Source organism: Trematomus bernacchii, unplaced genomic scaffold (assembly GCF_902827165.1).
Source record: "Trematomus bernacchii unplaced genomic scaffold, fTreBer1.1, whole genome shotgun sequence".
Taxonomy (NCBI): domain Eukaryota; kingdom Metazoa; phylum Chordata; class Actinopteri; order Perciformes; family Nototheniidae; genus Trematomus; species Trematomus bernacchii.
This window is the reverse complement of record NW_022987973.1, coordinates 1,765,976-2,054,333: the sequence shown is the minus strand read 5'-3', so window position 1 is coordinate 2,054,333 and position 288,358 is coordinate 1,765,976. Positions and strand designations below refer to the sequence as shown.

General features: G+C 40.0%; 16 protein-coding genes, 1 long non-coding RNA gene and 20 other non-coding genes across 53 annotated transcripts in view; 11 read left to right on the top strand and 26 right to left on the bottom strand.

Annotated features, from left to right (window-relative positions):
* LOC117471603 (proline-serine-threonine phosphatase-interacting protein 1-like) overlaps positions 1-1,782 on the top strand; it is a 6,996-nt gene extending 5,214 nt beyond the window's left edge. Inside the window, exons 14-15 of the mRNA XM_034116719.1 lie at positions 179-297; positions 509-1,782. Coding sequence (XP_033972610.1) covers positions 179-297; positions 509-640 — 251 coding nt within the window. The 3' untranslated portion in view covers positions 641-1,782. The remainder of the gene's footprint in view (positions 1-178; positions 298-508) is intronic.
* Positions 1,783-2,727: 945 nt separating this feature from the next.
* On the bottom strand, positions 2,728-7,859 carry LOC117471604 (tetraspanin-3-like). Its single transcript, XM_034116720.1, has 7 exons — positions 7,729-7,859; positions 6,116-6,307; positions 5,833-5,907; positions 5,312-5,413; positions 4,932-5,084; positions 4,502-4,585; positions 2,728-3,839 (listed from the first exon to the last, which is right to left on the bottom strand). Exons 1-7 carry the CDS (start codon positions 7,789-7,791, stop codon positions 3,747-3,749), a joined length of 762 nt encoding a protein of 253 aa, XP_033972611.1. The 5' UTR covers positions 7,792-7,859; the 3' UTR covers positions 2,728-3,746.
* A 4,146-nt stretch (positions 7,860-12,005) lies between these two features.
* Positions 12,006-13,034, bottom strand: nmbb (neuromedin Bb). Its single transcript, XM_034116721.1, has 3 exons — positions 12,825-13,034; positions 12,388-12,575; positions 12,006-12,299 (listed from the first exon to the last, which is right to left on the bottom strand). Exons 1-3 carry the CDS (start codon positions 12,988-12,990, stop codon positions 12,249-12,251), a joined length of 405 nt encoding a protein of 134 aa, XP_033972612.1. The 5' UTR covers positions 12,991-13,034; the 3' UTR covers positions 12,006-12,248.
* A 7,372-nt stretch (positions 13,035-20,406) lies between these two features.
* sec11a (SEC11 homolog A, signal peptidase complex subunit) lies at positions 20,407-27,534 on the bottom strand. The gene is made up of 6 exons (XM_034116717.1): positions 27,304-27,534; positions 26,191-26,300; positions 24,251-24,400; positions 23,409-23,528; positions 20,955-21,012; positions 20,407-20,837 (listed from the first exon to the last, which is right to left on the bottom strand). The coding sequence occupies exons 1-6, from the start codon at positions 27,352-27,354 to the stop codon at positions 20,787-20,789; spliced, it is 540 nt and encodes a 179-aa protein (XP_033972608.1). The 5' UTR covers positions 27,355-27,534; the 3' UTR covers positions 20,407-20,786.
* Positions 27,535-32,407: 4,873 nt separating this feature from the next.
* Positions 32,408-44,789, bottom strand: alpk3b (alpha-kinase 3b). Its single transcript, XM_034116716.1, has 14 exons — positions 44,715-44,789; positions 44,282-44,506; positions 41,951-42,072; positions 41,526-41,643; positions 39,877-41,149; positions 35,998-38,005; positions 35,688-35,835; positions 35,442-35,569; positions 35,305-35,340; positions 34,933-35,207; positions 34,650-34,738; positions 34,322-34,539; positions 33,788-33,836; positions 32,408-33,691 (listed from the first exon to the last, which is right to left on the bottom strand). Exons 2-14 carry the CDS (start codon positions 44,407-44,409, stop codon positions 33,376-33,378), a joined length of 4,908 nt encoding a protein of 1,635 aa, XP_033972607.1. The 5' UTR covers positions 44,410-44,506; positions 44,715-44,789; the 3' UTR covers positions 32,408-33,375.
* Positions 44,790-50,117: 5,328 nt separating this feature from the next.
* cry5 (cryptochrome circadian regulator 5) lies at positions 50,118-54,644 on the bottom strand. The gene is made up of 11 exons (XM_034116610.1): positions 54,586-54,644; positions 53,909-54,125; positions 53,620-53,814; positions 53,377-53,495; positions 53,067-53,221; positions 52,308-52,448; positions 51,924-52,091; positions 51,650-51,790; positions 50,944-51,095; positions 50,635-50,867; positions 50,118-50,526 (listed from the first exon to the last, which is right to left on the bottom strand). The coding sequence occupies exons 2-11, from the start codon at positions 54,121-54,123 to the stop codon at positions 50,468-50,470; spliced, it is 1,578 nt and encodes a 525-aa protein (XP_033972501.1). The 5' UTR covers positions 54,124-54,125; positions 54,586-54,644; the 3' UTR covers positions 50,118-50,467.
* A 351-nt stretch (positions 54,645-54,995) lies between these two features.
* On the top strand, positions 54,996-55,067 carry trnah-gug. The gene has a single exon. It is a non-coding gene; the product is annotated as a tRNA-His (tRNA).
* A 1,185-nt stretch (positions 55,068-56,252) lies between these two features.
* trnah-gug lies at positions 56,253-56,324 on the top strand. The gene has a single exon. It is a non-coding gene; the product is annotated as a tRNA-His (tRNA).
* A 9,489-nt stretch (positions 56,325-65,813) lies between these two features.
* On the bottom strand, positions 65,814-78,625 carry LOC117471533. Of its 14 annotated transcripts, XR_004554793.1 has the most exons (27): positions 78,523-78,625; positions 77,362-77,423; positions 76,465-76,489; positions 76,265-76,298; positions 75,710-75,819; positions 75,416-75,455; positions 75,078-75,144; positions 74,391-74,418; positions 74,097-74,136; positions 73,588-73,649; positions 72,473-72,497; positions 72,273-72,306; positions 71,746-71,827; positions 71,452-71,491; positions 71,114-71,180; positions 70,406-70,459; positions 70,112-70,151; positions 69,789-70,030; positions 69,603-69,664; positions 68,596-68,620; positions 68,396-68,429; positions 67,869-67,950; positions 67,575-67,614; positions 67,237-67,303; positions 66,524-66,577; positions 66,230-66,269; positions 65,814-65,938 (listed from the first exon to the last, which is right to left on the bottom strand). It is a non-coding gene; the product is annotated as an uncharacterized LOC117471533 (long non-coding RNA). The 14 variants fall into 14 exon arrangements; XR_004554802.1 differs by lacking the exon at positions 69,789-70,030 and having other exon boundaries at positions 72,228-72,306; XR_004554800.1 differs by lacking the exon at positions 69,789-70,030 and having other exon boundaries at positions 76,220-76,298; positions 78,523-78,624.
* On the bottom strand, positions 66,366-66,499 carry LOC117471920. Its single transcript, XR_004554838.1, has one exon. It is a non-coding gene; the product is annotated as a small nucleolar RNA SNORA18 (small nucleolar RNA).
* On the bottom strand, positions 67,038-67,175 carry LOC117471909. Its single transcript, XR_004554827.1, has one exon. It is a non-coding gene; the product is annotated as a small nucleolar RNA SNORA8 (small nucleolar RNA).
* LOC117471919 lies at positions 67,711-67,844 on the bottom strand. The gene has a single exon (XR_004554837.1). It is a non-coding gene; the product is annotated as a small nucleolar RNA SNORA18 (small nucleolar RNA).
* On the bottom strand, positions 68,111-68,249 carry LOC117471912. The gene has a single exon (XR_004554830.1). It is a non-coding gene; the product is annotated as a small nucleolar RNA SNORA8 (small nucleolar RNA).
* LOC117471918 lies at positions 70,248-70,381 on the bottom strand. Its single transcript, XR_004554836.1, has one exon. It is a non-coding gene; the product is annotated as a small nucleolar RNA SNORA18 (small nucleolar RNA).
* LOC117471913 lies at positions 70,915-71,052 on the bottom strand. The gene has a single exon (XR_004554831.1). It is a non-coding gene; the product is annotated as a small nucleolar RNA SNORA8 (small nucleolar RNA).
* On the bottom strand, positions 71,588-71,721 carry LOC117471914. The gene has a single exon (XR_004554832.1). It is a non-coding gene; the product is annotated as a small nucleolar RNA SNORA18 (small nucleolar RNA).
* Positions 71,988-72,126, bottom strand: LOC117471910. Its single transcript, XR_004554828.1, has one exon. It is a non-coding gene; the product is annotated as a small nucleolar RNA SNORA8 (small nucleolar RNA).
* Positions 74,233-74,366, bottom strand: LOC117471917. The gene has a single exon (XR_004554835.1). It is a non-coding gene; the product is annotated as a small nucleolar RNA SNORA18 (small nucleolar RNA).
* Positions 74,879-75,016, bottom strand: LOC117471908. The gene has a single exon (XR_004554826.1). It is a non-coding gene; the product is annotated as a small nucleolar RNA SNORA8 (small nucleolar RNA).
* LOC117471915 lies at positions 75,552-75,685 on the bottom strand. The gene has a single exon (XR_004554833.1). It is a non-coding gene; the product is annotated as a small nucleolar RNA SNORA18 (small nucleolar RNA).
* On the bottom strand, positions 75,980-76,118 carry LOC117471911. Its single transcript, XR_004554829.1, has one exon. It is a non-coding gene; the product is annotated as a small nucleolar RNA SNORA8 (small nucleolar RNA).
* Positions 78,626-85,400: 6,775 nt separating the features above from the next.
* On the bottom strand, positions 85,401-85,925 carry LOC117471379 (ladderlectin-like). Its single transcript, XM_034116345.1, has one exon. It carries the CDS (start codon positions 85,881-85,883, stop codon positions 85,401-85,403), a length of 483 nt encoding a protein of 160 aa, XP_033972236.1. The 5' UTR covers positions 85,884-85,925.
* Positions 85,926-93,692: 7,767 nt separating this feature from the next.
* Positions 93,693-94,235, bottom strand: LOC117471378 (ladderlectin-like). The gene has a single exon (XM_034116344.1). The coding sequence runs from the start codon at positions 94,173-94,175 to the stop codon at positions 93,693-93,695; it is 483 nt and encodes a 160-aa protein (XP_033972235.1). The 5' UTR covers positions 94,176-94,235.
* Positions 94,236-105,384: 11,149 nt separating this feature from the next.
* On the bottom strand, positions 105,385-105,962 carry LOC117471796 (lactose-binding lectin l-2-like). The gene has a single exon (XM_034117021.1). It carries the CDS (start codon positions 105,921-105,923, stop codon positions 105,444-105,446), a length of 480 nt encoding a protein of 159 aa, XP_033972912.1. The 5' UTR covers positions 105,924-105,962; the 3' UTR covers positions 105,385-105,443.
* A 5,892-nt stretch (positions 105,963-111,854) lies between these two features.
* LOC117471307 (lactose-binding lectin l-2-like) lies at positions 111,855-112,508 on the bottom strand. The gene has a single exon (XM_034116195.1). The coding sequence runs from the start codon at positions 112,444-112,446 to the stop codon at positions 111,958-111,960; it is 489 nt and encodes a 162-aa protein (XP_033972086.1). The 5' UTR covers positions 112,447-112,508; the 3' UTR covers positions 111,855-111,957.
* Positions 112,509-119,215: 6,707 nt separating this feature from the next.
* Positions 119,216-119,859, bottom strand: LOC117471640 (lactose-binding lectin l-2-like). Its single transcript, XM_034116778.1, has one exon. It carries the CDS (start codon positions 119,795-119,797, stop codon positions 119,309-119,311), a length of 489 nt encoding a protein of 162 aa, XP_033972669.1. The 5' UTR covers positions 119,798-119,859; the 3' UTR covers positions 119,216-119,308.
* Positions 119,860-125,128: 5,269 nt separating this feature from the next.
* trnah-gug lies at positions 125,129-125,200 on the top strand. The gene has a single exon. It is a non-coding gene; the product is annotated as a tRNA-His (tRNA).
* Positions 125,201-125,953: 753 nt separating this feature from the next.
* Positions 125,954-126,025, top strand: trnah-gug. The gene has a single exon. It is a non-coding gene; the product is annotated as a tRNA-His (tRNA).
* A 1,542-nt stretch (positions 126,026-127,567) lies between these two features.
* Positions 127,568-127,639, top strand: trnah-gug. Its single transcript has one exon. It is a non-coding gene; the product is annotated as a tRNA-His (tRNA).
* A 2,137-nt stretch (positions 127,640-129,776) lies between these two features.
* On the top strand, positions 129,777-129,848 carry trnah-gug. Its single transcript has one exon. It is a non-coding gene; the product is annotated as a tRNA-His (tRNA).
* A 708-nt stretch (positions 129,849-130,556) lies between these two features.
* trnah-gug lies at positions 130,557-130,628 on the top strand. Its single transcript has one exon. It is a non-coding gene; the product is annotated as a tRNA-His (tRNA).
* A 2,314-nt stretch (positions 130,629-132,942) lies between these two features.
* trnah-gug lies at positions 132,943-133,014 on the top strand. Its single transcript has one exon. It is a non-coding gene; the product is annotated as a tRNA-His (tRNA).
* A 1,905-nt stretch (positions 133,015-134,919) lies between these two features.
* Positions 134,920-203,741, top strand: LOC117471885 (FERM domain-containing protein 5-like). Its single transcript, XM_034117144.1, has 14 exons — positions 134,920-135,394; positions 184,272-184,376; positions 185,634-185,676; positions 186,227-186,305; positions 190,700-190,797; positions 192,920-193,043; positions 195,883-195,970; positions 196,245-196,333; positions 197,085-197,148; positions 197,535-197,626; positions 197,718-197,792; positions 197,928-197,996; positions 198,134-198,240; positions 200,287-203,741. The coding sequence occupies exons 1-14, from the start codon at positions 135,293-135,295 to the stop codon at positions 200,871-200,873; spliced, it is 1,722 nt and encodes a 573-aa protein (XP_033973035.1). The 5' UTR covers positions 134,920-135,292; the 3' UTR covers positions 200,874-203,741.
* A 90-nt stretch (positions 203,742-203,831) lies between these two features.
* On the bottom strand, positions 203,832-212,082 carry wdr76 (WD repeat domain 76). Of its 3 annotated transcripts, none has more exons than XM_034117145.1 (15): positions 211,871-212,082; positions 211,526-211,642; positions 211,373-211,441; positions 211,143-211,235; positions 210,190-210,248; positions 209,692-209,809; positions 209,435-209,536; positions 208,525-208,565; positions 207,641-207,794; positions 206,357-206,515; positions 205,607-205,719; positions 205,431-205,529; positions 204,944-205,096; positions 204,804-204,857; positions 203,832-204,712 (listed from the first exon to the last, which is right to left on the bottom strand). In XM_034117145.1, the coding sequence occupies exons 1-15, from the start codon at positions 211,904-211,906 to the stop codon at positions 204,457-204,459; spliced, it is 1,623 nt and encodes a 540-aa protein (XP_033973036.1). In that variant the 5' UTR covers positions 211,907-212,082; the 3' UTR covers positions 203,832-204,456. The 3 variants fall into 3 exon arrangements, with proteins under 3 accessions (XP_033973036.1, XP_033973037.1, XP_033973038.1); XM_034117146.1 differs by having other exon boundaries at positions 209,435-209,521; XM_034117147.1 differs by having other exon boundaries at positions 204,457-204,712; positions 211,526-211,672; positions 211,871-212,048.
* Positions 212,083-213,059: 977 nt separating this feature from the next.
* On the bottom strand, positions 213,060-217,855 carry LOC117471203 (pro-cathepsin H-like). Its single transcript, XM_034116049.1, has 12 exons — positions 217,739-217,855; positions 217,002-217,033; positions 216,785-216,890; positions 216,564-216,634; positions 216,366-216,470; positions 215,550-215,636; positions 214,984-215,039; positions 214,797-214,878; positions 214,635-214,703; positions 214,322-214,428; positions 213,409-213,537; positions 213,060-213,309 (listed from the first exon to the last, which is right to left on the bottom strand). The coding sequence occupies exons 1-12, from the start codon at positions 217,812-217,814 to the stop codon at positions 213,231-213,233; spliced, it is 999 nt and encodes a 332-aa protein (XP_033971940.1). The 5' UTR covers positions 217,815-217,855; the 3' UTR covers positions 213,060-213,230.
* Positions 217,856-238,989: 21,134 nt separating this feature from the next.
* Positions 238,990-241,854, top strand: LOC117471229. Of its 2 annotated transcripts, XM_034116083.1 has the most exons (4): positions 238,990-239,059; positions 240,003-240,197; positions 240,327-240,402; positions 240,512-241,854. In XM_034116083.1, exons 2-4 carry the CDS (start codon positions 240,176-240,178, stop codon positions 241,464-241,466), a joined length of 1,053 nt encoding a protein of 350 aa, XP_033971974.1. In that variant the 5' UTR covers positions 238,990-239,059; positions 240,003-240,175; the 3' UTR covers positions 241,467-241,854. The 2 variants fall into 2 exon arrangements, with proteins under 2 accessions (XP_033971974.1, XP_033971975.1); XM_034116084.1 differs by lacking the exon at positions 238,990-239,059 and having other exon boundaries at positions 239,697-240,197.
* A 16,610-nt stretch (positions 241,855-258,464) lies between these two features.
* On the bottom strand, positions 258,465-285,974 carry LOC117471480 (ras-specific guanine nucleotide-releasing factor 1-like). The gene is made up of 27 exons (XM_034116536.1): positions 285,500-285,974; positions 280,656-280,762; positions 278,719-278,866; positions 277,850-277,942; positions 275,978-276,231; positions 275,773-275,852; positions 275,185-275,378; positions 274,231-274,340; positions 273,946-274,064; positions 273,578-273,738; positions 272,966-273,029; positions 271,915-272,057; positions 271,537-271,619; positions 270,189-270,437; positions 267,626-267,999; positions 267,069-267,185; positions 264,913-265,083; positions 264,069-264,175; positions 263,447-263,559; positions 263,192-263,252; positions 262,952-263,058; positions 262,717-262,801; positions 262,416-262,613; positions 261,520-261,599; positions 261,319-261,436; positions 261,162-261,230; positions 258,465-260,725 (listed from the first exon to the last, which is right to left on the bottom strand). The coding sequence occupies exons 1-27, from the start codon at positions 285,773-285,775 to the stop codon at positions 260,633-260,635; spliced, it is 3,774 nt and encodes a 1,257-aa protein (XP_033972427.1). The 5' UTR covers positions 285,776-285,974; the 3' UTR covers positions 258,465-260,632.
* Between the last annotated feature and the right edge of the window lie 2,384 nt (positions 285,975-288,358).

Below are 288,358 nucleotides of genomic sequence, written 5' to 3'. Positions count from 1 at the left end.
TATGAAAGGCATGAAAACATTTCCCTTTCCTTCGTCGTATTGAACCTATTGCATGTGCTTTCAAAGCGCTATACACTCTATGGATGCAGAGAATGCAATGTATTGTTTATGTCAAGTTTTAATACCTAAATAAGTAATGCATTTAATTTGCTATTGCTTTCTTTCCCTCTGACTTCAGCTGTGGAATCAGACGGAGGATATGCAGAGCTGCCAGGCCTCCTGGGTGCAGCATCGTTGCCAACAGTCCCAGCTGATGACGACACATGCTACATTGCGCTTCATGAATATGTAGCAAAGGTGATTACTATAAACACAATATAAATGTTATTTACAATGCTTAGCCGTAGCTTGACATGAAACCAAAACTGTCAATAGCAGAGTAACATTACTTTGATTGGACAATATGCTAAAAAGATGTAGGTATTAAGGTATGAGAATTCATAGCTCTATGCTTGATGGTGTCATCCTTTTTAACTATTTGTCATCTTTGTCTATATTCATCGATCAGGAAGAGGATGAATTGTCTGTCAGTAGAGGGGAACTGATCCGAGTGTTGGAACAAGGAGAAGATGGCTGGTGGACAGCAGAGAAGAACGGGAAGACTGGACTGGTGCCAGGAAACTATCTGGGCAAAAGCTGAACCCAAAACACACAAACAAACAAACACAAACAAGAGCATGCAGCCAAACACACACAGGTCAATTACAACCAAACATACAGTGTCACAGCAAAACACTTTTGCAACGTCAAAAAGCATGAAAATAGACACAACAACAGACACACACCGACACACATACAAAGCTTCCTAAATTAGCACCGATGTCCAAAATACTGTTCTTGTCACTTGCTGAACATTAACTTAACACCTATACTGTAGCATCATTTTGTAGGTAGTAGACCGCAATCCCTTGCTCAGCTCTGAAGATGTCTTGACTGATGAGTGTAACTATTATTTATTTAAGATTAGGATCTTTATTTAAGATCCCTTATTAACCGAAGGGATTTGTAAACATAAGAGTATACAACATTGTAACCATGATACCTCATGTGCTGTTGATCCAGGTCTTTATGCTCTCCAATACTGTGCACAGTGCGTGTCATAAAATCAGGTGTTGCAATCTTGTATGAAACCTTTTTAGCTTCGAAAGACATTGCTCTGTGTCATATTTTCAACGTGAGTCTGAAGCACAAACAACAACTAGTTGCCAAAAGGAAAAAAACTATTATTGTGCCAATGCGAACCAAACTCTAACATGCAATAAGACCATTGTTTTATATTCTTGGATCAACAATCTGAGCTGCGGTCATTTTCAAATTATGTAAATAAAGATCAATTAAAGGTGGGGTAGGTCATTTTGGAGAAACCAGCTCGAGTGCGCTCGAATTTGAAAATACACAGCCGGAAAAAATCTCCCACTTCCTTACAGAGCCCCTCCTCCAACACACACGAACGCGCACATGACCAATGAGGGCACGAGATAAATTTGTGCACAGATGGAAGGCTGACAGGCAGGTAGGCCATCCAGTTACTTTAGCCGGGCCGGCTAAAATGATTGGTCATGCTTTTTACAGTAGGCTACTACGGCTTCCACAGATGACAATTTTTAATGGATTTTTTGTCAAAGCACTTAAAATATTCATTGCTATCGGGATGTTAAGAGCATTCCATGGAATATAACAAAAAGTGTATCTCGAGCCGGTTTCTCAAACTTACCTACCCCACCTTTAATTTCATATTTCTATTTGATGCATGTGAATTACAAATAAATGACGTCAAGTGCATATTGTGGTCTATGGCGTTAATAGAAGAAAAAAGTGGTGGGCCAACAACAACAACTTGGACGGGTGCAAAACATGAAGATGAAACACTTTGACAGAATGCACAACATCACATTTACATTTACAGATAAACACAGGTGATAATCCGACTGAGCACCTACCTGTTCTCCTCACTCTGTCCATTTGGGTAGTGGTCATCGTCATCCGCAAAGAAGCCTGAAAGCCTCATGGCCATGTTGCTAGCTCTTATCTGACAAGCTTGCACTTAACATTAGGGATTCCTCCTGGAAAACGTATCTTTCTTAATAATATTATTACCGGGATATAAGGCTTCCAGTGTGTGCCTTAAATTAAAAGACATTCCACATGGTTCACCACAGTTCCTCAACTTTTTTACATGAAATACAACTTCTGCTAAGCCTACATATCGATGAAAACAACAGTAGTTTGCAAACAGCCAATCAAAATCGCAGTAGGGCAAAAGGAAATCAAGAAGACCCACCTGGCTTCAAATTATGCCACCCGCTTTTCTTTTGCGCATGCGTATTGTTGATTTCCAATTTGTATTTGTGTTATATGTCAAGCTTTATCCAGATATTTGTACTGTCTAAATTGCTCAGTAGCCTGCCACTAAAACATAATTGTTTGCAGCCAGCAGATGGGGCTGTGCACCTTGTTTGGTTTTATCTCTCTGGGTCTAAATGTGGTATTCTTTCAATGTGTTTTGCTTTGTGTTTTAAAGATATGGAAAGTACTTTGAGGGTTACAGTGCTGTAATTATTGAAAACTTGTTTCACATCTGTAACGTAACCTTCAAAGCTTTTGTCAAAACATAGGCTATATGTGACTGTTGAATTATCAAATCATTACCTGTGGTTATGGTTTAAATGGCAATATATTCACTTCAATGTTAAACCATGGGTATGGAATGATGACAATTAAACAGTCAAGTTGAAATGTATGAGTTTATTTGTCCCTGGCTCGTCCAGCCTCCAGTATTTACACAATTTGTATGATGATTGTTCTGCGACACTAGCTAGATATTAAGCCAAGGGGTCAACTTATTAACCGCTCAAAAATATTTAAAAGGTGCACAATACACAAATGTAGAAGATAAATGTGTCATAATTCTTTGTAGCAGGTTTATGTCTAACAAACTAAAAAGAAGGAATTATCTGTAACAATCTATTCATACAGTCATCAGGTAACACCGAAAATACTCCTACTAATAGCACTGGAGAAAAAAAGGTTAATTCACAATTCATGTATTCGCAATGCCTCGTGATTGAAGTCTTATTCAGAAAATATTCAATACATCAAAACAGAAAGTACATTGTTAATAAACTGAATATTTGTGAATACTAACGCAGAACTGCTCTTCAAACAACATTTTAAGATTGAGATAAAACACTGTCTGATGCCATGGTAAAAAACAAACATTTTCCAACTTCACAAAGTCTGGTCAAACTAAATTCTTAGGAAAGGTGTACATTATATTTTTAGCATAGATTTTCCAATTACTATTATGAGATGTATGTAGTGCTCCAGCACACAATGAAATAATTCCATACAATCCCACACTGAGTGAAATAAACAAATGTGCTCAAATTTACTTACATCATTTTCAATGGGGATAAGCCCACATTTTTTCAAGCCACAACTAAAAATGAAACTAAATCTGCAACAACATCAATTGTGTCAATTAGCCATATAAAACTCTGGCTTATGTAGTCAGTATTAGTAAGGAGAGAAAAAATAACATTTAAAGTAACAGTAACATACAAAGCATGTCGATAAATAATTGGATTCCCCTTGAAGTGCCACACCCACCCAAACCACATCATCAGTGTTGGCTACTTTATCATGAATTGTGCGAAGTGTGTGTATGAGCTTAAACTACTACAGCTAAAATCTACTGTGGACATGTCCGGTGATGCTCCTGTTGATTTATTGAGTGCGTGGTTGGCTCATGCATAGCTGTTGGTGGTGACCAGCAGCTCGTACGCTGGGTCATGACTCCTCCTGCACAGCACCACGCAGGCACAGAGCATGCCCAGCATCTGCAGGCAGACGGCAAGAAAACAAGAGAAAATATGTTAGTTTGAATCCTTATGCCCTCCAACATGACAGGAAAATAATTCAGAAATGTAAAAAAAAAACTAATGATCAGCTATTCACACAGTGAAATCACACAGCGTAAGCAAATAATGTGAAAAACAATAATCCATGCGCACATACAGCATGCATGTTGTGCTTTAATGAGTATGTTTGAGTGTAATATTAAGTGATCGGCCATGCTGTTTTAGTTTCCTGGTCAGCAGTGACCATGCTGAGCTGTTGAACATAGTCAATATCCTTTGACTCAATTAGGTCAGGGCTACTGTAAGCTCAGTTTGTGCTGATAGAGATAACTTCGGAGTTAATTATGCGGCCAATACATAATTTAATTTAAATACAATCATAGAATAAGATGTGTATGTGTTTTCTTTTGCAGGGAGGTAGGTGTTTGTTGAGAATGAATTACCGTAACAGCGAAGTACACATACTGGCTTTGGTCTTTACTTACTCTAGGATTACCATCACATTTCCCCCACAAGCAACATACGCAACATCAGCTATCAGACAATGGTACAAGTTCATACATATTTGGTTATGTATTTCAATGTTCACCTTTGTATTCACCTTAAAATAAGGGATTTCAGGTGACTCTTGTCCTGCTTACCTGTATAGATGCGAAAGTGAGTGAAGCCCATATGACATACATCATGATCTCCTTTAACTTCTTCACAACGAGAGCTTCACAACCCTGCGGCAGAAAATAAATGATATTAAAAGACTGCATAAAGTGCATAGCAATATTTCTTACAACAAAAAAGTACTAGGCAATAATGTCAATACCTTTTATGTTTCAGCCACAGAAGAAAATACCCATTATTCATTAAATTGTGCTGGAAATAAATCTAATGTTTCTTTCGCATTTACAAATGTTAAATCTGGCCTCACCACAACCTCTGCTGCTGGCGCTAGGTTGAGCAGCATGGAGGTATACTCCAGGAAAAATAAGGAAATCCCATTTTGACTAGAGAGAATCTTTAAGGTGTGTTTTGTGGTTTTAGCTAGTAAAGCCCTGAACTTAAGCCCCTAATTCGTACCTCTTGGTAGAGATCTGCTGGTCGAGTGAGAGTGCCAGTACAGTTAGTGATGCTGGGCAGACAGCAGCTGACCGGGACGCTGTTGTTCTTAGATTCTTTAAACCAGTGTGTGTTCCTCCAGTCAGAGTAGTTATGAATGCCGCAGCAGTGAAGCTAACAGGAGAATAGAGAAGAATAAAGGGGGGATAAAACAGTCAGGAGTTGATTAGGAACACTCATTTATTTCACGTTCTGAAACATGCAAACATCAAAACATACACGCTTAAAAATGCATAAAATTACAATCTTATTCAGCTCAAATTAGTCAATATGTCAAAATGACCGTTATCATTTGAATTTGTATCTGACTTTTTTTTTTCACAACAGGCTTTTCTTCTCACCTGCCTCTGCACATAGTCAATAGCACGGCTGGGAGCATCAGTGTTGGTGCCGTTGTATTCGTTGTAAACCTTCTGGATGGAGTGATTGACCTGATTTTCAACCTGAAACAGAGGCACAGCAGTGGTTACTGCCCCTGCTCAGTGACTGCAATTTCCCTTTGTTTTCTCCAAGGCACAGTTTGTCACATTAATATAAAACTAATTTAAAATGTAGGCCCTAAGGCAACACTATTAACCGAAGGGATTTGTAAACATGAGAGCGGCGAAACATTAATTAAGCCTAGAAAATCTGGTTTGTTAACAAAAACAAGATGTAACAATATTGAGTTTTGCTTAATGTTTCCATCTATATTTATCTCATCTCTCACTGGGGACAAGTAGCAGACACACAACATACAATATCAATATAAAGTATAGAGGTAAATTCTGAACTTTAACAACATCTGAAGTGCTGCAAACAGAAAAACACTTTTATTTCAATTGAATAAAATACTTCTGTTTTCCAACGAGACAGTGTTTACCTTCGCCCTGTATATGTAGCCAAGCACCACCACCACACACTCTGTTACAAATACCAGCAGGAGAATGGCAGCAAACTGAAATGACAATAAAGACACATAGTTAGGAGTTTCATTAGGAAGGTGAATCAGAAGTCAAATGAATATTTGACATTGCTTTTAGGGCGATTATACCAAAAAAACAATCTAAAATCGTAACTTTTTTGTATTCGATAGGTTGATTGTGTATTTTCCCCCGGCACTCAGTATATTTTAAGGGGTGCAGTTCAAAGCAGTGAACACTCACAGTTGCCAGACCACAGGAGCTTTCACGTATTGTTGCGCAGCAGCCAATCAAGCCGATGATGAAGAGCAGAGTCCCGACGGCTATTATTATGATAGCAGGAATCAAAGTGTACACATCTTCAAAGAAGTGGTCATAGTCGTCATATGTGATGAACACATAGGCTCCAATGTAGCACAAAATACCGGCTGCAGCCTGCAGAGAGAAACAGAGACACGGTGAGAGGAATAAGTACTTCAAAATCTAGCTTCTCCTTTTTTATCTGAGTCCCCCCATTTTTCTTATTTTGTTCTATGGGTCTCACATGACAATTGGATTTGATTGTTTGACTATATATATTTGTATTCAGAATTTGTTTGTGATTGTTTGTTTTTCTTTCATTATAAGACAACACTGCATTAGCTAGTGTATCATAGTGTATTTTGTTGGATGCTTGAACCAGATCCAAGACACTGGTACCATCCTACATCTAAGACATGGATACACTATACAAACCAGCCTGTCAACTATGCTCCACATTATCATTAGGACAGCCGAAACTCTACACATCTTCAGAATCAGAAACCAGAATCAGAGTTTATTACCAAGTAATACACATACGAGGAATTTGTCTTGGTGTTGTTGGTGCATACATAAACATACATGCATAAAAATGAAACAGATCTATTGCAGACTGAAAATGAATCTGCTCAGACTGCACCTGGGCCCTTTAGCTATCTCCTATTGTGTAGCAATTGAAGCAGTTCAGCATGTTTGCAGAAGTTTATGTATTTAAGTTGATGCATTGTATATTTTTTAGGTTGTACGCACATGGAGGAATTCTTTCTTTGTACGTAGCTTTGGACAAAAGCTCAAATAATGTTAAAGTATTGTTGTAAAGTGTTGGATTTTGAACAACATCTCTTGCTTAGATTCAAAAACTTGCATTGTAAACATGGTACAGCCTTTTGTTTTTGCAATGCTGTATGTAACTATGGTCATTGCATTAAAGCTAATTTCAAGACAATGAGAGTAAGGTATAAAAGGCAGGTGATAACAAAAACTCCTTAAATTGCATATTATGCAATATTTCTTATAAACTACTATTTATATAGTGAAGAATAAGAACAGCAAACACATACAAAACATGTAAAGAGACTGGTGCAATGTGGCCTGGGCCGCTTGTTGATTATGTATTCCTCCTGGGAGATAGTTTAACGTGTTCCTTTTTAAAATATATATCACACCTTTTTTTTACACCTCCATTTATCCTTCCCGTTTTCAACATTGACGCATATCTTAATCCAACTCTGGATATAAAACTACATATTGCAATCAATATCTCAGACAGCAGATTAACTCTCTGCTGCATCACGTCATAGCTTCAATTTGTGGGCGGCAGCTACCGACACACTGTGTAGCTATCTACTGCACAAAACCCTCTCCAATTAGAGCCCCTCACAGAAAATGCTAGTGACACTTTTTCCGTGGATATTTTGGCTCAAAAAGCAGCTGGACTGACGCTAAACTGTACACTGCAGCGCATCTCTGGCGCAGTTTGCTAGCTCGCTAATGCTCTCCATCCATGGCCTCACTGAGGATGCTGCACTTTGTTCAAACATCCATCATTTTCTTACCCAAAATATGAGATTAAGAAAAACCAAGACGGTTTTGGATGACGTAATTCCACACTGCCCCATGGTAACTTGAGCTTTAAAAAAAACTAACTATAAAAAATATATTTAGTGATGCACCTGCACCTTTGCTGTTATATTAATAAAATGGCTTCGATGGTCCTGCCCCACTTTACAGATTATTTCCTGCTCGACCAATGAAATAGTCGCAAAGACAAAAAGGTCACATGGTCTGATGACATCACCATTCAAAACAAAGTGTGATGGAGGACATTTGAACATTATTTAACATTTAGCATTATACATTACATTCATTGTGAATAGTGCAGCTTGTGTTTTTAAAGGTCATTAGTATTTTAGTGTGTGTTTATGTACAACAGAAGTCCAAGGCATATCAGTGCTTTATGCTTTTCTACACATCCACCATTAAGTTATGCTGTAGGCTACAACATAAAATAAGTTTAACATATACTAAATTGTTCCCAAATGGGATTGTTGTAGTATAGTTAATCACATACAAGGCCATCAAGACCTTAGAGTGGTACAGAAAATATGCATTAAACAAATAGTTAATATGACACATTAATATTTACTTTAGCTTTACTGGTTCACCACAGAATATTATTATTATTTTATTTGTTTAAGTTGCTTGATTATATGCGGTGCTATCACCCTTATTCAGTGTTTTCTGTCATATCTATGAGTTTAGTGTTGTTGTTTTCCACAGTTAACTTGGTCTAAGAAGAGTTGCAGCTTTTGCTGAGGCTGGTTCATGGTTTGTTTGAAATTTGATTATTTACAGCATAATTTCACCCCCTCACAACACACACCTATTAAGGACACAGACAGGCAGCATCAGATAAGACATAATGTTCTTTACCAGAGGGTGGCAGTGTAGCATCGCTCGTTTTCACTGGCATGCAATGTGTAAGAGGATGATGTATCAAGTGTGGTCAGTTGGTAAAAGCACATAACCATCACGTTAATTAAAAACAGAAATAGTAATAATATGGCATTGCATTGCAACCACACAAAAATGAAAGAATGTAAGGGGCACATTTGACCCTGCTTTCTATAGTTAACTCTATGGGACCTGTGTCTCTCGTATGAGGTTGTGATAAATTGCTCAATTGAAAATTAGCACCTTTGGGGCAGTCAATAAATAATGATTTGAACTGGTGCCCAAAGCTTTGGTTTTTATTGAGTCAAAGCTTGCAACCTTTGTCACTGTCAGCTTTTGCTGTTAAGCCCGAGCACCTCAAGTAAATGCTAAAGCTACAACGTTGACACAACATACATCCACTCTCTGAATTATGCATCAATTTCACCTGTTGGCTATACATCAAGTCATTATTAAAACATAGTATTAGTAAACAAAGAAACAAGCACATATGCAGGGAAACAAAGGCAGGATAGAAACAGTTTCAAAGGATTAGACGACTTTGAGTCATATATACAAAATGAACCACTGATGGTTAATGTTGTGACAAAGTATGGCTACATCTACCCAAATAACAAAAGGGCTTGGTTGTTTTTACACATTTATCTTATCTTTTACATGTCAAAACATGACACTTATTTGAATATAATTTGCATTGACAGGATATACTTGAATGATAAACAGAGGGATGTCCTACTGTCTGTTCTGCTGTTCTCAAATTAAAATGCCCTCACAGGACATATGAACCACATTTACAAGCAATGCTTTGATTAATGAAAGACAAGACATGTCCAAGAAACCCCTTGTAAAAACAAATCATTGTAAATCATGCTATATGATTTATTTCATTTTTTTCTTTTGGGGGGGGAGGGTTCCAGATCTCTGTCCAGGGCGCTCTGTAGTAAATGTGTCACACGGGAGCAGTTCATGATAACAGACCATTATTTGGAGGATATTGCAGCTATCGCCAAAATGCCAGATGGCCAATTCAAGATGAGGAAATAAGCTGTCCAGTGTCATCGTCGCTGTGGGTTCTTTTCATTGAGCACCAGCATTGATAATACTGATTCCCACAAGATAAATATTACCTTAAAATGAATGAAAGTGTCCTCTTGAATGATCAGCTGTTTATATTGTTGATGGATACAAGTCAATGTTTAGTGAAATGTTTTTTACAAGAACTTTCTCTTGGAATTCTCAACTCACTGCCTCAAAAAGTCCTTCTACTCTTCTTATCTTTATCCACCAATGTCTTACCGATACAGATTTATTTATAGGGAATAAATGAAAATGATTCATTCCTACCAAAAAGAAAAAAACTAAAGAATATGCAGGAATAACATTTCATTTTCCTGGTATTTAAAATTAAATGTTTACCTTTGCCAAGCATCACCATGCCTGTGAATTGTAAAATGCATATATTGTGTAGGTCGACAGAAAGAGGGATTACAGGATAAATCTAAGCGTCTTAAAAGAACAGAGCGTTTATTTGCGCAATAGGGAACATTCAAGGTAAACAGAAAGCACAGAGCTGCTGAATTGAATCGCTCATTTCCCCAGGAGTGAAGAAGCGTACGTCAAGGGAGATCTGTGACACAGTCAAAGTGTGAGAAGTCATCATCATCCTCAACCATTTACACTCTGCAACATGTTTGGATCTGCAATTTTAAGTCATAAGAGGATAGTTGTATTCACTAATTCACACACACACCCACAAACTAATTATTGTATCAACACATATGCAACAGATTATCATGCAGCTGCCTGACATTTCAAGTTAATTAATTAAAGACATGATTGCATTTGAAGATGACATTTCTTTCAGTACTCAAATACGTAGTACATCTTGTGTATGTGATAGCAGTACAAATAATAATCTATGTCAGTGTGATCCTTAACTTTTGCTTTTTTAAAGTATTTTCATTGCAAAGATCAAGGAAAAGATTAAACTCATTATCAAAAAAGAACATTTTGACCAAAAGTAACACCAAAGACCATGCTGGAGAGTTTCCCTCTCCTCATCAAAGCTTTGGAGGCAAGTTTAAGTGCTTTTTCTTTTCTGGGAACACAATTTTCTAGCATATTAAACTATTTGTGTACAATATTCTGCGACCAAAAGTTGCTGCAATTCAACGTTTTTAAGTGGCGAAATAACAGTATCGTAAGATGTGTATTTATAAAGAAAAAAAACTTTTCTTCTCCACTGACTCCGATTCAAAGTGAAAAACTCTGCACAAAGCCTTAAATTACATATTTGGTGAGGTGCAAGATTGAGAGCGAACTTTAGAAATACCAACATTGAAATCAACTATGGTGATTTTGGGTGACTGTGCTGAACTCAGTTAATGATATTCAAAAGTTGTAATCAACAAAAGTGTTGGACACATTTTAGAAGCTCCTAGAGCAATGCAATACTGTTCAACAGTACCAGTTCTCCAAGATGACTAAGTTAAATCAATGCCTTGAAGGTTTGTCCAGAAATGCAACAGTTTAACCTCCATGAGGGATGGATTGGTTGTTGTTTTATTAAAAATGTTATTATACATAAAACTGTAGTCTACATAATAAACTGGCAATTGAGTAATTTATAGGGCCAAATATGTTGAGTTATAGAAATCAAGACTATAAAACTCAGTACTCTCTGTTTGTGTGTCCGCCCACCACTCACTACTCTGAACAAAGAACATATTCCTCATCTTGAAGCTGACGTAAAGCATCAGACAACGCATTGTGGGAGAGATATTAAAAAAGCCTATACCAGAATGAACAATGGATCAGCCGAAGGCAAGGACTGGTCCATCTCGCCTCACCACTATTGATCGAGAGAACAGATCATCCCTTTATGCAAAGGACAGGAGAGGTACAAAAGATGATATCGATTCCATGTATTCAGGAATCTAAAAAAATGATATAAGCTGCCTACATTTGTATTTATGTAAGTGTTATTTTGTGTTAAAACCGATCTTACTCATGCTGAACAATGAGTTGTTGTTGGGCCTATAAATAAGGGATGTGAAGGTCGCATGTACCAGAAAAAAAGAAGCTGGAAAACTCCATTTAAAAGTTTTAACAGTCATTTTAACAGTGTTCTGGTATTTTTTAACCCATTAAATATAATTTGTAATGTTTTTGTTCAGCCCTTAATGAGATACAAGCTCTCATTGAAGAGGCTTTTAGACCATGGATATATCCCATAACATATTTTCTATAATGTTCATTGTTGATCACCAATATTTCAATAAACAAATAGCAGAAACCCAGTGCCATAATGAAGTAATGATGTGCTTATAGGATTTCAGTGAATCAAACCTGATTCTGCAGCAGATCAAACTCAGAGCAGTGCAAATAATTATTTTATTTAATATAAATACTTTTAAGACAAGACAATGTCAAATATCATCATCAAAATAAATGGAAAAAAACCTTTACGTGCATTTCAGATGGCACACGAACAGTATGACAGTAACAGGTAATTACAATCATGATGAGCAAGAGACAGTAAACTGTGTCTAATGTATTTATTTTAACCCATGAGGCCAGGTGACCTCGGATCCGTGTTCATGCGAGCCTGACATCCTCTGTATCACTTTCTGCTTTGGATGTAGCTTTCTATAATCTTCATCAACACGTCCTCCTGAAACAGAGAACACGAGGAACAGTTTTAATTCAGATTCTTAGTCATTTTGTGCGCCAGAAAACGTCTGGTAAGTAGTGGTGCTCACCGGATCTTTCGTGCTTCTCTCTTTTGTATCCACCTGTTCTTGCACCGCCACCCGCAGGAACTGGTGGAAAAGCTCCGTGAGGGTGCTCTGCTCAGCGGGCAGAGAGACTTCCAGAGCATCAACCCCCTGCCTCTCCACTGAGGGCAGCAGGGGGGGATCCATCACGCTCTTCTTCCCCATGAAATGACCTGTCAAATCAAAGAAGACGCTCGTTAACATAGAATTAATCAAAATAATTAAGAATTAAAATAAGTCAGACTTGGCGAGGTGGAAATCCTTTAGGGACAAAATGAACATTGTTAGAGCAAAAATAATGTGATCATGTTAAAAGATGTAACGTATTGCACATGGAAAATATGTTAAAATGCATACATTTAATGTATTTCTATACACAAATGACTGATTGGTCAATAGTTGTTATAGATGATGATTCTTACCTGTAGCCCAAAGATTCCCTCTTGGATTCACTTTGATTTTAGCAACTTTATTCCTTAGCTCAGTCAGGTCGAAACTGACAGCGACGGTAAAAGTCATGAAAGAAAAGAAAACGAGATAAGCAAATAAGCCACACTGGCAAACATTATTCAGAGTAAACCCTCTCATCTCAGCGCGAAGTGGCGAACTGTTCTCTAGGGCACAAATGTCAAAGTGTGTCCTGTTGGTGTGGATTGCTCAGACGCTTCCTGCTTTTATAGGCTCTCCTGTGCGGGGTGGGCTGTGTTTATGTTGCGTACTTTTCATTGAGCCAGCTGCATTAATCGAAATGTACTAGTCATTGTCAGGATCTCGTTGGACCGCGCCTCTGGCTGTGCGTATTTTACGCACCACACCATTTGTCTTTAACCCGGGGCAGATGCAAATGTTGGCTGAAAAACAGTCTTCTCAGCTACCTAATTACACAGGCAGAAATATATCAGTGCTGAAACTCTCAGTGGAGATGATTCATTGAGATTTAACTTGACTTTCCTCTGTTAAAGGTTTGCAGGTTGCAGTTTTGGTTGATATGACTTCACTATCAGTATATTTGAAATGTTTTCAAATAGATACATCAGACTATTACAATGCATTCAAGCCATTAAAAAATCTGCCACAACACACACTTTATTGTCACCTTTAATAAGACAAGGCAAGTTTATTTATACAGCACATTTTTAACACCAAGGCAATTCCAAGTGCTTTAAAAAACAATAATACAGATAAATAGATCAATAAAGTTACATTTAAATACACTAAAAGCCCAAATATAACAAATAACATTTTTAAAATATAGAATAAAGTTTAAAAAATGTGCAGTGTAAGATATGAATAAAAGTTTCATACACACTGATATCATTTCACAGAGGTTGGGTGATGTTGGTGTAAATTATGTGGATCCACACAATGTCAGAGATGACAACCAATGCTTCCCTGTAGCAACACATATAGTAATTTTCCACACAGGTCCCTCAAACCCCCCACGCTCTAAGGGCCGGCCCTGGCCCCTAACAATAAGCAACATGACATTTGGCCAGTTGCAGCATGCTGCTGTGATCACCATCAGTCCTCTGAGGACAGAGAACCTGCTGATTCTCACGGCTAATTTAGAGCTGATCAGACAGACAGCCTCTTCGTCACTTCGGGGTGCTAAAGTTGCAAGTTTAGTGGAAAGGCTGCAGTTTGCATCTTGCTCTTTACCTGACCTTTGGCATTCACACACACTTGCAGCTGAATGTCAGTCTAATTAGTAGACTCTGACCATCACTTTTACTAAATTCACAAATCAGATCAACAGAGACAGCCATGGTTCTTTCAACACTGTATTTTCATTAAAGAGGTGATATTTGCCTCTCAAACTCAAAACATTTGATTCATCAAGGCACCAATTATTTATAGGGTTACCTTGTGTTGCTTTGTTAATTTATTCAAATGAAAAGTTGACAGAAGTTCATGCTCACTCCACATCTGACTCTGCACCAATAACAGAAGTCGTTTTATAAATGAAACTGCTTTGATCTGGTCAGTTTTTAACGTGTGATTTTCTCATATCCACTTGTGACCACTGAAGCATATAAACTGCTTAACATAACAGTCATTTCAAAAAAGGCCCTACTAACAATCACCAGGGTCAAGGTCTTTGAGGTGTAACGAAACATTGACCAAATGCAATTTCAGTCAGAGTTCAATCTGGAAGGAGATTCATGTGGATTATGATTAATTATGTTGATCCATACTGTATAACTTCATGGCTGGGTTGAAGAGCCTCAGCTGATTTCACCTTAAGTGGGTTCAATATATGAACAAAATGAACTGCCACAAGGTCAATACTCGATGCGTGTCTGAACTAATGATAAATTGAGTCCACTTAAAAAGAGCCAGTGCGTAAACACCACTCCAGTGACCTTTAAATAAAACATTAAACAAGTCAATACACCATTTCATTTGCAGGAAAATTGGTGAGCAAGATTTTTTTTTCTGACAGCTGTTAAAATTCACTCAGAGGATGCTAGTGGTTTCATATTTGGATTTGTGAATGAAAAACTCAGTATAAAATCCAGTTCTCTAGGAATCAGTGTCCAACATTAAATAGGATTATACAGTATGTCTTTCAAATACATTTCCAGAAGAAATTGCTTTTTATTCCCTAAAATAAATACTTGATATAGAACACACCTGCTTTTACTATAATTACTGTGATGGAAACTTCTGAAGCAATGGAGACGAAACTCAGAGAGACATGGGGAGAGATGGAACTTTGGATAATACATTAAAGAGTATTGTTGTTAAGTCTGATTGCTGGACGATAAAGGATATTAACATTATCTGTGATAATAGTAGAAATACCTTATTATTCAATACCTTATCATCTGAAAATATTTAATTTTAAATTTTTCTGATCTACCAAAAATATATTTATCACCACTATTTGACATGTCTGGTCATTAAAAATATAAAAACAATCATTAATTGTTCATCTGTAAACATCTGGTCATTCAATTCAAAGTTCATCTTTGTACGAGAGCTGGAAGAACATGTCCGTCAGTCTTTTTGACTTGTTTCCTCCTCCCTTTATGACACCGTTCTGAGTGTCTGTGTGTTAAGGCATCCTGATACTGTAGATTAGCACTGAGGTGATTGACTCAAACTCTTCTTCATCAAAGCTCAAGTCATATTTCAACCCCCCCATATTGTTCTGCTTTTGTGTGGCCCATTCAATGAGCACTGCATTAATCCTCCAGTGAATCAGAGGCTAATCTGCCTGCATTCCTCACGCTATCCGTGATAGGAGAGGTTGGGAAGACATCAAACTGCTCCAAGAAACATGGAACCTTGTATTATAGAAGCCTCTGAAGCCCTCGCTCGTCCTGCAGGGTTGTCTGCTTGAGCCCACCGAACAGAAAGGTGAAGAGAAGAGTCCCCTCTCATCAGAAAGGTGAAGAGAAGAATCCCCTCTCATCAGAAAGGTGAAGAGAAGAATCCCCTCTCATCACAAAGGTGAAGAGAAAAATCCCCTCTCATCACAAAGGTGAAGAGAAGAATCCCCTCTCATCTCGCCCTTGTGCTTCCTTGCAGGGGGCTGGGGGGGTGAAGGTTTGTGTTAGTCATTTAACATGCAAGAATCATATACTCATCAGTCCATAGCAGAGAAATGCTATTGTAAGTTAAGGGTGAGCTAGTCCCTGTGGATATGCCCCCTCCTCAATGATTCTAAATGTTATATTAATTTACCATTTACCATTTGATCAAATATTAATTACCAGAAATAAATGTTCTTGTCCATAAAACATCGGTTTAAACAAATAGATTACCTTATATAATTGACTCTTCCCTCCCTTTTCTTACATATATTACATATGAAATAATAACTTAGGAGTCTATTTAAATATGGTATAGTTTATAATGTATTAATCGAGAAGACTCAGTATCACCTTTGTGCAGCTTACAAAAAACAATTGTGAGGAACAAATATTATGCAGGAAATTGATACATTTGGTGAAAAAACAATATCTGATTTGGGAGGAAAAGCTTCACCCCCTTAACATCTGAGTTATTACTCATGGCATAGCATGAATGATATTGGGTGGCTGAGGGTGTCACTACTGAGAAATGTCAAACAAAATCAAAACCCTACATTTGAAAACAGGTTTGCATTCCTCCACTTAAGATGACATCATCATTGGAAACAATAAAAGCTAATTGTTTTTATGTAGAATGAGAATCTATAAATTGAAAAAACATTAGAGCAGAACAGAATGGTTGTATTGTAGCCTGAGTTTTGTGCAGCCTTTAATTTTACCAGGTGGAAGCATTGTCTACAGAGGCCCCTGAAATTAGGCCTATTCAAAAAAATAGTAGGGGCTTTTAACAGCTCGCCAACATACAGGCATCCTCTGCATAGCAGAATGAATAGCCTTACAAAAACAAAACCCACTCTGTGGTAATGAGAGTCATGTATATGAACCAAAATGCCCTAAGTGAAGCCGTTAGTCTCATCTGACTGACCCCAGGTTGGTGCTGAAGTGAGAGGGGGGCTTCCAAGTGTTTAAAGCAGGTGTCACGCTTTCAGTTCATGGCTCAGTGGGGGGGAGCAGATCCATGTGAGACAGTATCAACGGCTGTAATGTTCGTGTGCCTCCTGAGTCTTTGGAGGAGGAGGAGCGGCAGTTTGAGGAGTGTCATTCTCTCTGGGAGCAGGAAATGTTGGCCATTCTCGGACCAGACCATTAATGTCATTGCATGTAGAGCAGCCATAGCATCTCTGTGACTGCACTCAGCCGGACTTTAGCAGGGCAGTCACTTTTTAGTGAAGTCGTCCAAGGCCATAGACAAAATGGAACCACGTACTAACAAAAAGGGACACAAGGTCATCAATGTCGCTCTTTACCTTTGGCCTAATTGTAAAACGAATTATTGGAGAAAAAAATTGAACACTAATCCATCATCATGAGAAATTTAGATTTGCACGGATCAGAATCTAATCAATACACCATTTTCCCAGCTCTGTAATGAAAAGGATAACAAGATTAGGTACATTTCAGGAGCGTTAAGACACCCAAACATGCACACTTATACTAGGTCTACAGGTCTAATGTTGTGAACAAAATTATCAAGTCAAAGTTATTTATTTATTTTATCTTATTTACCCCATTTAATTTGATAAGTAATCGTGAATTACTAATAACTCCAAAGAAGGCAACCATTTCCAATGTGGATGTCCAAAGAGTGAGTGAGTGTGTGTGTGTGTGTGTGTGTGTGTGTGTGTGTGTGTGTGTGTGTGTGTGTGTGTGTGTGTGTGTGTGTGTGTGTGTGTGTGTGTGTGTGTTTTAAATCGGGCTCAAGTTGAACCTTTAGGGTTAGGGTTGATCATTACACTCTGAACTAGTTAACGACAGAGGTGCATACATAACAAATATAGGCTAATTGATCACAGGTGGACAGTGGCATGCGAGAATAGAACCAGGTGTGTTTCATCATTAAGAATTATTTCAAAACTGACTACGGCAACTTGGTATAGTCTTGACCTGCAGTTTCAGTGTTGGGGGGTTGAGGGGTACGCTATGCATTGATTCTCGGGTCGAACATTAATACCTACGGTGATGGAGACAAAAAGGCACAAGGCATCAGGTGCCCAGTTTAGAAAGAAAAGGAAAGAAGTAGAAGAGAAAACGCTCAAAAGATAAAGGTATCTATGCACCTGTAACATCTCAATTATTTAGTTGGGCTATATTAAGCATGTTATTAAATTATGCCAGTAACCTTAACTCCATTGCTGCTTGTTAGCTGCCTGTGTTTCGTCGTCAGTTCAGCAACTAACATTGGAATCATTTCAAACCGTCTTACTTCAGAAACGATAATGTGTAGCCCTGCAATAAAAACCTTATAAACAACCACTATAACCGTTATTGATTTAGTCACCTTCATTTAGCAAACACCTCAAAGGTAATTGTGTCCTTTGTGTAATTTTTGATTGATGACTTGCATCAAAGAAGGCAAGGAAGGTCAGACTGTAGAGGGCAGTTTGGGAGTTGAACTTAGAGATGCCTAATTCTATAAATAAGTTATTTAACCCGTGTTCTGGGAGATGGGAGGTGCAGCGCCCAGGGCACCATATCAGCTAGAACCGCCACTGACGAGTCAGCACTGTGCTTTTAGACCATCTCTTTAAAGAGATGGCGGTGGTGTGAGTAAAAGCTTTAGGCCCAGGCTGTGCGTTTCTCCCTCCCTGCTAGCACCACCCCAGTTAAACCGAAGCGGGAATGGTGTCTGCACACACCCCCCATATTCAGCAGCTGGAGCTGTGCCAAGAAGGCGATAGTGTGGCTATCTCGGACTGCTTCGGCTAAACTGTTCATGTTGGCCGCTGAAACCGCTACAATTCGGGGATTTGTGAATACAAATCTTAAATTGCTTGTCATACAGAGGTTTCTCGAGCAGATACACAAGAGAAAATCAGCCAGGACATCTGATCCTCTAGGCCAGGGGTGTCCAAACTACGGCCCGGGGGCCAAATGTGGGACATTTTGAATCGGCCCTCAGCAAATAAAAAAACTATAATGGAATACGGCCCACAAATGAAACTTGAGCTTTTCTTGTATTGTACTTATTAAATATATCTGTAAACATATATTACACAGTAGTATTCACGTGTTAATAAGCCCAATTTACAATAAATTCAGTCAATTACATTTGAAATTTTTTTCTAACAAATCTAAGTCGATAAGAAAAAAGCCCAATAACTTATATACATAACAAACTTGAAATATACCCTTCCTATTTCCTCTCATGATAATCAATCTGGGGCTCCTGTTGTAAGGGATGAGCTGCTAACCAATTAAATGAAACCCTATGGAGAGCTGTGATGTAGGCCGTTTATTTTTTCTTAAAGCAGATTCAAGTATCAAGCATAATTTGCCTACTTTTGATTGATTTTGCTAACTTATAACTTCACTTATGAGGCAGTAAACCTGACCTCTAGTGAGCGGCCCGGCCCTTCGAATACTAGTATGTGGCCCTTACAGTGAAAAAAGTTTGGACAACCCTGCTCTAGGCGTTAGAAAGCCTCAGATGTTCATTAGCCAAAACAAAACAGCAGTTCATTTCACAGGTAATTTTATGATACCGTCATTCACAGATTCTGGTAAGGCAATGTCCAAATGAGGATTTGAAATCACTTACCAGTTCTGTAGATGTTTTGGTATCCTGCCGACAACGCCAATTTGTGATGGAAACTTCTGAAGCAATGGAGACGAAACTCAGAGAGACATGGCTAGAGATGGAACTTTGATGGCAAACACTGATGGTTTATTTGGAGCTTCGGCCAGAGAATTCACAAGACATGTTCTGTGCCACAAGGGGACACCGAGGTTGCCAAACCAATTCTGAAGAACTCTTCTGTAGTTCCAGGTTTTAACTAGTTCGGAATGTAATAATCAACATTCTTCATCAGCGAGACTAAACAAATATGGACCCTGAATCTAACTAGAGCTGTTGTCCATAGAAAATAATGTGCGCCAGGGAACCTACATTCGAGAAAAGAAGGGCCTCTAGATGGCCCTGAACAATAAACTATCTCATGTCAGCTTGTGCTCGGTCATAGCCTCATCAATGCGCCCAAGCTGCCCCTCCTTAAGAGAGATAGCAGCAATAGCAAAGGCCGTAGACCTATGCCATGGGAAAAGAGACTGTGAAAGGAGAAACGATGAACTGTGTCAAAGGTTGAATATCTAAGCAAATTATTCCCTAACAATTAAAAATACATAAATACTTGTTTTTCATATTTGAGCCAATTCTACATGCCCTTTTTTTAACTGTAGTGTAAATAGGGCTATATAGCAGTGTTAGGCCACACTGTCGAGGCTATTACTCCATTGTGCTATGCCCTAAGACAGGCATTGTGGTAAAAATGTAGCATGGGGGGCTAACTTCTTTTCAAACTATTTATTAAATCATTTATTTTCCAGGAATTGCATCACTGTTGTAACCCCAATATATGAATATAAACAGATATAGGCAAAACAGGTGCCATAACAAAAAGAGACAGAGTTATAATAATCCATATTGGATGGTAACCAGATTTCATATTTAATAATATTCATATTCAGTTGTCATAAAATACTTCAAAGACCATGAACAACAGGAAATAAAGACTTAATTTATCTGGATGAATGCTGTTTCACATTCTGAGGATTACAAATAAAGATTTCCAAACTAAACCTAGCCGAGACCCTCACAAAAATATTTTTAAAGCTTGTTGTCTTTTTTCAAATGTAAACACTCTATCCACGTTTCTACAAAATGTTCAAACAAATGGTACAAAAAAGCCAGTTGGGTTTGACAAAATCTAACTGAATTCTGTTTTGAAAGGCATGACTGAGGTTTCCTGGACGTAGTTTATCCTTCCTGGGTCCTGATGTTTGGGGACCTCACTCCCGATGGACCAGCACGAAGAGACCCAGCAAGATGAGGACAGCATACTGCGGGAGGAAAACAAGACATTTAACAAATCAGACGATCATGCTGAACATCACTAAGCTTAAAAACAAACAAAATCTTGTAAACTGACTCTAGTGCTATAAGGTCTACCAACTTACTTTGAACTTGGGGTAATCATTCATGAGAATGGTGACAATTCCGATGTATGGCACAAACCTGGAAAAGATACAAATTGTTAACCATAAGGAGATTTTATAGATGCATCATATTGCATATTAAAACAACAGTATTTACAAAGTGCTTTACATAAAAGACGTTTTACAGGAGGATAACTGGTATAACTACAGCAGTAAACAAAGATCCAATTAAGAACAGATCAGGACTTTACAAAACCTCAAAGTGCATAGGGAGTGATTCACATTACAACCAGTTTATTAAAGTGTGTTTCATAAAGGGGTTTAGAAGGTGAACCTAGACGTGCAAGCCTACTATCCTCAGGCAGTTAAGTTTGTAACTGATAACATTTTCTGCTGTGAAAAAAATATCAATAACTTATCTTTTGGTAGCATATTGGATAACATTAGATATTGGGAAGCAGACATGATTGGGGCTCAAGCAGTCCAATTAGAAATGAAGGCAAAACATTTCAAGACAACTCAAATTATCAGAAGACGCCTTCTTGAGAAACGCCATCAGGTATTATTTCATAAGCCTGATCGCCATTATTGGAGCTGACCGCTATCCTTAAGCAAAATCGTTGCTTATTTCACACAATCGAGTGGATTTAAAAGCCACTGTTACTAACTTGGCACTAATAGAAAGTATTCCTTCAACTTTTAGTTAGAAAAAAAGACTGATGTATAGATCTTACAGTGCTTTGGCAGGTTCATCCGTTTAAGCTAACATGAGATATGTATGGCTTTCTGAAGCAAAAGGGTGACAAAGAGGTGCCAATAATAAACATCTCTCTTGATGTATTTATGAGAAACTCCCCTACAGGTGCAGCAGTGTTTTCTGGGGAAAGTAATGCTGTGCTTTCATCCAATTCTTCTAGTTTTACAACTCACGTACAAATATTTTGATGAAAACAAGGTGTGGTTCATTGATGTGCAATCTGGTGCCACTAAATGTTTTTAAAGCTCGGTTGGATGCTACTCAATCGGAAGCTGTTGGTACCTGTTCATGTGGATAGTTATGTCAATAGTAATCCCTGTAATGATGCTGTATGATGTCCTTTTTGTTGTTCTGTTTATGTTTTTATGTTTCATGTGGAACCTACTTGAGCAGGTCTCCCTTGAAAAAGAGATCAATGATCTCAATGGGATACAACCTGGATAAATAAAGGTTTGAAATTAAATTAAATGTGATCAAGCAAAAGAGAGATGTATGGTTGATGCACTGATTGAGACTTCAGTGTGTCTCTGGTCAAACACTGCAGCGAAAGCTAAGTTGGATCCTGATACTGTCTCTGCCTCTGCCTCTCTGCCTGCCCCCCCCCGCGGTGTGGAAGCTGAAGCAGGAACGGTTAATCCCTGCTGCATATTAACTTCTGAAAATAACAGAAGACTCTTGAAACACTTGTTTTTTCTACATTAGGGGGCCTACACAGATTCAGAACAAGATATTCTGATATTAATCTGTGTAGCAGAGCAAGAGGTGAAACATTGTATAAGCTAAATATTTGATAATGAATTTCAGCCATTGAAATGAATAATATGGATTGAAGTCTTATTGCAAAGCTGAGCACACTAGCGCCGCTTTGTGGCATTGAAGAAAAAACAATAAAGACAATTAAATCTGGATTTGCAATTATTTCTCAAACAGTCGACTAATATTTCATGATCGTGACAGCCCTATTCTTGAATGAACATCTGCTTATAGAACCATTTGAGTGTTTAATGCCCATCCTATCTGTCGGAGCAAGGCACATAATTGACCTGCGTATCACTTAGTCTCCGATAGTAACTGTGTGTGGAGGTGCAATTCATATTTCCTGAGCACCTGCTTGTTATCAGTTTTGTTTGTAGGGAGGTGAGTAGGAAGCTCTCTGATATCCCGCAACATCTTGTAAGGTAAAGGTGATTTGTTGTTGGAATGATAAACAACCAGAGCGTAGTTATGGAGTTGTGCTCTTTGTTTGGATGAAGACTCAGCGGTTAATTACCCGTCTATGATAGTCACGACAACACGATCCCTCGAATACATCTGGACAAGCGCTGATGAAGAGAATGAGTAGCCTAAATCCTACCTTGTTCAATATAAATTGACTGGAAAATATAATAGAAAATCATAATCCCTCAATCTTATACAGGAAAAATGTGAAATTGCTACTTTGCATATGACCTTCTTCTCAGTTTGTCACCAAACTAAGACAAACGGGGCTCAATTCCATTGGACGGTACAAGTGTCGCTTTTTATGCCAGAAAACCTTGGCAACACATGATAATGTATCGTGTAAATAACCACTATTGAATGTAATACACATTTCTCTGCATTTGTTATAAAACATATTTCATCTGTGGACTCAGATGGCCATAGAGCCTGAAAGGTAATTTGTGTTATTAAGCTATCAAGATATCTGGATTAATCATGGATATTTTCATATCACTTACCCCCTGGCTCGTCCCACCACGTCTTTTTTCTCCAGCCAGTGTTGGCCCTGCTTGTACAGTCCTCTGTCATCCACTGCATTGTTGTCCCCTTTGGTCAAGAACTTAATGTCTCCAGTTTCCCTGAGGACAAAATTATTTTATACCACAACGTACATCAAGGCCTGTTTTTCAACACATCTGTCTCTGGATGATTCATGATGAGTGGGAAATTTCAATGTGGCCTCTCTGAGAATTGTTCTTCTCAGGTTTGCTATACAGCAGGGGTGTCCAAACTACGGCCCGGGGAAAAATGCGGCCCGCGGACCCTTTTGAATCGGCCCTTAGCAAATTAAAAAAGTATAATGTAATACGGCCCACAAATGAAACTTGTGCTTGTCTTATATTGTAGTTCTTAAATATAAATGTAAACATATATTACACAGTAGTATTCATGTGTTAATAAGACCACTTTTCAAATAAATTCAGTCAATTCAAGTTGGAAACATTTTTCTAACATATCTTAGTTGATAAGAAAAAATCCCAATGACTTATTTATATAACAAGCGTGAAATACACCCTTCCTATTTCTCCTCATTATAATCACTCTGAGGCTTCTGTTTTAAGGGATGAGCTGCCAGCACTCACAAGCATAATTTACCTACATCTGATTGATTTTGCTAATTTATAACTGAACTTATGAGGCGATATACCTCTAGTGAGCAGCCCGGCCCTTCGTATATTTTTCTGTATGTGACTCTCGGTGAAGAATTTGGACACCCCTGGTATACAGGCATGGGACTCAGTGATACTGAAAGTAGCACTTAATCACGGTCAGTAACATTAATACAATGTTTTTTTCCTACTTTTCATGGATCTTGAGCACTCTGTGTACTATGGGGATCTCTCTGCCTTCTATCCTGAAGACGACAATCTCTCCGACTCTGATGGGGTCCTCTACCCTGTTGGTGAGAAACAGCAGGTCTCCTCTGTGGAAAGCTGGCTCCATACTCCCACTGAAATGAATGGTGGATACATATTATTAAAATGAGTTACTAACATTTAGATTGTTTCCATTGGTACCAAATGTCATATGGGATGCCTATCCCGACCTTTGTGTAACAGACAGTATCCACAACTTGTGGCAGCAAGTCATGTCATTTTAGAGTTGAAAAATATCTAAATGGTCGCAGTGTGGAATTGTTGGAACATTGGAAAACAATAAACAGACGAAGCCCAATATCAAATGTGCAAAACAACAATGAGGTATCAACAATAACTCTCCAACTGGACTTGCATTAATTATGATGTGACAAAACTAAAAGCCTTTTCTAGTCAAAGGAAAGACTTCAGTGAATAATCATCTGGAAGATTAAATAATGAATACAGGAATAACAAAAAACACAATCATTTGGACATCTGTATTCAATCGTACTTATCCTAACAGTTTGATCAAAATACAACAGTTATAATACTGTTGCGTACATTGGTACTACTCACAACCCAACTGTCGCTTGCAACAGACATGCATGAGAGGACACATTTTCACAAAGCTTCACACATTTTCTTCTGTAATTATGTTCACATGCTTTCACATAATTAAAAAGCAATACAATTTATGCTGTGTTGCAGAAGGATCCTATTTTCATACATTTGTTGACAAACATTGCTGTATTAAGTATTTATTAATGCAACTTCTAGTGACCAGGGGATATTATGTTTTGTGAAACAGTTTCAAATCAGATAGCAAACAGAAGTGTTGTTTTATATCTTCAGCCATTTTGACTCTTCTACACCACAGAACAACAGGAAGTCGTGTAATGGCCCTGAAGTAGCGTTTTGCATTGTGTTCTTTATACTATTACAGTTGAAGTTTAAACGACTACAATCACTGCGTACAGGGTTGCAATATACTGTATTGAAATTATTATTGTATCACCAGATTGTTGCCAATACACAGCCCTACAAATGTGTGTCAATGTAGCATAGATCACATTTTCACCATGTGCAACCAAAGCCCTCAATCTCTTAGTGTCTAGCAATCATAATTCAAAGCTGCACGAGAGAAAATATTAACACCCACAAAAACCTAAACGCCCCCGAGTATTGAGGCCCACATGTGATTTGCCTGCCCTAAATAAATAACAGTCTGTGGACTCTGTATTTGTTGTTTACTCGGAGCGAAAGATTTGAACTAGTCATGCAGAACCACAAACCCTAGTTATTTATAATATCACTAACTCTCATCAGCAGAGGCAAGTAAGTCCAAATGAAGGCAAAAAAATAAATGTTACCCTCCTGTCGTGTTGGGGTCAAATCTGACCACTGTACTGCTTTCATCAATCATAAATATTGTGTTTTACATTAGATTGCCTCAAGGCCCTATGATATCCTCCACAGTAGGCATTTCTACATATAAAATTGCTAATCACCACATCCATTGAACTGAGTGGTTTAGTCAACTTTGTTACACCTATGATGTTCCCGGTCAAATATGACTGACATAGGAAATGACTGGGTAACCCTAGATTATGTTCATCCAGATAGTACACACTCGCAAATCGACAAAATGTTAATTTTGGAATCCATTTTCAGTGTCTGTTATCGTATGTTCACTGCAGTTATTCATGTTAACCAGTATTCTGACTGAGACAGTGTTTACAGCTTAAAAGGGTGTTAAATAAAATGTGGTGATGCTTTTTCTGTTAATGTAAGAGCAGTTAAAACACAGTCAAATTTGACCGGGAACACCAAAGTAACGGGGGAGAAACGACAGGAGGGTTAAATACCAACACATGTGACTTACCTGAGAACAACAACAATCGGACTCTCGCTGCCGGTGACGACCATCAATCCCTTCCAGATCATCAAGGCAGAGGAAACTATCATACCAAAGTTCAGCACCTGGTAATAGAGCTGCAAACACAAATAATATTAAAATTGCATTTCTTATTACAGCCTCTCAAAACACACATCTGCGTGTAGAGGTTAACTCCTGATTGTTTCCCACCATATGTTTGAGATAACATTACATTCAGTGGTGAAGTACTAGTAAGCAAATCCATAAGTGGAAGAAGTACTCATATCTTGTACTATTGTAGGAATACTGTGTTACTAGTTAAAGTTCTGCAATCAAAATGTAAATGTACAAAGGTATTAGCATCAAAACATACATAAAGTACCAACAAGTACTCTTTATGCAGATTGGTCGATATTTTAATAATATTATGTGTCTTGATTATAATTATTTATGTATTAATGTGCTTATCAAAGCTGGTAAAGGTGCAGCTACTTTTAATTCATGTGTATACTGCAGGGTAGCTTTTGTATTTACTCGAGGTTTTAATAAGTCTTATTCAAGTATTTAATATAATTCTTCAAAATCTGAAAATTAACTAAAGCTATATTAAATCAATGTTGCGAACGAAGTAAAGGTACAATATGTACCTCTGAATTGTAGTGGGGTAGAAGTACATAGTAGCAGAACATTGAAATACTTAAGTAAAGTAAAATTCCCTCAAATTGTACTAAAGTACAGTACAGAGTAAATGTACTTAAGTTTCTTTACACCACTGCATATGTTTGAGATAACATTATATTCAGTGGTGAAATACCGGTTAGCAAATCTGACTTTAGCTAACGGTGCCATGACAATAGTGTTAAAATGAGGAACAACATGGCTAGCGACACTGAAGTCAAGAGTATGGTTTAAACAAGGTTACAATGTGTATTTCAAACTACGGAATAAGGGGTTATTTTGAGAGATGATTAAGCATGAAACAGTTCTCTTGAAATGTTGCTAACAAGTGACAGACAGCTACAGTGTTAAAAAGCATTTGGTGGCTAGTTATCGTTAGCTTTGTATTTCTACCATACAAAGAGACGGTGGTCACATCAGAGCAAATGTCCGGGTACATACCTGCCGCTTATTCATGCGACGAACATCGTCGAGAAAGTCTAAAGACAACATCGTGGCAAATACTACTGTATAGAAAAAACACCTAAATCACATCAAAACGTTTTAAAGTAACGAGCATATGGATGCACAGGCAAGCGCTGAAAACTTGCATCCGAATCTTCCGGGTGCGCGTAACCGGAAGTCCCGCCCACCACTGAGCGCTGTGTTGAGGTGTCAGTTTAGGATACGAGAGAGAGCATGGCACACACTGAAAGGAAACGTGTCGCTGCAGGGTCTGTTTCAGTTTTCACAGAAGTTTAAAAACAAAACAAGAGATGATGCCACATTAAAATTAGGGCATTGGATAGATAGATTTACCCTGATCATTTGCTGTGCAGCACATTGCAATATAAAGTGGGAACAGTGCAGATTTATAGTAAGATAGAAATCGAAGATACAATATTCATAGACAATTCCCTGTGGCTTTGTGGTACTTTTTTGTCTCCTCATTGTTGTTATGCACCTCAGTGTTGGTCTTGTTTGATCATTTATGCTCCTTTAGGTTGTGTTGCATTACTTTTTAGATGTATTGCATCTTTTGAGGTAATTTTGGTGTCTGTGAACACATTTTTTCTCTTTGCGATTATATTCTGACCCTTTTGGATTGTTATGTGCTTTTTTAGTTTTGCACGTCTTTGTAGAAGTTTTGCATCTCTTTATGGTCATATCTGTGTCTCTTGTTTGTGTTTCTTTCGAGGTTGTTTTGCATCTTTAGAGGTCTTCAACTCTTTGTGTTCATTTTATTCCTATGTGGTTGCTTTTGCATTTCTATGTAGACATTTGGGTCTTTGTGGTTGTTTCATGACTGTTTGTGTTGCTTTTCATACCTTCCTTTGTTGACACTTTTGAGTCTTGATTTGTTCATTTCTTTCTCTAATAGTTTGGCATTTCTCTTTTTTTGGTTATTCTGCCTTTCTTGGCTTTCCACACCACATAAACGCCAGATGTATGATAAAGGTCAAAACTTATATTTATACATGATTAGAATGCATATGATTATGTCAGTGTTATTGCACTATATTATCGGATTGTGAAAAGTGATTTGAGCCATTGTTTTTTATAAAAATATTGACTGCAGCTTTTTTCAAAAATGTTTTAAGCTTTGTCTAAAACATTCACAATGCCTTCAGAGTGCCCTTTCTTTTTCATTGTGAGTCAAATATAGTGAAGCTTACAATCAGTCATGTAATCATAAACCAAACAACCACCAGTAAAAACATCACTCTGAATTTGTAATTTATGGAATATTAATAGCCGCCATTAAAGGAGGGTAAACTATTCTGCAAACAAACTATTACACATTAAGTAAATGTCAGATTACTTTCCACTAAAACCTTAATCAACATCTGGACTGTTGCTTAATAAAATGTGTCACAAAACAAAGAACAAGTGAGAAGCTTTCACCGCCACTAATTATCATGCTTTCTTCTATCACTGATAACATCCAATTTCCTAGAGGAAGTGCGTTTGACGGAATAAGTAATAACATCATTATTGACCAAACACCTGAAGTACAGCTGCCAGTTGATAGTCTGTGGAGATTATTAGTGACACATACGACATTTGTTTGACTAATACTTAATTGTTTTTTCCCACTCCGTGTTAAAAGTCATGTCAATTTAATTTGAGAACATGTTCTGGCAATGTGTTGACTGTATGTTTGCAGGGACACACATAAATAAAGACACTATGTCAACATGGTGTTAACCTTTGAATCAATTATAAACACACATTGTTATAATAAAACAACTCTGTCCTTCTCAGCAGCTTACATCTTTGTCGACTAAAGGAGAAAATTGCGTATATTTATTTGTTGATATTCATTTTAGAACAGTGCTAAGGAGTATTCTGAAAAGTATAATCTTCATGTTGTCATGGATGATCTAATCTTTCAAACTAACCAACTCAGGACATCAATTACATCAAATATTTTAGAGCTTGGTGCACTTTTAAAAAAACATTTTACATCTGATTTTGTTATAAAACTTTCTTCTGTGAAATATGTGTTACATGAGTACCCAAGTGCACTGATACCACAACAGCAGATGCCAAGTTCCCAGAAACTATGAGTTCAGTTATTCATTAATGTCCATGCATCTCCTGGGCAGTTTGTGACCTAAAAGCACTCTTTAGAACTATTTGTGTTTGATTGTTGTTCCTTATTTTCTTTAATGAAGAATATGTAACTCTGTATAAATGCATACTTGCATAAATGTTTAATCTATATCATAAACCAACACAGGAGAGTGAGAAGTCTGTACACAAGGCTGAATTCCAGAGTTTCTTTATGATGGGTTTACTGCTGAAAATGTGTTGTGATCTGTTCACATCTCAGAAATACATTTGTCATGCATCTTACAGAGGATGTGGTCACGGCATATCCTTTAACAATTGAACTGAAACCGTCTCTAAGCAGAGCAGGGCGGTAGTTGTGAGGTGATACCCATTAACAATGAAGACACATGTACATCATACCAAGAGAACTTACCAGTGTTACATTAAAAACCTTTAAGGTTGTTCAAAGATTGTCAACGATGCCTCTCGAAAAGGAATATCTGGAATGATTTCACATGCAGATATGTATATAACAGACACATCTTGTGGCTTTAGTGAGCTTTATGCTAACATAATTGAACCGATTTGTATTTCATTTAGCTGCATATTGATCACTGTTAAATCCTGTATCCACACTTCATCTTCCTGTGCAGTATTTGAAAGGAGAATTGCTCAGCGCGACATACAACATTTAGACAACACCCATATTATTCAGATTTAGCCTTTATGTTACCCCATCAGAGGAAATAGCATGAGATATACATCAGAGTGTCATTGTTTTGTAGTCAGCAATAGCTGGCTGTGATATGGTAGATTAACGCTGCACTGACAGTCAATTTAGCGATGGCTCTGAGACAATGGGCAGTCTGGGGCTTTTGGGGGACTGGAGATAAAACTTTTTTCAAATGCCAACTAGTCTGTGGCATTTATGAACGCATGATCATTTTCATATAAATGGTCACAACCTCCCTGGCCAGCCAATGGTAATTGAGGTCAGTCCGGCACAACAATGTGAGGTCAGAATCACAGGCAGTCTTGTAAGAGATTACACACTTTTCATGTTTTCAGTTTTTCATCTCACTTTGCTTTCTCAATCTACCAATAATGTCTGCCTCAATGTAAAGGTATTATTCTATAACATCTGTCAAAACAATCAAATGTAATAAAATAGTTTATGTTAAGCATGTTTTTTCTTCCCACAATGAGCCTGAATGTGAGACCACAAACGTGTTTAATGTGTTTAAAGACCCGGGCCCTGAGTGGGAGGTCTTCCCATTAACTCAACATTATGTCTTATTAAAGGATATGTCAATTACTTAGGCCTAAATGTACACACAATATTTCTACAGTGGGGGACTAACAATTCTTTCATTTGCTGCGTCTCATCATGGGTATTAATGCTGAGATTACTGCGAATTATCCAGTGCTCTTTATAACATTTGGTCAGAGCTACTCAGAGCAGCAGGAAGAGCTGTGCCAGTGCATTTTCTTCTCTGTAATTTCCACACTTTTCTCATAATTATATCTGTAACGCCATGCATGAAACTCGTTCGAATTACGGTTTGTCTCATTGTCTGACATTATTCCTCTCAGACATTTTTAGATTTTTCTAATAGACAAGATACTGACAATGTGATGAGATTTGATTTTACAAAGTGAACATGGTGCGCTGTGAGAGGGTACAAGTTCATTTCCAAAATAAAATCATTTGTCACATATTTTTGCCTCTCATTTATGGATTACCCTTTACGTATTCTATTAATACTTTTATTTTCTTGTCACTTTTTGTTATAAAAAATATATACCCTTGTATTTTTCCTGCTGGTTCATCATTGCCCTATGCTTATCAGAGAGTAAATATTAAACTCCAACGTGACTACTAACAGTAGGTGGCAGGAGTGTCTTGTATAGGACCAATCTTTTCCATTTTCCAATTCAGTCATCATGTGAAATACGCAGCCTGTACCCACATTACAAAATTAATTAAACCCAGTACAAAGTCTGTAAATGCCATTTCAAACGAATATCATGCACAGGCCTTTAGGGAATTGCGTTACAAATTGTTGCTATAAGGGCACAACTTTAACGGAAAGGGCTTCTTTTATGTGCTAGTGCTTCTATTCTTGTCCTGCTGCCAACATGTGTCACACATATCTTACAGATACAACAGAAAGGTAGCGTGTTAGAAATATAAACCAGCAGTGCAACTGATGTCTGCTCTTCCTTCTGTTGACAGCATGTGACCCTCTCATGCTTCTGGACAACATCAGAAGTGACACTAAGTGAACTTTATTTGTTAAGCGTGCAATTAGCTTACCGGCTCGGATCACACTTGTGCGTGAGGCTACTGCTTACATAAACGATGACTCACTAATGGCTGGGAATCACAAATGATTATCATGATGAAGTTAGCCTTTCACTCTGTAAACACACACTGGTTGCGGGCAACACTTAATTCTCTACTATATGTGAAGGAATCTGATTTGCCCCTGAGTGGTAGCTCTCATACGCATGCAATGGCAAAAAGAAGGTTAAACGTTTTTTAAACGTGACAATGTCCTTTTAGATATTCATCAAGTTGCTGCATTTATTTTAAATCTTTATTGTTCTAACTCCAAATTATTTGAAAACAAATTATTTCCAATGCTGGAAACCCTGGAAAAATGTAGCTGAAAATTAAGTGTTACTTTACTTAAATTTTATAAAGGAATCAGCCCAAATTATGCAATCATTTGCATAGAAATGCTATAAATAGCAAGTGAATGTCAGAAAGAAATGAGTCCTCTCAGATAAGAGGAGTCACTGAGATAACACTGGGTTATCTTTTTAGACGATATGATAATGAGTGACTGCTGATGTCAGATAGACTGAGTGGCTTTCATTACAATGATTCAGCCCACTCTATAATATGCTAATATCTATTAAGAGTGACTCTCAACATTTAAAAAGCACGTCATGCACTTTCAAAGCGTATTCAAACGTACAAGCCGTAATCTATCAAATTCAATCATTTTATTTTTTTCACACATTTTATTTTATTTTACAGCCTGTTGCATTCAAAGGTGCAGTTTCTAAAAATGCAGTGCAATGTAGAACAGCAAGTAAACAGGACAGGTTACAATATAAAACCACAGCACCATCTGCCACTGTACAACAATTTCATGTAAAGCTACATTTAGCTTGGTACATTCCTGAAAAAAAATGGGGTTGTTTATTCCCAGCCTAAAATTGGTTGTACTGTGTATCTGTTCTAGTTGTACTTAAGTAACACGATAACTGCCCTACATTCTCACAACGGTGACTACAAAAGTGATTGTGCTTCAACTTAAATACAAAAATACACATGTAATGCCACTTCAGTTCAACATGTTTTTCTTGCACATTTATTTAGTACAAACACAGTGACCTGAGATTGGGATTCACAATCTGTGACCTTCAATGGTACATGAATCGATGAATACAAACCCAGGAAAGCTACTTCTTGCTGCTACACTGTGGATTGAGTCTCAATGTAAGATACACTAATAAACACCACAACACGTGAGGGCGTCAATCCACACTAAGTGATCATGGCAAGGAATGGTGGCCGTTATGATTAAATATTTAAGTCATGCTATTTATTCATCTTTTCCTCATATCTTAGCAGTTTGAGCGGCATTAACTCAGTCGGTAGGGACTTGGCTTCTGAAACTGGAGGGTCGAGTTTTCAAGTCCCGAAAAGGACCGAGTGGGGAGTGTGGATAGTACTCAGAGAGATGCCAGTTCATCAAGGTGCTCTTGAGCAAGACATTGGCAGCCCACATGGATCCCAGGGTGGTGTAGTAGTACCTACTGCTCCTTGTACTTCTACAATGGGGCTAGTGCAAAGACAAAATATCACTCTATGTGCAGTGTACATGTGACGGTAAAAAAACTTGAAATCCTCCATTTCCATAACAAATTCTGTGACTCATTCTGTCTAATTGAGAGATAATCACTCTATTCCACCTTAACAGCTATGGGCATGTCAGCAGCTTTTTGTTTCGTGGGGGTATTCCTTCCATCTTGCTCAGTTTTCCGGGGCAGTCTGGGGCTGCCAGCAGCTTTCCGGCCTGTCTGAGGGCTGTTGGAGCCACCAGCCATTTTACGCTGAAGTAACGGGCTCTTGGTGCCTTTGGGCTTGGTTGGCGTCAACAAAGAGTCCATGATCTTTAGTGACCTCAGGCTGAGCAGACCACAGAAATAGTTACACTGGTGGTGGGAGACAAACTGCTCAAAAACTTTGGGATTCCCTTCGACAGACAGACCGTGATGCCTGCAGTGAGACACAACAGAGCCAAATGTTACAGTCGTGATCAGGATGAATGTAAATTACCTGTAAATGAGCATCAATCAGAGAAAAAACACAAACCCTGTTGATTTGATTGAAATTCCAACGTTGGTGATCTTGGTGTCAACACCTGCAAAACAACACCGCGCAATTACTTTATTTTTCTGTTGTTCAGGTGAAATATTCAAATGTGTCAGACATGAATTGTTACAGTATTACATGAGCACTGAAATGAGGTAGAAAGTTGTGTTCTCGTCTTATCATAAATATATTGCTGCATAACAAATCCTGTGTAATGGCGTTAAATATTCTCATGCCTCTTTGAGAAGGTTACATCTTAAGATCAGTACAAACATCTTAAACCCCCATGCTTCCCCTCATTGCCAAAATATTTATGGTATGGTGATTAATCCTTTAATCAATGTTGACGCTTTGCATGTTCACTGCCTCTTCAGTTCAATATGCTGCTGATTTTAACTTGGTAAATGTTTGTTGTGTTGTGTGTTGAACCAGGAGGTACATAAAGAAGGTGTTATTGTCCAAAAGCACCTTTTTTTAAACGTAAGCAAAAATGGGAAAAACTTCACGTTTCCCTAAATTCAGGTATCATCCTACCTTCAATCCGAGAGATTAGCAGATTGCCGCTGGTCCACTGAAAGATCCAGTGCTGCAGGGCACAGCACTTCTGCCCCGCCTCAGAGCCAGACTTTGTGTCTAATCTGCCTGCATCATCCAGGACAGAGTATTTCTGATAGACTCCTGTCAGGTCAGCCTCCACTGTGGCATAAGGGACAGTGTTTGCTGGTCGGTACATCAGGTAGACTGGCAGCACCCTGTGGGAAAAAGATTTAATGGTTTCTAGAGAGGCTTAATGATCCCTGTATCGTGAATAAAACTCAAGAGGATGTTAATGTTTGATGGGGAGTAAACTGATTATACTCACTCAAGTAATGGGCCAAAGTTTTCTATCACTCTTGCCTCTGCAGAGAAGATTTTGCAGTATTCACGAACCAGGTTCTGAATTTTACACTCCTGAATGCCGAACATTGGAGAATAGCCAGTACAGTAAGCTCAATGTACATCAGTATGTTTATTTAATCTATATTTGATCAGTGCCTCTGTAATCCTATGTGGGTGGCAATTAATGACACGTGACTAACTGGATTAGTCAGTTCATCAAATGAAATATGTTAAAACATTTATTAAATCAAACCTTTTTTACATACCTGCTTGACGATGTCCAGGTTCCTGTCGATAAGGCAGCTTTCTGCTTTCCCTCCATAGGCGATAGGGTTGAGCCCTTTAATTATACATGTGTTTCCAGACTCGAACACAGGCTCCAGACCATAGATGACTTTTGCCCTCCAGACTTTATGAGAACAGCCTTTACCAATATGTGATTCCTGCATCATTATACGGCCAAAGAATTTGTTACCCCAGGCGCCAGAATCAGCTACACCCTTGCTGAATATCATGGGTGTCATTTCAATTTCTTCACCAACTGCATAGAGACACATATAAGAAGAATGTTAGTCAGAAAAGCATTTGGGCTCTGACGCAGGAAAGACATGATCCAAACATGAAAAATCTCATCTTACCACCAAGGTCCTCACGTAGGGACATTCCAGCCAAGACTGCAACACAGTGAGAAAGGACACAGCATGAGACATGTTGAGTCCAAGAAATGCAAGGAAACATTTTCATTCAATGCCAAATATAAGCCAAAAGTACACACCGTCTGCACTAAGCAGAAAGTCTGTTGAGTCGGTCCCATACTCATTTATGATTGTGCAACCGTAAACACCAGAGTCTATGCATGATGCCTGAACAATGGCAAGATTGACCTGGGTTTCATCCCCTGCACTGAGAAACAAACAAACACTATTATTCTTGCTAAGACTTATCCTTTAAATCAACACAAAACAGAATCATTTTATAGGAAGTACTACATTTCTAAACATCTATTCAAATGGAAACTTACTTTCTTTGAATCTGAGCAATCCCCTCCTCATTTTTGTACCATTTGATTGTAGAGTCACTAAGTATGTTGAAGAACTGGCACCACAGTTTCAAGTGTCCCGAGGCGTCTGCAAAGCTTTCACCTCTGATCTTACGAATAACTTGAGGAGCTGCAGGGAAAAGAGACACGACACAATCAAGCAAATCACCAAGTGTGATATGTGCAATGCATATTATATTATATGGTATTCATTGCCTATGTCTCAAACTGTCGGTGACAATACTTAATGTACACCTAAAACGATACTCAAATGTGTTGACAGAAATGTTACCTTTGAATGGGTCATGCTTGTCCTTCTCTGCAGGTTTCCCATCAGTTTTCTGGGTGTGGATCTCCTCTTTAGGTGGCTGACTCGGTGCCGGCGTCTCAGATACCATCTTCCTCCTGCTCACGAGGGGGGAACGCCTCTCTGTTGGAGGCGTTTGCTCACCAGGTATCTGAAGTAGCGGTGACCGCCGTGACATGCTTGGAGACGTAGAGAGAGTCACAGGACTTACAGAAAGCCTGTTGCCCTCAGCAGGACCTTCCTTCTTCTGAGTTTGGATATCAACTGGTGCTGTTGCCTCTGATGCCTCCTCAGATTTAGTCTTGGGTACAAGGATTTTGCGTCTGGCTCCAGAGGCCAGCTCTTGAGGAGTTGCAGAAGGAATGGGAGAAACACAGTCTCTTCTCTTTAATAATGGACTAGCCTGAGGAGTTAAACTGCCCAAGGAGTCAGTCCTTCGAACTTCTTTAACCATAGAGCTATCCTGCTGAATAATGTTAATATTATTCTCTTTTGTATCTGTGCCAAGTTCACTTTTAGTAGGAACCTTTTCTACACTCTGCAAAGAACAATTTGTTGTTAACTTCGGTATAACTCCCATGTCTTTGCCGTCAACAGGTTTACCTTTGGCATTCTCCAAAACTGTTATAATCGACTCTTGGCTACTGGCCTTTGTAGGTTTCACTGCAAGTGGAGTCCCAGTTTCTAGACCTACAGTCCCGGATGCAAGTCTTTTGGTCAGTTCATCATTAGATGTCGAAAGAGGAAACTCGTGTCTGTCATTTTCACTCCCACAAACGGAAACAACTGGGCATTCTTTCAGAGGAACCAGAGTTGAAGCTGCAAGTTCCTGGCAAATGTCCATAACACTTTCATTATACTTTTCATCACTACCATGAAGTCCTGTAGTCTCTTTAGTGGTGCCAGTGTCTACAGCAGAGATAGGTGGGGTTGAAAGAGGTTTCTGTAAAGCCTGAACAGGCGGGGAAAGTTCACCTTGATTTTCTTCATTTAGTAGATTATAAATCTCCGTAAGAGTTTCCTTTATTGTTCTTAGAGGTTTATCATCATGTGTCTCACTTTTCCTGTCAGACATTGACTTCTCTACTTCTGGTTTCCTGTCCTTCTCCTTTATTTCCTCACATTTTTCAGTCACCGCTGGAGCTGCATCTTGTAAAACGCTAGCATGGACTGGTATGGTGGTCACTGAATTTGCTAATGTGGCGTCAAGAGCTTTTAATTGTGATCTCAGAAGTTCAGCTACAGATATGATTTTTGTTACAGGTTCTTGAATTTCCTGTAAATCTTTCAATTGGAGTTCTGATATATTTGCTTTTCCTGGAGTTTTTGTAAGGAGTTGGATCGCAGGCTCAATTATAAATGACTTCAAATTCTGTAATGCTGAACTAGTTTCCTCCGCCATTTTTATTAAATGCTCATTCTTCTCTGTTTCTTTATTAGATGCATCCCCAACACGGACATCAGAGTCTTTATCTGCTGCATCTTTGGGCTTTTCTGTTCCAGTGTGTTCAGTCATATGCAGAGTAGGACTTTCAGTCTCCATCTCATCTATCTTCTCATTTGGGGCCATGCTGTCAGACTGCGCCAATAACTTACCTGCCTCGTTATGTTTTACCTTCTCATCAACTTGTATCTCTGTCCCTTCAACAGTTTTTATGGCTGTATCACCTTGGCTTTGCTCGACGCTGGAAGAAACGTTACACCCTGAGGTGTTCTCACCACCACCGGTGCTTTTGAAGGGTGACTTCTGCACGTCTGTAATAAGGACTGTATGGCTTTCATTTGATCCCCTGGAATGATCCCATGTGTCCTGTGTCATTTTGCCCATTGCTACTTGAACACCACAGTGCGCGGAAGGGGTCTGGAGGTCATCTGTCGTGGTCTTTCTCTCTGATGGAGTCTTTTGTGGTCGAGGCATGTCCATCCTGTTATGTGGAAGCTCAAGGCTGACAGGTGCATCATTCCTGTTCCTCTTTGTATGGACCTGTTTAACCTTGAGGCAAAATAAAAGCAGAGATTTCCATGCTGTAAATACTTATTCTCTTATCCCCGGCTATGCAGAACATGGATAAGCACATAAAATGTTATAAACAGCAACAGCGTAACCAACAACAAATAGAGAATGGAAAGTGAAGACCTTCGAGCAAAAATAAATGTATGAGCAAAAGACATATACATCACCTGGTCTATTTGCAATGTTTACATCACTCTAAAGTTTAAGAAAATGGAATACCTTCCATGATAATGTTTATAGCTTGTTAACAAATCTTGGGACATTACTTTCTTTAAATTCACATTTTAAATATGTTCACATATCAAATGATCTTGACCCCAAATACATATACAGGACATTCACTAAAACTTGATTGAGAAAAACCGCATAGTAGTGTGCTATATTTGGTATATAATGAAACATAAGCATGTTACACAGCTCTCTTCCATACACCAGAGCCATACAACCATGTTTGTGTAGCGTCATATCCTTATAAAGACTGCATTTAAATTGAAACTCTTTTTAAATTAGCACGAGATGTTCCCTGTGTCATATGTCAGTCCTTCATGGCTGAGATAAGCTACCGTATGATATAGCTCATGGGTCTCTTTTAGGCCCTTTGTTGATTTAAAAAGCAACTGAAAAAAACCTCAAAATATGTATAACTAAAAAATTGTATGAGCTTTACAATGTCATTATAAAATTCATTAAAAAAATCTGCATCTTTTGCTTTTTTCTGATTGTCTTCCTTCCCATGCTTCAAACTAATTCTGGCACTGTGACGCCTATTCACAAGGTTGCTATTTTATGTTTAAATGTGGCCAGAAAGGAATGTGAATAATTTTAAGAGGTGCTTCAGCTGTGCAGTGTTTTTTCTCAGCTTGCAATGCCGTCAGTATTCAGCCATCAGCTGGAGTCAGTACTATTGCATAAGCAATGGAACATAAAGATTTATGATTATAGCAAAACAAGTGTTGATCTGGGATGTTGCAAAATGACCCTCCATGAGATCATGTGCTGATAGAATAATAATGAATTTAATTTAGTCACATGCACTTGCATCATCAAGCAGGTCACCACAACACCTCCATTCAATTTCACTTCAAGCTGTTAGTTGTTGGACATTTGGGGAACAACACTTATTTAAAGATCAATGCTATTCTGATTCATATCTTTAAAAGTATTTTTTTTAATATTTAAGATTTGTTTTATGTAAAGACTTCAGCCAGCAGCTGCTAGCTTAGCCTAGCCTTAGCAGCTGCTGGCAAAATGCCATTTGATTCACATCATTTGTAATAAGGCACTGAATCTTGACAGAAGTTATCTCAGTTCCATTTCCATATAAGACAAATCTATCAAAACCTCTAAAGCTCATAGACCACGGTAAAAAAACTAAATGACCTTATGACACAGCCAGACTAGATGTCCCGTTTTTAGTAATTATGCTAAATTAAGCTAACTTCTGCTAGCTGTTATCTAATGCTTTAGATTTAACGGACATACATTATTACATTACATTTCATTTCATTTAGCTGACGCTTTTATCCAAAGTTCAAGTTATTAATCATCTCATCTTATTCAATGCAAGAAAGCAAATAACCGTATTTCCCAAAATGTTAACATATTACTTAAGAAAAAATCTGCTTATTAATGTTCAAAATATATCCTATATCCTAAGAAATGCTGCAACTGTCCAAACTTTCACTAACAATATAAATTGCAACACATTACCTGTTGCAACTGTCAACATGTGCGTCATTTAATTCTTGTCACACAGCAGGGCATATTTGTAAAAGCTATAAATAGCTACTGATGAGGCCTGTGTTGGCAGCACAAAGCACTCATGAGCTCATGCAAAAAGCCTCACTCACCTCATTCAGCTGCGCTGGCTGAGACACAGACACATTTTTCTGGCAGGGGCCTGTTTCTTTCAGAGACTGCTTATCTCCAGCCTGTTCACATGGACGCTGAGGTGAAGCAGACGTGCTTTCACACGGTGCGTTTATGGCCTCAATCTCTTTACGTGCTAAAGATCCAGCAATGGAAGTGTTTGACTTCTTGTCAACATCCATGACTGTTTGAGGTTCTATTTTAGACATATTCCCCTTAACTAAGTTTCTATGTTTTCGGGGAGGTGCTGTAGGACTTGACTGTCTCTGTTTTGAGGTGATGGGAGGAATTCGCTTTTGCATTTCCAATATTTTTTCTGGATTGTTGCGTCCAGCTTCCTTCTCAAGCTTTGCATCTTTTTTGCCTTTAGCTCCAGACATATTGTGACCTGTAGATGTAGGAGCAGCTGGAGGTACAGAGGCAGTAAGCTGTTCCTTCTTTAGAAGACACAGCTGTTCCTTCTTTGAAGGCACAGCTACCTCAACGCGTACGCTTTCATTCTTTGAATGCCTGTCAGCAAGCAATACTTCCTCTGATTTCTGATGTCCCTGTGCCATCTTTCTAGGGACTGAATCCACAACTGATGAACTAACAATGTTTTCTACTTCCATGAACTCTTCTGAAATCCCCTTAAACTGCACTGACTCTGTGCAGGCCAGAACTACAGGGGTAATGTTCTCCTCCTTTGCGGTTCTCTCCTCAGGTGCCCGCTCTTCTTGTGCGCTGTTGGACATTTTAATCTTCTTCCTGACAAAGGGAGTTTTTGTCTGCTGTGCTGTAAAACTCTTCTGAGCAGAGTCATAAATGTTTGTCCCACTCTTGTTACCGTTTTCACTGACGGTCTGTCCATTGGATACAGCAGACACTGTGCCATTAGTGATGGGGACTGATTTTTCCTCCATCTCCTTCACAGTTGCCTCATGTAACCTGGTCTCAGTCTGTTCAGTTAGAGCCTGTTTGCTCTCCTCATTGCCCTCATCCTCCAAGGAGCTTGGCGTGCTGAGAAAGGTGTCCATTGTGGAGCGGCGCTTCCTCGGTGTACGGTCTGGACTGATGGTTCGAATCGGCTCCTGGTTTTCTTTACCTTCCACTTCCTTGCGTTTGTTGTCGGCCTTTTGCTTGATCTTGGCAAAGTAGCGCTGGTGGATCTTGTACTCGTTCATTTCGCCCACCTCCAGAACCCCAGAGCAGGACACAATGCCTTTAGTGTTGCTGGCTGAGGCCTGGTATATGGCTGCGTCCTCCACAGTGCAACTGCAAAGAAAAGCCCATTTAAATTGCATTATATTGAGCAATTTGGTCCCGGCAAGAAAGCAAAGTAAACATTGCTGACGAGGTAAAATTGCAGTATTAGCCAAGCTCTTGTCAGGGGATAAGCTATTCATTAAAAGTCGTACTAAATTTGGGCAAGACTACTTCATCACAGAAAGATAAAGATAAAACACTATGTGCTACAAACTTTTCTTTACAATGAGGGCTATTTTTTTTTAATATATAAGGATATATAGTGAATTTTTTTTTTTCACACAAATCTTAACAGCCACTTTGCAATGTTATACATTTCTTTATTTGAAGTTGGTTGAGGCTAATACAGTTTTGATATGAAATCAGTGTTTCCAAACATACATACTTGTAAATGTGTAGGGAATAGTTTTTTCCATTGCGGAATATTTCATATTTAGGAAGTCCACAGTATCTGTCTAACTGCACATCATCCTTATACCAAGTAATTTGAGGAGTAGGGTTTCCTGAAGAAAAAAAAGAAAAAGGAATTAAAACAAATGATTTCTTAACAATTTCTGTAAAAACCAAACATGTAGCGGATAGTTTCCATTGCTTTAAATGCAGTATAAATCGAGAAATAATATGTCTTGAAAATGTTTTAGGTGCTAAAGATGAATGACACAATGCATATAGAGGATTACAATATTGTTGTTGTTGTTGTTGTTGAATTATCGTTGTATTATTGTAGGTTCCTGTTACATATTCTTAGATTATGAAGAGTCATGTAGTTATGTAAAGTCTTGCAAAGTGTATGAGTGAAGCTGTGTTTACCTGTCACCACACAAGAGAACTTCACATTGCATTTCTCGGACACGGCTTTTGACTTGAGGGTCAATTCGAAGGAGGGCTGTGTTTCCTCAGTTAACTGTGCCATCATACTGCAGAGCGTGCTCCTGTGAAAGACAAAAGAGATGGTCAGTAAAGCTGGAATTCTGTTTATTTCATGTTAATATTATTACATACATCTTTGATTATTGTTATGTGGTTTTTTCTGTGTTCAGAATTAAGGGCAACAGTATTGGTTGGAGTGATTTATGAGGTTGTCTTAGTTTAACCCTAACAACCACTTCAGAAAAACATGCAGTACTTCTGAAGTTTATTTAAGGACCAAATGAGTCAAACATTAAACAAATATATTTTAAAACAAACATGCAACATAGTCACATCACCCACAGTCCAAAAAAAGGATGATAACAAATGTTTTGAGCCGCTTCACAAGAGAATTGACATTTTGGATTGGGAAAATGGTGGTTATAGCCTTGTGGAGCTAGTTTATTAGGACTGAACATAATTAAAAGAGAAGGAAACAGATTGTAAATTCTGATTGTATTTAAACATCTGGAGATTTGAATCCCCACCTTGCTAATGGTAGTTTTATGTATCTAAATAAGTGCTGAAGAAAGTGTAATGTATGCCTCAAATCACATCCTTAACAAAAACTTAGATTCCTATATCCTACACATTTTTTTAAACAGGTCACATAAAAGGCATATCTTACACAGATCACATAAAAAGGAAATTAACAAGGGAAAACATTTCTTGTGACCTCTGCAGTTCAATACAAATGTGTGGTGTGTCCCAACCCTTGGATGCATAAGTGGGTCTTTGTTGACCCGGTGAAGTGGTTTTCTTGAAGTATCTTTGTAATTACATTTTTTAATCATTTCATATTCCAGCTATTCTTCAAAAAACATGTTTTGGATATCATGCCATTCAAATTTTTAATTTACATTTTAAGAAATTGTAGTTTTTGTATTTCTACCCCAAGCTTCCATAAGTGGGTCAAAAATGACCCGCATGCATTTCCTATGGGAAAACTTTTTATATATATAAATAGTGAAAAATTAAATATAAAATATTTCTAGTGTGAACCAAAATATAATACTAAATATTATACAAGTAATTTTTCTTAACCAAAATGACAAAAATGGCATAAAAACACATATTATTCTAATACGGGTCCTTTTTGACCCACATATGGAAGAGTGTAGGGTCCAGTCACTCGTGCATCTAAGGGTTAAAGAGGTCTACTAATATGATATTAATCATAAAAATTAAACACATCACCATAAATAGAATGGTTCAAGAATACTTAGCCATCACGGAATATGTGTGAGAAATGTCAAAAAAACACATAATAATTGTAATTAATGTTGGCTTGCATGCCTATTATAAGAGCCGTATCGTGCTGCTTGTGTACAGGACGTGCAGTTGATCCATGTCTGATGTTGACATCCATTTCCTTGTTGGGTTATTGCACGGTTACTGTTACACACTTCACTGCATATTCTTGTGATTAAGCAAACAAAACAAGACACTAATCCTAAATACTGCCACACTTAAAGAATATACCACGCATAAGGCATGGGCTTCATAACTACTGTTGTTTATATTGTTGGAAATGTAATGTTACGAATACAAATGCTACAGTAATTTAGCTTTTGGCATTTCATTCTTAATTTTTTTTTTTATCCTGGAAACAGACCCCTGTCCATTACCTTACAATTATTTTCATGTTTACATTTTCAGTGATATAACACTCCCAGGTTTTGTGTATTTGACCCAAGTCGTTGTACTAATAGTCTAGTTATCTATATTTTTCTAGAATCCAATAATTTTGCACATTATCTTTCTCCTAAATAGCTTGAGGAAAATATCTTAAAGAGTAAAATCCTGACAGTATAAACCCCTTTTTGTATTGACTATTGTTACTTTGGAAGGATTACTGTAAGGGCTGCCCTGTGACAGTGGCTAGAAGGAAAACTATTATTATTCTTAACTCAAAATACTGTTTATAGCATATTTCTATGACCTGAAGTACAGGTAAAGGTAAACACGAAGGTTACCACATCTTGTTCCATGAACTAATCTTTCCACGTAGAAGCTGCTGTTAGTGTACTGCTTGATGTGAAATGGGGCCCGTGATGCATAACTCAGATGCTGTTCTTAATCAACAGTTTATTTAAACTCCAGTGACCCATGGCAACAAACACAATAATAATATGGCACACAGGTCAATGTCAAGTCTTGAAGTAGGAGAAGCATGGTGCCTGCTGTGGTGGTTTCAACAGGTAGCACTCTGGGTTAGCGTTGAGTCTGTACCTGTTCTCCGGCCTGACGTTAGAGAGGTAGCTGCAGCCGTTAGGCCGGCTATTCGCTCTCATATCCTCCCCACTGCTGGATCTTCCACTGCCAAAAGAGGCGCGTGCTGTTGTCCTCCGTGAGCCCATTTTCCACTAGATAAAGAAATACTCAAGGGGGGGAAAAAAGTTCTCCAAGAGAAAAAAAGTTAGGCTTGTCCCTTATTTATTGGCTTTCCACAGAGATCTGAAAGAGAACAACGAGTACATGAAGACTTTAGCTTGACATACAACAAACAGAAAGTTATGTTAAATAAATTAGAATTAGTTTCAAAATAAAGAATTTTTTATAGTTTGAGGATGAAAACACAAACATCAGCAAGTAATGCTCTCTCTTTTGTACATGCTGTCCTATACAGTATTTACATACAGTCAGTTTTGTTCAGTAAACTCACCATTCACAAGTTTCTCTCCCTCCTTTGACAGATACCCCACAGCTCTGACTTAAGGCGCTGCAATTTCCAATCAAACATGAGCATGCGTAGGCTGCTGGACTATTTATAGTCGGCCTGCAAATAGGCACAAGAGCACATCAGCCTTTCCAAAACTTTTTCTAAGGACCATTTCATAGAAGAGCAAACAATGTGCCAGCACAAAACAATAAAATAAAATAACATGTAAAGGTCTGTAAGAGGAAAAACATTTTTGAATGAAGGAAAAAAACAAAGAAATGTCACAAGGTCATCCAAGGTTTGGTAGTTCCCCGGATAGGAGGAGAGGATTTAAAAACAGGGTGAAGGGGTTTTTTCTTTTTTCTTTTCAAAGGATTACATGCCTTCAGAGAATAGAGGGTCCACTTGTTTTGTCAGTGGCTTTCTGCTCTTCTCCTTCAACTTTAAGCTTTGTTAACTGGCTGTAGAAAAACTAATCATATGTGTTTTTCATAAAGGAAAATATTGCCTTCACTTTTAAGTCCCTTCATATGAGCAGTGCATAAAACTATGGAGTGACTTTTACTTCTATTTGCACCTTTCTTTCCCCTTTGTTCTTTAGCATGATGTCATTTTCAAACAGATAGAGGATGTTGAAAGTGCGTTTGCATAATAAAATATGAGATGGTTAAGCCCACCAAGCTCTCTGGCATGCATTGTCCACTGAGCGACAATTGCATTAGATCCCCAGAGGAAAAGCAGTAGGAATAGAACAGCCTTATATAGGCAGATCCCACTGACTGCCAAAGAGCTATGGGTTCTTATCTTAACACAAGCACGCACACACACACTTGCACATACAGTGTTTCACAGACACATTCACATAATAATGATTAGCAATTTAATTAGCTACATTTTTGTTTCTTGTCCAACAAATCAAAATTCCGTGAAAAGTCAAATAAGACCTAAAATCCTCAGAATTCACATTTATTATCACCTTTTTCATGCAAGGTAAACAAACTGCAAACACTCCTCTGTGAACTGATAGTAAATTACTCTACTAGCATAAATTACGACTTCCTGAGTGTGTTTCCCCTAAACCGTTCAGAGCTATCAAGTTACATACACTCCTCATGTTACACATGCCGATGTGACTTCTGTTTAGCTATTTAGATGTTTTGATCCATCCATCGCGATGCTCAGAAGCTCCCCACTCTTTCCACTTTTCTTGCCAGGAGGGGACAAACTCAACTTTACGACCAAGATTAAATGAAGAATTTTATTTCAAAACAAGAGAATATTTATGTCCTCTAATGACATTGGTGTGGGCGTAGCCTAATGTTTCTGTTTGAACAATATCTCTTTACAACCTGGAGAAGTTATACAAGTTTTAAAAGAGAACATTTCTTACCAAATAGGCCTGATTTATAAATGAGGGGCCTTTAAATCCCAAACATGGACACACAGTAGGGCATTTAAATGGATGGATTCCTTGACATGATCTCATCTCAACACACCCACACACACATGCCAAGTGCAGTGATAGACGTGTGTGTGTGTGTGTGTGTGTGTATGTGTGTGTGTGTGTGTGTGTGTGTGTGTGTGTGTGTGTGTGTGTGTGTGTGTGTGTGTGTGTGTGTGTGTGTGTGTGTGTGTGTGTGTGTGTGTGTGTGTGTGTGTGTGTGTGTGGAGAACAGTTGCCTCAGCAGGGTCAGGGTGTTCTGGACGGGGTGTGTAGAAAGATCAAGGCACAGCAGGGTGTGGAAACACGACAGAGGGCGGCTCTGTCGTGTGACTCTACGTCAGTGAATCCTCCTTAAGCATGTGGCTCTCCCGCGGAGGGGTTTCCTAATGCTGAGCCATATTTAGGAGATTACAGAACATTTGCAATTACGTTGGCAGAATCTCAATAAACAACTAAAACACGAAAATAAAAATAAAATATTCCTCAGTTGTTTGCCATTAGGACACATACTGAAAATACAAATAGCCAAGAAAATGTTTTCTATCAGCTGTGACCATTTCAAATGAAAGTCTCTTTAAATAGCCCCTTCACTCCACTCAGGCGCCTTATCTTAGTCCTTTTCCCTAGGTCCCCTCCCAAGAATCAAGGCTGCTTTTTAGGACATTCTGTTAGATAATGTTGGGTATCACTGTTTGTGATTTACTTTGTTGAAGAACAAACTTCTTATGAGCTTTATTATTGTCACTTGGTCACTTTAAGATGTTATTGTAAGATGCAGTTAATGTCTATGTTGACCAAAGAGACATTTCAACTGTATGCAAACATAATGCACAATAAAGTAATCTGAATTGATAGACAAAATGTGGCTTTTCCATAAGGTTTTGTTTCCACAAATGTTTGCCAACCACGTCATGGCATGCTCCCTTTCCCTAAAATAAATAATTATGTCAATGATTCAACGATTCATGTCCAAATCTGAATTCACCCGGGGTCTTTGGGCGGCAAGATTTCAACAGTGGGTTGCCCATTGCCTCATGGCTAGCTATGTATAGAGCCTTTTAAACTCCTGTTGTGGCTTAGTCTGGCAGATTTATGAGGCTACAGATGATGCTCACTGAGATCACTACCTCTGGCTTTGTTGATACCATTATCTGTCTTTTGCCAACATAATTGTTCACTGCCAGGTTGAAGGGTGTCACTGGTGGGCAAATGTAAATTGTTATAATCAGTCATTAGAGCCTGAGTGGTAATGGATAAGCCCAGTCCTACCGGACTGTTGTTGAGGAAGTGTGAAGAGATGTGTGTGCGTGCGTGTGTGTGTGTGTGTGCGTCGGAGAGGAGATAGGGACAGACCAAAAGGTATGAAGCAGTTTGGACAACTGTCAGCTCTTCAGTTTCACTGCGGCATTTATTTATCAGCTCCATAGAAGTCCAATAAATAGTGACCTTTCAGCATGTGCTCATGAACCTTCACTCACAACATCCTCTTGTCCCTCTCACTATCTCCATTTATAATGTCATTCTACGGCTAAATTAGAATGTGTTTTTTCATAAATCAGGCTGATTCAGAGAACACCTGCGTTCAGCCTCCAGCAAAAAATATTCAATGTCAATGTAGTTCAATGTTTCTGTGCAATTAAACAGTAGCATAATTGTTGTCATGATCAGGCGCTGAATGTGACTCATCACCAGGTAAAGTGGCCTCAAAACAGGTAGTCGTGTTTCCACTGATGAGCTCTTTCAGGACTGACATTCAAGCATAAAATATAATTGGAAATTATGGACATGTCCACTAGTGGCTGGGTATAGTTTTAAACATTATGATACTGATACCAAAACCAGTTTCAGTTTACAATAGAGTAGCCTTCTTCATTCGATACCTTGAGAATTGCCAACTCCACTCCTCCCCCAAGTGTTGAATTTATGAAAATATTAAGTATACAAAACTATAAAATTAAGGTTTATGTAGTGTATATTTAAACATGTTGTATCTACTGCTATAATGAGCCAATGAAACTTTGCAATAAATCTAAAAACGCTCTCAGTGATTGGCAGTGAGCAAATCCATTCAAATCCAGACTTTTCTTTAGACCTGGATACAAAAAGGATCATATGCAGGTTTCCCTTGACTGCAGAAGTTCCAATAATACTTTGTGATGGTTTATTTTGGTCGATACTTTGAGGTGTCAAATACTGATATCCAGTCCTATCTGCGGTCGTGGTGATCTTCAGAAAATGCTTTATGAGGTGACAAACTAATTGAGTGAGTAGTAGCCAATACTGAGTGTGTTCTGTTGGCTAATCCTGCATTATGTGTTAATGAATGCTCCTAATGAACCTGCCATGTTGTCAAGGCCGAAGGTTTGTAAACACTGAAAGATGGATTTTTTTCTCCAATCTAGCAAACTTGGTATTGTAGAAAGTGTGAATTATCTGTTGGATGTTGCTGCTCGTGAAGCAGATAAACTCCTGAAATAAATTAAGCTCCATGTAACGGCAGCTGCCAGGGAACATGCTGTTCAAATCCAACTGGGATATTAAGGTACGGAGATCCAAGATGGTGTGAGAGGTGAGATGTCAACACGGAGGGGCACAGCGGTCGGCAAACTGCGGTGGAGGGACATATAAAAGGGATTTTGATTATATAGATAACATTTTCTGGGGCTTGGGACAACTTAACATGTTTATAGCACCACAAATATAATACATAATAGTATACTGACTTCACGACTATTGTCCCTGAAAAATATCAAATAACAATATATAATTGATGGGATGTTGATTTCTGTTCAGACCTGTTATTTGGGAGTTTATTGGCAGGGTGGCCCGGTGCCAAGTGTACCCCCACATGCATGCCAGTTGGACAGCAGCTTGTTTTGATGTTTGACAGGTCTCTGTGGAAACTGAGCTTGGCTTTGTACGGCGGTCTGGCCCGCTGCTGAGGCTGTGACATCATCTTCTGGATATTCACACCAGTGTCAGCTCCAAGGAAGCAGAAATAAGAGACGACTTGACCTCCGAGGACAGCTGTGTGACTGTGACACACACACACACACACACACACACACACACACACACACACACACACACACACACACACACACACACACACACACACACACACACACACACACACACACACACACACACACACACACACACACACACACACACACACACACACACACACACACACACACACACACACACACACACACACACACACACACACACACACACACACACACACACACACACACACACACACACACACACACACACACACACACACACACACACACACACAGTAAACATACAGTATGTTGCCTATATTGATTAATGAGCCTTGGTTAACATTGCAGTATACTCATGATTAGACAGTCTTTGGTATCAAAAGGATAAATTAAGTTGTTTATGTATTTAATTCAACATTTTAGGAATAAAGAAAATGTGTTTTAATTGAAATCAATGCACTCTTAAATAAAATGTTACTTTACCTAAAGGAGATAATTAAAACTAGAAAGTATTTAAAATGCAAAATGTTGCAAAAATAATAGTTTTCTTACATGCATTTAATATTATTTTTTGCAGTGTTGACCTGACCCCTGTGGCTTAGTGGCTGATTATCTAATATTTTTAAACTCAGATTTAAGTCACTTCGAATTGGCCAGTTCACTAAATGAATGATATACAGTTGTACTACCTAAAGTAACAAAAACAATCAGCAGTGGAGTTATAGTGTCCTCTAGTGGTAATAGTGAGAGCTCCAAAACACCACCGGCTTGGGTTGAATTCTGCCATTCGCTGCTATAATTAAAAAAGACAAGAGATATGTTTTCAATTTTCACTATATTGCAGGAAAGACTACTGAACATGAACGTTAAGTGATGACAGAGAAACTGATCATATTAAGCTGTAAACAGGGCCATTGAAAAAAATCACAACAATTGTGACAAAAACTATATTTTGTATGAATTTATTTATATTGGATATAAAAAAACTAACCATAAAAAAAGAAAGACTCAATCTTTAAGGTGCAACAGTACTTGTGCTGAAGATACAACCCGATTTCTTTACAAATCTGTAGTCTTCATACAAGATGAGACCATAAATCCTTATACATTTGACCTCAATCTCCATGCAAGAAATATTTTTTTTAGTATACCAAATATTGGCATAGATACAATATAAAACAGTAACTAGTTAAAGGAGAAGAAATAGACAAAGTACACTGTCTGTATACACAAAAAAGTGTCCCAAGCTTTCAGCCCACACAATGCGGTATAACTATAGCTTCTTTTGTGTACCATTATTATTTTTTGTCTTTCTTTTGCAGCATGTCAATGACGGATTTAGCCTTTCGCTTGACACCTAGAAGAAAAGAATAAAGAGAAGAATTGAAGAGACAGGACATTATGTAAACATGACTAACGGCTAAAGAGTGAAACCCCTGAGACAAGTACACATTTCTTGCAGTACCTTGCTTTTTGCTGGGTGATTCGTTTGGTGATTCAGCAGAATCTGCGGATCTCTTAGCATAAGCTAACTTCATCCTCTGGATGTTCTTCTTGCTGATCACTTCATGCTGTACAATAGGTTGCGGGTAGTCTTTACCCACAATGCAACCTGCTGCCTGCTGGACACTGCGCGGAGCCTTCCAAGGCTCGTAGATATACTGGGCTGGGAACTTCTTCAGAAGAGGAAGGTACTTTCTATCAAGTAGAGGGAAGGTAAAATCAATCACTATAATTTGTGACAATTTAAGTTTGTTTGGTTTTGTGGTCTTACTTGATGTAATCTCCATTTTTGTCTGTCTTCTTGCCAAATGCGACAGGGGAGTAAACTCTGAAGTACTGGTGGAAGAAGGCACTCGCTGAGAGCCACTGCCAGTTTCCAGCATTCAGGGCCCAGTCGCCATCCAATAAAAGATACTCAAACACCTTCAGGAGCCGTGAACAAAATGTGAAAAGATAAACTCAGCAGATTTAGCATTGCACTTTACATCACTCTTTGAAAAATATGAATTAATACGTTTTGAAAAACATGTATTTACCTCGATAGGTTTGCTGTCGAGTCTATGTATTGATTGCATAATAAAGACACAAAATGAACCCCATAAAACCGACCCTACATAGTTTTATAGTCATGCAGCAGTCCCAAAACTGTAAACAGACTTTGATGTGTAACATTTTTTAATAGGCAGGAAAACGTAATCTGATAATGATAAAATCCTGTATATGATAAACAAAGATTGATGATTTCAAGTATTAATCTTTACATCTGTACTTTGCAGTATGTTGCAGTGCCAAACGGCTTTATAACATATCTAAAGGTTGGTCCAGTTCTCTTTTGAAAAGCCATGTCATCGGAAAATATAGTGAGGTTATAACCTCTATTTTGTGAACTGCACATGGTAACACAGGACTCTATGGATTGTGTGCTCCGTGCATTATCTAACATACAGAAGCAATAGAGACTTTAAATATTTACACACCTTCTGCCCTTCTTCCCAGTTGATCCACAAGTCTCCCCTGGTGAGAAAACAGGCGACAGCATGTCTGGCCAGGTGGTGGATCCAGCCCTCCTGCCTCAGCTGAGTCATGATGGCGTCAATGAAAGGGAGACCAGTCCGAGCCTAACAGGACATACAGAGCACCCAGGAAACATTGATGATCCAGGAAATAAGCTATGCTTCTGAATTATCATGAAAACTGTTCTGTATAATTTCCCATTTGTCATTCATGTCCATTTAAATACAGTCTTATTACCTCTCTCCATGCAGCAAGATATTCAGGGTTTGTGTCCCAATCCACCTGGGTACATACGGGGTTGCCCTCCATCTTGTCAAAGTTAGGGATACCCACACCAGCGGCGTAGTAAAACTCTCTCCACAGCAGCTGGCCATGCAGGGAAACTGGAGGCTCCGAGTGCTTCTTCTGCAAATAACACATATACATAACAGTCAGACTAATTTTACCTTTAAATGTCAAAATTAGGGCCATGCATCAATACTTAAACTTGTTGTAACACATGTTCTGGTACAGCGTAGCATCTTGCTAATTTGTTTAAATGTAAGAAACCTTCAGTTGCACAGCCTTACTCATTCAGTAGCATACTACCTACAAAAACTCTACCTCCATGGTGACACTCACCCCCTGATAGACTTCTGTCACCCGCCACCAGAAGGTGCGTGCAGACAGGCAGCCAAACGTGACGTATGGACTGAGGACCGTGGTGCTGGGGCTCAGAGAGTTTGGAGAAGTCTGCGGCTTCTCAAACTTACACACCCAATCCTGGAGTAAGAAAACAGATGAAGCAATGTGAATCAGATGGAGCTAATGCAACCAGTATTCCCCTTATGTTCATAAAGGATTGTATTAACAATGAATCATACAAACATACAAAGTTTTGGAGCTAAAAAGGTTGAAAATGTCATTCAGAAAAACTGTCCAAAGAGTCTCACAAGAACATGTTATTTATAATATAATATAAATCAACATAAGATTTAACAACATTACAAACCATTATCATTCTTCGACACAGTTTTCTGTAAAAGGAGCGGTGGTGGAATTTAACTAAGAACATTTACTCAAGTAATTTGATAACTTATACTTGAGTACAATAACCTGATAATACTAAACTAACATTTTCAACTCAGGACTTTTACTTGCAAGTTAAACTGTGGTATAAGTACTTTCACTTCAAGGATCTCAGTACTTTCCCCACTGAAAAGGAGCCCTAAACAACTCTACAGATGCTATATAGGTTGTTGTCATAATATTTATTTCTGAAAAATACTTTAATCAAGTGTAAAAATACTCTCTAAAATGAACATGTTATACTCAGTAGAGAGTCTCAGTGTCAAAAGCCCTTCAGTTGTGCCCAAAAAATAATAATTCAAACTAAAATACCTTTCTTGCCATGTTTTCGTCTAATCTCCTCAGAGCCTCCTGTTCTCCTCCCGGGAACTTCTCCTCTCCCAGAGTTGTGGTGTCATGACCGAGATCCTCAAGAGTAGGTATCCCATAATTCTTGTCATGGTTTTCTGAACAAGGCGTCTTCACATCTGTGACAAGAGAAATTATATTTTAATCAACCACTGCTCAAGTTTAACAGCTGTATGTTAGCTTTAAATGTTTTTGAATGCTGAATGGTTTACTGTTTATTTCTATGAAGACATTATAACAATTCACTGGCATGACGCACTGTAGTTCGTAGTACCTTTAGTGTCTTCGATAGCTGGTGCAGGGATGGGTTTCTTAGGGTTACCTATAGTCTTCAATATTGTTCGAAAACGGTTATAAGTAAGGGGGGCCTTCCCATTGTTTTCCTCAATTATCCTATAAAGACATGACAGACAATAATAAGGACATTAACCTGAAATCGGACATTTAAGAAGTAAAAACTGTAAGGAAACAATTTGTGATCTCCCCAAGATGTGTACATTTTCAACATGATTAATACCTGTCCATATCATGAATAGTGTGTGAGATTTTGTAGACGACTTCAACTCCATGTTCTTTGGCCAGTGTGGTCACCGTTTTGTCCCGGCTCAGGCTGTAGGGCTCTGTGTCGTACTCATAGGTTAACTTTGTGACTTTCCACTTCTCAAACAGCTTGGGGAACACTTCCTCTGGCTTCCCTCGCACAACAAACAGCCTAAAGGAGTCAAACACACCAATATATGACAACATAACAATAAGTGTATGTGTTTTAATTCATATTTGTGAGACTGTTGCCCTTTTGTCTCTACCTGGAGTTGAGTTTCCTGAGGCTGCAGTCCAGGTCTTTGAGGCATCCAATGAGAAACCTCCAGCGGTTGATACCCACAAGGGTGTTGTTATAAAGGTAAGGGTCCAGGATGAACACAGGGTACAGCTCCTTACAGTCCCTCAGAGCAGCCATCAGAGCTGGGTTGTCATGCAGCCTGAGTCCCTTGCGGAACCAGTGAATACAAGTATGAGCCATGCCTGTGAACACATAGGAGGCAGACATTTCTTTAGACTTTTTTATTTTATTGCACTGAGCCCTGAAGGTGAAATGTGGGTAGCTACACAGACATTATATGCAAAAAGTAAACTGGGGGCTAAGCTAGCAGCTTTACAAGTAAGTCTAAAACAAACTGCAGTAGTATTTGCATGTTTGTATAGTAGCAATTCTGGCAAATGTAACATAATTAGCTTAAAAGTACATTTATTTTCACAAATTTGCTTGAAATGTAGTCGTGTGGTGATGTGGAATATCTCGACCTAAAATTAAATGCATTCAGCTGTTTTGAACAATAGGAAGACACAGTTGCAGAATAATTTCATAGATGTGTCGACACAGAACTAATACAACTAACGCATAATATGATAACAACTGTCTAAGTGTCCAACATGTACATGGAAGAGTTGGAGCCACATGATGCACAGTTTTGTGAAACGTTACCGTAATTGTGACTCAAAACAGTTACAATCCGCTTGGTTTATTGAGAGGTCTGCGTTTGGTAACCAGCACGTTTATTTGTTTTATAAAACCGGAAGCTCTGCAACGTCTGCAGCTAAATCAGCCAATCAGATGAAAGAAACGCGAGGCCCCTTGCAAACAAGACGAGCACGTGCATGTCACCTCGATTAAAATATGTTTTTTTAAAGGCGGCCGAGGCTAGATTATTGAATGAAATTGTACAAGCGATGTGTTTTTCACGTTTTACAATCAATAAGAGATGAATAAAAAGTCGTACAAGGGAAGAAAAAAACAATAATGACACGCTCTCTACGTCATCCAGCAGCCCCGCTCAGATCCCGCTCAACACATCGAGTTTTCACTCTGAGAATTCCGCCAGCTCATCGTAGCTCGCCGTGATCGTATAGTGGTTAGTACTCTGCGTTGTGGCCGCAGCAACCCCGGTTCGAATCCGGGTCACGGCATTGCGGTAACAATGTCACGGCAGATGGGCTGTATTTTGAAAAACATTTAGTTGTGAATGTACGAAATAAGAACTTTTTTTTCTCCATGGACATATGTTAAACATTAAAAACAAGCATGGTGTTATCAGTGGTACAAATATGTAACTCTGTAACAAATATGTAAATATTTACTCTCAAGTAGTGAACTGTAGCCGTTACATGTCGATTCTTGTTATAGGCTACTGCTTTAAAATAATAACTTTTTAAGAAATCATAATTGTATGTATTTTTTACATTTATCTGACAGAACTCCAAATCGCCGTTCAGCTACTTGTAACTGTCTTTATGGGTTAAGAAATAAATACATCGAAATACAAACATTGTATTGGCTGGAAAACGCATCTTGTCAACGCTTAAAACAAGGCTGTTTCCCCGCAGAATAATAATGATTGTATACGTTTCTGTACTGATGTGTAGATTAAGTGTTCACCATGCAGGAGTTAACATACATCTACCGCGGGAAACATGTCCTACACACCATAATTGGCTAATCCAAAACATAATAGTAAAACACTAAAAAGGATACTTTCCCTGCACCATATCGCCTTACACACTTTCTTATAGACCTTCTTCTTTACATTTAGCTAACAAAAGGCCAACTCACATAATGCATATTTTGCTACAGTAAGGCCTGCCTTTTTAATTTAATGGACTATGTTTCTGAAGAATGGTACAACGATCTGAATATTTGACATAGCACTTTGTTTTTTCTCCCACTTCCTTGTCTTACCGTAAAGCCCCCCCAGAGGGAGACACAACAGTAAGGGTAACTGGAAGACCACACTTTTAAAAAGTTACTCTTAGAACAAAACTTGTATTTGCAGTAATCAAATAAGTAGTCTCATAAAAGCACTTACATGAAATGACCCAAGCACTGTTGTCATGGGGTTTTTGCATGTAACTGTAACCTTTTAAGCAAAGCATTAAATCCCCATTATTAATCAATCTATGCTTTTTACTTTACTCGGTAGATTTGTGAACGTTTTTATTGTCATTACTTTAATAAAAGCAATATATTTCGATGTCAAATGGACTTTAATGTTAATCTTACTCCGTTTACATGAGACCTACTCATGGAGCCTTCTGCCTGCACCACCACTATGATCACGTTTTCGCCGGATCATTGCCATCAGCCCATCGTAGCTCGCCGTGATCGTATAGTGGTTAGTACTCTGCGTTGTGGCCGCAGCAACCCCGGTTCGAATCCGGGTCACGGCATTGCGGTAACAATGTCACGGCAGATGGGTTGTCTTTTAAAAAGATTACTAATGTACGTTGGTGTGTACTGGAGTAAAACGGAATCATAATTTTTTCTGCATTTACAGATTTTTTTACATTAAAAAAAAAAAAAAAAGTATGGTGGTTTGATTGGTGGGATTTAAGCAGCGTTAGATATGTATGGTGGCCGGCAGGTGCAAACGCATTACAACGGCTCAAAATGCCCTATACATTACATAATGCACACCATAGCCGCGTTCACACCGGAGTACTTTCACCCGTACTTTTCCCCTTTAGTTCCGTTAGTGCCAGTGCCCGTTGCGTTCACACCAAAAAGTTCACTTGGTTCAGGGCACTTTTAGCCCCATGTTTAGTGCCTGCTAGAGAGGTGGTACTCTCCTGGGGGAAAAAAGTGCCCCAGTTCTGATTGGCTGGGCGAATTGCAAACGACGCCCCGTAAAACTCTGAAATGTTTTTTGAAGCCGCCATTGTATTTGCTGGCATTAGCATTATTAGCATTAGCCCCGCGCACCAACGGAGAGAGAATAACTTATGGCAACACAAAAAAAAACATGGGAGCGGTGGAGTGATGAGGAGGTGTCGGCGTTCTGACGGTTTACTCCCCAACTCCGGGGACTTCCGGCCGGGGACTTCGGGTGGCAGTATACGCCGTGAAGTTGTTGCGGCCTGCTCTAGGGGGGTCCGGGGGCCTGCTCCCCCGGGAAGATTTTTTTTTAAATATTGAAGTTAAAAGCATCAATCTGGTGCACTTTGAGAGCAAAATAAAGAGATCTATGGATACATCTCTCAACACCCATTTGAAACAGAACTGTTAACAGATTTACTATTTCTTTATGGATATTTTACAAATCACTCCCCTTTTAAACTTTATTCTTTTTTTACTGTCATATAGTATTTCATACCTGTTTTTCATTTATTCTCTTATTTTTTTATAACTATAATGATCATATCATGTGTCTTGGAAATAATTGCTTACATTAATCGTGGCCAAAACGGTTGAGACCCACTGAGATAACTTAGACTAAAGTTAACTATCTAAACACTCAGAGAGTGTAAGGTACTTATAGTTTTAATGATACAGTCTGGTTATAATGCTGTTTGGAGGAGGCATCACAGGTAAAGGCCCAGACACACCAGGCCGTCACCAGAGAACTCGCCGACACCGACACCGACAGTTGCATCGGCGAGTTCTCCTGCGTCTTGGCCATGTGTCGCACTGGAACACACCGCAAAGACTTCAGCCGAGCACGTACGAACTGCGCATGCGTGAGTGGCAATAACTCTCCTTACCAGCAGGCGGCGGTAGTGTGTATTCGTCATTCAAAATAGGCAAGAACCGGAAGACAGAGAAGAAGAACAGACTGATATAAACAAACAACAAATAGCGTGTGCGTTCCATTTTCACTCTCGTCCATCGAAAACATGTTTTGGAATATAAAAATACATGAATGATGAAATGAGCACATAAAGTGCAGACATACTATAAAATCACAGTTAATAGACCTGCATCTGATGATCGCAGTGTTCTGGCGGGTGTGTAGTTTATTGAGTCAGCAATGTAGTAATGTATGTAATGTAATAATGGCCACTTCTTGCTAAATTTACATTTCCATGTGATGCTTTTATCCGAGGCGACTCACAATAGGTAAATGAACAGCAGTAGACACTATCTCATTTACTTAGACACTGTACTTAAGGACAATGTTGAGGTACTTGAGACTAATCCTGCAACTTTATACTGACAAATAAACCGATGAGATGAAAAACCGGACTTGACCAAACAAATCACAGAGCTCTCAGCAGAGGACAGCCGGGGACGTTCCCGCCGATATCAGAGATGTCCCTGCTATGTGTGGGAGGTAAGAGAGGACATTTAAGGGCTATGTTTGATGTCTTTAAGTATCACCTGCTGGGGTTTAGCTGCTGTCCTGTGCCTTCTTAAATCGTTTGTTTACGTCCCTCACTTCCGTTTCGCTTCTCATTTGCTAGCTGAACAGCTGATCAGAGTGGTTTCTTGGCCCGATAGCTTGTGTCCGACACACGGCCGATTCAACATGTTGAATCGGCCGTGTGTCGACCGTGAAAGGCCAAATAAGGCGTGTCTCGGCCAAGGGTTCGGGACACACCAAATTGACTTTGGGCGACAGGGCACGCTTCGTCGCCAGACAACCGAAGACGGCCGATATCGGCCTGGTGTGTCTGGGCCTTTAGAGCACTAACTAGCTACCATCACATGTACCTTAGCTTGAATTAAATGTATTAAACCTATAATTAAAGGTGGGGTAGGTAATTTTGGAGAAACCAGCTCGAGTGCGCTAGAATTTGAAAATACACAGCCGGAAAAAATCTGAAACTTCCTTACAGAGCCCCTCCTCCAACACACACGAACGCACACATGACCAATGAGGGCATGAGATAAGTTTGTGCACAGATGGAAGGCTGACAGGCAGGTAGGCCATCCAGTTACCAGTTACGGCTAAAATGATTGGTCGTGCTTTTTACAGTACTACGGCTTCCACAGATGAAAATTTTTTATGGATTTTTTGTCAAAGCACTTCATTGCTATCGGGATGTTAAGAGCATTCCATGGAATATAACAAAAAGTGTATCTCGAGCCGGTTTCTCAAACTTACCTACCCCACCTTTAAGTGATAGCATATTCATATTTGCTTGATTCCAGTGTTGAATTTAGCACAATTGCATACAAACGTTAAGGGATTTTAAGATTCTGAAGTATTATCCTAAAAACTCAATAACTTAGATTATTATTTATAGTTTTGCTGAATAGTTTAATGTGCGATTACCTTAGAAACGTAAAATGCGACGGCAGTGTGCAGACATGTTAGCTTAGCTTGGTAGCCTCAGCTAGCTCTGGAGCTTCCAGCTCGGTGGCAGCAGGTCCCTTCTCGGCTCCGTCTCTTTGCCCTTATAGAGAGGCGAAGTCCCTCCCTTTCCGGGGGAGCTCCATGGGACCTTATTTCGGAAAAATTATGTATTGAAGTCAATGGGGAGAGAAAGATTATCTTTCGATTCCGTTTGAATTGTGCCACGAATTACACATATGATGTTTGTCAATTTAAAAGATAATTTTGCAAGTCAAAAAAATAAAAATGTGTGAAACACTCAATGAACTACATCTCTGGTCTCGCACACGTCACCTACACCAAGATGGCCGTCACGTTAGTACATTTCACCTCTTTCTTTCAGAATGAGGCAAAAAGTATTAAAAGAGGTGAAAATCACTACAAGTCTGGGCATGTTGAGAGCTGTACATACACAAAAGGGGAGTTAGTCGAGCCAGCGGGACCGGCTTTACAAGGTTTCGGTGAGTAACACGAGTGTAATGTGTAACGTTAATGACATCACTGACCCCTAGTTTCCACCGGGTCCGTCTGCGTCGCGTTACGGCTGCGCCGCGGTTTTGGTCCGACCTCCTCTAGCGTCATAACCCACCGGGCGCGTTCCAGAAGCGTTTCAGAACTGTTTCAGAAGCGGAGCGTCGTGCATGCAGGCTCGCAGTTTTTGTTGATTTGGGCATATTTCCTGGACAGGCTACTTTGTACAGACAAAGTTAATAATAACTGTAATATTCCAGTTATAAACGACATGAATCAAAGATGTGTTGCTGTATTGTAGTGGTAAAAAAATGCATTCATCATCATAATTATTCTATAGGCCTATATATAATTTACACAGTGCCCCGGAGGAGAAGGCTGGCATTTCTCCTCCTACTTGAAAGACTACGGAGGGATAGGGTCTGCAAAATTAGTTTGTGTGTGTGTATATATATATATATATATATATACATATGCTATATATGCTCTGAACGTTCCACTTCCTGCCTGCTCGGGCATTACCTTACGGCTGCGTCGCGTCAAAAATAGGATTCATCCTAATTTTAGAGGAGTCCTGCGGCGAGACGCTTCTGGGACGCTTCTGAGCCGTAACGCGCCGCGTGTGGTGGAATAGCACCCATTGACTAGAGTGGCCGTGATCCTTGCGAACGCCGCGGCGCAGCCGTAACGCGGCCGTAACACGACGCAGACGGACCCGGTGGAAATTAGGGGTTACGCGACTCTGGGATTTAGATTTCTAGTTGCGTATTTTTCATAGTCTTATATTTCAACAGTTTTACGACAAACTGTGACTTTTTTGACATGGAAATTATTTTTTAAGATTGACAAACATCATATGTGTAATTCGTGGCACAATTCAAATGGGATTGAAAGATAATCTTTCTCTCTCCATTGACTTCAATACATAATTTTTCCGAAATAAGGTCCCATGGGGCGGAAGTAGAAGGGCGGGACTTCGCGTCTCTATTTGGATCAGGCTGGAGCCATGCATGTATAATAAGAGAGCAGACGGGAGTTAGACTCTGACATCACTGTCAAGTAGAGATGGCAAATCCGGATCCTTTTACGGACTCAGGGTCTTCTGAGTCAGTCATTGAAGAGATCCGGATCATACGAGTCATTTGAGTCATATGAGTCAGCATCACCAAGACCGTAGAAATCCTATCGGTGAAACCGAAAAGTTGATGCATTTCACGAGCATATTATTATTCCATATATATTTGTATATATATATATATAATATCTGCATGTATATTTTCTATTTCAACATGTATATTTTATTTTATTTTTCTTTCTATTCTTGTATATTTTGTAGTTTTGTTTTATTGTAAAATGCCTTTTATGCTGCTGTAACAACAATTTCCCAATTTGGGATCAATAAAGTACTATCTATCTATCTATCTATTAAACTGACGTTATATTAACCTCCGCTACACAGTGTATTTTGCTTTAATAAAAAATGTTGATCACAAAAAAAAGGGTTATTTTGCGATTTGGCAAATCTGAGTCTGCTGTTCCAGAGATCCAGCAGACTCGTCCTCATGCACGAGTCTGCTGGATCTCTGGATCTGCTGCTATATACGGCTCCGAGTCCGCACGAGTCTGCTCTGCTGTGTGTTGCACAGCGAGTCAGGATTTGCGAATCTGAGTCTGCTGTTGACTCGTGCATGACGACGAGTCTGCTGGATCTCTGGATCTGCTGCTATATGGTTACGGCTCCGAGTCCGCACGAGTCTGATCCGCTGTGTGTTGCAGCGAGTCAGGATTTGCGAATCTGCGAATCTGCTGTTGACTCCGGCGCGGGAGCCGGGTGCTGGAGGAGGGGCTATGCTCGTGCACATGACGAGTATGGATCGCTGGATCTGCTATGCTATTACGGTTAGGAGCCGTCGGCTCCTCTGAGTCCCCACGAGTCTGCAGGAAGTTTCACTGATCCGCGTCCCCTCCCCTGAGCCAAACGATAACTTCTGGCAGGCAGCTATCCTGTATACTTGCTAAAGGGTAGGTAGATGGACTGGGGTACGTTGTAATGTGATTTTACATGTTATAAAGAGAGTAGCGAGTGACGCAATTTATAGTTTTAATTTGTACGTCACACCAAGTGTGGGACTCAAGGACTCGGGTTAATGGAGAGGGGAGACTCGTCACGACCAGCTCATTTCTAGGATCCGGGTTAATGATCCGGATGAATCAGGACTCGCCCATCTCTACTGTCAAGACGGCAGTGGCCGAATCCGCCTACTTTAGGCTTCTCAGCAACTCTGCAGAATCCTATGGGTGACGTCCAGTGGCAAATAAAAGGAAACAACAACACTGGGGGAACCTGTTTCCTTGATGTTTGTCTCTGGGGAATGGGCCGGTAGGCCTACATAGACCGGTAGCTTGTGATCTTGGCGTCAGGGGTCTCAATAGCGCCATAGAGTCCCCTATTGGTTGGGGCCCTTGGGGGAACTGTTGGACCACCGCCGGGCACAGCCAAATCCAGCCTCTCCTCCTGGCTGGCTGGAGAAGAAGGTTGCACAGCCACGGCCACGGATACAGCTTCACTTGTGGAGCTAGATGGCAATGATGGTGGTGAGCTATCGTTAGCCTCCGGCTCCGGCTGCCGCTGCACATCAACATTGCTAACGTTAGCGCTCGATTTGGAGGACGATGTAAGAAAAAAAAAAGTGTCTAATTTTGTCAGTTTAGCTGTTACATCTCCTTGTTCTCTCGTCCTTTCTCTTTTGAGTGCTGCTCTTGTGCTTTGGTTTGCTGTACATTATAAATGCAAGCTATTACATTTGTTATAATGCTACCGAACTTGCTGCTGCTATAGCTACAGTACAGTACAGGTTGATTAAACGGTACGCTTGTCACGCAAGGTATCACATGACATGAAAGGGAGCAAGGTCATTGGACAGACAAATTACAAATTAATTTAGGTTGCTTGGTTACTTTGGAGACTGCATGAACCGGTCAATGCCATTGAAACGTCGATAGTTACGCCACTGGTGACGTCATGTACACTACGTCCATTTATACAGTCTATGCATGGTACCCAAGCCCCCAGGAAGTGCGCCGGACTCTGATGAAAATATGTGTTGTGTCCAAACGGCGGTACGACAATTTCCGTATCAGTCCGTGACGTCATTGGGCCCAGAAAGACTTTTCCCCATTGACTAACATTGGGAAAGAAAAGTCTGTAAATCATCGGATAATTTTTTTAACTAAACTACCAGTATGAACTATTTGATAGCCCTTATTATAATCATTAGGTCCTTAAAGTTGTAAAATGCACTAAAAGCCAAATCTAGATTTATTTGTCTCCATTTTTTCTACTGAGCCGAGTGGGAGCTCAGGGGGCGGGGCTTAAGGGGCGCATGCTCTGCGAGCGCACATACGGGTTCTTCTCATGGTTCTCCTGCTCTGAAACTAAGCTAGGCATGGCGGGTAATCTGTGACGTTTCACTCTCAAAAGTTGGGCCATTTTGTCATCATGCGCCAATGAGCAGCTCTCATGAGAACGAGACCCCGCCTCCGACGCTGTATCCAGTTCTTATTATCAGGGTTCTTACACCTTTTCCAAAGTCAAATTCAAGCACTTTAAGCATTTTCAAGCATCTTACAGCTGTTGTAAATTACATATTTATATACACATACTTATACTCAAATGATTATTTCCCTACCTCACATTAAATCTGATGTTCTTTATGCTATAAACAACCAAATGTGTGTTTCATAATAGCATTCTACATGATGAACAATTAAAATGTTTAGAAAAGAAAACTAAGTTTAATATTTCAAAATGAGTGACCCATCTGTACGTAGACTGGGCATCCCATATAACCTGGCTGAGCCAATATAAAACAATCAGCCAAATAACTTTTCAATACATTATTGATTACTATTTTTGAGGTACTTTTAGGTTGGCAGTAAACACAAGTCAGAGGTAAATGGTTTACTTTTACTCCACTACATGTATTTAATACCGTTAGTTACTTTACAGATGTGGATGAATGATGTGAAATATAATCAAGTGTTAAATCAGACTTTAGTTCCACCTGGAGTAAATTCACAAGCTACCCTGCAGTATACAAAGTCATTCAAACTAGCTGCACCTTTACCAGCTTTGAGAACACTTTCGTGTGGTGTGTGGCTCGTCAGCGCAGACTCTCGCATCGTTATTGTTGCACACTTTGCAGGAGGCTACTCTTGGGCTTCGCTTGACCCTCGTCTTAGCCATGGCTTGTATTTGTCTTCTGCTAGCCAACGCTCGTTGAAACGGCAACCTCCTGGCATACTGTCATCTATCACCCTCATCAGAATGCCCAGGTCACACGTAACAAAAACACTTGCCGGTCACGCGCATTGCGCGGGAAGGCCGGAGCGGAGCTGTTTTATGTAAAAGCGAAGCAATTAAGCGCGCTCCGACTTCTTTATTTTCTTTTAATCTAAAAAGCGAAGTAAAGCATTTACAATTTCAAGCACCATTCCCAAAATTCAAGCACTTTTCAAACCTTGAAAACACCTCGTACAATTTCAAGCATTTTCAAGGATTTCCAGCACCCGTACGCACCCTGTAATATACATCCATGATGGTAACCAATTCTCTTTAGCAGCGGTCTGTTAGCAAGACTTGACCTCTGGAACATCCAATATGTCCAATCAGAATAGAGTATTCAAGTTGAGCACTAATCATTTCAGGTAGTATGCTTTGAATAAATGCATTAGCTAAGTCAGGGGTTCCCAACCCCCGGTCCGCGGACCGGTACCGGGCCGCGGAGGTGTTACTGCCGGGCCGCGAAATAGCTGTGAGTTTATCGTAATATTTGCAGAATTATAAATATATAAAAATATTTTATCATAATATTTTTTTCAAAAAGTGTTTAATTTTCGCACCTATGCCACCAGTCATATTATTTCATCCAGTAGCTAGTTAATCTTTCACCAGAAAACCGTTGAAAATGGCTTTTATGATGTTCCGAGGGATTCGGCGGCTCAGCCTAAGGTCTCAGCCTCTTGTGCGCACGAGCATGTTACCGGTGCGCCAAGTAGGAAGAGGAGCGCACAGGAGACAACCGTTTGATTGCAGACTGTTATGTTTATGTGGGGAAATGGTGGTGCATACATTATTTGAGATATATTTCAAACTCGGACTTCATTTTAAGGACATGTCGGCCAGGGGTGTAGAGCTATTTGTTTAAGCACTGGATTGGCAAAACAGGAGAGTAAACCAGTATGCCTTGATCTATGAATTAATGTCCGGGACTCTCACGATCTGCTGCCCGCAGCTGTTTTATAGAAGGAAACCCTCCTTCATGAAATGGCTGCAGCATCAGGAGGCAGCGGGACGTAGGCCTATACTCGGTAAAGAGCTGTGCCTTTTTACGCACCGCCTTCGCTGTGTTTAACTTAATCAGAACAGTTTAAGAGTGACTGCAGGCTGCTACGTGTTAACCACACACACATCTACACACATCGAACTGCCCGATTACTCCCCCTTTTATTAGTTTTATGAAGGAGATGTCCAGTCAGTCACCAAGGCGCATGATGTGTGTGTGTATGTGCTCTGCTCAGCTCAGCTCTGTGTGTTCGGTGTGTTTGTGTCTGTCCGACACCGGCATATATGCGGCTGTTCCCAAAATAAATTAGTTTAATCTTAATCTCGATGCTAAATGCTGTCGGGAGTGCACCGGAATGAACGACATTTTCCCAGCATTCACTGGATTATCCGTAAATCATACAAACAAAACCAAAACGTTGATTTATCTGTTTTCCCGTTTTGGTTTAAAAACTGAATAACGTCGGTTTTTTGGTTTTCCGAAAAACCAAAAAACAACACCGGTTCTTTTTTAAACTTTGTTAATATGTTTTGGATGCATATTGTTCTAGTATTTGTTCAGGCTGTTACATACAATTAGCCTCTGTTGCTACCTGCTGGTGGTGAGTAAATATTAAAATCAGTTAAAATTGACAACCGGTCCGCGATTTTTTTTTAATGTATCTACCGGTCCTTGGCACAATAAAGGTTGGGAACCCCTGAGCTAAGTAATGAAACATTACATTAAGAAAGTTATCACTTTTAAATTCTTGATTATAGTTCATGGATACGAGGACACTGACAGACAAGTGAGAGTAATGGTTGTTTATTTCAATAAGTAGACATTCTATTGCAGTGTACACAACCACAACAGCTGTACAAAGGTATTTGCCACAATGTGCAATGATGTCACCAGATCATTGTCGAGCAGCAATCTGAAAATACAGGAAGCAAAGGTTCAGCAGGTACAATCTACAGTAGTCGGGTCACTTCACCTTCATGTGACTGATGAGAGCAGCATGTGTACAGTTAGGAAGATCATGTTCCCACAGGCCTCCTCAGCAGGCTGCTGAAGGAGACCTCTGGGATGCTTTTTATTTTCTGGTCAATTCCACAGCAAAACAAGAATGGAGAGTCCTGAAAGCCTTGGTATATGACCAACACAGAGAGCAACATCACTCATTAGATAATGCTTTAATACCAGAGGGGAAATTCAGTTTACTCACAGGAAAAAGATGGAGTCACTCCTCTTCACATCCCAGGATTCTGAAAGTCAAGATAATACAATTACATCCCAATTCATTATTTAACAGTTCTAAAGATGCAGATTATTTATTTCTCCTTTAATCTTTCAAAATAAGCATGTGTCCTGCAGTAATATCTCACAATGCTCATGGGAGCGGACATGTGGGTAAAGCGTAACCACAGATTTATTCTGTGAGGTATTTCCAACGACACGGCCCTATAGGTAAAGGTCAGTCGGGATAGACCTCAGTTCTGTGACAGTTATACACTCTCACCTCTGCTGTGACGCCCTGCTGCATCCTGGGAGGACAGCCTCTCCTGCAAAACACCTGGAGGACAATAAGGAGTGTGTCAGCACATGCAGTTCTGTCATATCATGATACCTTTAGATCAGTGTAATCTTATCGTGATCTAACAAAGGTTTAGGAGATTAGTATGCGAGTAGTTACCAAAGCTGGGCAGTTTGAGATAATAACCAAAATGTAAAAACACGACTGTTCCAGCTGCACCTCGAAGTAAATAATCATCATTTAATTTGACTGAGTAGTCGGGAGGAATTTGCACCCAATCAACACATTTGGTTTTTTGCTGCACAAACACTTCAAGTGGAGATGATAACCAAAACATTACCTCTCATGAGAACTAGCATATGGTGAATGGGCTGTGTGAGGAAGTTGGTTTATGCCAACTATCAAGAGGAAGATGTTTCTCTTTTGTTAAAGCGTCTCACTGGCATGTTCTAAAGCCACCTGCATACAGCTTTTTAAAGTCAGCCTGCTTCTAATGATGTAATGTTTCAAATAACATACCAGGACTCCACACACAGTCAGCATGGAGACCAACGATGCCAGTTATTGAGTTTGTCTCGCACTGACTTATGAACTAACCAGCTGAGAAAGCAGCTGGCTGCAGATACCGTACAGTGCTGTAAGCATCAGGTGTTTCCAATCATTGGACAGATATCAGAATTGCAGGAAGACAAACCCACCTACTGCTTTCAAAAGTTCTGGAGTCTCAGGATTCTTGACTCAGGATTGTTCTGCCATCACAGCCACCTAAACACAGGAGACACATTCAGTCATCACAGTTACCAAACATCTCAACTTTAAACTCATTTTTCCATTTTCAGTTGGGAAGATCATGTTCCCACAGGCCTCCTCAGCAGGCTGCTGAAGGAGACCTCTGGGATGCTTTTTATTTTCTGGTCAATTCCACAGCAAAACAAGAATGGAGAGTCCTGAAAGCCTTGGTATATGACCAACACAGAGAGCAACATCACTCATTAGATAATGCTTTAATACCAGAGGGGAAATTCAGTTTACTCACAGGAAAAAGATGGAGTCACTCCTCTTCACATCCCAGGATTCTGAAAGTCAAGATAATACAATTACATCCCAATTCATTATATAACAGTTCTAAAGATGCAGATTATTTATTTCTCCTTTAATCTTTCAAAATAAGCATGTGTCCTGCAGTAATATCTCACAATGCTCATGGGAGTGGACATGTGGGTAAAGCGTAACCACAGATTTATTCTGTGAGGTATTTCCAACGACACGGCCCTATAGGTAAAGGTCAGTCGGGATAGACCTCAGTTCTGTGACAGTCGTACACTCTCACCTCTGCTGTGACGCCCTGCTGCATCCTGGGAGGACAGCCTCTCCTGCTGCATCCTGGGAGGACAGCCTCTGCTGCAGCACACCTGAAGAAGGCAGGCAGGAGAGAGTTAAAACATGTTTGCAGCATTCATGTTTTATCATTACTTGACATGCATTTCACCCTTTTGATGAAATTAGTTACATCTGCAGTGGTTTGCATGTACTATGTACAGACACAGGGTAAAGACATGGCTTTCTAATGAATAATGTTTCAACAAACATACCAGGACACCACACACAGGCAGCATGGAGACCAACGATGCCAGTTTGTGAGTTTTGTCTCGCACTGACTTATGAACTAACCAGCTGAGAAAGCAGCTGGCTGCAGATACCGTACAGTGCTGTCATTATACAACATGTTTCACACTCCATATCACTCTCGACAGTTACTTTGGAAACACGGTTTGTTTTCCTCCTGGAATCTTGTGCATGTATAGCAGCCACCTTGTTAGTTTAAATCCTCTTGTTAAGGGACGTCAGAGTACTTACATCATGCTGCAGTGTTGAAGGCCAGGGAGGACACCTGTTGAGGGAGAACTAAAGTTACTATGGGTTTCCATAAGCAGTGGCAGCAGAGACTGCTGCATTTTGTTCAGTTGGGCATCTCTCAATCACACTTCAGAGCAGTTGAACATTAAGCCAATCATCATGACACTTGAACAGTAACTGAATTCTGAAATGAAACTTACCAAGCTGTCCTTAAGGTTTCATCACCTGCCAAAGAACAAAGAATGTTTAAAGGACTGCCATAAACAAAAATATGTCTTTTCTCATAAGTAACACTGCTACAACCAGCAGCAGTGGGTTGCAAGAGAATATTTGCTCTATGCACTGTATGAGCTCTACGGCCCACCTAACAGGACCAGAGCTCATACTGTGCCAAGCAGACAAGAAATGCATCAATCCCAACAGTACACATGTATTTGAGGAAAACAGTAATGTCGAGTAGCATGTCCAGGCTTGCTGTATTAGAGAGGTGGAGCCTATTAAACTGACATGCTATGAAGTGGTTGATGATGTTTTGGATACCTTAGCAGCGAGGGCCACCCTTACCCTACCCCAGATCTTATAAAACTAGAGTATCAGGTCCAGATAACATTAAATGCAAACTAGTCGTTTATGAACTTTGTGCCAAAAACCTATGACAAGTCAAATGTTCATGGAAGCCTGAAGGTTTAGGTTGTCAGGCTCCTGCAGTAAAAAAAAAAAGTAGCAGACCGACTAGTTCCCGCTAGTTTCATGGTCTGATATGAAGTGATGACAGAACACACATGACATCTAAATTGGTTTCACTGTTTGTCTTTCTGACTTGACTTATCGTACGATAAATAAAAATGAACTCGATAACTTTTCCGACCTCGATAAATTGCCGTTTACATGCGTTTTTGTTTACATAAGGATGTGACCAGCATTTTAGCCAGACGCGCTGTGAGGGGCGGGGCTCACACACAGCCAGGTCAGGACACTCCGTGTGCAACAGCCAAATGAATAATATAGAGACAAGCAGGAAACGTGTGACTTACTCGAGGGGAATTTGAAGTTAAATGGAATTGGTTGGTGTTGCGCTGGGCTATATCATGCAATTGAAAGTGAAACTTGGAGTCGCCAGTTATTTTGAGGGTCGCAGGCTGAAAAGTGTGGGAACCCCTGCCATAGACAACACCATTAGACTGAATCCATGAAAACAAATACTAACCTCACATCCAAGAGGGGCAGCACAAAATCTTCCCCCATCGAGGCGAGCCGTAAGATCATATCCTGCAATAAAAGGGGAAAAAATAATTTTGTTATTATTCAGGAGGTTTGAACATAGCCATCTCAGCCAACAATTAAACTGAGCCAATATTGTAAGCAAAAGGAACTAGATGTATAAAAGGAAAACCTGATGGTGGGGGTGGTTAGAGGAAACAGTGATGCATCTCTAAACCAATAGACATGGTGAATGTGCCAGGCCTCATTGACACCGTTCTGCAACCAGCAGTGCAGAGGTGAAAGCAAAACCTGATGTTCTATAGCGACTGTTGTCCTGAGATCAGCCCACTGCACAGGGCCGTCCTGCTGACAAGTGGCTCTGCTAGGACCAGCTCAGCGATCTGGTACTGATCCAAGCCCAGTCCTGAAAGCCTTGGTATATGACCAACACAGAGAGCAGCATCACTCATTAGATAATGCTTTAATACCAGAGGGGAAATTCAGTTTACTCACAGGAAAAAGATGGAGTCACTCCTCTTCACATCTCAGGATTCTGAAAGTCAAGATAATTCAATTATATCCCAATTCATTATTTAACAGTTCTAAAGATGCAGATTATTTATTTCTCCTTTAATCTTTCAAAATAAGCATGTGTCCTGCAGTAATATCTCACAATGCTCATGGGAGTGGACATGTGGGTAAAGCGTAACCACAGATTTATTCTGTGAGGTATTTCCAACGACACGGCCCTATAGGTAAAGGTCAGTCGGGATAGACCTCAGTTCTGTGACAGTCATACACTCTCACCTCTGCTGTGATGCCCTGCTGCATCCTGGGAGGACAGCCTATCCTGCAAAACACCTGGAGGACAATAAGGAGTGTGTCAGCACATGCAGTTCTGTCATATCATGATACCTTTAGATCAGTGTAATCTTATCGTGATCTAGCAAAGGTTTAGGAGATTAGTATGCGAGTAGTTACCAAAGGTGGGCAGTTTGAGATAATAACCAAAATGTAAAAACACGACTGTTCCAGCTGCACCTCAAAGTAAATAATCATCATTTAATTTGACTTGACGGAGGAATTTCCAACCCATCAACACATTTGGTTTTTCGCTGCACAAACACTTCAAGTGGAGGAGATAACCAAAACATTACCTCTCATGAGAACTAGCATATGGTGAATGGGCTGTGTGAGGAAGTTGGTTTATGCCAACTATCAAGAGGAAGACGTTTCTTTTTTGTTAAAGCGTCTCACTGGCATGTTCTAAAGCCACCTGCATACAGCTTTTTAAAGTCAGCCTGCTTCTAATGATGTAATGTTTCAAATAACATACCAGGACTCCACACACAGTCAGCATGGAGACCAACGATGCCAGTTATTGAGTTTGTCTCGCACTGACTTATGAACTAACCAGCTGAGAAAGCAGCTGGCTGCGGATACCGTACAGTGCTGTAAGCATCAGGTGTTTTCAATCATTGGACAGATATCAGAATTGCAGGAAGACAAACCCACCTACTGCTTTCAAAAGTTCTGGAGTCTCAGGATTCTTGACTCAGGATTGTTCTGCCATCACAGCCACCTAAACACAGGAGACACATTCAGTCATCACAGTTACCAAACATCTCAACTTTAAACTCATTTTTCCATTTTCAGTTGGGAAGATCATGTTCCCACAGGCCTCCTCAGCAGGCTGCTGAAGGAGACCTCTGGGATGCTTTTTATTTTCTGGTCAATTCCACAGCAAAACAAGAATGGAGAGTCCTGAAAGCCTTGGTATATGACCAACACAGAGAGCAACATCACTCATTAGATAATGCTTTAATACCAGAGGGGAAATTCAGTTTACTCACAGGAAAAAGATGGAGTCACTCTTCTTCACATCCCAGGATTCTGAAAGTCAAGATTATTTAATTACATCCCAATTCATTATATAACAGTTCTAAAGATGCAGATTATTTATTTCTCCTTTAATCTTTCAAAATAAGCATGTGTCCTGCAGTAATATCTCACAATGCTCATGGGAATGGACATGTGGGTAAAGCGTAACCACAGATTTATTCTGTGAGGTATTTCCAACGACACGGCCCTATAGGTAAAGGTCAGTCGGGATAGACCTCAGTTCTGTGACAGTCGTACACTCTCACCTCTGCTGTGACGCCCTGCTGCATCCTGGGAGGACAGCCTCTCCTGCTGCATCCTGGGAGGACAGCCTCTGCTGCAGCACACCTGAAGAAGGCAGGCAGGAGAGAGTTAAAACATGTTTGCAGCATTCATGTTTTATCATTACTTGACATGCATTTCACCCTTTTGATGAAATTAGTTACATCTGCAGTGGTTTGCATGTACTATGTACAGACACAGGGTAAAGACATGGCTTTCTAATGAATAATGTTTCAACAAACATACCAGGACTCCACACACAGGCAGCATGGAGACCAACGATGCCAGTTTGTGAGTTTTGTCTCGCACTGACTTATGAACTAACTAGCTGAGAAAGCAGCTGGCTGCAGATACCGTACAGTGCTGTCATTATACAACATGTTTCACACTCCATATCACTCTCGACAGTTACTTTGGAAACACGGTTTGTTTTCCTCCTGGAATCTTGTGCATGTATAGCAGCCACCTTGTTAGTTTAAACCCTCTTGTTAAGGGACGTCAGAGTACTTACATCATGCTGCAGTGTTGAAGGCCAGGGAGGACACCTGTTGAGGGAGAACTAAAGTTACTATGGGTTTCCATAAGCAGTGGCAGCAGAGACTGCTGCATTTTGTTCAGTTGGGCATCTCTCAATCACACTTCAGAGCAGTTGAACATTAAGCCAATCATCATGACACTTGAACAGTAACTGAATTCTGAAATGAAACTTACCAAGCTGTCCTTAAGGTTTCATCACCTGCCAAAGAACAAAGAATGTTTAAAGGACTGCCATAAAAAAAAATATGTATATTTATAAAAGATGTCTTTTCTCATAAGTAACACTGCTACAACCAGCAGCAGTGGGTTGCAAGAGAATATTTGCTCTATGCACTGTATGAGCTCTACGGCCCACCTAACAGGACCAGAGCTCATACTGTGCCAAGCAGACAAGAAATGCATCAATCCCAACAGTACACATGTATTTGAGGAAAACAGTAATGTCGAGTAGCATGTCCAGGCTTGCTGTATTAGAGAGGTGGAGCCTATTAAACTGACATGCTATGAAGTGGTTGATGATGTTTTGGATACCTTAGCAGCGAGGGCCACCCTTACCCTACCCCAGATCTTATAAAACTAGAGTATCAGGTCCAGATAACATTAAATGCAAACTAGTCGTTTATGAACTTTGTGCCAAAAACCTATGACAAGTCAAATGTTCATGGAAGCCTGAAGGTTTAGGTTGTCAGGCTCCTGCAGTAAAAAAAAAAAAGTAGCAGACCGACTAGTTCCCGCTAGTTTCATGGTCTGATATGAAGTGATGACAGAACACACATGACATCTAAATTGGTTTCACTGTTTGTCTTTCTGACTTGACTTATCGTACGATAAATAAAAATGAACTCGATAACTTTTCCGACCTCGATAAATTGCCGTTTACATGCGTTTTTGTTTACATAAGGATGTGACCAGCATTTTAGCCAGGCGCGCTGTGAGGGGCGGGGCTCACACACAGCCAGGTCAGGACACTCCGTGTGCAACAGCCAAATGAATAATCTGGAGACAAGCAGGAAACGTGTGACTTACTCGAGGGGAATTTGAAGTTAAATGGAATTGGTTGGTGTTGCGCTGGGCTATATCATGCAATTGAAAGTGAAACTTAAGCTCGCTCCATTTCGGAGATATTCCCGCGAGAGTGCGGAAAACTTAAATTAATTTACTTATTCAATAGCCCCTCCCCGCCCGTTGAAAGGAGTCGCCAGTTATTTTGAGGGTCGCAGGCTGAAAAGTGTGGGAACCCCTGCCATAGACAACACCATTAGACTGAATCCATGAAAACAAATACTAACCTCACATCCAAGAGGGGCAGCACAAAATCTTCCCCCATCGAGGCGAGCCGTAAGATCATATCCTGCAATAAAAGGGGAAAAAATAAGTTTGTTATTATTCAGGAGGTTTGAACATAGCCATCTCAGCCAACAATTAAACTGAGCCAATATTGTAAGCAAAAGGAACTAGATGTATAAAAGGAAAACCTGATGGTGGGGGTGGTTAGAGGAAACAGTGATGCATCTCTAAACCAATAGACATGGTGAATGTGCCAGGCCTCATTGACACCGTTCTGCAACCAGCAGTGCAGAGGTGAAAGCAAAACCTGATGTTCTATAGCGACTGTTGTCCTGAGAACAGCCCACTGCACAGGGCCGTCCTGCTGACAAGTGGCTCTGCTAGGACCAGCTCAGCAATCTGGTACTGATCCAAGCCCAGTCCTGAAAGCCTTGGTATATGACCAACACGGAGAGCAGCATCACTCATTAGATAATGCTTTAATACCAGAGGGGAAATTCAGTTTACTCACAGGAAAAAGATGGAGTCACTCCTCTTCACATCTCAAGATTCTGAAAGTCAAGATAATTCAATTACATCCCAATTCATTATTTAACAGTTCTAAAGATGCAGATTATTTATTTCTCCTTTAATCTTTCAAAATAAGCATGTGTCCTGCAGTAATATCTCACAATGCTCATGGGAGTGGACATGTGGGTAAAGCGTAACCACAGATTTATTCTGTGAGGTATTTCCAACGACACGGCCCTATAGGTAAAGGTCAGTCGGGATAGACCTCAGTTCTGTGACAGTCGTACACTCTCACCTCTGCTGTGACGCCCTGCTGCATCCACCTGGAGGACAATAAGGAGTGTGTCAGCATATGCAGTTCTGTCATATCATGATACCTTTAGATCAGTGTAATCTTATCGTGATCTAGCAAAGGTTTAGGAGATTAGTATGCGAGTAGTTACCAAAGGTGGGCAGTTTGAGATAATAACCAAAATGTAAAAACACGACTGTTCCAGCTGCACCTCAAAGTAAATAATCATCATTTAATTTGACTGAGTAGTCGGGAGGAATTTCCAACCCATCAACACATTTGGTTTTTCGCTGCACAAACACTTCAAGTGGAGGAGATAACCAAAACATTACCTCTAATGAGAACTAGCATATGGTGAATGGGCTGTGTGAGGAAGTTGGTTTATGCCAACTATCAAGAGGAAGACGTTTCTTTTTTGTTAAAGCGTCTCACTGGCATGTTCTAAAGCCACCTGCATACAGCTTTTTAAAGTCAGCCTGCTTCTAATGATGTAATGTTTCAAATAACATACCAGGACTCCACACACAGTCAGCATGGAGACCAACGATGCCAGTTATTGAGTTTGTCTCGCACTGACTTATGAACTAACCAGCTGAGAAAGCAGCTGGCTGCAGATACCGTACAGTGCTGTAAGCATCAGGTGTTTCCAATCATTGGACAGATATCAGAATTGCAGGAAGACAAACCCACCTACTGCTTTCAAAAGTTCTGGAGTCTCAGGATTCTTGACTCAGAATTGTTCTGCCATCACAGCCACCTAAACACAGGAGACACATTCAGTCATCACAGTTACCAAACATCTCAACTTTAAACTCATTTTTCCATTTTCAGTTGGGAAGATCATGTTCCCACAGGCCTCCTCAGCAGGCTGCTGAAGGAGACCTCTGGGATGCTTTTTATTTTCTGGTCAATTCCACAGCAAAACAAGAATGGAGAGTCCTGAAAGCCTTGGTATATGACCAACACAGAGAGCAGCATCACTCATTAGATAATGCTTTAATACCAGAGGGGAAATTCAGTTTACTCACAGGAAAAAGATGGAGTCACTCCTTTTCACATCCCAGGATTCTGAAAGTCAAGATTATTTAATTACATCCCAATTCATTATTTAACAGTTCTAAAGATGCAGATTATTTATTTCTCCTTTAATCTTTCAAAATAAGCATGTGTCCTGCAGTAATATCTCACAATGCTCATGGGAGTGGACATGTGGGTAAAGCGTAACCACAGATTTATTCTGTGAGGTATTTCCAACGACACGGCCCTATAGGTAAAGGTCAGTCGGGATAGACCTCAGTTCTGTGACAGTCGTACACTCTCACCTCTGCTGTGACGCCCTGCTGCATCCTGGGAGGACAGCCTCTCCTGCTGCATCCTGGGAGGACAGCCTCTCCTGCTGCATCCTGGGAGGACAGCCTCTGCTGCAGCACACCTGAAGAAGGCAGGCAGGAGAGAGTTAGAACATGTTTGCAGCATTCATGTTTTATCATTACTTGACATGCATTTCTCCCTTTTGATGAAATTAGTTACATCTGCAGTGGTTTGCATGTACTATGTACAGACACAGGGTAAAGACATGGCTTTCTAATGAATAATGTTTCAACAAACATACCAGGACTCCACACACAGGCAGCATGGAGACCAACGATGCCAGTTTGTGAGTTTTGTCTCGCACTGACTTATGAACTAACCAGCTGAGAAAGCAGCTGGCTGCAGATACCGTACAGTGCTGTCATTATACAACATGTTCCACACTCCATATCACTCTCGACAGTTACTTTGAAAACACGGTTTGTTTTCCTCCTGGAATCTTGTGCATTTATAGCAGCCACCTTGTTAGTTTAAACCCTCTTGTTAAGGGACGTCAGAGTACTTACATCATGCTGCAGTGTTGAAGGCCAGGGAGGACACCTGTTGAGGCAGAACTAAAGTTACTATGGGTTTCCATAAGCAGTGGCAGCAGAGACTGCTGCATTTTGTTCAGTTGGGCATCTCTCAATCACACTTCAGAGCAGTTGAACATTAAGCCAATCATCATGACACTTGAACAGTAACTGAATTTTGAAATGCAACTTACCAAGCTGTCCTTAAGGTTTCATCACCTGCCAAAGAACAAAGAATGTTTAAAGGACTGCCATAAACAAAAATATGTATATTTATAAAAGATGTCTTTTCTCATAAGTAACACTGCTACAACCAGCAGCAGTGGGTTGCAAGAGAATATTTGCTCTATGCACTGTATGAGCTCTACGGCCCACCTAACAGGACCAGAGCTCATACTGTGCCAAGCAGACAAGAAATGCATCAATCCCAACAGTACACATGTATTTGAGGAAAACAGTAATGTCGAGTAGCATGTCCAGGCTTGCTGTATTTAAAGAGGTGGAGCCTATTAAACTGACATGCTATGAAGTGGTTGATGATGTTTTGGATACCTTAGCAGCAAGGGCCACCCTTACCCTACCCCAGATCTTATAAAACAAGAGTATCAGGTCCAGATAACATTAAATGCAAACTAGTCGTTTATGAACTTTGTGCCAAAAACCTATGTCAAGTCAAATGTCCATGGAAGCCTGAAGGTTTAGGTTGTCAGGCTCCTGCAGTAAAAAAAAAAGAGAAGCAGACCGACTAGTTCCCGCTAGTTTCATGGTCTGATATGAAGTGATGACAGAACACACATGACATCTAAATTGGTTTCACTGTTTGTCTTTCTGACTTGACTTATCGTACGATAAATAAAAATGAACTCGATAACTTTTCCGACCTCAATAAATTGCCGTTTACATGCGTTTTTGTTTACATAAGGATGTGACCAGCATTTTAGCCAGGCGCGCTGTGAGGGGCGGGGCTCACACACAGCCAGGTCAGGACACTCTGTCAGGCACTGTTATTTTGAGGGTCGCAGGCTGAAAAGTGTGGGAACCCCTGCCATAGACAACACCATTAGACTGAATCCATGAAAACAAATACTAACCTCACATCCTAGAGGGGCAGCACAAAATCTTCCCCCATCGAGGCGAGCCGTAAGATCATATCCTGCAATAAAAAGGGAAAAAAATAAGTTTGTTATTATTCAGGAGGTTTGAACATAGCCATCTCAGCCAACAATTAAACTGAGCCAATATTGTAAGCAAAAGGAAGTAGATGTTATAAAAGGAAACGGGAAACCTGATGGGGGGGGGTGGTTAGAGGAAACAGTGATGCATCTCTAAACCAATAGACATGGTGAATGTGCCAGGCCTCATTGACACCGTTCTGCAACCAGCAGTGCAGAGGTGAAAGCAAAACCTGACGTTCTATAGCGACTGTAGTCCTGAGATCAGCCCACTGCACAGGGCCGTCCTGCTGACAAGTGGCTCTGCTAGGACCAGCTCAGCAATCTGGTAATGATCCAAGCCCATCCAACTGGTACTACTCAACTATATTAGGCTCAGATTAGGACTTTGTAAATGCCCGTTGCAATAATCCCAGCAGGTGATTTGGGTAACTTGTTTCCCCACTGAAAATAAATTCAATACGTTTAGACCGCTTTGATCATGTGCCATTCATAAAGATTATTTGTCACAGTAGGCCTACGTCTCAAGTTGTTGAATATTAGGGCATTACGAAATGCTACAATGCATGAAGTCGTTTTAGGTGGTTTTTGGTGACGTCACGTGAGTCAGAATAACTTTATAAAAATAAAGTTGCCATACTTAGGATTCCATTAACGACATTTGAATAATAATAATTCAAATAAATGTTATCGACTTTTAAAGGGAAAACGCTCTCAGATCCTTAAATAAATATTCTAAAGCCATGCCGCCAGTAAAGCAGTTTGCATGTTACGTGCATCAGGACTGAAACGTTTGCACATCTGTATGAATGCAGTCTCCTCATTCATTTAACTCAACATACTATCCTCACCCAGCTAAATGCCCCGCACGAGACAATATGCAATGCACTTAAAGCTGCACGAGGAGGCTGTTAGCCTTTCTAGCATTAAGCTAACTAGCAGCTACTATGCTCAACCAGGACAACGTGGCGTCCACAACGTGAGCACGTCGTGTTTCACATGTCTAAAATCCCACTAAAGTAACTTTACTTACACATGAGGACATTTGTGCTGAGCCAGGTATTTTCAGCGAATATTTACCTTCTGTGTGTTTTCTGGACGACCAGGGGCCTCAGTGTTTTGCGTGCACGCACGTCCTACACCGGTTTCCCTTTCACAATCAACTCGAAATGCGGCGCAGCTTTTGAGGGCTTCACGTGACGCCCATATTTGCCTATAAATAGTCAAAGAAACGCCCCGTATTAATATTCATTTTTGACTGACTGCAGGAAGAAGATCGCAGGAAATGACGACAGAACAGCTAAAAAAGACACACATTGGTGTGTCCGGGACACCGAGTCAGATGTTGGTTCTTTTGGGGAGGTGGAGACAAATCACATTGTTTGTTGTGTTATAGCTCTGCCAAATCTACCAAATATATAGTGTAATTAGTTTCCATACCTCCTGTGTTTTATGAGCGACTTATCAAGTCTTAGCAAACGGCATAAAACATGATTAAACATGATAGTATAAACCAGTGGTTCTCAACTGGTCAGGCCTCGGGACCCACTTTGTCCTTTGTCAATAAATCACAACCCAAAATTTGAACCACTCAAATCTATTCAACAAAAAATCGTGCTGTAATATATTAATTAAAGTGAAGTATGGTGCATATATCCCTTATATCCAGGGCCGGTCCTAGACTTTGGGGGGCCCTAAGCGAGCTTTGGCTTGGGGGCCCCCCTCACTCGAGCACGTTCTCACTACACACAACACGGAACCAACTTGTGTCTTATGATGTTAGCATAAGCCCACATATTGTATAAATAAGCATGTAAACCATGGGCGTCGCAGCCATTATATGAGGGTGGGACAAGTCCCCCCCACTTTTTCAAATGATTAGTTTAGACCCCCCCACTTTTACTATGCGGAAAGTCCGTGAATCGGTCTATCCACTCGCCGCACTTTGTAGAGCGCTGTGTCAGTGCTTCACTATCAAATGAAATCCATTCCACTTGCTTATTGAGAGAATGCCCAAATCAATGAAACTCCGTACCATGTTCTCACTGCTACTTTGTACCAAGGCAGATTCTCACATAGCGCGCGCATGTTCAAGGAGTGTTGTCATAGTTGGACAGCTCAGATCTGTTGTATGAAGCGATGCCGGTAGCGGAGGTAAGGCACACACACCAAATGTTCAGGAAATGGTTAATACAGCGAAAATCAAAGCTGACGATCTCTTGGTTTGATATGTTTTCTTCCCCAGACAACATGGACATAAGAACATTTTTTTCAAAGAAGAGGAAAGTAAGTCATCAGCTGGTAGCAGTTAATCAGTTAACAGTGATGGCGGAGTCTCACTTCTGGAGAGGAGTTTCGTCTTTATGTCATGATAGAGAGATACAAATACTGAATAGTTTAGATGAGAAAAGGCATCGAAATGCCAGGTTACTAGTATTTATCATGTAAACAGGGAACATGAATAACCCGATCTCTCTGTGCTCATGTAAACACCATATCCCCAATATGATCATAACCGGGATAATACTCATAAACGGCTTACTGATGTCCATGTAGAGACGCAGTCAGTGTGTTTTACTGGAGCCTCAGTTCGATACGAGATTATTTTCTGAGTTCTTTAATTTAGGTACTCTCTCTCAAAATGGTAATGTGCATTATGTTTTAATTATACTTATCATTCAGAAGCTTTTTGTGTGTGTTTATGTTTTACTGAGTGCTTATAGGCTATTTCCATCCCAGTATTCAGTTAACTATTTATTTGCTGTGCACATTACATAGACTAGCTAATATTCTACCTACTGCTTGGGACTTTGAGTCTTCAAAATGTCCAATGTCACAGACTGGGACTTACTTTAGAGTCAGTTGTATTTACATTCAGTATGACTTGTTATGATTCAATGTGAAAGAGTATACTGCTCAATAAATAATTATCACTTCACCACCTCTCTTGACATCTAGGGACTTGAGAGTGAGTCAGAGGCAGAATACAGGGACAGTGGAGAGAGGTCCATTGCTGAGGTGAGTGATGAAAGGGAAATGACAGTTGAGAGTAAATTGTGATGTGGACTCTCATCCCAGGATTTTAAGGAAATCAGTGGGGATATTGAACAGGAAACATTTCAGTCAAGGGGCATCATATGACCAATATAGACAGAAGAGCAACATTTATTTGAACATTTAAGTCAATGATACCATTCCTAGGTGAACTTAACATCCGTATGGAGTCAGATCAGTCTCAATATTAATAAATGCTCACAGAAGGATTCACAAATGTATTTTGCGATTTATATATAAATGACTCTCCACAACAATATCTCTCAATGCACTCACAAATATTTATTGTTGTACTGGATGAAATTACAAAATGTACCCATCATTTTCCTCATGCTAGTATAGCCACATAAAAGTATCAAACCACCTGTTAAAATGCACCAGAATACAGGAAATCTATATATTTTTTCACCCCCCGTTATAAATGTCCCCCCCACATTCAGGATGCTTCCTACGCCCATGATGTAAACACCGTGGACCTAACCTCCTCTAGGGGGGTCCGGGGGCATGCTACCCCGGGAACATTTGTTTTTAAATATTGAAGTTAAAAGTATCAATCTGGTGCACTTTGAGAGCAAAATTAAGAGATCTATGGATACATCTCTCAACACCAGTGCTTGAATTGGGCCGGTACTCACCGGTACGCAGTGGCGAGCCGTGAGCTTTATACCTAGGCCCTCTGACCCCCACCCCTTCCCTCGAAAAAAGTTATTACGTCACAGCGTATACTTCAGCGGAATATCAAAACAACGGCCCAGGGTGCAAAACGCATCAATGACAGCGACCCTCTACCACACAAAACAACACCTGTGAACCCAATTTGTGTTCTTTGACATTGAAAATGATATTGCATTGTGTTTGTTACTTTCGTTGCAGTTGTATGTCTTAAGTGTAATTTGGCATGCTTTTATTTTGAAGGCGAGTTCACGCTGTTGACAGGAAGTTGTTGTTGCTATGGAAACAAGAAAAGTTTCACAGCGGGCGGAACTTGTCATAAAGTCTGCGATAATAAAACCCACCCATTTAGAGGGAAGATATGATTGGTCAATTGTACTGTCATTTGACATTACTCTCTCGTTCAGTTACTATACTCTGTGAATCGCAGAGAGGGCCAGACGAGCTTCTTTCATGTAACCCTTCACATTCAAACAGAGACTGAACAGGCAGATTCGAAGGATTTATTTCTTTGGAAATGTTATTTTAAATACAATTAAATCAAGTTTTTTTTCGGTAAAACTAATGAAAAATATAACAAAAATAATATTAAAAAAATATATATTTAATTTTTTTTAAATTTTTTTAAATTTTTTAAAATATTATTTTTTGGAATATTTTAGGCCCTCACAGAGGGCCTAGAGGGCCCTGACGGCTCGCCACTGCCGGTACGCGAGTATGACCGTTTCCCCTCCTGGATTGAGCAAGGAGGATCTATTACTCTGTAAAAGTGTGCCTGGTTTTTAACCCTCTTTTAATGTTATATTGAATTGGTGTTTGAGCTGGCAACTATTATCTTGTGTGTTTTTTTAAAAAGACTACTGATTTCTAGTGCTTTTTTAGTTTTATTTTCTGTCAATAGCTTTCTTGTGTGCAGATTGTGGGCAATATAATTGACTAAGTGTTTGTGTTACAGTCTCCTCTCCCTCTGGGGGTAGGGACTGCACCGTGTGACACTTTAAAAGGGTGAGTAAACTACTCTCACTGTAATCATTTTGTAGAAGTTGTGATTTGAGTAGTGCGTGCTTTTGTTCTCTTTTTGTCCCTCACAGTTAGCAGGCATTGTGACCTAGTGGACCAGACCTGCCCATCTGAGGAGGGGAAACCAGCAATGTAATAGTGTAAAGTATGTTCACCCTTTTACCCGTTGACTGCTGCTGAACATTGACATTTTAACATTTATATTTGTGAAATAAAGCTGCATTCTATTTGGTCATGAATGCATCTGTTATTGTCCTTGTGAAGGGAAGCCCCAACATCTGCAAAACAACTTTGGATTTAGATTGAGGGTCCACAGGTTCCTCCATCCCCTCAACAGGAGTTGGTGTTGTCAGCTATTTAAAGGTGACCCCAGCCACAGTTACCACATATGTATCAGAGAGGGTGTTTCACTGTTGGCCTAATATATTATTGGTTAACTGAACTTGGCTACACTAAACACAACCACACCTTAACATAAGCAAAAACAGACTACCTGCTAACCTGGAGATGTTGCACTAAACCTTCTATACATTTTTGACAAGGAGTAAATGATATTAAATGAAATGTTGGCAGTGCTAAACATTGCCAGACAAAAACAAATGTTCTTTACAATCTCCAGAAGATGTTGGTCGGGAGGGATAATGGTCTGATTTTAAAACGCTTTCTAGCAAGTGAAGACCAAGCTGCCCATCACACTTAAAGCTTTGTAAACATTGAATTGAGACACCACATTACCACAAATAATTCCCAGCTTGTGCAAAATGAAGATGAACATTAGGCAAAAAGACCATAAGCTTGTAAAGTATTCATTTCAGGCAGGGAGACTTATTGCTTTGTGTCTCATGTTTCTTTTCATTCACAACTGATCGTCGCACTGACTTGCTCCTCTGCTGCCCTCCAGTGGCCACACGGCACAACAGGTACTTTTACATTACAGCATGTAGCTCCAAACCACACACGCATTCCCTTCTGAAAACGCACTTGCACTTTACTAAAGCTCTAAACATGGCACATGAACACAAATATAAACTATAAACAATACAATCAGGAAGATAGTACAATACGAATGCTCTAATAACAGTGAGCAGAAATGTATTTTGATGTGTGGGCATAATGTACAGGGTACATGGCCTTTCTATGACACTGAATAGGAACAGACCACAGCTCTGATTTAGGAGATCTTGCTGACCAACAATTGCTGAATAGGTTTAACAAAAAGCATCTTTAAAATTAGACTTTCTCAGAATAAAGAGAAATGATGTGCCTCATTTTAAAGAATTCTGCAATCCAGACTGACTCTTTTGACTTTCTTACGGTTACACCAGCAAAGCCTTGTACCCTGATGCTGAATTACTCCTAAGCTACATTTGAAACATTCAGCACTTTTCTATAACTTAGAGGCTGCACTGTCTGCTGTTCAGCAAAAGTTAAGGAGACTGGCTTTAAAGGTGAAATGTGCTGTCAAAGTGTATGAATAATGCATTGTTTCCTTGTTAACAAAGTGAACCATTATGTTGCATATATCACAAAAAGGACTTTCATACACACAGTAAGTGTACATATGTGTCTTGTGGCCAAAGGCATGTTAACAGAGTAACAGGTGAACAGTGACCTGGTTCAATACGATGTCATATCTCAGTTGCTAAACACAAGCTATGCCAGATGCACAAACTGAGTGATAAGAATAATAATGGAAATCATTTCATGTGTGATCAAAACCATAGTTGGTGTGGACAGTCTTCATTTCCATCATTGTTGGGCTCTCCTGAACTCTAAGAGACAAAGATAATGAACCCTAAATTGCTCCTGATTGCATGGCGATCAGTGTGAGTGTGAATCTTGTTCTCCCTTAGCAGGTGCATGCACTATATGAATGTGTGTATCCTGCTGTTCAGCTTGACTTATGTCAAAGTCATTTGAGGGGTCACGAGAGTAGAAAAGTGCTATATAAATGCTGCCAATTTACCATATACACTATTTCTATCTCCTTCCCTCCTTCCTTTCCATGATCTTTGAACTGAAGCTGATACTCTAGTTTTGGGTTATTTCGGGAGTTTAAACTTGTAATACTGTTGTCCAGGGTGTGGCCGTTTGCATTAGTCAACAATACACAGAAGGATTGTGGGCACTTTTGTTTCACCCGGTTATTTTCCAGTACCTCTTCAATCAAATAACACACAAAGGAAAAACTCAAGAAGTTTGACTTTTTTTTGAAAATGATGATCAATCAACCAATGGTTTATGTTTGAATAATTTAGATTGTTTTTGTTTCCCAACAAAAAACAATAACCATTCATTTTATATGAATTGCATTGAAATCTGAGACGCAGGTGATGATAAACATGTCTGTAACCATGCTGCCACTTTTTGAGTTTCACGCCATGCCTGCCTGATATACTCTATGCAAGTACTACGGTATATTGAATAGTGCTATATATATATATATATATATATATATATATTATACTCTGTAATCTTAACTATATGTGATAGCTCAAGCCCTCCTTTCGTTAGTCTTCCTTTAAAACAACAGAGAGGATGAATGTCTTGTTTATCAGAAAATAGTACTGTTGAGTACATTTTAGGTTTGTACGTTTACGTCCATGTGAAAGATAAACATGATAAGTAGTGTCCCTGTCCATTAAACACCTGTTGTTCCCATAACCAGAAAAAGAGTGATGGTACTTTTCCCAATAAATCATGTCGCTAAGACTAGGCTCATCACTTTGAAGCATTTCTAAATCAAATCTGTGCAAAAGTGAATGTTTATTGAACAAAATAACACAAACAATAACCAAAGCAGGACTATACGGTCAACAGAAAAGAGCAAGTTCAGCCCGTTCGTCATCCACACACCAGGTGCCGTAAATACCTGACCACATCCATGTGATCATTGAATGATATACAACTGTGTGTAGTTAAAACAAATAAGTATAATACCAGGAATAATAAGCAACGGCTGAAATCTGTGGATCAAAATGTAATAATAATGCATCATCAACATTATTTACTAAATGTATTTATGATATTTTAAAAAAGGTGTAGAAATAATTCCTTTGATTAACCCCTGGAGCGACCAGTGTGAATATGGAACATTCATGAAAATAAAGGTTAGACAAAAGAACTTCTGTTCACACACATATACAAGTTTACATCTGTGTCTTTATTGTTATCATGTTAACAAAACAGGTGATCACGTAACATCTCAGCTGCTAAGGACAAGTTGTGCGAGATGCACAAACTGAGGGAAGAGTTGTTGAACAAGGCGCATCATTCCACTTCCCTCGAAAGTTGTTGACTACACAGTCTTCACCTCGTCCACTGTTGTTTGGTTCTCCTCTATGCCAAAAGAAATAATTGGCTGCACACCCATCAGACCACATCCATCTTCCTTCTTTGGCGATGTCATGGAGTCCGATCCATGTCAATCCCTCAGCAGGGTCAGAGCGTTTGATCAGGAATTGGACAAAATCCTTTTCCGCTCTACTGTGGATAGACACCAGGTTGCCTCCCTGGGACACACAGTAGAGCTCTGCATCAGCCCAGGTCGTCTCTGTGTTGAAGTACTTGTAGCAGCGGCCGTTGAAGGAGAACCAGTAGGAGGGACAGGTGTCTTGCTGTTGATCCATTTGAGGGTCATCTGAAGAAGACACAGCACCCAGAGCCAGGCCCAACAGGAAGAGGAAAACCAGCATGATGATGATGTCACCGTCTCTGTCTGTTAAAGTTGCACTGAACCGATGGAGAGGATGGAGATTGTGAAGCTTCAAGTGACAGGCTGCTTCTTATATATGTGTGGGAATGTGACGTCATTGTCACGTGACGTGATCACATGACCGGTGACCGGTAAAATGTAAGTTATAAAAGTTTTTCCGGCAGTTTCAGAAAACCTTTCTCTTGGCTGCACGCTCACCGTTATCTCCCTCAAGGTAGGACTCGCGGGTTTAAGGTGGTTTTATGGTCTTTTCAATTAACCTATGGAAGGGTCTCAGGTCAATTTGGATTTCATTAGGGCGAGGGCAAGATACGCTTAGACCAACTTAGCTGGTCAACCAGCCTGACCAGCTACTGTAAGTTGACCAGCCTGGCTGGTTTAGAGGGGTTTTGGACACTTTAGCTGGTGGCTGGTTTGGCTGGTTTAGCTGGTTTAGCTGGTGCACCAGCTAAACCAGCTAAACCAGCCAAACCAGCCACCAGCTAAACCAGCCATCATGGCCAGCATCCATCTATCACCAGTTTATGTTTAATAATAGTATTAAATATACCATGCTGGAAGCTTACCAGGATTCCAGGTGACCAGCATATACATTGTTTAAATACTGGTATGATTATTTAAACTAGAGAACATAAATATATTACAAAGATTCATTGTGTCATGTATTCTGGTATCTACCAAAATAAAGACATTGTATAGTGTTCATAACAGTATTTTAATTTAATAAATAGCAATAAATAGCTAGTTAATATAATAAAATACACAGTAACAATACAAATAACAACCAACCTGCAAATCAACCTACACATCAAAATAAATATATTATCTAAAACGGGTGCATTTGATGAAAATAAAACTAATAAATAGAATTCAATATTTAAATGGTAACAAAAACAGTAACACTATGTATGATAAGAAAAAGGCAACAAATAAAGTGTTTTTTGTTTTTCCTTGTTCATGTCCATAATGTTTCCCGTTGTGTAGCGTCCAGCCTTTCCCAATCTGGCCTGCATCTCTGTCTGTTGAAGCCACTTCTTGAAGCAAACTGAAAAGAAATGTACAGATATAAGTACACTGTAAAAAGAGAACTTGACATTTACGTTAACATTTGGGCTGCTGTGGTTGCCAGAACCGTTAAAGTATGGTAAAATACATTACAAATGACAGTTGGTTGGCATAGACGTTACAGTCAACAATTGCTTATGGTGAATTACAATGGCAAAAACAAATAGAGCTAGTGTACACGGTGCAGCTGTATTATCTGGGAAATAGAAGAATCGGATCAGGATTCGGTATTGGCAGACAATCAATATCAAATTAATCGGATCATTATTTGCATCAGCACTTGATCACCTTTGTCGACTTCCAGCCTAAATACAAATATAACTCCACTCCTCTCCTACCACTCTTACCAATGAGCCTTGGTAGAACTAGTGTCCGAGTCATAGGGTCCAGAACTGACTGAAGACATGTGGAACAGAGTCATAGGGTCCAGAACTGACTGAAGACATGTGGAACAGAGTCATTGGGTCCAGAACTGACTGAAGACATGTGGAACAGAGTCATTGGGTCCAGAACTGACTGAAGACATGTGGAACAGAGTCATTGGGTCCAGAACTGACTGAAGACATGTGGAACAGAGTCATTGGGTCCAGAACTGACTGAAGACATGTGGAACAGAGTCATTGGGTCCAGAACTGACTGAAGACATGTGGGACAGAGTCATTGGGTCCAGAACTGACTGAAGACATGTGGGACAGAGTGATAGGGTCCAGAACTGACTGAAGACATGTGGAACAGAGTCATTGGGTCCAGAACTGACTGAAGACATGTGGAACAGAGTCATTGGGTCCAGAACTGACTGAAGACCTGTGGAACAGAGTCATTGGGTCCAGAACTGACTGAAGACATGTGGAACAGAGTCATTGGGTCCAGAACTGACTGAAGACATGTGGAACAGAGTCATTGGGTCCAGAACTGACTGAAGACATGTGGAACAGAGTCATAGGGTCCAGAACTGACTGAAGACATGTGGAACAGAGGACAGGCATGGTTCCATGTGCAGGGAACTAGAACTTTGAACAGGTGTTTTCAACCTTTCTGCCTGAAGATTCACAAGCTCTTGATCAGGTGTTTGATGTGGGCTGGCATGATCCTTTCTGCAGCGATAAATAAAGAAAACAAAGAAAACATTGTTAATAATAGTAATGATGGTAACAACAATAATATTAGTATAACTATTTATATAGCACTTACACAATTGCAAAGTGATTCTCACAACAAAAATAAAGAACAAAACAATACCAACAATAAAAAAACAAATGATTATAGGAATGTTAAGAGACAAAGAAATGATAAACATTCTGAGAGGCCGACTACAAAAGGTAGACTCAATGGCTCTTGATGACATCAATGAGCAGTCCCAATACATGCTGCTGTATAAAAAGAAATAGAATAGGTCCAGATTTCTTCTATTTTGTGTTGGATGATTTGTTTTATTGATTGCTGATGGATGTTAAGATGTGTTTTACAATTATAACAAAAAGATGATTGGAATCAAAAAGATTGCAAATCATAGTTTTAATAAAATCACTAGCAATATAGGATTTATTCAACAGCAGTAAAGCATTAAGTTGCTAAATTAACGTACACTGAACTGTAAAACCACTTACCACTATTTAGGAAAGGCTCTGATCAGAAGGATTGACTAGTAGGACAGCGAAGAGGTGGAGAAGGTCTCTGTCATGTACAACCATTGGTAGATGTTACACCTGAAAGAAAGATAAGGAAATAAGACAACACAGGAGGACAAACATTTTCTTAAAGGGGACCTATCATGCAAAATGCACTTTTGTACGTCTTTTATACATGAATATGTGTCCCCGGTGTTCCAGGGAACTCACCAAGTGTCAAAAAACACAACCCTCTCTATTTTCCTCCATACCCAAATCTTTAAAAAAGGGGCTGCAACGGATCTGATAAAAACTGATCCAGATTTGAACACTGTCCTGACGTCAGGACGGTGGCGCTACGGCTATTGGGCCAACTCTCCACCTATCAGGGGAATGTGGGGTTGGGCCACGGCCGGCCATTGCCGCTCGAAAGCGCTGAAGACGCTGTAGTACATATGCCAGGCCTGTAAGTGGCGCTGTAGTCTGCCACAAAAGCAGCGAAGAAGACTTCCCGCCCATAGTTACCATGGTTACCCTTCTGTTTATTCTCCGCTGTGGCTTTTTTTCTCCCTCCCCGAGGCAAGCGTTTGCTCCCGCTGCTTTAATTCAATGCAATCCCTCCCCGTCGAGGCAAGCACTGTAATTCTCTCCGGTTAGTCCACCAGCAGATGACAAACACCCACCTCTCCGCCTCTTGCAAGGAACGAGGGGACCGTGCGGCAGAGTTTCAGTTTCAGTTACTTTCGCCGGTTAAGATGTCCGTTAAAGTTTAAATCTTCCGGACAAAATTAGAAAAGTGCCGGTCAAAGGTCTTCTTTGTTATTTATTGAGCTTTAAAACAAATGAATAACGACTCTATATAATAAAACACGGAGGACGGAGATCTCTTTTTCTCCCCCTCTTCTGACAGCCCAGCAGCTGATCAGAGCACGGCTCACCTCTCCTGCAGGGGGGCGTGGTCAGCAGAATCAGACCCGTAGACAGCAAACAGCACAAAGAGCGAAATGAGGCATGGCTAAAATGCATGATCTGTTTGGTATTTTGAAAACAGAAACGTATAAATATACCTTATATAGGTATGGCCCTACAATATATCATTTAAATATAGCATGATAGGTCCACTTTAAGTAAAAGACCAAATCATGTCAAGCTTTAACCTGAGCTTGTTTTTTCAGTCTTTACAATGCACTGTTGGAAATTACATTCCAAAGGCTAAATTCAAACTCAATACCATAAATAACTGGGTACCAAAGTGCTTTACCTGATAGAACACGTTCCACACCATCCGGCTGGGCCTTTTGCTGCATATCATCTCCTCCCTCTCTCTCTCTGGTGTTAGGTTCCAGTAGATCTCTACTATCCAATAAAACTGAAATTCCCCAAAGAATCATATTAAAAAACAATAACTTGCTTTTGGCATTGAAATGGATTAGAATCTCACCTTTTTCCTGGATGTCAGGAAGGCCAGGAAGTCGTTCCCTTCAAGTCCACAACCAGTTATAGGAGTTCAAATGCAAAGTCTGACTGATGACAAGAGCGGGAGACTTACATTTTACAATTATATTTTAAATTAATACCAGAGCAGTGTGTACATAGGCCCTGTACGACATGCAGATCAAATCCCCTGACAGACTCACACACTTTGGTGATGTCCTCATCTGATAATGTTTCATTTTTTAGCAACAAAAAAGCAACATTACTCAAAGTATATGTCGGACCCAACTCATTTACAGTATGTTTTGCATCTCCTCAACAATGGTCTGTATCATTGAGTAGAAAAAAACTGTCCCTACAATTTCAGGTAGATTAACACACATTTGTAAGAAAAGTTTACAATGAAGCATCCTCTTTGTATTAAGCTAGCTGCCACATAAAGTACAGCTTAACATGCTAACCTTTGGTGAGCTACAGTTAGCTAACTTCATGATCAACACAAAACCTCTAATGGCATTACATTGACAATTTTAAACAAAACTTAACTCTCTCAACTTGTAAGATAACGTTAAGTTAACTTTTGTATCACCACATGTCTTCAGTCAGTTCTGGACCCAATGACTCTGTTCCACATGTCTTCAGTCAGTTCTGGACCCAATGACTCTGTTCCACATGTCTTCAGTCAGTTCTGGACGCTATGACTCGGACACTAGTTCTACCAAGGCTCATTGGTAAGAGTGGTAGGAGAGGAGTGGAGTTATCTTTGTATTTAGGCTGCAAGTCGACAAAGGTGATCAACTGCTGATGCTAATAATGATCCGATTCATTTGATATTGATTGTCTGCCAATACCGAATCCTGATCCGATTCTTCTATTTCCCAGATAATACAGCTGCACCGTGTACACTAGCTCTATTTGTTTTTGCCATTGTAATTCACCATAAGCAATTGTTGACTGTAACGTCTATGCCAACCAACTGTCATTTGTAATGTATTTTACCATACTTTAACGGTTCTGGCAACCACAGCAGCCCAAATGTTAACGTAAATGTCAAGTTTTCTTTTTACAGTGTACTTATATCTGTACATTTATTTTCAGTTTGCTTCAAGAAGTGGCTTCAACAGACAGAAGTGCAGGCCAGATTGGGAAAGGCTGGACGCTACACAACGGGAAACATTATGGACAAGAACAAGGAAAAACAAAAAACACTTTATTTGTTGCCTTTTTCTTATCATACATAGTGTTACTGTTTGTGTTACCATTTAAATATTGAATTCTATTTATTAGTTTTATTTTCATCAAATGCACCCGTTTTAGATAATATATTTATTTTGATGTGTAGGTTGATTTGCAGGTTGGTTGTTATTTGTATTGTTACTGTGTATTTTATTATATTAACTAGCTATTTATTGCTATTTATTAAATTAAAATACTGTTATGAACACTATACAATGTCTTTATTTTGGTATATACCAGAATACATGACACAATGAATCTTTGTATATTTATGTTCTCTAGTTTAAATAATCATACCAGTATTTAAACAATGTATATGCTGGTCACCTGGAATCCTGGTAAGCTTCCAGCATGGTATATTTAATACTATTATTAAACATAAACTGGTGATAGATGGATGCTGGCCAGGGTGGCTGGTTTAGCTGGTGGCTGGTTTAGCTGGTTTAGCTGGTTTAGCTGGTGCACCAGCTAAACCAGCCAAACCAGCCACCAGCTAAAGTGTCCAAAACCCCTCTAAACCAGCCAGGCTGGTCAACTTAGCTGGTCAGGCTGGTTGACCAGCTAAGTTGGTCTAAGTGTATCTTCCTCTTCCTGTTGTGGTAACTGTGGCTGGGGTCACCTTTAAATAGCTGACAACAACTCCTGTTAAGGGGATGGAGGAACCTGTGGACCCTCAATCTAAATCTAAAGTTGTTTTGCAGATTGTGGGGCTTCCCTTCACAAGGACAATGACAGAGGCATTCATGACCAAATAGAATGCAGCTTTATTTCACAAATATACATGTTAAAATGTCAATGTTCAGCAGCAGTCAACGGGTAAAAGGGTGAACATCATTGACATTATTACATTGCTGGTTTCCCCTCCTCAGATGGGCAGGTCTGGTCCACTAGGTCACAATGCCTGCTAACTGTGAGGGACAAAAAGAGAACAAAAGCATGCACTACTCAAAGCACAACTTCTACACAATGATTACAGTGAGAGTAGTTTACTCACCCTTTTAAAGTGTCACACCGTGCAGTCCCTACACTGAAAGCAGACAAGGTTCCCCCACAGAGGGAGAGGAGAGTAACCTGTAACACAAACACTTAGTCAATTATATTGCCCACAATCTGCACACAAGAAAACAATTGACAGAAAAAACAAACAAAAAAAAGCACAGAGAACAGTAGTCTTTTTAAAGAACACACAAGATAATAGTTGCTAAATGCTGCCAATTTACCATAAACACTATTTCTATCTCCTTCCCTCCTTCCTTTCCATGATCTTTGAACTGAAGCTGATACTCTAGTTTTGGGTTATTTCGGGAGTTTAAACTTGTAATACTGTTGTCCAGGGTGTGGCCGTTTGCATTAGTCAATACACAGAAGGATTGTGGGCACTTTTGTTTCACCCGGTTATTTTCCAGTACCTCTTCAATCAAATAACACACAAAGGAAAAACCCAAGAAGTTTGACTTTTTTTTTAAAATGATGATCAATCAACCAATGGTTTATGTTTGAATAATTTAGATTGTTTTTGTTTCCCAACAAAAAACAATAACCATTCATTTTATATGAATTGCATTGAAATCTGAGACGCAGGTGATGATAAACATGTCTGTAACCATGCTGCCACTTTTTGAGTTTCACGCCATGCCTGCCTGATATACTCTATGCAAGTACTACGGTATATTGAATAGTGCTATATATATATATATATATATTATACTCTGTAATCTTAACTATATCTGATAGCCCTCCTTTCGTTAGTCTTCCTTTAAAACAACAGAGAGGATGAATGTCTTGTTTATCAGAAAATAGTACTGTTGAGTACATTTTAGGTTTGTACGTTTACGTCCATGTGAAAGATAAACATGATAAGTAGTGTCCCTGTCCATTAAACACCTGTTGTTCCCATAACCAGAAAAAGAGTGATGGTACTTTTCCCAATAAATCATGTCGCTAAGACTAGGCTCATCACTTTGAAGCATTTCTAAATCAAATCTGTGCAAAAGTGAATGTTTATTGAACAAAATAACACAAACAATAACCAAAGCAGGACTATACGGTCAACAGAAAAGAGCAAGTTCAGCCCGTTCGTCATCCACACACCAGGTGCCGTAAATACCTGACCACATCCATGTGATCATTGAATGATATACAACTGTGTGTAGTTAAAACAAATAAGTATAATACCAGGAATAATAAGCAACGGCTGAAATCTGTGGATCAAAATGTAATAATAATGCATCATCAACATTATTTACTAAATGTATTTATGATATTTTAAAAAAGGTGTAGAAATAATTCCTTTGATTAACCCCTGGAGCGACCAGTGTGAATATGGAACATTAATGAAAATAAAGGTTAGACAAAAGGACTTCTGTTCACACACATATACAAGTTTACATCTCTGTCTTTATTGTTATCATGTTAACAAAACAGGTGATCACGTAACATCTCAGCTGCTAAGGACAAGTTGTGCGAGATGCACAAACTGAGGGAAGAGTTGTTGAACAAGGCGCATCATTCCACTTCCCTCGAAAGTTGTTGACTACACAGTCTTCACCTCGTCCACTGTTGTTTGGTTCTCCTGTATGCCAAAATAAATAATTGGCTGCACACCCATCAGACCACATCCATCTTTCTTCTTTGGCGATGTCATGGAGTCCGATCCATGTCAATCCCTCAGCAGGGTCAGAGCGTTTGATCAGGAATTGGACAAAATTCTCTTCCGCTCTACTGTGGATAGACACCAGGTTGCCTCCCTGGGACACACAGTAGAGCTCTGCATCAGCCCAGGTCGTCTCTGTGTTGAAGTACTTGTAGCAGCGGCCGTTGAAGGAGAACCAGTAGGAGGGACAGGTGTCTTGCTGTTGATCCATTTGAGGGTCATCTGAAGAAGACACAGCACCCAGAGCCAGGCCCAACAGGAAGAGGAAAACCAGCATGATGATGATGTCACCGTCTCTGTCTGTTAAAGTTGCACTGAACCGTTGGAGAGGATGGAGATTGTGAAGCTTCAAGTGACAGGCTGCTTCTTATATATGTGTGGGAATGTGACGTCATTGTCACGTGACGTGATCACATGACCGGTGACCGGTAAAATGTAAGTTATAAAAGTTTTTCCGGCAGTTTCAGAAAACCTTTCTCTTGGCTGCACGCTCACCGTTATCTCCCTCAAGGTAGGACTCGCGGGTTTAAGGTGGTTTTATGGTCTTTTCAATTAACCTATGGAAGGGTCTCAGGTCAATTTGGATTTCATTAGGGCGAGGGCAAGATACGCTTAGACCAACTTAGCTGGTCAACCAGCCTGACCAGCTAAGTTGACCAGCCTGGCTGGTTTAGAGGGGTTTTGGACACTTTAGCTGGTGGCTGGTTTGGCTGGTTTAGCTGGTTTAGCTGGTGCACCAGCTAAACCAGCTAAACCAGCCAAACCAGCCACCAGCTAAACCAGCCATCATGGCCAGCATCCATCTATCACCAGTTTATGTTTAATAATAGTATTAAATATACCATGCTGGAAGCTTACCAGGATTCCAGGTGACCAGCATACATTGTTTAAATACTGGTATGATTATTTAAACTAGAGAACATAAATATATTACAAAGATTCATTGTGTCATGTATTCTGGTATCTACCAAAATAAAGACATTGTATAGTGTTCATAACAGTATTTTAATTTAATAAATAGCTAGTTAATATAATAAAATACACAGTAACAATACAAATAACAACCAACCTGCAAATCAACCTACACATCAAAATAAATATATTATCTAAAACGGGTGCATTTGATGAAAATAAAACTAATAAATAGAATTCAATATTTAAATGGTAACAGAAACAGTAACACTATGTATGATAAGAAAAAGGCAACAAATAAAGTGTTTTTTGTTTTTCCTTGTTCATGTCCATAATGTTTCCTGTTGTGTAGCGTCCAGCCTTTCCCAATCTGGCCTGCATCTCTGTCTGTTGAAGCCACTTCTTGAAGCAAACTGAAAATAAATGTACAGATATAAGTACACTGTAAAAAGAAAACTTGACATTTACGTTAACATTTGGGCTGCTGTGGTTGCCAGAACCGTTAAAGTATGGTAAAATACATTACAAGTTACAGTTGGTTGGCATAGACGTTACAGTCAACAATTGCTTATGGTGAATTACAATGGCAAAAAAAAATTGAGCTAGTGTACACGGTGCAGCTGTATTATCTGGGAAATAGAAGAATCGGATCAGGATTCGGTATTGGCAGACAATCAATATCAAATGAATCGGATCATTATTAGCATCAGCACTTGATCACCTTTGTCGACTTGCAGCCTAAATACAAAGATAACTCCACTCCTCTCCTACCACTCTTACCTCTAATGAGCCTTGGTAGAACTAGTGTCCGAGTCATAGCGTCCAGAACTGACTGAAGACATGTGGAACAGAGTCATTGGGTCCAGAACTGACTGAAGACATGTGGAACAGAGTCATTGGGTCCATAACTCACTGAAGACATGTGGAACAGAGTGATAGGGTCCAGAACTGACTGAAGACATGTGGAACAGAGTCATTGGGTCCAGAACTGACTGAAGACATGTGGAACAGAGTCATTGGGTCCAGAACTGACTGAAGACATGTGGAACAGAGTCATTGGGTCCAGAACTGACTGAAGACATGTGGAACAGAGTCATTGGGTCCAGAACTGACTGAAGACATGTGGAACAGAGTGATAGGGTCCAGAACTGACTGAAGACATGTGGAACAGAGTCATTGGGTCCAGAACTGACTGAAGACATGTGGAACAGAGTGATAGGGTCCAGAACTGACTGAAGACATGTGGAACAGAGTCATTGGGTCCAGAACTGACTGAAGACATGTGGAACAGAGTGATACAAAAGTTAACTTGACGTTATCTTACAAGTTACAAGTATGAGAGTTAAGTTTTGTTTAAAATTGTCAATGTAATGCCATTAGAGGTTTTGTGTTGAACATGAAGTTAGCTAACTGTAGCTCACCAAAGGTTAGCATGTTAAGCTGTACTTTCAACACAGTCTCACGGCATTTCGTGTTACAGTCACGAAATTAATCTATTGATTCGTGTTCACCAACACGATTTCGCCATTTTTTTCGTGTCACACAGAACGATTTTAAAAGCAATGTAAATAATAACAAATTAGAAGGAAAAAGACATTTAAAAAAATACAGATTTAAGTATTCTGACTCAGAACGATTTTAGAAGCAATGTATTTATATTGGTAGTATGTTTCGTGCCTGCACCAAATAATAACAAATTAGAAGGAAAAAAAGATGACATAAAATACAGATTTCAGTATTCTGAGGCTCTGAGCCCCATTTCTTTTCCTCACTGACGGCAAAAAAACTCAGACATTATACAATTTAAAATAAAAGGGATAGGGTTAGGCTTAGGGTAAGATATTGAGTAAGAACATGTTTTTATGAACCACACAGCTTCTGGTCTTCCAAGACCCGACCGGACAAAAAGATGTGTTGCAGACACGAAACATACTACCAATAGAAATACATTGCATTTAAAATCGTTCTGTGTGACACGAAAAAAAGGTGAAAATCGTGTTGGTGAACACGAATCAATAGATTAAATTAATTTCGTGACTAATAACACGAAATGCCGTGAGACTGGGTTGGTACTTTATGTGGCAGCTAGCTTAATACAAAGAGGATGCTTCATTGTAAACTTTTCTTACAAATGTGTGTTAATCTACCTGAAATTGTAGGGACAGTTTTAATGGACAGGGACACTACTTATCATGTTTATCTTTCACATGGACGTAAACGTACAAACCTAAAATGTACTCAACAGTACTATTTTCTGATAAACAAGACATTCATCCTCTCTGTTGTTTTAAAGGAAGACTAACGAAAGGAGGGCTTGAGCTATCAGATATAGTTAAGATTACAGAGTATAATATATATATATATATATAGAGCACTATTCAATATACCGTAGTACTTGCATAGAGTATAATCAGGCAGGCATGGCGTGAAACTCAAAAAGTGGCAGCATGGTTACAGACATGTTTATCATCACCTGCGTCTCAGATTTCAATGCAATTCATATAAAATTAATGGTTATTGTTTTTTGTTGGGAAACAAAAACAATCTAAATTATTCAAACATAAACCATTGGTTGATTGATCATCATTTTCAAAAAAAAGTCAAACTTCTTGGGTTTTTCCTTTGTGTGTTATTTGATTGAAGAGGTACTGGAAAATAACCGGGTGAAACAAAAGTGCCCACAATCCTTCTGTGTATTGACTAATGCAAACGGCCACACCCTGGACAACAGTATTACAAGTTTAAACTCCCGAAATAACCCAAAACTAGAGTATCAGCTTCAGTTCAAAGATCATGGAAAGGAAGGAGGGAAGGAGATAGAAATAGTGTTTATGGTAAATTGGCAGCATTTAGCAACTATTATCTTGTGTGTTCTTTAAAAAGACTACTGTTCTCTGTGCTTTTTTTTGTTTGTTTTTTCTGTCAATTGTTTTCTTGTGTGCAGATTGTGGGCAATATAATTGACTAAGTGTTTGTGTTACAGGTTCCTCTCCTCTCCCTCTGTGGGGGAACCTTGTCTGCTTTCAGTGTAGGGACTGCACGGTGTGACACTTTAAAAGGGTGAGTAAACTAACTCTCACTGTAATAATTTTGTAGAAGTTGTGCTTTGAGTAGTGCGTGCTTTTGTTCTCTTTTTGTCCCTCACAGTTAGCAGGCATTGTGACCGAGTGGACCAGACCTGCCCATCTGAGGAGGGGAAACCAGCAATGTAATAATGTCAATGATGTTCACCCTTTTACCCGTTGACTGCTGCTGAACATTGACATTTTAACATGTATATTTGTGAAATAAAGCTGCATTCTATTTGGTCATGAATGCCTCTGTCATTGTCCTTGTGAAGGGAAGCCCCACAATCTGCAAAACAACTTTAGATTTAGATTGAGGGTCCACAGGTTCCTCCATCCCCTTAACAGGAGTTGGTGTTGTCAGCTATTTAAAGGTGACCCCAGCCAAAGTTACCACACAACAGGCAGAGGAAGATACGCTTAGACCAACTTAGCTGGTCAACCAGCCTGACCAGCTAAGTTGACCAGCCTGGCTGGTTTAGAGGGGTTTTGGACACTTTAGCTGGTGGCTGGTTTGGCTGGTTTAGCTGGTTTAGCTGGTGCACCAGCTAAACCAGCTAAACCAGCCAAACCAGCCACCAGCTAAACCAGCCACCCTGGCCAGCATCCATCTATCACCAGTTTATGTTTAATAATAGTATTACATATACCATGCTGGAAGCTTACCAGGATTCCAGGTGACCAGCATACATTGTTTAAATACTGGTATGATTATTTAAACTAGAGAACATAAATATATTACAAAGATTCATTGTGTCATGTATTCTGGTATCTACCAAAATAAAGACATTGTATAGTGTTCATAACAGTATTTTAATTTAATAAATAGCAATAAATAGCTAGTTAATATAATAAAATACACAGTAACAATACAAATAACAACCAACCTGCAAATCAACCTACACATCAAAATAAATATATTATCTAAAACGGGTGCATTTGATGAAAATAAAACTAATAAATAGAATTCAATATTTAAATGGTAACACAAACAGTAACACTATGTATGATAAGAAAAAGGCAACAAATAAAGTGTTTTTTGTTTTTCCTTGTTCATGTCCATAATGTTTCCTGTTGTGTAGCGTCCAGCCTTTCCCAATCTGGCCTGCACTTCTGTCTGTTGAAGCCACTTCTTGAAGCAAACTGAAAAGAAATGTACAGATATAAGTACACTGTAAAAAGAAAACTTGACATTTACGTTAACATTTGGGCTGCTGTGGTTGCCAGAACCGTTAAAGTATGGTAAAATACATTACAAATGACAGTTGGTTGGCATAGACGTTACAGTCAACAATTGCTTATGGTGAATTACAATGGCAAAAACAAATAGAGCTAGTGTACACGGTGCAGCTGTATTATCTGGGAAATAGAAGAATCGGATCAGGATTCGGTATTGGCAGACAATCAATATCAAATGAATCGGATCATTATTAGCATCAGCAGTATGCAGACTTGCAGCCTAAATACAAAGATAACTCCACTCCTCTCCTACCACTCTTACCTCTAATGAGCCTTGGTAGAACTAGTGTCCGAGTCATAGGGTCCAGAACTGGTTGATTGATCATCATTTTAAAAAAAAAGTCAAACTTCTTAGGTTTTTCCTTTGTGTGTTATTTGATTGAAGAGGTACTGGAAAATAACCGGGTGAAACAAAAGTGCCCACAATCTTTCTGTGTATTGACTAATGCAAACGGACCACACCCTGGACAACAGTATTACAAGTTTAAACTCCCGAAATAACCCAAAACTAGAGTATCAGCTTCAGTTCAAAGATCATGGAAAGGAAGGAGGGAAGGAGATAGAAATAGTGTATATGGTAAATTGGCAGCATTTATATAGCACTTTTCTACTCTCGTGACCCCTCAAATGACTTTGACATAAGTCAAGCTGAACAGCAGGATACACACATTCATATAGTGCATGCACCTGCTAAGGGAGAACAAGATTCACACTCACACTGATCGCCATGCAATCAGGAGCAATTTAGGGTTCATTATCTTTGTCTCTTAGAGTTCAGGAGAGCCCAACAATGATGGAAATGAAGACTGTCCACACCAACTATGGTTTTGATCACACATGAAATGATTTCCATTATTATTCTTATCACTCAGTTTGTGCATCTGGCATAGCTTGTGTTTAGCAACTGAGATATGACATCGTATTGAACCAGGTCACTGTTCACCTGTTACTCTGTTAACATGCCTTTGGCCACAAGACACATATGTACACTTACTGTGTGTATGAAAGTCCTTTTTGTGATATATGCAACATAATGGTTCACTTTGTTAACAAGGAAACAATGCATTATTCATACACTTTGACAGCACATTTCACCTTTAAAGCCAGTCTCCTTAACTTTTGCTGAACAGCAGACAGTGCAGCCTCTAAGTTATAGAAAAGTGCTGAATGTTTCAAATGTAGCAAGTAATTCAGCATCAGGGTACAAGGCTTTGCTGGTGTAACCGTAAGAAAGTCAAAAGAGTCAGTCTGGATTGCAGAATTCTTTAAAATGAGGCACATCATTTCTCTTTATTCTGAGAAAGTCTAATTTTAAAGATGCTTTTTGTTAAACCTATTCAGCAATTGTTGGTCAGCAAGATCTCCTAAATCAGAGCTGTGGTCTGTTCCTATTCAGTGTCATAGAAAGGCCATGTACCCTGTACATTATGCCCACACATCAAAATACATCTCTGCTCACTGTTATTAGAGCATTCGTATTGTACTATCTTCCTGATTGTATTGTTTATAGTTTATATTTGTGTTCATGTGCCATGTTTAGAGCTTTAGTAAAGTGCAAGTGCGTTTTCAGAAGGGAATGCGTGTGTGGTTTGGAGCTACATGCTGTAATGTAAAAGTACCTGTTGTGCCGTGTGGCCACTGGAGGGCAGCAGAGGAGCAAGTCAGTGCGACGATCAGTTGTGAATGAAAATAAACATGAGACACAAAGCAATAAGTCTCCCTGCCTGAAATGAAAACTTTACAAGCTTATGGTCTTTTTGCCTAATGTTCATCTTCATTTTGCACAAGCTGGGAATTATTTGTGGTAATGTGGTGTCTCAATTCAATGTTTACAAAGCTTTAAGTGTGATGGGCAGCTTGGTCTTCACTTGCTAGAAAGCGTTTTAAAATCAGACCATTATCCCTCCCGACCAACATCTTCTGGAGATTGTAAAGAACATTTGTTTTTGTCTGGCAATGTTTAGCACTGCCAACATTTCATTTAATATCATTTACTCCTTGTCAAAAATGTATAGAAGGTTTAGTGCAACATCTCCAGGTTAGCAGGTAGTCTGTTTTTGCTTATGTTAAGGTGTGGTTGTGTTTAGTGTAGCCAAGTTCAGTTAACCAATAATATATTAGGCCAACAGTGAAAACACCCTCTCTGATGCATATGTGGTAACTGTGGCTGGGGTCACCTTTAAATAGCTGACAACACCAACTCCTGTTGAGGGGATGGAGGAACCTGTGGACCCTCAATCTAAATCCAAAGTTGTTTTGCAGATGTTGGGGCTTCCCTTCACAAGGACAATGACAGAGGCATTCATGACCAAATAGAATGCAGCTTTATTTCACAAATATAAATGTTAAAATGTCAATGTTCAGCAGCAGTCAACGGGTAAAAGGGTGAACATATACTTTACACTATTACATTGCTGGTTTCCCCTCCTCAGATGGGCAGGTCTGGTCCACTAGGTCACAATGCCTGCTAACTGTGAGGGACAAAAAGAGAACAAATGCACGCACTACTCAAATCACAACTTCTACAAAATGATTACAGTGAGAGTAGTTTACTCACCCTTTTAAAGTGTCACACGGTGCAGTCCCTACCCCCAGAGGGAGAGGAGACTGTAACACAAACACTTAGTCAATTATATTGCCCACAATCTGCACACAAGAAAGCTATTGACAGAAAATAAAAATAAAAAAGCACTAGAAATCAGTAGTCTTTTTAAAAAACACACAAGATAATAGTTGCCAGCTCAAACACCAATTCAATATAACATTAAAAGAGGGTTAAAAACCAGGCACACTTTTACAGAGTAATAGATCCTCCTTGCTCAATCCAGGAGGGGAAACGGTCATACTCAGCTCTATGGATTAAACACAGATGTTATAAATAATAATAAAAGCCAGAGCCGGCCCAACCCAATAAGCGACATAAACGGCTGCTTAGGGCCCCGCAGCCACTGGGCTAGCAAAAAATGAAAAAAATAAAATAAAATAATCTCAGTACACCGTCGCCGTGATAAGTATGTTTAATTAATTGTGTTAATATGCCAGATTGCCTACTCTCAAAGTCATGTTTTATATTATTGACTCAATAATATAATACATTAACCGTGCTTTACCTGAACCTCATCATGACACTAGAGAGGACGGCAGGATTGTAATTTCCCGTGTTCAGTGAAAGCAACAGAGGCAAGACACCAGACCAACCAGAGAGTTGAATGGAAATAAACATCTGTCTTATCGGCTGATAGGTACCTATCCTGTGAGCTGTGGCAATGTTTAAAATAAACTGTCAGTCGGACTCAGAGTTTTTGAAGATGGACATAAGAAAATTTTTTCTTAAAAAATACGACAATTCTCAAGTTGTGGCTCACACAACAACCGCAGAGCCACCACTTGAGCCAGGTAAACAAGGTTTGTAAATGTCAGTAAACTTCCAAGTTATGCGAACATGTAAGCAAAGCATAAATTACAGCTAAGTTGACATTACTTTGAATCGCGGGGGTAAGCTAAACCGTTAGCAAGTAGCTATATCTAGCCAGATATATGAAATAAACACTTTGTCATACAATCTAAATGTTATGTTTTTTAGCGTTACCTGGTGATTTCAAAGACAGCTCTCTGGGAAATGTTGACTTACTGTTCGACATGAAGCTAGAAGCTACCTTACAGTACACAGTTGATCCTGAGTCCTGTCAGTTAAAGTTTTCATAGTTAGCTTAGCTATGCATCCATCAACCTAGCACTGAAATATATGGATGTTATGTGACAGTATTTCTGAGAAAAAGTCAGAAAAATGGTGGCATAGTTGCCACTGCTTTACGTGTCGACAGCATGTTTGAACGTATTTGCAGCAGTAAATGTGGCTGTTTGGCCACTGACGTTGCCATAACAACACATGAATTTAAATGTGCAACCTCTTTTAGTGACAGATTTTTGCATGAAATCATAATTTTTCTGAATGATATTCCTATTGAAAGCTAGTTTATATGTGAACATTATGAGATGGACAGCCAGAGAGAATAAATGAAAAACAGTTATGAAATACTATATGACAAAACAATAGTACAGTTTAAAAGGGGAGTGATTTGTAAAATATCCATAAAGAAAAATCTGTTTACAGTTCTGTTTCATATGGGTGTTGAGAGATGTATCCATAGATCTCTTAATTTTGCTCTCAAAGTGCACCAGATTGATGCTTTTAACTTCAATATTTAAAAACAAAAAAATAGGTCCACGGTGTTTACATGCTTATTTATACAATATGTGTGCTTATGCTTACATCATAAGACAAAAGTTGGTTCCGTGTTGTGTGTAGTGAGAACGCGCTAGAGTGAGGGGGGCCCGGGCCCCCAAGCCAAAGCTCGCGTAGGGCCCCCCAAAGTCTCGGGGCGGCCCTGAGCAGGATGAAGGGTTGGTTGTCGTTAGAGTTTATCTGCAGCCTTGGTTAGGATAGAGACTCTGCAGGAGACAAGTGACTGGCTGCCTCCTTTTATATGCATCAGGGAGGGGGTTTTCTCTGTAGGTCTAATATTATTGGTCAACTGAACTTGGCAAACACTATTCACAACCACACCTTAACATAAGCAAAAAAAGACTGCCTGCTCACCTGGAGATGTCGTACTAAACCTACGTTTTTAACAAGACTAAATGAAGATATTAAAAAACAAAGTGCACTGTCAAAGAGTGCCAGAAAATATGTAATGTTCTCTAACTATACCCAGGAGATGTTGGTGAGGTGAGATGATGGTCTGTTTTTGAAAGATACTCTTTAATGCAAAAGAGACTAAGCCGCCCACACTAAAGATTTCTTAAAAGTTGGTCTTCACTTTTAGATCCTCTTGGACTTTTGGGACATGCATTTATTCTTCTTTGGCATCTCCACACATCCTTAGTGAGGCAATATTTAAAAAGTGTATAATGTGTTTGAGTGTTTATTGCTCCAGTCCTGCCAGCTGCCTCTGTTTCATACACTCAATTCAAACTTTATTCTTCTCTTTCTCTTAACAGAGGGATTTCTTTTTCATAGGTGATTGGTAAATGCTGATGTTCCTGTACATTAAAAGACCTTCACATAAGATATGTAGAGTACTTGAGAATGCAGCAGCTGTTACACCTGTGCTGTTCCAATACTTATCTGATACACGGACGGAAACATACATGGAAACATGTCGCAATAGTTTGAATGAACCCAAACAAGCAGGTGAAAAACTCTATAGAATAAAAAAGTATGTATGTTATAACAGTTTTGTTAGACAATTATTTCAGTATTAAATTGTGTTTACAAAATGAAGATTAAATATATTTTACATAATGTGAACATTACCACATATAATTCCCAAATTAGACTAAATTAATGTTGATGAATTTTCCTTTGTACTTTATCTGTTTTTATTCTGAGCTATTTATGTGCAATACATATTTATACCCCTTCACAATTATTATTATTATTATTATTTCTGGCTGCTGTCCCTTATAGCTGGACAATTCAACTTCTCTAATAAATCTGTAAATAACTGTGAAATATATACTTCCACCTGTAATACTTTCACCTGGCTGCTATCTCATAACTGTTACTGGTACAGGATGTGTATTTTGTAAATTGTGTAATTTCTACTGTATCTTTAATATTTGTATGCATGCTTCCTAGTTATTATGAAGCTATCTTTGGCTCTTAACTTGCTGTAACAATGTACATTTCCACTCTGTGGGACGAATAAAGGTATTGTGATGGTTGCCATAAATGTCTTCATTAATGCTTATGTGAAAAGCATCTATAGTTATACTTGGCCTGGTTATGTCATCTTGATGTAGGAAAGATTAATATACTTAACATGTATATCATTGTTGTGGTGAAAGGTGAGTGGTGACAGTATGATAGGAAATGACAACGCTTACCCCATGTATATTTAAACATATATATATTATAAGGATTGTTTTATACTTTTTCCTTTATTTATTTATATTGTTTTTGTTCTTCCCGTTTTGTCATTAGTTGTTAGTTATTATTTTGAATGTAATGATTTATTTTAATTTTATTTACTATAATTTTCATTTCTTTTTAATTATGTCTTTGTTCTGTGGGTTGATTCCCTTGAAAACCAATACAAAATGTAATTACAAAGAAAAATGCACATATTTATACACACACACTTTTATATGTTTTCATTCATTTAAGTTTGAGATCATTTTGAATCAAATTACCTGTGTAAATGTATAACATACATTTAGCCCTAACGTACATTTGTGTCTTTATTGTGGTCCAAAGCATGTTAAGTTAACAGAGTAACAGTTTTACAGTGACCTGGTTCAATCAGACAAATGTAACATCTCAGTTGCTAAGGACAAGTTATGCGAGATGCACAAATTGAGGAAATAGTTTTAGAACATGGGAAATCATTCCATTTATGATAGTTGAAGTGGCCACAGTCTTCAATTCCTTGATAGTTGTTCGGCTCTCCTGAACTCCAAGAGAAAAACTTGGCTGCACACCCATCAGACCACATCCAGCTTCCCTCCTTCTGGGTGTCACTGAGTCCGATCCAGGTCCATCCCCCAGAAGGGTTGTAGTTCTTGATCAGTGATTTGACGAAATTATCTTCCCCTTGACTGTGGATAGACACCAGGTTGGCTCCCTCTGACACACAGTGGAACTCTGCATCAGCCCAGGTAAAATGTGTGGCGATGTACTTGTAGCAGCGATTGTTGAAGGAGTACCAGAACATGGGACAGCTGCCACGCTCAAGCTTCACTTGAAGGTCATCTGAAGGAGACACAGCACCCAGAGCCAGACCCAACAGGAAGAGGAACAACAGCATGATGATGTCTCTCCATCACAGGAGCAGGGTGAAGTGTTGGTTGTCGGTTGAGTTTATTTGAAGCGTTTGATGGGATAGAGACTCTGAAGGAGACAGATGACTGGCTGCTTTTTTATATGCATCAGGGAGGGTGTTTTCACTGTTGGCATAATATTATTGGTCAACTGAACTTGGCATACTCTGTCAGTTTTACACAACCACACAGTATCTGGACATCAGCTAAAAAAAAATGAACGGCTCAGCTGGCGAAAGACTAACCAGCACATCACACTAAAGAAATGTTCAAAAGTGGGTCCGCACTTTGAAATCCTCCTTTCTGAATGTTCTGTTGTTAGAGATTTATCTAAAAATACATTACTTTGCTGTGCATGTGAGAAATTATGAAGAACACTTTTGTTAAAATAATTGATCCTGCATTGTACATTACTCTCCACAGGGCCTCAGTGAGACAATATTTAAAGTGTGTTTATATGTATGTCTCTCAATCACAACAGTGTTATTTCATTTTCATTAGTGAGTGTGTCATAAATCTTGATGTGTGTTCATTAAAAATATTCCAAATGCTAGATACAGTAGGTACTGCTGGGACTTCAACAGCTGTTACACCTGTGCTGTTCCCATACTTATCTAATACACTGAGAGTGACGTGGACAAAAGGCATGGCAACAAACACTTTAAAATATCAACAGGAACAAGCAGGTGATAATTGTGTATAATAAAAAGTATCCATGTTGTTACTGTTCACTGTATCGCTAATTATTTGAATATTACCTTTGTAGTTGCACAATGAACATGAAAAGGAATAATTAATTTATAACATCATTTTAAAACATTTTATTTAGGACACCACATTACTAGAGTGACTTCTCAACTTAGGCTAAATGAATGTTGATAAAATGACCTTCGCACATCCCGTCGACTTTCCTCATTTAATAAATTACATTTGCTCAAAAAATGAGTTTCGTCCCTGTTCATTTGAACTTAAAGTTAAAAAGAAGATAAATACTTTTCATTTCAAACCATTTCTGCTTTATTATCCTATATATTCCACAGAGCTCAGTGAGACGGTATTTAAAGTATTTTTGTTATCTTCATCTCTCTATTAACAGATTTCATTTTCAATTGTGAGTTATTTGATAAAAGTTGAGGTTAGTATTCATCACGACTCACATGTTAGATGTGTAGTGTACGGTTGTCTGGAACTGTTGTTACACCTGTGCTGTTCCCACATTTATCTGATACACAGAGACTGAAAAATACATGGAGACATGTTGTAATAGTTTGAATCAACACAAACAAGCAAGTGAAATACAGCATCTGTGGAATGAAAGATGTCCCTGTTTTTACTGTTTTGCTAAGTCTTTGAATATTACATTTGTACTTGCATGATGAATATTAAATGAATGTTGTATTATTACATAATGTGAACACATTTAGTGTGAGCCACAACAATACCAGAGTGACTTCCCAACTTAGGCTAAATCAGTGGTTCTCAAAGTGGTAATTAAATAATTAATTAATTTAAAAAAGTATTGATTCGAAAATAATATGATACAGTACAGTACTATTACGTCTGGGTCTCTGTGTTTCATTAAAGCTTGTCTCTGTGTGTGTGTGGAACGAGCCATTTTGTGTGCGCAAGCGAGAGAGAGAGAGAGCGCACCGGTACCGGTGATCGTTGTTGTTAGCTTCTGGTGCTAACGAGCTACGCTAACGGATATAAGGAGTTTTTTCAACAACAAAGTGGAGGAGAGTCCTCTCCTGTCAGACTGAGAGACTCAGTGAGCTAAAGGACTCTCTCAGTGTTTAGATAGTTAACTTTAGTCTAAGTTATCTCAGTGGGTCTCAAACGTTTTGGTCACCATTAATGTAAACAATTATTTCCGAGGCACACGTTTATATGATCATTATAGTTATAAAAAAATAAGAGAATAAATGAAAAACAGGTATGAAATACTATATGACAGTAAAACAAGAATAAAGTTTAAAAGGGTGATTTGTAAAATATCCATAAAGAAAAAGTCAATCTGTTTACAGTTCTGTTTCATATGGGTGTTGAGAGAGGTATCCATAGATCTCTTCATGTTGCTCTCAAAGTGCATCAGATTGATGCATTTAACTTCAATATTTAAAAAGAAATCTTCCCGGGGGAGTTTGCCACCGGACCCCCCTACGTGAGGTCCACACACCACCTATAAAAATAGCACTTTACCCCTGCTTACACCTATATGCCGTGAGCTGATTATCGAGCCTTCATTGTAACAGTCGCGGGTACATTGTGTATTTGCGCGGGGATTGTTGCAGTAGAAAATTCAACTGTAGCAACCGGTACATTAATGGGAAACCCTAAATGTTTGAGCACCCTCTATGAAACGTCAAGCTACCCCACAGCACCCCCAAAATAAATCTCTGGCGCCGCCACTGAGCCTGACTATTTGTATTGGGGGGGCCCGACTTTTTTATTTCTCCAAAGGGGGGGCCTGACAGAAAAAGTTTGAGAACCACTGGGCTAAATGAATGTTGATCAAATTACCTTTGAACATTTCTAACTTTATTTCAGAGCTCTACTGTATTTACACGGAACAAGTAAAAACCTAACTTTAGCAGTCAGACCATTTTTGATTCCCTGCTCATTACAGCATTTAACACCAGAGGACAGAGACACTGACCTGCTCCTCTACTGCTCTCAAGTGAAAACAAAACATATAGAACGTTGGCACCTGAGCTTTAATCATCTCAAAAAAACATAAACAAATTAATAAATTAAGTAATTTGATACATTTGATAACACAATCATTCTGTTTGACTAACAATGACCAGTGGAGCATGTGTGCATCATGTAAAGTTTTATAGTAAACATTTCTAACAGAAGGGCTTTCTATGAGCTGACCACAGCTCTGATTTATTAGATCTAGCGTTCCAACAACCACTGACTTTGCTGAACAAAAATGAGACTATGGATCTTTGAAAAGAAGAAATACTGTAACAACTGTTCTAATCAGATGCTGAATTGCAACTTAAATAAATGCTAAACAGCACTAGATAGTTTTGTCTTTATCCCATTACTTTCTATAAAGCCTGCAGTGTCGCATTGTTCAGAAAAGGTTACTCAGTCTAGCTTTAAAGGGGAAATCCATTCTCCAAATGTATAAACAAGGCTCAATTTGTGTCCTTGTGATTATATCAGACCATTAATGCATTTCAGTGAGACAACTTACATTTGTAATGTTTATTAGAAGCAGCATTTAGTTTGAGTTTTGTATCTAGGCTCAGGCCTCATCACTCCACAAATGTACATAGAACATTGAGTGATTATTAAATAACAATCCCATGGAGCCTACAGGAGGATGCTGGGGCAGAAGCTGGGGTGGTGGTGGGGCAGGCCCGCAGCAGCGAGGTTGTAAGAGGGGCAGGGCGCTTTAAGTGTAAATGTATCATTGGTGCAGTTGACTGCCTAAACTAGGCAACAGCAGTGGCGGCTGGTGGAAAATATTTTTGGTGGGGCTGTGAAAATGGTGATCAAACAATACTAGAGGGGTCCGGGGGGATGCTCCCCCGGTAATTTTTTTTGAGAAAAGACCCTTTAAATCATGACTTCTGGTGATGTTAGTGTTAGAGGGGGGGGGGGGGGGAGAAGGACAATTTGAGGCTTAAAAATATGAGAAGACTGATCAATACCTCCATAACTTCAGTGTGGTTAGCTATGAATCTTCCAAAACTTCCAAACACCTTGTCCTGGACATAGTTTCTACAGCATAAACTGTGCAACAGTACAGTAGGCCCACACAAACTGCAGAATACCGGGGCTTTGGGAACACTGATTTAATTCCCATTTAACCTGTTAAGGGGCTTTTTTTCACCGTTTTTTTTCTCACGAAACTGTGTCTCAGGGCTTCTTAAAATGTAATAAACTATTCATGTGTCCTACTCAGAGGAAACGCATCTAACTGATGATATGAACCATGTTTACCGAAACAAAACACAAGTCTCACAAGAAGCGTCTAAATGAGCCCTGAGCGAAAAAATGCTAACGCACTCTAGGTATAAATCAATCGATATACTTATCGGATATGCACAAACAAGTTTACAAGCTGAGATTCCACATATTCTAGAAATATAAGTATCATCACTGAGCGATCAGAACTCGCGACAGGGGAAGCAAATACAGACATCACACGACGTAGCTTTAGGTAGCAAAACATGGAGATATGCTCACCTTTTGCAGAATAACAATTCTGATCAAAAACGAGAAAAACGCAGCTGAAGGTTAATCCATAGGTTAATCCAATGTGTCTGTCACTTTGAAAAATGATTGATGATCCATAATTCCATTTTTATGTCAAAAACGGAGTTTTCATTAGCTGTAGCTTCCAGAGTGTATGACAGCTTCCTGTTTTGTCTCCTTGGATACGAGTCCAAACAACTCACAGACTGCACCGGGCGCTCACGTAGGAGCCCTGTGACCATCATATTTGACGACGCTGATTGGCTGAAATTATGTTTTCGCGGCATAGTTTACACGTTACAGATAGCAACAGTCAGCTGCTAGTGGCTGCTGCTGCACTGGTTGAGGGCTCCTCTCTTAGCGCCCAGACGAGAGAAGGTACACGGGCAAGGCCAGGCAGGAAACATGTGACTTATAAGTAACTTTAGACATCGTAACACAATTTTAAACGAGATTTTATTGTAGATTATACATTTTACTGATACCAATTATATAATATTTACCTTGTTCATTAAAAATTTTTTAAAAAAAAATATATTTTTTAAAATATATTTTTTATTTTTATTTTTATTTTTATTTTTTAATATGGGAAGAGGTGGGGCGGCGCCCCTAGCGCCCCTATGGACCGGCCGCCACTGGGCAACAGTCACACACTTTCTGCTTCCTTTTCCATTACAGCATTTAACACCAGAGGACAAACACACTGACTTTTCCCTCTACTGCCCTCAAGTGGCCAAAACATGAACAACAAATACTTTTAGAGATTCAAACCACAAACATGATTTATTCGTATAAATGCACTTTTGAAAATGAAACCTGAATTGTAGTTTTCTCAAACATATATAAATGGAAATCATTTTATATCTGATTTTATTTGATTAACATTTGTTGGTGCAAGTTTATGTTAAGTGAAGATTACTAGTACAAAACATAACAAAGTACTTTTTAAAGCTTCAAACCACAAACATGCTTTCTTCTCAGGAATGCACTTGCAGTTGATGAACTTCTGAACATGGCAAGTGAACGAGTATATTATGATTGATTGTAATTAAATGAAGTTGCAATAGTGGCAGTAGTGTGGGGGGTGGGGAAGACATTGATACTAAATGTGAATGATTATTTATATAATGATTATATAATAAAGGTATAAATGTAATGTGATGTTTGACATTAATATCTTTATGATCAGATATGTGAAAAGCATCTATACAATAATACTTGGCCTGGTTATATGATGTTGATGTAGGACAGATTATTATATTTAACATGTGCACTGTAATTGTTGTGGTGAAAGGTGAGTGGTGACAGTTTGATATGAGTCTTACCCCATGTATTTTAAAAAATACATATATTATAAGGATTGTTTTCATTATTTTATTTTATTTATTGGTTTATAAAGTGTTTGTTCTTCCTGTTCTTATTAGTTTTTTGTCATTATTTTCAACTAAATTATTCATTTTAATTAAATTAACTATAATTGTCATTTATTTTTAATGATGTATTTTTTCTGTATCTTGTTAATTTTCTTAAAAGCCAACTTTTGTAGTTACAAAGAAAAATGCACATATTTATACACATAAAAATACACACACTTTTATATGTTTTCATTCATTTAAGTTTGAGATCATATTCAATCGAATTACCTGTATAAATATATAACATTCATGGAAATGAAGGTTGGTAAAATGACTTCTTTACACACATATAAGTGTACATTCATGTCTTTATTGTGGTCCAAAGCATGTTAACAGACAGAGTAACAGTTTTACAGTGACCTGGTTCAATCAGACATATGTAACATCTCAGTTGCTAAGGACAAGATATGCGAGATGCACAAACTGAGGGATGAGTATTAGAACATGGCAAATCATTCCATTTGTTAACAGGACCATAGTTGGTGTGGACACAGTCTTCAGTTCCTCCAGTGTTGTCTGGCTGTCCTGAACTCCAAGAGACAAACTTGGCTGCACACCCATCAGACCACATCAATCTTCCCTCCTTCTGGGTGTCACTGAGTCCGATCCAGGTCCATCCCTCAGTAGGGTCGTAGTTCTTGATCAGTGATTTGACAAAATTATCTTCCTCTCTACTGTGGATAGACACCAGGTTGGCTCCCTCTGACACACAGTGGAGCTCTGCATCAGCCCAGTCCATGTCTGTGGCGATATACTTGTAGCAGCGGTTGTTGAAGGAGTACCAGAAAGGGCGACAGCTGCCACGCTCAAGCTTCCCTTGAGGGTCATCTGAAGGAGACACAGCACCCAGAGCCAGACCCAACAGGAAGAGGAACAACAGCATGATGATGTCTCTCCGTCACAGGAGCAGGGTGAAGGGTTGGCTGTCGGTTGAGTTTATTTGAAGCGTTCGATGGGATAGAGACTCTGAAGGAGACAGGTGACAGGCTGCTTTTTTATATGCATCAGGGAGGGTGTTTTCACTGTTGGCTTAATATTATTGGTCAACTGAACTTGGCATACTCTGTCTGTTTTACACAACCACACAGTATCTGGACATCAGCTAAAAAACGGCTCAGCTGGCGATGTCACACGAAATCCATCATTTATTTTCAACCAAACCAAATGAAGGTATTAAATAAAACTGTTGGACTGTCAAAAGTGAGACAATATTTAAAGTGTGTTGATATGTCTGTCTCTCAATCACAACAGTGTTATTTCATTTCCATTAGTGAGTGTGTCATAAATCTTGATGTGTGTTGATTAAAAATATTCCAAATGCTAGATACAGTAGGTACTGCTGGGACTTCAACAGCTGTTACACCTGTGCTGTTCCCATACTTATCTAATACACTGAGAGTGACGTGGACAAAAGGCATGGCAACAAACACTTTAAAATATCAACAGGAACAAGCAGGTGATAAATGTGTATAACAAAAAGAATCCATGTTGTTACTGTTCACTGTATCGCTAATTATTTGAATATTACCTTTGTAGTTGCACAATGAACATGAAAAGGAATAATTAATTTATAACATCGTTTTAAAACATTTTATTTAGGACACCACATTACTAGAGTGACTTCTCAACTTAGGCTAAATGAATGTTGATGAAATTACCTTCGCACATTTGCACGAAAATTCCGGAGCTCCAACATACAGAGAGAATAAAACCATTTACACCCTTTTCACAAGGCCTTTCTACGACACTTAGTATGAACAGATCACCGCTCTGATTTATAAGATCTAGCTGTCCAACAATTATTTACTTTCTTTTCTTACAAAAAACGTCTTTAAAACTAAACTATGCATCTTTGATGAGAGTTGAAACATTGAGATTGTCTTTGAGATCCCGTCGACTTTCCTCATTTAATAAATACAATTTGCTCAAAAAAGGAATTCTGGCCCTGTTCATGTGAACTTAAAGTTAAAAAGAAGATAAATACTTTTCATTTCAAACCATTTCTGCTTTATTGTACTATATCTTCCACAGAGCTCAGTGAGACGGTATTTAAAGTGTTTTTGTTATCTTCATTTGTCTATTAACAGATTTCATTTTTAATAGTGAGTTATTTGATAAAAGTTGAGGTTAGTATTCATCCCGACTCACATGTTAGATGTGTAGTGTACGGTTGTCTGGAACTGTTGTTACACCTGTGCTGTTCCCACATTTATCTGATACACAGAGACTGAAAAATACATGGAGACATGTTGTAATAGTTTGAATCAACACAAACAAGCAATTGAAATACAGCATCTGTGGAATGAAAGATGTCCCTGTTTTTACTGTTTTGCTAAGTCTTTGAATATTACATTTGTACTTGCATGATGAATATTAAATGAATGTTATATTATTACATAATGTGAACACATTTAGTGTGAGCCACAACAATACCAGAGTGACTTCCCAACTTAGGCTAAATCAGTGGTTCTCAAAGTGGTAATTAAATAATTAATTAATTTAAAAAAGTATTGATTCGAAAATAATATGATACAGTACAGTACTATTACGTCTGGGTCTCTGTGTTTCATTAAAGCTTGTCTCTGTGTGTGTGTGGAACGAGCCATTTTGTGTGCGCAAGCGAGAGAGAGAGAGAGAGCGCACCGGTACCGGAGATCGTTGTTGTTAGCTTCTGGTGCTAACGAGCTACGCTAACGGATATAAGGAGTTTTTTCAACAACAAAGTGGAGGAGAGTCCTCTCCTGTCAGACTGAGAGACTCAGTGAACTAAAGGACTCTCTCAGTGTTTAGATAGTTAACTTTAGTCTAAGTTATCTCAGTGGGTCTCAAACGTTTTGGTCACCATTAATGTAAACAATTATTTCCGAGGCACACGTTTATATGATCATTATAGTTATAAAGAAATAAGAGAATAAATGAAAAACAGGTATGAAATACTATATGACAGTAAAACAAGAATAAAGTTTAAAAGGGTGATTTGTAAAATATCCATAAAGAAAAAGTCAATCTGTTTACAGTTCTGTTTCATATGGGTGTTGAGAGAGGTATCCATAGATCTCTTCATGTTGCTCTCAAAGTGCACCAGATTGATGCATTTAACTTCAATATTTAAAAAGAAATCTTCCCGGGGGAGTTTGCCACCGGACCCCCCTACGTGAGGTCCACACACCACCTATAAAAATAGCACTTTACCCCTGCTTACACCTATATGCCGTGAGCTGATTATCGAGCCTTCATTGTAACAGTCGCGGGTACATTGTGTATTTGCGCGGGGATTGTTGCAGTAGAAAATTCAACTGTAGCGACCGGTACATTAATGGGAAACCCTAAATGTTTGAGCACCCTCTATGAAACGTCAAGCTACCCCACAGCACCCCCAAAATAAATCTCTGGCGCCGCCACTGAGCCTGACTATTTGTATTGGGGGGGCCCGACTTTTTTATTTCTCCAAAGGGGGGGCCTGATAGAAAAAGTTTGAGAACCACTGGGCTAAATGAATGTTGATCAAATTACCTTTGAACATTTCTAACTTTATTTCAGAGCTCTACTGTATTTACACAGAACAAGTAAAAACCTAACTTTAGCAGTCAGACCCTTTTTGATTCCCTGCTCATTACAGCATTTAACACCAGAGGACAGAGACACTGACCTGCTCCTCTACTGCTCTCAAGTGAAAACAAAACATATAGAACTTTGGCACCTGAGCTTTAATCATCTCAAAAAAACATAAACAAATTACACTGAAAAGTAATTTGATACATTTGATAACACAATCATTCTGTTTGACTAACAATGACCAGTGGAGCATGTGTGCATCATGTAAAGTTTTATCGTAAACATTTTTAACAGAAGGGCTTTCTATGAGCTGACCACAGCTCTGATTTATTAGATCTAGCTTTCCAACAACCACTGACTTTGCTGAACAAAAATGAGACTATGGATCTTTGAAAAGAAGAAATACTGTAACAACTGTTCTAATCAGATGCTGAATTGCAACTTAAATAAATGCTCAAGGTTCAAGGTTCAAGGTTCTATATTGTCAATCTGACATAGCTACAGAGTAATTATGTAGTTATGTAGAAAATCTTATGTCACAGGCTTCTCCAACAATGCAACATAATAACATAATAACAATAAGAGCAAGAGCAATACAAAAAGAAAAATAGTTATAAAATAAAATAAAGTGATGATGTGGAATAGTGCAGTAGAGTCTATATACAAGTTATTGGAATGATATATATATATTAGGTATTAGATACATACTACTGAGTAGCAGATGAATGTTTGAAGTTGTTTCAACAGTTCAATTTTTTAACAGTCTCACTGCCCGCGGGAAGAAACTGTCTCCGAATCTTCTTGTCCTTGCCAGGATGCTGCGGTAACGTCTGCCAGACGGCAACAGAAAGAACAGTTTGTGGCTGGGGTGATGGGGGTCTTTGATAATCCGTAGTGATTTCTTCCTGAGCCGCTGGGAGTAAAGGTCCTCCATGGATGGCAGCTCCGTCCTGGTGATGTGCTGTGCAGTTTTCACCACCCTCTGTAAAGCCTTACGATCGAGGTCGGTGCAGCTGCCGTACCAGGCCGTCATGCTGCCAGTGAGGATACTCTCTATCGTGCACCTGTAGAAGTTGCAGAGTATCCTGGAATCCATTTTGAACCTCCTCAACCTGCGGAGGAAGAAGAGCCGCTGTCGAGCTTTCTTGGTGATGGTGGTGGTGTGAAGAGACCATGTCAGGTCCTCAGTGATGTGGACCCCAAGGAACCTGAAGCTTTTGACTCTCTCCACCGTAGTCCCATTGATGGCGATGGGGGCGTGTCCCTCTCCCTGCTGCTTCCTGTAATCCACAATCAGCTCCTTGGTTTTGCTGATGTTGAGATGGAGGTTGTTATCCTGGCACCAAGATGTCAGATTTTCGACCTCCTCTCTGTACGCCGTCTCGACATCGTCTGTGATCTGGCCGATGACGGTCGTGTCATCAGCAAACTTCACGATGGTGTTGGAGCTGTGTGTGGCCATGCAGTCGTGGGTGAACAGGGAGTAGAGGAGAGGGCTGAGCACGCAGCCTTGAGGGGCACCGGTGTTTAGAATCAGGGTGGAGGATGTGATGTTTCCCACCCGCACTGCCTGGGGTCTGCCCGTCAGGAAGTTCAGGATCCAGTCACAGAGGGCGCTGTTGAGCCCGAGGTCTCTGAGCTTGATGGCCAGCTTGGAGGGCACAATGGTATTGAATGCTGAACTGTAGTCAATGAACAGCATTCTCACATATGTGTTCCTGTTCTTCGGGTCCAGGTGTGAGAGGGCAGTGTGGAGGGTGAGGGCTATGGCGTCGTCTGTGGACCTGTTTGCTCTGTAGGCAAACTGCAGGGGGTCCAGAGATTCAGGGAGGGAGGAGGTGATGAATGATTTGACTAACCGCTCAAAGCACTTCATTGTGGTGGAGGTGAGTGCTACTGGGCGGTAGTCGTTGGGGCAGGTGATGATTGTCTTTTTCGGGACAGGAACGATAGTGGAATGTTTGAAGCATGTGGGGACTACAGACTGCAGCAGGGACCTGTTGAAGATGTCTGTGAACACCTCTGCCAGCTGAACTGCACACACCCTGAGAACACGGCCAGGGATGCCATCAGGTCCAGGAGCCTTGTGTGGGTTAACCCTTTTAAAGGATTTACACACATCTGCCCTATTTAAAACAAAAGGGCAGGGCTCTTGGTCCCTCTGTACCTCCACAGCCCGGCTGCTCTCAAAGCGTGCAAAAAAACTGTTCAGCTCATCTGGGAGAGATGCGCACGCAGACACTCCCGCAGCACCCCCCGCTGCTCCTTTGTAGTCAGTCATTGTCCTTAGTCCCGCCCACATATTCCTAGTGTTACAGCCTTTGAAGTCAGATTCCACCTTCTCTTTGTACTGTCTCTTTGCATTTTTAATTGCTCTCCGGAGATCATACCTAGACTTCCTGTACTCCTCCAAATCACCAGCTCTGTGTGCGATAGTGCGCGCTTTCAGCTTGCAGCGCACATCGGAGTTTATCCAGGGCTTTTGATTTGGGAATGTCCGTACAGAAACCTTCGGTACCACGTCATCGATGCATTTCCCAATGTAGCAGATGACAGTGTCCGTGTGTGTGTTGATGTTATTATCTAGTGCTAAACAGCACTAGATAGTTTTGTCTTTATTCCATTACTTTCTATAAAGCCTGCAGTGTCGCATTGTTCAGAAAAGGTTACTCAGTATAGCTTTAAAGGGGAAATCCATTCTCCAAATGTATAAACAAGGCTCAATTTGTGTCCTTGTGATTATATCAGACCATTAATGCATTTCAGTGAGACAACTTACGTTTGTAATGTTTATTAGAAGCAGCATTTAGTTTGAGTTTTGCATCTAGGCTCAGGCCTCATCACTCCACAAATGTACATAGAACATTGAGTGATGATTAAATAACAATCCCATGGAGCCTACAGGAGGATGCTGGGGCAGAAGCTGGGGTGGTGGTGGGGCAGGCCCGCAGCAGCGAGGTTGTAAGAGGGGCAGGGCGCTTTAAGTGTAAATGTATCATTGGTGCAGTTGACTGCCTAAACTAGGCAACAGTCACACACTTTCTGCTTCCCTTTCCATTACAGCATTTAACACCAGAGGACAAACACACTGACTTTTCCCTCTACTGCCCTCAAGTGGCCAAAACATGAACAGCAAATACTTTTAGAGATTCAAACCACAAACATGATTTATTCGTATAAATGCACTTTTGAAAATGGAACCTGAATTGTAGTTTTCTCAAACATATATAAATGGAAATCATTTTATATCTGATTTTATTTGATTAACATTTGTTGGTGCAAGTTTATGTTAAGTGAAGATTACTAGTACTAAACATAACAAAGTACTTTTTAAAGCTTCAAACCACAAACATGCTTTCTTCTCAGGAATGCACTTGCAGTTGATGAACTTCTGAACATGGCAAGTGAACGAGTATATTATGATTGATTGTAATTAAATGAAGTTGCAATAGTGGCAGTAGTGTGGGGGGTGGGGAAGACATTGATACTAAATGTGAATGATTATTTATATAATGATTATATAATAAAGGTATAAATGTAATGTGATGTTTTACATTAATATCTTTATGATCAGATATGTGAAAAGCATCTATACAATAATACTTGGCCTGGTTATATGATGTTGATGTAGGACAGATTATTATATTTAACATGTGCACTGTAATTGTTGTAGTGAAAGGTGAGTGGTGACAGTATGATATGAGTCTTACCCCATGTATATTTAAAAAAAATACATTATTATAAGGATTGTTTTCATTATTTTATTTTATTTATTGGTTTATAAAGTGTTTGTTCTTCCTGTTTTTATTAGTTTTTTGTTATTATTTTCAACTAAATTATTCATTTTAATTAAATTAACTATAATTGTCATTTATTTTTAATTATGTATTTTTTCAGTATCTTGTTAATTTTCTTAAAAGCCAATACAAAATGTAGTTACAAAGAAAAATGCACATATTTATACACACATAAAAACACACACACTTTTATATGTTTTCATTCATTTAAGTTTGAGATCATATTCAATCGAATTACCTGTGTAAATATATAATATTCATGAAAATGAAGGTTGGTAAAATGACTTCTTTACACACATATAAGTGTACATTCATGTCTTTATTGTGGTCCAAAGCATGTTAACAGAGTAACAGTTTTACAGTGACCTGGTTCAATCAGACAAATGTAACATCTCAGTTGCTAAGGACAAGATATGCACAAACTGAGGGATCAGTATTAGAACATGGCCAATCATTCCATTTCTTAACAGGACCATAGTTGGTGTGGACACAGTCTTCCTTTCTTCCAGCGTTGTTCGGCTCTCCTGAATTCCAAAAGAAAAACTTGGCTGCAGACCCATCAGACCACATCCAGCTTCCTTCTTTGTGGATGTCACTGAGTCCGATCCAGGTGTATCCCTCAGTAGGGTCAAAGTTCTTGATCAGTGATTTGACAAACTCTTGTTCCTCCTGACTGTGGATAGACACCAGGTTGGCTCCCTCTGACACACAGTGGAACTCTGCATCAGCCCAGGTAAAATGTGTGGCGATGTACTTGTAGCAGCGGTTGTTGAAGGAGTACCAGAACATGGGACAGCTTCCACGCTGAAGCTTCCCTTGAGGGTCATCTGAAGGAGACACAGCACCCAGAGCAAGACCCAACAGGAAGAGGAACAACAGCATGATGATGTCTCTCCGTCACAGGAGCAGGGTGAAGTGTTGGTTGTCGGTTGAGTTTATTTGAAGCGTTCGATGGGATAGAGACTCTGAAGGAGACAGATGACTGGCTGCTTTTTTATATGCATCAGGGAGGGTGTTTTCACTGTTGGCTTAATATTATTGGTCAACTGAACTTGGCATACTCTGTCTGTTTTACACAACCAAACAGTATCTGGACATCAGCTAAAGAAAGACTAACAGCTCAGCTGGTGATGTCACACGAAATCCATCATTTATTTTCAACCAAACCAAATTAAGGTATTAAAAATAAAACTGTTGGACTGTCAAAGAGTCCCAGAAAACATGCTTTTCTGGGTACCACTTTACAATAAGACTACCCGTATAAAGGGTTTACGAATAGTTTGTAATTCATTTATTAATAATTAGGTTGTGAACACTTTATAAATCATTAAAGGTGGGGTAGGTAATTTCGGAGAAACCAGCTCGAGTGCGTAGAATTTGAAAATACACAACCAGAGAAAATCTGCCACTTCCTTACAGAGCCCCTCCTCCAACACACACGAACGCGCACATGACCAATGAGGGCACGAGATAAGTTTGTGCACAGATGGAAGGCTGACAGGCAAGTAGGCCATCCAGTTATTTTAGCCGGGCCTGCTAAAATGATTGGTCGTGCTTTTTACTGTATTACGGCTTCCACAGATGACATTTTTTTATGGATTTTTTGTCAAAGCACTTAAGATATTCATTGCTATCGGGATGTTAAGAGCATTCCATGGAATATAACAAAAAGTGTATCTCGAGCCGGTTTCTCAAACTTACCTACCCCACCTTTAATAAGCTTTTATAAGACATGAGATAAACAGGGCCACTGTGACCGGTTGCTTGCCAAATAGTGAGCCCACATTTATCTGTACTGCTAATCCTTATTAGGGAATGTGTTTTACACTTTACAATAAGGCTCCCTTTTGGCAGTTATACATGTTAGTAACTCGTAAATAAATGGTCATAAAGAGATGCCAAGAAACATCAAGATGGAAGGGGGGAGAATCAACTCAGTGAACAACAGATGCAAGGATGTTGGCTGATGAAGAAGACGAAGTAAGCTAGTAGGTAGCCAATATAAGGCTTAGTCATCTTGCCAAATAGTGAGCCTGTGTTGATGTATGAAAACTATGTTAGAACTGGTTTATAAATGGTTCTTAATATTCCAAATGCTAAATACAGTAGGTACTGCTGGGACTTCAACAGCTGTTACACCTGTGCTGTTCCCATACTTATCTAATACACTGAGAGTGACGTGGACAAAAGGCATGGCAACAAACACTTTAAAATATCAACAGGAACAAGCAGGTGATAATTGTGTATAATAAAAAGTATCCATGTTGTTACTGTTCACTGTATCGCTAATTATTTGAATATTACCTTTGTACTTGCACAATGAACATGAAAAGGAATAATTAATTTATAACATAATTTTAAAACACTTTATTTAGGACACCACATTACTAGAGTGACTTCTCAACTTAGGCTAAATTAATGTTGATAAAATGACCTTCGCACATCCCGTCGACTTTCCTCATTTAATAAATTAAATTTGCTCAAAAAAGGAGTTCCGTCCCTGTTCATTTGAACTTAAAGTTAAAAAGAAGATAAATACTTTTCATTTCAAACCATTTCTGCTTTATTGTACTATATCTTCCACAGAGCTCAGTGAGACGGTATTTAAAGTATTTTTGTTATCTTCATCTCTCTATTAACAGATTTCATTTTCAATAGTGAGTTATTTGATCAAAGTTGAGGTTAGTATTCATCCCGACTCACATGTTAGATGTGTAGTGTACGGTTGTCTGGAACTGTTGTTACACCTGTGCTGTTCCCACATTTATCTGATACACAGAGACTGAAAAATACATGGAGACATGTTGTAATAGTTTGAATCAACACAAACAAGCAAGTGAAATACAGCATCTGTGGAATAAAAAATGTCCCTGTTTTTACTGTTTTGCTAAGTCTTTGAATATTACATTTGTACTTGCATGATGAATATTAAATGAATGTTGTATAATTACATAATGTGAAAACATTTAGTGTGAGCCACAACAATACCAGAGTGACTTCCCAACTTAGGCTAAATGAATGTTGATTAAATTACCTTTGAACATTTCTAACTTTATTTCAGAGCTCTAATGTATTTACACGGAACAAGTAAAAACCTAACTTTAACAGTCAGACCCTTTTTGATTCCCTGCTCATTACAGCATTTAACACCAGAGGACAGAGACACTGACCTGCTCCTCTACTGCTCTCAAGTGAAAACAAAACATATAGAACGTTGGGACCTGAGCTTTAATCATCTCAAAAAAACATAAACAAATTACACTGAAAAGTAATTTGATACATTTGATAACACAATCATTCTGTTTGACTAACAATGACCAGTGGAGCATGTGTGCATCATGTACAGTTTTATAGTAAACATTTCTAACAGAAGGGCTTTCTATGAGCTGACCACAGCTCTGATTTATTAGATAGTGTTCCAACAACCACTGACTTTGCTGAACAAAAATGAGACTATGGAGCTTTGAAAAGAAGAAATAACAACTGTTCTAATCAGATGCTGAATTGAAACTCAAATAAATGCTAAACAGCACTAGATAGTTTTTTCATTATCCCATTACTTTCTGTAAAGCCTGCAGTGTCACATTGTTCAGAAAATAAGAAAATATGTCCAATCAGAATAGAGTATTCAAGTTGAGCACTAATCATTTCAGGAAGTATGCTTTGGATAAATGCATTAACTAAGTAATGAAACATTACATTAAGAAAGTTATCTCTTTTAAATTCTTGATTATAGTTCATGGATACGAGGACACTGACAGACAAGTGAGAGTAATGGTTGTTCATTTCAGTAAGTTCTGTTGCAGTGTACACAACCACACAGACACAACAGCTGTACAAAGGTATTTGCCACAATGTGCAATGATGTCACCAGATCATATATACATATATGTATGTATATATATATGTATATGTATATATATACTCCCTCTCCTTTTGTTCCCAAAACACCAACCACACTCCATTCCCTCTCTGCCTCTAAAACTTTAGCCTTTAGTTTTTCTCTTTCAGCTTTATAGATGTCACAATGTAACAAGATATGTTCTACATCTTCTTTTACTCCACAGTTCCCACACTTGTCACTTGTCACTTTTCCCCATGATATACAGCGTACCATTCAAAGCCGTGTGATTTATTCTGAGTCTAGCGATCGTGATTTCCTCCCTTCTGTTTCTTTCTTTATAAATATTAATTGTAATTGTCTTTTGTACTTTGTGATACTCTTTGCCTTTGCCTTTCTGGTCTTTCTCCCACCTTTTCTGCCAGATCTCCATCCCTTTTTTCTTAATTACTGCTTTTCCTTCTCCTTTACCAAGTTGAACTGCTGTTATTTCCAACACGCACGTCCTACGCCGGTTTCCCTTTATAAATCATAATCAACTCGAAATGCTGCGCAGCTTTTGCGGGCTTCACGTGACGCCCATATTTGCCTATAAATAGTCAAAGAAACGCCCCGTATTAATATTCATTTTGACTGACTGCAGGAAGAAGATCGCAGGAAATGACGACAGAACAGCTAAAAAAGACATCTCACACCACATCCATGCTCTCACCGTGTCAGATGTTGGTTCTTTTGGGGACGTGGAGACAAATGAAATAAGCTTTTAAAAAAAGCTGAAAAAAGCTGAAAAAAGTAGAACATTGCTCTACTTTTGAAGAAACTCCCACAATGCAGTTCGGCAAAGCGTGACGTCACCCCATTCAAAGTGAATGGGCAGAAGCGTTGAAGCTTCCACGCACGCCGGCCGTTCTACTTTTGAAGCTTCGACGGAAGCGTCAGCCAATCGAATCATATGCCAGTACAAGCTCTAGCCAATCAAACCGCGTGCTTGTGTGTCCGGGGCGGGAGATTCATGTGATTGGTTGTTGGTCGAGCTTCAGACACACCCGCCGGCAAGCTTCAACGCACGCCGCAGTGTGTAGGGGCCGTAGCGGTGAGGCAGAGATGAGATCAAAAGTCAAAGTCAAAGTCAGCTTTATTGTCAATAATTCTACATGTTGTAAATCCAGAAATATCGAAATATCGTTTCCCGCAGTCCTACAGTGTGACATATATACATAAAACAAAAAACAAAAAGGGCCTAGATAAACATGGTATACATTAAACAAAACAAAGGGCCTAGATAACCCGGGTATACAGTTTAAAATGTTAATAATATAATTTAAGTGTTCAAAGTACAGTTTCAGTGCAGTAGCATGGGAGATGGGCAGAAAAGTGAGTTAGGGGGTTAGAGTCCAGGACCATTTGGGGCAGGGGAGAAAGGTCGGAGGCAGGGTGGAGAGTTCAGGGGAGAGATGTCAGAGTGCGGAAGAGATGGAGGGAGGGGAGAGAGTTCAGCAGCCTGACCGCCTGGTGGAGGAAGCTGTTGCCCAGCCTAGAGGTGCGTGAGCTGAGGCTGAGGAACCTTCTTCCTGAAGGCAGGAGGCTGAAGAGGCTGTTGGAGGGGTGGGTGGAGTCACCCACAATGCTGAGTGCTTTGCGGGTGAGGCGGGTGTTGTATATGTCCTGTAGTGAGGGGAGTGAGGCACCGATGATCCTCTGGGCAGAGTTCACTATGCGTTGCAGGCTCTTGCGGTCAACTCTGCCTCTGCCTCACCTCAGACGCGTCACCCCCTGATTGTAACTGCACATATTTTATTACAATTTCATATCTACGGCTATACCTGTATTTCAACCATATCCGATGTAAATATTGATATATTTAATGATATTAGAGTTTTCTTAAAATTGCTTTTTTATCAGTGTTAATTTTTGACATAGCACTTTGTTAGGCTTTCTCCCACTTCCTTGTACTTACCGTAAAGCTCCTCCAGAGGGAGACACAGTCAGGGTAACTGGAAGATAACGTTTTAAAAGTTACTCTTACAACAAATCTTGTATTTGCAGAAGTCAAATAAGTAATCGAAGATACTCATAAAATCACTTGTATGAAATTACCCAACAACTGTTGTGATGTTTTGTTTTGCATGTAAATTGTAACTTTTGAGCAAAGCATTACATCCCCATTATAAATCAATCGATGCTTTCTACTTGGTAGATCTGTGAAGGTTTTCATAGTCATTACTTTTATAAAATAAATATAATTCGATTTCCAATGGACTTGTATGTGAATCGTACTCTGTTTACATGAGGCCTACTCGTGGAGCCTGTTGCCTGCACCACGACATTGGTCATGTTTTCACCAGCTCGATCCCACCAGCCCATCGTAGCTCGCCGTGATCGTATAGTGGTTAGTACTCTGCGTTGTGGCCGCAGCAACCCCGGTTCGAATCCGGGTCACGGCATTGCGGTAACAATGTCACGGCAGATGGGTTGTCTTTTGAAAAGAATACAAAACATTAAGGGAAACTCACTACAGTTTAAAAAACAATGCAAATATAAAACACAAATGTGCCTAAACAAATGGAAACGAAGAAAAAATGTCACCCACTTGACAACAAGTGCCAGCATTTTGAAAACATTCACCAAATAAAAAAATGCTGCAAGAAGCTCAAAACTAACGTAAAACTGGGAAACTAAAAAGTTATCCACGCAGCTGGGATATGAGTGCTTGTTGACGATTTGCATGTGTTTCGGCACATTTTCGGCTTGTTATGCTTTCTCCCACTTCCGTGTACTTACCGTAAAGTCCCTCCAGAGGGAGACACAGTCAGGGGAACTGGAAGACCACCGTTTTAAAAAGTTACTATTACAACAAATGTTGTATTTGCAGTAATCCAATAAGTAATCGAAGATACTCATAAAAGCACTTGTATGAAATTACCCAAGAACTGTTGTGATGTTTTGTTTTGTATGTAACTGTAACCTTTGAACAAAGCATTACATCCCCATTATAAATTAATCGATGCTTTCTACTTGGTAGATCTGTGAAGGTTTTCATTGTCATTACGTTTATAAAATATATATAATTCGATTTCAAATGGACTTTTATGCGAATCGTACTCTGTTTACATGAGGCCTACACATGGAGCATACTGTCTGCACGACGACAATGATCGCGTTTTCAACTGCTCAATCCCATCAGCCCATCGTAGCTCGCCGTGATCGTATAGTGGTTAGTACTCTGCGTTGTGGCCGCAGCAACCCCGGTTCGAATCCGGGTCACGGCATTGCGGTAACAATGTCACGGCAGATGGGTTGTCTTTTAAACAGATTCAAATACATTAGGAGAAACTAACTACAGTTTAAAAAAACACTGCAAATATAAAACACAAATGTGCCAAAACACATGCAAATGTAAACAAATGTCACCCAATTGACAACACGTGCACAGCATTTAGAAGATATTCACCAACTTGAAGAAACATCAGCAGCGTTTACTAAAAGTGTTGCATAAACAAAACGCTTCAAATAAAAAAATGCTGCAAGAAACTAAAAAAACAACATAAACAACTGGGAAACTAAAAAGTATTCCACGCAGCGGATCGGAGTGCTTTGCATGTGTTTTGGCACATTTTTGTTTTTATGTTAAGCATAGATACAGCAGCCTATAGATATTATTCCACGTCTACCACCTTATCTTTATCTTGTTGTATAACAGAATAAAAGTCTTAAATGCAATTAAAGGGGGATTATCACTGAAAAAGCCTTGTATTGTTGATTAGATGAATACATTGGGATTTAGATTGATATGTGATCATTCTTAATACAATACCAATATATAATTTAATAATGACAAAGTAACTTGTGTTACTGGAATGAACTTGAGCAAATGTGAGTCAGAGTAGAGGTCATATACTGGTCTAATTCACATTTGAATAAACATTATAGGCTCACTCCATTTATGTTCATCAGCCCTGCTAAATTCTGCTTTTCCTGTCCACCTACTGACCTCACTGCTTAAAACCTCCCATGTTCAACCTCCATGACCGGCAGTAGTCCTCATTCAGAGTCTTTCTCCTTGGTAGACCCAGCAGGGTGTTCTTCCAGTCAGTATCCACCTTTCATCCCTGCTTGCCAGGACATGTTTTCCAACTGTAAGGCAACAACTCTAAACATTTAAGATACAAAGGATGTAACTGGGCCTAATAAAGTATTATAATTTTGCAAGACATAACTAAATTATACACGCGGTGGATTACTTACAACCCAAACTCGCAATACTTGATAATTATGACTTAGCCTACATTTTGTTGTTTTTTTCACATCAATACTGTTTAGTAGTGTGATGAAATTCTTGGAGCAAAGAACCGGATCACAAGAATTACACTGGAGAACTTCTAACTCTCAGACATGTCAGACACTGAAGATTTAAAAGACCTGAAGACATTTACCAAGACACCATAGCAGCACAAGTGATGGCCCCCAAACTGCTACGATTACCAAAAACTCAGAATATTGAAGCAAACATTCCATCAGTAAGACATTATGTTTCTTGTAGACAATCAGACTTCACTGGAAATCAAAACATGGTATTGTATGCTCTGCGAAGTATTAAATCCCCATTGTAAATGAATCGATGCTTTCTACCTGGTAGATCTGTGAAGGTTTTCATAGTCATTACTTTTATAAAAGAAATATAATTCGATTTCCAATGGACTTGTATGTGAATCGTACTCTGTTTACATGAGGCCTACTCATGGAGCATACTGCCTGCGCCACGACAATGCTCGCGTTTTTGCCGACTCGTTCCCATCAGCCCATCGTAGCTCGCCGTGATCGTATAGTGGTTAGTACTCTGCGTTGTGGCCGCAGCAACCCCGGTTCGAATCCGGGTCACGGCATTGCGGTAACAATGTCACGGCAGATGGGTTGTCTTTTAAACAGATTCAAATACATTAGGAGAAACTAACTACAGTTTAAAAAAACAATGCAAATATAAAACACAAATATTCACCAACTTGACGAAAGATGCAGCGTTTACTAAAAGCGTTGCATAAACAAAACGCTGCAAATACAAAATGCTTGCAAACGCTTAAAATTAAAAAAAATGCTGCAAGAAACTCAAAACACAACGTAAACAGAAACACTAAATGGATTGGAGCACTTATTGAAGATTTGCATGTGTTTCGGCACATTCGTGTTTTTATGTTAAAGGTGGGGTAGGTAAATTTGAGAAACCGGCTCGAGATCGCTAGAATTTGAAAATACACAACCGGAGAAAATCTGCCACTTCCTTATAGAGCCCCTCCTCCAACACACACGAACGCGCACATGACCAATGAGGGCACGAGATCAGTTTGTGCACAGATGGAAGGCTGACAGGCAGGTAGGCCATCCAGTTATTTTAGCCGGGCCAGCTAAAATGATTGGTCGTGCTTTTTACAGTATTACGGCTTCCACAGATGACATTTTTTTATGGATTTTTTGTCTTGAACTTGAGCAAATGTGAGTAAGGGTAGACGTCATATACTGGTCTAATTCACATTTGAATAAACATTATAGGCTCACTCCATTTATGTTCATCAGCCCTGCTAAATTCAGCTTTTCCTGGCCACCTACTGACCTCACTGCTTAAAACCTCCCATGTTCAACCTCCATGACTGGCAGTAGTCCTCATTCAGAGTCTTTCTCCTTGGTAGACCCAGCAGGGTGTTCTTCCAGTCAGCATCCACCTTTCATCCCTGCTTGCCAGGACATGTTTTCCAACTGTAAGGCAACAACTCTAAACATTTAAGATACAAAGGATGTAACTGGGCCTAATATAGTAAGATAATTTTGCAAGACATAACTAAATTATACACGCGGTGGATTACTTACAACCCAAACTCGCAACACTTGATAATTATGACTTACATGTTGTTATTTTTTTCATATCAATACTGTTTAGTAGTGTGATGAAATTCTTGGAGCAAAGAACCGGACCATAATAAGTACACTGGAGAACTTCTAACTCTCAGACATGTCAGACACTGAAGATTTAGACCTGAAGACATTTGCCAAGACACCATAGCAGCACAAGTGATGTCCCCCAAACTGATACGATTACCAAAAAGCCGGAGATCAAACATTCCATCAGCAAGAAATAACCAGTTATGTTTCTTGTAGAGAATCAGACTTCACTGGAAATCAAAACATGATATTGCATGCTCTGTGAACAACCTTGTCATTTTGAATTATTATCTTTGATTTTATCCTTAATTGTATTAATCTGTGTGAATGTGTGCTGTCCTGTTTCTCATCCTCCCCCTGTTGCTGTTAAACTACTGAATTTCCCACGGGGATTAATCAAGGCAACTTATCTTATCTTATTGCCCCCACATATTTTTATATTTCTCACACAAGACATAGATAGTGTTGTAATTGTTCTTGTTGACAAACTAATAAAGTTCAGAGGGCGTTTGAGGTGCCAAGTGCAAAACAAATTACTCTTACTTCTACTAGTCCTTGCTTGCAAACACCTGTGGCATAACTGTTCATAAGCTTCAAGTAAGAGCTAGTTCAGGTGATTCAGGCACCTGGTCTTGCAACCCACTGGAATGTATTTAAGTTCTGCTGGAGCCGGGCAGAAGTGGGCATGTCCTTGTACTTACCGTAAAGCCCCCCCAGAGGGTGACACAGTCAGGGTAACTGGAAGATAACGTTTTAAAAAGTTACTCTTACAACAAATCTTGTATTTGCAGTAATCAAATAAGTAATCGAAGATACTCATAAAATCACTTGTATGAAATTACCCAACAACTGTTGTGATGTTTTGTTTTGCATGTAAATTGTAACTTTTGAGCAAAGTATTAAATCCCCATTATAAATCAATCGATGCTTTCTACTTGGTAGATCTGTGAAGGTTTTCATAGTCATGCTTTTATAAAAATAATATTTCAAATAGACTTTTATGGGAATAGTACTCTGTTTACATGAGGTCTACCACCACGACAATGGTCGTGTTTTCACCGGCTCGATCCCACCAGCCCATCGTAGCTCGCCGTGATCGTATAGTGGTTAGTACTCTGCGTTGTGGCCGCAGCAACCCCGGTTCGAATCCGGGTCACGGCATTGCGGTAACAATGTCACGGCAGATGGGTTGTCTTTTAAACAGATTAAAAAACATTAGGGGAAACTCACTACAGTTTAAAAAACAATGCAAATATAAAACACAAATGTGCCAAAACACATGCAAATTAAAAAAAAATGTCACCCACGTGCCAGCATTTAGAAAACATTCACCAAATAAAAAAATGCTGCAAGAAACTCAAAACACAACGTAAACTGGGACACTACAAAGTGATCCACACAGCTGGGCTCGGAGTGCTTGCTTCCTCCCACTTCCTTGTCTTACCGTAAAGCCCCTCCAGAGGGAGACACAGTCAGGGTAACTGGAAGATAACGTTTTACAAAGTTACTCTTACAACAAATCTTGTAGGCTATTTGCAGTGATCAAATAAGTAATCGAAGATACTCATAAAAGCACTTGTACGAAATTACCCAATAACTGTTGTGATGGTTTTTTTTGCATGTAGGTTAACTGTAACTTTTGAGCAAAGCATTAAATCCCCATTATAAATTAATCGATGCTCCCGAGTTGGTAGATCTGTAAAGGTTTTCATTGTCATTACTTTTATAAAATAAATATATTTCGATTTCAAATGGACTTTTATGTGGATAGTACTCTGTGTACATGAGTCATACACATGGAGCCTACTGCCTGCACCACCACCCTGTCCGCGTTTTCGCCGGCTCACTGCCATCAGCCCATCGTAGCTCGCCGTGATCGTATAGTGGTTAGTACTCTGCGTTGTGGCCGCAGCAACCCCGGTTCGAATCCGGGTCACGGCATTGCGGTAACAATGTCACGGCAGATGGGTTGTCTTTTAAAAAGATTACAAAGAGATACTCACTACAGTTAAAAAAAACAATGCAAATATAAAACACAAATGTGCCAAAACACATGCAAATGTAGAAACATTTTCATCCACTTCACCACACGTGCACAACATTTAGAAAACATTCACCAACTTGAAGAAACACGCGTAGCGTTTACTAAAAGTGTTGCATAAACAAAACGCTGCAAATACTAAACGCTTCAAATAAAAAAATGCTGCAAGAAACTCACAACGTAAACAGGGACACACTAAACACACACAAAACAAGTGTGATCCACACAGCTGGGATCGGAGTGCCTGTTGACTATTTGCATGTGTTTTGGCACATTTGTGTTTTTATATTAAGCATAGATACAGTAGCCTTATGGAGGACAGTATGGAGGATAGGACATGACATAAGTAACAAATACATACATAGAGAATAAATACAGGAATGCAAAAATACAAGAATAAATAAATGTGCAAAAAAACTGAAATAAATTTGGAAATAAATATAGGAATAAATAAACAGAAGAACATTTTAAATAAATAAATGTATAAATAATACATTAGTATAATTATAATTATATATCTTTAATGTATTTCTACATTTATTTTCACTTATGTTTCACACAATGTTGTTTTGCTTGGTAGCCTTGTGGATACAACAACATTTATAACAAAAGTACTTTAAATTGTTTTGAAAGTTTCAACAACTGCACGTGTCTTTAACAATATCTTTGAGTTGCTATAATATCTTATTTCACTTCCTCTGACCAGTCCCACTTTTATTTGGAAGCTTTGTGTCAAGTGTTACACAGTGCAAGGAGAAACACAGTGACTCGTCTTCTCTCTTCAATACATATTATAAAAGCTTACAGCACCGGGAATGTCCGGCGTATTCATGTTCTGTATAAACCTTAAAGCCCTCTGAGACAAAAGTACAATTTGTGATATTGGGCTAATTAAATACACTTTGATTGACATTGATTGATAGATTTAGCACAAGAAGTACACTTCACTTCAGAGCCCTCAAGAGCCAGATATAAATGTTTATTAGTGTACAAAATGGTGTTGCTATTACAGGTTTTGCTACTACCTAAAACTCAGTAGCAGGGGTGTAAAGGATTGGATTTCTAACAGGTTTGAGATTTTTGATTTTTAAGCTCTTCTCCACTATTGCAGTGAGATCACGCACAAATGTAACAAGCAGCACAATACAGTACACACTAGGATAAATCAACATGAAAATGGCATGGCTGGGACTGAACCCACCACCTTCTGACTCAAAGACAACAGCTCTTCCTCACAGCCACAGCCGAATTATGGGCTGTTCAGATATGATGAAATCATAGCCGGAATGTCCCAATCGAGATAACCGTTTTGTTGTTTGAATGGAGGTTTGTTTTGAATGAGAAAAAAACCTGAAGTTTGGTAAAGTTGGATACCGAGGCTTAATTCCATTGTTTCTAAAGGACATATTAAAGAAACCTTACTCTAGATGCCCTAGCCTTGTGTTTTCTGAACAGATGTAAACAATTGGACTGTCACTTCCTATGATGAGTTTCAACAAATGTTTTTACAATATCTCCTCTGACAATTCCTCTCCTCCTCATGTCAAAGTGTATAATAGTTATAATGTCAACAGACATGTACAAGGTAAAATACCATTGAACAGATTATAAAGCTCGAAGGTAGAAGCTTTTAATGTAAGATAATGTTGTAATGTAAGGTAATAGTAAGAGATTAATGCAATATGTGTGTGTGACTTAAGGGTGTAAATGGATATCTTCCAACCTGAGGGTCAGTGGTTCAACTCCCAAAGATATTTAGGCTTAATTCCAGTTTTTTCTAAAGGACATATTCAGGTAAGCAAGTCCCATTCTAACCCTAATATTATACGAACGAGCCAAGCCAGTAAAAATGTTGATGAAATACATCTGGGTGTAAAGGATACCTACCAATGTGGGGGTCAGTGGTTCAAATCCCCAACATGTGAGAGGCAAAATGGCAAACTTCATTGCATATCTTATGGAAATAAAGAGGCTGTGGTAATTGAAGTGAAAGAAATAAAAAAGAAATACTGAAGTTAGGTAAAGTTAGAAAGATAATGAGGCTTAATTTCAGTTTTTTCTATTACCTTTATAAAAGGAATATATTTCGATTTCAAATTGACTTCTATGTGAATCTTACTCTGTTGACATGAGGCCTACTCATGGAGCCTACTGCCTGCACCACGATAATACTCGCGTTTTCGCCGGCCCCCTACCACCAGCCCATCGTAGCTCGCCGTGATCGTATAGTGGTTAGTACTCTGCGTTGTGGCCGCAGCAACCCCGGTTCGAATCCGGGTCACGGCATTGCGGTAACAATGTCACGGCAGATGGGTTGTCTTTTAAAATATATCAAATGAATGATGTATACTGGATTAAATCGGTATCGTATATTTTATGCAATGAAACATTTTAGCATTTAAAAAAATGTATGGTGGTCTGATTGGTGGACTTTAAGCAGATAGGTATGGTGGCCGGCAGGTGCAAACGCATTACAACGGCCCAAAACATTAGGAGAAACGCACTGCAGTTTAAAAACAATGTGAATGTAATAAAGCAATGTCTATATACGCGATTGTATGACACATTTTCAGTTGTTATCTTTCCATGACATTTCCCAATATTGTTATTACCCCTTTGGCAAAGATTTTAATATAATGACTTTAATGTGTTCAATACAGGCTCAGGGATGGACCCAACAAATCTAAATAAATCTATAGATTAGTATGTTAAGGGGGCAAGAAAATCAGCGACTGGACCGTGTGGTGGTGACATACCTGCAGGTGAAGAGACAATTAATGTATTTTACATTTTGTGGAGAAAATATGCTTTGGTTTCACTACAGTCCACAGAATTGGATACAAAGGCAAGAAAGGTATAGTAAGGCTGAAAGTTCATTACCCTGCTAATATGGAGGTAAAATTTGAAGGGTCCAGCACTTTTGAGAGAGAAAGAGAGAAAGAGATTAAAAACTGGTTTGGGGCACATGGAATATAAATATCACCATGGAGGAATAATGTGATTCATAAGTGTAAATCAGACTCTAAATTCACTCACTATCACCAAGAGGTCGAATCACATCTTTGGAAGGATTGTATCTACATTGCAATAGACAGGTCCACATTTCCCCATGGTGCCACTCAAATAGTCCTTAATAAATAAACATATATATATATATATATATTTTTTTTTTGACTTATAACTCATCAACCACCAATGTAATATCAGTTAGTAACTTCATGTAATTCCGGTCAACTAAGCCAAAAATGGTATGCCTAGATTACATTTACCTGGATGATAGGATCAACGGTAGTGTTCCAAATGTTTATATTAAGGACTTTGACAGCAATAAGTACTAGGAAAGTAACCTTAACACGGTTTACTGGGTGCGCTGGCAGGCCAATTTTTGTTCCCAAAGTCTAAGTCTTTGACAGTGTAGCCAACTCAAATAAACACACTAGAGTGAGTTTAATGTCAATCTCTTTTAACCCTGCAATAGCCAGCCAACTCCGGCAGAGGGCAGTGGTGGGGGTGCAGAGGGGAAACAGAGTCTGCATTTCTTTAGTAGAAAGAGAGTTTAGAGAGAAAGCAGGTGGGTAATTGTCAGCTGGTGGACAGAGAAAGTTTCAGCAGAGTTTGTGCTTGTATGGCTGATATTTCTGCAACAAACGTCCAACAAGTGTGGAGAAGATTTGAGCTGGAGTATTGTTTCCCTTTCTCATTTTTGTGTGTTAAAAAAAAAGAGACTGCTTGTTTGGAGATCCACTTCAACAGGAGGACTATTTCACCAGAATAATACTTCATCCATTCATCTACAGAAAGGCTGATCAAAACCACACACGATCTAAACAAAACCACACTACCGGCGTAGATGAACATTTACTGTTTTATTTTCTATTTTCAGAGCTCCAAATTGTTTGTTTGGTTAATTTCTCTTCAACTTGAGTCAGTGGAAGGACACTGGGACTCAATCATTTGTCTGTTCACTGTTAAATAAACTATAGGCTACTATACTCAAGTAAAGAACAAGTCTCTCAAAATTGTATTTAAATATCGTATTTGAGTAAATCTACTTAGTTACTGCACAGTGCACACCACTGCGACTGATCAATGTTTAACTTGTGAAACTGAAGCCTCTTGCTGTGTTATTATTCCCACCATGTGTCTGCAGTATGGTCTGCAGTCACGACGAACTGTAGCCTATCGGAATTTCGGCTCCACTCGTTACCTCTGAAGGCAGCCTCTCAGCCATTGCTATGATTGGCGGAAGGACCTGCCACTCATCATCACTTGTCCCGCCCCGCAGCATTAGCGCGGCATGGCAACGGCGAGGGGGGAGCAGGTACCTACGGTTAGGGGCTCCAGTCTAACCGGACCACAGAGAGTGCAGCAACAGCCGCAGTAGCAGCACTATTTCCCGCCTCACTGACTGGAGAACAGCGCTGATAAGAGGATGCTCCACCGCCACCGCCGCTCCGCTCCCTCGCTCACCAGGTGTTGGACTAAACAGGGACGTCGTTAACAGCAGCAGATCTTGTATGCATGTGCTGTGTCTCCCTGGTCCCGTACACAGACGATCGAGAAGATGCTGAGCCGACTAATGAGCAGCAGCATCAGGAGTCTGGACCGGGAATGCAACTGCACTGTGAGGCTGCTGGACGACTCGGAGTACACCTGCACGATCCAGGTCAGTGGGGGCCAACATTTGCTCTTTTTCAAATCACCTTGTGGAGGACGTGCTATTGACACGTAAACTGGGCGGTGATCAGGTGAACATGATTCCCCTCCAAGCTCATCTTTCCCATTTCTTAGTCTGCTGCAAAGGATGTGTCATCATACCTTAACTCCATTCACCGTCACAGAACATGTATTTGATTGATGATATGTGTGTATGGCCAGACGTGTGGTGTGTGTCATCAATGGGCTGCAGGCGTTGCTTTCGTCACAGCCCATACCTGTGTGGACAGCATGATGTCCATTGCGTAGCAAAATCAAGGAGGTTCAATTTGCACTATTTTGAAATCCAACAGAAGACACACAAAAAACAGAATCTCTTTTGTCATCAGCAGTATACTTGCATGCATTGATTTGAATGCATTATGAAACATCTGTATAATCTGATCAGGAACGATTTCAGTGGATGGATCAGAGAGGATTTATGGCTGCATGATGAGACAGGAGGAGGATGAGAGGTTTTTGTTCTATAACCTCTAGTCTAGAGGTTTAATGTTGTTTAGATTCTAATTAGTCTAACAGAGGCTGGGCAATGGACATATCTTAATTTGTCTTAACAAAGCAGATATTATTTCCCTTGATGTTAATTTGCCCTTCAGGCTGACCCTGGGTTTGACCATGGAGAATTCGATTGCTATGCTGTTTTGACCCCAGGACGGAGCCAATGGGAATAATGATCTGAAAACCTCTGTTACTTAGTGATCAAGTAAATGCATGGAAAGCTTCTTTTCATGAAGATGTGAGCCAGTTGCAAAGGCCAATGCTGTGGGCTCCTCATTTTTTAGGATGCCTTATTTTCACTTTGTGGTTATTTGTTCGAGCTGTAACAGCAGTCCATCAATAGTTTTTATTTATTGTTGACACAGACGCAGCGAGGCATTGGTTCTACTTTGCAGTGACTTCTGAGACTGTAGTTTTTAGTGCTGTACTAAGGAAGAACTAAAGGGGAATTTCTGTTTACTTGGTGTAGATTATTTATTTAGTCTTTCATGTACTTTGGTAGTAACGCTTGAATCTGCACATTGGATTAGGCAGTCAGTCAATCAGTCTCTTATCCAATGTGTCCCTTGCAGACTTGTTTGAATAATTTCTCTTTATTTCTTGTGCTTCTTGAGTCTTAAAAATCAATGTATTGACACAAATGAAGGTGAGGCATGACTGGAGTCAGTAAACAGTTTATAAGCGAGAGCAGAGGAGTAGGAGCAAGTGATTAACGTCTGTGACTTCCTTTGTAAATCTTGTGTGTGTGCGTCTTTCAAGTTGCATCATTGAGGAGTCTGTGTGCATCACCTTACCTGGTCCTTTGAGTTGCTGGAGCTGCGTTTGAAGCTTTTTACTCCAAGGGATTCCATTACTGCTGAAATAGAGATGACAACACACAAAGACCATCCCCACCTGTTCATTTCTTAGATCTGACAGCAAAGGCAAAGCAAGCCGTTTCAACTTCTAACAGCCTAAAGTGGCAGTGCTCGAGGGACACGTACAAAATGTTGATTTTATGCCGGTCTCTGGTCCCTGCTTGCCCTCATCTGTAACTAAATAATACCTGTTGCCAACTGGTTGTGCTAGCGACTGGTAGTGACCTTCACCGCTTGGGGTAAACTTTGTATCAATACATTTTTGAGAGAAAAATCGAAATCTTTTGGTTTTAATGTTAATATTCTACGAAATAATTACTTATTTTTTCTTCTGATGGCAGGGCGAGACATGTTTTTTTTTGATGAGTGGTGTTTACCAAAGTTAAGCCCGCACTGGTTCCTTATTGACTTTTAGAAGCTCTTTCACCCAGTCGTTATTCAAAGTGTTTTGACTGTCTGTGCTGATCCCACCCTTTTAGCAACAAAAAGCACACAGCAGGGACTGAATGCTTAATTTCTAGTTCAGCTTCTTTTGAGATGGATAAGCTCTCTATTGGCGTGCTGTATTTCATTATTTCCCATGATGGATATATATGCCATTATTTCACACCATGGGGGTCTTGATGATGCACAACTGGTCTAAATGAAAACATAAATAGGATCATGGGCTTAATCAATTGTGTATTGTTAACAACAACAACGTCACCATTTATTTCTGGCATTATGATGTGAGAGCAAACATTTAGGGAGTAGTATTAATTATGTTTTACACAAATCGTCTGCCAGGCTAAATAAGCTCTGTTGAACAGTAATTCTTCATTTGCATGATAAAGGACATCACAGTGACCTTACTGGAGCATGACTACATTGTTGGCTCGCTGAAACATGGGAGCGGATGTCTGCTGTCCTTCCCTGCACACCTTGGAGATATGGCCTAGAATGGAGGTCCCTTGTGGGGAAACAACAGTGACACTCTCCATTTAGCTCAATTAGCCTACAAGTTGCACTGCTATTGTTAATCTAAAGTCCTATCATAGTGGAATAATGGTTGATATGACCTTCATAATGGAAACAGCTGTGAAGGCAGCGTGGAGTGGCAGAAAATAAAAAATGTCTGGATGTTTTAACATGTACAAAAGGGCCCCAGACCAATGCCTTTGCCCATTAGACTGTCAGGCTTCTCTGCCACCCTCCTCAAATTCCAACACCACTTATTTACCGCACCCATACTGTGTGCCTGTCCTCCACTCCTCCTGATGACATTGTTACTGATAACATCATGACCCTGGAAGCATAGGATAGACTCATGTTTATTGATTTCTCTTGTCCTTTCACCACCATTCATTCCTTCAGGATATTCACCAGGCTTCTCACAGTCACAATACTTGGATTGGTGGGGGAAACGTTGGAAGGGGCTGCAATTATAGCGCTCAATTATACCCTAGAAGCTTTAGAGAAGTCACCAGCAAAGAAATATAAGCTCAGGAGAGACAGGATCAGAAGCGTTACTGTGTTTAGCCACGTGGTGTTAGCGGTGATCACCAGCAAAAAGGTCCATGAATAATAATGATTAATACAATTATTTAAACCAGGATTTTAAAGATACAATGGATGGAGATGCTAGGCGTGGCAACAATCAGAGTTGTGATATGGAAAAGCCTTCCTTGATGAAAATCAGACTAAATATGGGCTGCTATTTTTTCTTCTTCATCATATTATCATAATCATCCATGTTGCCAACTCCTATATCTTGTTTTTGGCCAGCACGGTGGAAAGGATGAAGCTTTCATAAAGGTGATGACATCAAATCCCATTAAAAGACAAAACCAGCATTTAATTGAGCCTATAAACAGCTATAGTCTGTGTTGGCAAAGCCTCATATATTTTATCTGTGTGCATAGAACGCCGTTATGGTCTAAAAACCGGAAGAGAGTGCTGGTGTATCTCCAGGAGGGATTAGTTGGAGGAGATCAGGCTATAGCGTGAATAAGAGTTTTACAGAATTGTGTGATTATTGTATAGTTCTGTGGGGTTTACTGCATTTCTGCCCTTCAACTCTTTAAATGAATTACCATCTTGCTATCTTTTGTTCTGGACACTTTTTTACAGTGTAGGTTTAGCCATAGTCCAATCCCCATAGAGCACTGTAATTAAAGAAACGCACAAATACAGGGATTATTTAGATTGATCTTTTGTTTGGTTTGTTGGCTTTGAATTATCATAGTATGATTAAACAGCAACGATCTGCCATTGTTAATCAGCAGCATCGCTTGAGACAACACAGAAGAGCAGAATAAACACTCCAAGGTCCCAGATAGTTCGTTTTAATGAGTTTATTATAGTAAAATGCAAGCTATGACATTCAGAATCAACATCCATATTGAGTAAACATAATGTGGAACACTGTTTACCATCAGGGTAAACATCAGAGGCAGACACAGTGGGGCATTTGCTCTAAATTAATATTCCTACCATGAACCAGTATATCAGAGATTGAAAGTAAGATGAATGATGGGAAATCATTGATCCAGAGAGACATAGCTCATCACTGAGTGGTTCAGTCACCTGGTACCAACTCAGATCCTGCAGAGTCCACTAATGAAATTAAGGCCAGTCTTTTGAAGCCAAATGCACGACTTGGAAGGAGCTCGTCTGGTTTTGTGTTGTGAATGCATTATTGAAATATATTGCTCTTGTCTCCTAAGTGGTCTCTGCACTCATATTGTTTTCTTCTCTGTCTGCACTGCTAAAATTGGAATAGAGGATGTACCTCATTGTGTGTTGATACATGTTTGGGTCTGCTCAACTGTTGCCTTTCGCTTCCTAACTAAAATAATGATACTGAGCATTGTACCACTAAATTAGACATAGGTTTCCAAACTAGACCTCGGCCAAATAACAACATGCAAAGGCTTTTTATATGAGAACCATGAATGTCTGTACAATGTCACGGCAATCCATCCAAATGTTGCTGATATATTTAGGTTTAGACCACAGTGGCTGACCGGCATTGCAATCCATAGTGAAGTGCGATGAGTAGGGCTAATCTTGACTATTGCTTTTTTGCATTTTCTGGGAAAAGTAAAACATTCAGGCTCTTCTTACGGGCATTTGTTAATATTTATGGCATTTATTACATTATATTCTGACAATGAACGTCAAACGAATAAATAATCAAAAGCTCACTCATTATGACACCTTAAGGAAACTTACTGACAGCCAAAGTTTTCAGATTGGAACAAATTAGACTTTCGGATACGCTGTTGAATGCATGAATAATCTCACTTCACTTAGAAACTGCTGTCAAATTGCCTTTGATCGCGATTCTCAGCTCCTGTGGATCAGCTGCTAACAGAAACCGCTTGAGTTGGGAACCTCCTAGATAGAGGCTAAAGGAGCTTAATGTGAAATATGATAAGGTTTTCGGTCTGTATTTTTAGACATGTTGATAGTAACTTCATTGTTGAGTCCCCTGGCAGCCTCCCTCACACCACAGCTAGGAAATGCCTCGCGTAGCACCTTGAACTGAAGTGCTAAAAATGATTATGCATGCTCAGTCAGCCTTTCCCTAATAAAGGTTTATCATTCAGTATTCAGCAGAAAGTTATTCAATGGACAAATCTAAATTTCATATGACATCCAAACGTTCAGTCTGTGGCTCACAAGCATGGGACGGTCACAGCTTTCCGCCCATAATAATCCACAGGCTGGGATTTCTTTTTAAACCTATGGTTTAATGTAGAATAAAAGTAGGATGTGCTTAAGACAGAGCACCTGCTTATCAACCACGCTACCAACTACGTGCCAACAAACTAATGAGAGGCATGTCTTCCTGATGTGAAGGCGCCCGGCTAAATTATGTTAATACATAACGTGGAGAAATGGTGAGATCAACCCTCAAGATTTAAGCACGCTCTCAGATTAGGGCATTAGCCATGACAGTAATATCTACTTCTCCAGTGACGTCAGCGCCTCAACTCAGAATTGATTGATTTAGTCAGCACATGCACTCCCATAACTTTCAAACCTAAAGACTTTTCTCTCATGTGAAAGGTTCATAAGAAACACAGTCATGAGCAATCAGTGAGGATTAATTGTAGTCTCTTTCAATTCCAATTCCATTAAATGAGTGTAGCTTTATCCTTTTATCAGTTTTAAATGACTATTTCACAGCTAATAATAACGGATTTTCTTATTTTAATAATATCTTTGCACCCTGAAGTTTTCATTTAAGGGCATGACCCATAAGAATATTCATTTTCTTTACAAAAGCGTCCATTTTAAGAGTTGATACACCTAGACCCGGTAGTTTATTGTATGTTTAATACCTTATTAATTGTCTGTCTTGGCATTTAAATCTACTACACTGGTGTTAACAGGAAGCATTGATGTGGCTTGCCCTTAAAGTGGTTAGAAGCATATCTAAAATGTGTATGAGTTTGCTATAACAATGACAATCTATTGGTGAATAAATTGCTATGTTGGCTTAACTATATTTTAGGGTTGTGCAATTAATCATATTTTAATCTCGATTACGATTTTGGCTTGCAACGATTACGAAAACAACGTAATCAAAATAAAACGATTATTATTTTTTTTAAAATTTTTTTATTGTGTTTTCAGTTGAATTATACTTAAAGTTCAGGGTAATCAACTGTTAAAAACATACTGTTCACATTTTATTTTTCAATAAATGGATGTTTTCAAAGTAAATGGATAATCGTTTTTAATAATCGTGATATCAATTATTGACCAAAATAATCGTGATTATGATTTTTGCCATAATCGAGCAGCCCTACTACATTTATACATGTTTATCTGCATTGGGATTTACAGTCAGGTGACAATGGGGGTTATTTAGCCTCAGAGACACTGAGGACATGTCTTCATGTTCTGTCAAAGGCTTTAATTCAGGAACCATGCCAGCCAGCGAGGACGACTGAGATTGTAAGGTGAAACGAGGGTGAGGTTCCTGGGTTGTTGGCTCTCTAAATGTGTGTTTGACGAGAGTGAATATTTAATGTTGGTTGTCTCGGATGCACATGTTTCTGGAGGTGTTTGATGAGGTCAGCCCGTGAGATGCAGAAGTAGCAGTGAGAGGAGAACCAGCCAGTACACTTGGAACATTTGGTTGCTCCATACTGTCTCCGTCTTTCTCCCATGTTCCATGTCTTTAATGCTAGCTCTCTTCTTGTGCTTTTTCTCCTGTCTGGCCCTTCAATTCCACACAATTCCCCCCTTTGCTTTTCACTTTAATTTCTCCCCTCCTTCTCTCTCTTTGACTCTTCCCTCTCTCTCAGTAGCACTGCATCTGAACAGATTAATGAGCTTACCCTGACTGAATCTGACACCGGTACACAACACAGCAAAGACATGCTATAGGTGACACAGCGATAGGCATGCTGGGGACATTTCACAGAAGGCTATAGTCATCAATCATTGTTCTTGGTTTTTAACCATGCAATGTTCCACAAGCCATCACTTTGGCCCAGACTGACTATCAGCAGTCATCAACTACTCCCAAAAGTTGTTGATTTATCTTGTGAGATATATCATATAGTTCTTAAACTAATAACAATGATCACTTCTCATCAACACGATTCAAACCAGTAAAGGGTTAACCAATGTATGTAGGACCGTCCTGGGGTAGGTGAAATAGCAGAGTCCATGACTGGTAAACTAGTACAAAACACTAGTTTGGTCTACATATCCAATTTTCCCTTTTTATGGCAATTGTACGGAGCTTGAATATTTATATATTTCATCCGTTTTCATCATATTAAGGATTAAAGTCACTCATTATTAGGGGAGTGGCTGTTTAAGTGACAGATGGGTTCCATTTCAGCTCACTAGCCACTAGCTATCTGCCCTGCTGCATCCACTGGCCCGCCTCAACTTCACGGACGCTGCCCATTTTCAGATTAGCCAAGAGTTAAACAATGGCATCAGTGCAAAAATGACAACTGTCTGTAGCGCCCATTTAGAGTTTGGATGATTAAATGGAGACTGCGTCCATATTTTATACATTCTATGCTGAATAACTTCAAACTAATGACGTTTCCATCAGCCTCAGCTTTACCATATAAGTTGCTGAGTAGCAAATGTTAGTTTAACCACTTGATCCAAAAGAGTATAGCTTTCTTCTTCAAGTTAGCATTGCACTACACTATACAATGTTCTGATATTTTTCCTGTACGCTTTCCATTCATCATTGAATTACACACAGTAATGCTTTGAGGATTCAGCCAACTTATTGTAATTGTTACTAGAAATAATCAGTGCAGCCAGTCAGTTGATCAGGATGGTGTGAGCGTAAAGGTTTCTGGGCTGATAAAACCGTCTAGATTCAGTTAACACAAAGTACAAGTTTGATAAAATCCCACAGCTTTAGTCTTTTGTTCCTTTTGTAAAGCATTTGTACGCTATAGTTGAATAATATATGATCATCAGTTTAGCATGCATTGTATATTGCAGTGTGTGTGGGGCCTAGAGGACTGTCACTAACTTCTTTGTAGAATTGCTTTGACCAGAACAACATAATATTTTCCTCAAAGCAAAGTTTCACAGCAAGGATTTAAACAGAAGCCAATCAGTAATGTACAACATATTTATTCATTGCCTCTTTTCCGCAGTAATGGATTACATCTCTCAGGGAGGGAATGTGTCTTTGCAGCTGATTTTGATGCTTTAAGAAATAAAAATCAGAGCATAGAAATGTATTTAGTGTTGGCAGTCACAGAAGACGAGTCTGTCTGCAGCAGGCTGACACACCAGGGTGCTAAAGTTCAAACTAACTCATAAGGAAAGGAAGAAAGTGATTGCAGAGGAGTAGGCCAAGAGCACATCAAGTCAAGATGAGCTTCATCAGTTTAATTAAAATGGTAACAATCAGTGCTGCAGATTTTCTGCACTGCGTAGTGTGAATATAAATCCCCTGTATGGTTGGTTTTAATTTGTAGCTGAAGCATAATTAAGTAATTTTTCTGTCATATTTGGGAGACATCAAGGAGATTGTGGTATTATGTGGGGAGCTGAGCCTCAGCCAGACTGTAACCAGACAAAGTAAATCTAAATCTGCATGTAGGGGAGCAGTTGGATATCTGGATTATGTGATTCAGCTTCCATTGGGGTGGGGGAGCTCAAACTGAAAATGGTTTGATAATGGATGTCCCTTTTAGTTTTGTAATTCTGTCTGGCTTTTGTAATTTCTTAATTGTTACATTCTGTCACTACTCCATCCACAGCATTTGGCCCAGCTGCAGTACGGTGTAAGGGTACACCATGTCTCCAGAGCGCTGCAGTGAGGCTTTTTAAGATGAGCAGAATGGATGTGTATTCTCAACACTGGTTTATATCAGACTGGCAGAGAAAGCCTTCTCACCCCAGCACTGGGTTTCTAAACTTTCTAGCAGGGAAATCTTTTAGAGATAAGAAAATAGTTTCCTGTTCTCACTGGAGTCTGCTACTCATCCTCTTCTCTTTTCTTTTATGTCAAACTTGAAAGGGAGACGAGGCTTATTTGGGGAAGGCGGGAAGCTTGCTTTGTAGTTGAGGACGTCGCCAGAGAGGAAGAGTTCACAGCGGTGATTCGGTGCAGCCTGATGTCTGCTGCACTGAACTTGGAAATCATGCTGCTGTGATTTTTCACTCAGAGATGGGCCTCATGGGTTATTCATGTTCCTCTGGATCCACCGGTTGATATTTAATCACCATATTAACAATGCTTTCAGCAAGGTGCTCGTAATTAGTAGTGTGTACAGTATTTCTTCTCTTGTGGGTTTGCTGGCATCTGTGTGATGCATCAGTATTTAAAAGAAGCTCGCCAGCATATCTGCTTTGTGTGAATTCATGCATAAATGAACGATGGCAGCAAAAATAATATTGGGTACACTAACTGCCTTTTGTTGGGTGCCTTGTCAAGAAAAGGCAAAAAGCTTTAATTACACATGGATGCTGACGTCCTGTAGGACTGCCTGCTGGATCGGCACATTACAGACAGCAGTATCCTTTTGAGTGTGTGTGTCTGTGTGTGTTTGTGTGTGTCTGTGTGTGTTTGTGTGTCTGGTGCCTGCAGGTGCTCTAGGAAGGATGTTTTTCATTGTTGGAAGTGGAGATATTTCCCCATAAAGTAGACTCTAATGACTCTAGGACTTCCATAAGGGGTAACACACTGTGTCTGCCAATTGCTTTGCAGCAGAGAGTAAAAATGCAAATGATCTGATGCAGAGATGAGATCATGCAGTTTGAAATAGAGTTTAAAGTGGGACACCTAAATACTTCAGTCCTGGTTGATTGAAAACTTAATTGAGCTTAGACCTTAGCAGTCTGGAGTCTTGTTGTTTATACATGATTTTAAGACTACCATTTGTGTTGTGTGTGTGTATACAGTGGCAAACAACTGTAATGGGGCAAGTATATAAACATTGCAATACTTGTATCAGTGGGCCATGGCCTCAATCACCATTATGTTACCTACTTCAGGCCAGAATTACTTAACAGACATTTATCCACACTAAAATATTTGAGCCAGTGTAAAGAGAAAATAAAGGTTATGATTCTATAATGTTTTTGTGATGTGAGCCCATAAACATTATGTGTACTTGTTGACTGACCCAGAAACACCAATTATGTAATGCAGTTGTCTTGTCGCTTTTATGTATTCTTTAAGATGGTGTATATCCATGTATACACACTGTTCATTCACACCGTAGACTCACCATATACTAATATACAGTGCCTCTGTGTGTGGTGTGTGGTCAGTAGGCCATGTGTTGCGGTCTGTGGTGTGTGTGTGTGTTTATTTTGTAGTTGTCTTGTTTGTCGTCTCTTGGGAGTGTGCCGCTCTCTCCTCTGTAATGTGGGATGTAGCCCTTCCTGCTGCATTCACAGAACCAAGGTCATGTGCAAAACTATTATTGAGAAATTCAGCTCAGCAAGTGTATACAACTTGTGTTTATTGTCAAACACTCTGACCCTGAGTTCCTTTGACAGTGCCTAATCAGAGGATTAGTAAACGTATCACATTAAAGGTGGGGTAGGTAATTTTGGAGAAACCAGCTCGAGTGCGCTAAAATTTGAAAATACACAGCCGGAAAAAATCTGCCACTTCCTTACAGAGCCCCTCCTCCAACACACACGAACGCGCACATGACCAATGAGGGCACGAGATAAGTCTGTGCACAGATGGAAGGCTGACAGGCAGGTAGGCCATCCAGTTATTTTAGCCGGGCCGGCTAAAATGATTGGTCGTGCTTTTTACAGTACTACGGCTTCCACAGATGACATTTTTTAATGGATTTTTTGTCAAAGCACTTAAGATATTCATTGTTATCGGGATGTTAAGAGCATTCCATGGAATATAACAAAAAGTGTATCTCGAGCCGGTTTCTCAAACTTACCTACCCCACCTTTAACTGCACTTGTATATTCTCAGCTGTGACTCTGTTGCTCTGAGATACATTTAAATAATTTTAGATAATGTTCTATAGATAATTCTAAAATACATTGTTTTTCATTTGCGCAATGGGTTACTGTTTCAGGTTTTTACTGCAACATTTTTTGTTTGAGATCACAACATCTACAGTAAGAAAAAGAGAGAGAGTTGGTGATAAACCCCCCCTTCCCCTAACACATAAATCACTGCAGTGGGTAGTAGTCAGAAAGTCCAGAGATCACAAACACACACACTTACACACACCGTTTCCATGTTTCTAAAACTCATATTCAGCAGTTTTTTTGTTTTCTGTTTAATATGAAAAACGGATATTTATTTGGATGTATTCTCTTGTATTCTCTTAAGTCTGTATTTGGTGCAGTGTTTCACTTACAATGGAAACACACATCTGGACTGCTCACTAGTCTCCATCAATAATAAGTCAACGCTGCCCATACTCCTGCTTTTACTTTTGTGTAAAGGTTAGAGGCTACACTCACTTCCCACCATCTCTGCACATTAATATAAAAGCATTTCATTTGCACTTAACACTGAAAGGCTTTTATTGTAAAAACTGCAAGTGCAGATTTAGTCACAAATGCTAAATAAGCCATTATTTGGTTAAAACGTCATAAACATTTTTTAGACAGGTCAAAGGGTCGGCGAAAGCCCTATTTTGCCGAGTACTAAGGGGTTTAATAGATAGATGGATTCATTAGGCTTTGTACAGCCTTTGACTGGTGGAGAAAAACATCCCCTTATTTAGTTGTCATTGCCACAAAATGAAAACTCATCATGCCTTACTGTATTTCGAAATATGAAATGATGTTAAACAGACCCGGGTTTCCTGTAGCTCCGAATGCTACCTCATCTGTAAAGAGATAAGTTGAGCGTGAATGTCAGTGGTAAAGAATGTTTTTCCTGTGAAAATATTGATATATTTAAACAAATTTAAAACAAACGTCTCCAGTCCTTCAGATGGCTATAGGATCATTTTTTATTTAAGAGTTTAACTGGGAAAAGAGCAAAACTGTAGCTGCAGTTTGCATTGATAAAAATATTGAATCTAGGCTTATTAATTATTCATAGGGCTTCAGAAGGAAGCTACTGTTAATATGAATTTAATTGGTTGGTCCCATTTGTCTACTAAAGGAGTAACTGAAATTAACAAGTGCACTAGATATTTCTGCATTATAAAACTCTTCCTAATATTATTGTATTCTTGTTTAACTGTAGACTTATAGGGTTGATCTTATAAGAAAGGTTTTGATATAGGCTTAGTCTCACCTTCTTTGTGATACTCTGTTCTATTTCAGTGCTTAAGATATTTAACTTTTTTTCCATACCTCTGTAAATGTCTCTAGAAACTTTAGGAAAGTTATTCAACTTCTAACATACGAACATATGTATTTGACAGTTTGGGAAATACACTCGTGGAGATTTGAGTAGAAGAATATGACCAATTTGCAAGTTAACATATAACCATATTACCAGGATATGACTCGAATCGGCTAGCCTGGCTTTATCCAAAGGCAACAAAATCCACCTTACAGCACATTAAATACAAATCAAATGTGTCTTGTTCGTGTAAAGCCGGCAGAAACTGTCCAGGTAAAGCCTGATTAAACCCCAGGATATTTTTTTTAATTGACCAATTTCTGAAATGCCAGTTGTCAATCACTTGGAGGGGGCTTCACAATACATCCCTGCTAATGATTTGGCTCTGTTACAATTGAATGGGTTTCTGGCAGGTCATACATTTTGTTCAGCTGTCTTGCAGTTTGAGCCCCTGCATGGTCCGCTTAGCCACACGTCATGCTGTGAAAAGATCAGTTATAAAATGTAGAGAGCCTCTCTTAAGTACAATATAATTGGAGTATTTTACATACTAAAGTCTTGATACTGCTTTGAGCTGAACCTCCCTGCAGAACAGACGGACTATATTGTCTGCATCTGCTTTCATGGCTCTGCAAAATCTTTTCTTCCCTGTACTTTCTATTCATAATAGGATTTTTCTCTCTTGTCAGTGTTGAGGATGTGGTCATCTCGTGTGAATAAACTTGATTCATTCAAACTTAATTGGAATTTTCAGTGGACAATACGCACTGGGGGTTCTGTGCGCCACTTCATTACGAGAACCCATGATTTGACCAATTGATCCATACAGTGTGAGCATTAAAGCCCCAGTTTTTCTATGCAGAGAGGCCAATTCAAATATAAATGTGCGTAAATATAAGTTAACATCAGTTATTATTAGTTCCCCTTTATGTTAAAGATCTTGGTACATTTGAACCGAACCAGGCTAGTGTTTTCTCTCGGTTTCCAGTCTAAACTAAACTAAAGCTAAAGCTAACCAGCTAGGGGTGAATTCTTATTTCAATATTTTAAATCGCTGGATTGACTGTTATAATAAATTAGTATATAAATCATTGAAGAGAGACAAAGACATTTCCAAAACGATTACTCATAATCTATCATGCACTCATTTTCCTTATTAGTATGCACTAGGGCTGCTCGATTATGGCAAAAATCATAATCTCGATTATTTGGGTCAATAATTGATATCACGATTATTAAAAACGATTATCCATTTACTTTGAAAACATCAATTTATTGGAGAAAAAAAAAATGTGAACAGTATGTTTTTAACAGTTGATTACCCTGAACTTTAAGTATAATTCAACTGAAAAACCAAAAAAAAAAAAAGTAATAATAATAAAAAAATTATCGTTTTTTTCCGATTACGTTGTTTTCATAATCGTTGCAAGCCATAATCGTAATCGCGATTAAAATACGATTAATTGAGCAGCCCTAGTATGCACTGTATTGGGGATTTTTTACAACCAACACAAAGAATGCATAGTAGAAACTCATGGTGAATTAGAGCAGATGTTACCATATATTTCTCTGTTAAACTGGAGGGATACAGTCGGTAATAATCCAAGGGTAGAGCCATCCGTCTCCCTCCCTTTCACATCACTCTGGACCCCCTCTTTGTACGCGACTGCACACTCTGTTTCGCTCCTCAGTCCACAAATCTGCTGCCGTCTATTTTTAAACTCTTGCTATAGCGGAGCAACTGTATGTGCGTGGAATATTAAGCACTCCCCCTCTAACTGGCTCTCGCTCACCCCCTCTCTAACTGTGGGTAACTGTAGTCATCATTGGCTCACTTCCATACGCAGAACAGTCACACACTTCAGTCAAGTGCCAGCCAAAGAGCCCTCGCTTTTTTCTTCCTGGCTCTCTTGCGTTCCCACTTTCCTGCACACACAAGCACACAATCAGTTCGCTGTCATTTCCCCCCTAGATCTCCCTTTTTTTCTCAACTGCCTATTCATCAGCTTTATAATATTCCCTTTTTTATATTGCTGAGCTTAGTTTCTCCAACCTTTTCTAGCATGGTGAGCATCGTGAAGAGTGAGCGGACTGGACTACTTAGTAATCTCATCATGTCGTCTCAGAGAGAGCTGCTGTTCTGATACGCAAGGCTGATTAGCACTGACTTTCGATGAGTGTGTGTGTGTGTGTGTGTGAGAGGGGGTATTTTAGCACTAGAAGAAGGAAGAGGCAGCCCAGTGGGAGCTTTTCCCTTCTTCGGCTCTCAGGGAGGTGGACGGCATGATAATGACTCACTGAGTGATTGATTTCCCAGGGCGTGATGTACTATTACATTTCAGCGTTTACTACATATGGCTTCATGTGGCATATGTTGAAAATGAAATGGCTATTTTGGATTTTTATGGAGCAATTGCTTCTTTCTAAATGCAATAGTTTGTATTCATTTAGCGCAAGTATTGTTCTCCATTTATTTCAAGAATCTTTTATTAAATAAAACAGTGTAAGCATCTTTATCTGAATAATTACTGATAACCTTCTTAAGCCTGGCATATAGATTGATGCTACGCTAGACATGTTTTTACAAAGTGAGTGTTATCACAAGTCTAAGTGGTCCTGTTAGCTGGAACTACCACAGAGGTGGGTTTTCAGTGCCAGATTGAGACACTAAAGTTCAACATGTTGGTTGAGTACTAAGATGTCCCTGGTCCAAGAAAAGGTTGGGTAGAGCAGCCCGAAAATCAAATTGCTCACTGATTAAATCTCTGTGCCTTTTTGTACAAAAGTGTCATGTAAGATGCTTGACAAGAAAGGACAGAACCATATAGCGTACCTAGGTTCGAGATCCAAATGTATATTTCCTTAGTTCGTCTTACATCCTTATGAAGGTTGTAAACGTACTTAGTATGCTTTGCTGATGTAGTGCGATAACTGTTATTATTCTGGGACACGGATGGGTTTCCTGGATGTCTCAATTCGAAACTATGTGAAGGCATAACTGCAACACCTTCAGCCTTATTTATAGTCTGTATAGTATATGTGTAAGTGTACGCGTCAAAGCATTGTTGTTGTCATCTGAAATGGTTTCTGTTATTTCTAATATAAACAAACATCTAATTAGATTCCTGAGCTGGGTTTCTTGACCTCAGACATGAAGGCAAGGGTTCATGTTTTTTAACAATTCCTAGGCGTTAACTGATGATGAGATGCAGGCTACTGGGGGCTCTTTCTATTCTCATCTTTCCTTTGTTTCCTGATGTCTCAGCCAATTATCAGTCATTTCTTTTCTGTCTATCACCACAGCCTGTTCTGGATCTCAAATCATCTATGTCAAAAGAATAAAGAGGTTCTCTACTTCAATTAGGAGTGAATACTGACTCAGAGAAGCACATAATAGATATGTTGCTGTTGTGAGTTCACTGTGGGAACTTGCCTTCATTTACATTTGCTCTACATGATTAATGTGTTTATATTTGGGAGGCTGTGGCGCAGTGGTTTAGTGCGTTGGTGTTCGGATCAGGGGAGCACAGGTTCAAACCCCACTGCAGTCAGCATGTCGTTGTGTCCCTGGGCGAGACACTTCACCCCAAATTGCTCCTGTGGGGATTGCCCACAGTATTGAGTATGTAAGTCGCTTTGGATAAAAGCGTCTAACAAGTAACATGTAATGTAATGTAATATTTCAATTTTACCCAACCGGTTTCCCCACTATCCAAATTCAGAGGACCTGTTTGATTGGTGGAATACTGTGGCTGAAGATTTGGGCCATCCCAACGCGGATGTTTTGACAACATTGCAAAAACTGATAAGGTCTCGGTGATTCAGCTTGAAGGGCTAAAACTTACATGAAAGCCATTCTTCTTGTTCCTTTCTAATGAGGCAAAAGGCCTTAGGCCTCCCAATATTTAAATATGAATAGTTCTAATAAAATACATTAATAAAATTACAATTCATTATATTTCATTTAGCTTTTATGCAAAGCGACTTACAATAAGTGCTATCGCTTTAAATAAACCAAACCATTTGAAGTACTGCAACATGTTTAATGGCCAAGGTGCGGTCAGATCAGGGGATTTGTTTTAGTCCTCAAGATGTTTCGACTTTCAGCAGTCCTAAAACAATAGGAAGCTCGTTTCAACATTTTTGAGCCAGGATAGCAATCAGGCGTGTTTTTGTTGAGTGGTACCTGGGTCGTATGTGCAGTGAAGGAATGGCAAGCTGATTGGCTGATGCAGAGCGAATTGAACATGCAGGAGTGTATTGTTGAACCACGTCCTGGAGGTAGGAAGGGCCTGATCCATTCACAGCACAGTAGACCATTAACAGTGTCCTGCAGCAGATTTGATCAGCCGGTGGTAGCCAGGAAAGGGAGCAGAGGAGAGATGTAGTGTGAGTGTGCATCAATACATTGTGTATTCTATTATATTTATATGATTAAATCAGCAACATGACAACATTTATTTAATACTGCACACAATAGAAGATCAATCAATCAATCAATCAATCAATGTTTATTTATATAGATGAGAAGTGGTTGCAGTCAGATGTCCCTGCACCAGTGTCTGTGTGTCATCTCGTCTCAGCTGTAGTACTACGTCCCGTCAGCCGGATGACTTTCCTCCGCCCTTGGAATTTTGGGAGATGCTGGGGAACCACAGGTCTCCATGGCAACAAGATTATTACATCACTGCTCTCCAGCTGCTGTCGTCAGGCTGGTGTTTGGCCAAGCTCTGCGGCAGCCCAACAGTGAATCCACACACACTGTCGTCACACACACACACACACACACACACACACAGCCCTCGCTACGTGGTGTGTGTGTGTGATGAGCTAGAAGAGGATGAACATATCTACCATATATTTGAAGATTTTAATTATTTCTTCTGTAGAATCATAGTTAAACATTTTTCATTTTATGTTAAGTAAACGTTAAGACATTGTGTGTTCAAAGGAAAGATGCCACCTCACTCAAGTGTCCTGTATCTGTGTGTTTGATACATTACACTGGAGTAAGATTATACGAGATTATGCAATTTAACAGTGTTAATCAGAGTTTAAATGCAAAAACATTGGATGGTTCCTCCTTTAGAAATTTGAATCTGCTGTTTTTTTATTCTTACACTAAAGTCATTTCAACATATCTTGATTTCTGTCTTTAGGTCTGACAAAAATGATGTTTTGAAAAGTCTCCAAGAGCTACAAGATATTCCATTCTGCAGTGTTTTCTAACGTTTATATTGTTCAAGAAATACATGTCATTGATGTAATGAAGACACATTAAACATATATTGTAACTGTACTTGTAGGCATGCAATATGGATGTTGAGGAAGATTAGTACATGGAAAGAGAGGAAGGGGGGGGGGGGAATCAAGAACGGGATGATAGCAATAAAACCTACCATTTTAAACGGTCTATAGGTGATACAAAAGATACGAGATGACCGTATGACTGGAGCTGTCTTCTCTACTTGTAGGCTCCTTTAACCCACTTTGGGTTTTGCCTCAGGGAAGGTTAGTTCTTAAAACGCTTGGCACCGTTTAAATGGGGTTAACAGACTCTGATAGCCCAATTTTCAGTGGACTGGGTCCCTGTGGGTACCTGTGATGGATGGCCACATAAAAGCAACTTATCTACAGCCGACTGTGATGTGCACATGCAAAGGATGGGGTTGTGGTCGGTATAGAAAGGGGCCAACAGCATCAGGGCTGTCGTTTCCTTAGCTTCAACACAACCTCTGAGGTTGTTTCAAGAAGGTCCACCGTGTCCCTCAGCTACATCATTCATCAAGGTGCCATTACTAACGCAGACAGGACAGGGCATCCCAGAAGGCTTTGAACTTCCTGCTTGGACAGGGGTCAGAGTGACCTTGCCGCCCGACTGAACTCTCTCCGCTCGGGTTGTAGTCCCTCAGCCACTGAACATGTACGTGTGCACACAGCGTACTGAAGGCCCTGGGGTTTTACTGGGAGAAGAGAGTTGAGGATAAATGTGAAATGAGGGGTGTTAGAAAGCTCCAGGTAAGACTCACCTGGCCGGCTGTACTCGTGGTGAAGTCTACCTGACATGACTGTAATTCTACGGGATATAAAGAAGCAGAATCGTATCTACAGGACGTTAAAATAGTCATATATATTCTTATCCTTTTATTTCCTTCCAGGGTGTTGCACATTATCCTCTTGCCCTAGCTCATCTCAGGTTATTCAGGTACATTTTAGAGCAGATCTAAAAATACGACTTATGATGTCAGCATATATATCTGCAGAACAGTCATGGGTGGTGAGGATTAAAAATTCATAAATTGTCAGAAGGTGGAGGATAATGCAGCAGAATGAGAGGTGAGGGGAGGATTGGACTAAACCATTCAGACTAGTTTGAAACATACAAATACATGCATTCAAATATGTCCAGAGAGCCTTTGGTGCACATTTTTATAATTTTGTTTTGTTATGATTTCTTTATTTAGAGTGCATTTCTCCAACGTTTGTTTCTTTTCCCTAAGGTTCCACCATCCAAGTGCTCGGGGATAATGAATGATAATCCTAACATGGTAATCTCGAGTAGCTCTGCTCGCCTGCTGTAGCTCTAATGGCGCATTTCCACCATGGCGCGGTTTAAGCGTGCCGTGTCGTGCCGTGCCCGTTATTGGTTGCGCTTCCACTAGGCCTAGTTACGGCCCGGCCCGGCCCGGGGCCACTTTTTCACCTCTTTTCTGGCCCGACAAAATTGTGGTTCTATCGGGGCCAACAAACAGGGCTGAGTCGGGCTGAGTATGCTAAACTAGAGAGAGCATCGCTGGCAAGGGGGCTACAACTACAACAAGATGGACATATTTGACCGTAATTTAATTGTAATACACGTTTCAAAATGATGCCGAAGTAACAACATACTGCCGAAGTAACAACATACTGATACCGGTTAGTAAAAACCATGAATTAATGCTTTGTCAAGTCTGCAGACAGACGGCAGGCGAAAAACCTTTTAAAATGCGTGTTTTCTAAATGGAGATTGGCTAAGCTAACGCAGTATATGCTCCGACCGTCCACACTCACAACAACGGCCTATACAGACATAAATAAAGCAGCGACTGTATTCACCATGACACAGGCAGTCTGTGGTTTGTACTTGTTTAACTTTTGTCGAGTTTCTGAACATATATAAGGAGCTGTGAGCTCTGAGTGCTAACAGCTAACGGCTGTGTTGTTTTTCTGGGGTTCTCATTGAAGATGACGTCACGGCTCCGCCTACACTGCGTTACTATAGTAACTACCCCAGTTCCTAAACTGTAATGGAAGCGCAGCATGAAGTGAGCCGGCCCTGTTAAGGCCCAACGCGGCCAAGCAGTACCGAGCGTGGCCGAGGCCGACCGTGTGGTGGAAATGCGCCATAAGTAAGCAAAAGCACTCTGAGCAAGTCTTTGAGCTAATTTATACCACGAGTGACATGGTGGAGTCACAATAAATTCAAGTAACCACCGCTGGAATATGATTCAACCACTGTATAACAGAAACATAATAACAACTATTTCTACTATCCCAAAACATTAAGACTGGAAGGAAGTTAACTGTTGATCAAATTCACTGTTATAAAATGCATTACTGTATGTCCTTAAGGATACTATCAGCAATATCAGGATTGTAAAAGATTGGTGTTTGACTAACTTTCATCCAAACCAGTTTTAATATGATTTCCCTTATGTCACCTTAAGAAATGATAGCTTGAGGGGACATAAAAGGGGGGTTTAACATGGAATAAGGTGGCTACTATTCAATTAATGAGATGTCGCACCTTTGACATTAATTAAAAGACATTCATCGTAAGACGGGTAAATGTCAGAATCCAGAATTACTTGACCTCATCACCAAAGTTAATTTTCTTAAAGGTCCCATGTCATGCTTTTCCAGTTATTACCCATCCCCTTGTGTGTTATGAAGGTTTTTATGCATGTAAACGGTCTGCAGAGTCAAAAACCCTCAAAGTACACCCTGTAGCGAGTAAAACTCTAACACAGAAAAGACCTCCCCAAAACGCCTCGTTGGAGATTTCTCATTTTCCAATGTTTTCTTCCTGGGTACTGTGACGTGTGAATACCCAGAGGCCACACCCTCTGCCAGCCTTTCACGAAACAAAGCTTCCCAAACCTTTCAGCGATTCATGCCGGATATCTACAGCGTAGGGCACTGAAGAACGATGCTGTTCCTACTTTGTTTGGACCAGCAGGAGATTCGGGTACACAACCTGTAAGTATTCATTGTTGTTTGTGTATTTATGATGTTTAAAACAAACAAGGTATCTACCACGACTGTTTAAATGGGTAAACGTTTTTCGGGCTACTACGTTGGGATGGCGGAGAAATGCTCTCCGCAGACCCATGCTCACAGCTTTATAAACCTTTTTCTTACTCAATATCAAGCCACACTTATTGTTTTTACTTTGGCTGTGAGTGTTTGTGTGTGCTCAGGATGAGTTTCGCTTGTTCTCGCTGTATCGCCGACACGGAAGCCTCCTTGCAGCAGCGAGCAGCAACGAGCCTCAACGTCCCGACCAATCAGAGCACACTGGGCTCACAGGGAGGGGGGGCAGGAGCTCCAACAAGCCGTTTAGGACAGAGAGTGAATACCAGTGAATACACATACTATACAGAGATGCTGTATGAGAAACCAATGTGAGTTTGGAAAATTGCACAGTATAAATCTATTTTAGTCAACAATGGAATTATGATCAGTAGAAATGGCCATGACATGGGATCTTTAAATTAATGTATCTCATCGATTAATATTTGTGAGCGCCTATTTTTGGGCATGAATGGAAAGATCAGATAACCACTGTAAAGAATATTTCCTTTTCACTCAAATTAAATGACTGGCGTAACGTGTGACATTGCGTGGATAAAAGGCACTTCAAGTCGCAATAAATTATCCAGACTTTGTACGATTTTAGTCTAATTAGCATTACCAATTAGGCTCCCTGCGGAAACACAATCCCATATCTGCAGGTGATGTGGCAAATTGTGTGTGTTGTCTGAAAATGCATTGTATTAAACCCCCTCACTTGCACATAATTTACATTTTCCCTGAATCTCCTTCTTACTTTAGGTATGACTCAGCTGTTGTTTCTCATTAATTTGTCAGTGAGTTCTGACTTTGCAGAAATGCTTGACCCCAGGTTCCTGCAGTATTCGTGGATACTTGGATGGTCCGTTAATATGCTCTTGTGGGGATGAACCACCTTGAAAGTGCTTATCATGAATTCTGGATCAAGTTGACGAAGACTAGTTGTTCTGATTAATCAGCACAAATATTTTCATCATGGTGGCGTAAAGTTCCTTCAAATACAGTTTCACTTTGATTTACACTTTTAGATATCTCAGTGATTTCTTACTATCTATCTAGATGATGGCATTATTGTGCCAATCACTCTAAGATATTGAGAGTTTATCAATTGATAAGAAAACCGAACCACTTACTGGTGACGTCAGATACAAATATAGAAGATATTTTAGTCAGGACCAAAATGTTGGACTGACTGACGGACTTATATCACCATTTAATGAGCCAAAAACAACACCTTTTTCTTTCTTACAAAGGAGGACAGGTTGGTTAAATTCTTTCACAGTCTATTAGATTTTGGAGAGTTGCATTAATCCACTTTCTCACCAAGCAGCAATGTTTTTTAAATGGCTTTATCCATTACAAAGAAGCTTGTTTATATGTTTCCTTTGTATTTGGACAATCTGTAGATAAGTGATGCTACCTCCGCCCTCTTGGCTAACCAGTCTAAAGCCATTTCGATCTAGAAGTCAATAACCAACTCAAAGGATCAACAATGTCTCTTGTTCTTTACGGAAAACAGAGTATATTATTAACAACAGGAACTAAAAACCTGGTTCTCTTTCAATTAAGCCCTTTTTTTCTTTAACAGCTTGTTCTCAGTCCGGTGGGTTATTTTATTCCAAACATCATTTGTTCATTTGACATTTGTTCAATACTGCAGCAGTGGAGCAATGATGACTGTTTAGCAAGCCTGACTATGAAGCACTGCAGCTCTGAATTAAAGATCTCAGGATATGTGGGTGCTCTCAGTTTACAGGATGCATGCACTGGACAGCTCCTTCCTGCATACATTAACTGCTCTCCTTCACATGAAACATTAATACTCATGCAGGGATGGATGCTATGGAAATGTGGCTTCTTTATGTGTCGCTCATTCTCCCTGATGCAGCATGTGGAGAATTGAATGAGGCTTGCTGTGTGAGAGGCTTAGCAACACGTGATTGTAGACCGCCCCAGTCAGATGCCATTTAAGGTTCCCTTCCTCTCTTCTTTAGTGCACAGTGAAAGTGACGCAAGTATCGGAGGTACTGGAGCTTATAATTTAAAGACTTTTACTGGAAGTATCTCTGTCCCAAGTAAAGTGCTGTCTCGATGGGATTTTCAATCTTCCTCCTTAGCCTGGTAGATGAGTTCAGCAGCAACCTCAAGTTTCAAGTTTCAAGGCTTTTTTGTCATGTGTGCATAGCTACAGTGTAGTTATGACAATGAAACATCTTAAGTCACAGGCTCCTCCAACAGTGCAACACAATAAAACAGATAAAACAGATAACCTCCACCCTTTCTCAGAGTACAACACTAGGACTCTGGGAATCAGTTAAGACGTCAAGTGTTTTTATTGAACACACAACAGGATTAAAAGGATAGCACTGTAGATGTTTACTTTACACATTGCCATAAGAGATGGAAGACAGCCATGAAAAGTATAGATTGTTATTTGTGTTTTTCTTCTAAAGGAAAGAGAATGTTACACATCAATGACATTTGCTCAGTGATGCCTTTGTGCACCTTCTGCTGAGACACTATAGGTAATTAGCTGGCTAACATAATGCTATGCTGAACACACTTCTTAGCAAACAGTTGCAAATGTACTTTTCCAGCAAATACTAAGGATTGTGTGTCCTCCCCCTGGCAAATATAAGTCAAACATTTACACTCTTTTAACTCTCCTTGGCCTCTGACAGATCATGAGGGAAATCCGCTCCACATTTTTCACATGCTAATTGCTAACTTTGTTCTTCTGCTGACATTTGGTGTTGGGCAGGTTGTGAACAATGTGATTTTAGAGTGGACAACAACCCTTAAGATAACGGTAGAGGCTGGAAAACCAATGCAATGTCAGGGAAACTGTATAGTGTATATATATATAATGATAATTGTCTGATGGTTACTCACTAGAATTGACCCCTTCATATACTTAAAGAAATTGTATCATCTGTTCATAAGAAAACCTTTTTTAAGGAGCTTTAAATAAATACCACAGAGATGCCATCAGGACAGCAGAGCAGCCGGATCCATGCAATCTCATGATTAGGTGGGATCACACAACACTGTTCATAGATCTGTGCAACAAACCATCTAGTAGGTTCATTTAGTCAATTGGGTTAGATGTGCATTTTTAAACAAGATAGAAATGGTGAATTTATTAATATAAGGTTTTTAATTTCCAATGAGCACCGTTTTTATACATCAGTATCAACTCGACTGAAATGCATACTTAAAATAACAAGAGAAGACATATTCTTTCCCCTAATTTTAAGGGTGCACAGGACACACACACTGGGAGCCATAAAGCACAGAGTGTTTTGTAATGGCCAAAGCCCTGCCTCCTAAACCACAGTCCTTTTGTATTACAGATGAAAATCCTATCGAACCATCTCTATTTCTTAAATCTCCTTTAAACCATGTTTCCTCTGTTTTTATCTTTCTCATTTTTCCTGCTGCCTCAGTTAAGACAATTACTCTGGGGGGATGGAGCATTCACTCCTCACCCATTTTAACGCTGCTTACAATGCCTTACAGGAGGGAGCTGGCAAAGCTGCCCCTCAGAGGAGGCTTAACCCACACAGGGGCAGCGGGCAGCGCCCTGTGAAATGAGCCAGCTTGGCCCTGAATAAAATATCTATCTCCGTCTCTGTCTTACCTGCAGTTCTCTTCAGACTGACCTCCAGCTCCAGTCTCGTAAATTGTCAGTCAGTCAATTTTAGTTGAATGAAAAATAAAGACTTTACAAGGTTAGGAGGCTAAGCTACAACAGTGGGAGAAAACAACAACAACATAACTCGTCAAACAGACAGAAAACCACTATGCTGCTGCTGTGTGGTGAATGCATGACCTTTCTATGTTAGACGTCATGTCAGCCCGAATGTAAAACAATCACGGCCGAAGCTCCTTTTCCGCCAGTGTGTTTTTTTTGTCTGAGGAGTGTTTTGTTGAGCTGCAGGCTGTGTGACAGGAATAAGAACGACTCCTGGTTGTCCTCTCAAGGGTTCAGTGAATCTCTGCAGCTCTGCAGCTAATGTCTCCGACGCTGTGTGTCGGCATTTTGATGCTGCAGCAACGTTTGTCCTGTCACAAGCTGCGGTTTGCTCCTGGAAATAATGGAGAATGTACTACCTTTTCAAAAGTGGTAACTATAATAAAGAATATACATTTTAGGAATTGAAACATTCACTTCTTCCTCAATGTCTCCTGCAAGCTTTTCCCTTTATGTTCTGTGATGTCTCAATAACTTCCAGAAACTGTCAGGGTTCAGAGGGTGTACTTATTAATTCCTTTATTCCAAGGGCTTTTTCACAGGAGTCAGAGAACATTATGTGTGCTCATTTGCATATCTATGTCTTTTAGTCTCTCTCTTTCTTTCTCTCTTCTCTCCCAGGAGGCTCACCAGCTCCACTTTCAGTAAATGAGAGCGGCTGTATCATTATTATCATGCACCCTAGAATTGACGGAGAGTATAGCATGATGGTGAAATAAAAGTAGATGTGAGATCTATTGCCAGCCTAATTTGGTTCTGTTTTGCCCGAAGTGGTAACGTTTTACCTTGAGTTATTACAGTATGTCTGAAAATCCCAGGAGGTTCAGTAATATGTCACGATTATTTTTCACCATACGTAGTTATTATTGCAAACTGGATCCGTTGTAGGTTAGAAAAGAAGGGGCAGGAAAGTTAATGTCTGTTATTGGTGCAAACTGCTCTAGCTGACTACACACTCCAAAAGAAATTGAAACGTTGACTTTAATTCAATGTAGTATGTAAATAGATAACACATAATTGTATTGGGTTAGTTGAAATCAATAATATTAACAATAGGTTCAACTTAATATTATTGCCTTCAACTAACTTCATACAATTATGTGTAACCTGTTGACATAATACATTTCATTAAAGTCACTGTTATATTTTTTTCAGTGTATAGAAATTAAAGTAAAAAGTTAAGGCCCTGATCATCTCACACAAACTATTTGTTACTTTTACATGTCCACATTTACGAGTAAGTCATATTTCCTGAGAAAACGCATCCACAACAAACAATATTTGCTCCAAAGTTGCATTTGAGCATTTTTCTCGCTCACAGGAGCTAACTGTGTGCTAGTGATAGGGTTAGAGTTTCAACAGTTGCCGTTCATCAATATTTCAACAAGAAATAAAAGCAAACTTTATTTAGGTTTCAAATTGTGCAAACAAAACAGAATATATTAAGCTCAGTGATTGGATGTTTCTTGCAGAAATGCACCTCAGTAGTTGTAGTTAACATCTACCTTGAAGCTTTTATGTACTCAATTTTGTAATATAACACTATAAATATAACCTGGACAGTTACCGTCCAAGCCATAAAAGTCTCCATATGAGTCACTAAACCTTGTCTAAGGGACCTTTTACAGATACGTATGCTGTAATAGCAGAATCATGACATTTAATTTCATCTCTTTTAACACAATCTATTAGCAGGCAATGTTTTCAGTCATTGAGTGTAAAATGAAATGCAGTCACAGTACTCAAAAGTGTCATATGCTGGCTTTTCTTAATTTGTCAGTGTATAGCGGTGACTGCTGAATACTACAGAATAAATCTGTGTTTATTTTTGGCTCACTTGCTGTGCTGCATCTGAATTGCATTTTAGTGACTCGGTAAAAGCCATTTACTCGCTCCCTTCTCATCCCTCCTGGTATTTGGGAGCGACTGTGATTGTGTTCTCTGGAAGCAAACACTATCTTTGAGGTTGTCATTTATGTGGCCTCCAGCGATGTGTTGCTCCTATGATTTGAGTGAAGTGTGTAAGTAGCTTTTATAAAGGGAGGGGGAGTGTGACAATGTCTTCATCTGTCCCAAAGACAAGAATAAGGGCAGTAAACAATCTTTAAAAAATGTCAGATACTTTCGGCTAATGCGTTACATTGGCATTTTATTTTCAATTGGTAGCTGATTTCCCTCACCATGTGTCGGTGGAGGAGACTGTTCGGTGTGTTGCAGACATTGTTGTCGTTTTTCATGCATTTTTCTGGTACAGGCATCTGGTACTTTGCATACACACTTCAGTGCCTTCCTTCCACATTTTTTAAATGTCCTTTTTGAACTTCAGCAAATAATTGGATGTATTTTTACTTGTGCAGATCTGAGATTCTACTAATTGAGTGCTCTCATATCTACAAATGGGTTTATCTTTTAAGCAGTTTATACAATTCTAAAATAATGTTCTACTTTTGCCATGCATACATACTGTAGTGAGTGTTCCTCCAAATCTCTTCCACTAATGGACTCCAGCAGGATGAATATATTGACGTGATGCGACTGGACTTTCCTCTAGTTTTATGAGGTGGTTTGCGGAGATGTTTTATCCTGACGCCGGAGATGTAAAGTGACAGAGCTGGAGGACGACCAGAGCGGCAAAGAAAAGAATAAAAGGATTCTGAACTCATCTCAGGACACTGGTGCAAATCTGGGAAACGAGTGTGCTTTGCAGTCAATTCAAGTCATTGAATGCCGATGTCTTTCTCCAAAAGAGTAGCTGTGCATGTAGCTGCTAACACTGAGGTGCTGCACGCTGTGTAATGTGATAGGTTCCATATAACTGAAGGATGTCATTACACCATGAGTTGTTTGATAAAAGAAAGCTGGCTGTGTTAGGGGGATTTGGTTTAGTGAAAAAAGCATGAAAAATATGCATCAATGCGTGTTGTAAATAAAATGCCTTTTTTCTTCAATTGAAGCATGTTAGACTGAAGCAATATACCTAAATGTATTCTCCAATGCTTATGTACTGACCATTGTGTGCTCTGCAGAATCCAGAGCAGGGTGTCCGCGGGGTCTTAAAAAGTATTAAAAGTTGATAAATCAATTTAGCGAAAATTAAGGCTATTAAAAAGTATTGAACGGCATTTTCCAAGGTATTACATTTTGTAGCTTGTTTTCAATAAGTATATACATTGTCCAAAGAGGTTGTATTCTACAGTCTGCCTGAATGTAATCATTGCGTAGGTGTGTAGTGTGATTCTGTGTAGTTTATTTATGGCATCCCGTTGGATTTGACGTCATCTGAACAGGACATTGCACGCTCACTGCTTGATAGCGCGCGAAGGTCCGTTTACGCCGGTTGTTAAACAACATCGTTATGGGGAAATGCAAGTTTGCGTCCAAATGGTTGGAAGATAAGGAGGAAGGACAATCAATACTGTATATAGTCAATGTGAGGTAAAGTGTGTCGCCAATGTAACCGGTTAGAACTCAAAGTGGCGATGAGGTCTTAAAATGTACAGAAAGGGTCTTAAAAAAGGTCTTAAAAGCTATTACATTTGACTTCAGGATTCCTGCATATACCCTGCAGAGGGAACACCTGTCAGTGTGTGTGTGTTGTTCAGATAGACAACCATGGAAATATATCTGGTACTATAACAGAAGAAGGAACTAGTTTCATCTCAAAATAAATGTTGACAAACTCCAATAGCCTTTTTGAAGAGGTTTTATTTGAGAATGCAGGCCTTCAGCAGAAGGAGCAGACTTTAGGGACTAGAGGTTGGAGATGTGGATAACATCCCAGTGGGGGGGGGGGAAGAGCCTTTGATGGTTCTGCTTTATCCTGCAGGCACTCACATTGACACAGGAGCTTTGTTGTTTAAGACCAGGATTGAACTTTAAAACAAAGTTTCCAAAATCTATTCTGCTTTCCAGCTCAGAAGTTATACAAATGAAGGGCTATTACATCCCAGTTTTAATCAGGAAGAGTCATTCTTATACACATTGTATATCCCAGCGCTGCAACTTCCTCACGTAATTTGATAATGTCTTACGTTTACATTGTAGCAGCGAGATGAAAGTCTGTAATTAAGCTGTTTTTAGAGTTTGAATTCCTCTCTTTGGTCATTATACCTTCGGCTGCTGTACATGCACCTCATAAAGACCATTTCTTTAAAGGGACTAATGTCACAGCCCACTTTCATTTTACTTAGTCATGCCGTTAAAATGCCTTTAAAATTCCCTTTTCACTTTGAATGTTCATGTCGCAGGCATCAGTACAACACTTATCACGACCATGAAATGCACTTGAATTAGTTCTTCAATGTGAGGTGAGCCTGATGGGGAAGTGTGAGGGAAAGTGAAAGGAAGTGAATAAGGTGAGATGTTGGTATTTAAGTGAGAATTGGGTGTTTGATATCCTGTTGGAAAACAACAGGTCAAGCCTGCTTTTTGCACAGTGTAAATTAGTTAATAATTTCCCCTAACAACATACAGTACAGGCCATTTAGTTATGGCTGGATAGGGGCAGGTCAAATTATTCCTGTTAATGTTACTAAATTATAAGTGTCACTAAAGCCTAATACCCCATAATGGATAGCTACTGTAACTGTGTAGATCAGCGGTTCCCAACCTTTTCAACTCAGGGCCCACTTAAGAATCAAAAATGTTTTCGCGGCCCACATTCAACCATAAACAATACGGAGGCTAAATAAAGTTCTGATTGGTCGATTCACAACATGTGACACGTTGTAAATACAGTAATACAGACCGCTGTCAAGGACTGTAATGACCGTTGCTAAGGAGGATCCAGAAAGAGAAAGAGAAAGGAAAAGGGGTTCAAATAAAAAAAAATCTTAATAATGAAAATGTTTCCACACAAATCTTAATGTTTTGAAGTTATTTGGCGGCAAATATTGAATTTACATTTACACCCTTTGATATTTTATTTGTGCTTTTAGATGAAGACCGGACACAGTTAATAAATACAACTATTCTTCTGGCTAAAATACATATTATTAAAAGTCAATCAAGGAGTAATCTTAATTTAAGGTGTTTGAAGAGAATCAAAAGGCTCATCACACCATGAAATGGGAAATAATTAGCTCTAACGAAGAGTGGGGTTAAAGGAACAATAAATATGCCATGTTGTGTTTTTGGTGGTGTTTGGTTGTCAACCTATTTTTGTTTGTGAAATGTTGAAGTGATCCTAGTGACTATCTTTATTTCTTCTGTTTTTGTTTTGTTTTTGTCTGAGATGTGAATGTCATCTCCTATATGTTATCGTTATGTCCATGTTTGTGTCTTTAGCCTGTACAAAAAAACAAATGTGGCGGCCCACTTGCAATGCCTTCGCGGACCACTAGGGGTTGGGAACCGCTGGTGTAGATCATTGATATACAACATGGCAATTTAATGTAGAATTATGCATCTTACAAAAATGGTAACAAGACTTTTAAAAAACCCATAAAGATAAAATGAACTTTCAAATTGATTCTTTATTTTGGTGTTTTCACATTTTCCTTTCTTACAGTCTACACTTGATCAAATGTGGGAGCCATTTATCTCATGAGCCACTTAAACTAGATTGGAGTATTCATCGTCACATTCCTTAACTTACATTTCCCCTTAAACTCTTCTCTAATGGTGCGATATTAATGTAATGCTCTGATACACCCCCTCACTGTGCACATAATTCTTGCACACATTTTTTCCAATTTATAATATAAAACAGAATTGTAGTTTTAACCAGTGACATGAGGGTTTATGCTTTGGGCTGTAGGAGCAGAGGTTTCTCAGATGATTCACTACTATTGTTTTTCTCCACTGTGTGCATCACTGGCTCTCCTATCTCTCTACACCTCCACAAGGTTCAGAGTTTCATACTGAACGACAGACTTCTGAGCTGTGTTTTTGCATCTGTGTGTATTCAGTGTTACAGGTCCTGTGTGGGCGGCTAATCACGGCTCATGTGCCGAGGTTATGTGGCGGAGATGAATACAGCAGAGGGCTGTACATGCCTGCAGGTCAAAACACTGGAAATACAGTAAAAAAAAGACACATTTTCTAAAGAAAACATCAGATTTTCAAAAAGAAATAGTTAAAATTAAGTATAAAAAAGAGTATATATGAATGTTTCTTTATATAAAATGGGCATTAATGTAAAACCTTAAGGTCTCGACAAAAAAAAACTTGTTCTCTGTATTAAGATAATTTCTCCCTTGATAAACATATTGTTATTTCTGGCATTTTGTTTGTAAATAAAGGCGTTTAAATGGAGATGGTTTGCCTGCAAAGAGGCTATTTTCTCTGTGGGTAGATGCTGAGATTATAACTCAAGTGACGGGGTAATTATGCACCTAAATAAATGACTCAGCAGGCGTTTTTTGAAATGATCTTATAAACAAAGGAGATGTGGAATTGAGTAGGCGAGGTTGAAATTATGGTAAATATTTAGTCATGTTGCTCCACAATGGACAGTTTTGCGCATATGTAAATGTTATTGTGTTGATATCTACTTTCAGGAAGGATCAATCATTTTTTATATTAAAGGGGACCTATCATGCAAAATGCACTTTTTGATGTCTTTTATACATAAATATGTGTCCCCGGTGTGTCAGGGAACTCACGCAGCGTCAGAAAATAAAACCCTCTCTCTTTTCCTCCATACCCAAATCTCTAAAACGGGGCTACAACGGAGATGATCCAGATTTGCGGCCGATATGACGTCATATCGGCAATGCCGACCCACAGCACTATCAGAAACGTTGCTATCAGAAACAATGCCCGACTGTTTTGGACGTAATATGGTCGGTGTTTACATTAGCATCGCTAACACTCAGAGCTAACCTGTACTGCACAGAGCATGTGTGTGAAGAAGCAGGAAATAAAAAGGAACTCACCTTGTGGTATAACCGGCAAGAGAGAAAGCCTTTGAGCTCCATACTGTTTCAGAAATAATCCTTGATAATCCATGATATGGCGTTTCATCACGGCAGTAGCTGCCGGTAGAATCTCCCGCATAAGCTCTGCCCCTCTTTTTTATCAATTTTTTTTTTTTTTAAAGCTATATACCCCAAATCAGCACTTTTGAAACAGGAAGTGAAATAGAGGGATATGAGGCATGGCTAGAATGGGTGATCTGTTTGGTATTTTGAGCACAACACTTCATAGACATGTTTTTTATATATTTGTATATATCTGAGACCTATGCTATTGCCTAAAAATAGCATGATAGGTGACCTTTAAGTATTATTGTTGAATTCATAATTTAAATTAGCTTATACTTGTTATTTCTTTACATATTTAAATAATAAAGAATTTCTTAATGATTAGACGATCAAGACAGTGGCCACTGCATGTGACAAATAAGTTAACTGTCTGGCATTGGAGTATTTAGGAGTATAAAAAACTAAATCAATTTATACAAAGCAAATACTGCATAGAGATGATGCTTGTTCGTTATTCTTTTATTTAGCTGCATTTCTTAGAATCTCATGGTCCCCCAAGCGAGTATGTAAGCAAGGGAGGTGTGTGGCGCAGTGGATAGAGCCTTGGTGTTGGGATCAGGGGGTCACAGGTTCAAACCCCACTGCAGTCAGCATGTCGTTGTGTCTCTGGGCAAGACACTTCACCCCAAATTGCTCCTGTGGGGATTGCCCACAGTATTGAGTATGTAAGTCGCTTTGGATAAAAGCGTCTAACAAGTAACATGTAATGTAATGTATGCAGAGGTCAGAGGCTATTTGAGATGAATGCATACATAGAGGTGCACACACACTTACACGCATGCAAAACCTTTTCATCTTAGCAGCGTGATTCACAGTTTTTTATTTTTGTAGTAAGAAGAATTGACTAAGTGCATCGTGCTTGGCCCTTTCTCTCATCTCATCCACCCACAACAATGACCCCAACTGTAAGGGAGATGGCTGAGTGTAAAAACAGCTGGTGTGAAGTTGCTTCAGTGAGAAAAGGCCTGAAGAATGGTATCCTCGTGTTGTGTAATCTTATGATGCTCTAGGATTCTGGATGGTAGGGTCAGTGGTTTACTGAGTTTCTTCTATCCCCTCTTATTGTAAAAATCGTACAGGTTTCAGGGTTCCCTTTTTGCCTCAGTGGTATGTTAACAGATTGCTATAATAATAACAGTAATAATAATAAAGCTTTATTTATATAGCACAACACATGCAGCTCAAAGTGCTTTACAAAATGACACATCACAAGTTAAAAACAAACAAGAAATTCCCCTCAGATTATTTGTTAAGAACTTTACAGGTACATTCAATATATATAAAATGTTAACAGGTTAATAGACACAAGGAGGTAACATGTATCATAATAAAAATAAAATAAAATAAATAATGAATTCTCTCCGACAGATAAGACACAAGACAACTGAATCGATGCAACAATATAAAACCCCATAAAACAAAGTGAACACATAGGTACAACAGAAATAAAAAGATAATAGTAATAAAAAGTAGCTATGAGATGCTGCTGCGGCTCAGTTTTCTATTCAGAAAACCCTTCTGGCAGCATCCGGACGGTGTGACAGCACAGTGACGGTCCCCAGAGGAAATAAACCAATTTACCCAATGCAAGTGTGCTCATGGTGCATTCTGGGGAGTACGAGGAGAGATAATGAAAAACCTTTGTGTGGAGGACATTGCCAATACATTGTCTGAGATAATGTGGTGAAATAAGATAAACCTTGTGCATATGTGTGTGCCTGCACGTATACATGGCTATTTCCTGGTGTGTGTGTGTGTGCTCTGAAACACAACTACGTCCTTCCGAATCCTTGTCTGGGTGCAAGCACAGCAGAAGCAGGGCGCCTCCTCCCATGGTGATCAGTAACACGTTTGACCTGCTGTCTGTATCGGTATTGGCAGTTGCACGTTTTACAGAAGGAACCTCTGTCCGCAGAGCGCTAAGCCTTGCCCTAATGCTCTGCTTACTGCATGCTGCCAAGGTTTTTCCTAAGATAAACATGTGTTTTTCGGTACAAGGCAATGTTTTAGAGCAGTTACAGACAATCGTACACTCTTCTAGTATATATATATCCTTTATTTAACCAGGTACAAAGTCTCATTGAGATTAAAATCTCTTTTTCAAGAGCGACCTGGCCAAGAAGGGCAGCATGAACAAAGTTACAACAGATAAAACACAGACAATACAGGCAGACGAATACTGCTGTCGTAAAACACAAATTACTGTAAATGGCACATTAACCATGCAAATGAAAGAAACTATTATAAATCATTAAAAACTGGCAAAATTTAAAACGACTTCAATTAGGGGATATAGCAATCACATCGACCAATGGATTCTTGTTCTCTGTCCTTTAAGATGGACTTGAATTCCCCCATAGTGATCAAATCTGACAGTTTCAGATCCTTCTGTATACTATTCCAGAAGGTAGGTCATACTTGATGATTGAGGGGAATCAGTGGCGATCCTAGAGTCGGTGGGGGGCCCTAGGCAAACATTCACTGGGGGCCCCTCGAACCAGCTTTTCATCACCACGCACAGGTATGACAGCACCCCCCCCACTACGCATGGGGCCGCCTTGAGGGGGGTTCCCAACATGTCGTTGCAGTAAATTAAAGGGTGTTTCATGTTGTCGTTGCTGTGGATCTTCTTAGTCTACCTTCTTTGGGGGCCCCCTTCTGGTCCGGGGCCCCAAGCAGTTGCCTGCCTTGCCTGTTCGCAAGGTACGCCCCTGAGGGGAATTATTTCCATCCTTTCTTTTCTAGAAAGATTCTATAAAGTAAATCACTTCAAAGTAATTAAAATATCATCTGCTTTTACCATCTGGGACATTACAGTGGTTTTCACATGAATGCATCAATGATTATAATCCTATAATATATATCATTATGATCATCATCACTGTGACTGTATTAGCCCTTATGCATAAAAAGTGCTTTTACTTTAGGTATATTTTAATGTTAATAATGTTGTGTTTTCACTAAGTAATATCTTGAATGCAAGGACTTCTATTTCTACACTATTGTAAAATGTCTCTTTCACCAATGCTTTTTGTAGCATTTCTTTGAATGGTTGCTCAATATCTGATTCATCCACAATCTTGCAGAGTAAATCTGACCACTTACCTTTTCATGGTGTGTGAACTGGTTGCTCAGCCAAGTAATAACATCGTTGTGTTAGCAGTGCTCCTTCAGTTAATCTCTTATTATGGACTGCCATTATCCGGCCTAAGAAGCTGAGTAGTTGTTGGTTAAAGTGGCCTCAGGGCATTTACCTCCATTAGAAAACCCTCCGTCTTTCACTTATTTGCCACTTTGTATTTTAGGGTTAGCATTAGCACCATCACCACTCTTGTTTCCAGTCATACTGCTTTTGAATTGAAAATGAAGGGAATACTTATTTTGAATGCTTCACTTTGTTTACTTAATTTGTTTGCCTTTTTTCCCTTTTACAACCATACTACAATGTGAAGGTCACAAGGTGTATAATATTTGTGCTGCAGCAAAACATCACTTCTATGTTCAACTGCATAATAGCTTTCATTCATGGAGATTTATGTTGTCCCCCCCCCCCCCCCCCCCCCCCCCGTTTGCATACCAAATGTCACAAAAAGTATGCTAAGATACAAAGCAACTAACTCAAACAACCTCTATTTTCTGAGAAACTAAAAAGTGTCTTATAGAAACTTCATTATACCATATGTATATACTACTGCCTCACCAAACTGTGGGTCAATCAAATCAGTTCAGTGTCATTTCTACATGTGTAAACATTTACACTGTCCTACACAGCAGCTGTTCTTAGTGATTTGTTTTGAATTGGTAATTGTTTTGTGCGTTAAGGAGAATTACTTGTCATTTGCTGATTTCAAAGCTAATCAAAAGGTTTTAATCTGTACATTTTTGACAGGTAGATCCTGTTTGAAGTTCTCTCAGTTGTTGTGCTGATTCAGAACTCACCGTTCTACCTTACAGTATGTTTGCCGAAAGCATCCATATTTTTCTAAGTTACTATTCCATATAGAAGCTGTAGGGAAACAACAAGCTGAGTCGCCCCTTTTTCCCAGAAAACCTCTCATTTAAAGTGGACCTATCATGCTGTATTTGAATAATATAGTGGAGGACCATACCTATATAAGGCATATTTATACTTTTTTTTGTGCAAAATACCAAACAGATCATGCATTTTAGCCATGCCTCATTTTGCTCAATTTGACATTTTTTAGCTCTGTGTTTGTAAGGGCAGATAAGGGCAGAACAGCACCATCTACAGGCCTGGCATATGTACTACAGCGTCTCCAGCGCTTTCGAACGGCAATGGCCGTGGCTGTCTCCTCCTGATTGGTGGAGTTGGCCCAATAGCCGTAGCGCCACTGTCCTGACGTCAGGACAGTGTTCAAATCTGGATCAGTTTTTATCAGATCCGTTGCAGCCCCTTTTTTAGAGATTTGGGTATGGAAGAAAATAGAGAGGGTTGTGGTTTCTGACACTTGGTGAGTTCCCTGGAACACCGGGGACACATATTCATGTATAAAAGACGTACAAAAGTGCATTTTGCATGATAGGTCCCCTTTAAAATAGACCATAAGCTTAATAAAGGCATTATTTAAACACCACATATCATGCAACATGCACCCGTCTCGGTGGCTGAAATGTTCACACTCAATTGTTATTTTGTCGAACACTTCACCATTCACATTTGTCACAATCACAGAGGCTTCTCGAGAAACCAGTCTACCCATTATGCATGCAAGACAATATTCTTCTTCCAACATAACTAAGAATGTTGTGTGAGTCTGTGAGCCTGTAGCGAGCTCTGCTGTAATGAGATTTTAATTGGAGCTAGTGCAGGTTTAAAGGAGTCTATTTGCAGTAATGCAACTGAAGGAAAATAGTTGGTACCATTACAAAGCATGGTTTTATATATTGTTATCCTACCATTCTGTTATTCGGTTCAGTCAAAAATGTAAATGCTTAGCTTTAATCTAGCCAACAGGAAGGTTTGTGATTGAAGTTGTAGGTCTAACCAAGCTCTAAGAATAAAGTCTCATGCAGAAGACCTCTGACTAATAAATGAAAGCATGGAGAACATTACTTTTCTATTTGCAGGATGTCTCCTGTGATCATGAGCAATGTTCTAGATTTTTGGCACAGTTTAGTGGATCCAATTTAAAATGTCCGCTCATTTCTTAAAAGGCTCGGCTAAGAATGACAGTAATACTTTAATGTGTGAAAAATCATGCGTCAGTTACATCTTGAGGCCAGAGTCGACTCACTTGCTTTTTGAAAATGACATCATTACTTATCTGTAATATACATAAAACTAAACTGTAGGCCTATATATACGATTTCCCAGAATTAGACCGTTAATAGTATTTCTTGATGAGGAGGACAGACTGATTTCAGTTTCTTAGCTTTCAACTACTTAATACAAGTCGTCCTTGTACCTCACATTTGCTTTTTAATGGTTTCTAAAAAGCTTTGGATGATATAAGCTCACATTATACACGATTTTCCCTTTACTCATCGCAAGGTTGTAGCATTTTAACAGCTATTCAAGCTAATACAATTCTGTTTCTATGGGTACCTGACTTGATAGCTTGCGCTGCTTCATACAGCTGTTATGTGATTGGTTGCGTGTCGAAAGGTTAGCAGTAAACTAGGTCAAAGTTGAAAAATGTGAACTTTAAGCACAGCAAACAACATTTCACAAATGTAATTTCAACAAAAATAAGAAACTGTAACTTATTGGCTGCACCCTGTTGTTACCAGAAACTTTCCAGAAGACGTGCAATATATAATATATATAATTTGAAATGGGGGGTTAGGTGTGTGTGCTTGACAGTGGGAGTGGCCTATAACAAAAGGTGCAGATATTCTAATTTCCCTACTATGACATATGAGTCAATGCACATGGAGATGCATGCATATATGCTTCCACAGCTATCTATCTTGTTAATAATTCTGTATGTTCTGTCCTTGGTGTATCTATTCATGCCATACCAGTCATATTGTACCAATATAATAGCAGGAAGTTTAGGCAAAAACAGGATTCTCAAATACCGCTGACGCATCTGTTACATAGACCAGTACAGGTAAAGATCTGTGTCTATGCTTGGGGCAAGAAACACTGAACACTTTTATAAGTCATCTGATGTTAACTCAAAACAAAGTGCTGTAGAACAATGCAGTGTTTTAGTTGGCATACCTTCAAAAATGTATTGTTTGTAAAGGTTTAAATAGGAGTGTGCAGTGAAAATGTGCATTGCTGCAGTCTTTTGTTTGAAAGCCAGATTCAGTGCCAGCTCTTACCTTTCTCTCTGCGGAGCAAACATTCAGCTGCACACCCACTTGACTTTGAAACATTGTCCTGGTCTGAATAGTCTTTCTTATTTTGAATTGATTTCCAGTTTCTTTTATTGTTCAGACCATTAACGTACGAGTGAAAGACGCTTGCTCTCTTCTGATTTTTGCTCAAGATTTGTACACATGATTAACTTTTGCTTTTATTTCTTGACATTAAGCCCTGGATTTGAATGCTGTGTAGTCAGAATGTTTGGATGTAAAGTCAACAGAAATATGAGCAATACCAGTAATGTCAGTGCAATTTTACATCTGTTTGCTTATAGTTGATGGGAGTCCAGGAGTAAACATGACTTAGACTTCGACAATGTTTCATGCTGTGCAATGGCCTAGCTTTCCATTTGGGTATGACTGGCAATTTATCGTAATGAAAGTACTCGTGTTTTGTTTGGAAATCACCAGAAGGCAGCCAAAGCAAGCAAGATATACAAAGATACAATACATATATGTGATATCAGCACAACAGAAAGTCCACAGATCTTGCCTGTTTATACTGCCAATAAGAAAAAAAGAAAAAATAACTAATATCTGTGCGTATCACTTACAAATCATTAGCTTATTTGAAGCCAATGCACTAGCACTTAAAATAGTTTGGCTTATTGTAATCTAATGTAATGCAGGGTTATTGCTTTTCTGAGTTTGTAACTTCATGTTTAATTGGACTTACTGCAAGTTGCTTTGGAAAAAAGTGTAAGCTTAATGACATGTAATATAATGTAATAGGAAACAAAGCATGTCGAGAAAATACCTAAATGTTACCTAAAGTTTAAGACTCTTCAAGGACTCTTTGTTAGAGCGTTCTCAGTCCCTGGAGCCGGGGGTTAAAGGAAGGACATAAAGAACAGGTGCTCAGGGGTTTGGCTTCTTTTTAGGTCGTTCACATCGATGCCCTTTTCCTGGAGAAAAGCCTGAGAGACTTCTCAAATGGAGCACCAAGACACTCTGTGTACTCTTGCTTTCTCTTCTACTTTATCATTTGTCAACTTATCCTTTATCAATTTTCTCCTCTTCCTTTTTCCATTTTATTGCTTTCTTCTGTCTCCTCAGTTATAGCGTGAAAGCAGTTAGGAGTATGGTTACCCCCATAACTCTTATGGGTTTCTCTCAGGGACACTTCTCTATCGTGGCATATCTTTAATGGAGCTCCAAGGACTGTGAGCTGCCATATCTAAACAGGAAATAATGTACACAACTGAGCTGATTGTAAAAGCAGACCAGCATCTCTGAGACCAACAGCAGTTCAATCAGGAGAGACGGTTTTGATGTAAGAATACATATTTATTGCAGAGATACACAAATGAATGTAATGGTGATTTTGGCGATTAGGCCCCGTTGTGCAGGAAGTATCATTCGGGAGGGGAGAACCGATCCGATGAAACCCCCCGGGGTCTAGACACTGGTGGTGGTGAATGGATAGTTGGGGTCGGTCTGAAGGGGAGGGGCTTAGCTTGACCCTCTCAAAGGAACAGGAGGTGAAAAGGGGTGGAGGGGGGTTGGGTCGAGTCACCTGAAATGACAGCTGTCAGAGGGGAGAGCAGATTTAAAAGGTTTGGCAGAGCGCTATGATAGGCTCTTGGGAATAGAGGGAAGTGATTGGTTAAGCTGGAGAGTGACGCCCCCGATCACTTATTGAGAGGAGAGAGAGTAGTTACGTGGGAATGGTAAATGAAGAGTAAAGACGGTCTTCCTGGTTGAATTTACGCTGAGCTTCAGTAAGATGTCAGCCTGCTGACAGTGAACATCTTTTCAAGAGGATCACTGTCTTTCTGTCTTGTACCTAAGGGAGTGTTTACAGGCATGTGAGGGAAGATAAATAGGGCTATCTGTTTCGTCAAGTAATGTCATACCTGAAAGCATGCTGTTTTCCCTTGAGTTGGGATTTCATCATAAATTGAGAAGCTACTTTCTTCATAGGGGATTTTGTCTTTACTTGGATGTTTGAAGTTATATAATGTGCTATTCTGCTAAGGGAGAGAAACGATCTTGTGGTAATATTAGAAAAGAAGTGTAATCCTTACTGTCTTGTCCTTAATCTTTGAAGTAGTAGTTCAACCTGTGGATAAAAACAAATATTCACAAATATTCACTTTTGTTGTATACAACTATGAAGTTCCCGTGCCTTTGTGCTAACTATGGAGCTTGAGCCAGACGTTAGCTTAGCATGAAAGATAAAGCAGAAGGAAACTAGTCAAAGTTACAAAATATATCTACCAACACTTCTTTAGCACCTTGATTAACACACTTAACATACGATTGCAAAACATTTCCAATCTTTGTGCTAAACTCAAATAAGCTCATCACTTCCTGCCTCTGGGTCCATGGCTCCATCTAACTCTCAACAGGAAAGTGAATTAAAGCATATTTCCCAAATGTTAATTCCTTTAAGAAACTATTATATTTATGCTTTGCAAACATCTTTGATCTGGAATCAGACACACAATATGACTCTAATGTTTGCATCCTTAAGTATAAACAAAATGCTATTAAAATGTTACTGCTCAAGAGTGAAAATACTTGAAAGTACAATAAAAGTGATTACAGTGCAAAAGCCCAGGCACATAAAACAGATATTCTCACAGCATTAGATGTTTCTTGAGTTATATTGAGGTTAAATCCGGGGACAAGTAATATAGCCCGAGCAATTTAATAAGTGCCACCATGCTGAGCTGCAAGAAATAATCACCACCATATATACAGCCAAGTCTAAAGTAATGTCTCTGCTCGCCAAATAAAGATCGGATCATATACAGTTTTCTGGAATTACATTGAGAGGAGTGAGTCTAATCTATAAGTATGAGTCATCCTCAAAGAATTACCAGTGAAAAGAGTTTTTTCAGTCTTTGAAAACACTAGAATTTGCCTGCATGCTTTGCTAATTATACTGAGAGACCCAATGAGACCCTTAGGCTTTAGTGCATTTTCTTTTACAAATGGCCTACTATTCATCATTATGTTGTTGGCATAGCATCTGTTCATTACTTTGAAATTAGACAAAATGTTTACACAACGTGCCTGAATAATACTCGAGCTGTCTGCAGATGACATTGTAATATAACTGATATATTGCTCCCATTAGTTTGTTTGAGAAGGCTTGTTGAGTGAAAATCCTCTTATACTATTCAGCTGATCACTGACAGTCACATCCACTACGGACTTTCTCTTCTATGCCTTCTCTCCAGAGTATGCAAAGTACATATTACCATATCATGAGATTACAGTAAGCCATTTTCAGGTTTTGCTGATGCAGCCTTGGAGGCAACACTTTTTGCAACGGGGAAAATCAGCATAAAGATCATGCAGTGAGGAACTGAAATACATATTGATAAAAAATGCAGTTGGGCGCCAAAGAAGCTGTCGTTGTTTAGGACAAGGAAACAATTTTCCTCCACTTAGTCACCTGCTACCCAGGAGCTTAGAGGACTACCTAGCGTAGAAGCGGTAACCTTTTAGGACCGTTCGCTCAGTTGTTGCAATTTTCATCGTATAGTTTAAAATGACACCATCATTTATTGATGTGGTGTTTCTCAAGCTGATATAGAACCCCTCTCAATTATTAATCTGACGCAAGGCTTGTCCAGGCCTGAGCGAGGCGTGCTGCCGCTCCACTAAGGACCACAGTGATAATTTGGCCCCAGTCTGGGTAATTTCCATTTATCACTTTTATTATAGCTGCGATGAAACCCTGCGCGTGCTTCCATAAAGCACTTAAGGTCCTCTGCTTGTTTAATACATTCCTCTCTCTCTGACAGGACTGCAATAATCTCATTTACCCATGAGTCATTGTGGCTAATATCACTTCTGCCCGCTTCTCACATCCCCATGCCATTGCACGACTCTTGTCAAAAACATATCATATTTCATAAATAAAAACATACCTAAATATGGACGCATGCAGATGCACACAGATGTTTACTGATACTGCTGTGACTATTACAACCACCACAAGCCTAACAACTGATGTTTCTACTACTGCAACAACAACTACCACTTCAGCCGCTTTCCAGCTCTTTTCAATTTCCCAGGTCTATCTTGTGGGACTTACCCAGAATTCCTTTGCCTGATCTTCTGAGTACATATTTTCCTCTGTTAACAAGCCCCGGATGGCTCGTAGCATGAGCCCCGCCACCCTATCTTCCCACAGCTATTCCTCAGGAGATACTGTCATAAAAAACAGATAATTAGATACTGCCTTTCAAAAGTCCACAGAGCATGTGTAGACTTGATGAGCAAGCACACATACACAAGGCGTGGAAAACAGGAGCTCCAGGAGAGCCATCTGTCCTGACGGTGAAATCAAATAACAAACCTCAATGAACTGAATGGAAGCTGACAAGATGATCATGGCGAACTCTTCTCCAAGGTCCTATCATACACTGTGCAATAAATTGTTTGTTTAGGTTTCACTTTTAGATCACAGTTCACAATGTGGACTGAAACATTGTAGTAGTGTTTTTTAACTAAGATTATATTTATAAGGACATGTCTTCATATTGTAGAGATGTTCAATATATATATGAATGGTTGATATACAGTAAATCACAAAATAAATCATTGTATTGCCTAATAGAGACCTGAGCTCCTGAGCTATTACAACAGATCAACTTATGCTCTATTTTATTGTTTTATAAAATATATGTTGAATTAGAAATTGTACCAAATAAGGAGGTTGTGATCTATACACGCTGTACATCTGAGGAAGCTGTAAGCAGGTGATGAATGGAGTTTAATTTCTCTGGGCAGTTGGTTTGGGTTGCTAAGTGTAAACACCATTTATCAAAAGGACTGTAGATATGTTATGGGGCCAGTTTCACAGATCTAACTCTGATTAATCGTACATGAGGGGCTTCAACTGGTCTGTAATGGATACAAATATTTCGGATGTGTTGTTAATATCAGGACATAGTGAAACCCCTTGTGACATGTAGTAACTTCAGCAGATTAAGAGAGATCTACATCTAGATATATAACTTGTAGAGAAGCTCGAAAACATTCTTGTTGGTAGATTAACTGCAGCTATTCACACACTTAAAAAATAAATAATTCTGAATCTGTCAGCGACTGTCATTGCAGACTAATTCCCGTTCCAATGAAGCCATAGGAAGCAGGCTGACGTAAAGCTCATTAATAGTTCCGGTTATCTGCACCGTGATGTGATGACAGTAGGTAATATTTAAACCACGCTTTGTCGAATCTGAAATGTGTTGTAGTTTTACTAATTCAACTCAATAAATCAGGGTTTAAAGCCCAATTACTACAGCCAACTCAGCTCTCATATGAAAACTAAGATTTGACTGCATTTTTGAAAAATGTATGGTGAAGCATTTAACACATGCTCACCTGACATTTTAGAATTATTGCTAGACATTTACAGTACTCAGTTTCCTAGATTGTACTATTTATATTCATGAGCTGCTAAAGTTTACATATTTGCACAATGTGGAACTTTATAAATAAATAAAAATCACAATGCATTCACATTCAGTGAACTGTAAAGCCATTTATCTCAATAGCAGGTTATTTTATTTCTCAATTCCATGATGTTTAGGCCATTAAAGGGTTTTAATACTAGGATAGCATTGATTTAATTATTTCCCCTACAGCAATAGCAACCCAAGAGAGAGAAAACCGTGAGAGAAGCAATTGCCACACTGAAATCACATGACCACAAACCACAAAGAAGATCTGCAGTTTATCTATTAGAAAACAATAAAACAGAGCTTAAGGTGGCAGCATATAGTCCTCTCTGCAGCCACTAGTTAGCTGCAGTTTCGCTCTGGGTTTAAATCTCATAAGGATGTTGAAGAACACTTAACTTAAGATCAATAATGTTTCTGCCTCAGAGCCGGCCTACGTTTCCCAGAGGAGCCGCGGCCGGTGCACTGAAGTTCAGAGTCTCTCATCAGTATGCAACACAACACCACATATTCATCAGAAGTGTTTGGTCAGCTGCCTGAGGGCAAGAGAGACTCTGCTGCTTGATTCTATCACCGCCTGATCGAGCCAGACGATGAGAACGGAGCAAAGTTAGAGTGAGCTTCGATCTCATCGTTACAAACTGCATCAGAGTGCGGAGTCAGGTAATTTAGCAGGAACAATGGGATTACCTGCACTCCTTGTACAGTAATGCACAATAGAAGACTCCAGATCACAAGCGCTTTATTAAATCCTACCATTTAAAGTATGTTGTAACAGCTCATAAATCCATCGTACAAAGTGTGTGTGCTCACACTGGTTCTGTGCGCATGGATTTTTTTTCAAGGAGTCAGATTTCCTGTTTAAAGAGGAGATATCATGCTCGTTTTCAGGTTCATATCTGTATTTAGTTTCTCTACTGTGACATGTTTCCATACTTTAAGGTTCAAAAAGGTCTTTATTTTTCTCACACTGCCTGTGCTACTGCACCTCTTTTCAAATCTCCGTCTGAAACCAGAGCCCAGTCTGCTCTGATTGGTTAGCTGGCCGGCTCTGCTGTGATTGGTCAACCGCTTAGAGATGTCCCGCACCTTAGTGTACAGTGCAATGTGGTGGAGCGCTAGCCACTAAAAGCCTGCAGTGATGTCACTATGTTGCGGAAGTACACAAAGGAAGTACACAAAGGCGTTTCAGGCGGGGGGGTGTGTGGGAGAGAAACTCCCTTTGGAGGGTTTTTGGCTTTTGCAGACCATCTACAAGCACAACAAGCTATATTACACACTACAGGAAAAGGAACCCCCAAAAAGCAGAATAGGGCCTCTTGAATTATTGTTATTAATTAATTAATTAGTTTCATTTTACTTCTGAAGTGTTGGACTGAGATGAATCGCACTGTCTCTCTGTTATTGTTTCATAACTTGGATGTGGATCAACAACTCTCACACACACACACACACACACACACACACACACACACACACACACACACACACACACTGATTTGCATATAGAAAGAAAGAAGCAGTTCGATGATTAATTGGGAAGTCTTTTTTGGGCAGCGCTGTAGTTTCCACTACAGTGCACAGCAGATGGAGGAAGTGGGAGGTTCAGGCTCTGAAGATGTGGGGGAGCTCCAGGTTTCACAGGTGCACCAACAAGACATTTATAATAGAGGAAGGAGGGCTGAGGCTCCGTCTGTACATGTGTGTGTGTGTGTTTCTATTTGTGCTGCTGGGACAGTCAGCAGGCCTGTCCTGGTGCGTCAGTGTGTAAATGGTGACAGTGACATACAGACACACTGACAGAGGAGATGGAGGGTCAGCCCACTGCATGCATCCTGGGACCTGGTCTGGCAAGTGCATAACTCGACACAACCGCACATGATATATATAATATTTTGTTTTGGCGTTAGGTTTAAACATTCACTGATTTAATTTGCACCCCCTTGCAATCCTGCCACTAACTCTTTGATTACTCTTCAGATCATCATTACAGATTTTGTTTGGACAAGCATTTTATTTGTTCAATTTCAATTACGTTTTCAGGGTGTCCGCGGGGTCTTAAAAAGTATTAAAAGTTGATAAATCAATTTAGCGAAAATTAAGGCTATTAAAAAGCATTTTCCAAGGTATTACATTTTGTAGCTTGTTTTCAATAAGTATATAAATTGTCCAAAGAGGTTGTATTCTGCCTGAATGTAATCATTGCGTAGGTGTGTAGTGTGATTCTGTGTAGTTTATTTATGGCATCCCGTTGGATTTGACGTCATCTGAACAGGACATCGCACGCTCACTGCTTGATAGCGCGCGAAGGTCCGTTTACGCCGGTTGTTAAACAACATCGTTATGGGGAAATGCAAGTTTGCGTCCAAATGGTTGGAAGATAAGGAGGAAGGACAATCAATACTGTATATAGTCAAATGTGAGGTAAAGTGTGTCGCCAATGTAACCGGTTAAAACTCAAAGTGGCGATGAGGTCTTAAAATGTATGGAAAGGGTCTTAAAAAGGGTCTTAAAAGGTATTACATTTGACTTCAGGATTCCTGCATATACCCTGGTTTTGGACTTTTAAATGTCATTGAATATGTGTGATACTGTATACTGTATCTTCAATAAAGTGCTGACACTCACAGATAGAGAACGTCTGAACAGAAAGGATACAAGACTGTGGTCCGTCAGACTGAATGCAAAATCTATTTTAAAGGCAGGATGGCTGCATACAAAGTCAATACAAAGATACATAACAAATTTGTCAGGGTGGTGAGAATGAACAAGAGTGTTGTCTTCTCATATGATCTCTTGATCATTTCTGGAGATTCAGGTCCAGTTATTGTCCAGAGTTTCCTTTTCCACAGATCTAGCACACAAAAAGGCCATTATATGTGTCAGATGCGTTCTCACACTCTACTCCTTTTGATTTTGGTTACTAGGTAGAGTGTGCTGCAACATGGAAACGTCATCAACATGGTAACTCGCTCTATTCAAAGATGAGCTCAAGTGGACATTAACAGTAAAGTCTGCTCAATGTCATGTCCAACATTTTCTGACAATTTGTGTCCTTACATACAGCTCTGCCTGCAATGATTGGATCATTTCAGGGTTACAGTGTGAATGGAGCTAAAGACTTGTACGCGCTAGTTGAAAGTTGCGTATCCTGGGAATTCATGAATCGGATTATAAACGTACAGAGATTAAAGAAAGAAGGAGTGGAAACTGAGAGATTGTGCTATTTCCAGATGCTGAGAAGCTCCACTTTATCACTTGTTCATGCACATTAAGGCAATCAGTCTGACTTTTTGAGGAAATGTAACCTATTTTGTTTCAATGAGACAACTTTGAAATAAGCAATCTTTCACAACAAGGGGAATAATTTGCCCTGCATGTCCTCCTTCGCCCTCTGACGCAGCTGACCAACCTTGAGCAGCCGTTATCTCCCATAAGGAGGGGCTGCCCTAGCATATTGTTGATGTTGCCAGTTTGTGACCGGGCAACTCTCGGTCAGAGATAGTTATTGTTATGGGACACCTGGAACACATCCTTCTCGGGGTGTAGATGACCCCGAGCCATAAGCGACAACAAATGTGATTCAGTTTAGTCTATCTTTTGAAGAATGTTGATTATTACACTCCGAACTATTAAAACCTCGAACTACAGAAGGGTTCTTCAAAATTGATTGCGTGGTCAACTCGTGGCCCGTGATATGTCTTGTGAATTCTCCGGCAGAAGCTACAAATAAACCGTCAGTGTTTGCCATCAAAGCTCCAGCTCTCCTCGTGTCTCTCTGAGTCCTGACTCCAATTGCTTCAGAAGTTTCCCCCACAATTACAATAAGTGCTATTTGACATTATAGCCCAGGTTTAACCCCACCTAAAGAGGGGCATCCACTCTAATCTCAACATGCCCTGGCAGTGTTTATCCACATGTGACCTGAGAGGTGTTTGTGCTGCCATTTTGTCTGATATTGAGTGAAACAGAAGTGTAAACAGGGTCCGTCATAGAGATTCTCACCTTGTCTGAAACGGTATATCTCAACAGGGATTGTATCTGAAAAGGGTTCAAACAAGGACCCTTTGCTGCATGTATTCTCTTTTTTGATTGCCTTGCTGTGAATAGTGTTTTGAGGAAGATGAATCAGTGTCAGCCGGCCTCTCAGTTCTTGCCCTCTCTGTATTTGGTTTTGTGTTTCTCTTCTCTTTTTCCTCTTCCGTTCTCATATTTCTGCCTCTGACTTTCTCTGACTATGCAGTTTTGTGTCACTCATGTGAATGCATTGTCTCCTCTAAAGGGCACAGTAGGATATTTGATAGTGTCCATTGCTGCTGAAGGAAGAAAAGCTATACTATAGCCTATAATACACATAACAGAACATAATACGTAAATGGAAATAGACTGTTAAATTAAACCCAAGGTCTCCTGATTGTTATATCAGTAACTGAAGGTGTGTGTAAAATAGTTAGCAATGTTATTTGTGAAAACAGGAGATCTTTGCATGTTAATATAACTGTTTCAATCTCAAAAAAGGGTGTAATCTGTACTCTGAAAAGCTTGCCCACCATCTTGTATTTACTTGAATATCCCCACACTTTATTTCAACATTTTACGCATTGGCAACAATATGTTTAGATTTAGTTACCTTTCATCCCAGCAAGTCTAGCTGTTTCCCCACATTTTCAGACGTGGTGCTAAGTAAAGCTACCTGGCGACTGTGATATTTCGAGCCTCTAATAACCTCTCGGAAAGAAGGTTTATAAATGTAATTCCCAAAATGCTACTGTTAAAACCCTTTCTATTGTTTTCAAGAAGGATGACAATCAGCTAAACTGACCTTATCATGTTTACCTTTGCATCCAAATGATGTTGATTTCCCCCCCCCCCCGCTGAAATCATTAATCAACATAATTCTCTAATATGTTGCACTTCTATCCTCTTATTTAGCTGAACAGCATGCCCATAGTTCAGAGCTGAATGTATCTCTTGTAACCAAAGCCCCAGTTATGGCCTCATGTTGTTTTATGCGTCAGCCTCAGCCTTGTTTGCATGTACCTTATGGTTGCAGTTAAATCTAAATAAAGACTTCATTAAAATATGTTTTAATGAGTCTTTTGGGGCAGACGCAGCTTTATGCAAGAGCCGTGCTCCCACTGCCAGGTTTCCTCTCCTACTCACTGTAACACCTGACAGTACTTTACATTCATTTAGCTTCTTTTTTAAGTTCAAATGTAATTGTATTTACAGTATGGGTTAATGGTACAAAAGATATACAAAGTAGAGATAGAATATAATTGGAGGGATGAAACCCTCTTTGATGGTCACACATGCAGAGCACACAGCACACACAGTGAAATGTGTTCTCTGCTTTAACCCATCCTAGTACCAGGAGTACTAGGTATTCATATATGAGGAAGGGTCAGGTTTTGACAATGGCTTCTTCCTTCTTCAGCCTTTCTTTTGCTCACACCTCGTCTCACTGCTTGCTTTGTTCTGCTGCAGAAATGTCTCAAAGCTTTCACAGGTGGCTGCAGCCTTGTTATGAATATTTAATAGTCCCCATATATCCCCCTTGAGGATGGTGAAATATTAAAGTACTTTTTGGTGGCTGTTCTAACTTCTCGGATGCTCCAAAAAATGTAATTCCTGGTTGGAAGGGAAACACATTGTGACACTATCAAAAATGTTTTCATTGTACAATGTGCAATGTCATTTCCTGCTTTAGGCAGTGTCGATTTGTGTGAGTGTGCACATACATGTGAATGATCTGCTGGAGGTTCATTAATTGAATCTGTGAATATGCAAATATAAGTAGCTGGTTTTCTATTTTCTATCCTTCTCTCTTTATTGTCCCTCAAACAAGTACATTATGAATAATTTCTCTTTCAGCGGGACGCCAAGGGACAGTACCTGTTCGACGTGATCTGCCACCATCTCAACCTGCTGGAGAAAGACTACTTTGGCATTCGATATGTTGATCCAGACAAGCAGAGGGTAAGGATTCTATTTTAAAATGTATTTCATTTGTTCAGTTTGAATCAATTCATTTTAATGTGTGGCATTGTGACATATCATTTGCTTCTCTCTGACATCTTTCTTTCCTCCTTTCATTTCCGGTTTCCTACTTTTCTTCGGTTCCATTACTCTCTTTTCTTTAGTTGGTTTCAAGTGTCATTCTTTCTTCATACATATCTGTCATTTGTTTCCTTGAATTAAAACTACTTCACCCAAACTGCATAATTTGCCTGAATGAATTATAGCAAACCCTAATGTGCACCAAAGGTTCACAGAGCAAATCACTTACAGTAGTCTGTAAAAAACATTTGAATGTGTTCAAAGATAATCTAGCGTTGTGTTTAACAGGCTGGAGTTCATTTTGAGGATGATCGCACTCTTCAAATGTTAATCCTAAAAGGTTTAATGAAACCCTGTGCAGCAATGCTGGCACATTATCTCAGTCAGTCTTGACCATCTCTACTTTAGGAATCTGTAGATCACCTGGAGGAGCTGATATTGTTATAGTCTCACGGGCAGTGATGGATGTGTAAGGTATAAATGCCAGGTCTTACTCATCTAGTGAGTCTTTTTTCTCCTCTAGATAAATTAATATTTGCAGGACAGGTAGGTTAGCCTGCAGGTCAATTATGCAAGCTGGCAAAAGGCCATACTCCTCACTCAAAAAGGAATATCTATCACAAAAATCAACACAGTCCTTGGTGGATTTGCATTGCTGACCAATTATCTGTCAATTATTGCAATATGGACTGTGGATGGGATTCAAAAATGCTTTCAAGGCTTGAAGTTGTTTTCTCAAATGCAAAGGGGATCTGAAGAGTGGATAACAGACATGTTATGAAAATGTGAATGCAGGTGTTCCTAAAAAAGTTAATAATTAACAGCATCGTTGTGTTTTGCAATGACTGCGAGCGCAATGCACCATTATTCTCAGCGTGTCATCATCTCACTGATTAGAGTTTGGTCTCTCGATGTTTAGCACTCTGACGGAGAACAGCAGTCTCCTGATTATCTTGCAAACAGATTTCCTTCATCGCCTCCCTGCATAGAGACGCTGTTCAAGGGGGTGTAAATGAAAAGGAAGCAAGGAGGTGAAAGTACTTCCACTGTGCCTTCCAGCTATAGATTACACATCCTCATGCTCAGCTGCTGAGCAATCAGAGTTCAGGCTGACAGTTTAGCACCCACAGAGTCTTTGTCCAGGTCTTTACCTCTCTCTCTTTCTCTCTCTTTCAGCATTGGTTGGAGTTTACAAAGTCAATTGCCAAACAAATAAAATGTAAGTATATCATTTGACATACCTAATTAGTTGGTTAAAGGTGGGGTATGTAATTTTGGAGAAACCAGCTCGAGTGCGCTAGAATTTGAAAGTGCACAACCAGAAAAAAATCTGCCTCTTCCTTCAGACTTCCTTACAGAGCCCCTCCTCCAACACACGAACGCGCACATGACCAATGAGGGCACGAGATAAGTTTGTGCACAGATGGAAGGCTGACAGGCAGGTAGGCCATCCAGTTATTTTAGCCGGGCCGGCTAAAATGATTGGTCGTGCTTTTTACAGTATTACGGCTTCCACAGATGAGATGTTTTTATGTATTTATTGTCAAAGCACTTAAGATATTCATTGCTATCGGGATGTTAAGAGCATTCCATGGAATATAACAAAAAGTGTTTCTGAAATAAATTACACACCCCACCTTTAAGTAAAAAAACATACAAGAATAAATGTGCTTAATATACTCTGCAAACATTTCTGAAATAATGAGCCACCAAACCAACCAAATGAAAAACAAAGCATTTCATTTTAAATGTTTGTCTTTCTTCCTCAGCCCAGCCTCCGTTCACCATGTGTTTGCGAGTCAAGTTTTACCCACCTGACCCCGCTGCCCTGAAAGAGGAAATCACCAGGTAAGATTTCAGGATCGCATGATGGGCTGCAGGTGGGGAGGTTAAGTCAAATGTATATCTGATTTGATTTACCTCTCTCAACTTTCGTTATCCCTCCCTGATTAAGTCGCAAAGGTATTTTTTGTTCCCAATTGCGTTATACCAACCATTTAATAATATCTCATTATACAAAAGGCAGTACAGTCGTTGAGTGCTCCACTGAATTAGCATTGCAATGCTGTTTCATGTATTGTATCAGGCTCACAATGGTGAGTAGTGTTATTTTTATATAAATCAATGCAGGAGAACTAAATAAATGGTCTTTTTAATTCTATCGATTCTCCTTAACTGTCCAATCTCTGCACTTAAATCACCAACAATGCAACTTAACCACAGACAGCTCAGCAATATTTTTCTGGTGTTATGCTAGCTGCTAATGTAGCTTTGAGCCTCTTGCCACTATTATTTTCTAAGAGGTTGAGTAAGCAAACAGTTTTCTGAATCAAAAGGTCTCTACAATAATTAGCAAACCATTCAACAGGCAACCAGGACATCCTTTAACACTTCTGATAATGGTTTTCATTGTTTGACCACTCACTGGTAATATCAACAGTAATGTGGAAAAAGAGATGTCTATTTTAAAACAGAAGTTCAACCCAGTTGGCCCGTTAATCCTTTTACTCTCAACCTGGGACAATTACATCATACAATAAAAAATGTTGGCCGTTATATCCAGGATGTAAAAATGCTGACATAATAACAACAACTCCGTGGCACTTCAAGACAGATTTGATTAAACCAAAGGGGATGTCTCTGTCTTCTGCCTTTCTATTCATTTTCTTGTTTCATAAAACCAGATCAAAGGGTTTCTTATTCTTAACGGTTATAATTGAATGCCTCTGCAGCACTCTTTTAGATAATTAAAAAAGATATAACTACAGCTTGTTAGAGGTTTTTATGAATCGTATTTGCTTTAGTCTGAACAGATAATCCTTTCAATAGTTGCTGCTTTATGTAACCATCCTAACTTAATTGAGTAAAACAATTAAATGTAATAGTTTTACAATAAATGTTCAAGGAAAATTAAAATCTCTTTTCAGTTCGCCGTCTTCTCCAGCGAAATTACTATTCCAGGTCATCTGAACTACACTATTTTAAAGAGTGTTCATATTTGTATTTTGTGCCTCTATTGTGACACGTTTCCATATATTTTAATGTTAAAAAGTTATTTATTTTTCTCATACTGCCTGTGCTGCAGCACCTCTTTTCACCCTCTGTCTGAAACCATGCAGAGCCCAGTCTGCTCTGATTGGTTAGCTGGCTGGCTCTGACTGGTCAACCGCTTAGAGATGTCCCGCCCCTTAGCCTATCACGTTCAATGTGTTGGAGCGCTAGCCAATAGAAGAGCAAGTGTTACATAGTGATGTCATTATGTCACAAAATAAATCAAAGGAGTCCAATGCAGGCGTTCCAGGCAGGGAGAGAAAGTGCTCTGGAGGGAACTTTGGGATTTAAGCCTTTGCAGACCATTCACAAAAACTATATAACAGACTACAGGAAAGGGGAAACCCCAAAAAGCGTAATAGAACCCCTTTATTTTAATTCATCTTCATCATGGGTCAATGCAATAATGAAGGTACAAGAACACAATAAAAACACTATATACATCCCAACAGTGAGTCTTACGGCCCGTCCACACAGCAGCGTTAAAAAAATCTTGGAGGTGGGCGTATCTGAAGCTTGGGGATTTTTTGCGAGCAAGGCACCAACAACCAATCACATGAATCTCCCTCCCCCGACATACGAAGCAAAAAAGCCCGAAGTAAACTGGATATAAACTCCCCAAACAGGCGAAAACCTACCACTGTCTCTGCCACCTCCCTCCATGCCTGGCTCCTCCGGTTTATATCCCGGTAGGTAAATAGGGACTGGTCATAAAGCACCGGGTGATTCCCTACCGCTAATTTCTCCTCCATTTTTTGGAATATGAGGAAATGACCTGCGGTATGTCTCTCCCAGCATACACGCGGTTTGATTGGCTAGCGCTTGAACTGTCAGATTTGCATACACGGGATTTGATTGGCTGACGCTTCCACCTCAGGTTCAAAAGTTGAACATTGCTCAACTTTGAATCCTGAAAATCCTGAAAATCTCCGCTCTGCTGCCCACAATGCAGTTCGGCGAAAAGTGAGGCAAAGTGACGTCACCCCATTCAAAGTGAATGGGCAGAAGCGTTCCAAGATTTTTTAATGATGCTGTGTGGACGGGCCGTTAGTGTGGGGCGGGGGGATTTGAGTATTTCCGTATTCATACCATAAGCTGCAGTCATGAAGCTCTTCACTACTTCTCTAGTGTGTGTTGCATCCTTGACAGCTGAACAAACTGCTGTGAGGAGAGAGAAGTGAGTCTGAGAGCTTCCAAGCGCACGGATCCATGTAAATCGCATCCATCTGCCACGCCACGCAGTGAAATCTCTCTTTGCAAACTAGCTCTTTTGGATTGAGCCTGCAAGGGACAGCTCTTCCATCCTCCTCCATCTGTTCTGAGTGGAAACCCTCACATAGAGTGGCATTCAAGCATAAACATGTATAGAGTATAGATCTTCATGTTGCTTTTAGCTATTAATATATCGTCATTTTACACCAAGGTGGCGGCAGGATGTAAAACGGTTCAATCATGACGCCCATAGCAGTATTTTTTACCACTTTGCTATTTATTGCTTTGCTGCTTGGAGAAAAGCAGAATCTCAGGCGTTTGAAATGATTGCTTAGCGGTAAAATTGACATATGAGTAATCTCTGGATGTTGAGACCCGGTGAGTGAGTCGCTCCCAGTGGACTTCAGTGCAAACCAGCAATCATATTTTAGATCACGGTCAATTCTCAACATGATTATGCTTTAGCCCAAGTTCTGCCTCGAGGTTGACTGCATGTCCTGTGTCTAATGCTCCAATAAGAAACTTTTGATTGCCAATCATATGCTTTGTAATTATAGAGTAATTGTTAGTTTTGGTTGTAGAGGGGCTCTAGACTAATGGCAAGGTACATTTATTTATATAGATGAGAGTAACACATGCGTCACTTCCGGGCAAAAATGACGCCTCCGCCCACTTTTGGGGGAAAACAACGCTGTCATTTGAATGGCGGTCAATTCAAATTCTGAAGTTTTTGCCAATCCGATCAGAAATTTAAGAAAACCGTGGATTTTTGGATCTTCAAAGAGCCCGATTACGATGGCCAGACAGGCAAACAATTACATTGCATTATTGGAAATCGACAAGCGGGCTCGATATATGGTTAAATATAGCAGTAGGCGATCGATGTCCATAGATGAGAGTAACATCTACGCCACTTCAGGGCGAAAATTACGGCCCCGCCCACTTTTGGGGGAAACAACACTCATTTGAATGGCGATCAAGCCTGAAGCCACAGAGCTCTTCTTTCACTGTCCTTTTTTCTTAGAGGAAGTACAGAAAAACATAACTCTGGATTTGTTTTAATGTTTGAGGTGCAATAAACGACACAGCAGTTTTTTGGCATGATAAAACTATTATTTTCCGCCTCGCTCACGAGAGTAACAGCTGGCGAAATTACGGCCTCGCCTACTGATTTTAATTTAACCATATATCGAGCCCGATCGTCGATTTCCAATGATTTGATGTAATTGTTTGCCTGACTGGCCGTCGTAATCGGGCTCTTTGAAGATCCAAAATGTGTATTGACCGCCATTCAAATGACAGCGTTGTTTTCCCCCAAAAGTGGGTGGGGCCGTAATTTTCGCCCGGAAGTGACGTAGGTGTTACTCTCATCTATAGCAACTTTCAACACAAGGCAATTCAAAGTGCTTTACAAAAATGAAAAACATTAAAGGTCTCCTATCATGCAAAATGCACTTTTTTATGTCTTTTATACATAAATATGTGTCCCATCAGAAACTTAGCTATCAATGCGCAACGTGTTTTGTTTTTTGTTTTAATGCTACGGACCCAGAATCAGCACTTCTCTAACAGGGCTGAAATAGAGGGATTTGAGGCAGGGCTAAAATGGGTGATCTGTGAGCAAAACACTTCATAGACATGTTTTTTATATATCTGAGACCTATAATATATGCCTAAAAATACTTTAATAGGAGACCTTTCAGAATGGTTTTGTCGCTAGCTGCATTTATTTTATATTTTACTAGCTTATCTGTAATAACCACAGATATCAAATCTAAGGAAGACTAGCCAACACACGTCAAAATCTATCATTGTATAGTTTTCTTTATTTTCATGATTTCTTCTGTTGACAATCTCATTGACAAACCTGCAGCCTCAAGGGACACTTTATCTTTAAACCGAAATATCCACCGTTTCCGCCCACATTGATATTATCTAAATAATGACCCAAATCAGTTTATCTGTGTTCCACTCCACAGATATCTCGTCTTCCTGCAGGTTAAGAGGGATCTCTACCATGGCCGCCTCCTGTGCAAGACATCCGACGCTGCTCTGTTGGCTGCCTACATATTACAAGGTATCAAGGCAATCATCATAGATGTATTCCTCTTAAAGGTCACCTATTATGCAAAATCCACTTCTTCATGTCTTTTCTACATCAACATGTGTCCCCTCTTCTTCATGTCTCTTCTTCATCAACATGTGTCCCCTCTGTGTAAAGAGATTCTGAAAGTTTCAGGAAAAAAGATTCTCTCTCTTTTTGTCCTGATCCATTTATATAAAAACCTGTCTGAAAATGAGCTGATCAGATTTTGGCCACTTTATGATGTCATAACGATGTTTTGGCTTGTGTAACAATTAGCCAATCACCAACCAAGGTAACCCCCCCCCCCACCTTATCACCTGAATCTCCTCCTAGAGCACCATTGTGTTATTTTTAACCAAATATCTCTCAGAGGGGCGTGGGGAGTGGCTCCTTATTTTCATCTAAAGTAACAGACAGAGAATCAGCACTTTGGAAACAGGGCTGAAACAGAGGGGATTATGGGATGCTGCAATGATCTGTTTGGTGTTTGGAGCTTCAGAGACATGTTTTGTATATATCTGAGACCTATTATATATTGGTGAAAAACAGTATAATAGGGGACCTTTAAATGTCATACAAGGCTGACATCGCAGTGTCATGGTGTCCTCTCTGACATATTCTTAAAACATATTAGATCCCACACTTTATTTTAAAGAGAAATAAGGCGATTCAATATTATTGTTAACCAACCTCAGCTTCCACAGATGGAATTGCACGCTAAACTAAAACTGTAAATACATTTCAGAGGTTTGTTTACCACTTTTTATGTATATTATTCAATTTTGTTACAATCTACTGCAGACATTCTGATTGCCATATGAGCCTAGCTTGTTAAATAACAGCTGTGTTTTATTTGTCTATATGCTCACATTCTGCTATAGTAAATGTACTTTGCAGTGTGGGTGTGAGAAAATTTGCAAGCAGAGCGTGTTCAGAGGTTAAAGATAATGTTTGTTTGATGTAGATTTTTAAATCTGAATTGGTTGTTTTGAGCTTAAAGTAAAACATTTAAATGTAATAAGCTCTTTGCACCACAGAAAGCTATTAAGACAGAATTATTACTTTGTGTAAATAGTCTTGGGAGTCTCTGTGAACACCACAATACAATGAGCCAATTCTTGTTGACTTGCTTGTACATATCTATGTAAGATTATATCTATTTTAATGTATTCATGTATTTATTTACACCATAAGAGAATATTGTGAAAACTTCTGCTGGGGCTAACTGAAGGCCTTTTTGTGTCCGTTTTTACAGTAAGGACAATCTGCTTGTCATTTTGTCTCCTCATGACTCAGTGTTTTCACTTTGCCTGGACAAACAAGTGGCAGTCTGAGTTTTCCCTTTCTGTAAAGCTTTCCCACCAGGTGTCTCTTGCTCAGAAAGGCACTCGACAGCACGTCAGAAAATGTGAATCCATAATGTCAGTTACACATATAAACTGAAATGTTTCTGGCTCTCAAAAATCCATTTCCAGCAGTAATGCTGCCAGAGCAGTACAGATCTCCCCAGAGAGCAGACATGTAGCCAAACTCCTCCACTGCTCTGTTCCTCCACCATCAGTGAACGGATGTCAGCGGTTTGTAAGCTAGGGTGCTGAAGCTGGCCACAGAATAAAACTGGCAGGTATTTATGATAGTACCAATATGCCAAACAAATAAGTACTGCATGGAATCAAGGTTACATGTGTGCACAGGTGTATTCAAAACCTTGACTTAATGTTCTTTGTGAACAAATGTGTGTAATGTGGGCTTTTGGTTTGGACAAATTCATAGTAATTGAATGCAAAGATACAAATGATATGCATTTGAATATAAATAACTACCCTTTTTTAATGCCGCAAACATGTTTGATATGAGGTTATAATATTCATGGTTTCAGCCAATTTATGAATATTCGACCCAACATTATCAGTTGCTCATTGCAGAAAATATTTCAACCCTCATTAGGTAAACATCATATATTATGTTCACATATTGTTGCATTTTGTACTTCTTCTAATACTTGCAACCAGAGCCATTCGATTTGGAAAGGCAATCACATTTGTAAAGACATAAGTGGATTAAAAAGTAATCATAGCTTTTCCTTTTCTGTGTCTTTTTTACTTTTCTCCAGCTGAAATTGGCGACCACGACCCCGGCAAACACCCAGAGGGCTACAGCTCCAAGTTCCAGTTCTTCCCTAAGCACTCTGAGAAGTTGGAGCGGCGGATTGCTGACATCCACAAGACTGAGCTGATGTAAGGTGACACTTGTCCATGCCCCTGTCTTCCTGTGCAGTCCTTCACTTCCACAGCAGCCACAGTACAGAGCATCACTGAACACACACCTCACAGTTGGTGCTGCAGCCTGAACTCTTACAGAGCATCTTAAATTCATAGGTCAGAAATCCCTCAAAGACTGTGCTAATGCATTATTTACACTTGATAGACAATATGCCTCGGATCCAGAAATGTTGTTACAAATTAGCCAACATTTTGTCAAAGGTTTTTAATCAATTCACATTCACTCACACAAACGATGACTCCTTTAAAGGAAAGGTCAATAACCCACGGTTTGTGGATCTTTGTCGCCCATTTCGCTTCAAAATCAAGAACCACACATTTGAACGCCTGAAATCTGCTCACACAGGTTATTCCGGTAAACCATCAGGCTTTGTTTAAGTCAACATTTGTTCATTGAAGGAAACCTTTTAGACTCTATTTATTTGATGAAACCCACTCCTCCCTCCAGTAGTAGTTGGCTCTTCTCATGCGGAATACATTTGCTTTTTTTAGCTTTACGAAGATGCCGTTTTGGATACACTTATGACAGTTGAATTCGACACGCAGAGGATGTCCATTGTCTCAGTTGCACTTTGCTATTAGAGTTGAGCCTTTGTCTAATGCACAAGAGCATCACCCAAGGTTATGGGTATTTCTCAGTAGTGGTGTAGAGTATAAAGTTTCCCTTAATAGTGACACCATTTTGTTTTCATACAGAAGATCCAAAGCATTCAATTCCTGACCCTGGAGCAATCTTACAAATATTTTAGTTCTTCCCCTGCCTACATGTTGAATAATTGAAAACGTGAATGTTTCCAATCAATAGAGTTCCCAGATTTATATTATTTTCTTTCTTCAGAACTTCTTAGTTTGTGATGTTACAATTGCAAAATGCTGTTTAATCTAATGATATGTGTGTATACATGATAACCATGCTTTAAGATACAGTATTACATTACATTACATTACATTGCATTTAGCTGACGCTTTTATCCAAAGCGACTTACAATAAGTGCATTCGACCAGGAAGATACAAACTTGAAGAAAACAGAATCATATAAGTACATCATGTTTCATAGAGCCAAAACATTAGACATTATTGATATTTAATGTTGTGTTTTGATTTCCTCTAACCAAAATACCACATTTCACACACATTTCCAGGCTACTTAAGTAGTATTTAGTATTACATTCTGTGCATTTGAGCATCTTTTTGGTACTGTGTTGTTTAGCAGACATTGCCTTCACTCTCTCTGTAGACCTTCCTACCCACTTCTGCAAAACAAGTCACTGAAATGTTCATGCACAGGTTCAGTTCAGTCCCTGATGCTTCACATGCCTGGCTATTGACAGCAGCAGACAACAACATCCTTCAGACTGCAGCGTTTGGCCGGCTGGGTGAATAAGGATGTGTTCCCTTATTGGTGGTGGCTATAGTTCAAAGAGTCTAGGAACATTTTGCCACGATTTAATCTCGAAGGGTCGGATGTCAGAAGTAGTGAAAATAAAAGGCAGTGTTATCAAGTCTATGGTTTTATAATTTATCAGAGAAGTTTCTTGATTCCTTTCCCAAGTTGTTGCTCTCTTAAAACACTTGGGTAGATGTTAGGCTGCTGCCATGTCCCCTCCTTGAACAGTAAAAGGTCAGGTGTAATGGCTGGGGCCTTGGATTGGTCTCACTATACTGTTAAACACCTGCACTTTTGAAAGAACATCCATAACATTCATCTGTTTGCAACTTATATATATCAATATTCCAATTACTTGTATATAGACTATTCTGCACTATTTTTATTATATTCTATTTTATTTTATTTACTTGCACTATTATCTGTTTTATTGTTGTTGCACTGTTGGAGGAGCCTGTGACCTAAGATTTTCATTATCATAACTACACTGTAGCTATGCACAAATGACAATAAAAGCCTTGAAACTTGAATCTTGAAAGAAAGCTATACAGCAGGTGATGACCAGGGTGATGGATGCGGTCCCTAGTCATTATCTTTAAAATGGTTAGCAAGGGATGACTACCTTTTTGGATTTTCAGGATGGTAGTTATGTCATTCTCTCCTAGTGCAGTGTTTGTTTTATGCTCAGGGACTGATGTGAATTTATAGTGGCGGTCAGGTTGAGTTAACATTGCTTTGCTTCCTTGCCCTTAAAGTGGGAGACAGCCAGACAGAGCATGCCAAGGTCAGAGCCTCCTGTCCCAGCAGGTACACACAGTGAGGCTGTCAGACTCCTCCAGATGATGCCTTCATGGGTGATGGGATAGGGTAAACCCAGGTGGGCAAAGGCACCGCCTGGTCCTGCACTGCCCTCTATAGGTCATTGCCTCCATGTTGTCTGGAACAATCAGATATGCATCTCCCAATAGTTTACTGTCAGCGAAGTAACAAACTACACCTGAAAATTGAATATTCATCACACTGCTGGCAGAATGATAAACTAGGGTAGAATAGGAAATCATGTGCTTGTTTGACAGAGAGTAAATGTTTCGACTTACAATACAGCTTTATTTATAAAGCACTTTAAAACCTCCAGACCAAAGTGCTGTACAGTCAAATAAACAAAACATACAAAAAAGTACAGCTCACACACCATAAAACAAGTACAAGTAAAAAACAATAGACAATTTAAATGCAATAAAATCAACAATCTAAAAGATGTCAATACGCTAAGGAGAAGAGACTTCAGCACATTTATCAAAAACAGTACGCAGTTCAAATCAAATGATGATGAAATAGAACAACACAGTAATAGTTTGACGTTGGTTGTGAATGCGAGTTAACTGGCTTATTGTTCTTGTCTCCAGAGGTCAGATCCCTGAAATATCAGAGCTCAACTTCCTCCAGAAGGCTCAGAACCTGGAGACGTATGGAGTGGACCCTCATCCATGCAAGGTGTTTGTTGACAAAAACATATATATATTCTGGAAATATGAGCTTCTGCTTTCAATGAGTCTGTGTTGAATATAACGTTCATGCAATGAGTTGTCGTTTTTTAAGTTAATGTGAGATCAAAGTCGAGCATGGAATTGATATAATTGTTATTTTACTGTCTTCAAGTGTCTTTCTTTATCAGCGTAGGACATTTATAAGAGAAAGTTATTTTACTGTGATTTTAAAATTGCTTCTCTGTAGTAATAATACCTTTTTTTGGTTCATGTGTCTTGAGGATGTGTCCGGGAACCCAGCTTTTCTGGCGTTTACTCCTTTTGGATTCACTGTGTTGCAAGGAAACAGGAGGGTCCATCTCCTCAACTGGTGAGTTCAGATGAACTGGACAAAAGGATAAATTCTGTATGTGCATGCCAACATTCATGAGGAGGACTTTGTAGTTGTTTGTGTAAAGATGAAGTAATTTCCCAAATCTCCATATGGACTATTTTAAGTACAAAGCAGAAATAACTAAATATATAAAGCGCCAATGAGAACATACATCTTTCCAGCTTTTCAGTAGTGCCAGAAAACTTCCAAACATTTGTTTTAATATCTTCTAAATTTAGTCTCATTCCTGCAGGAAACAAATGTAATAAAACAACGCTCCCTATCAGGTATTAAAGTATCCTCCAATATATCATGATTCATGTGCAAGCACTGGACGAGAAGTCCAAATGAAACATAGAGTAACCAGTGATCCGTACAAAGGATATTAGTTACAGCTGAATCAACCAGCCTTACAGTCTGAGTAGCTTGGAGTGGTGTTGTTGTAGAAATATTAGCTTTCCTAATATCTATCAGCTTATTCTTGGCATTTTCTGTGATTGGTAACATATTGTCGAGATTGTTGAATTCTGAAATGAATTACTGTTGGCCTTGTGAATTCCCCTCTAGGCTTTATTAATATTTGAACACTTATATCCATTTCTGCATCTCCCTTCTTTCTGCTTCCATTGCTGTTTTTGTTCCTCTTGTTTTCTCTTTCTCACTTCGTCTTCTTTTGTTTCCATTTGTTTTCATTTCCCTCTTTGTCTGTCCATCCTCTGTTTTGTCTGTCTCTGTACCTCAAACTCAGGGAGGAGGTGACCAAACTCAAGTTCGAAGCGAAGACATTCCATGTATATGCAAATCAAACAGAGGTATGTGCATGCATTATTAAAACTTTCCATTTTCTAGCCTGTGGAGCTCATGGAGTTTAATGAGTGTGGCCTTGTTTTATTCATGGGGACACAGCCAGTGGGGAGACAGTGTAATTTATCCTTAATAGTGAAGTAAATGGGAAGTGATTGGGCAGAAGTGTTAGCCCTCGGTTTTAGCAGGGGAAAATGCAAAGTAACGCCACTGTCTGAGAGTTGGTATTTCAAATGTGTGCTTTGATTGATCAGTTATAATGCACTGTGGCCCTTAGCTCAGTTAATCAGACAGGAAATGTCCTCTTGATGACAATCATTATCACCCCATGGAGTCTGATTGAAGTAAAATGTAATATATGTAAGTATGAGTTAATGTACTGTACATGTTACAGGATAAGAAGATCATACTGACGTTCTTTGCACCCACACCTGAGGCCTGTAAGCACCTGTGGAAATGTGGCGTAGAGAATCAGGCCTTTTACAAGTGAGTCACAACACATAAGACACAACACGGCATAGAGTACACAATGTTTATTATTATGTTAATTATGTTTTCTCTTTCCCTTTCCTTACAGGTTGGAGAAGTCAAGTCAAGTCCGCACTGTGTCCAGTAGCAATCTCTTCTTCAAGGGTAGCCGCTTCAGATACAGGTATTGAATTGCTCCCACAATATTGTTGATACGTTTTATGAAGAGGTTATGATTATTAAGTATTTATATATTAAGGACAGCTTTGAGATGCAGTGCTTGATTTATGTTTATGAATTCACTTCTATGTTTTCTCAGTGGAAAGGTTGCAAAAGAAGTGATGGAACAAAGTGCCAAAATTAAGAGAGACCCTCCCGAGATACACAGGTCAGAATCCTTAAAATAAATCTTTATCTACATAGATATAGGAAATATTTCGTGTAGCTCGAAATGTTGCTGAAATGTGGAAGAAAAATATTAATTGAATGCATGACATGTGCATACGGGTGTGTGTTTTTGTCCAGGGCCGGCATGGTGCCGAGTCGGAGCTGCCCCTCCATCACTCACGGCCCCCGGCTGACCAGTGTGCCCAGGACCCGACGGAGAGCTGTGCACATCTCCATCATGGAGGGTAAATCTCACTCTTAACCTAACCTCTAAAGCAGGGGTGCCCAATACATCATCCATCCTTACTATGGCATTTGCCACTTGATTGACGTACAGGTAAGCTAGTCTGAGCTGTATTGAGCCATACGGGTTCATGCAGTGATGAGGGGGCCTCACCTCCTCATCTGAAGCGCAAATGCAGTGCACTATTATGCGCTTATGCGGCGCAATTAGTGTAAGCGCGCCACAGTGTATACGCCCCCACAGATTGGGGCAGGCCTTGTAGGTAGATCTTTTGGGCTTGGTCATTTTAAAAGTAGCTCCCAAGCTGAAAAAGTGTGGGCACCCCTGCTCTAAAGAATAGACAAAAAATGCAGATGTTAGTCAGTCTGCACATCTCTTAGTGTTTCCATCCCTTTTATCCCTAGATGTACCCAAACAGCCTTTTTATATTAACCTAAGTAAGCCTTTATCTGACATCCTTCATTATTCTGTAAATGTGTTCAATTTAAATTATTTTTAAGTGAAGTTTCTACACCACTAATAACTATATAGACTGATTATTAATTTGTACAAAAATGATTTTATACTATTCTATGCTAGTGTTTGGCATATCATTTTTATTATTATTATATATAGTTATACTAACTTTCTACCTAGTCTATGTGTTACAGTATATCTCGATATGTGGTGAATTGGCACTATACTTCTGGGGTACAATTTGGTTGGAAATCACTTGTGTGACTTGATCAACTATAGATTACACACCTAAGGCTCTTACACAATTTGTAATACACTCACACACACATTTCCTGTTTAGAAAAGTAGCCTTTCCATGTGAGCGCCCCCCCACTCGTGAGTGTCAGTCATTCTCTTCCCTTTGATGTTTATCTTGCACTCTTGATGCTCGCTTTCTGAAACACACACACTCCAGATCCTTGAGCCAGGGGCCTCAGGCATTATTTTGACATCGGAAATTCAATCTGTCAGTTTATAAAGGGCACTTACGTCCCATCTTTCCTCCAACAGGCTATTAACCTTTAGCCAGAGCTGCCACTGTGAGTTTATTTCCTCTCAGTTGTAAGGCCTTTCTAAAACTAAATAAACTTGTAGCATAGTCTGTTTTCCTCAAAAAGGGTATTTTGTGAAACTAGCCCTCTCTTGTAGGCTCTGATATTGCACCCCTTTGTTGCAACACTGAAACAAACCCCCTGTGTTTGTCCTGTTGCTCTGACTGCGCTGGCATTTCCACTTGTAATAATATCTCAGCCTGAAAATAGCTCCTGCTGTCAGGGGCCACGCCATGTGTGTCACGGCAGGGAGGGACCGTGGTGAGCCACATTCCTGTTCCTTGTCTTTCACTCTGTCTTTCCATTTATCTTTATGCCTGCCAGCATGTGGGGGCTCTCTGTGGTGAGGGGGGGGGGGGGGGGGGTGCTTAGTTAGTCAGCCGCAGTCAATGACAAAGACACACAGCAGGAAGGTAGAGAGAGAGGAGGCTGTTTCAAGAGCGGAGAGAATAAAGAATAGAAGTACAGCAGTAAGTTAGTCTCAGACCGGTGTTTTAGCTCCACTGGAACCATGGTGAAGTGTCTGATCCGGATCAAGACCAAGGTGAACGTTCACCTGCGCATGGTCAACCACTGTTATCGAGATATGAATGTGCGCGTGCTGTCTCTGGGACCCAGGCTCTTGGGTAAAGTTCTGGGGGTCCTCCCGCTCCTCCCCGCCCTCCCGGGGGATTCCTCCTCCTCAGGCTCTGCTCCCGGGTCAGGACAGAGCTCCAGGACGCCCTCCAGGCTCGCTGTCCCCCCACAACTCCATGGCTGCCACAGGCCAGCTAACGGTGCAGGTAACAAGAAGAAATGGTTTAGTCTTGCGGGATTATTGAGTGCTGCCCTTTTGGGGTTCTTCTTATGGGTTCAAGGTGGAGAACTTCCTTGAAGAGAAGTTTTAAGGGCTGATTGTTTTCAGTGTCTGGCTGATGCCAGGAGCCGTCTTTTCATGTGTTCTGCAACAATACCTCCCAGTTATTAAACATGTCTGACTCATTAACTTCCTTTGTGTTCAGGTCTGGAGTCCCTCCGAGACAGCGCCCACTCCACACCCGTGCGCTCCGTCTCCCATGGCGACTCCTTCATGTCTTCTCGAGGCAGCATGATGGACAGCAGCGAGGCGAGCACGTCGGCAGTCATCTCCGACGAGGCGTACAGCCCCTCAGACAGCATGCTCTCCACACCTGTGGCCGAACACGGGATGGACAACCCTCTGAACCGCCACCTCAACGGGGCGCCCCGCAGCGTGGAGGACAAGGAGTCAGAGGCCGGAGCGTCGAAGGAGGGGCAGACCGCGGAGTTTTCATCCGGCAGGCGAGCTCTGCGTTTGGTGAAGAGCAGGCCGGCCCCACCCAGCGACGCGGAGGAGCTGAACAAGTTCATCCTGAGCGTGCTGCGGCTGTTCCTGGTCACCATCGGGCTGCTGTTCGCCCTGCTGCTGCTGCTCATCATGCTCACAGAGTCAGACCTGGACATTGCCTTCCTGAGAGACATCCGTAAGACGCCTGAATTCCAGCAGTTCCACTTTGAATACTTCTGCCCTCTGCGGCGCTGGTTCGCCTGTAAGCTACGATGGATGGGAGGTTTCCTCATCAGCAAGTGAAGCAGAGACAAAACACAGGCCTGCACTGATGGAGACGGGACATTTAATAGAGAGAGGAGAGGGGGGGGAGGGAAAAGGAAAAGAATGGCAGCCCTTTTCCCAATATCAACCCAGCTACTCTTAAGGGAGTTACTGTCACAAGCCAAGGACTGTCCTCTGAAGAGCCTTGTTTATTATATCTGACCATCACTGCGAGGAAAGAAAATCACATTTTACTTTGGAAATTCAGGTCATTTCAAGGTATTTTATTTTTACACAAAGCCACAGTAACAGGGTTTCATTTAAAACACTGAACGTCTGACAGACTTCACTCATTCAACCACAGATATAGTTGCCTTTATTTTTCTATTCATTTATATCCTGCAACATTATTGTGAGACAGATTGACCTTTTGTGTTTGGGAGTGTATTGGTAACCTGAGAGTTTGAGTGAAGTTTTTAGAGCCAGTCTAGCTCATCTTATTTATATATTTTAAAGCCAACCTTCATTAAGCTAGAATTTATAATTGTCACTGATAATTAAACCTGCTGTTTTGACTTGTATCTGGGGGTTAGAGAAAGTGTGAAATGGAAAACCTTGCAGCACTTACTGAATGTAGATCAGTCCTGAGTTAAATAATATTTGCAAATAATATGATTGGCAACCGAGAAATACTTGCAGCAGCTATTTTACCCAGGAGTGACGTTGGTGCTGGTGATAATGTAAAGTAATAATGTGTCTAGTTTGTGGTCAGACGTCCAATAACGGTGTGCTCATGTTACCATTTTTGTCCAGCCACTAGATCACCGATAACATTATCGTCCTATGACTATGATTTAAAGACAATTTGTAAGGATTTAAGTAAGTATTGGAGGTGGTAGGTTGACTGATTTTATAAAATAGCAGCCAAATAATAGCTACAATCAACTTCTGTGTGAAAGAAACAGTCGTCACGTTGCTGTAGTTCCTTTACAGTAGTTGTGAGCTAGCGCTGTAGTGATAGTGAAATGTTTGGGTTAGTTATTTGACTCCCTCACTCTGTAGAAGGAGTTTATCTTGATGTGCAATACTGTTCATATTCATAAATAAGAGTCTTTACATTTAGGGTAACTTTGTTTTACCCCACAGTATACGGTCAAGAGAGCTTATTTTTAGTTCATGTCGAGTGAGGGGTCAATTAACTTTGTTTAGCCATTGCTTCGTTCAAATGTATGCGTTTATCTGTAAAAGCTGAATATGTTTAAGTCATGTTTCCATTTTTGTACAAACTCATGTCTCGTTAACACAGATTTCCTCACAGTGGCTTTTAATGGACTTGAAGCATTATTTTTTACTGTGGATGTATAGTTATCAACATTTACACGAGAGCCTAAGATAAGTCATGTTTACGTCCTACTGCTATCCTCATCATCGCACCTACCAAAGAAACCTCTGTTGTCTGATATTTGTCCGTTTGCACCAACAGATGGGAACTCTGATATCCTCTCTCCTTCTCCAGCCTTATTACGTAAGTGTTATGTCACAAACAGCTTATTTACAGCCCAGAGCAATCAACAGCTTTATGTAAAACCTTACAGTTAACTAATGGTCCTTTCAACAAGTGGTAAATTATAGACTGGTATATTATACCCTAATACAATAATGTTGTAGTTATGCAACAAGATCAATGGTTTAGGATACTGAGGGGTTTAGGATATGCAGGCAGTAAAGTATTAATATTCAAATATTTCACAAAAAGATCCACAGGTTGGTAGTTAACACAATCAGTGCTTTGAGAATCCCTGTAGTATTACATGGCTTTAAATGTTGATTTTATTTTGTACATTTTAAAATTAAGGGAAAGTTGGCGAAATAACAAGTAGTATTAATTATGTGTTTTGGGTGAGTTTGACAGAAATATGGACTAATATATTTAATAGAAAACGTTTTTTGTTCAGCCTTTATTAGTTATGTATGTGTTTTCTTTAACTCAGAAGGTGTTTGATTGATTGTGTACGGTGAAAGGCAAGTCGAGGCAGAACATGTGTTTTTACTGCGTATCATTTGTACTTTAAGGTCTCATTTTATGTTCATGTGTATGAAAAACTTAATTTGAGCAATAAATATAACAGATAATATAATGATCAACAACCATGAAACTGCAAATGTATACTGCTATTGGAAATGTGTTTTGAATCCCCTCAGAAGGTGACCAGCCTGTAGATGCATGTGTGAGGGAATGATGCCCACTGTTCATGATGACACAGACGTAGGTAACGTTTTCATGTAAATCCTGTCTGACCGTTGCCTAATCACTGCTCTTCCTTGACTCATTTTAGAGAAACAGAGTAGATGCAAAAATGATTGTGAAAGTATGTAAATGAACTGACAAAAGACTAATTGTTTGACTATGAAAAGGATATAGCAAAATGGAAGTGGAGCGATTTGTATTTTTAACTCATTTGAACACAGCAGAAGTAGCATAGTCAACTACCTGAATATTTTTTATTGTAACGCAGTTTAATACATTGATTTTTGTATTGTTTTTGCTTAAAACACTTGAACTAAAAAAGTGGGGGCCCATTGACAGGCAACGCCAGTATTTATTTACCCGAGTCATGTAAACAGGAACAAGGCGTCCGATGTGGTTTTACTGTAAGCTTCCTTCCTGTACCGTGTTCCTTCACATGGAAATGTCTCTGTAAGCATGTGTTCTGCATTTATTACCTCCAAACAAGACTGCTCATTTCCAATCACTGAAATAAGACTGGTGTAATTTATTTATGAATAAATGTAATCTATTCTTGAAATCTGTCCGCTAGTGCAGCTTCAAGTTTGATCTAAAATTCACGGCAGAAACAAACCTCCAAAATCAGTGCCTTCACAAGTGTCTCAGCAATGTGCATGCGTGAAAACAAAAGACTTCTTAGTCACAATGCTGCCATCTTAAGGTGACAATGATACTACCACTAATGAAATCAGGAGCATTCATTCAAAATGTCTGGTAAAAAAAAGAAAATCTCAATCTTTATTGATACAGCAGCCACAAGAGAAAATAAAATATGTAAAGGACACAATCAATTTTACAGCAGGTACATTTACAAACAGAAAATTATAAAAATATTTTATAAAAATATTTTAAAATGTGTAATTTTCTACCTACAGTGCAATGTATGATGCGATGTATGATTGTAGGATTTTTCTAATTGATTAACAAAAAAAATAACTAACCTCAAAGTAAACAGGTATTCCTAAACCTAAATTAAATAGAAGTCCAAACTAAATTCGGTCCAGACTTCAGGACACTGCCGCTCACTCACAATCTGCCAGCAGCAGAGTTTGAACAGTCTCGCAAACTTATTAGATGATTTAAGATGACTTATGTGCAAAGTTAAAACATAATACAACATGAACCTGTGACTATACCATAGGTGTGTTTTGCAACTGCATTTACTCTGAGAACTAGGACAAACGTATGGATCTACAGAGGGGATTAAACTCGTTCCAAACACTGAGATATCCCTCTATACTGAACGAGTATAGATGGACGTACACATTTCTTACATGCTCTTGCTACCTAACTGCAAGCAAACAGGTTTTTTGGTCGCATATTCTGGTTTTCATCTCAGTCTGTGAATACGTGCAGGCGTCCTGCACTGTTGCCCCCCAGTAAGGCGTTCCTCGTGGGGTGGAAGGCGGTGACGGACTGCACCGTCTTCAGGTTCTCGTAATCTTTGAAGTAGTGCAGGAGTCTGCCGCTTTCGTGGAAAACCTCCACCCTCCGAGTATTGGACAGGCTCCCCACCACAAAGCAATCTTCTTGTTTGGGGTCCCACACTGCTGAGAGTTTACTCAACACGCTAAAGTCGCGCATGTTGCGTCTGAAAATGAAGATTGATAAAACAGGTTGTGAGTGTGTCACCATAACACAGATCTCAGAACAATGAAAGCACTGGGTCACAGTGGATGTACCTGATGGATGTCAGCAAGGGAGACTCGGCAGTCATTGCAGATGTGTCATATATTCTGTCAAAAGAGATCAGGATGGACATTGAGCTGAGATTGAAAAGAAAAGTTTCACACAATTATTCCAAGTGCTGAGTCGGCTTCACCTTATGTGGTTATCCAGACAGGTTGTGAGAACTCTGTTTCCTGTTCGAGGGGAGAAATAAGCACTGGATATGCTTAAAGAGTGGCCCTGCAGCGTGGAGACTGCCTCACTGCGATTCTTCTTCAGGCATCTGCTGTCGTAAATACTCACCACACTGCAGACAAAACATAAAATCAGTACAATGCAATAGACAAATATTTTTGACGAGGGAAATGTACATTGGTCCATCAAAAGTGAACAGCCATGCATAAAATATTCTAGATTTAAAAAAAATGTAATGACACAAATGACAAAAATACACATAAAAATAACCAGTATTTATTTTCAAATAAGTGTAGGAATAAAGTAGTATGAAAGCAATAAAGTAGTGTAATCGCAACTAAATGCAACTTTCCCCTCTGTGGGACGAGTCAAGGTATTCTGATTCTGATAAAACAAAGAGAAATGTGGATGGAATGATTCTAATATAGGGTATAAAAGGTTTATACCTGCTTTCTGCAACAACAAAGTACTGCTTCTGTAAAGGATGTACGCTAACACAAAGCAGAGTCTTGAGGTCCAAAGAGTAGAGGGACTCGTGGGAGTTTCTGCAGAGAATAAATACCATTGTAACAAGTTTCTGAAACATCATTCATAAAACATCATTTCAACGAGTGCCCCTTACCCTGGGGTGCGCCTATCGACAATGGCGACTTCTCCATTCCAGTTCCCAACCAATAGTGTCGAACAGTCATGTGACAGGAAGTCAAATGTTCTCAGGTCATCTTCAATAAACACCTACAGTAGAACAATATGCAAACAGATTTACATCAGCTTCATAAGGCGGTACTGATATTTGCAGCTCTTTCCGACCTATGGATGTAGGAGGTTTACCTCACAATCTTTACAATACAAGTTTAAAGGGGACCTATCATGCAAAATGCACTTTTGTACATCTTTTATACATGAATATGTGTCCCCGGTGTTCCAGGGAACTCACCAAGTGTCAGAAAACACAACCCTCTCTATTTTCCTCCATACCCAAATCTCTAAAAAAGGGGCTGCAACGGATCTGATAAAAACTGATCCAGATTTGAACACTGTCCTGACGTCAGGACAGTGGCGCTACGGCTATTGGGCCAACTCCACCAATCAGGAGGAGACAGCCACGGCCATTGCCGGTCGAAAGCGCTGGAGACGCTGTAGTACATATGCCAGGCCAGTAGATGGTGCTGTTCTCACAGAATCAGCCCTTGCAAAAACAGAGCTAAAAAATGTCAAATTGAGCAAAATGAGGCATGGCTAAAATGCATGATCTGTTTGGTATTTTGAAAAAAAAAAAAGTATAAATATGCCTTATATAGGTATGGTCCTACACTATATTATTCAAATATAGCATGATAGGTCCACTTTAAATGAGATTTCATCATCTCACCTCATCAAAGACAGCCTTCTCGACATCCATGCAGCGCAGAGATCCGTCGTAGCTGAGGCTCAGCAGGTGGGTGGGCTGAGCTCTGGAGAACGCCAAGCAGCTCACAGGACGAGTGTGGGGCCTGAATAGTAGCACACCATCATCCCCCCAATCCCCCCCCTGAGGGAGCAAACACAGGCAGGAAAAGGAGTCTTTCATATTATATAAGAGTTATATATTTTGTCCATCTTCTAACATCCTGTGGAGTTCAAAGGTTCAAATGCTTTGCCATATGCACGGCTACAGTGTAGATATGACAATGGAAATCTTAAGTCCCAGGCTCCTCCAACAATGCAACATAAATATATCAGACATAAAACAAATACAGTCGCCTCCAGAACTATTGGAACAGCGAGGCCAATTGCTTTATTTTTGCCTCAGGTCCGATGATACGATAACGATATCGATCATGGACCTTCTGCCTAGGGTGCTCTGGTATCAACATATATAGACCTTTAATATATAATCATTCTGACCTCAGAAAACGATAAAGCTTTCATTTCATGATTAGGGATTTTTGGCGACGCTCATATTTTTAGTGTTTTCCGTTTTCTCTGTAGTATTTATTGGTTTGTTATATTCAGATATGAATAATAGAAACTGGAACTAAATGTTCCATGTGTGTGTCCTCGCTGCTTGTTCACACACACACACACACAATAAGATTCCTTATCGGAGCTTCTGCTGTTTATACCGCTGCGTCCGTGCGCTGTGACTCTCATGCGCTCTACTTTTAATTTATATTTCAAAGGTTTATTATTAGAGTTTTATTTTATATTTTATGTGAAGCACAACGTACCATGCTGTTATAATAAAGCTCTTTATCAGCCTTTGAAACTCAACCCATTTTGGGAGGGAAAAAAATAATTTCAAAAATAATATATATTTATAATCATAATGTTCATAAACATGCAACAATTAGTCGACTAATCTCTTAATTTACGACTATTGGTCGACTAGAAAAATGTTTAGTCGAGGGCAGCCCTACTTGTTTCAATAAAAAATATAAGGTTTGATAAATAGAGTGGGAATTGTTGTTATTATAAGTTGTTTTACTGTGGTATCAAAGTAGTTTTGAGAAACATATATGTTCACTGATATTGGTATTGACCGCCAGCTTTCTGGAATTGTGACCTTCCTAGTTAGGAGTCAGATCTTCCCGGGTGATCTTGGGACGACCTCCTGCCCTCCATTGATTACATACAAATGTATAATATATTTGAGAACAGAGGAAAAGAAGCGCACCAACTTCCAGAGTCCTAGATGTCCCCCCTTGTCTCCGGTTGCCATCAGCAGGCTGCTGGCGCAGGGGTGGAAGGCTGCAGAGAAGATGCGATCCTTCACCACTTTGGCCGCGGTGTCCTCAGTTATCCTCATGTTCTTAAGGGCAGAGCAATACCTGCGTGAAAAGATTGTTTGCCTGTATGAACCTTAGACGCTTTCACACCAAGTACTTTGCCGTACTTAGTTCCCAGCACTTAGTACCCCCATGGAACTAAGAGCCGATCGCGTTCACACCGGAATAAGTTCCGTGAGGGAAGATTACGCAAATGAAGCCGCTGTCCCGAAGTCCCCGGCCGGAAGTCCCCGGAGTTGGGGACTGGCTTCAATAGAAGCTGCTGGGACTCCCAGCAGCTTCTATTGAAGCCTTCCGAGTAAATCGCCAGAACGCCGACACCTCCTCATCACTCCACCGCTCCCATGTTTTCTTTTGTGTTGCCATAAGTTAGTCTCTCTCCGTTGGTGCGCGGGGCTAATGCTAATAATGCTAATGCCAGCAAATACAATGGCGGCTTCAAAAAACCTTTCCGAGTTTTAGGGGGCGTGGTTTGCAATTCGCCCAGCCAATCAGAAATTGGAACTTCTTTCTCCCCAGGAAAGTACCACCTCTCTAGCAGGCACTAAAAATGGGGTAAAAGTTCTCTGAACTAAGTTCTCTTTTTGGTGTGACCGCAAAATCCCAAGAACTATCGGAACTAAACGGGAAAAGTACGGGTAAAAGTACTCCGGTGTGAAAGCGCCTCTTGTGTTGTGTTGAATGAATGAATGTTTGATTCTAAAACAATGGCTAAAGGAAAACTAATATAAACTGAGGGGTGGTGCAGAAAGATCAGAATTTGTAATCTTACTCATTCAGCTTAAGGTCCATCTTTCTTTCTGTTGTCGAATCCTATAAAAAGAAACATTCATGTAATCACAATACAAAAATTCTAGCCTACATATCTCAATAGAGATCTCCAAATATTTTAAAGTTTAAATGCTATTCTGCCTTTTGATGGCACACAACAGCACTGTGTTTCTTTATGGATGTGAGAAAGAATCAAATGAAGGAACCAACAAATATATAGAAACACCCCAATAGAGAGGCGAAGTCCTCTATGGGACCTTATTTCGACAAAAGTATGTATTGAAGTCAATGGAGAGAGAAAGATTATCTTTCGATCCCGTTTGAATTGTGCCACGAATTACACATATGATGTTTGTCAATTTAAAAGATAATTTTACAAGTCAAAATTTTTTAAATGTGTTGTAAAACTGTGAAGTAACACTTTTGTGTGTGTGAAACCGCTCAATGAACTACATCTCCCGTCTCGCACCACACACCAAGACGGCCGTCACGTTGGCACATTTCACTTCTTTCTTTCAGAATGAGGCGAAAAGTATTAAAAGAGGTGAAAATCACCACAAGTCTGGGCATGTTGAGCGCTGTACATACACACAAGGGGAGTGAGTCGGTTCCGTAAGAGCCAGCATGCGGGACCGGGATTCTGGGATTTGTAGTCTTTCTCGTTGCGTATTTTTCATAGTCTTATATTTCAACAGTTTTACGACAAACTGTGACTTTTTTGACATGGAAATGATTTTTTAAGATTGACAAACATCATATGTGTAATTCGTGGCACAATTCAAACGGGGTCGAAAGATAATCTTTCTCTCTCCATTGACTTCAATACATACTTTTTCCGAAATAAGGTCCCATGGGTCGGAAGTAGATGGGCGGGACTTCGCCTCTCTATAGAGAGGAAAGGAGAGTCTTACCTCGGAGCAGAGCTCCAGAAGTTGTGAAGGCAGCTTGCTTCCCTGCTCCATGTTGACTGGATTCATGGGCAGAGGGCCAGCAGGATGCTTGGGCAACAAATACTTTAAAGCAAGTTAAAAAAACTCAAGTGAACAACAGCAAGAAATCATTTAAAACAAAAAGCAGCAAGAAGAAGAATCCATGGAGAGACAGAGAGCAGCAGAGTGGCATGAAGTGAAGCATGATATACATTATAACGTTGTTTACATGTAGCTACCGGTGTATATTTCAGCTTCCCACTGGGTTTAGGAGGAGGGGTCAGGGTCTCTGCCACAATGTTTTGGAGACGAAGGGATTTCCGAGCTGGCAGGACTTCTTTTACAGCAGCATGTGACCTAACAACACAGAGGGAGCATTACAGTCACATCTATCATTTTTTAGCACTCTAGTGATGTCAAAATGCACATTTTCTAACCAATAAGTAATTAATGATCAGTGGTATGAAATTAAGAAAGAACGCAAATGCTGTTGTTTGAAAAGATGTAAAGCTATATAACAATATCTTTACTTAATGACAACTAGCTATCAAGTTGTTGTAACCAATGAAGGAACAAGGTGTACGTATTATTTACACTTCCTACTATTTCCTACAGTATGCTTGTTTAAATCTGAGTTAAAAAGTTCCCAGACATATTAAAACAGCAGCATGAGGCATGATAAACACATCTGAAGTCATGCCCCCACAATCATTTTCTTTAGAAATCACTGATCATACCTCATCAGACCTCTCTGCGATGGCTTTGGATGCGTAAACTGTTTCAACTCCTCCATTGCCTTTTGATAAAGAAATCATTAATAGAATTTAGACCTGTGCTTTTTGCATGAGACCACAAGAGAAATAAAACACAGGATCACCATTGAGAAATGAGTTTATCCAGATTCGAGCAAAAAAACAAACAAACTTCTGTCCCACCTTTTTATTTTATGAATGCAAAAATATCCAAGTAATTTGGACTGTTGAGGGGATGTGATGTAGTACAGAAATGGAGTATGAGAAATTAAAAGCTGCACTTTTGACAATATCTTACTATTCAATGTAAAGTATATATTACAATACATTTACACTTGTATCTTATAACACAATGTTTTTGATGCATCAGTACATAACATATCCTTTCATATGCCGTTTAATATTTGTGTATTAGGCTTTTATTCATTACTGTACAACTAAATATTCTTCTGGTTGACTTGTAGTTGATTCCCCTGATAGCTGCCACTGGTAGTTTCATGAAATGGGATTCAGACTATATTTTCGACAGGTCAGCCCATGTGGCTAGGGTGCTTCTCAATATGCTAAATTGGGTCTATCATGGAGGTTTAATTGCACCTCGAGGAGATGAGGGAGCTTTGTGCAAGAAAACAAAGGAGTATTAGTCTGTGTGTCGGTAAATAGCTTGATGTATAAGTGCATCACCTCCACATGGTTTGAAGCAAGTCATACTATGTAACTGATGTCACTTAAAACTGTTGCTATAAAACCAAGGATTTCTCATTTGATCCGGAAGTTCCCCACGGGGATAAATAAAGGTTCATCTTATCTTATGTTATCTTATTTGGCAGCTTCTGGCTCCTACGTCCTCATATCTCTCACATGAGAAAGTGATGTAAGCGAGGAGACACAGTAGCAAAATGCAAAGCACCCTGGGACTACCCCACTAGTCTTCATACCTGGAGTATGTTCATGGAAGACAGAAAGGCTTGGTTCCGTCTAATGTTCTCCAGGCGCTCCAGTTCATATGCTGAAAGACCTCCATCTCCATCCTGTGTTACACAAAGACACAGCAGCACTGACATTTTACAAAAAACATTCAGTTACTGTAGGAGCTGAGAATGTAGAGACATGTAGTGAATAAAAGCACAATGAACATGATAAACTGAGCAGGGTAGTTCATACTTACAGATGTACAATCCTCTTTAATGTCCTCTCTGTTCCTCTGGCTTTTATTTTTTATGTCTGGAGTTGTTTTCTATAAGCAAAATATGGGCATATTAACAGAAACCAAACAAACATACTAAATGATACTAAATGTTATTAAGAAAGTGTCTCCTACCCTTTTCTTGCTGTGTGTATTCACTGATTCCGATGAGTCCTTGAAGCGTATAGGAACCATGGCTTTTCTTCGTGCAGATCGTCGGACTGGTCCATCGAGAACCGGAGGGGTCATTCTCTACAAGGTGTACACAATTAATGTAATTTACTGGAAATAATAAAACAAATGCACACATTTTAGCGATATGCATGTACTTACACACTTTTGCCTCAACATGCTTGCTCTACTCTCTTTTAAGTACGTTTAACACCAACCATTGACTTCTATACATAGAAAAGCTAACAGATACAATATGGTGAGTAACCTCATGTTAATTTAACCAGATAAAAAACGTCAACTACTCACCTGTAATTTCAAAACAAGTACGCGTTTTGTTGTCATTTTAGTGCACTTGTAGCAATTAGAATGAAATATTTATGCAAAGAAAAACTCCCAAAATGCTATTTCTAAGAAGCCTACAGCTGTTAGGTGAAAGATTAAAGAGGACATTTCGCGCCACATGCTAGAAATGTTTTGTAGCTTGCTCTGCCTCTCTGTGTTGTGAAACAGAATCCAAGTAGCTCTTTGGCTAGTGTTCACGCGTCATCAGAAAAAGGGGACGGGTCTATGTTGTCAATAGCCAATGGGCAGCGTTACAATTTGATTGACATCTAATCCCTTGCTTCGGTCTTTAACTTCCGCAGAACAAGTGAAAATGTCGCCGCCCTTCGTCAGATGTGGGCAATAGCAGACAGGAAGATGATAAGACTTAATTTAAAAGTGCTTGTGCTTTCAGTGAATGTAAGTAGATAAATGAGGCAGCACGGTGCCAATACATAAACAGATGGAAGTGAATGAAGACGTGGCTCAGAGTAATTAATATAAATAGCAGATTAAATGTTAATAAAGGAAATGGCACATGTATAAACAAATAAAATGTGATCTCATTAAAGGGAGATAATAATCTTATATAAAGTAGATATAAAGTCAATAAACGAGAAAATTATTGTATTTAAAAGAAATGTGAGCACAATTTTTATATTCAATGACAAAAAGCATGCAAACATAGAGAAATGTAATCCATAATAAGGCAAATATATAATGAACTACACATAAGGTCAAGGGGGAAATTGTTTATTAATAAACCGTGTAAAAAATGGTAACAAACAGTTGCTTGTCTTTTGCGCAGACTCCCTAATGTGCCCCATGTACAGTACGTGACCATCTCTAATCTTTGTTAATCGCAGCAGATCGGAGAAGCAGCCTGTTATCGTCTTTGAAAACATTCAGAGATTTTTACACAGCTCATTTTGTCTTTATGGACCCATAAAGAGGCCACTGACTGAAACATTAAATAAATAACACATGGATGATTGGCCATAACATTATCTGAGAGATCCACAGGGATGTCCATCACTTAGCGTGACACCATGCATCTCACATACAGTAACTAACGGTCTCAAAGCGCTCCACAGACAGGACATAATAAAATAAAATAGTAGAAAACACAAATAATTAATAAAAGGCACCCCATAGTTACCGCAATAGAAAAAACTGAAAGCACCAGACAGGACATTATATGACACATTTTTATTTTTGTAACAATATTAAGATTACATTGAGAAATCAAACTTCTCCATAAAACACAAACAGGAAACAGGAAAGCACAGGCATCACATCCCATCCTGAGATGTATCAGTCCTCCACTTTGTTGTGATGCTACTCCTCATATTACTAAAGGGAGAGGGTAGGAAGCACATGCAGCCAATCCGCACATGTTTTTCCCTTGCTCGATCAAAAAGTACCTGATTCAATAAAGAAAAAGAAAGGTGTCAGTGATCCAGGAATCTCTAACAAATGGTCGGACCAAAACACAAGCAGACACACACAGAGTCTATATTTACCCGTCCACTCCCCAGGCTGGACCCCAAGAGTTCTTCACAATCCAATATGGCGTGCCGTTCTCTTCAGTGCCGTAACCCACAGCCAGGACTGCATGATTCACCATGTCTGCGGTGCTCTTACACTGGGTGCTAAACACACAATGCTGATGCTTTAAACATGAATAGAGTACATGTCTTATGTAGGGTGAATGGGCTACTGTTCTCATCAATATCATATCACAACCTGCCTATGTAAAGTTGGGTTTTGTAGCCGTTTCTGTAAATATTTTCATACCTGTTTGTGACAGAGCCATGAAAAAGAGAGCCAAAGAGTAAAAAGCACAGTTATAGAGAGGACAGAAAGTTGAATGAAGTGATTCACAAGCACTCTTAACTGTAGGTACCATAACAAATGAGCCATCAGACCAACACAGTGGGCACAGATAAAAAGGAGATCAGAAGAAAACAATGATTTCTCATGATGGAATAATAATTTTAGTAACGTTTCATGCCAAACTTGCAGAGAATGCTGGTTTCTATGTTTGATATCATATTAAACTGATTATATCTGGATTTTATAATGACAAAACCAGACATTTAAAGCACCAAATCAAACAAAAGTCTAAATATATGTGTTGTGCTTTGAGGTGCAAGCAGCTTTTCTGTCACATCCTGCAAACAACCATGAGTAAGATTTGCAGATTTCACTGGTAGCTCTGTTAGTTTCATAATCCTCTTTCATGATTAAATACATCTGGTGCTGGAGGATTACTACACAAAATCCCATTATTGTATCACAAATATTTTCATAGTGCAAAATGGACCGAAACAACAGGGCCCCACAGTCCTCTGAAGAGTTTTAACCACATGTTAGTATAAAAGACAATAAATACACATACATAAATACATGTGCTTTTCATGGTCCTTAGCTCACCTTGTGTAAACTCCTTCTTTGTAGTGCATAAAATCAGCCGTGACTTCAAAGCCGAAGGACACAGGGTTGAGCCGGGCAACAGCATCAACCATGGCCTTTTCATCGTACTGTCAATTAGAAAAGCAAAAGCAAGTTTAATACCAAAATGAAAAGCACAATGCAGTTAGGAGTTGTGATTAAATAGTTGGCAGTCCAGTATATTGGACTGTAACTGTAAGTACTCAAGGCAGTGGCACAATGTCACAGTTATCATACAATTAGCAATAATTTCTGCTGATAATATAGATTCAGATGTATACACTTGTTCACTCACACTTGTTATGTTGACTACATCCAGGACAAAAGCAGCTGCAAGAGCAGGCTCAAAATGGCAAGTGTCGTCCTAAGAAAGGAAAGACAAAAATGTACAGATTGAGAATTCCTTTTGTCAAAGAAAGTATTTATACAATGAGACATTACTCCAGAGAACTCATACATGGCCTTTGTAGGGGTAGTCCTCCTCTGTCATGAGACCATTGTTGTATTTGATGTACTCAAATGCCTGGCTGGGGAGGCCACTGAAACAAATAGAGTTTAATACACAAGTGTATTTATTTTTAGTGTGACTTATAATGCTATGTATATAGCTATTACTGCAAAAACAACTAAAGAGTCAAACTTACCCCATGCATCCCTGGTTGTTGAAGTCTTGAGCACAGTCTATCAGCTGCTGCTCAGACTGGAACATAAAACAAATTGCATTATCATTTCATGCAAAGCAATTATACTGTACTTATAGGACTATGTCGAATCATTAAAAGACTCTGGCATAAAGCCTAGATCAGAAGTATACAAAGGGGTGGGGGGGCCTTTTCCAGGGGTATACAAATGATTGCATTAGTTATCAAAAGAAGATCACATATTATACCCTAAATGTGTCTGGGTATAGTGAACGTTTATTTTGACAGAAACTGTATTTAGGTAATTTTCAATTGTTCTTACTTTCCCATAGTCAGACAGTAATACATGTCTTGTATTTAGTGTAGTTTGGATTTCGTTCAAACAGCAATATTAGGCTATCGTGGCTCAATGGTTGAGTGTCTATGAGATCAAACAACTTAATCAGGATCCCATATGCATCCAGGAATGAATAAAACTAAGACAGTACAACAGAGATGACTTCTGCAAGTACATCATTTGAATCATCATTGACTTGAGTATTACTAAATAATAGTCAGGCAGATCTCACCAGAGTGATTAGCTTCCCTGTAGCGATAGCATTCACTGACTCCAAACAGCCAGTGGTAGAGAAGGTCCAACAGCTTCCACAGCGACCCTGAAGACACAGACAATTTAACTCTAACCACTGGTAATTCACTTATGTTCAAGAGGCACTCCACACATTTTTTTACAAATGAAGGTCAATTGCTTGTGAATACAGGAAATTGAATTATGTGTCCGTGGCGGGGCTTAAAGTGCACTATTTTTAGGCATATATTATGGGTCTCAGATATATAAAAATATATAAAAACATGTCTATGATGAGTTTTGCTCAAAATACAAACAGATCCCACATAGATGTGGGTACAGAGGAAAAGAGAAAGGGTTTTATTTTCTGACGCTGCGTGAGTTCCCCGACACACCGGGGACACATATTTATGTATAAAAGACATCAAAAAGTGCATTTTGCATGATAGGTCCCCTTTAAAGTCAGAGAGAAATCCTTTTTCTCCCTGCTGTATTTGTCACTTCATCATGCTCATTGTATGATTAAGTCAAGCCACATGAATACAAAATTCAACTCTTTGTTTGACTATAGCACTTAAACATTGGTTTATATCACTTTTCAGTTCTCCCATTTTAATCTAAGTATTTTAAACAGGACACAATTTTCTACATACGAAATGTTGCTTGAAAAGAGATACAAGTCTTGGAGGATGTGCTGCAAAAGTTTCCACTAAAAATGAGCACGTAACTTAGTGCTAAAATTCAACAAAGTTCTTATACCGATTCTTCCTCTAGTTAGGTGTTAGTTTTGGCTGCTCAGAAGCATATTATAGTATACCTGGTTCTTCACAGGAGTCACAACGTTGCCCTTCATCCTCCAGTCCACAAACTCAGGGTAAGGACCAGCCATGCTGAGATGACCCCCTGTGGTAGCTGAGCAGTTCTACAACAGGCCCGAAAACCAAACATTAATATCAAAAGTAAATGTAAAAAAGTAAGTGTGTTGTTTTTAAAAATATATATATATATATCATACCTGAGGCTCTGTCAGAAGGAACAATTTCCTGAATTCCTCAAATGTCATGTCTGAGAACTGATTCAGGCCCACTAGATTGGAAAATGAACAACATTGTGAGAAGATTAATGCTTTTTATAACTTTAGAAAATATGACATGTTTAAAGGAGAGTGTAAACTCTTTGTTAATAATCTATACATTACAGATGTAATACAGGGGTTAGTGCAGAACTGTACCGTACTTGTAAATGAGTGATTCCCAGCATTATGATGCTCAATCTCCCTCTTATTCTCAGTGAATATCTGGAGCCGGTGGTAGTACTGCTCAGTGGCATACACCTTGTTGTGCTGCACATCAAAAAAAGTAACAGCATATACAGAAGACCTTTCATAAAACTTCTTATGAAAGCATTCAAAATATGTTTTATATTTTAACTGACACTGTAATAATGTACATACCTGTGACATCCATAGTTTGAATGGATATTCATCTGATAAGACAGAATACAGTTGTTAAAGTTAATAAATCAGCCTAATAATAAACATTTCAAATGTTCAAATTAAATTCAGGCCTAAAACCATTCATGTTCATGTTCCCTAAATGTGCACACACAAAAAAACTGTTTTAACATGAGTTTTTTTAATGCCACATACTTTAAGTATGATAATTTTATTAAAATATAATGCATAGATCTAGATTTAAATAACAAACCAAACATTAAAGAGTTAAAGTTAAGTCAACAAGTAGTCAAAGTAAGCAAATATACAAATAATAGTAAAACATAACATTGAAAAATGATGGGCTACACGTCAATGTATGAGTAATAACTAGACTTTCACATAATCCTATACTATGAAGCTAATATGGGCCTTTTCTTCCCCCATTATCAGTTATTTTAGCCTACTTTTGATACTTTGAGTACATTTTACTAATGCATTGTAGTGTGGCAGTTTTACTACTTGAGTAAAGGAGATAAGAACATTTTGCACCATGACGAAAACATATGTATATCTTAATGTTGCCATTAATATTGTGGCAACATTGAGTTGAAACTGCCTGGTGACAACACTTGTTTAGTTCTCTGCCTTTAAATTAGTCTCAACGATAGGCTACTGTAAGCGAAAACCACCAACAGTTCTGCAACAACACATACACGAATAGTAACACACGTAAAACTTCATAACAGTTAACTTACCTGCGGGTAAAGGTAATGGTGTTAAATGAACTAGACTTAAAAAGGTTGTTATAAACCAAACAACACCGAGCGCCATACTTCCCCCTGCTTACTCCAAAGAGCTGTGTGGGAGAAAGCGTCACATGAGTCGGCTTCATTTCAGAACACCCCCTTCCTTTGTCCCCCCTTTGACTCCCCCCTGTAAAGCTGCAAACACAGCGTTATGGGTTGGAAAAGTATTCAGATACTTTACTTGAGTAAATATACTAATACCACACTGTAGGCCTACTACATTTTAAGTAAACGTACTTCATCGAGAATGGCACTTAAGTAAAAGTATTTAAGTACGACTAGGAAAATGCACTAAAAGTAAAAGCACTCATAATGCAACAAAAAAAAAAAAAATGTATTTAAATATTTTAAAGCATAAGCAACCAATCTTCACATTTAAGAAGCTCAAACTGCTTTGTTACTTGAATATAATGTTGGATGATTTAATCTTTAACAAATAATCAGATTTTACAAGTTCTTCTTGTTGTGTGTCAAAATATGAATGTATAAGGTAATTAAATACATCTGTGAAATTGTAGTTGAGTAAAATGTACAAAATTAGCTTCCAAAATACAGTAGAGCCAAAGCAGTATAAATTAAAAATACTCGGGTAAAGTACAAGTGCCTCAAATGTGTACAGTACTTTAGTACATTTACTTAGTTACTTCCCATCACCGTTTAGTACACCTCAGTTTCAAATCGCCCAGGACTGAAATCGTAAGGATTACACAACTTTTATGTAATTGTAATGTAGCAAGTGGATTGGCAGATATTTGTATTATTATTAAAATTGCACTTGAGGACAAGCAATATGTTTGTATGGGGACTTGTTTAAAGACAACTGCACTTATGTTTCTCTCTTTGACTTTGACACCTGAGCAAAAGTGGGAGTTGATCATCATGTGTCAAATGTGACCATCATCTCTCATAAACGAGACAATAGGATATGACTAAATATATTTTCTGTATATACACTCATCTGTTTATTCTGTGGTTGAAAATAAATGCATCATAAAATGGTTTTCAAGACAAGAAATAACATAAATACTCTGTAACTATAAATAAAACCTCTCTGGGCTTCTACTCAGTCTCTAATAACGATTATACACAACAAGTCCATTGGGGAGCACATACTAAAAGGGCACAGCCTATTGTTGCCTAATACAAATAATAGTTTATGTACATTATGATATTGTTCCTGTACACTTCACTACACTCGCTGCATGTGGTGGGAATTTATTTATCAAATGTGGATAGAGAATCAAACCATTCAGTTGTCTTTGCCGTATTTTATTTCTTGCAAGAAAGTTCAGTCAGTCATACAGAGAGCATACAGTATGCAGAGTGAAAGACGAAGAATAGAGTTTGGGTTGCATATATAAACACAGAGAGAGGAGAAAGGGAGGGGTGATAACAAAGGTGCATTCTGGGAGTTAGGGAGTTAGGGAGGCCGTATCAGGAAGTTCTCAGTTAAACTGAGTTGAAGGTCATACTGTTGGTGCACATAGAGTGTAACTAACAACACTGCAACAAATCTTCTTAATAAGGAATGTTCCCAAGCTTAGCTAAGAAGTGTGAGAAGTAGTAAATATAGATAAACATTAGCAAATACGAATCACACTATGACATTATTAAAGTAAGTAAGTGAGTATAATATTTTTCTATTACACTGCATCACCGCCTGGTACTGCATTGGCACTGCCTTTATCTGTAAAGCATCAAAGAGGGTGATGAAAACTGCTCAGCACATCACCAGGATATAGATGCCACCCATGGAGGAAGTCCACACCCAGCGGTGCAGGAAGAAGGCCAACAGGATTATCAGAGACCCCAACCCACCCAGTCCCTATGGAGTCAGATCAGTCTCAATATTAATAAAGGCTCACAGAAGGATTCACAAATGTATTTTGCGATTTATATATAAATGACTCTCCACAACAATATCTCTCAATGCACTCACAAATATTTATTGTTGTATATAAATGTACAAAAAATGGGCATTTAAACTGCTTTTTATTAATTCAAAGACAGCTCTGAATTAATAATCAAATATGTTTCCTTTCTTTACTACTGGATGAAATTACAAAATGTACCCATCATTTTCCTCATGCTAGTATAGCCACATAAAAGTATCAAACCACCTGTTAAAATGCACCAGAATACAGGAAATCTATATATTTTTTCGCCCCCACAAAAAAAAATGTCCCCCCCACATTCAGGATGCTTCCTACGCCCATGTCTTTGAATATTAGTGATTGTCTTTGAGGAAGAATAATAATGTCTGCTAAGTTATATTGATCACATTTATAATATCTGAGTTAGAATGCATTTTAAGAGTGTTCAGCTTGCATCTCTGTTGATTCCCCGAGATGTTTGGCATATTTGGACTCTAATTTAAGTTTTTGCTGTGGTTATTATTACTTTAGTGTGACATCAGTACAGCGCTGGATGAGGAGAGCCATGACGCATCTCTGAGAATCGAGCCAAAAACTTCAACATGAAGAGGATCGCAGACCCCCACCCCTCCTATGGATCACATTTAAGTTATTATGATATGCACAACAATTACAGAGACATTGGCAAAGAACATATTAGAACTCTACATTCGCAATGAGAATTTTAGAATTGTAAGACGTATAATAAGTCGCAGAAGTTACAATACAACACAATTCAACATGAATAAACTAAATAAAAGTATATAAAAGGTAAATTGACAGTAGTAATGAGCTCAAGAGTTCAAAAAGGCTGTTGGATGAAACTGATCCTTATCTTTAGGGTGGGGGACTATGGGCTCAGAACAGTCTCATAATACACACATGCACACAGAAGGATTCACTCTTGTATTTCATGATCCGCAAAAGGATCCACACTTGTATTTCCGGATCCACACTTGTGTTTTTCAATGCACACACAAATGTGTTCCGTTTCATATGCATGTAAATAAAATCCAAATAGGCTACAGAAAAAAGTTTTACATATGTATTTTTGATCCTCACATATTTGTTTTCCGTTTAAATCCCCTGAACCTACAGTACAAACACAAACCGCTTTCTGTGCATGGATCACTGTGCATTCGTGTGTGGGTTTTTTGAGACTCCCCTGACGGTCACCCGATTCGTACTTGTAATTTTTTCTATCTATAGCCAATCAGATGTCTCCTTCGTTCTAAGCCAATCACATGAGCGCGTCCCCACGAGGGTATTTATTGCGTTCATGACACTTCATATACGCATTTTGCGCTGTCCGGAGCAGGGTTTCCGCGGACAGAATTAATTTTACCGGACAAATTTGAAACTTACCGGTCATGTTTCAATAATAATAAGAAGAAGAATTGTGTAGCAGAGTTTCCGTTAGCAGGTAATTACCGGACTATGACCGGATATGGCTAATAACACGGGAGTAAGGATCATCTCTTTTGTCCTCTCTTCCTCCCTCTCCTGACAGCCCGTCAGTTTCTCATGCAGCTCGCTAAAACTTCACTCGCGTTTATGTCCATATCGATCAGATCCAGCTCTCCTGATCGGCCTTTATAGAGAGCACCGATCAAACTATTAAGAGTGAATATCGGCCGATAATGACCGGCGGGGCTCCGTTGACAGTTCACTGTCTAGCACTGGCTTCGTAGTGCACTGATCGATTAGGCTAAGCTAACCTGTAGCTGCTCCCTCCACACTCACAACAACTTACATACAGACATAAATAAAGCAGCTGTATTCGCCATACAGGAAACACATTTAAAACGGTTTTGCCTGCCGTTTTTGTGTACACAAGCGTTCATTAATGGTTCGGAAAGTGGCACTGTACCTTAATAATATAAAGGCTTGTATTTGCATGCATTTCCTGCTCGGAAAGTGGCGCTGTACTGAGAGTGGAAGTGTCCTGAGATTAGCGCCTGCAGGCAGGCTCCATGGACCTGTCAGCTCCGGACAGCGCAAAATGCGTACATGAAGCGCTACGTCATGAACGCAATAAATCATACCCTCGTGGGGGCGCGCTCATGTGATTGGCTTAGAATTGAGGAGACATCTGATTGGCTATAGATAGAAAAAATTACAAGTACGAATCGGGTCACCGTCAGGGGAGTCTCAAAAAACCCACACACGAATGCACAGCGATCCATGCACAGAAAGCGTTTTGGGGATTTAAAAGGAAAACAAATATGTGAGGATCAAAAATACATATGTAAAACTTTTTTGTGTATTTGGATTTTATTTACATGTATATGAAACGGAACACATTTGTGTGTGCATTGAAAAACACAAGTGTGGATCCGGAAATACAAGTGTGAATCCTTTTGCGGATCATGAAATACAAGTGTAAATCCTTCTGTGTGCATGTGTGTATTATGAGACTGTTCTGAGCCCATAACCTCATGATAACCTCATATATTTTTTTACTTAGGATCATACCTGTGTTTAGTCTAGAAAAAGGTAAATGTGTGCATTTTATTATAAAGTTGTGTATATTTACAGACTGTTGCAAAAACGAAGAAGCTTATAAAAATCAGGTTTAAAACTAAAAGAGCTTTACAAAAAAGTAACACAATTAACGATGTTTGGAGTTTTATTTGAGTTATTAATTTAAATGTTTTGTCTAACGGAGCGTCCACACAGCAGCGTTAAAAAAATCTTGAAACGCTTCTGCCCATTCACTTTTCGCCGAACTGCATTGTGGGCAGCAGAGTGGAGATTTTCAGGATTTTCAGGATTCAAAGTTGAGCAATGTTCAACTTTTGAAGCTGAGGTGGAAGCGTCAGCCAATCAAATCCCGTTTATGCAAATCTGACAGTTCAAGCGCTAGCCAATCAAACCGCGTGTAAACTGGGAGAGACATACCTCATTTCCTCATATTCCAAAAAATGGAGGAGAAATTAGCGGTGTTTTATGACCAGTCCCTATTTACCTACCGGGATACAAACCGGAGGAGCCAGGCATGGAGGGAGGTGGCAGAGACAGTGGTAGGTTTTCGCCTGTTTGGGGAGTTTATATCCAGTTTACTTCGGGCTTTTTTGCTTCGTATGTCGGGGGCGGGAGATTCATGTGATTGGTTGTTGGTCGCGTTGCTCGCAAAAAATCCCCAAGCTTCAGATACGCCCACCTCCAAGATTTTTTTAACGCTGCTGTGTAGACGCTCCGTAAAAGATGCTGATTTGAAACCGTTGTTACATACAGTTATGGCATTTCCTGTTCCTGCCGGAGAGAGGGGAGTTTGTCCCAAAGCTTGCCGCTGTATTTACTCCCTCCATCTGACAGGAGGGAGCCTCGTTGAGCTGCGAGTGTCACTCCACGGAGTTCACTCCGTCACGGAGGGGTAGTGTGTAGGGGTAGGGTGTAGGGCGTGGTTTGGGATTGGGCCTACCTGACCGGACTCAACGCTGGGTCTGTCCGTCAGGAAACAAGCTGTTTACAAACAGTTCCTGCAAACATTTAGATAAATTGCGATGTAAACAACCTCATGATAACCTCATATTTTTTTAACTTAGGATCATACCTGTGTTTAGTCATACCTATGCATTTTATTTAGGGCTGTCAAGTTAATGCGTTAATGCAATTTTCTTTTAACGCCACTAATTATTTTAACGTGCGATTAACGCATGTGTATTTGTCCTCGGCCCGCCCAAAGGCTTGACGTTCTATTTCGTATAAGGCTTCGCCCTCTAAGGCTATCGCTATTGGGTAATCCCATTGCACGTGTGCAGCACTGACAGACTTAATCCACGCCCACCTATGACGTGGGCCCCACCTACGGCCTCACTTCCGTATAAATAGGAAGTAGGCCCGACCATCTGCTCCCATTTTTCTTCAGCACTCCGTTGCAGAAGCACTGGCCCTCTGGCCCTCTGGCCCTCTGGCCCACAGACAGCGGAGAGAGGACGCTCTCGCTGCTGCGGCCGAGGATGATTAGCTAGTCCAGGAGTCTTACTCCGTGGACCAAGACCTTGATTTATGGGATCCGAGTGGCGGGCAGCAGTCAGGCGACTCCTTCCCCTCCATTCACGGATCACCATGGGGTTCCCCCGGCCCCATCCTCCCTCTCCTCCGGACGGGGGAGACAGGGCGGGGGCTCGGGGTCAGCCCGACATATGAGTTACGACTGGCTGTGGCTGGCTCGCGCCAGGGAGAAAGGAAGCGGCTTTACACAGACGATACAGGTAAGTACTGCCGGGGATGGGAGCACGCAAATGCGGCTCTCACTCCCCAGGTGTCGTGCACTCATTGTGTCCCTCTCCCTCTGGCCCACAGACAGCAGAGAGCGGACGCTCTCGCGGCTGCGGCTGAGGATGATTGGCTAATCCAGGAGTCTTATGGCGCGTTTCCACTACAGCGCGCAGCCCGGTTTAAGAGGGCTGTGACGTCAGCGGCCCGTTTGTGGTTGCGTTTCCACTTGGCCTAGTACCGGCCGGCGGGTCCTAATTCACAGTTTTTCTGGCCTCATAAAATCGTGGGGCTAGGGCCGAGACAATCGGGCTGAGTTTGTGACGTCAACGCTCTCGGCTGCTGATTGGTCGGAGAGAATCGTCACAATCGCGCGCGAGATAATCCCTAGCGTCGCATATATACAGCGATGCTTGCAGCATTTTTACAAACAGCATTTTTGTTAACAGAGGACTAAGAAGTTAACAATGGCAAAGAAAAGCACACCATGGTCGGTCGAGGAAGTCACGACGTTCCTCCATTACATTTCTGATGACAAGATCCAGCGGGAGCTCGACGGGATGACTCGAAATATTAAAGTATTTCAGGAGGTGTCTACACTGATGGCCACAAGCGGGTACTCAAGGACTGTCGTGCAGTGTAGGGAAAAACTTAAAAAGATGAAGGGTGAATATCGCTTGGTGAAGGACAATAACAACACCAGTGGTGCCAGTAGGAAAAACTGGAAGTGGTTTGACCTCATGAACAGCATTTACGGCCATAGACCGGCTAGCGGAGGGAGGGAGGGAGGGAGGCCTGGACTTCTAACAAATAAGTCTATTGTATCCTTACATTTATGTTCGACAAGGCAGATAGCATTAGCTAGAGCTAGTGTTTGCTAACACCACATGTGCCATTGTTTACGTTCAGTTTGTCTTTTCTATAGTTGTTGTTGCTATTTATAGTATTGTGCTGCAGTAGTTTGTGGAATTAACAAGTCATGTTTCTGTTCTAGATGATTACGTTTTGAATAGCGAGGATGAACCAACACCGTCCGGTGCATCGATATCATCCATATCTACAGCACAAACTCCAGCTCGAGCACAGACACCAACGCCGAGTGCCAGCTCGACACCGCGTGTGGTTCTAGGTAAGAAATAGGCTGGAATTGTGACTTTAAAAAGAAAATGTAGACCATCCATCGTCAGTAAGTAAAATAAGCTGTACCACTGTGTGCGAATGCTCTGTTACAAGTAAAGTAACTAGCTAGTAAGCAGCTAGTATCTAGGGCCAGAACTTTCTTTAATTCATCCTTACTGTTCTGTTTATACATTTTATTCTTATATCCTTGTGTGACCTGTACCTGTGTTTTTTCATTGTTATTGCTAATTATTATTTATATAATTATCTTGTCACCCAGGCAAGAGGAGACGAGGAGGAGAGGAACTGGCCCTGCTGGAACGGCAACTGGCCCAGCAGAAGGAACACCAGGAGCAGAACCTGGCCCAGCAGGAGAAGATCCATGCCGAGCAGAGGAAAGACCGGGTCCTGCAGGCTCAGTACATGAACCAGACCATGGTGGAGGCGAGGGTGTTGGAAGCCGCCTTGAGAAGGGAGGAGATGGCTCACGCAGAGAGCTTTAATGCATCCTTCATGCGCACTATTTGCCAGGTGCTAGTGCGAACGGGCAGCCAACGTGCCCCGTCTCCTCCGCCTCTGTGATCCAATAACCTCTGGCTGTACTTTCTTGTATATGTTTTATCTTTAATACAATACAATCATTTTTTTTTTTTGTATTGTATAATGCCATGCCTTTTTTATGCTGCTGCAAGAAAACACTTTGTGTTAAATAAAGTACTTCTTTGACTTATCTTATTGCTTGTTGATAAATAATTGCACCCAACAGCGATCACACAGAAAGATGGCATCATCTAGGCGTCCCTCTTCAGTCAGAAATATCATAAACACCATCATCGCCCACAAAGCACTGAACAGTGAAACCTTTATCATCTGTTGCAATTAAAGCAAATAAGAGAATAAATACTTGGTTAAATAAAACATTTTAAGTCTTTAGCAGGACAACTCTGCATACTGTTTGAAATTGAGTTTGCTCGCTTGAGGTCCTCTAAAACAGTGGTTCTCAACTGGTCAGGCCTCGGGACCCACTTTTTACTTGGACAATACATCGCGACCCAACATTTTGAACCACTCAAATCTATTCAACAAAAAATCGTGCTGTAATATACGCTTTTGAGCATACAATATTAATAAAAGTGAATTACAGTGCATATATCCCTTATATCCCTTCACAGAACTAAAGTATGCTTTTAAAAAAGGTTTAATGAGATGATGGAATCAAAGCTGAACTATATAAAAAGGCACACATGCTGAAAACCCGACCCCAGAAGGGGGGTCTGGAGGGATTCTCCCCCAGGAGATTTTTAGAAATACTAACATAAACTACGCATTCTGGTACACTCTGAGAAGAAAATAAATAAATCTATTACTACCCGACATATTAATAATATTTTATGCCATTGTTTGTTTTTCACTTTGTTCTGACATCTTGCTGCGAGAAGAGCAAAGAGGAGAGAGTCTGTGTGATTTACTTTAAATTGTGGTAAGGGTAGATAGCTCCCATTGTTCTGTGACCTGTCAATCATCAAACCGGGGGTCATATTTCATTATGTGTTCATTTTTATCTGAAGTTGTACCCATGGATGTATAAAGAAGAGTTCTACCGCAAAGTTATTCTCCGTGGGGACTTCCGGCAACAATCTTGATTCTGATTGGCCAGAAGACTCGAAAAAACATCAGCAAAGATATTTTATTGAGAAGATGATCGTGACAGAAGTTTTCAAAACCGTTTATGGTCTCCGGTACTTCCAGTCAAACGCCGACTGCATGCACAGCGTTAGAAAATCGGGCCTTCAAAATAAAAGTTTGACTTTTTCCCCAAAAAAAAAAAAAAAGAATTCCAATTTTTTTTTTCAACTTTTTTTTCTTCACTCACACATCCGCGACCCACTCGAAACGGGTCCGCGACCCACTTTTGGGTCGCGACCCACCAGTTGAGAACCACTGCTCTAAAACATAACATTACATATTTTGTAATGGTATTAAGAATACATGATACATAATACATTTAGTAAAAATTACTCAATTGTAATACCCTCGTTGTGCTAGACTCAAACACATTGCTTATATATTTAAAAGAGAAGAGAACAAAATAAACTAACTACACTGTAGCTATAACTACACTGTAGCTATAACTACACTGTAGCTATGTTCGTATGACAAAATACAAAACCTTGAAGCTGAATATAGTTCTGCTGTGTTTTACACTGTATTTATGTTTATAGTTTGCTTTGATATTTGCTTAGATTATTATTTTTATGGGGCAGTAAATACTGGTGCTTGAAATTCAAATATTTACTAAATAGTCAATTCTGATAACATTTCTTGGGTTTAAATAATTTGACAAACACATGTATGTGAAACATTATTTTTTTATTTATGTTCAATACCATACAATGACTATTTATGTATTCAGGTAGCGGATCAGACCCTCTCGTATGTCCCTGCCCTCCTCCTCTGCACCTTGTGCCACTGCTACCCCTGGCTCTGCTGCTGGTGCATCCCACCCATCATCATAGGTCTCTCCATGACTCTCGCAGAGGTTATGCAGAGCACAGCATGTCAGCACCATTGATTTAACAAGTTTCACATCACAGTCATTTCTTTTCATGAGGCAACGCCACCTTCCCTTCAGTCTACCAAAAACGTTTTCAACCACTACCCGTGCTCTGCAAATCTTCTTGTTGTATGTCACATGTTCTTCTGTTAGCCGTCCAGTGTCAGCGAAGGGTTTTATGAGCCAGTTCAGACATCCTGAAGTTCTCCACCCACTGAGTGTGTGTGAAAGATGGAACAATCACATTCCACCACTCGGTAGCTCGGTCGAGCATCCAAACACATGGTCTAGGGCGGCGAAGTAACTTCTGAAATACACAAACAAAAGCATACATATTTTAATACGTAAAAGTGGTAGCTACAATTAATTAAATACTTGAAATACTTTGGTCGTATGGGGAGCGTGAGCCTAAACACATTGCTAGTTAGCGAACGTTAGCTTACCAAGTAGCATTGTAGTCTCGAAGAAGTATTAGTAGTAGTAGTTAGAGTCCTCCTGTAGTCTCTGCGGGCTGCCAGAACTCTCGCGTCAGCTTCCTCTATACCTCGTCTTGCTACAAGTTGCCTCTTTCGAAACATCTCTTGCCTATTTCTTGTGATAAAGAACCACACAGCAAGCAACAAGCAAACGATCTTTTCAACATCCTCCATTGTTGTGTGTTGTGTCGCTTTGTCGCATTGAAGATGACGTCACGGCAGTTTTAAGCAGCGTCGCTCCGCCTACACTGCGTTACTATAGATACTGACCCGGTTCCTAAACTGTAATGGAAACGCGCCACAAAGTGAGCTGGTCCTAACGAGGCCGGGCGCGGCCAAAGGAGGCCGAGCGGGGCCGAGCGAGGCCGTGTAGTGGAAACGCGCCATTACTCTGTGGATCAAGCCCTTGATTTATTGGATCCGAGTGGCGGGCAGCAGTCACGGATCACCATGTGGTTCCCCCGGCCCCATCCTCCCTCTCCTCCGGACGGGGGAGACTGTCAGCCCGACAGCCGAGCCTATGGGTTCGGCTGCCGGGCTGACACCGGGTCACCGGGTCCCTCTATCCGCCATCTCGGATCTGCCGTATAGGCGGTATTCTCCAGGAACTCCCGGAGATCATCGGAAAGGCAGCCGCCTAATGAGATCTCCCCGTTCCCCCGGTTCAGGAGAGCTCTCCTCCGGATGACATAAAAAAGCTGTATAAGCGGCTGCCTCATAGCCTATCGGTTATTAGGCAGCAGGGCTCGCGGCACAAACCGGCTGTCTTTAAAACCTGTCGGTTGATTAGACAGCACGGGCTTGTTTCCTATGTCACAGATATACCTCCACACACCTCCGCTCATTCCTCAAGCGGGTTTGAGCATGAACGCGGGTTTGAGCGTGAACGCGCCTCAATGTCCGGTTTACGAGCCTTCTCTTAAACGGAGACATGATGAGAGCCGCTGTGCAATACAACGTGTGGAGGTGCATAAGCCAGCTGGGGTTAACCGGTCGGTTAACAGACAGCGGGGCTCGCCGTTTGAGCCGGCTGTAACCTGTCAGTTAGCAGGCAGCAGGGCTCGCGGCACAAGCCATGCTGTATTTAACCAGGCGGTTATTAGATAGCAGGGCTTGACGTTTAAACCTGATGCTCCTAACCTGTCGGTTAGCAGGCAGCACGGTTTTTTCCTCTGTCCCAGATGTGCCTACTACACACGGTCGTAATGAGCCCAGGGCTGTTATTACGCACTGTGTGAATAGCACTGCACACACCTCGCTCATTCCTCAGCAGGGTTGAGCGGGAACGCGCCTCAATGTCCAGTTTACGAGCCTTAACACTCCTAAACAGAGACAGGGTGAGAGCCGGTGTGAGATGCAGCGTGTGGAGGCCCCCTCCGGCTCTGACGTGGCTCGTCACCATGACAACCACAGCACTTTCCAGAGCATGTCGCGCGCTCTCAGAGTATTACTCAGAGGGCGGCGCGTGTGTTCGGTGGACAGATGGTTAATATTATGCAGCAAGGCTACCGGGTAAGCCGGCTGCCCCTAACCTTTCGGTTATAGGCAGCATGGCTCGCTGCATAAATCTGCTGTCTTTAAAACCTATTGGTTTTTAGGCAGCTCGGTTTTTCTCCTCTGTCCCAGACCTACCTCCTACACACGGTTGTAATAAGCCCACGAGTGCCATTATTACAGTGTGGACAGCACTGCACACACCTCCGCTCATCCCTTAGGGGTGTTGAGCGTGAACGCACCTCAAGGTCCGGTTTACGAGCTTTCTCCTAAACGTGACATAAATGAGAGTCTGTGTGAAATGCAGCGTCTGAAGGACTCTGGCGTGGCTCGTCACCATGACAACCACAGCACATCCAGAGCAGGTTCGCGCGCTGAGTGGACGGCGCGTGTGTTCGATGGACAGAGGGAAGTACTGTAATATGCAGCAAGGCTCCCCGGTTAAGCCGGCTGCCAATATCCTATTGGTTACTTGGCAGCATGGCTCGCTGCTTAAACCGGCTGGGTTTTTTTAACTTATCAGTTAATAAAACAGCAGGGCTTACTATTCAATTCGTCTACCTTAAACCGTACGGTTATTAGGCAGCACGGATTTTTCCTCTGTCTCAGACGTACCTCCTACCCACGGTCGTAATGAGCTCACGCCCCCCAGGTGTCATGCTCACTAGGTACCCATCTCCCTCTGGCCCTCAAACAGCAGAGAGCGGACGCTCTCGCTGCTGCTGCTGCGGTCGAGGATGATTGGGCAGTCCAGGAGGTTTACTCCGTGGACGAAGCCTTGAGTCCTGGGTCCGAGTGGAGGGCACAAGTCGGATGACTACGCCCCCCTCCATTAATGGATCAAAGGGGCCATTATTACGCCTCGTGGGGACAGCACTGCACACACCTCCGCTCATCCCTTAGTGGTGTTGAGCGTGAACGCGCGGTTTACGAGACTTCTCCTAAAACGGCGACATAATGAGAGCCTGTGTGAAATGCAGTGTGTGGAGGGCTCTGGCGTGGTTTGCCACCAACCACAGCACATCCAGAGAATGTACACCCGGCGCTATCAGAGTATTACTCAGGGTGGCGGCGTGTGTGTCTGATGGACAGATGGATAAGAGGCGGATGGGCAGAGGGTAGTCTCTGCAGTTCGCCTCTCCCCCCCGCAGTTCTACGGGATAACAGGGAACCCTGTCATCCCAGGAACAGTGTCTCGCGCTCCGTGCAGAGCGGCAGGAACTCTGTTAAAGGAAGCCTTTTTCCAGGGTTCCTCAAGGGGAAGAAAATCAGGGGTTTTTACTCCCGCTATTTTCTGGTCCCGAAGGAGACGGGGCGGGGGGAATGAGACCCATCCTTGATCTGTCAGTGTTCAACAAGGGAATGGCCTTTTCCCATGCTGACGATCAAACAGGTGCTGGAGCATCTGTCAAGCCTGGGTTTTCATTATCAAATGGAAGAAGAGCTGTCCTCTTCCCTCCCAGGTTATCATTTAACTGGGAGTGGAATTGAACTCAGCCCGCATGAGAGCGCGACTCTCACAGCGGAGAGGGGAGAAAGTGACAGCTCTCCTCCGGCGCGTCACACCCCGCGGGGCGGTGACAGCCCTCTCCGTGATACAGTTTTTAGACATGATGTCAGCTGGTCACGTGGTGATCGCCCTGGGTCTCCTTCACTTGAGGAGACTCCAGAGGTGGTTTATTCGCCTGCGCATCGACCCTGTGCGTCAGAGGAGACGCATGGTGTACATTCCTCCTTCCGTGGGTTTGGTTTTAACCTATTGGAAAAATCTCCACGTCTTGTCAGTGGGGGTGCCCCTGAGCAGAGTGACGTCACACACCGCAGTGTTCACAGACGCATCTCTCGCAGGCTGAGGAACGTGCATGTCGCAGGCAGGGGGGGGGACAGTGGCCGGTTCATATGTCTCTCCATATAAACATATAAATATTTTCGCCCTGTTGCGGTACAATCAACATGTGTTGATTCGAACAGACAACAAAGCAGCGGCGGCCTACATAAATCGCCAGGGAGGTGTACGATCAGCGCAGCTGCTTCACACACCGGAGCATCATACACAGCCAAATGGACAGCGTTCCGTTTGACATGTAGGGAAAAGCCTGGACCCCGTTACGGTCACCCTGCCTCACGTGCTGTCGTTCCTCCAGCTGTTGCTGGACAGGAACTGGCTTATAGCACGGTCAAAACATATGCTGCTGCCATTTCATCTTGCCACGTAGGTTTGGTGTCAGCACGGTGTTAGTCACCCTCTGACAAAACGTTTTCTACGGGGAGCACAGAGACTCAGACCTGTGTCACGCGCTTTGGCGCCTCAATGGGATTTGGCTTTAGTGTTACGCGCACTGAGAGAAGCTCCATTTGAACCTTTAGATCAGGTCCCCCTAAAAGTTCTTGTCAGCCAAAGTAGCTCTGCTCTTGGCTCTGACATCAGCTAAAAGCGGTGAGTGATTTGTCTGCTCTCTCTGTGGCTCCGTCATGTCTCCAGATCCAAGGAGATGGCAGCTTAGCTGTTTTGCGCCCTAGCCTGGTTTTTATGCCAAAAATTATCACAGGTCTCTTTTTTAGATCAAGAGTGATAACTTTGGAGGGTTTTTTTTCCACCTCCTCACACATCAGAGGAGGAAGCCACATCTCATCTCCTCCGTCCCGTGCGCGCGCTGTCATACTATACGGCATGCGCGGCTGTGTTGCGCAGTTTCCAGCGTCTGTTTGTGCATTACAGAGAGCGCTCAATGGGGCAGCCTCTGTCTGCACAACGCCTGTCACACTGGCTGTGTGAGGCTGTGTCACAGGCGTATGTCTCCTCTGGGGCGGATCCTCCGGAGAACATCAAGCGCACGGCACCAGAGGAATTGTATCAACCTCTATGGTGTTGCACGGAGGACCGACAGTGGAAGACATTTGCACTGCTGAATCTTGGTCTTCCCCCTGTTCTTTTATTCGTTTTTATTTGAGGGATGTCTCCCATTCCTCTCTGACACTCTCAGTACTGAATGTCCTGTCAGAGTGAGTAATGTCGGGGACACAACTGTGTGCCCTCTCTCCTGCCTGTCGGCACTCAGAGAGCTGCCCTGTTTCCTCTCTTTTTTCGTTGTAACAAGTGGGTCTCTACTTTTTATAACGACAGGTATTCACCTTCATTCCCTCATGGAGAATATTCATTTTAAATGCTACATTTCCAGGGACTGTGATGCTCCATTACGCATGGCGCAATGGACATGGGTTATTAAATTGAGTAGGTGTGTTTTTTGTGCTCCTGGTAACGGACGGACCAGTGGGGCGTGGACTACATCCTGCTTCGCCCTTAACCCAATAGCGATAGCCTTAGAGGGCGAAGCCTTATACGAAATAGAACTGGGGTTACGTATTGTAACCCAGCTTCTATGAGTATAGGCGCAGCCCTCTAAGGTTCGGGCCCCACTGGCTCCGTGAATAGCTGAAGAAAAGCTGTTGGCGTGGGAGCAGATGGTCGGGCCTACTTCCTATTTATACGGAAGTGAGGCCGTAGGTGGGGCCCACGTCATAGGTGGGCGTGGATTAAGTCTGTCAGTGCTGCACACGTGCAGTGGGATTACCCAATAGCGATAGCCTTAGAGGGCTGCGCCTATACTCATAGAAGCTGGGTTACAATACGTAACCCCAGTTGTTGTTGTTGTTGTTGTTGTTAGTTGGATGGTGGGAGATTCTAGCGAGAGATATGGATACAAAAAAAGGTGTTTTAAACAGCAAGCCAAGCACACAGCTGATGCTGACAGCCCCGCTCCTGCCGCCCAGACCACGCTTGAAAGTTTGCCGGGGAGACGCCTGAACAACAACAGCGATAGCTAAATGGGTGGCTACAGCTTAACATTGTGGAGGACGAGGGGCTGCGTTAGATCATTCGGATCGCATCCAAAGTGTCGACTGCACATCACAGCACATGCTTTGACTGAAGATGAAGACAGAAGAGCGGCATTTCGCCGACAACTGTGAACAGGCTTGTCTGTTTGAGCAACTGGCTCAGTGCAAAGAAGTAGACAGGGTTGGGAGAGAGTGTAAGAGAGAGAGAGAGGTTCCAGGTTGTTGTATTGAAAATATTCAGGAGAATATTTGTCATTGTTCCAATGATAATAAACAAACATTTGCATAAAGCATATTTGTCCACTCATATGTTGATAAGAGTATTAAAAACTTGAAAAATATTCCTCTAAGGTACATTTAGAACAGATAAAAAATGTGCGATTAATTTGCGATTAATCGCGATTAACTATGGACATCATGCGATTAATCGTGATTAAATATTTTAATCGACTGATAGCCCTAATTTTATTATAAAGTTCTGTATATTTACAGACTGTTGCAAAAACTAAGAAGCTTATAAACATCAGGTTTAAAACTAAAAGAGCTTTACAAAAAAGTAACACAATTAAAGATGTTGAGAGTTTTATTTTAGTTATTAATTTTATTTTTTGTCCAAGAGATGCTGATTTGAAACCGTTGTTATACAGTTACGGCATTTCCTGTTTCTGCCAGAGAGAGGGGAATTTGTTCCAAAGCTTGCTGCTGTTTTTACACCCTCCATCTTAAAGGAGGGAGCCTCGTTTAGCTGCGAGTGTCACTCCGCCACGGAGTTCACTCCGTCACGGAGTGGGAGTGTGTAGGGTGTGATTTGGAATTGGGCCAATAGCTATCAAGTCATATTACAGGATAAATGAAATACAGTTTAAACTGCCGTATGCAGGGAAGACGCCGACGTGTCGCACTTATCATTCACATCACATCATCGATCATATAATATCATAATCATATATTTCCTTATCTGTGTCAGCTTCTTGAGCCGTATCTGGCCATGTAACACTAATGGCGCATTTCCACTACACGGCCTCGCTCGGTATGGCTAGGCCTTGTTAGGACTGGCTCACTTTATGGCGCATTTCCATTACAGTTTAGGAACTAGGGTAGTATCTATAGTAACGCAGTGTAGGCGGAGCCGTGACGTCATCTTCAATGAGAACCACAGAAAAACAACATCAGCCGTTAGCTGTTAGCACTCAAGCTCACAGCTCCTCATATCTGTTCAGAAACTAGACAAAAGTTAAACAAGTACAAACCACAGCCTGTCTGTGTCATGGCGAATATAGTCGCTGGTTTATTTATGTCTGTATAGGCCGTTGTTGTGAGTGTGGACGGTCGGAGCATATACAACGTTAGCTTAGCCAATCTCCATTCAGAAAACACGCATTTTAAAAGGTTTTTCGCCTGCCGTCTGTCTGCAGACTTGTCAAAGCATTAATTCATGGTTTTTACTAACTGGTATCAGTATGTTGTTACTTCGGCATCATTTTGAAACGTGTATTACAATTAAATCACGGTCAAATATGTTCATCTTGTTGTAGTTGTAGCCCCCTTGCCAGCGATTCTCTCTCTAGTTTAGCATACTCAGCCCGACTCAGCCTGGTTGTTGGCCCGGAAAGAACCTCGATTTTATGGGGCCAGAAAACTGTGAAATAGTACCCGCTAGCCGGTACTACGCTAAGTGGAAACGCAACCAAAAACGGGCCCCCGCACGGCTCGGCACGCTTAAAGCGAGCTCCGCGCTGCAGTGGAAATGCGCCATTACAGTGTCACATACTGTATGCAGAAGTATTATTTTAAGCAACACATTAAGTTGACGAAACACTCGAGTCAAATGTAATTAAAGTCAGATCCACTTGTGTCTTTGACGGGGCAATGATATCATAAAACTGTTAATGTACGCATTCAAACACTCGGTATTCTTTTTTTTTTTTAGCTTTTAACCAGCTGTACCAGCTGTACTGTATTCACCTTGCAGGTGCAACTATATGTCTTTTATCCTGGATTAAGTGTTTAAGTCATGGATGTTTAAAGTTTAACTTCTTCGTATTTGTCTGACATGATAGTTTACTTTTAATTCATGAAGTATGACGCTGCGCTTTCAGTACACTTGTCCCTGTTTGTGATTGGGCAAATGTTGCTAACCCCGCCCCTTTTACGTGAATGCGCTCCCTGCCGGACAGGTTGATTTACCGAGTTGATAACCAGTGTGACTGTGACTACCATGGATGTATAATAAGAACTGGATACAGCGTCGGAGACGGGGTCTCGTTCTTTCCTATGAGAGCTGCTCATTGGCGCATGAGGACAAAATGGCCCAACTTTTGAGATAGCGAAACATCACAGATTACCCATCATGCCTGGCTGTCAGAGCAGAAGAACCTGTATGTGCGCTCACAGAGCATGTGCCCCTTAAGCCCCACCCCGGAGCTCCCAATCTCGGCTCAGTAGAATGAATGGAGACAGAAAATAAATCTAGATTCGGCTTTTAGTGCATTTTACAACTTTAAGGACCTAATGAATATAATAAGGGCTATAAAATAGTTCATACTGGGTAGTTTATTTAGTTTAAAAAAAATTATCCGCTGATATACAGACGTCTCTTTCCCAATGTTAGTCAATGGGAAAAAGTCTTTCTGGGCCCAATGACGTCACGGATTGATACGGAAATTGTAGTACCGCCGTTTGGACATAACGAATATTTTCATCAGAGTCCGGCGCACTTCCTGGGGGCTTGGTCTATTCTCATCCACCATCTTTGTTTGTGACGTAAAGAGTGTAAGAGTCACGTTTCTGAATCGGACACTCTGAGTGGATGCAGTCACAGCCAATCGGAGTCGGATTCAGAGGGTTGCCTGTCAGTTCCGTTGTTATGTGTACTGAAACGAGAGCCGGTATAATTCCACGCGCGAAAACAAAATCAAAGTTGGAATACGTTCTTTTAGTGTTTTGAAAGTAAACTGAGGTATGGCAAGGAAGTTTACTACAGCTGAGGCTTTGGAGCTGATTTTTCAAGTGGATGATGTTGATGAAAATTCAGACAAATCTGCTCAGCATGCCATGTGTGATTGTGGAAAGGAACTACCATGATATATATCATGTGTAGTCTTGACAAAAAGAATGACAATTCCTGGCAAAGAAACGCCCATGGACACTGCCCAAAAGAATGGGCATAACTAATGAACAGAAGAAGTTAGAATCTTCTAATCAGTTCTGATACAATGATAATAAATGTGTGCAATTGTCTGTGTTGAATGTTTTTTTCAATGTTATGGTTAGCAGTTTATAAGGCAAAACACAAAAATATACAAAAACGGAAATGTCCTATGTGGGTCTCAGAGGGTTAATGCCATACATGTTTGCATACATTCACAGTAAATGTTTCCATCTTCAGTATGATAGCTGTCTAACAGAAGTTAAATCAATTTCTCACTTATTCTGACAATGTACTTAACCCAATAAAAGGACCCAATAAAAAGAGTTGTTAAATAATAGTGAAGTCACGTTGTAATAATAACTCATCTCTCCCGGTTTTTTTATTTTCTTTTTCTGCTTTGCCAACGCCACTGTGTCAAGTGTCCTATTTGGGTTGCCGTATGGAGTTGTCCCTCCCCTTCCGGTGGACCTCCATAGAGTGGCGAAGTCCCTCCCCTTCCGGTGGAGCCCCATGGGACCTTATTTCGGAAAAGTTATGCATTGAAGTCAATGGAGAGAGAAAGATTATCTTTCGATCCCGTTTGAATTGTGCCACGAATTACACATATGATGTTTGTCAATTTAAAAGATAATTTTGCAAGTCAAAAAAAAAAAAAAGGTGTTGTAAAACTGTGAAGTAACACATTTGTTTGTGTGAAACGCTAAATGAACTACATCTCTGGTCAACAACACACGTGACGTCACCAAGATGGCCGTCACTACTGTCTTGTCAACACAACGACCCTCACTATCACCACAATGAAACACGTCCTGAAGAATGTCATGCAAAGCTGCCTGCCTGCCTTCCTTTGATTCTCTCTGAACTGCCTGGTCGTTTTAATGTTTAATGTCAACCATTTGTGCAGATAGCATGAAGTAGAGAAGATCGCCGATGCTAACGTTAGCGTTAGCATTTCTCCCCCGGGCTTAAATGGTGTATTATAGAATGATCACACCGGTGACAGTACTATTCAAAGGGTTCACGACATATGACTACTACTCTTACTGTTTAACATTTTGGGTTACTTAATGTTACTTCATGTTAAGGCTAATAAAAATGACAAGGCTGTAATGCTAACTAACGTGCTAGCTACTAGCTAGGTAGCTAACTTGATCCACACACTCCTCTTTCATCAGACGGGAAGCGAAAGAACGAGCAAGACCCATTGCTGGTATAATAACAACCTGGTACTAAGCACACAGGCATCTTGTTAAAGTTATCTTATCTTAGCCAGCGCCATATAGATAGATTATATCTATATGGCGCTGATCGTATATATACGGTATTATACGTATATCGTAGTGTCTCAATTGTGACATCACTTACGCGACTCTGGGATTTGTAGTCTTTTTGCGTATTTTTCATAGTCTTATATTTCAACAGTTTTACGACAAACTGTGACTTTTTTGACATGGAAATTATTTTTTAAGATTGACAAACATCATATGTGTAATTCATGGCACAATTCAAACGGGATCGAAAGATAAGTTTTCTCTCCCCATTGACTTCAATGCATAATTTTTCCGAAATAAGGTCCCATACCCCGGAAGTAAGTGGGAGGGACTTCGCCACTCTATTAGTGATGTGTCGGTCGCGAACGAGCCGATTCTTTTGAACGGCTCTTTGGTACGAACGAGGGGAACCGAGTCGTACTTGGTGAGAGCCGTTCTTGTTATCGTTCAATCGTTGGTCCGCACTCACTGCCTGCCAAAATCCACTCTCCTTTTAAAAAGCTTGATTTTGTTCCCCAAACGTATTCTGTGAAGACCCGCCCCTACTCTGTTTGGTAGGTTTCAGCACGAGGAGTGAGATGGGGTGGGTCTTAACGGAATACGCGAGAGAGAAGTCATACCAAGTGGTACAGGACAGGTAGACAACGTGTTTTTCGGATGGAAAATGAGCCAAACGCGAAAACGCAGCAGCATTTGGATTCACTTCAACCAAAACCCAGTCAGTGATAAAGCGCACTATTTGTAAAGGCAAAATATCCTTTAAAGCAGGATCAACAAATAATCTCCATCGCCACTTAAAAACACAGTATCTAATATTAAGAGTTGCATGAATTTCATTCAAGGCAAGGCAACTTTATTTACTTAACACATACAGAGGGTAAATTCAAAGTACATTCACTGACATGATGACATGGATATGGCGCCACCTTGTGTCATGTTTACAATGCCGATTATTGACATTAGGTCTGGCAATACAGTCAATCATTATCCTGGTGATTATTTTGCAGATAAACCTAGTAACCTTAAAAAAACGGCTCTTTTGAACGGCTCTTTTGAACGGCTCTTTGAAAGGAACAGAGCCATAAGATCCGGCTCCCTTCAAAGAGCCATAATTCCCATCACTACACTCTATAAGGCTAGTTGCACGGGATGACGTATTTCCATTTCCGGTTCATTGAGTGGGCGCTTGTTAACATCCGGTCTACGGTAGAGCGGGTAGATAACAACTATGAAGGTAAGTGACAAACAAAGCTGTAGTTACTGGCTAACTTTGACAACTTGACAGTCTTGATACAGTGTAAAGCGTTTTAATGATGTACTATTACGTGTTTTGGATAACATGAATGATGTCCAATTCCCCACAGTTTCAAACAAAGATCTACCTTCAGGGAGAGTGAGCGTCAGGGCTAGCTGTTACAGGTCCATGAGGAAGCATGAAAAGCCTCACCATCTCAGAGTAGGGAGGAAAATAAAAAGTGTTCATCGGTTCAAAGCCTCAATCAGGTTCATGTTCTGGGGTTTTGATGTGGCTAGAGTAGGTAACCTGTGATTTAGGATTCAAAAAAGCCCAGCTAGCTGACGTGTTGCAACAGATTGCATAGTGACAATAAATTAGCTCACATCAACTGGTAGCTAGCTATGTGTGTGTAGCATGAAGGGGCTACAGATTTATTTTCGTTTTGTAACCCTCTCGTGTAAAATGATAAATACATTAGCTAAACCCAAACTTAGCTTTCATCAAATATTATTAATGAGAGGTTGAAAACCGTCTCTGCTTTCATGGAAACCCCAGAAACTGGTTGTGACGGCTGCTGTTCTTTACTGTATGGTTAGTATAATCCATGTAGGGTCCAGTTATTTGTATGGGTAAGTGCTGGTTTTGTACCCTACATCTATGTTAAGCTGTTCAACGTTCTACTAACACTATTTTATGTAGTTATAATAAGATAATAAATTGAGACAGCTGAGAGAGTTTCTGTTTGAATGTCCTTAAATTACAGTATTCCAAATAGCAGAACTTCTGTGTATGTGATGTGACTGATAACCTGACATGGTTTAGCCTTTTCCCACACCTACTACTTGCCTGATCAGCCTGCTCTCAGCTTTCTCATTTTTCTGTGTTGTATTGAAGCGGTATTCTAAATGTAAAATGACTGACATTTTATTTTAATGTGTAGATTGTCTTTGAGAACTGCTCACCAGTGGAGATTGCAGTGGCAAAGTGTTCCTGTGTAGCTGGAACAGCACTCTGCAACCACAATGTTGCACTGCTGTTCCAGACCGCACACTACTCCACACTCAACCTGGCTGCTGTACCCCCTGTCCTCAGCTGCACTGAAACAGAGCAGCGATGGCACAAGCCAAGAACCATGGTAAGTACAGTATGTGTTCACAACCAATCCACGGTTTAATGAGTATTTCCTTTGTGCCAAGAGCTGATCTAGTATGTTGCATCAATGACCATTTCAATGAATTTGACAATTCTTTTGTGTAATTAATAGGGTGTGAAACCAGGCAGAGTGACATGGTGTTCATTTCCACTAAGCCAAAGCAGTTTACAGTTGCTGACGGTGTAAGGTAATATCTATTGTCCTAAGTAATTGTATAGCCTGCAACAACTTTGTGATTGTTGTCTGAGTGTAAAATTGTTCTTAAAGTCCTAATTATTATATAAACATGTTCAAAGGAGTACACGTTACAAGGCCGTGCGGGGGAAGCTGCCAGACCCAGATGTCCTCAAAGTCAGCGAGGTATACAAGGACTTCTCAGCAGACATCGCACCACTGATCACCACCATGGCTATAAGTGTGGACGTGCCACTGGTTAACTCCACCTTTGGAAAAGTTCAGGAAGGTAGCCCTATCTCATACCAGCATCCACTACCTCTTAGCTGGGTTATAGTGCGTCACCCAGATGCCCCTCCACCACCACCTCTACCTGTGGATGGCTATAGGCTGGAGCCTACCACCTGTGAGTTTGTGTGCAGTCACCAACAGCACCTCCATCTACTGTCACTTGCGACAACATTGCTCATGGCAAGGAAAATCGAGGTGGCCACAAGGGAGCAGAGCGACAGTGTGGAATGGCACCGTGTTAGGAGGCCAAGAATAACTTCTTCCCGTTTCAGGGAAGTATGCCATGTTCGAAGTCAGAGTTCGGCTGAAAACTTAGCACAACGGATTCGGAAGGGAGTGGCGCAAACGGCATCAATGAAGAGGGGACTGGCACTGGAACCGGTTGCCATCCAGGAATACTGCCGGATTAAAAACACCAATTACTGGCCGTGTGGGTTTGTCATTCACCCAGATGCCCCCTGGTTAGGGTCATCTCCTGACGGTCTGGTGTTTGACCCAACTGAGAGCCCACCTTTTGGACTTGTTGAAATAAAATGCCCAAATGCAAAAAGTTATGTGGACTGTAGCTACTTAAAAATGCAAAGTGGCACATTAAAACTGAAGCAGTCTCATAGCTACTATTGGCAGGTGCAAGGCCAGCTCCTACTCACAGGGATGGAGTGGTGCGATTTTGTCGTTTTTGCAGAGGAGGATATCCTTATACAGCGTATCTGCAGAGACTGCGAGGTGGCTACAACCATTAGGGAGAAGGGAGATTATTTTTATTTTTATTTTTACATGGACTGATATGCACTACACTACATTAGTGTACCACACTACATCACACTACATTACTGATCTAACATGAATATTTTCCTGTATATAGTTCTTTCAATTGCTAAAACCAGAACCAAGTGTGTTCTATAAGTCAAAAAGATCCTTTAGTCAAAGGACCTATGTGAGGAAGAAAGGGGTGTTTATTGGCAGACATTTAATGTCATATGACGTTATTCATTAACAAAAGTTGTGGATGCTAACTAACTTATCTTGCATTGATCTGTTCATCTGTTACATAAACTAGCATTACTTAAATATGCAGAGACTAATTGAAATGTTTAAATATGTATTTTTTTCCCCCGATATAACATCAACCTATGTTTTGTAAAAGTGTATTAAATGAATCTGTAAAATGTTATCATATTGTGGATTTATTATATTATGTATTGTATATGTTATTTTTGTGTGCATTTGTTTTGAGGTTATAATTCATTAGTACCTAAACATAGTATGGTATGACTGCTTTTTGTAACGACCACAATGAAATACACAATTGGTTTGGGAGCAAGAAATCTTTTAATCATTGCTGCCCAGGCTTGCCCATGCTTTCACCAGTGGTCCGTTCTGGTAGTTGACCAGGAAGCAAGCCACATTGAAAAGCTCCTCAATGCTTCCACACACAGACAGTGGTATGGCTTTGTCAAAGAGTTTGTTCTCTTTGACCCTTCTGATGCACCTCTCCACATGGACCCTCAGACGTGCAATGGATTGAGTCTGCCTGACATCCTCCCTGCTCATTTGGGGTTTTTTTTACAGAAAGGCAGGCCGGTAAACTTTGCACTCAACCAGATTGTCCACAAGGAACCCTTTGTCGACCATTATTGCCATGTCTGGTGTGAGCAGGCTCACGATGCCAGACAGCTTGAAAATCTCCCGGTCACTCATAGATCCTGCATACAGGCCAGACACAAATGTAATGGCACCATGTGGTGCCATGCCGATCATGGCCTTGAATGTAGCATGTGACTTGTATGTTGAAAACACCTCACTCTGCAGCAGGAGAGATGATGGAGTCTGGCAGAATACTTCAGTGCAGTCAAGCACCACTTGTGTGTCAGGGAAAGCTGAAAACTCTGGTGGAAGGTGAGCTCTGACAACTTTGCGTGGGATCCACAGACGTTGGCTTCCAAGCAGTTGGTACAGGAAGTGTGTCCAGGTGGAAATAATTCTGCTGACTGTGGTGCGGTGAATGCCAAACCGTTCTGCTAGATCCCTCAGATGTAGGCCCACTGACGGGTGCATGAGGAACAGCAGCAGCTCATCTATGGGTGGAAGTTTCTGTGAAAACAAATAAGTGTTAGGCATACTGTAGATACTGTTATAGGGAACCGGGTACAGTTGTAACACATTTTCCGTGTGTGTGATGTGATGCACTTGTTAAACGGTGGTATAGTGCGCAGCGTGCATAATTATTAATATACATCCATGCTTGTATGCTGCATACCGTTGTTGTTGGTTGAGAGGAATCCGAGCTGCTGGCAGAGGATGCCTTGGCGTTGGTGATCCGCACCATCTTGGTGTTGGCTGCTGGCTCCACCAATTTCCAAAAGGCAAGGAAATGCTTGTATGTGGCAAATCTAAGAATGTAATATTGTTCATGTTAGACATTGTTTTGTTTCTTAAATTAGCTTCCCCAAATGAAAGGTGTTTTTCAAACTAGTGGCCATAACAACATCCTGATAGCCTTATAAACAAACCTGGTGTAGAAACTAATGTCCTCGTCCGACCCTGCCAGGCGTTGTATCGCAGTTGTAACACTTCCAGCTGGTGTTGGAGCTCCCTAACCTGCATTTTCAAGGCTTCGTTCTCGTCGGCCACCTGATTTGCCATCACTGCCGTCGCGGGATTTAAACAGTACTCATGATCAGGCAGCGCAACTGTTTCCACCTCGTACTCAGCTGTCAAGTCCGGGGTGGGGCTCTCTGCCCTCGGCCGACGCTCCCAAACATTACGTCTTGGTGTAGGTAGCTCGTAGTTATTCCATGCAAAGAGAACAGGTGTAGCTCCTTTCTGTACTCTGTGCAGTCCTCCCGCTGTGACCAATAAGTCTCCTGGTCGAAAATGCCTACTGCACACACGGGTATTTTTTGTGGGGCTGAAATTGTCCCTACGGACCTTGATCAGCCACTGAGCCTTTACCTCAGCATCAATGGGAAATGCATGAAAACTTATCTCCCGATTATAACGGGCCGAATTCGTACACAGTGGCACACAGCAATGTAGTGCCGACTTTCTTACCCGCTGGAAGGCCAATCGCTTTTCTTTACCCCGAAATCCGCTCATTCTTGCTCTTGGTGTGTCATAAGAAACTGTCAAACTGTCAAGCTGTAAAAACTCTGTACTCAAACCGGAAGTACTCGCCCCCACACCCACCCGCCGGAAGTTGATAGACGCCATCAAATCAAATCAAATCAAATCAGGTTTTATTTATAAAGCACATTTTAAAAGCGATTTTTGGTCGAGCCAAAGTGCTGTACATGTAATAAAAAACACATTACTACAAAACACAATAAACAACAATAAATTACAACAGATATAACTATAACAGATATAAAACACACGGAAAAGTCAGGAGTCATGCTCCGCTCTAATTAGAAGGCCAGAGAGAAGAAGTGTGTTTTTAATGTGGATTTAAAAACCCCTAGGGTCTGGGCCGACCTCACATGGAGGGGCAAAGTGTTCCAGAGCCTGGGGCCAGCTGCTGCGAAGGCTCGGTGCCCTCGGGTTTTTAGCCTGGTCTTGGGCACTACCAGCAGCAGCTGGTCAGCAGACCTTAAAGCTCTGGCTGGGGTGTAGCGCTGGAGCAGTTCAGCTATATAGGCCGGAGCCAGCCCATTTAGGGCTTTAAAAACAAATAAAAGGACTTTAAAATAAATTCTCAACCGAACTGGAAGCCAGTGTAATGAGGCCAGAATAGGGGTGATGTGGTGCGCTTTTTGTGACCAGTCAGTAAACGTGCAGCCGCGTTTTGGACTAGCTGTAAGCGTTTAATTGAGGCCTGGTCCATACCCACATACAGAGCGTTACAATAGTCCAGTCTCGAGGTTACAAAGGCGTTGATAACCCTTTCCAAGTCTTTAAAAGATAAATACGACTTGGTTTTGGCCAATAGTCTTATTTTAAAAAAGCAGGATTTTACTACGGTGCTAACCTGCTTGTCAAATTTAAAAGTGCTGGTGAATGTCACTCCAAGGTTCATGACCGAGGGGAGGATGTTTTTTTTGAGAGAGCCCAGAATATCAACCGGAGAGGCTGGAGGTTGCGGTCCAAAAAAGATGACCTCAGTCTTGCTCTCGTTGAGGTTGAGGAAGTTTTTGCTCAGCCAGGATTTAATCTCTGCTAAGCAGTCCATCAGCTGCTGTAGTGAGTGTGTGACATTTGCTTTTAGAGGCAGATATATCTGTACATCGTCGGCGTAGCAGTGGAAGGGAATGTTATGTTTTGTGAGTATTGAACCTAGGGGCAGTATGTACAGTAGGAAAAGGATGGGGCCCAGAATCGAGCCTTGGGGAACCCCACAGGTAAGAGGGGCTTTGGCAGAGGAGAAGGCACCTAGCTGTACCGAGAAGCTACGGTCTGTCAGGTAGGACCTGAACCATGCAAGGGCGGAGCCTGTGATGCCAGCGGACTGTTCAAGCCGTGACAACAGGATGCTATGGTCCACAGTGTCAAAGGCAGCTGTCAGGTCTAACAGCACCAAGACAGCTGGGCTGCCTGAGTCGGCGGCTAGGAGCAGATCATTAAAAACTCTTAAAAGAGCTGTTTCAGTGCATGGGTTTGAAGCCAGACTGGAACTTTTCATGGATTCCATGCGTGGTTAAAAAAGACTGCAGCTGGGCGTAGACTACTCGCTCCAGGGCTTTTGATAAAAAAGGCAGCTGGGAGATGGGCCTAAAATTTGCGAGAATGGAGGGGTCGAGATTTTTCTTTTTAAGGAGTGGCTTAACCACGGCGTGTTTGAAGGCAGCTGGGACACATCCTGAGGTAAGAGAGGTGTTTAAAAGTAATAAAATACTTGCTCCAACTGATTCTAAAACATCTCTGAGAAGGCGAGAGGGAATGCTGTCTGAGGTGCAGTTTGTCGGCCGCAGGTGCTTGACTACATCCGAGAGAGAAGAGAGGGATACAGGGTCAAAGTGGTCGAGGACAGCAGGGCACAGAAAAGGAGCAGGATCTGGGGTAGCACTAGTGTGGGCTAGCCTAAGAGCAGATACCTTTTCAATAAAAAATTTAAGAAACTTATCACAGAGAGTAGTCGATGGGACAATAGAAGAAACATCACAGGGATTAATGATAGAGTTGAGGACATTAAAAAGAACCTGAGGTTTATGGCTGTTTTTGGAGATTAACAGAGAAATGTGCTCTATTTTGGCTGCTTTGGCCATCTTGTGCACAGAGCCTATTGCTTCCTACGCCTGTTTCCCTTTATAAATCACAATCGACTCGAAATGCGGCGCAGCTTTTGCAGGCTTCACGTAACGCCCATATTTGCCTATATGGAAACGCCCATTCATTCATTCATTTTGACTGACTGCATGAAGAAGATCGCAGGAAATTACGACCGAACAGCTAAAAAAGACATCTCACACCCTGTCAGATTTTGGTTATTTTGGGGAGGTCGAGATAAATCATATTGTTTGGTGGATGCAGTTTGAACCAGAGTAGCAGCATGGAGGTCGGATCGTCACCAAAATAAATAAATAAGTGGTCCGAAAAAAGTTAATGACAAAAAAAATACACATAACCTAACCTTCCTCAGGCAGTGTGTTTGTCCCGGGGACAGGAGACACCCCCTTGATGAGAAACTGTAAGAAATTATCGGGGAATCCCTCCGGAGTGGAGTCATGACGACTGGATCTGAATTATTTTTGTTGTATTTGGTGGTTTGTGTTCCAGCTGTCGATCAGCAACTATATATCCATAATCCGCCAGTTAAAGGAAATACAACTAATGTGTTGTGTTATATTAGCTGTACAATTTACCACATATGGTGTTCTTAGTTTCCATACCTCCTGTGTTTTACGAGCGACTTATCAAGTCTTGGCAAACGGCATAAAACACGATTAAACGTGATAGTATATAAAACCATGCTCGTATCTACAACCTATAGAAATGCAAAACGGCGTCAGTTTAGACGTTATTCTGTCCTCCTGCTTACCGCATCATTTATGAGAAAACATTTCATAACATTAACACAACATATTCGAGGTGGTTTTAAATAACATATCCGTATTTATTTATTTCTCCAAGTTTTTGTGAGCACTGATGAGTCTCAAACAGGCGTTTGTTTAATCGTTTTAAGATTGGCTTTAATCAATGTTTGAAAATGAATTCTTCATAATGATAAATGAGAGGTAACCTTTTATTTATTTCCACATATTTCTCTCCATTCTTCCTTCTGCCAACGGTGTCGCAGTTTCTCGTCTCTCCCGTTTGTGTGCTTAGTGCGTACGCATGGGTTAGAGTTTGCGTGGAGGACCGCACATTTTCCCGTCAAGTTAGTATTTTATAAATCGCAAACATTGCGTTCATAGAACGTTGTTAATGTTCGGCCACCGTAGTTTTACACCTAACGTGATGACGTCATCCCTGACGTCGTTCGAAGAGCCTTGATGTTTTATGACGTAATGAGTAATGTCATCTTCCCTGCAAGAGACTCACACATCTGAATTCGAAGTAGACTACTCCCGGCTTGGTAAGACTTAGTTTGTTCAGAGAGACTGTAGCTTTTGAAAAGACAGCAAGTAAGAAAAGTAAACAAACTTTAACATTTTCGATTTAATTTAAACATTGGGCTAAAAGTTGAATAAATTCCAACTCCAGGAACAACAGCAACTGGAGGTTGCACACACAAAACAACTAAAGGCAGCTTTATATTTCAAGGCTAACCCCTTTGCTGCTGAAACTCAATTGTTTAATTTAGACACATTTCTCAAAATGGAGGCAACTGAATATGATAGCAAATTCCAAGCAGAAGATGCGTTGAAATATAAGCTGAAGCGGTTTGCTCAAGATCTGTTCTCACAAAGCCTCGAACTACATTCTCTGCAGTCTGAAAACAATATTCTAAAGGCAACTATTGAAGAAGACAAGAATGAATTAGAAAAGAAGCGAGAGGAGATTAAGGTCCTTCTTTATGAGAAAAAATCTTGCATCAAAGGAGATAGAGACGCAAAGGCAAAAATCAATGAGCTGCAGCAATCAATTGTCACTAACGACACCCAATTTGAGGAACAGAAAAAAGAACTCATTGCAAAGTATAAGTCTCTCATGCGGAGAAGCTCAGCAAAGTTTGAAGAAAATGAGAGGAATCTGCTGGCAACGCATACAAGGGAAATAAGCAGGATTTGCGGAGAGAAGAATGAAAAACTAGATAAAATATTGCAAGAGAAGATGAAAGAATGTGAAGCTAAAGTGTCAAAGGAGACGAATAAAGTCCTTCAGAAGGAAAAAGAGATGGCGAAAGTAAGAGAGGCCGCTGAAATCAAGATCGGTATTTTTCAGAAAAAATTAGGTGCAAATGTGGAAAATCTTATGGCCAAGAAACGCCAGGAGGACCTAGTTGAAAAACTGAGGAAAAAAATAATGAGACTACATGCGCAGCCGGATTTAACTAATGATTTGGCTAAGTCACATGAACAATGCGAGAATCTCAAGATGATTATTAAAAGAAAAAATATGGAAATATTGAATTTAAAGAAGGATGAAAAATCATTGGTAGACGATTTGACAAAGGAAAAGGACCGAACCATTATTACAAATATTAAATTAGAAAAAGAGAAGGAGATCGCCGAGACTGAACACAGGAAGACCAGGGCATGGCTGAACCAGAACATGAATGAAAACAAGGTCCTGAAAGGAAATGTCTCAGATCTACACTCTCAACTCAGGGGCTGTCAGCTACTCTTGATCAAAGAGCGCGCAAAAACCCAAAACATGGCGAACTGCATCTTGCGCTGTAAGGAAGATATACAAGCAGTGGCTGATATCACTAACCCCAAGAAGCTTATTATCGGTATTGCTCGCCTCAAAGCACAGCACGTAGATGGCGATGACAGAGGGCCAATGGAGGAAAACACAAGGACAGGGTATCGTCATATGGTTGATGGTTTGATGCGTAAGGTTAAAGTTTTGTCAAAGGTTCACACAGCCGATGTCAAGCTAGTGGAACGCATCAAGGAAGAGGTTAACTGTTTTAATCAAAGAAAGATGGACTTAACTGTTGAACAAACCAACACCATCAACGAGTCAACACACGAGATCTGGGAGCTAAAAGAAAAACTCAGAATCACGGAAAAGCTTCTTGAAAGGGCAACAGACACAACACCGAAGAGGGTGGACTCGAGGTTAGGCGAAAAGTACCTGAGAAAAAACAAAACTGTTTCAGAGGAAACATTCGGACACTCCCCCCGAGGGAAAAGGATCAATGCGAGTCCTAAAAACTATTCACATGGATGATGACCTTCCAACTATTTACCTGTAAATTGTAACTTGCGTACGGGTTTTCTCCGGGTTTTCTCCGGGTTTTGTCCCGCATCACTATATATTGCAAAAAAACAAAACAACTGTCAGACTGAGTAGATCTGAACTTCAACCCACTCCTCAAAACAGTAGAGAACAACCTTTAATCGTTGGATGAACTTCCCAATATCGACCATAGGTTATAGTGCTGTGTATGTAAGGGTTTTCTCCGGGGTTCGCTCCGCGTTTCGTCTCGCATCAGTATTTGTGATAGACAAATACAGTGTAAAAAAACTGTTAGAGTAAGTTAATCTGAACTCCAACCCACTCGTCAAAACAGTAATCATAATATCTTTGATTTCTTTATTTTATTTACACACGACATCTATCGCAAGTCTGTCCGTCCTGGGAGAGGGATCCCTACTCTGCTGCTCTCCCTGAGCGATTGATTTGTGTAAGGGACAAAGGTGAAACAGTAAAGTGTGTGAGTATGGGTTTCTGCAAACATGTCAAGATGAATTTGTTTTATAGTTCATGATTTAGTTGAATAAATACCTAAAAATTGCCTGAAAACCGTGAGCCTTTTCTCATAATTCTGTATTGGTAACAATCATTATCTAAAGGGACGTATTTTGCTTTGAAATACAAAAAAATATATACATATATCACTGGAATGATCTCCTCTTTCCAATGCTGTGTATAACTGAAAAGTGTTTCAGCATTGAAGTGACTGATTTTGATAGGTCACATACAACGTGTTAGCTTAGATAAAAGTCATGGCTTATAAAGCAGTAGAAATGCAAATGGTAAAAGCTCAAATAAAATCTTAGAAAAAAAATGCTTAATTTAACTTTAATACATAGAGTTTAGCTCACTCCCACCGATGTATAAATATTTGGCTGTATATGCTGAATTGGCCTAACAACAAACAACTGGCCTAACAGCAAATGTCTATATCCTGTGCTGGCCTAACTTGCTCATCTGTGTGCATGCATGAAAGGTGCTATATACATTATTATCACTCTTTCACTCTGAGACTCATAAGGCAGTATAGATTTAGTAATATTACCATGAATATAGCCATTTATTTACCATATTTTATTGGAAAACATCTCTGAAACTCTGAAAAAGTCATATTGCTATACAATATGAAGGCCAATTCGACCGGTTGGTTGAGCATATTTTCTAAAAAATAATTACACCCTTGTTACAAAAAATGTTTGTGCATCAAGTTATCTAATTCTGTTCAGTAAGTGCTCTGACACTAAAATATGTCAAAAATGATATGGTTACCTTACAAAAGTTGACCAAAAATAGTGATTTCTTCAGGAGTGATTTTTAGCATGCCAACTTTCTCAGTGGAAGCTAGCTGAAGGGCATTCTGTTTGAACCACAGTGACATCTAGAGGTTGTTTTGTGCATAGCATGTCAACCAAACTGTAGAGCTGGCTGAATCAGATGGAGTTAAACTTTTTTTTCAACAAGATATCAAGACACAAAATGTGCTCTAGTAGTCTGGGCACATTTGCACCGTTTAAGTTTATTTATTTATGTACTTATATACTATTTTGTATGTTCTTTCCCAGTATGATTATGTATGTCATTAAGTATGGTATTCCTGTCATGCTATGTTTTTTCTTTATTATTTCTTGTTGGCTGTTCTTTTTGTCTTCTATGTTGAAAAAGAGAAGCATGATTTCCACCCCAAAGAAGTCTATACTATTGCTTACACACTTGTATGCTTCTTCTCAATACAAATATTTGAAACTAATATAAAGTGCATTGATGGAAGGCAAAGATTCGCACGTTTTTGTGACGTCATCACGCTCCTCTCCGTTACGGATGTAAACACAGTGCTCGCTTCACGTGGAGGGAATCTCGGCTATGGCACCGAAGCTGGAGCGTTTCGTGAGCCCGGGAAAGGGGGACGGTCTGCGGGCTGCGGGCTGCAGCCAAGATCCAGAGGGGAGAGCTGGTTCACTCTGCAGAGCCGCTGGCCTGCTGTGTGTCCAACAAGCTGTCCAGACATGTCTGCCACCACTGCTTCTCCCGGTGAGTCCTCTGAGTCACCAGCATCCTGCGTTTACCATTAAAAGCTGCTCGGTGTTTACTAGTATGCGTATGCTACATTAGAGCAGGTGGTTTGAAGGCAGTTTGGTGAATAAGCACATGTTTCTGACTCATTTCTGAATAGAGAAAGTAGATTTACACCGCACATGTCGTTTGATATTTTCACTTTTCTGTGCCAATTTGTCTGTGTACCATACTCTTTGGTCTGCATCAAACGTGTTGTATTTGTGTTGGTACATGTGTGTGTGTGCATGCGGCTTATATCAGGAGGCCACTCAAGTGTTTGTTCTTAATTTCTCGCTTCTCAAAACCAAAATTAAAAAACCTTAACACTTTGGTAGATGCCACTAATGTCTTAAACCGGTCACTAGGTGGCACTATTGCTCTTTCATGGTTTCAATGAGGCAGAAGTGACACCACAATGCTATGTGGTGTGCAGATAACTATTCAATGTAATAATACAAATTTAAGAGTAAAATAACTCTGTAAATATCATGATTACAGTCGAAAACATGCAGACCTTTGTTGTAAAAAGCTTGAGCTGAGTGGCAGGCGTTTTATGGTAAAGTTGCTCTATGTGAAACTGAACGTCATCAAAATTAATGTTGGGATAGCTCTGGGGAAAACATGCCATGTAGAAGAGCTGGGTGAGAGGGCAGTAGTAATAGTATGTCTTATTCTTACATTGTTTGGTTATACTATGCACACTACTAATTCAAACATATTATTTACTGATATAGGTCTTCAGCTAGGTCCTGCTCAGAGATGGGGTCGTTACTAAAAAAAAGTAATATATTACATATTACATATTACTTTTAAAAAAAGTAATATATTACACTACTTCGTTACTCTCTACATAAAGTAACTCGTTACTTTACTCGTTACTTTACTCGCAGGGCCGGCCCGCCCCTCCCTGCAGGCAGATCACGCAGACTGCTAAAGTTTCAAAAGTTCTCTTTAGTTCAGTTTCCATTGTCGCATAAGACTGATCCAGATAGCTCTGACTATGGCTGTCCTCTGTCTCCTGCTATCTGTATTTTGCGCAGTATATCTCTGAACGATGCGATGGTGATTCCACTGTGCAAATGGGCAACATTACCTCTACTATGAAGGATGCTACAAGCCTGTCCATCTCTGCTTTGGTTACCGGTCCTCCAAATTCTAATTTGTGCTGCTTCGGAATCGGCGGCGGCGACTCACAACATCCTCACTCTGGGTTCGGGGGTCCTTAGCTATTAGCTTCACCTTAGCATGTGTTCTTTGCAGGTGTTTGTTGAGGTTTGACGTGGTGTTTACAGCAGTGTATAACAGCTTCTGACCTGGACACAGTTTGCACCTCACCGTCACATTCCTGACTATTCTTCGGACGAACTCAAAATAATGGGCATACCTCCACCCCTCGAAAGTTATCGCTGACTCAGCCATGTTTATGGAGCACTGCAACGCGGAGATGTGGACGTGCAAGTCGCGCAGATTACGTACATATAAACCTGCGGCGGAAACCCCTCTTGTCTGTCAGTGTGATTATGACTGATTTTATAAAAGTGACGAAGTAACGCGTGTCGGGGCAATGTTAGTAACTGTAGTGTGATTACTGAATTATAAAAGTAACGCGTTACACTACTCCGTTACCGACAAAAGTAATATTATTACAGTAACGCGTTACACCCAACTCTGGTCCTGCTTTATAACCTGATTTTGAGACCTTTTCTTGAAGAAGGGCCCATTGTTCAAATTTAGATTTAAGAAATATTGGCCATGAATGGGTTGCATGTTCTGGTTTAATGTATTTTGCTTTGAGAGGTTTTGCCATATATTCCACGGTTTTGTGTCATCTTTCTGGTTTGTATTAAGCAGCCTAATACTAATTTGCAAACTACTGACCAACTTGGGCAACAAGTCCTCCAACTCATACGACCAAATAGGTTGATTGTTCACCAGCTTATTACGACCTATAATCACGTTTTAAAGTTTTCGACCTCCTGTTGATTGCAAACACTCCGGTGGGTCGTATATTCAAAAAAATAACCCTCTGGAAAATCCTAAATTGTAGGATAGTTTGACCATTAAAATGCTTTTTGATTACATTTCTAGCGAGAAGTGTATATTGTACTTTTAGAATCTACGTCCAGTGGATTTGTAGGATCTATAGTTTGATAGATATTACGAAGATGATTTGAGGTCTCGCCAGGAGAACGTGTATATACTACGTCTTTCCCCCCCCTATTCATTTCTATTGACGACAGCGTCCATGTAAAGTTAGCGTCAACCCTCACGGGGTGAAACAGTATTTCCGGTCTCGGAAGTTTTCATAATAAAACCGTATTCCCCTCACTGTCAAATGATTTTACAGTGATATCTGCCGTACTCATCCAATAGAACACATCAGTTTATCCTTGTTAATTACACGACATTAATTGGTTTAAATTGTGTACACTGCTTTTGTGTTTTTCCCATAGATTTTTCCCTTTCGATTCTGAGAGACACGTTTCTTTTTTCAGAGGTTTTGATAGGCTAAAACATCTAACTACCCATAATCCTCAGCTATCTTTCAAGCTTGGTGATTGGATATTTTAGTCGCAATGCATGTTGGGATATGGTGTTTATGCGATATGAAATCCGAAAAGATCAAAACATAAATAAAATAATAATACTTTATTCCGTGTGCACTTGCTTTTCTCTTTGAAAGTCATCACATAACGGCATTGTAATACACGGTTCGGCTGCATTAAATATTACACATCTTCCGTAGTTCTCTATTTATAGAGCCCTGATTTGAAGACCTTTGGACAAACTGGAAGAACTGCCACCGAAACTGAATACGTGACGTGGATCATAAATATATCAGCAATTAAACAACATCTTCAATTTCTCTTCACACAATACGTCTCCTTGCAGTATCAACATTAATTCGGCTGACTTTTATATTTGATCCAATTGGTAGATAGGTTATATTTACACCATAACGGTGCACAGCTGATAGAAAGGGACTTGTAGTTTTTAAAGATATTACTGATTTTCTTTGAATTAAAGAATGTAAATACTGAGTTGAGAGAATAGTCAGGGGTTTTGGGTGATGGGAGACACATCTATGGATTCAGAATTTCAATAGCTTACCGTTAAATGACGGATATACCTTTCTGTCTGTGATGTTTTACAAATCAGATATTAATGTGTAGAACTACAATATGTGAAATAATATAGCAATATCCTGTAAAATTGTGAAAACATGAATAAAACTACACATCTTCAGATGTTATACATACATAAGTGTCCTACACTAATAATACAAAGTTCTTATGGCATTGTATGTTGTGTGTTATTTGTAACATCTTCAGAAACTACCTTTCCAACTCCTCACCAGTTGACTGTTACAGGTCTATACAGGTTCATGGTACAATGCATAAGCTTAAAATCGAGAGACTGAAACTGTATTTTTCTTTACCGTTCTGTTTTAATTTCACAATAAAGTTAATAGTAAAATTATGTTTGATATTACTATGTTTTATTAACTAGACCACTGGGTCATGTTAAGACCATCTTTTCTGTCGGTTTGGTGTTACAAATATCAAAACAATATATGTGTGGATAACAAAATAAATCAGTCATAAACTAAACTGGAAAAGTATACTGGAAAGTATCATTTATTGTGTTAACACTGTAAACTTGACAATTATTTTACCCCCACCACCTAGTGGTTAAAGCACGTTATTGAATTTTGTTGTTGAATATGTTATATTTGATGAAAACATTTAAATATTAAGAGTAGCCTACTTACAAAATAGGGGGAAAGTAGAAGGTCAATGATAGAAATATAGAATAGAAAATATCAAGAAGATACTGTAGTGATCTCTACAATAAAACAGCCAGTGGAGGACGTCCAAATATATTAACAGGAGGATGTGCAAAACAGACAAACTAATAAGGCTTTATTTAAACATTAAAGAATACTTTAAGTTAAGGTCTTCTTTTGAATAAGAAAAAACGTTGGGGGTATCTACAGATAAATATTAAGCCTGACAAAGTACTTAACGTCTAATATATTGCATAGTTTATTTTGGCACTTGACAATCACCTTCCCTGAATTTTACTCAGGAGTAACTAAAGTCTGATTTAAGGGTTGTATATATTTCACATCATTAATCAGAATCTGCAAAGTAACTAAAATAAATGTAGCGGAGTAAAAATACCAGGTTAACCTCTGAATTGTAGTGGAGTAGAATTACAAAGTAACAATAAATTGCTGCAGTAACACAAACATTTCCCAACTTGGGATCAATAAAGGGGGGGACTCGGACTGGAGCCGTTCGAGTCCAGTTTTGGATAGTCTGCTGTGGTTTCATTCCATTTCAAAGAGCTGTTTGATGCTCGGCGTAACCTTGGCGCACTGCCACTCCAACATCCAATTACAGAGCTTGAGGACTAATCACGGGGTTTGTCAAGCAAAGCGGATGTTGTAGTCCCAAACGATAGCTGAGGATTGTGGGTAGTGTAGTGTCTTCGGCCATCCTAAACTCCGAAAAAACTATTTGTTTCTCCGAATCGAAGGGGAAAAACACAAAACTAAGCATTGTACACAATTTAAACCAATCAATGTTGTGTAATTAACAAGAATAAACTGGTGTTTTTTAGTGGATGAGTACTGCAGATATCACTGTAAAATCATTTGACAGTGAGGGGAATACTTCCGGTTTTATTATGAAAACTTCGAGACCGGAAATACTGTTTTTGCCAACTTGGGTTGACGCCAACTTTACATGGACGCTGCCGTCAATAGAAATGAATAGGGGGAAAGACGTAGTATATACAAGTTCTCCTGGCGAGACCTCAAATCATCTTCGTAATATCTATCAAACTATAGATCGTACACATCCACTGGACGTGGATTCTAAAAGTACAATATACACTTCTCGCTAGAAATCAAATAAAAAAGCATTTTAATGGCCAAACTATTCTACAATTTAGGATTTTTCAGAGAGGGTTATTTGTGAATATACGACCCTCCGGAGCGTTTGCAATCAACGGGAGCATCAGCCCATATGCCGCAAATTGTTGTTTCTTACACGACCACTAGAGGTGGTAAACTTTAAAACGTGACTATAGGTCGTAATAAGCTGCTGAACAATCGACCTATTTTGTCGTTTTTTTTTTTTTTGTCAATGGAGAGAGAAAGATTATCTTTCGATCCCGTTTCAATTGTGCCACGAATTACACATATGATGTTTGTCAATTTAAAAGACAATTTTGCAAGTCAAAAAAATAAAAATGTGTCGTAAAACTGTGAAGTAACACATTTGTTTGTGTGAAACGCTCAATGAACTACATCTCTGGTCTCACAGAACAACACACGTCACCAAGATGGCCGTCACTACTGTCAACAAAACGATTGACTATCCTCACTATCACCACAATGAAACACGTCCTGAAGAATGTCATGCAAAGCTGCCTGCCTGCCTTCCTTTGATTCTCTCTGAACTGCCTGGTCGTTTTAATGTTTAATGTCAACCATTTGTGCAGATAGCATGAAGTAGAGAAGATCGCTAGCGTTAGCGTTAGCATTTCTCCCCCGGGCTTAAATGGTGTATTATAGAATGATCACACCGGTGACAGTACTCTTCAAAGGGTTCACGAAATATGACTACTACTCTTACTGTTTAACATGTTGGGTTACTTCATGTTACTTCATGTTAAGGCTAATAAAAATGACACGGCTGTAATGCTAACTAACGTGCTAGCTACTAGCTAGCTTGATCCACACACTCCTAGTCCTTTCATCAGACGGGAAGCGAAAGAATGAGCAAGACCCATTGCTGGTATGATAACAACCAGCACACAGGCACACAGGCATCTTGTTAAAGTTATCTTATCTTAGCCAGCGCCATATAGATAGATTATATCTACTGTATATGGCGCTGATCTTAGCTATCAGTGGAGGAAAACAATTGTTACATCACTTACGCGACTCTGGGATTTGTAGTCTTTCTAGTTGCATATTTTTCATAGTCTTATATTTTAACAGTTTTACGACAAACTGACTTTTTTGACATGGAAATTATTTTCAAACGGGATCGAAAGATAAGTTTTCTCTCCATTGACTTCAATACATTATTTTTCCGAAATAAGGTCCCATGGACCTTATATATATATATATTTTTTAAATATATATTTTTTTAATATTATTTTTGTTATATTTCTCATTAGTTTTACCGAAAAAAAACTTGATTTAATTGTATTTAAAATAACATTTCCAAAGAAATAAATCCTTCGAATCTGCCTGTTCAGTCTCTGTTGAATGTGAAGGGTTACATGAAAGAAGCTCGTCTGGCCCTCTCTGCGATTCACAGAGGGCCCCCATTATTTTTCCGAAATAAGGTCCCATGGGGCGGAAGTAGATGGGCGTGACTTCGCCACTCTATATGGCGGACCATCTCGCACATGCGCAATGCAAATCGGGTAGGGATGCAGTCACAACCAGCGTTGTAGGACCGCTAAGCGAGATCGCGTTTGTTAGGGTTATTTAAGCCAGATAACTCAAACATATCCAGGGTCTGTTGAACTGGCTTCGTAGTACAGGGCACTGGTCTCAACACTTGTTTAGTTCTCTGCCTTTAAATTAGTCTCAACGATAGGCTACTGTATGCGAAAACCACCAACAGTTCTGCAACAACACACGAATAGTAAAACACGTAAAACGTCATAACAGTTAACTTACCTGCGGTTAACTTTTTAAGTTTAAAACAACTTAAAAAGGTTGTTCTAAACCAAACAACACCGAGCGCCATACTTCCCCCTGTTTACTTAAGAGCTGTGGGAGAAAGCGTCACATGAGTCGGCTTCATTTCATTGTAACACCCCCTTCCTTTGACTCCCCTTTGACTCCCCCCTGTAAAGCTGCAAACACAACGTTAATAGTGCTGGAAAACGTATTCAGATACTTTACTGTAGGCCTACTCAATTTTAAGTAAACGTACTTCATCGAGAATGGCACTTAAGTAAAAGTATTCAAGTACGATTAGGATAATGTACTAAAAGTAAAAGTACTCATTGCAGGAAAACAAACAATAGGCTATTGAAATATTTTAAAGCAAAAGCAGCAAATCTTGACATTTAAGAAGCTCAAAGTGCTTTGCTGCTGAAATATAATTTTGGATAGTTTAATCTATTATAATAAATAATAATATTTTACAAGTTCTTTGTATTGTGTGTCAAAATCTGAATGTATAAGGTAATTAGTAAATACATCTGTGAAATAATTGTAGTTAAGTAAAATGTACAAAATTAGCTTCCAAAATGCAGTAGAGCCAAAGTATTAAGCAGTAAAAATACCCGGGTAAAGTACAAGTGCCTCAAATGTGTACAGTACTTTAGTAAATTCATAGTTACTTTCCACCACTGCTCAGTTCACAGTGTAAAACAAACTTGGCAGCCTTTGAGACACTTCTCCCCCTGAGAAAGAATAGATTTATTAACAAGAGGTAATCAGGAAAGAATACACTTTTATACAAAACTGGAAATACTACTCAAGCTGTTGAAATAGACTGAAAGATCATTCTCATACCACTGGGTATTGCTCACTGCAAACATTGGATGTGCCTGTTAGAGGGTAAAGATTCATGTGCAAGGGTGGGGTTTCAATACAGTACACAAACTGTCCTAGATATAGATTTCATTTGAACACGTGAAAGTGGTACATGCCTGCCACTTAAGCTTTAGGTGTTTTTCTATACAAAGCCTGTAAAAAATACCTATAAATATTCCAAGAATAAGCACAATATAACTATAGTTCCTGCTAACACATAGACAGGATACAGAATGTGTTACACTTATAAGTTGTTTTCAACATTTGCTTTAAAGTATCATACACAGGAAAGTTATTACAGAGTTGAACAATCATAAGGATAACACATTTCGAGGGATATGTTTTTTTAACACATTGCACGTTAGGAAATGCATCAGACTGCCTGTACACAATATTGTACACAGCAAATATTTCTGCTTCATTGGAAAATCGTAGAACAAAATAGTTTACATACTTTTGTGTATATAATCTATTTCATGATTAAGGCAAAACTATAATGCACTGGCCAAAGAGGATTAACTGTAAACACTACTGTCTGAGTGTAGAAGCTGGGAATTTAACTTCCTGAAGTGGCTCAATATTACATCTGCTACATACTCTGCCCGGTGCTTATGCTGTATATACATCATGTTGCCCACCAGGGGAATAAGGTGATAATAAGCAAAGCATAAAAACCCATCTCTCCACACTGAAAACATGTTCTAGCTCAATCAGAAATTAGCAGGTATTCTTGTCGCAGTCTGACTTAAAAATCTCTTGTCTTTATCTTTCTGTGGCTACATAAAACATAAAAGCACACGAGTCAACTTCCGCCACCACAGCAGTCCCCCTTTATTTGTCTCAGAGGAAAAGTTCTTAAAGCGTCGTTATTTAAAGTCTTTAAAATTGGAATCCTTAGGTTTCTTTTTTTATCAATCCAGAGTTGTATAATATTTATGATTATCATTCTTTCTGAAATTGGCATGGCACTTACTGGATTTACATTCAGTAATAAGATAGTTTTCAGGTTTGGTGGTGCAATCCGTCATCTCTGTTTCAAATCGCCCAGGACTGAAATCGTAAGGATTACACAACTTTTATGTAATTGTAATGTAGCAAGTGGATTGGCAGATATTTGTATTATTATTAAAATGGCACTTGAGGAAAAGCAATATGTTTGTATGGGGACTTGTTTAAAGACAACTGCACTTATGTTTCTCTCTTTGACTTTGACACCTGAGCAAAATTGGGAGTTGATCATCATGTGTCAAATGTGACCATCATCTCTCATAAACGAGACAATAGGATATGACTAAATATATTTTCTGTATATACTCTCATCTGTTTATTCTGTGGTTGAAAATTAATGTATCATAAAATGGTTTTCAAGACAAGAAATAACATAAATACTCTGTAACTATAAATAAAACCTCTCTGGGCTTCTACTCAGTCTCTAATAACGATTATACACAACAAGTCCATTGGGGAGCACATACTAGAAGGGCACAGCCTACTGTGTCTAATACAAATAATAGTTTATGTACATTATGATATATTGTTCCTGTACACTTCACTACACTGGCTGCATCACCGCCTGGTACTGCATTGGCACTGCCTTTATCTGTAAAGCATCAAAGAGGGTGATGAAAACTGCTCAGCACATCACGAGGATATAGATGCCACCCATGGAGGAAGTCGACACCCAGCGGTGCAGGAAGAAGGCCAACAGGATTATCAGAGACCCCAACCCACCCAGTCCCCCACCCTGAAGATAAGGATCAGTTTCATCCAACAGCCTTTTTGAACTCTTGAGCTCATTACTACTCTCAATTTACCTTTTATATACTTTTATTTAGTTTATTCATGTTGAATTGTGTTGTATTGTAACTTCTGCGACTTATTATACGTCTTAAAATCCCATTATTCTAAAATTCTCATTGCGAATATAGAGTTATAATATGTTCTTTGCCAATGTCTCTGTAATTGTTGTGCATATCATAATAACTTAAATGTGATCCATAGGAGGGGTGGGGGTGTGCGATCCTCTTCATGTTGAAGTTTTGGGCTCGATTCTTAGAGATGCGTCATACAGGCTCTCCTCATCCAGTGTCGTACTGCTGTCCAGCAGGTACTTTGCAACCTAAAGTAATAATAATTACAGCAAAAACTTAAATTAGAGTCCAAAGATGCCAAACATATCGGGGAATCAACAGAGATGCAAGCTGAACACTCTTAAAATGCATTCCAACTCAAATATTATGAATGTGATCAATATAACTTAGCAGACATTATTATTCTTCATCAAAGACAATCACTAGTATTCAAAGATATACATATACATGAAACCACTTTACTAGCATTACATTGAAAAAGTTTTAATACATTTGCTGATTTTAGAAATCGATTAAACTGGAGCTGGCCACAATATGGAGTTCTGAAAGGTACTAACTAAAATAGACTATCAGTCAAATAAAAATATATTGAAATTGACATCAAATAATGTCTCCGAACACACAATCAAAACCTGAAAAATAATAAAATACACAATGAACAGATACAGACAAAATTAACCTCACCTTTGGTTGATAATCAATCTTGTAAGCCGTTTGCTGAAATTGCCGTATTTCTCTGATAATGTGAGATATCTGGAGACAATGAAATAAAACAATATAAGACAGATAAAATATAAAGTGCGTGTTATTGTGTGTACTTCAGCACATTGGTGTTCCTTACCATTCTCATCTTGGAGAAGTTAACCAGGCTGTCCTCGGTGTAGTTGGGTGTTCCCTCCTCGATGAAGGCCAGGTCGGTCAGGTACATTCCCAGGTAGGGAACACAGGGAGGGTCGCAGCTGAGGACAAGGACAGGGCAGATAAAGCGATAAAGTACACAAAGGCTAAGAGGAATAAAACTGTGAGCAATTAAAAGCTTTACTTCTTCAGAGCTTCTCTCAGGTTTTTGAATCGTCCCTCTGATGACACCAGCTTCTGTAACTTGTCGATCACGGTCTTCGTCTAGAAAATCAAAGAAAAACTCTTATAACCAGGAGTCAAAAAAGTATTTGAAATCTTCCTAAACGTGTATTCATGTTTTAAGAACTAAGGACAATGCTATTCAAAAGTGTGCCTCTCTATGAGCATGTTGTCTTCAATTCATTTAGTTTCACCTGCAATATGCCCTGTTTTTATTTTTGCAATTACACTAATTCAAATTATTTTCAAGAGTTGGATAATTTGGTGGATACAATTCAAGTGCGCATACTAAATATGAAACCAAAGCAGGGGTATTTTAGTGTAGTTTAGCTTATCTCAGCTCACCTATGCTCAGTTAAGCTAAGTTCACTGCCCCCTATTGATCCTCTAATTATACACTAAGCAAAATAAGCAAAAATGTATCCCGAATTGGCAAACTATTTCTTTAGGTCCAGCTGAACTTTAATGATGCTTTTGCCTCTCTATGAGCATGTTGTCTTCCATTCATTTTGTTTCCCCTGCAATATGCTCTGTTTCATTTTTCAGGTTCAACATTTATGGTATTACACCATTCACATTATTTTCAAGAGTTGGATAATTGGATGGATACAAATGTAAGTGTGCATACTAAATAGGAAACCAAAGCCAGGGCTAGTTTAGCTTAGCTTATTTTAGCTGAGCTTAGCGGTATTGATCCTCTAATTTAACACTAGGCAAAATAGCAAATAGGCTGTTATCCCGAATTGGCAAACTATTATTTTAGGCCCAGCTGAACTTTAATGATAAAACGAGCAAACCTGAAAATAGTTCACTCAGTTAACCTCACTACAGGAAGTTATTTTAAGAAATGTTTTATACCTGCTTGGAGACTTTGAGCCAGGTCTTCTTGAGGCGGAAGACGGAGCTGCGGTTTAGGGAGGATGTGATCTCCAGCATGGCGTTGTAGTTGTGGAGGCAGCGACAGATGTCTGCCACTGCGACCCATTTCTCGATCACCGCCGCTCTCAGGTTGACATCGTCCCACTGCAGGATCTCGGTCGCGATCTTGTTGCTGATCTGACAAAAGAAGAGAAGTACATGGTGATAAAAATGTCTCTCTGTCTGTCTAGAATACACATTATAGAAATGTTTTGTTTACAATACCAGGGTAAACACATACATCATTGAAATGCTTGGTAGTTTTCATAATGTAGGGAGTTCTCTCGTTCTTGTCGTTCTTCATCCAGCCTTGACCAAAGAACTCCCTGAAGAAATACAAATATTTTTAAATAAACAACAAATAAAAACATACCAACATTCACTGTGTGTGTTTCCCACCTCCCAATCAGCCTTTTTCCTTTTTAGCGTATAGTGCTTCTGTTCATGGCTTTGCATGCTTGCGTGTGTGTACTCACTCGTATGGGATGACCTTGAAGACCAGGTGGTCCAGCAGTGTGAGTTGCTCAGCTATCTCCAGGGCCGAGTGGCTCTCAAAAGGCTCAGTTTTACAGTCCTCCTGTGCCTGAGACACAGACACAAACACACAAAGGGAAGATAAGTGTCACAGCTAAAGCTCAAAGCATTTCTACAGGACGCTGGTAATTTAAAAAGTAGAAAGTTGTTTTTATACCAGAACATTTTTTGCTTTCTCTCACCATCTGTGTGATCTCTTCCAGTGTGACCTGGTTATCTCCTGGATCCTCCTGAGTGAGAGTCCTACATACAAAAAGAGAAACGGCCATTATTGATAGTTGCCATTGACTTCTTGTGTATGTCCCATCAGGACTCAGATAGGGCCTGACCTATAATCTACTGTCTTCCTTTCATGGTATCAGAAATATGCAGAAAACCAAAACACATGTGTCATTTATAATTGTATGTGCGGTCACAGATAAAACCAGAAAACTCACCTGATGATGTTGGCAGCTGCCTTTCTTTCCTGTGTGAGGAGCTCTGGGTCGTGGATCACCTCCTCCAGGAAGCTGATTACCCGCGTCTTCAGCTCTGTGTTCAGCTCAAAGTCCTGAGGACCAGCAAAGACGCAAAGGTTAATACAGAACAGTGTGGGAAGAAGTACTCATATCTTTAACTCAAGTAAAAATAGCAATATAAATACGTTGTTACAATTAAAAGTCCTGTTTTGAAGAGCTTAGTTATGTAAAAGTACAACAGAATTAACATCACGTATACTTAACTTAACTGGTGATGCAATGATGTTAGCATTTCTAAATTTGCAGAAGGTAAAGGTAGGCCTACATTTTGCCTTTAATTAACTGCTGTGTAGAATAATCAATAATATGTCATAGTATTATTTCATAACTTATTTTGTATTGATAATATGAATCTGCAAAGTAACTAGATAGTAGGATTACATTTAAATATTGAAGTAAAGCTACCCAAAATAAAAAATAATTACAGTACCTAAATGTACTTAGTGTTACTCTAGTATTCAAGAGTCGTTTTTCCTTCTACAAAGTCCTATAGATGGAAACAAAGAAAAACTCAAATGAAAGATGGAAAGGTGAACTGCACCTGCGAGTGTTTGGAGACCCAGTGACGCAGAACGTTCAGCACTCTGTTAGTGGCCGCTCTTCTGATAACAAACTCTTTGTCTCCATTCCTCTGGTCTGTAGGAAAACCTGGAAGCAGAAAGTTAAATTGTTCATAAACTAAATTCCCACTAGAATAATCAGCTGTGTGATATACTCCAATTAATTTTGCCTTTAAGGTTTTAAGGTTATTTTTCTTCCAGATACAGAAAATCCAGTTTATTTGAATATTGTAACTGGTCAAAGATTATTTGAACATAAATGATGCATCTATATAAAGAGTCATACTTGTATTCCTTTAATTTCCCCAGACTTAATTCATGTAAAGCAGGGTTCTTTAATGGTACAGTACTATACTGTGATACTGGTCCATTATGAAAACTTGACATTAAACTGACATACAGGACTTTTAAACTAGGCAGTGTTTTCCTAATGGTAAAACAATCATCTACAGCTAATTCACAGAAAGAGAGGACACACATTGACTTAAAAATACTTTTTTTTTTTAAATACAAGACCACATTTAAAGACCGTTCAATTGAAAATGTATATCCTGTTTAAATGGTGGCATAAAATGAACAGGAAACTTTTGATTTTGTATTTGTTTGGACGCCCCCTAGTGGTCATCATTCATAACACAGCTAAATTGTTTCTGTAATGGCTAAATAATCCACTCAGAAATGAACTGTTTTTAAATTCATCTGTTATATAACCAAGTCGTTTTTTGTGGTGGTATAATGGACTCGAGGGACTGTTTCTGTATCAAATTAGTCCTCAACAACCCTTTTTATTTGTCAACAGAAGTAGCATCCTCTCATGTGACTGACCTGTGCTGGCGAGCGACATCCGACGGTACTTCTCCTTGGTTGGCGTGCCCTCGTTGGCACCAGCGGTGGCGATGGCGAAGGCCGAGGCGGCAGAAAGGGCACTGCGGTTATTGTCCAGCTCCCGGCAAGATGACACCACCATGCCATTGTTGAAGGAAAACAGGGAAAACTCTACAAAAAGGGAAACAAAACAGAGATACTTTAGATTAAAACTATAAAATAAGAGACCTTACCTACCCACCTGTTCAACACTGCATTCAACCATTAACCATCCCGCCCCCCTCTTTTCTGTTTTTTGTTTTATTCTCTGTCAAAGCGTCTTTTAGTTTTTAGAAAAGCGCTATATAAGTGTCATGTATTATTATTATTACTCTTGAGTGTTATCATCAAAAGGTAAAAAGGATACTTGCAGGAACAATACTTTATTTTTTCTGCAAAAACACCAATATTAAAACCCTTTCAGTTACATTACTAAGCCTCTGACAGGATTAGGCTGAGATGGAAATTAAGGGTGGCTCAAAGGTTAAGTGATTAAAGGTGGTATAATTCCTTGCACTGGATATACTTTTTGTGTATAATCAAACTCAGTTGTTGTCCAGCGGAGGGCAACAGAGAGCTAAAACAGACAGAGTGTCCTGCAGCTCGTGGCAGTGATGCTGTACACCGTGTCTGCCTCCCTCCTTCACTCCCTCCCTTCCTCCCTTCCTCCGTTAAGCCGGGGGCGGTATAGAAGAACATGCACATCGTTGCTAAGGTACAAGGTTTCCTTCCACCTACTCACACAAGGCACTGGCTTCCCTTGTATCCAGAACCGTGGGAAGAGAACACACTGGGGATGAATTGTGCCTGACTACCTACGGGGTGGATGCTCCCTCTCTGTGCGGTACGGGGAGGGCCACGAAGCTGTGGGTGGTTTTTATCAAGAAGACCTTATTTGGCTGTAGTTACGCTTGTCATTTCTGAAAAAAAAGTTTGCTATACAGTCAACTGCAGCAGGCTTTATTTAACTCTATGATTTACTCTCCTTATCTCAAGCTCTTTACACTTCTCACATGCACACACTGAATATGCTGGATGCTAAAAATGTATGGTAGAAATCCCCTTACTGTATGTTATGACACCGACTGAAAACGTGATAAGGACCTAGAATTTACTATTCTGAGACAGCTGCCAGTTTCCCCTGCTTTGTTGACATCTTTGAGATGAATTCAAAATATAAAATGTACCTTGTCAACATTGGCTGATATAAAGGTTTGCGACCCAAAGAAATGCTAAAGTTTCATTTTGTTACCCCCTTATGTCTACAGTAAGTGCCCCAGGAGCCGGTAAGCTTATTTTAGCACAAAGACAAGCAACATGCGACATCAGCTAGCTTGCCAATGTCCAACTGTGGCAACATGTATTCATTTATTAGCTAAAGGTTTTGGTTTTATTGGTAACGGTAGATCTGTAAGCTTTAGATATACCGGTAGGTGGATTTTATTAACTTTGTACAGTGTCATGTAAGCTGTTTCACCCCGTTTCCAGCTTTTATGCTAAGCTAAGCTAACCAACAGTTGGCATAAGTCAAACTATTGCTTTATTGTGTTGTGGCAAAGACACTGCCATTTTTTAAACAGTGAGGAAAAACCCTGCCTAACTTGCATATAAATACCAATTGGTGTTTCTTCTGCCACAGGTCTTGTTGGTGTAGTTCCAATAGCGCTTTATTAAATGATTTTCGGTTTAACTGCTCATTTTACTGCTGCCCATTATCTGGTTAAATCAAGTAATCTTGCAGTTGAAATTCTTCATTCAAGTGCCCGTAGAGAATGTAACATCATAAAAGCCTGCCTGTTAAATGTGCTTCATGTTACTAATGGTTCTTGTTATTGACATGATCTATTATTATTCATTTTATTTTGTCATATTATCATCCGCCAAGACACTCCACTGGCAAGTACTCTTTGTCAACAGCACTAAGCGCTTGTCGTTTGCCAGCTCTTTTATTCTTGCCAAGTTACTTATGATTCTTGCCAACACATTTGTTTTTTAACTGTTGGGTTGGGATTCAAAAGTGTATCACAAGACGTCCGTAAAGGGTCTTGGGTTTAGAACTCCCTAAACAGAAAACAACGGTCACAACACAACGGTGGGAAATTAAAGTCCTACTGCACCAGAGTTTTTTGACTTGACATTCTTGGGTGTCGATGGTGATTTGGGAGGAGACATCTCCGCCTCTGTTTCCTCACTCTGACTTGGGTCCTCATTACATTCCTCTCTCACAGACAGATCTGCACAAAAACAAGGAGTTTGACAATCAAGAATTACAAAAAGGCAGCAAAGAAGAAGAAGATTTGGGCTTTCTGGGAGATTAGACAGAAATGAAAGCTTCCAGGCTCATGAAGTCTGAAAGTAGCGCGCATTTTCAATATCTTTACAGTCAATGATTATGGCAGTTTTAATATCATTGTCATTAGTACATTTCAATATATGCCCACTTATATGTACTGCTGCCTTTTGCCTTTTCAATCTCAAAGATACTGCTTAAAAAAGGTGATTACTTTTCACTTAAGACCACTTTTGTATTCAGAATATATATTAGTAACGTTAACCTTAAAGGGAGAGTTGGTAAAGTTGCTCTTGCATGACTGGAAGAGACTTACAAGATATTATTATGAAAATGGGTTTGTAGAAATGCTACCACACTACACACATGGACTGTAATTCTGACCTTGCTTGTTGAGGACGGTCTCCTCAGCCTTGCCTTCAGCTTTGGTCTCTCCCTCATCGGGGATTTTGCTGGCCTTGGTGCTGGACACGTAAAGCTTGTTGATGTCAAGGGTGGTCTTGCTGAAAGGTGACATGGTGGAGTGCATGCTTGCATAGCCATTGGGAGAACAGTTGAGAGCAGCCAGGTCCAGGGCTTTGCCCCCCGTGATGATGGGGATGTTGAGCGAAAGCTTGCGTCGGCGGTTTGGCGAGGACGTCTTGGTGATGGCGAGGGGGGGAGGGGAGGAGAACTTGCGGCTGGCACGCGGCGACGTGGGTGGCTCGCCGTACAGGAGTTTGTTGCTCTGGCTGCTGGCAAAGAAAAGCTCCAAAGAACTGCAGGAAATGAGAGAATGAAAGAGAAGGGAAACACAGACGCATGAGTATCTTTCACTACATCACTTTTGGGATTATGGGTAATTATTCCCAGTGACCTGGATAGGAGAAAGCACAAGGGATAAAGGTTGATAACGGGGGTGCATGGTGCATTTGGTGTCGGTACACAGGAGCAGAGAAGGCAACACATTAACCACAGGGCTCTTCGGGAGCTCCTGCCTCTTTTATTTAAGCTACATTGTTTAAGACAGCATCCTCCTTGCACTGAGAGCCACCCCCTCTGAAGGCCTATAAATAGCATGTCAAGTGACAGTGTGGGAGGCACGGGTGCTGCCAACAGCAACCAGCCCAGGGGAGGCCCACAGAGACATGGGGAGAGAGAGGCAGAGAGAAAAGGGGTGAGAGAGAAAGAGAGAGAGTGAAAGTGGGAGAAAGAAAGAGAGGTGCATTGCAAAAGAAAAAAAGGAAAAACAGATAAACTGCGAGGGAGGGGGCGAGAGAGGAGCAACATAGTGGATATGGATTCCACCAGAGCGAAGGCTGCTGGCTGAGAGTGGGCGAATGGGAAGCCTCCAGCCCTGTGTGGTGTTAGCTGCAGCCATGTTGTGTCTCCTCGCCTAAATTTGCAAAACAGTTTAAGAAGGGAGTTGAGAATGGGAACGATGGGAATGAAAGAGGCTGGGAGGATAGAGGAAAGGAGAGGCAAAGCACAAAAAGCAAAAAGTGGAGAGTCAAGAGAGGACACAAGTAAAACAGAGGAGGAAATGAACCAGGGGGAGACACAAAAAGAAGGGAGAAGAAGAGGAGAGGAGAGCAGGGTCTGGGTGCAAAACACCACCATCAATATTTAATACCGTAGAGTCGCTGCAGATGATGGGAGAAAGGGAGAGAGGGAGGGAGGCAGGAGAAAGACGAGGAGAGAGGGAGAGGGTGGGGTCCTGCAGCAGAGTGAAGGGTTGCCATGGTGACAGCGCAGCGGAGAGAAGAATGGTCAGACTCGTGGAAAGAAAAAGAAAAGTGAGAGAACGGAAAAGGGTAAAAGAGAGGAAGGAGAGAGAGGGAGAAGAGGAAGGGGGGGGGAGGTGAGGGAGAGGTGGGTGGATGCAGGACCCAATTAACTGTGATGGTGGACAGAAGACAGAGGAGTGGATCTGATGGTGTGACCTCTCGCTGCCTCTCCTCCAGTCCCTTCTCACCTGGACAGCGTATGATGGGCTGCTTACAGACAGTCCACGTGAGAGCAAAGACAAACCCAGACACCGGGGGAGTCCCACCTTTTCACTGCACCATTACAGAGCTGTTGCTGCATCCTCAGGAGGAAGATATGTGGGAAATTCAAACTTTTTTCCGTTGTCACAAGCTGCATGGATTGGCCACGCAGTGCATTGCTCTGAGGAGTTTAATGTAACAATTTATTTGAGCTCCCCTGTTTAAAAAACGTAATGAACAGAGACTCAAAGTAACTTAATCACAGTTGCAAACCTTGCGAGGTGGGCCATGTAGATACATGTATTTAGTTTCTGCTGGTAAGGACACTTTGATGTGATTGGTTGAAGTTGTCTTTCATTGCAAATCAGCACATTACTAGTTGTTGAAATTTGCTACACAAATAAGCTTCTGTGGCAACTTTTATATATCAAATCATGTGGGTTCGGTTGTATTTATTCAACCCTGCAGCTCAGCTAGTTGGTTTACTGTTACAGGTCAAAGATACCAAGTTACAGCCATGTGAAAAGGGGTAACAGGGCATGTTTTCCAAACTGTGTCTGAGGAGAGGTCTACAGTGTCAAAACATATTTTTATTCTGGATCAAGGCGGTGGACCAACTTACAAAGCAACTAGCGTGGCTTAAAGAGTCACACGTCTTGGTTTGGATTGCAGAACTTTTTAATACCTGACGAATGCTGCTTTTCGATATATAACCTTGCTTAGTAGCAGTGTCAAAGGTAAAGTTGAAGGCATTTTGATGAGCTAGAGCTAAAGACTTTCCCAAGATTCTACATACAATTTAAATGACTACACAATGAGTAAGCAGAACAAGCAATACAATGTTTGGTTACAACTGCATAGGGGCCATCTTCAACTTGTTCTGTTAGCCTGCAATTTAACTATGGATTAGTTCATACGAGTGTGTTCATAGAATCCCTAATCAAACCTCTTGAAGTCTTCCCTCTCGGGGGATCACTCACCGTGCGGGGATGGCGCTGATGGGCTTCTTGTAGATGGTGATGAGCTTCTCCAGCACCACGTCAGCGCTGGTGAAGACGCGGTACGAGTGGAGGAAGGTGTTCAGGAAGTCGATGGAGAGGAAGCGCAGGTCGGTGAGCCTCTCCAACAATCGTTCCACGCTGGCATAGCGGATCTGCAGCACCTTGCAGGAGTTCATCATCTTGCTGAAGCGGATGTCCACATCGTCGCAGTACAAGCTGGTGTCCGACCTGCGTTAGGATTTAAACTGAGGTTAGGAATGTGACTCACAGGGATTTAGCTTCTAGTACTTATGCAGCACAACTCCAGTTTGTACACTTTTCTGGTCACATGTGGGCCAGTGGGGAGAGCATTAACATTGCTTTGGGTTGGATTCCCCCACTGGAAAAGAACACTTATATAGCCTACTTACAAAATTAAGGGCTATTTTAAAATCTATGCTATTACAAGAAAATACTTATTATGTTACTTTACATTACATTATGCAACATTACGTGCATTTTGAAGCTGTGTGACAATGTGCGGACGAGCAAGAGGATTGGCGCCAAAGGCTGATAATACAAAAATAAACATAACTCAAGAGTATAGAGTGAAGAGATATTTTGTATTTGTTTCTAGATGTTGAGAAACAACATCACAATAAGTACCAGTGTTCTATTGCATACTTCAAAGAGTTAAGGGTCATATCAAGTTGAGGGTCTACCTGTAGTTCAAGGTTCAAGGTTCTTTATTTGTCAAACGTACATAGCTACAGTGTAGTTATGTCGATGAAAATCTTGTGTCACAGGCTTCTCCAACAGTGCAACACAAAACACAGATAAACAGACAAATATAGTGCAAGTAAATAGTAAATACAAGAAGAAAAATAGTTTAAAAAAGTGAAATAGTGCAATAAGAGTCTATATGCAAGTCATTGAAATATGATATATTAGGTAAATAGATACATCATTTTTAAGTAGCAGCCAGATGAATATTGTGGATGTTGTTTCAAAGTTCAGATGTTTAACAGTCTTCTGGCCTGTGGGATGAAACTGTCCCTGAGTCTGGTGGTTTTAGTCCGGATGCTGCGGTACCGCCTGCCAGACGGCAGCAGACAGAACAGTTTGTGGCTGGGGGTGATGGGGGTCTTAGTTGTACTCTTTACTGCTAAAGCATGGGGAATATGTTATGTCACTGAGGGTTCTCACGTATAGATGTACAAATTGCATAAGTTTGGGCACACATGTTCATGCATTTTTCATGAATTTGTCATGTATTTATGCAATGCCAATCTCTCGGTTTGTGCTTGTATAATGTATGTGCATTTTCTGCAAGGTGTCAGACTCTTACTTAATCATCTGAGGCACGGTGACTTTACTGTTTTCCTCGAAGGCGTTCATCATCAGACCGTTGCAGCGGATGTTGTCAATGCACTGCGAGGTAACAAGACAGACAGAGACAAAATGAACATTGTTAGTGAGTTCACAAAGCTCTGGACAATACAGGTTTCCACCAAGTCTTTAAAAGTTGTTTATTCTAATCTTACTTATAATTACACTCTGTCCTGAAATCTCTATAAAGAGGTTGTGTCAGATGTTTGCAGCCTACAGTCTTATAGAGTTTTCCTTGTCTAATGATACTTAAGTCAAACAGGCACTTTACTATTATGCTGTGTGTTTGTTTGGAACATATTCAGTCCTAAATCCCACAGGTGAGGAGGAGGAGTACCTGGCAGATGTCGCTCGTCCACGCTGACTTCTCCTGTCGGGATGAAGCCACCAGGATGACGGTGTAAGGCTGGACGTCTTTGGGCTCCACCATCACTTTGAAGTCCAGGTTCTCTGTGTCCATACCACTCCGCTCCACTTTGGCTGCAAGGCACACATTAAAAAACCTTTATTTCACTTTGACACGTCAAATTTAAACATAGTGAAAATATGCCATGTAAGAAGAAAGAGGGGGAAAACAGAAATGACAAAATATGATAACAAATATATATATTTTGGCAAAGTGTAAAGGAAGGGCGAAGATTATATTTTAAATTCTATTTGTATGTGTCCTTTACTATTAAATGTCTGAAAGACCCTGGAAGTTAAGAAAAAAACTGAACATTTTGCGCTAGTGAGTGATTTTTGTAATCTCAAAAAAATACACATTTTCTACTAATTCCCAGATCAGTAATATGGTCAATCATTTAAAAAAAGTGCATATATTAAGTGTAAGAATCATGAATAGTGAGGATTTTTTTTAATGGGATACATATTGCTAAATTCATCTAAATGCAGCTTCAGAAATGTGTTTTTCTTATGCAGCCCCTTATTTAGAAAGAGGAGCATGAAAGCACATCACTTTTATTCCCAAAGATTTATCGAGGTTTCCTTAAATCGCATGCACCTACGGTAACATCGATTCAACTGGTCACCAATTAAGTTTGTGATTGGTTTGGTTCAATTTGATGGTGCTGCCTGTGAGTCAAAGAACAATATATTTGTATACAAAATAGTTTACAGTTCTCTTTGAAGAGTCATGTTAACAGGATTATTAGGGAGGATTGTCAGTCTTTGAATCCAAGGAGTTCAATGAAACTAATAGCTCAGAAAGATATTGCAACACGTTATCTGAGTCACGGTAACATTAGGGAAATACTTTTCCTACATAGTGCAGTTACATTTTCCGTATTTTCTAAAGCTCGCCAAGACAAAACTGCATATATTGATGCTTCAACTACTACATTACATTTAAACTTATATACAAAAGTTTAGTTTTCATGGTAACTTACTTTCATCATCCGTCCCCTCCGGCTCCTCCATCAGTGTGCAGTCTATGAGAGAGGAAACTCCATTCTGAGACAGGGTTCAAAGGTCACATGCAGTCTGTTACCAGCTGATAGACAGAAGAGGCTTCTGTGTATTTCAAATCTATACAAACACGGCTGAAACAGGTACGGACTTTACTAATATCTCCACCAAGGCCATTAAAACTAAACTTGATTATACTGTATGTGAATAAAGCATTTTCTGGAGGAAAAAGATAGACTAAATGATTATTATTATTATCTGTGTTTGTATTATATTATAATATAATAATCAATTCACATAACATGTCTGCTTTTTAAAAGTTTTTTATTAATATTTTACTTAAATTGTGTGTAATAGGTGAAGGGTGAATGCTAGATAACATTGGGAAAATGTTAGGCTTTGACAACCTTCTTATTTCCAAAGTCTCACCCCTCAATCATGGAAACTGTATTTCCAAACACCCAAATTGCTTGTATTAGCTCTTACAAGTTCAAAGAGGTTTGATGTGTTTTACAGGAGAATTTAAGAAAAGGTTTGCATCATTTTATTGTTTTTTGATTTTTAAGAATCAGTAGATTTAGATCTGAGCCTACCTTAGTGATGTGAAGTTTCCCCCCGGAGCCGCGGGTACAGATGATGAGATGTTTGGAGAAGAGGAAACATTGTCTCTCTCCTTCTTTCTTCAGAGACAGAGAGCCCAGGCGGCCTCTCGTGATCTTCCCTTTCTCGCTCATCGGCACCTGGATCAGGGAACCTGTGGAGTGTCAGTATCACACAGGAAAACATATGAAATTTGATTTTAACCTTGATCTTATTATCAGTGTCTAACCTTCAAAACCCTAATTAGGAAATACTATGAGACAGCCTCAGCTATTTTTGTACATAATTTGTCTTTGATGCATTTGCTGGGCATACAGTTCAGTAAAGTAAAAAATCAGTGTTCATATTTTGTCTCACTTACCTTGTCTAACAAATGTCTGACTGGTGTCCAGGAGCACTTCACAGCCCTCTACAATCATCCGCTCAATAGCCAGGTTCTTCCTGATGTTCTCCGTCTCGCTCACCTCGTCATGCATGATTCTGAAGGAACAGAATTAAACAGGTTTTTCACATTTTAAGTTGTTTGGGATTGAAAATGGAGTATCCTTCCCTAAAATCACTGTACAAATGTGATTGTAATTCCTGTATCCATTCAATCCTAATGTATTTTTTAGTTGCTTGGTTATCAGACGGTCAGTAGATCTACCTGGAGAGTTCCTCCAGTTTAGATTTAGCGTAGTCCAGACTGTTTCTCTCCACGTGCTCATGGGGGGTGTGAGCCAGTAGCTCGTGCAGCGTCAGGATGTAACGAGGGATCTGAGAAAGAGTGAAAGAGAGCATATCTTTAAAATGCACATTTCAAACTTTGAAAGGTCAAGTGATTTTTTTCAAACTTTAAAAAAAGCAGTGCCAAGCACCTGAAGGGTTTCAACAGGTAATTAGTTGGCCATGAAGCCCTTGTTGTGCAAAAGTGCTACAACACTTTGCTCGTCATCTCATTACTGATCAAGAAACACGGATACGTTTTCCATGATGGCATCTCACAATGGTCACATTTGAAAAAGGTATAATTATTTACTTTCACACAAATAATACACTGATTGCCTAATGGAGGCCTGGGAGGCTGACACCGGGCATGGAGGTCAGGCGTTTGTCAGGAAAGGTGTGTTTGTATTATTATTGCGTATTTGTGCTTGTTATACTTAAATGCAATCTTCCAGAAATCGTCGTTCTTTAGACCACACCAGAAGGATAAAAACTGTCAACGAGCATGTATGTTTTAAAGAGCATAAGTGCAGCAGCATAAGTATACAACAATGCAAAAAAATAAAACAAATTGGCCAAATGAGGCTCTGTTATAAAGATCAAACTCCAAAGTGATATATCCAAAAACACTGACGTTGACAAAACATGTGCAATTTTCAAAAAAGGAACTGTGATGGAATTGAGAAATGTGAAAAATGTGGGTTGTAGCATAAGATTACTCTAAATACTATCAAGAATCTTGACGGGAACTTGGGTAAACTCACAGTGTTGTGCGAGCACTTTCTTTTCAAAAGGGAGTAAGGAGTAATGCACTAAACACGTGCCACAGAATACTTTATGAAACTGTGTGTGGAATAATCCTGAAGATATCCACACCGTAGCTCTGAACTCCTACCTGAAACATGGGGTAAGTGAGAAAGGTCTCCAGCGTCCTCTCCTCACAGTCGGGCTTGGCCTCGTACTGCTTCAGCAGCTTGTCAAAATCTCGGTTCTGTTTGCAGTGGGCCAGGATCTGCAGGCTGTACTGGTGGTTCCTCACAAACTCCTGGTAGATGTTCAGCATGGGCAGCAAGATGTCGAACAGGTCAGCTGCAAAGAGATACAGAACACTTCTTGAATGCATAAAATATCGGATCATTCTCCATGAAAAGAGTCAGTAGCTCTAATTGTTGACATGTGTTTAGGTACTAATCTGAGCTATAACTAAATTGTATTTTGAACAATGAAACACATGCTGTTCATAGGTATAAAACAATTCTGACTTATGTTGTGTGAATCCTGTGAGAAACGAGGAAATTGTCTCTTAAGAAATGCGTGAATACTTTAAGTGCTACCAGCCATGCTCCATTATACTGGATTGATGAAAAAAGGGTAAATATCTAAAAGAGAACTGCGTACTGCTCTAAAGGAATCCAGACAACAAAGAAGCATAATGTTAGACTGCATCTGTTATACAGTAAGTGGTTGTCTCTGTGTCTCTTACCCAGCACCAGAGTGGGCCAGCTGGCTATCCGTGCCTTCAGACCCTGGTAGAAGATCTGATGGAGGAACATGATGGTCTCACTAATAAAACACATAATAAACAGTCGTCAGCAGCTGTTTTTTCTCCCTTGTTTCACAACTTTTGGCTTCTCTCCAGCGCCTGATCACACCACATTCTCAACCAGTCTCCCCCCACCACCAGCCACCTGTTAAGGAAGATGCTGCTGACATCGTCGTGGGTGATGGGCGGCTTCTTGGAGCTGGCGGCCATGCGGAGCGGCCGGAGGAAGTTGTTGACCAGGATGTGGAGTTGCTGGACGTATTCGGCTTCTGCTTCCAGCATGCTAAACACCACCTGGTTCCTTTTCCTCATGCTCTCAGCGTGAGGTGAACGGATGTAGTCCTGGATGATGGTTTTCCACTTCCTGCGGCAAATCCAACCTCGCAGGAAACTCTGGACCTGTGATGAAAACAAGTTAGCAAAAGCTAAGTTACTGTTGTGTGTATGATTATGTGCATGCACTGACACAATCCAGTGGGTTTTTGAAGAGTTTTCTCAGTTGTAACTTTGGGAAAGATTTGAAGATACATCATTTTCACCATGATAGTCTTCTGATGTTACCATGTGAATGAATTAAACATTATTTAATTTAAAATGAACTCAGTATTTCAAGTCACATACTCTAATTTAGTATTTCAATTTTGACTAGCCTATTTATGAAAATGATCATGTTGAAGCATTGTTGAATAGCAATGAGCTGTGTCACTATCCCTCTTCACTGCAACATTCCTGGAGTACATGAACACATCTGGTGAGGAGGAATACACATAAAGTCCGACGCAGATCCTTTTTTTGCAGCTGATGTCTATCATGGTCTGTCACCATGATGAAGACGAGCTAAAAATCTAAAGCTAGCTGTGGTTTGTCGCGTCAATCTAAAGCTGCATTCACATGACAAGCGGCAAAGCGGCAACGCGGCAAAGCGGCAAAGCGGCAAAGCGGCAACGCGGCAAAGCGGCAACGCGGCAAAGCGGCAATGCGGTGCCGGTGTGTTTCTATGGAGTGAATTTATCGCCAAGCTCTGCGCTGAAAGTTCAAATGATTTCAACTTTGACCTCGTTACCGCTGAGCTTTCGACGCGCAACCAATCAGATTACAGCTGGCTGTTTTCACCGTAATGCCCTGCGCCCAACCTGCAACCTGAGAACATCGCGTATCATGTGAATGCAGATTTAGCAGCCAGAAATCCCTATTGTTAGAACTAAAACCAGTATTCGTTTACTTTTTTTGGTAACTTACACCTCAACAAACTGTAACTACAACACATGGTATTACCTTATACAGTGACTATGGAGAACATGCGGGCAAACACGTGTATGTTACACATTTGTAATACATCCTGCAGACATTAGCATGGAGTTCTGCTGACCTGAGAGATGTAAGTCCACTATTTACTCTTATTTAAGCTCTGTCTACCAATTTTCCTTAGAACATTATCTTCTTTAGTTAGTAGAGGTTCAAACAGCTACTTGGCATATTAGTAACTGTGAGTTTGAATACAGCTACCTGCAATAATTGTTGTTGAAAGCATTACAAATGTAAAATCTGTTGGCCGGCAACAACCAAAACACTGAGCTCAAAAACAAAAAAAATGCAATAGAGAGAAGAGGAAAACTAATGTAAGTATTAACACCTAAGCTTTTGCAGGTTTAAAGTACCTGGCTCTCTAAATCTTTCCAAACCTTTCCAAACTCTCCAGCTTTATTAAGGAGCAGGAAGCTGCTTCACTCGAGCTGAGGACAGAATAAGGCTGTGGTGTAGTGGATGAGGAGCTCCCTGCTGTGAACGCCAGAGGAGTGAGCTTCCCTGAATAAATGTAGGTTAAAAATAAATCCTGCAGGTACCCAGAGATGATGTAGTGTTTAAAAACCTGTTTCAGAAACCATAAGTATCCCTGCACAGATTAAAATCCCCCTCCCTTCCTTCCACCTGGCCTTCTTCGTGGCATTACTTTGAAAAAGATTGATTCATTTTCTCCTCCTTGAAAACTGCACAGCACAAAGCAGTGAGATCTCACCTTTTTGATTTTCTTGATCTCCAAGTCATCTTCACTGGGAGGTACCTCTGGATTAGACTGGATCTTTTCATTATCCTTGAGCAGTCCAGCAATCTAAAATCCAACACAAATCAAACATCGCATTGATATTGCAAAGATGAGAGGACTTTACACTGCAGCTATAATCCTACTCGTGATCTCGCTCATGTAACCCACTCAATGCACTCTGTGTTTTATTGACATTATTACGATTCTTTATGTTTTTATTCAGTGTCCATTTTTCATGTTTTTGTAAAACGTTGTTGCTTTCCATTAGCTGGTTTCAAAGAATTCAAATACTAACTAACTAATATTTATCCCTGTTTTATTTAGTCCCATTAGAGTGTATGTGTATGAATAGACCAGATGAAACAGCTTTCAATAAAGGACTAAAATTAAACACAAACAAAGAAAATCCATTACTACATGTTTTGCCATGAAAAGTGAGAGGGTTGATTATTATTTTGTAGTGGAGGCTGCAATATCAGGTACAATAGAAGTTGATTCATGCATATTGAAAACATTCAATTCAATTGGAGCTAGCCATTAGCACATTAAAGGGAGATGCATTTGATCTAGTTTAGACTGAATAATTAGGATACAAAACACTCAACAGTATTGCAGAGGCTATAACAAAACATCCCGGGGGCGCTGGAAAATGCTGCGTTCGTCATGAACACACAACAATATTGTTAAAATCTGGGTTGTGACCTTTGTCCATTCTCCTTTCTGTATTTATACTGTTCCTGACTACTTTCACGTCCATGTTTTATATCTCCTTCTTCCCTGTGTACCATACAGTAACACAAAACACACATGTATTACTAGCATGAAATTACAAGGCAAGTTACCTCCGATTTTAGCCGCTCTATCTCGATTTCCCCATCCTCTATCTGTTGTCGAAGTTGCTTGGCAACCGTTTTCTCCGTCTCCACTATTTGGAGTAGATGGAGATACTTCTGCATGAGGGTCTCATGCTCTGTAGCCAGGTTCCTGTAACTATACAGACACGCACACAGACATTGTAAGGACCTCATTAACGCATGTTTGCAGGCTCTCCATAGATTTATCAAAGCAAAAGCAGACCTCTGATCAGCATATGTTTGAACCACAGACCTCACGTCTCCACCGAGCGCAGGCACTTATGCAACCTTTTCTTCAAATACTTACAGGCTTAGCAAACCATGTGTAAATCCTGCTTCTGCATGAGCTTTAATTCAGAGCATTAACCAGTCCAACAAAGGGTTTTAGTTTAATTTGATCACAAAACAGCTTGTTAAAGCGGAAATGTGCTAAAATAAAGTCTTGGTTGCCTAAAAAAGAAATTCAAAACATGAACTAAAGGCATCTAGAAATCAAAAACCTTTATTAAAGCAATACAATGATATACAAGATCTGCATTGCCCTGCTGTGTGCACATGCCTACAGGCCAACGAACTCCTGTACAGTCAGTGCTGCTGCCTTGGCTGAACGTTAATCAATGTAATCTTCAATAAGTCCAATCAATTGACCTTTCGCCACACAAATGCACACTGCTGACATTTAGAGTGATTCACTTGGCTTGCATGGCCCTCTTTTGTGTCAGTATCTTAAAGGGGCATTTCACTCAAAATTGTACAGTATAGAAGAAAGTTAATGTAGTGTATCGCTGACAAATATGTGAAAAAAATCACACAAAAACACTATTTGGTCCAAGTGGGTGAATCGTTTGACTTTGGTGATTCACTGCTATCTTTCTTAAATCTGAATAAATGATCAAATACCATTACTGTACTTTTAGTTTTTTACCTCGAAGTAAATGTTAGCGTATTTTTGGTTTCTTTGTTGATTTAGTATCTGAGCAGCAGACCAGTGAAATGGCTAACTTCATTTCATTTCATTTCATTTCAATCTTTATTTTCGAACAGATTAAAAAAATAACAAATAAAAAACAACAAATGTGAAAAACAGAATACCGTATTGTTAAAATACAGTATTTATCCACATTCATGATAATATTTATATATTCAACAAAAAAAAGTCTTCATATTAATAATAATAATAAATCATATGTGTCCGAAAGGGAGCAGGAGGAAGCAAATGCTTATTAATTCCCACCCCTTACTTGATCAATGATTGTCCTTTAAATTATTATGCAAGTTATTCCTACTTACATTTACATTTATACATACATATACAATAATTTCTCATCTTCAATCACCTCTCTTCATTCTCATAGTTTTCCCAAAAAGTGTTTCTGTACATCCTTTTAAACTGAATTATGCTTGTGCTTTGTTTTAACTCCTGCTCCAAACAACTTGGGGTCTGCACATGCAATGATACAGACTATCATGTTTTCAAGGTTGTGTAATGAGACAAGAAGTCAAACAAAAAGGACAAGTGTTAACATTAATATTATATTATATTATATTGGTAAACATTATACTTAAACATCATCGTGCTAGCATACTGGTGTTAGCATTTAGGTACAGTCACACAATCGATTCTTTAAAGATTACAATTGATAATATTGATCTCATTTTCAAGTCTAATAAAAATCTAATTTAGTCATCTCTTTTTTGTAGTCTGTAGTTGTAAATGATGACATTGTGTATTGTTAATCTTTTCTATTATTCCGTATAAAGGGGAACAAGTGATTTCCAACCTAATAAGCTCCATAAACCCTTTTATTCTCTACATCACAGGGTACACACACACACACAAACATTCCCACCAAAATCTTTATCTTGCAGAACATCCACAGCTGAGTGTGTGTATGTAGGTGAGAGGTCATGTGTGTGTGAGGTACCTGGCCTGTGTGATGGCTGCCACCCACTCATCACAGTCCTTGACGTCCTCCGAGCGCAGCTCCAAAGACTTCTGGTTGTCATGATTGAACGTGACGGTAAAGTAGTACTGGAAATGGAAATGATAGAAAGAGTCAAATATTTGTTCAACATGTAAATAAGACAATCAGCATATATTACAGCAAAGGGTTTCCGTGATACATGTACAACGTTGGTCTGCAGGAAACCCATCTGAGGGAAAACCTTGCATGATTCGTCACTGACCGGCTTTTCTTAAATCTACATTTTGTTGAATTTAAAGTAGTATGTCTACACACATGCATGCCCATGTGTGTGAATGAGTGGGAGAGAGAGATCCTGAGGGAAAAGTCTTGAAATATTCATTATAAAGCCTCGGTGCATCCTGCCTGTAACCTGGCAACTCACCTCTGAATTGGAGGAAGCCTCTCGTCTGACGCCACGTTTTGTTTTGCTTTGTGCCAGTGATTAAGCTGCGTTTTAGTGACACAAACACCTCTCACCTGTATTTACTCCCTCGCCAATTATCTCCGGCGACCCTACATCCTCAAAGGTTCAGCTATGGCAATTATGGCAAATGCATGTGGGAAATGTTTTCTAATAGGCTTATCAGATAAAATCCTCAAATCAACAAAGATGGTGGTGGTCATTGCAATAATACTAAATCAAGTTATGTAACACTGATGCATTGTAAATAGATCCCCACAAATCCAATATATTGGATTTTTGTATCCCTCCCAAATGCCAAGAGCAAATCGTTTGTGAAGGGGAGTAATGTTCCATATTTCCTTATAAGCAACAGAAATGCGCTTCCAGTTTCTCGCTTCCTCTGAGTGTCAAACCTTATTTTCACCTGTTTGGTAAGTGAGATAACATAGACACATCTATGAACAGAAAGTATTGAATTTCATCTGAAAGTGAAACAAAATTAGCAAATGCTGTAACTAAATGTTTATGATAATGTCTGTCTTCAATAACATTTGCAATTGTATCTCTGAAATACGTTTTGATCCAGTTTTTAAATGTTCACAATGGTAGAATTTTGTTGCATCAGAGCCATTTTTTCTTTTGATTTTGGTAAAAATGGTTTAATTAAGTGAAAGCAATAAAACTAGGACAAAAACAAATCAAGCGTTTCCACGTCGCCCCCCCCCTCTTTACCCGTCACCGTGTCACATTTCCACTAATGCCCATATTTGCTGTACTTGCTAAGTGAGACACAATGCCGAGGCATGTTGTTGGACATTTCGTTGGCCCCTTCAAAAGCACTTTTTCAGATGCAAATAGGGGTTGCCATAGTAACTGTGGGCTTAAACGTAGCTCGCCGTCTAAATGGGGAATAAGAACATTTAAAAAGTAGAACACTCCAAAGAATACAATGAGAACGGAGAGAGACAGACGGAGAGCGAGCGAGAGAAAGATCTTTTGCCTTCTTGAGGAGTGAGGGCTATAAAAAGCGCCGTAGCTCTGCAAGGTGGCAGTTGGCTTGGCATCTATTCGCTGCATTGTCCCTCTCCCTGTCACACACACACACACACACACACACACACACACACACACACACACACACACACACACACACACACACACACACACACACACACACACACACAGACAGATAAGATCCAGCTCTCGCTTGGCCATTCCTCCTGCAGCCTCTGACACACACACACACACACTGACGCGCTCCCAAGATATCTGTTGTAATCTGCACATGTAACGGCTTTAATGTCAGGAATGTACAGTAGCATTGCCTCGGATGACCTCTGCAATCTGCTCATCGACTCAAGTGTCATTCTTTGTTTTTCAAGAGAGGGGAAAGTGAAAAGGAAATCTGTATGCCCTGACACCTGGAGCATTGATTACTCTCGCTGTCCTCATTTCACCTTTTATAGATCAGCATCGGCGTATGCAGGAGGACACTGTGAGACGCACGCAGACTCCGAGCCACGCACATAGTCCCACAAGATATGCTAGCAGGGTTAATTGCACAACAAAAAGCATGTATTTGTGCCAATAAGCATCCAAATGTTATATACATGTGCACAACAATTTACACCCCCACGCAAATAACACAAAACTGAGAGAATTTATTCCTGACACATATTATGTAAAAGGGACACGTGCTGAACAGAAGACTGTGTTATGCTAATTCATGGCTTTCAAATTCATTTAATTCACTGTTGAAATAAATTCACTGGAGCAGCCTGCATGAACAGCTGTCATCATAGATGTCACTCCGTCCATGTCCTAGGAATAGAGCTCTTGTTCGGACTGTAAGAAAAATAAGCTTGACAGTGAACAAAGTTTATTAGTTCACGCTGTGAGAGTCAAGAAATCTAAGACTTAACTCAGTGTCTACTTGAACAACTGATTCGTGAAATATGAGCTCTTTCTGATCTGCTATAGTTATTGTCTGCATATAAGGCATACAACTAAAACTATAGTATACATATATATTGGTGAAAAAAAATACTGGAAATCTAAGTTCACATGATTTTAAATATTGCTTGTTTGGAAAATGACAAACATCCAGTGGTTTTTTAATCTACCTTCTGACGACTTTCACACTAAGAATCTGAATTTGACACCGAAAATTTGAAAATAAATCATCTAGGGTCAAATAAACATGCATTTACTTGTCTGAATTCTGCTGGCACATCTGTTTGACGCCCTCTCGTGACACTGATACTAATCCTGACAGCTTTGCCAACAAAGAGCAGAGGGCAAGTGTCTGAAGAACGTGACGTGACAGCAGCACCGTGGACAGCGACCTCAGGTAGCTGATGGAAGCAGCCGCATACAGAACATGTAGGAGCCACCGTATAATAGTCACTTATAATTACTAAAACACGCGTCCATGCTTTAATTGTCATTTATACCGTAACATATAAATACTATAACTGCAGATTGGAATCCTTACATGGCAACCTAGAGTATACATTTTCAATTAGAAGCTTAATTATTCAACAGGTTTTACAGAGGATTTGTAAAGTATGACAGGAGAGCATCCAAGGCAAATTTCATCTAACTGATTCGGATAGCTATATATTTCAGCTATTTATAATAAATAAGAACTTCCAACACTTGTTACACATTGAATCAGCATAAAAGATAAGACAGATAAGACATGCAATATATTTGTATGGAGTTTTGGGTGAATCCAGGTATAAATAAGGATTGTTTTTGTAAGATTCAGGTCATTCAAATGTTCCTCTGAAGTACAGATTCTTAGTTCTTCGTTTTCAAGCTGTAAATTAACTTTGCTCTGGAAATGTAATGAATATATTTTGTAACAACAATCATCTTGGAAAATAAGAGCAGAACAATGTGGGTATCCGTATGAGTTTGTTTTGTCTTTTTGAATCCATGGTTAAAGGGTTCATTTCCTGAACATTACCCACAACGTGTCCAGCACCAGTATGGCAAGGGTCTTTTGTTGCAGGCATCAAATGTTCAGAGTTATATTCAAAGAAAGACAAAACACTCTAATGGCGTGACACAAACATGAGGCTTGCTAGTGGGCAAAGTTAAAGTTGGTTGTATTTGATTTGAGATATTAGTTTGGTTGTGCACCTATGAAGTGAAGGGTCCAGGTTTTTTACTGGAAACTTTCATATGCTCTCAAAAGGAAAATATCAGCCAAACTTACATCTCAATGGCATTGTCGGAAAACAACAACAACAACAACAACCTGTTATCCTCATATATGAAGACTGCTGACTGAAGAGATGAAATGAGCCACTGCTTTGACTTTAATCCTGTATTGGCCGTGCTGCAGGTGAAGCAGAGCAGATTGGTGACTGCAGTCATAGCTCACAGCAGCTTGACCACTTCTCTGGCTCGTAAATGCTTTTATGCCACAAGGTTTATTCTTTCCAGCTGCAGCCTTTCTAAATCCTCAAAACTGTTTCGCTGGAGGCAACCATGCTTTCCCTGAGATTATTTATGACCCTATTAAACTGGCATTAAAAAACAAAACAGTGGAAATGGTGTAGCCCTCACACATGTCAATCCAAATGCCAGAGGAGCCATAACGAATGGGGGGGATGATGTACAGAAAAACAAAAGCATGCCTGGGACATCGTTTGGGTTTCATTCATGGCTGTCGTTAACAACCCCATGATAATGAGAGAGCTATCAAATGAACCAAGCCGCTATGAACCGGGGAGACGCAGTTGCCAAGGTAGGATGCTATTAATATCAAGACAAGGAATTAAATCAATACGTCAAAACGACAGGGAAGGGGCAGCTCTCCTCCGCAAGATGGCAACCTGCAAAGTTTGGATGCTGTTTTTAAGTTTACTCCCTGCATATGAGCAATCCCTGAACACTTAGCATATCAACAACAAATAATGTTATATAAAATAAACGTACTGCAACACATCGTTGTGATGATAACGAGAAAATAAATATAGAAGGTTAACTAGTTTTCGTGTTTGCAAAGTTTTACTGAGAATCACATTTAACTTTAGAGCATTGCATATTTGTGTTTGAGTTAGCTTTGAGGCAGGCTATTTTAGTGCTGAATCGAGACAATCAATCAGTGAGGATGACGCCATTACGTAACTCTGAACGTCAAGTGAACATCTCTGGGACATTGTTTGCGTGATAAATAGATGTTGGGATAAAAACAGAAACTGTGTCGTTTGCGGTTTTCGCTGCGTACACAGAACACTTCCGCTTGTAAACGCTTTCACCGAGTTGATCAAAGCAAGTTTTCCCCACCAGGAGAGAAACAACAAGCTGCATTAATGAGTGCGTCCGCTCAGGAGACAGTGTCAGTCAGGCAGACTTATGGGAGCTCTCCGTGTGATCGATATCTTACCTGCTTCTCTAAGCATTCCTTCGCGGAGAGAGATGGTTTGGGTGACGGTGCCCTGTCACACACACATCCCTCCAACAGGTACAGTCCGGAGGGGCGTGAGCTGGAGTCGTTCTCGAAATAAAATAACATGTTCTGCAACAAAGCGAACCACTTTGAATGCCATTTTGTGTTGTCTGAGCTTTTCTTACTCAGGCAACCTCGCCTCGTCCCATCCTTCTTAGCCAAAAGAGCCAGATAGGTGATGTGGCCGTCATTGAGTCTCATCCCTTTCTGCATGTTGGCTGTGAATCCGAGAAGATCTGCGGGGAAGCCTGCGGACTCTACATGTTCTTTTCCCTTCTCAACACCTCCAAAACACAGTCAGACTTGGTGGGCAGCAGCCCACTCCTGCGTGTCCATCCACAGTTGCCACTGTAATGCCTGCGAACTGGGAAGAAATAAGCTGAAAAAGAAGAAGAGAAGGATGCACGGAGAGTCAAAGTTACGCATTCAACTGCACTCAGTCCACGCTGCGAGTGTAGGCTACTACAGCCCCGACGCCTTCTTAGAAATAGCTTGAGGACTGAGGTGTCCCCGTGCATAGACTACACACACGCGCAACACAAGCGAGCGCGAGCTCACACAGCATCCTGTGCTCACAGAGGGAGGAAGCGCAGTCACGTGACCCGTCCCCGGAGCAGCGGATTTCAGCACCTTGGACAGAAACTCCGAGGAACAACAACACAGAGAGAGAGGCAGCCTCCTCATGTGGAGAACCCCGGAGAAGATAAGGCTTATCAGGCAGGCTCTGCAGACTGACAACACACACACACACACACACACACACACACACACACACACACACACACACACACATCTGAGAAGAGTGTGTTCTTTCTCACAATTTGAACCACTTGTGTCTGATTCTGGGATAATGAATCAAGATAATCCTTTCAATGTCAATCATATCATTACATGTTAGACACTTTTATCCAAAGTGACTTACATACTCAATACTGTGGGCAATCCCCACAGTAGCAATTTGGGGTGAAGTGTCTTGCCCAGGGACACAACGACATGTTGACTGCAGTGGGATCTGAACCTGTGCTCCCCTGATCCGAACACCAACGCCCTACCCACTGCGCCACACGCCTCCGCCATAATTTATTGTCATATTGATATCTTTATAATTTTCTTGCATAAGTTATCATTAAGACGTTTTATTCATTTTAAATAACCTGTTGTCCAGCTCTTTAAACATACATTCATGGATCAATTAATTCATAGAGTTCATTTTCATTACTTTTTACTGTACATAAAATGTGAAAAACTAAAGGAATCTGTTTCAAGAAAGTATTTACACTACCAAACATACAATCTGTACCCCTGCAATACACACCTGTAGTTCTTTGAGGGTCTTTAATTGTTTCACGGCTGTTCATATTGTTCTGTGTTTCCTTACCCCAAAGGAAAAGTATCTGATGTGTGGGCAACACAATCCACACACAAGAAAAGATTGCACACATCACACACACATGACGGATGAAAAATGCCAGTGACATAATGCATGATATAAGAACAATATCAGAGAAGAAATACAGATATTACTTTGATTCTTTATTTTGCTACTGATGTTTATTTACTCAATTTTGAATGGGAAGCATTTCATTATAATATTTTGTGTGTGTGCGTGTGTGTGTGTTTGTCACCGGGCCTATGGGGGTAATTAAAACCTTAGTGCAGGTTGTGCAACAGGTTATGTTTTTAACAGAGAGGGGGAGATTAGGGAGCCATTTATTTTCTGTTGAGTGCAACCTATTTATTGTTGGTCTAGTTTTGCCCCAGTATCTGAGCATCATGCAAAATAATCCTGTTATGTGTTTTTGTTTGCAATCCAAGTATTAAGTAACGCAGTTATAAGTCATGCTCTTTGTTTAGACACAGATTATAGGACAGAGCTTCATGAATTAACCACAACACTAGTAGCTTTATATATAAAATACATACAGAAGCAATAATTTATATGATGTAACTTGCCCCACATCAGCTGCAATGCAATACATCCTTAATGAACCTTTTTCAAATGGCACAATAGACTCAATAGCCATCTCCTGATATTAAAACGTATTATTTTCTTTGTGTTAAAGTATAACGCTGAACATCATTTTATTTTGCCAACACAAATCTCTCTGTCTCTCTCTGTCTCATCGTCCCTCAGCTTTCAAATAAGAGGACGAAGATGAAAGTGTTGCAAGAGCACTCTTCCTCTGGTTCTGGCCATATTCGCACTTCCTGTCTAATTAAATATGGGTGCTGAGGCAATTCACCACCCATGCTGTCAGGGAGACAGGTAGCCACTGATGGCAAACAGCCACATTGAAAACGTCTGCGTCAGTTTGTTTTACTTTGAGTTTATCAACACTTGTATAGTGTATCTTAGTATTTATTATATTTCTGTGATATTAGCAGGTTTCAGGTGAAATTCCCTCAAGTCAGTTTAAGTGTACACTGATTTCTAGGCATCAATACACATTTTACATCTTGACCCAGTGATAATAGACGATGTTTAATTCCAGTAATGATACAATAAATAATCTATAGCAGCTAAACCTCTGTTTGTGTCCATATCTGCCCCATCCTACCACTTCTAAAGAACACAGAGAGCACAAAGAGTTTACAAAAGCCTCTCAACGCCGTCCACTGCTGGTACATTTACATATCTAAGAGGGCGAGAGAGATACTCATTAGGGTTGGCCCATAATTAATCCTGGATTACCATATTGGGGCGAGGACACACACAATGGTTTATTTCATCACAGGGCATTTCACAGTGGGATCATAGTGCTTTGTCTGTGTGTGATCATTAGAAGGACCCAGGGA

Coding starts and splice junctions, on each gene's coding strand:
- LOC117471604 (XM_034116720.1), bottom strand. CDS start 7,791: ATGGGGCAGTGTGGAATTACGTCATCCAAAACCGTCTTGGTTTTTCTT. Junction 5,908..6,115: donor GCTCCTGTGGTCTGGCAACT/GTGAGTGTTCAC, acceptor TTGTCATTTCAG/TTTGCTGCCATTCTCCTGCT. Junction 4,586..4,931: donor CAGCAGATCTCTACCAAGAG/GTACGAATTAGG, acceptor TTTCTGCCGCAG/GGTTGTGAAGCTCTCGTTGT.
- nmbb (XM_034116721.1), bottom strand. CDS start 12,990: ATGAGAGGGTTTACTCTGAATAATGTTTGCCAGTGTGGCTTATTTGCT. Junction 12,576..12,824: donor AGGGAATCTTTGGGCTACAG/GTAAGAATCATC, acceptor TTGATTTGACAG/GTCATTTCATGGGGAAGAAG. Junction 12,300..12,387: donor AGAGAAGCACGAAAGATCCG/GTGAGCACCACT, acceptor TCTCTGTTTCAG/GAGGACGTGTTGATGAAGAT.
- sec11a (XM_034116717.1), bottom strand. CDS start 27,354: ATGTTGTCTTTAGACTTTCTCGACGATGTTCGTCGCATGAATAAGCGG. Junction 24,401..26,190: donor CCGATTGTTGTTGTTCTCAG/GTAAGTCACATG, acceptor CATTCATTTCAG/TGGGAGTATGGAGCCAGCTT. Junction 20,838..20,954: donor ATGATTACCCCAAGTTCAAA/GTAAGTTGGTAG, acceptor TTCCTCCCGCAG/TATGCTGTCCTCATCTTGCT.
- alpk3b (XM_034116716.1), bottom strand. CDS start 44,409: ATGGGCTCACGGAGGACAACAGCACGCGCCTCTTTTGGCAGTGGAAGA. Junction 38,006..39,876: donor AGCCAGCGCAGCTGAATGAG/GTGAGTGAGGCT, acceptor TTTTGCCTCAAG/GTTAAACAGGTCCATACAAA. Junction 33,692..33,787: donor ATTTCAATCAAATCAACAGG/GTTTGTGTTTTT, acceptor GTCTCACTGCAG/GCATCACGGTCTGTCTGTCG.
- cry5 (XM_034116610.1), bottom strand. CDS start 54,123: ATGGCTCATACTTGTATTCACTGGTTCCGCAAGGGACTCAGGCTGCAT. Junction 53,496..53,619: donor ACTATTCATGATATGGACAG/GTATTAATCATG, acceptor ATGTCTTTATAG/GATAATTGAGGAAAACAATG. Junction 52,449..53,066: donor ACGAAAACATGGCAAGAAAG/GTATTTTAGTTT, acceptor TTCTTACTCCAG/GATTGGGTGTGTAAGTTTGA.
- LOC117471379 (XM_034116345.1), bottom strand. CDS start 85,883: ATGCTGGTTTTCCTCTTCCTGTTGGGCCTGGCTCTGGGTGCTGTGTCT.
- LOC117471378 (XM_034116344.1), bottom strand. CDS start 94,175: ATGCTGGTTTTCCTCTTCCTGTTGGGCCTGGCTCTGGGTGCTGTGTCT.
- LOC117471796 (XM_034117021.1), bottom strand. CDS start 105,923: ATGCTGTTGTTCCTCTTCCTGTTGGGTCTGGCTCTGGGTGCTGTGTCT.
- LOC117471307 (XM_034116195.1), bottom strand. CDS start 112,446: ATGCTGTTGTTCCTCTTCCTGTTGGGTCTGGCTCTGGGTGCTGTGTCT.
- LOC117471640 (XM_034116778.1), bottom strand. CDS start 119,797: ATGCTGTTGTTCCTCTTCCTGTTGGGTCTTGCTCTGGGTGCTGTGTCT.
- LOC117471885 (XM_034117144.1), top strand. CDS start 135,293: ATGCTGAGCCGACTAATGAGCAGCAGCATCAGGAGTCTGGACCGGGAA. Junction 195,971..196,244: donor TGGACCCTCATCCATGCAAG/GTGTTTGTTGAC, acceptor ATGTGTCTTGAG/GATGTGTCCGGGAACCCAGC. Junction 196,334..197,084: donor AGGGTCCATCTCCTCAACTG/GTGAGTTCAGAT, acceptor CCTCAAACTCAG/GGAGGAGGTGACCAAACTCA.
- wdr76 (XM_034117145.1), bottom strand. CDS start 211,906: ATGACAACAAAACGCGTACTTGTTTTGAAATTACAG. Junction 211,442..211,525: donor ATACACACAGCAAGAAAAGG/GTAGGAGACACT, acceptor TTTTGCTTATAG/AAAACAACTCCAGACATAAA. Junction 205,720..206,356: donor AGAAGGCTGTCTTTGATGAG/GTGAGATGATGA, acceptor GTTCTACTGTAG/GTGTTTATTGAAGATGACCT.
- LOC117471203 (XM_034116049.1), bottom strand. CDS start 217,814: ATGGCGCTCGGTGTTGTTTGGTTTATAACAACCTTTTTAAGTCTAGTT. Junction 216,891..217,001: donor TCAAACTATGGATGTCACAG/GTATGTACATTA, acceptor TTTGATGTGCAG/CACAACAAGGTGTATGCCAC. Junction 213,538..214,321: donor AAAGAAGGAGTTTACACAAG/GTGAGCTAAGGA, acceptor TTGTGTGTTTAG/CACCCAGTGTAAGAGCACCG.
- LOC117471229 (XM_034116083.1), top strand. CDS start 240,176: ATGGCACAAGCCAAGAACCATG. Junction 240,198..240,326: donor GGCACAAGCCAAGAACCATG/GTAAGTACAGTA, acceptor TGTAATTAATAG/GGTGTGAAACCAGGCAGAGT. Junction 240,403..240,511: donor ACAGTTGCTGACGGTGTAAG/GTAATATCTATT, acceptor ACATGTTCAAAG/GAGTACACGTTACAAGGCCG.
- LOC117471480 (XM_034116536.1), bottom strand. CDS start 285,775: ATGCAGAAAGGGATGAGACTCAATGACGGCCACATCACCTATCTGGCT. Junction 273,030..273,577: donor GGAAACTTCACATCACTAAG/GTAGGCTCAGAT, acceptor ACCCTGTCTCAG/AATGGAGTTTCCTCTCTCAT. Junction 263,253..263,446: donor GCAGCTGCCAACATCATCAG/GTGAGTTTTCTG, acceptor TTTTGTATGTAG/GACTCTCACTCAGGAGGATC.